This window comes from Solea solea, chromosome 16 (assembly GCF_958295425.1).
Source record: "Solea solea chromosome 16, fSolSol10.1, whole genome shotgun sequence".
NCBI lineage: Eukaryota > Metazoa > Chordata > Actinopteri > Pleuronectiformes > Soleidae > Solea > Solea solea.
Window position 1 is genome coordinate 6,725,372 of NC_081149.1, and position 288,358 is coordinate 7,013,729.

The window sequence follows — 288,358 nt, forward strand, 5'->3', positions numbered from 1 at the left end:
TCCAACTGTGTCCTTTTTTTTTAAATGACAAGATCTGAGGATGCATACAGAATGGATCTGAATTAAGCTCAATCTGGACATGGATGCGGTGGATGTTAATCCCGCGAGTCTTAAAGCTTCGGTCTGTAAGTGTGCAAAAGCTTGCACTCACTGACGGACTGAACTTTGCCTAAACTTTTAAATGGCACGGACTGAATAACGTCCGTCCTGCTGAGCTACCAAATCAATCAGCGGCAGATTTCGGCGTGTGAAGGTGCATCTGAGTGAAGAGAGGAACGTGAACTTCAGGCGAGAGAGAGCGGTGAAGCTGCTCCGGCTCCGTGTACCTCAGAGAATCACAAACTGCTCCGAGTCCAACTGAGCTTGAGCGTAACATTGAGACGTTGGGTCATATTTTTCACAACTTAAACTTCATTTTTGCCATCAAAGAGAGAGAGAGAGAGAGAGAGAGAGAGATGCTCTGAGAAAAGGAAGTGTTGGGAAACCGGGAAGCAAATTTTCAAGAAACTGCTAACTTTCAAAAGCTGCCTCCAGCACCAAGTGCCAGTGAAGTGCAGTGTTAGTCATAAACAGGTTCAGCAGCAGCAGCAGCAGCAGCAGTCGTCACTCCACACAGTCTGAATTATACTTTGTCTGTTTTGCGAGAGGTGGCACGAGCTCCTTTTCTGTCTCTTTTTGTGCAGACTGTATTTATCGATTGCTATGAAGACACAGTGGAGAGGACTGTGGGGAGGATTCTAACAAATTAAAATGGTTTCAGAAATGAATAACAGTCTCCAGCGTTTGGCAAAGGCACAGCATTCCTTTATTTCTTTTGCGATGAAGGAAAACAACCGCCGGGGTAGGAACAAATATAGGGATTCTAGTTGCTAGTTAAAAGATTGAAGCTGTTTTTTCAGCGTTAAAGATGACATTTGGAAAAATTGGCACAATTTCAAAACAATGAACGTCCCAGAAATATCTCCCTGATAAGAGGTGGCTTTCACCGCCACCGGTAAAACATAATAAAGTGCGGCGACAGCATGTGAATACTGACGAGGCAATCTGTGAACCCGCGTTAAACTTTACAGACCTATGAAGAGCTTTCATCCAATTTCTCTGCAGCTAAAAAAGCCGGGGCGTTACAGCACGTGTGTGTGTGTGTGTGTGTACAGAAACCGTGCATTCACTCAAACAGATTTGAATTTAACTGAAGCAGCCACCGCTCATGTTCTGTTCTGCCAAGGTGAAGTGAAAGTGAAAGCACAACACGTAGAAGAGGAGGGCGCGCGAGAGGCACAAACAGGGAGGGGGAGATTAAACGTACACAAGGAAATCTAAAGGAATTAACATCTGAGTCGAGAGAAATGAGCCGTCACAGTTATTGTCGCTCGTCAAACTCCAATCTGCTTTAATCCTGTTAGTCGCGCGGCTTTTTTCCCCAGGTGCCTTCTGCAGGGGGGAAACGGCACAGAGTGAGTCAGTTACGTTCCCCTTTTGAAAATAACCCACACATTCAACGCCGTCTTGAGGACAATTTGGTGTCGTCATGTTCGTCAGTTTCATTTCAGAGGCTTCCATCTGCGGACGCCGCCATGGACACGGGCGGTGCAAATTAAAATGGAGGAGCACATTTCTGTTCCCAGGGAACCATGGCGAGCCTCCTCATCCTGGATGACCTTTCTGTCAATGAAGCGCCGCGCTGCTGAGGGGAACCCTGATGAGTTCACACACAGTGGAAGCTGACATTTAAAGCGCAGCTGCAATACACAACAATGCAGAGTCTCATCTTCGGATAGAGGAGCAGGAGGGAAAAGAGTGAAAGATCTCTTTTATTCACCAAATTAAAGAGTGCACACATAAAAAAACGGGCAAGATGAAGCTCATTAAGTACGGCCGTGAAATCCAGAGAAAGAAAACAAGCCAGACAATTAAAAGTAATACAAGTCAAATAAGGACTTAAGTTCGTTTTTTCTCTTCTCCCTTACGTTATTTAGAGTAGTGATGTCGAAGGGGACGTTGATCTGCATGTGCAGCTCAGATGAGTGGGATTTTGTGCTGTGCAGTCAGCTGCTCAGAATGAAACTGCAGCTGAAGAACAAGCGTTTCACAGAGCATCTTTTGGGGAAACGTGTGGAACTGACGCTTTTATCAGCGGACAACAGATATTTAGTGTTAGGCATGAGCGGCTGAAACAGTCCGACACTTTACAGGCAAACACAGAGACGAGCGGAGGTGATTATGTCTGCGGATATAAAGGCAGCAGACTGGAAAGATGTATTTAAATGTGCGGTAGGTAGGGCGAGAAAAACGGATAAGTGTCGAGTCATTTCCAGAGGCGTGACCTCTCATCTATGCAACGCTCCGCCCACATTGATGTATTGTGTTTTAGGGCTCACATTCATACCTATGGTGTCCACACCTAATCCCTAATCTGCATAGTAAATTGATCCATAATAATACATAATAACATGTAGTCTACACCAACTTTAAGATAATGTGAACAGAACATCCACTTATTCATGTTCATATTCTGCTCACGACAGACCTGCATCTAAATGGGCTCCATAGAAACAAATAAAACTGTTTTGTTTTGGTTTTTTTTTCAAAATCCAATTAAACCCAAAGCGTGTAAAAAAAAAAATAGAAACTCAGTCATCTTTCTTAATCAATATGGTCTCTTCACGATGCTTTTTTCTTTTCTTTTCTTTTTTTTTCTCCCCTAACAAATTCAAACAGTTTCTGTGAATTGAATGAAAAAAAAAAGAAGCTGTTGGAAACAACTTTTCATCCAAAAATCAATTAGTGTGTGAGTGGTTTTTTGTAACCTCGGCCGCCGCCGCGAGTACTTAAGAGCTCGGCGAGCACGAGTGAGTGAGCGTGTGTGTGAGCTGTTGTGCTAACGAAAGCTCAGAGCCGAGGGGCCAGTTAAGTGTTGTGATGATAACCAGGAGCACGACGTGCAACAACAAATAATTACAACCCGGCCCCCGTCGTTTCACTGTCGTTTCACCGCCGTTTCACCGCCGTTTCACCGTCGTTTCACCGCCGTTTCACCGTCGTTTCACCGTCGTTTCACCGTCGTTTCACCGCCGTTTCACCGCCGTTTCAATCTATTTTTATTCTGTAAAATAAAAGTATTCATGTTATATGAATACTTTTCTCCTTTAGGCTTTAATCTACATTAAAATTCTTACTTTTTCTTATTTATTCCAACATTTTAATATAGAAGATAAATAGCAAATTTGAGCATAAACCTTTAAATATAGCAGGTGTTTAGTTTGAGTCAGCAGCGGACGAAAGGAAAATGTTTACGTCTAAAACTCAAAATGATGCAAAGACTCGAGGCATGAAAAAAGAAAGTTGCTCATATAAGACAGAAATAATTACTTATTGGTTTTGTGTCATTCGGACTTGATTTATGTTCAATACTGAGGTGGAGAAAGTTAATCGGGACTGCGAGTTTTACATGACGACGGGGATCGCGGAGCGCGAACAATAAATACTTGGCATAAGTCTATACTGATACTGTAGAGAGTCAAACGCGTCACAGAAAAGGGACGTTTGCAAGACGTAAGGCATTTAAATGTGATGATACTTTCACTTGGCTCCCAGAATGTGTAAATCTTTGAGGCTAAAATTCTCCCTAAACGAGTTTGAGGAGTGCCTAGATTCAAATTTCCATGCGTTGGACATTGTTGGAGAACTTAGAAATCACACTTTCAGAATCTGGAAATAATTCCAAATGCCCCTGGTGGCTGGGCACATATTTCCTCAGGTGGTACTTGGTATAGAAATTTAAAACATCATCACAATGTGAACTAAACCAAACATCCTGTACCGAATGAAACAAGAATAACATACGGAGAATGTCCAGATTTTGCATATATCTATGGTGTTGCTGCGGAGACATCACTCAACATAATTTCTTACCTTATTTCCCAGAGATGGAGAAAATAATTCATACTAAATGGGTTTTTTTTTTTTAATCAAACTCATTTGTCAAAACAACGTGATATAGTATGTTTATTGCCAAAGACTGTATGGGGTCCCACTGATGGGTGGAGGGAGATTTAGTATGGGTCGCAAAATAAATTTCCTCTAAGCCTTTTAATTAAAAATGATGAAATAACGTGCATGAAATGAAGGTGTATTTTATTTATCAAACACATATGGTTTTGCTTTAGCGATTCAAGATTCTATTATGTGTTACACAAACATCAGCGAAAAGCGAAGTCGAGTTTTTTTGTTCACCAGTCGCGTCATTTATGTTATGAATTGAATCATTTAAGAAGAAAAGTCCTGATATAAAAAGCTTGGATGTGTACTATGGTGCGTAGTGTGTAAGATACAGAGTAATAAACCCGAGCAGACATAAACATGAACGTGTTTGTAATGCGCAGTCACACTTAAGGACGAATCTGAATCTGCTTTTCTTGAAGGACCCTCTGCCTTTTCTGCGGCTTGATTTTTCACTGGCGTCAGGGTCAGCGCTGACTTTGGAAGCGAAGAAATCTACTCTAAAATGGAAGTCGGCCTGAATAGTAAATAAGCAATGCTGAATTTTTATTTGGAGAATGCATTACTGCAAAAAAATAAATAAATAAATACAAATAATAATAAAGCCAGCCCAGTGTGGTCAGCTTGCATTAATGCAGAGCTGAGATCCAACATGAGAAAGTGACCTGCAGAGCAGCACGGGCAGTTTGATTTACCTAGAGTGGATATGAGCATGCTTCCTCACATGCACTCCAGCTGATTGAGTGCAGCTGCAGCAGCATGACGACCGCTTTGATAGAGTGCACGCGGTGGCTACGCTTTATCATTTCAATCCAAGAACTATAAGAAGAAATCTCAGTTCTCAGTTTAATCACGTAGCCACTCGTGGGAAAGAAATGTTTTGATTCAAACTGATCTCTGTGAGGACATTTTGGCCGAACCTTTGAGGGTTAAGACTTTCAGGGTTACGGTGTGTTAGCGAGGCATTTATGCAAAGCAGATTTACTTGTACAGCACATTTCATACACGGGAGCAACTCAGTTATATTTACGTCAAAAATTAAGTTTCAGTTAAAAAACAAAATGGGAAACATTGAATCACACTTAATTTGAATGAAATCCAATTCTCTCCAAGTCCAGTCTCAAGTCTTTTGAGATTGAGTTGAAATCAAGTCAGTAGTCAGTGTTTGTGCGACTCAAATCGAAGTCTCAGACTCAAATCACCATCTCTGGTCTGTTTCATATTTCTGCTAAATGACTGTTTCTCTCGCTGTTTTATTCAGCAGCCTTTCACATTGATTGTACCCTCAGCCTCCTCCAGAGTCGCAGTAAACAACACTCCCCAACACTCTGAAGACAAACTTCAATTGTTTGTTTCCTCGTGATAAAACATAACCCGCACTTGCTTTCCTCATTTACCCCATTTCATATTCATGTCTGAACTCTTACAGTGTGGGAAGATGTCGAAGAGAAGCGCCATGATAGGGGAAAAAAAAAAGGGAAAGGAGGTAATTTTACTCCACTTAACTCCTCAGAGAACCTCGCTCATTAATCGCCTGTTTAATTGTGTTTTGAGCTTTCATTGATTCAGCACTTGCATCCCTAATGCGAGGGACAGTAAAGTAGATTCATTCTGGCCCCGAAACCACGGGTGATTCTGTTTTACTGCCCTAATGTCCGAGCGTCGCACACCTCGCTGAGGCAGTAAAAAATTTTTAGCACGATAGATTGAACCGCGGCTTCTCCCGGATCCCTGTTCTGATTCTGTGATTACACGACGACGCAGCTGGAGAAGAGATATGATGTTTGAGCTCTCGTGTGCTGAAGTGGACAAAATAAAGAAGAAATCAACAATTTAGACACAAGCAAAAAGAGATTCCAGCGTTATCAGTGAGTCTGTACCACCACTGAAAAACATGTTTACAAGGTTATTGAGGGAGAAACGAAGTGGATGTAGCAGTGAATGCAAATAAAGTGAAATTTGGAGCAAATTTCATACATTTCTAGTCGTGAAGGACTGCATTATTTGGGTGTGTTGATCCGTGACGGTTGGTGTAGTGGTTAGCACTCTTGCCTTTGCAGCAAGAAGACCTGGGATTGAGCCCCGCTTGGAATAAGGGCCTTTTTCTGCATGGAGTTTGGGCAGTCATGTTCTCCCCGTGTGTGCGTGGCTGTTCTCCAGCTTCCTCCCACAGTCCAAATACATGCCATATGGGGATTAGGTCAACTGGTCACTCTAAATTGACCGTAGGGGTGAATGTGTGAGTGAATGGTTGTTTGTCTCTATGGCCCTGCGATGTTCTAGCGAACTGTCCAGGGTGTGACCTTGCCTATTGCCCCATGTCAGCTGACATTGGCACAGCACCCCCTGTGACCCTCCTGTGGAGGATAAAGCAGTAGAAAATGGATGGATGGATCTTTGAAGGAAAGTTTCTGAAACTTTGGCCATTGGTCAAGGACTGCACATTTAATTTGTAGGAAATGTATTATATCAAGACATCAAATTAAGCAAACCATCCATCCATCTTCTACCACTTTACCACTCCGCAGACAAACAACCACCCTCTCACACCTATGATCCATTTAGAGTGTCCAATTGACCTAATCTCCATACTGCATGTTTTTGGACTGTGGGAGGAAGCCGGAGAACCCTGAAGAAAACCCCCCCACACACACACACACACACACACACACACCGGGAGAACACACAAACTGTTAAGTAAAGCCATTGAAATAGTGGCTTCACTAATAACACAGTACAGCCAGTGTACTCACAAAGTGTGTTTTATTAAAAAGAAAAAAAAAAAAGGGTAATGTAACGAGCGAATACAACTTCATTTCAAATGTAATTCAAACAAAATACACCACAGGAAGCAGATGGTGTGAGACAAGCGCCGTTATCATTCCCCGTCAGCTGATTTGACGAGACAGATGCGATGACGCGGCCAATGGAGCTCAGACTTGAGGCAAAAGACGAGACTCAAGAGAACGAGCGCCGCGTTCCAGGTTCTGTGCGAGTCCATGGTGTTTAGTTCACATTTGCTCTTCCAAGGAAGCGGCTGAGCTCTAGGCGTGTGAGCGAGTGGAGATCCATGTTTATCTACTGCAGCGGCGTTGGAGGTGATGAGGAGGGTGGAGGCCAAGTGTACAAAGCACAGGACTCCGACACCAGAGAATAGCTCGGCAACCAGATTTATGTTTGTGTCTGAGTTCATACAACAAAAGCCCGAAGGCTCAGAGAGCCTCAGTGATCTTTGCAACACGCATTGACAGCGCTGTACGCGGCAGCATCACGTCTGTGGCTCCGAGATTCAGCTGCTGTTTACACAAAGTTGTGCTCATTCCACCGACAAATAGACAGGATTATATCAGTGAACATGAACAGAAATGTCATGTTCTTAAAAGGCCCAGAATTTGTGAATTTGTGTATCAGGGAACTGTGGTGACCTTTGCATACCAGAGAGGATGTTGTTAGCCTTGTTTGCACTGTAAGTTTCCATTTAAAAACAAACCTTTTTTTTATTTTAAAAGGATTATACTGGTATACAAACCCTGACTCTAAATGCCACACGATGCACCAGTGTGGACAGAGACATATGTTTTCCCTTGGCTGACTATTGTTCTAAAGTTGCAGCCTGCAGTTACTGAGTTAGAATAAAGACTCACTGGTTCAGTGCAGATACTTCAGGCTTTATTTTATTATATTATATTATCGTATATTATATCATAGCCAATCTTTAAAGGTTGGTTCAAGTAATTTGCATGTGTCCGTCTGTTGATATGGCTCAGTTTATGATTTATTAAACATACAAAGGCTCTTAGCAACTGCAGTTTCTGAGCAATTATTCTCAAAAGACGACATGCGGTTGTGAAGTTTGAGGTAGGATTTGTTGAAAGGGATTTTTGAAAAGTTTTTGAAAGTTCTGTTAGCCAAAAAAAATGTTCTACAGTGTCTCGGAGGCCAAAAACTCAACAAGTCAAGGCTCTATTTAAATGGTCTGAAGTGAACGGCTAAAAAAGTCTAAATCCAGTTTTACTAATGTCTGTCAAGACTGTGTGTACGGGAAAACCACCTTTGAAGCTAGTAGGAGAACTTCCTGGAACTCAGATTGGTTTGCGGTGATCTCAGGAGGGGAAACATGCAGAAGAAAAGTCAAAGAAAACTCAGAGACACTCTCCAAATAAATTATACCAAAGTGTTTCAGCCTCACGCCTTCATCAGTGAGTCGAACAGATCTAATAGGACAAGAGGCCATCTTATTGTGGTGTTCTACCACTTGGACATGGGGGGGTGGCCGCAAGAGGATTAGACAAAATAATCCAGCCAATGGTAGTAAGTTTGGCCCAACATGTGGCAAAACATCAGAAATTATGAGAAAAACGGTTGATTAATTAAATAAACAACTAAAATAAAACCAAGTACAGTTAAATGTAGACAGCAAAAAGACACATGCAGATAAGATAACCAATGTGGAAGTTCTGGAAACCTTTCTCTTCGATAGCATTGGTTGGTAAGGAAATTACCCAACTTCTCATTTGATTCATACTGTCCTTAAACACTTTCCTGAGTGCTTTGTGTGTTATTTCATTTCAGGTCTTCCTAAGGGTTGCAGGGTTCGGCCCAGGTATGATTGACCTCGGATGCCGGGCATGGTGACCCGTCGGTCCTTGCTATTGGACCCAACATCAGAAAATGGTCTCTTTTCGGCAAAACACAAAGCATCAAAATGCCAGTTCACAAAACAAACGGGTGACATCACGGTGTGTGTGTTCCCACTTGTTTACGACCTAAATTGTGTCATGACGTCATACAGTCGTTCATTTAAGTGCAACATCTGTGTGCATGTTGTCATTTTTACGGATTTAAACAGTGGAGCTAATTGTCCCCCCAAATAACTGGCACCAATGAATAAAAGAAGTATCTAATTAAGATACCAGCACAAATCTAAAGCTCTTAAGGAATTACAAAAGGTCTATTAGAAACAGATAAATCACTGCACTTACTACATATTTTCTTCCCTTTTTTTGTCTTAACGGAGGTTAAGCACTGCTTAACCTGCTGGAATGGGAAGGCCTCCCCGATTGGGAACATAGACTTCAAAGTCACAGCTTTAAATAAATCTCCACTGCACATCAGCTTTTTGTAGCAGGCAGTCGGTACGTTAGGAAAAGGAATCTAGTTATTGTCTTATAGTACAACCAAAACCAGACTTTTAAAATAACTATGCTAGTCTTCACAGTTCAACAAGTTCCCGCCCCTGAGCTTCAAGTCATAATTATGAGATACAAAGTCAGCAGTTCAATATCAGCTCATGTGTGGTGTGGGGAGAGTGACACAGACATGGATTGTGAGTATATTGAGGACTACTTCAAACACGGCTTTACAACAAATGTCTGATCTAATTAAAGTCACCTCTAGTTACCTCATTTAGGATTGCATATTGTGAGCATGGGTAGGCCAGCGAGATGATGGATGATGGACCATTGAAAACACTGCCAATGCGGTGCATGCCCACTTCTTATCTCATAATTTTGACTTTGTATATCATTTTGACTTTTTATCTCATAATTTTGATTTAGTATCTCATAATTTTGACTTAGCTATCTCATAATTATGACTTTTTATCTAATAATTATGACTTTTTATCTCATAATTATGACTTAGCTATCTCATAATTTTGACTTTTTTATCTCATCATTTTGACTTTTTATCTCATCATTTTTGACTTTTTATCTCATCATTTTGACTTAGCTATCTCATAATTATGACTTTTTATCTCATCATTTTGACTTAGTATCTTATCATTTTGACTTAGCGATCTCATAATTATGACTTTTTATCTCATAATTATCACTTTTTATCTCATCATTTTGACTTAGTATCTCATAATTTTGACTTAGCTATCTTATAATTATGACTTTTTATCTCATCATTTTGACTATTTATCTCATAATTTTGACTTTTTATCTCATAATTATCACTTTTTATCTCATCATTTTGACTTAGTATCTCATAATTTTGACTTAGCTATCTTATAATTATGACTTTTTATCTCATCATTTTGACTATTTATCTCATAATTTTGACTTTTTATCTCATAATTATCACTTTTTATCTCATCATTTTGACTTAGTATCTCATAATTTTGACTTAGCTATCTTATAATTATGACTTTTTATCTCATCATTTTGACTATTTATCTCATAATTTTGACTTTTTATCTCATAATTATCACTTTTTATCTCATCATTTTGACTTAGTATCTCATAATTTTGACTTAGCTATCTTATAATTATGACTTTTTTATCTCATCATTTTGACTTTTTATCTCATCATTTTGACTTTTTATCTCATCATTTTGACTTTTTATCTCATCATTTTGACTTAGCTATCTCATAATTATGACTTTTTATCTCATCATTTTGACTTAGTATCTTATCATTTTGACTTAGCGATCTCATAATTATGACTTTTTATCTCATAATTATCACTTTTTATCTCATCATTTTGACTTAGTATCTCATAATTTTGACTTAGCTATCTTATAATTATGACTTTTTATCTCATCATTTTGACTATTTATCTCATAATTTTGACTTTTTATCTCATAATTATCACTTTTTATCTCATCATTTTGACTTAGTATCTCATAATTTTGACTTAGCTATCTTATAATTATGACTTTTTTATCTCATCATTTTGACTTTTTATCTCATCATTTTGACTTTTTATCTCATCATTTTGACTTAGCTATCTCATAATTATGACTTTTTATCTCATCATTTTGACTTAGTATCTTATCATTTTGACTTAGCGATCTCATAATTATGACTTTTTATCTCATAATTATCACTTTTTATCTCATCATTTTGACTTAGTATCTCATAATTTTGACTTAGCTATCTTATAATTATGACTTTTTATCTCATCATTTTGACTATTTATCTCATAATTTTGACTTTTTATCTCATAATTATCACTTTTTATCTCATCATTTTGACTTAGTATCTCATAATTTTGACTTAGCTATCTTATAATTATGACTTTTTATCTCATCATTTTGACTATTTATCTCATAATTTTGACTAAGTATCTCATAATTTTGACTTAGTATCTCATCATTTTGACTTAGTATCTCATAATTTTGACTTTTTATCTCATAATTATGACTTTTTTATGTCATAATTATGACTTTTTTATCTCATAATTTTGACTTCGTTATAACCTAGCTATCTCATAATTATGACTTAGTATCTCACCATTTTGACATAGTATCTCATAATTTTGACTTAGTATCTCATAATTTTTTTCATCAAGTAGCGGAAATGGGCTTCCATAGACATGGTACCAATTAGCTATAAACTGAAGTTATTTGGGTCAGGACTATAATAGGTCAACAGGAGAATCCCTTAAACTTACACCCTGAAAGCAGTGTGTCTTGAACAAGTGGCAACCGGTTGTGATTTTATTTATAGGAATGTGAACTCCTGTTTTGAAGTAATTCATGATTTGGTCGGTGTCATTTTGCAACTCTAAGTTTACAGGCATCATGTTCAACCGGGCGTCCGCTCATATATGCCATGATTTATCGTCTATTTTCTTCTCCATTGAAAGGTAATTTACAAAAATTGACATCACATGCTACTGAAAAAGATCTGAAACTAATGACTGAGACCATTAACTCTTCAAGAAGTTAGAAGTAGAGGCTCATTTTCCCGTAGACTTCTGTTCCAATGGAACCAGCGTCGTCGCCCCCTCATGGCAATAACTCAACACACTCTCATTTTCTATTTCGCTTCAGGAGCAACTCATAACACGACATCCATTTTTTATACACAGTCTATGGTCTTGATATAAAGCCAATCATTTCCTGTGTGGCAGCGGGTGACATGAGAGTTAAACACAGTTTCCTGGGAAACAGAGCGAGAGAGTTGTTCACTGTGTGAACTTGCAATGGTTTGAATTTGTTTATATTTAAAAGCTATACGTATCATCGACGACATACACAACTTCAAATGCAGCCGAAGTTCAGACATATTGAGAAATTGGTGGATTGGTGAGAGGCAAAGTTGTCAGATCACAGACCTTCTCTGTACTGCATCACAGCGAGATAAGGGGCTGTTCACTTATTTCCTGCTAAAGATCAAAAGAGATGAGGGGATGAGGGTGTGCACCTCTGTGAAGACAGTGACCTCTCCCTCTTCTCCGTCCTCTCTCCATTCTGCGACAAATGAGGAGGTTTTCAAAAGAGAGTGGAGAGAAGAGACGAAAGTGGCCTCTGTCACAATACACCAGGGGTGGTGACCATGGGAATGGCAACAGGAGGGAGCCCATTTTGCAGACCTGAAATGCCGAGTGAATAAAAGACCGAACAAATTGCGGCAAGATCAATGGACCATGTCTCCAAGGACACGTCTACAGTTTTCAAATTGCAGCCTGGCAGAGTGGACTGAAAGGGTTCGGTGCTGTGGACATTTCTATGTTTGTCCCTTTATTCCATATTTCTGAAATATAACAACTTATCAAACCTTCAAAGGTCGACACGCACACACACGTACACACACGGAGATGTTTTAACTGGAAACGACGAGCACAGTCGCGCACCGTTAACGCGACCTGCTGCGGCAGAGTCACACCTGCCTCGCCGCATGATCATGCATGACTTCCCCTCGGAGCGGCTCATCTGTTCCGGCAACAAGTAACACGACGATTGACCTATACAGTGTAACGTTTGGATGTAAACACGGCACACGACATATGCCAGAGGCGTTTCTGTCGCAGGATAATGTGCAGCTACAAACCACACGTGCCAAACACTTGTTAGGAAACGACTATGATGGTTTTCAAACATCAACACGGCGGTGTAGTGGCTGGTGTTGTTGCCTTGCAGCAAACAGACTGTGGGTCATTCTCTGTGGCGTTTGTGTGTGCCGGGGTTTTCTCAGGTTTCCTCCCACTGTCCAAAAACATGCAGGGGACATTGAACGTCGGTGTGAATGAGAGAGTGAACCTGTCCAGGGTATGACCCCGCCTTTCACGCTATATGTCAGCTGGGACTGGCTCCAGTGCCCCCCCCCCCCCAATAGCAGGACGATGACAATGCTGGTCTACACAATATAACATGTCCATGTGTAAGACTGACTTAGGCCACGTCCAAAACAGTCGTTTTCTTTGCCACTTTCAAAAAGTTCCCTGTAAAAGACAGCAAAACAGTGTAGTACATATGCCAGGACTGTAAGTGGCGCTGTAACGTAACAAAAGTTTAGTAAAGTAAAGTTTTCCTTTACCTTTGTTTCGTTGTGTATCTTCCGCCTTCCTCAGAGCTGTCACCTGATGTTAGGTGGTGACGTGCCTCATCAGCTGTCAGATTTGACGGGTCGGCCACGCCTCCTGCTTTCCGGACGCTCCCCCAGGACGGCGCTCGAGATGTGTGACAGCATGTACGGTCCCTCATCCCGGTTCATCGTCCTGTGCGCACCAAACATCAGGTGACAGTTCTGAGGAAGACAAGAAGACACACACACCGACACTGGTTAACAACGTAAAGGAAAACTTACTGTTGACTAAAATAACGAACCAAAAAACTAAGTAGATGTTTTATACATTACAGATATAATAACAGAGACAGAGACAGAATGAACCGATGCCAGGGATAAAGAAACATTTAGGTTTTGTGTCGTTTCCGTGTGCATGCTCCACCTGTTGTGGTTTTTTGCCTCCACTGCTTTTGCACCTGCATGCGTCACCTCCATAGTAACACCGAGTAAACCCCCGACTCGTCAATAAACATTGCAGACTACATCACACATTAATATGCAAATTGGAGCCAGAGCTGTGATCACGATGCTTTACTGATCCACTTATTAAATTAATTTCTACAAAGCAAGCAGCAGGAGCTGCTGAGGTAGTCACTGGCTCTCTCTCTCTCTCTTTCTCTCTCTCTCTCTCCCCACACATCCTCTCTTTTGGGGCATATTAATGAGCCTTTATCAATTTTGCATTCATCACAGCAGGAGATGGAGGGGGACAGAAGATGCTGGCGCCGCCTGTGCTTTGGCAGGCCGCCCTCGCTCTGCAGTCACAGCCACTCACAGCACCACAGCGACCGGGGGACGACGGAGGGAGCACAGGGTCTCCATCTCAGCTCAGCCCGGTGTCATCGCTCTGCTGCTGAAGATAATACTGCTGCTGCTGCTGCTGCTGCTGATGCTGCTGCTGCTGCTGCTGATGCTGATGCTGATGCTGCTGCTGCTGCTGCTGCTGCTGCTGATGCTGATGCTGCTGCTGATGATGCTGCTGCTGTTGCTGCTGCTGCAGGCACAGCGCCGCACTGGGATGGCATGATCAAGTTGTTGCAGTGACAGCAACAGGTGATGTCACACAGCAGCCAAAATGCTGCAGTCTCTCGAGGAACAAGCACTGCTGTCAGAGCACTGAACTCCAAGAGCAGCAGAATGCAATTCAGTGAGAAACACACACACACACACACACACAGACACACACAATTGACAAGTCCCACTGGAAGGATAGGGACACTTTGCAACAGGAAAATGAAAAACGACAGACTCCTCCTGTTAGATTGTGTTGTTTCCTCTGACAAACGCACACTGTTGTTTTCTTTGCAGTGTCAGTAATTCTGACACCGGTGCATTCAAAAACACAACAAACTCACGTAAGGTTGATGAAATCATCATCATTATATCTGAACTGGCTCAGGTTATAGGTCCAAAGTGGGGCTTTATGAGCTGAAATGTCTATTTTAAAATCATTTTAAATTACAAATGTTGAACGTTTAATTTGAAATCCTTCCAAATTGATACTAAAAAAAAATTATTTATTTATTTAGTGATCTTGTAAAATACATCCACATTCAACCAAAATATATTCATTTTATTTGGAACTTTTGTAAGTGAAACCTTGTCAATTATATTTGTAATTTAATTACATATAATTAATAGAACAAATTGCTCTACAGAGGCCGCAATTTAGCGCCTCCATGTTTCTGCAGCGGCCCAGAGGGACAAGGCAGCCAGAGTTTGTGTTTCACGACACAAATGAAGACAAAATGACGTCCTTTCTGGTCTTTTAAGGCCACTGTAGTTCCCATGATGCACCATGAAACTATAGAGGCATTTGTTGAAATCTGCCAGTAATTCGTATACACTGGACCTTTAAACCCTTTGAACAGTACATTCATACAGAGCAGTTCTATGATCAATAAATATAAAAACTAAACTTTAAAAAGCTGTTGAAGTGCAGCCATATTTGAAGAGAACAGTGGTGGTGGAACTTTAATACTTAATCAGTTTTGAACACCAGTGCCCCTTAAATCTAATGTAAAATGAGCTCTGGGTAATGCTACACTACTGGAAATCACCTCTAAATGCAGTGGGAGTTCAGCACAACTTCTCAGTTTACGCCAGATAAGAAGACATTATTTCCAAGAAAAGAAAAGTATCATCTACATAAAGATATTTGGACGCTGCGAATGTCTGTGTTTCCGACAAAATGGCCTTCCAATAGCCAGACCAGCTAACAGTGAACTGCAAACTGGAGGTTTCCTGCAGCCCAGCGTTTGTTTAATTGCCTCCTTTTCATTTGTGACTGGAGTGACCTTATGGCAAGAACCGGGGAAATGGGACATTAGAAAACCAGCAAGCATTTAGGAAACCACGAGGCCACGGGGGAACACTCATGTACGTACTTAGTGTTTGCAATTCCTGCATACGAGACAGATGTGCGGGGAGGTGAAGAGGGCGGAGGCACCTCGCGGAGAAGACAGGGTACAGTAGAGTTGGAGCCGAACGTGTCAAAGGTCACGGTTGAGCGATGAAAGAGGCGGAAAAGAGAGAGAAATCTCAATGGCAAAGAAGTGGATTTGTGAGTGGTATTCTGAGTGAGGAAAAAGTGGAAGAACAAAAAAGAAATCGCTGCCAGCTCTTCTCGAGTCCCCCAGAGCATGCAGTTTCCTGCCACGGTGATAACTTGTATTTCTAATACAGCACCTCTGTCCTCCGAGGCATGAATTTCGAATGGCTCTGCGTCCCCACTGCATCGTTTGCCCACACTGCCAGATATGAGCAAAGAGGCGCTGGCTGGGAGCGACACGGTCAGCCTGAGTCTGGGGCTCAGCTGATAAGAACGAGGTGGAGGAGGTCACTGAGCTCGCCGTGTTGAGACATCACCGCCGGTCAATTCAATTTCCTTAAGGACACACGAGCCCAAACGCAATCAGAACATTTCATATCACAGCCGGGCTCCTCTTGCCCTTTCCCCCCCGATCTCATCGGTGGGGAGAAAGGGGGCAAAAGAGACAGAGAGAGAGAGAGAGAGAGAGAGGGATGAGTGAAAAGAAAGTGGAAGAGGGGTGGGAACTTTGGGAGGTTATAACGCAGCAGCCCAGAACGTTTTAATTTCCTCACAGTGGTGCTGCAACCAGTGATTACGCTCCAGCTCATCTCAAGAGGACGCGGGTGGGAGGAACATCAGAGCTGCACGTTCACAAACACATCCAACAAAGGTTTAGCACTCACACAAACAGGCCCACGCTGTCGGATGTCGGGCTGCGTAAAAAGAGGAGAAGCGGCCTCTCTCCCCGCTGCTTTAATTATTCATCTCAGCGTGTGCTTGACTTTCAGAGAGGAGTGGGAGCAGAAAACACACCCAGGCCACCCAGTGGATTTAAACAGCACGCCGGCTGCGACAGAGGATACGGCGACAAAGACACCCCGACGTCCCTGTGATGCAGAGGGAGAGAAAGAGCCCAGAGGAGGACAGAGTAAACAAGAAGCAGCCAAAATTGAACGGAGACTCAGAAGGTCACATGTGGACATCCCACAGACCTGGAGCAAAATAAAAGATTTACAGTTTTACATCAACTTCTGCTCAGACCAGAGGAGTAAAGACGTGGTCATGTTTTTTTTTCTGAAGCTGCCTAATTTTAGACCAACTTCCCTTGAATTCTTCATGAAGATGCAGGTCACACAGAAGTCCTGAACCGATCCCATCTTTCTTATTATGTTTCCATGCACATGCAGGTCAAACTACGGTTGTAGGTGCAGTTAACTACTAACGCAGATATTTAAATCACTAACATTACCTTCTAAATTCCAATGCTTCGCAACAAAAGTCCGTAAGCATCCATTTCCAGTTCTGCTCACAGAACCAATCGCTGTTTTCTCGTAAAAATATCAAACATATTTTATACTTAAAATCCCGTCTGTTAATCCCTCACACTCCAGGATCAATTGCCCAGATAATCTGTCCAAATCAGCCTTAAATCAGAAGATTTTTGTATTAGATCTGGATTTTGCTATGTTTTTGTTGTTGTTGAGTTCTTCTTGGCACAAAGGGACCTATTGTTCCTGTTGTTATTTTTCTCCAACGTTGCACAAATTTTTGACCGGGTTATGGTGCATAAAAACTCGGGTTGGTGAAAAATGCGATAGTGGCATAATGCACAAACCCATTCGTAGTCCCAGGACTCTATAGCGCCCCCAGAAGTCGGGTCATGGTCAGACAAAAGTCTTTGGATCGGTATGAAATTTGGTGAGTTTGTCGTACTTCAGTTTCTTGAGGAATCTTTGGGAAATTTTTGACGTAAGAGAAAGTGGCCAACATTTCCTAGATTTTTTCTATCGTGTCTAAGTCGCACATAGTTTTAACGGAACTTGGTACACTCGTTGCTCTCATGATTCCAAACTAATTTCTGATGTATTTCCATGGCTACTCTACACATTTGAACACAAAAACAAACAATTTCGTCAAAAGGCGGTGAAAAATCAAGAATACAGATCCAGTATTTCTATATACCAATTATTTGGTAGCACTTTCAGCTGTGAATTTCGAAACAAAATGTTAAGCTTGAAAATCTTGAAATTTAAATGATTATTTATTTTTCTAATGAGGTCTCACAGCACACATGCAGTACCTCCATTAACCACAAGTGGATGTGGCCTTGAAAAGAAAAAAAAAAGTGAAACCAATGCTGAAGAGCCTGACACCTGTATTCTCCTGAATGGCCACTAGAGGGTAGCGCGGCTGTAAGAAAATAACTCTACGTCCAACTTGATTTACAAGATATTGTGATGTATTTTTCTCAAAACTGCGACATGTTTGTGGCAGAATAAAGAAAATTAGATGAAGAAAATTGAACCTGATGAATATTTTAAAGCGACTGCGTTGGACTTTGATTGATCTCAGCGGGGGCGAATAAACTGCCGCAGGGATACACGCGGTACTCTACATATGTTGACAGCACCTGATGTTTATGTATTCATATTTAAATAGACATTAATGGGGCTTTACTGATTTGTGCGGTAATGAAAAGTGAATCCAGTGACGGCCCTGTCGCACACATTTACACCAAAGAGGTGAAGAAAACCATCACAGCCTTTTGGACGACAGTAAATTAATGTGACATCTCAAAGACGGGTGCCCTGCATGTCGTTATTTTTGGACAAGGAAAATGTCCAAATGAGTCAAAAATCAAGATTTAATTTGCAATACAAATTAAATCAGGGGACTTTTTCTTATGTAAGTGAATAAACAATACACAGGAGGGGGGATGAAATAAAGAAGAAGAGTTTGGGGGCAACAGTATAAGGGATGTAAGTATAAAAAGAGCTGTCACAAGCTGTGAAGACAGATCAGTTCACAAACACAACACACGAGTCCAGTGTGAGTCCAAACTGTCCAAAACCACTTAAAATGTCAGCAAAAGCGTCAAGCTGTGGTGACACGCAGTCACACAATAAAGGATGGATTTAATATGGATACTCACAGACTCCGCCTCCCTACAGGACGCTGGACAAATAAACAATAAAGCCTTAAAATTAGATCAGGGAAAAGAGAACCACTTTATTATAAAGTATGCTGGACACCCGATAGTAATAAATGGTGATAAATTGTATCTATTTTAGCTAACAATGTTACAAAGTGCTTAGAATTAAACTTTAGAGAAATTAAAGATTAGGTCCCAAGCCACAAATGGCAGGGCCCGAAACGGCTCCTGGCACAAATTATTGTTTTCCTTCAGATTATTATTATATCCGTGGCTTTGCGGTGATGTTTCAGGGGGTTAACGTGCATAACAACTCCTGAAACTTTGCATGGAGGTCAGGCCTGGCAAAAATTTGATATTGGCATAGTTCCCGGACCTGTGCATTGCTCAAGGGCTCTATAGTAGCGCCCCCTATGGTGAAAACAGAGGCAAAATTGAGTTTCACCAAATTTGCCAAAACTTGGTGGGAAGATGCTATAGACCAAGAAGAACAAATGTCGACTGTAACTATGGCCCCAACACAACAGGAAGTCGGCCATTTTTACGTAATTAAACCAATTCTTCTGAGCGCGTTTGTCGTACCGACATAAAAAACACACCAATTTGTACGAGACACATCAAAGGTGAAAGCTGATCAAAAGGTTTTTCGGATTCAAAACGGCAAGGCCACGGCAACCCTCTGGGTTTTGGCAAATTTCGACCATTTACCACGAAACAGGAAGTGTCCTATAATTTCCACCGAATATGTTGAAACTTGGTGGGAAGATGTTATAGACCAATATGAACAAAAAAGTCGACCATAACCATGGCCTCAACTCAACAGGAAGTCGGCCATTTTTAATTTTGGCTTCCATTTTTGTGATTTGCACCCTAGTAAATGAGCAAACCCGTCACGAGCGCGTTTGTCGTACCGACATAAAAAATATAGTACAGTTTATTGGGTTTGTTTGAGTTTATTATGTGGTCTAATAAATATGTCAAGCACGTTAGCACTCAGTGATACAAAGTGCTCTAAAGTTACAAATAAGTAAGTAAAGTTTATTTATACAGCACTTTTCACCGAAAGAATTCACAGTGCTTCAGAGTAAAAACAGTAAAATGTAAGGTGGTAATAATAATAATAACAATACACACAGAAGATACAACACCCACAGCTACAAGCACAAACATAAGAAGATAAAACGTGTAATAATAAAACCCACACCTGTCTGAACAACAAGGTCTTAAGCTGCTTTGTGAAAGACTCCACAGAAATTAAAGTGCACAAACACAGTGGCAACTCGTTCCATCATCTGGGGGCCACTGAACTGTTTTAAACTTAAAAATTAAACTTAAATATGAACAGTTATAAAGTCATATCGTTCTTAACAAGTAAAACAAAACAAATCAAAACAGTTTAAATCCAAATCAATCACCTTATTAAACAAATCATGGCCACACTGAGTGAAAATGTATTAAAACTCATTTGATATTATGTGAAAATATTGATATTATTAAAGTGTCAGGCGTGACACCTGGTGTCTTCTCCTGCTGCTGCTGCTGCTGATGCTGCTGCTGCTGCTTCATAGTTTGACATGTTGTGTCTCACTAATGAGTGGTTATTATTTGAGATATTTCAAACCAGGGCTGTCATTCTATTCTGACCTCTGGCATCTAAAAAGCCTAAAAATTTGAAGAAGTTGTTGCTCGCTGGATATTTTCTCCTGTTCTGACCATTCTCTGTCAAACCCTAGAGACTGTTGTATGTGGAAAATAAAAACGCAGACCGGCAAGGTCTGACACTGACAACCACGTCATGTTCAAAGTCACTTAAATCACTTTTCATTTGACTCTCTGTTGCTTGGTTTGACAACAACAACGGATTTGCTGCCATGTCATTAGATATTTGCTTTACAAGCAGTTGAACAGGTGTACCTAATAAAGTGGCCGTGATTGTGCAAGATTGAAAACCTCATTATGTGTGTATATTTTTTGTCTTTGGATGTATACGGGTATATGTATGTGGATTTTGGCATGGCCAGGAAGTGTGATTCAGCATAATTTGATCAGCAACCCACCTAGTTAACCTCGCAATGATAATTACTATGCAAAACATAGACCGCTATCCCTGAATGGACGCTTCCCCGGTTATTCATTATTCCATAATTCATGCGCTTTAGTTAATTCTGTCGTTAACAAATCAATAGTCTGTGGATTTTTCTCACACAAGTGGGCGGCCGCATACCGAAAAGTTGAAATCAGACGCAGAGAGAGAGAGAGAGAGAGAGAGTGCAAATAAGCCGTTTGTTGCCGTAGCGAATTTATCAGCACTGAGACGGCCGAGCGAGAGATGAGAGGGGGGGATAAAAAGGTTGTGATGAGCGAAAGAAGAGCGCGGCTGATGAAATGACTGGGGGGTTTTGAAGGAGAGAGAAAGGCGAGCGATTCGCTCATAATCAAAGGCCATGGAATCAGAAGCAATCACAGCGTGTCTGCTTATGTAGGACGATTATGAAAAAAAAAGAAGAAGCTTCAGTGTTACAAAACTGCAAGGACATTTGTCTGAATGTTTCCCTTCAGACGTGGTTACACAACCTGTGTTGTCGTGTGAATGCAGCGTCTGAGACCAGTGTCAGCAGACAGACAGCGGAAGGTCGTCGAAAAAGCCAAAGACATATTGTGTATAAAGTTTTTTGTTATACATATACACTATATACCCATTTAAACCTCTTATATAGTATAGGGAAAAAAATTTATGCAGTTTATGCCTGAGAAAACCTGCCTTTATATATATATATATATACATATATGTATATATATATATATATATATATATATATATATATATACACATATATATATATATATATATATATATACGTATATACACATATATATATAAATATGTATATATATATACACATATATACGTATATACACATATATATATATACACATATATATACACATGATAATCCTCATTTCAGGATATCATCAGTGCATCAAAACATCTCAAGTGCAGTTTTTCACTGCCATTCATTGTCAATGTTCTTTTGCTCATTAATTAACTTTCAATTTAGCCTTCATTCCTGTGATAAGTGCTGCCATTAGGACTCATTAAGTCGTGGCGCTCAGGAGTAGAATTGACAATTTGAACAGAACATCTGTTAAAAAGTGCCGTATTTTACTAAATTAAAACGACAACATGGCACCAACTCATCAATAATCATGATTGCTTTTTAAATCATTGGGGGGGGGGACCTGAGACAAGAAAAACATGTAAAAATGTTAATATACGGTACATGCTTAAAACAGGGACTTTGTAAGGTAACTTTAGTGGTTTCAGGAGGCAGAAACCCTCTCTGTATTTACAGTTAGACTTAAAACCTTAAAACCTCTCCATAGTTTGTGTCTTTCCTTCCTGTCTTCTCTCTTTCTCTCTGCCCTCATCTGGCAGGCTGCAGGATCCAGATCCAGTTTCCAGGCTATTATAATTATCACTAGCTGTAGTATTATTATACAATATATACAGTATATATATATATATATATGTATATATATATATATATATATATATATATATATATATATATATATATATATATATATATATATATATATGTATGTTTTGTCAACAATCTTTGCTGCTGCTTGTACATATGACCATGTATCACCATAAACATGTCATAACTGACTCAGGACTGTCCTGTCTAAACCTATAACCTGATACAACTGTTATAATCTGCTCCTGGTCTCTCTCTTCTGTCTCTACCTCACCTCCCTCTTTCCCTTTCACTCCGCCCATTTTTCCTTTCACCCCAACCTGTCTAGGCAGATGGTCTGTAGCTCATTGTGTGAACTGTTGTACAAATAAAGCTGAATTGAATTGATTCCTTTTTTCCGATATAGATCAAAACTGTTTGTCTCTTAGTATCTGTTTTAGTCATGAGGGATTCAATGTGGCACTAAAGGGGACAAAAGTGCGGCACAGCTGCTGCAGCCTTCGTTAAATTCTATAATTTGTTGCTGAAGACTCTCTGTAACTTCTGCAGACACAGACTGTAGAACATCGGTGCATCTTTCGCTGACAGTTTACAGGAGAGTCGACTTATTGCAAACCATTAAGAGCATATAGTCAACTCTGTAGAATAAAAGTTGAGCGGACATAAACGCTGATACCATAAATCCGCGAAAGGCCAATATCAGCCAATTTTTTTTATTAGCCAACCTAAGCTCAATTTCCTCCGTCATTCCCATCCAACTTTCCACTAACACTTTGAAGTATGTGGGACACCAAGTGATGACAATTATGTAGATCAGCGTGTTCCTCGTTCTTGCGAGAGGGAAAACATAGACGGAGGCGAGGGAGATGTGAAGACAGACGCAAACCCAAACAACGCTCCTCTGAGGGGAATCTCTGGAGCTTTATTACCACACTTCAACAGCAACAGCTCAATCATGTGGAAGCAAACACTGCTGTACAGGTTTTCCTCATCTGCGTCTCTCTTGCCCCAGACCTCTCCCATCCTCCCCCCCCTCTTCTTGGCATCTTCCGTTTTCCTTCCACAGATGCGACTCCTGACACCTTCCTTCACTCCTGCATGGCTTCTCCTCTGACTGACTGCCCTTATTTGCTCTAAAATGTTATCCAGAATGCGGCAACCCCCTCTGTGGGTCACTGCTTTGAGAGCAGAAAGAGGCGGAAAGAAAAAAATGGGATGGGGAGAATGAAACGGGGCCTTTTCTTTTTTAAAAAGCCAACAGCAGGGAGACAGGGGGGAACGCTGGGGGCAGAAGAGGTGGCAGAGAAGTCGTAAGAATCACAGAGGAGCTGTCATTCTGAGGATTTAACAAAAATAAAAAGAGAGACAAGCAGCAGGAGAGTATTCACTCAGAACCACAGACCCCCCCCCCACAACCTTCCTTCCACCACTTTTTTGCCAATCTTCAATTGCAGTAAAAGGCAGCACCTGACAGCAGATGACAGGAGGCTTTGCGTGTTTCCTCCACATATGCCTCTCATCTGCACACCCATGCATGAAAAGAGTGTTTACAGCTGCTGACGTGAACCAAAGCAGTTTGCAAACACGATGTATAATTAAAGCGCGGCTGTCACTAAGACGCCATTTGCATTGAGTTTAGTTGGAGGTCATCTCCAGCCGACGCGCTGCCTCATCTCGTTGGCGTTAAGTTAAATCACGAGAGACGGGACGATCAAACTTTTAAACGTGCCCTTTATGCCGTACCGTATGGAGGGAAAGCATCACATCCATATGGGAACGTGAGTACACGCACAAATACACACGTGTGTGTGTGTGGAAAGTGAATGGCTTTTATGTTGAGTGAGAGATTCAGGTCATCGTGACGGAGGAGAAGGTTGATTTCTAAAAGGCTGCCACATCATAGCACGAAGCTGGCTATTTAATCACCGCTCTGTCGCCCACACGTGTTAAAAAAGAGACGTGACATTATTGGGACACAAAAAAACAAAGATGTTCCTACAAAGCAGCGTGAGGCAGGGCGGGGCGGAGCGGGGCGGGGTTGTATAATCTATCTTAATCTCTGAATATTTATTCATCGTCGATGGAGGAGGGTAGAAAACAAACAGAACGCTGTTGGAATCTATGTTTCTAACTTTAAAATCTAGACATTATATCGGTATGTGGAGTAGCGTAGCCGGGAATCAAACCCTCAACTTTCCAGTTTCACTCAATAATCTCTAACGTCACCATACAAAGTCCAGGTTTCCCCTTGGCTTATATTTTGGAGGGTGTGACGCGCTCTGTGCATATAGTCCATTCAGAATGAGACGTTGTCATATTTGCACGTACTGTATACACCAATCATTCATTCATCCATTCATTCACCGGCATCAGAGCTAAACTTACTCTTGTTTTTATTTAAACATTTGACTTACCTAGTCAAGGTTTTATAAGTGTGATTATTAACATTGCACAGTTTTGATGTCTTTTAAAATTGTATTTAATGTTTATTTTGCCCAGTATTTATACATATTTTTCACCTCAGCCCTTCACCTGTCCGGTTACAAGCCCAATTCCCTTCCACTTGACCATGGATTAGGTCAAGCTGGCTGATATAGCCTCAGTGCACATTTAGCACTACACACGTGTGTAAACAGGTCAATTAAGCAGCTTGTGTTAAGTGGAATGGACGATGGATGGATGTTTCATGTTGGAACAGAGAAGAAAAACCGTTGTGAATGTAAGGTTTGGGTCAGGCTCAATTAGTGCTCTCTCTGACCGCGGTCAGGTTCTGACAGAAAAATGCTGCCCGAGCCGCCACACTTTAATTAACACACAAAATCTGTTTGTATTACAGTCCACCAACAAGCTTGACTGCACCACCAAGACTAATTATAGCCTGTACTGTTCATTAACAAGGCCTCTTTAAATAGGGTTTGTCCCACTTTCTCTCTCTCTCTCTCTCTAAATATATATATACTGTTTCCGCTACTTTGCAGATGCACATACATCCAGATGAAGCATGATTCAGTGGACAACAGGCGCTGCTGTAAACATGATCCACACATCTGTGACTCCAGGGACTGTATGGATTTAATTACCTTCCCAGATGCCCTGTTTTCCTCATGCACGTCAGGTTACGCATGAATTTACACCGCAAATCATTTCACTATATACACATATATATATATATATATATATATATATATATATATATATATATATATATATATAAACATATATATATACATATACATATACATATATACATATACATATATGTATATGTATATGTATATAGTGAAATTATATATATATATATGTATATATATATATATATATAAAGACATATGCAGTACATATATGTGGTGTGGTTTTCAAAAACCTTTTAGTTTCATTTCTTTTTCCTTTGTCCAAACAAGTTTGCGGCTCACATAATGGAAAGGATACCATATCAAAAAGGAAACAAGAGAGGAGGCGACAGTAATTAGAAAAACAAACGGAGGGTCGTACCATATCACACAAACACTCGGGCAACTTTTAATTAAATGTAGTCATGAATAATAGATGACAAAGAGCTCTGAAATTCTGCCTTTGTGCAGTACCCGGCGAAAACCAAAATGAGCACAAATAGCAGTGATTTAAGGCTTTTCACAGCAGGCAGTGACGAACAGGCTATACATCCACTTATGCTGCTTAAACATTTTTCTTTTTTTTCTTTAAAAAAATGCGGCTAAACAAGGCATCCGACTTCTTGCTGAATTATGTTTGATGACATAAAGATAAGATGGCACTACATGACAAAGGAGATCGTGAGGAGGCCAAAGGTACGTCCACTGTCTGAAATGATTGCAGAGCAGTGAATGAGGCTGCTTAGCTGCATCCTGCGCCTTCCTGAACACTTGAAGATGGCCATGCCACCAAAAGGGAAGCTGGAAGAAGGGAGTCCAACGTTCCTGTAGCACAGAACTTTCCACAACTACCAGAATCAAATCAAAGCAAAGAGACTGAAAGAGTCCCAGCTGATCAGAAACAATGGCACCAGCTTGTTGGTCTGGGTATATTTGACATGTGAATGTGCTGTAACCAAAAATGGTGCTAAACAAGGAGCTGAATTAACTGATTTGTGTCACTCAAGTATGTGGTCCTAAATCATATATACACTATATATACAGATGGCATTTTTATCCTTTTATTCGGTGATTTTAATCACTCAAGGGATAGGAACTGTTGCACAGCGACTGTGGCCTTGTGAAATGGCTGACTGTTGGGTCGCTGTTGGCCGGTGCAGTGATTGAAGCACCATCAGCAGTGAAATAGTCACTGTTTTGGTGAGAAGTCAGTGAGAAAAAAACAGCTTCCACACCAGTTCTGTAGAGTATTTATGAGGTCAGGCACTGATGTTGGACAAGAAGGTCTGGCTCAACTCTCTCTGCTCCAGTTCATCCCAAAGGTGCTCGATGGGGTTGAGGTCAGGGCTCTTCCAGTTAAGTTCTTTCACACCAAACTCACCAAACCATGTCTTTATAGTCCTTCATTGTGCACTGGGACACAGTCATGATGGAATAGAAAAGGGTCTTCCTCAAACTGTTGCCACAAGGGGTTTGGAAGCATTGTCCAAAATGTCTTGGTATGCTGAAGCATTAAGATTGTCCTTCATTGGAGATAAGGGGCCTGGTCCAAAACCTGATTGAAACACCTGAAATCAATACTTAACAGGTGTGGCCATGTGACATCATGAATGAGTTTTCCGGGAGTGCGGCAAAGACAAAATGACAAATAAGAGGAGAGTGTCTTCCTCTCAAGCTCAATCTGCCCGCCATGAATTCACTTCAGTGGCTTCGCTTTGTGACCTATCTCCTGCTCCAGTGCCGAGTGGTCCCTCAGTACTGAAGCATGACGAGTGATCTCTCACAGTCCTGTGAAAGTCCGATGCAACACGCTTGTAATTGTAAATGTGAACCATCAGATCTGATCTACAGTTTAACTTTAACTCAACAGTGTGGCTGCTACTCTGAATGAACGTAACCCTGTACTTCTTTTTCACTTTAGTTCTTCAGTGGCAACTGGATAATTTTAGATCACTGCTTGAATGCCACCTGCCCAAAATTAAGTATTAGGAGAAGAAATTAACACATTAACCTGGGTGTTATCTTTTCATCACTGCCGATCGCAGCCAGAGCCGACACAAACCAAGTGATTGGATAAGATAGGGAGAGCACATGATAGCCAGCTGTTTGCAGGTGTTGGTGAGGTTTTCACTTTGAGAACATACCATACTTGGATGAGGAAGAGTGGATTTTTTCCTTTGTCTGCAAGTGCAGAAAGAAAAATATATGTAATATTGTTGGCAGTGAAGCAGAGCAGTAACTGCTTACCCAGCTCTCAAGGTATATTGTTCAAAGAAGCTGTAAAAGCAGCTATATTGTAAAAGAAATAGCTGTAATTGGGCGCTCTATCCATTTCTCTCCGAGTTCTAAAGAACTGGACAGCCAGACCCTCACTGAGGCAATTTGTGCCAACATCAGTTGGGGTGTCAACGGGGGAATAGACTTATAATGAAGCACAAACACAAACAAGAACCTCCGGCAGACAAATACAAATGCATGTGATTTTAAACTTTCATTTCAGCTCATTGTCACTATTACTATGTTTGTGTTAGGCGTGTCTGCGAGATCATTTGGCAAACAAACGTTTGTTTGTTGTGGAACCCACGCGGCTCCTTTGAATTTCAATTTGGTGTGCGGCGCGAGGTAATAAAGAATGCAGGGGAGAGGAGGAAATGTAAGGTATTGAAGGGCAAGTTCAATCACTCATAGATGAGAGTCATTTGTCTCAGTCTGAGGGGCACTCATTCAATTATTCTTTAACTTTAGCTTTGACGCGGAGCAGGTATCGATTCATTTCGCATTACGCCACGTCAAGAGTGCAGACAATGAATAAAGTGGTCGACCAAAAGCCTCAGCAAGAACGGTACAAATCCTAATCATCCAAGTCTAAAAGATTAATAGTCTACCACCTTATATGAGCTCAGTCACAAATGTTAAATTCTCCTGTTGGAAGCCACAGAAAGGGAATGTTCTCTATTCCTGACAAAGAGCCATCGTGTGATGAGAAGGCGTTCTCATAGTTACCAAATTTGTAATATTCCCCCCCAATGATAAAGAACAGTAAAACAAAATATGAGCATTACTACATATTTCACATTACTTTAAAGTCTCTTGAAGAAAGTTTTCCTCTGAATTTGGTCAAACTTGACTGATAAAAACTTCAATCTTTGACCTTCAACCAACGAAATGAGACCAAGTGAACATTTGTACAAAATTTGGACAAATCCACTCCAAAAAAAACCTTCAACCACTAAATTCTAATCAGTTCACCTGTTAGTCCAGGTGAACGTGTGCACTACATTTGAAAGGATTCCCTGTCGGTGTCTGTGCAATATTGTGGGTAAAAGGCAATATATAAAATTCCTTTTGTGTGGTTATAAAGAATTTTGACCAATAAAATTAATCTTTGACTCGAAGGGAACGTTTTAACCAAATTTGAAAGAAATCCACTCAAGAAGACAGTAAGGCAAAACTAGACGAATGCAGATGACCTGAACCCAAACCCTAACCCTTTTGGTTTTTGAAGGTGGCCCTGAACTTCAAACACCAAATTCATACCAAATTTGGAGATGATATTGCGATTAAATTACAAAAAAAATAATTTTGCTGGTTGAAGTTAAAGATTTCTTTGATCTAACTAAACACATCTTTGAAATCCAAGAGTTTCCTAAGATGTCCATACATTTTTGTAAGGTCACAGTTGCTCTGACCTTCATCCACCAACTATTTCCTGTGAGTCCAAGTGAATGTCCTTCACAGACTTTGGACCAATAAATTCAGTCGTTGAATGCATGTGAGAACTCCCTCCTGGTTTTCTCAGGCCACTGGCGACTGCTGGGTGTAAAAGCACAATGAAAATGTCAAGAAGGCACCATATCACTCAATGATGATGAGTTTCTTTTTAAAGTGTGTTTTAAAGTTCTGCTCTGGAAACAAGAAGATGGACTGACACCATATCTCCCCTTCATGCCGGGAGGATAAACACTAGGCAACCGAGAAAGACTCTCAGATGAGGATTTATCACTTCAGGTGTTGTCGGATGAGCCAGGATTGCATCAGCGACCATTTTATACCAAAATGACAAGATCGTGACAAAAGTCTTCACGTCAAAAATCCATTTTTTTGGGATTTCACATAAAGAGCTGTCAGAGTTATTTGAAGAAAAATCGGCTTCTGTCCTTTCAATGTTGGGTTGGTGAGGGTTTATTTTATTTCCCCCACAGAAGTGAGTCACGCCTTTATCGAGGCTGCAGACAGAAGGCAGCAGCAGTTTAATAATGGCTATTGTAAGTCTGAGTTGAGTCTGTGTACACGAGAATGGTTTGCTCTTGCTGAATGTGTGCATTTGTAAACTGGCGGCGCGCGTGAAGGACGGGAAAGAAAGGAACCGCTGTAAACCGGCGAGAGCAGTGAGCGCCGCTCAAGTCGCTGACTCATGTGCGACTCCCAGTTGCGCCCCATGAATGTCTGACAAATTCCCCCCGTGATCGAGCAGCTGTGGAGGCTTTTAGCGGCAATTTGTTATTTGGAGGAATCACAATGTCCTGAAGGAACTACCACAGGTACACAGGGACCTAGTCCTTTACCGGTAAATCTCTATTTTCTCTTCTTTCTTTTTTTTTTTTTTCATTTCAAACAAAGCTCTTGATCAGAATGACCTTTTTTCACCCCCTAAATGTTTCCTTGGAGTTGTGCCCAATTTCACTAATGGCTCCACCAGCTCCAATCTGGAGAAGATGGAGCAAGTCTTCCATAGACGTCTCTGCCCATTATATAAAAAAAAAAAAGCAATTAATATAAGGTCCGGTGCGGAAATGTGAAAAGAGCTCATTTAGTATAAGAAAAGGCTGCGATATCCTCTGCAGAAAGATTGGAACAATGGAGAAGGGAGAGAGAGGTTAGGGCCTAGAGGAGCGTTTATTTCACTTTCCTTTCCAGCATTTTACCATCAGTTATTTAGGATGTGGCGGCCCGACATTAAGCGTTTCCAGACATAAACTCTGGAGGACAAGGGCTGCACACACATTCTCTGGGGTTTGTTGTTCACATTAGACAAATGCAGCGATACATTGGCACGCTGTCGTCTGTGCACCGGCTTCTATTCATCCCGGTTTTAACACAAATACTTTGTTAATCCAATGAAATATAAGAGTGTGTGACCTTTTTTGTTTTTGGCCGGGCAGTGTATATGCATGTAGTCAAGGTTGACAAGTCAGCAGCCAAAACCTCAAGGATCCACACAGGCTTGGCCAAACGAGACTAAAAGGAAAAACTCGTTGTAAGGGACAGACAGCAGGTGTTTACCGGGACGTAGACAGAGAAGGCAGAATCAGAAGCAGGCACGCTGGGCAACAGGAGATCAATCCGGGGGGGAAAAAAGGCTGGAAAAAGAGGAACTACACCCAAATGTTTAAGTTTAAGTTGAGGGGACTTAAGGGGACACAACACGCAAGGAAAAGACAACTACACTGTTCGTGCAGAGACATGGACGCCTGAGCATGAGAAGAAAGAGATGTGGATGAGTTGGTGGTGGGTCTCTCTCTCTCTCTCTCTCTCTCTCATTCTCTAGACTGTGTACCTGTCAGTGAACTGTGAGAACATGCACATTCACCACAGAGTGAATTAATTCCACAGGAAACAACGGTTTTCCATAATTACATCAGGCAGAAAAAGAATATGTGTGTGTGTGTGTGTGTGTCTGCATATAAACAAACAACATAAATAAATAAATAAATAAACAAACCACTGCCACGTTTGAAAAAAAAAAAAAAGTAAAAACACGAAGATTTACCAATGCCATTTCAACTTTTGTAAAAAATAACATAAACAACACCAGATCCACTTTGGTGCAGGCGATACGTTCACAATAACCCCGCTGTAGCAACACTGCAGAGTAAAGTCAGACTATAAAAAGTGGGAGATAGCGTCCACATATTGTTAAATGTGGGCGAGATAACAGAGCGGCGAGGGCAGGGCGGCGGAGACGAAGGGGAAACGTAATCTGGGGAATGAGACAAAGCTTTAAAATAAAACTCATCTCTTGGCCCTGTTGGCATTGTGCTTTTCCTGCAAAAGAAAAAATGAGGATTTGCAGCGACTTCTCAGACACTCAGGGCCACCAGTGACCTGACAGAGTTATTATTCACATCACAATAGTCCACACACACACACACACACACACACAGGTTTGGTTCAGGTCCCTCTGCTGCATTTGCTCATCCATTCCTCTCCTGCGTCTCCTCCTCCCCTGCTTGCTCCTTTATGGCTCCCAGGGCAGCTCTTGGCTTATGTGGGCACAATAGGTATAAGTCTTTTTAACGGCCCTGTGCATATTCAGAGGAGCCGTTTTAAAGCAGAGTGGGAGAGCGATCAGACAGTGTGTGGGCAAACCCCCGACACCCAACACTTCCACTTTCCACTCTGTGTCTGCAGTGTTACGCGGTGGTGGGGAGGTGGAGAGGAAAATCGATACGGAATGAAAATCTGGGTCTTATTTTTTCGGACAATTAAAAGCTTTCGATTAAAACGGGGAGAAGCCGAACGCTGCTGCTGCTGCTGCTGCTGCTGCTGCTGCTGAGCTCAGGGCTGCATATGGGAGAGGACAAATTAGCAATAGCAAAAATAATAGTAGTACTGAAAGTTGTTTGAAGTGAAAAGTGGGGATTTTGGCTGCAACTCTGACGCGTCTGACACTGCGGAGAGTGTGCGGCACACATGACTTATGTCAGATATACTCCGTTCCCAAAGATGAAAAAACCCAATTAAACCCAGATTTAAACTGGTCTTTTGACCAGTGGGAATGAGTTTAATTGGCTCACTTTAATGTTTAACCCATGGTGCTTGGTAAATTTACAGGATGCATTTTTTTTTTTCATCTTCTTATGTGTTGTTGAGTGAGAAATGTATGATTCATTTTTATTTTGCATACTTTCTGCATGAAGTTTGCATGTTCTCCCCGCGTGTGCGTGGGTTTTCTACGGGTTCTCCGGTTTCCTTCCGCAGTTCAAAAACATGGGGATTAGATTGGGTAAATTGGTCACTCTAAATTGACTGTAGTTGTGGGAATAAATGGTTGTTTGTCTCTATGGGTGGCCCTGCGATGGACTGCCCCCCCCCCCCCCCCCCCCCCCCGCGACCCTCCAGTGGAGGATAAAGTGGTAGATAATGGATGGATGGAAATGGTTGGCAAAAGTATGCACATTTTGTTTGGTAAAAAATCTCCCATGACCCATCTGTAATCTTTGGTAATCACTGGATTAGAGTATGCTGTGAATGAAAATCCACAATCAAAGTCTACAGTTCCATAAAATGTGCTAATTAGTTGTAAAAGGACTTTGTTAATTCATTCACTTTTAAACTACTTTATCCTCTTGGTGCTGACATACAACATGCAACTTGTTTTTTTCATAATCTGCTTTATTTGTCTTTTGCTTGTGTTTAACTGAGGACATTTGTTTAGTATTTGCTGCTTCCTATCTCGGATTCTCTTGATCTTAATCTCAATGGGATTTTCCAGGTGAAATAAAGGTTAAATCAAAAAAAATAATAGGTAAAAATAAAAATATAAGGTGAGAGTTAGGGTCATTTCGTTTATGGCTTGGAAAAAATGGTGTAAAAGCAACAATGAATTCTTTATCTGAATAATGAAATCATGTGGTCTTTTCTTTTTCTTTTTTTTTAGTGCAATCCTTGTCAGAAAATGTCAATTTGACTGAGGATTGGCAGAATCACAGAGTTTGAAAAGGGCAAAGACGCCGGCAAGATTCTGATTAACTTGAAATCCAAAAGCACATGCTACTGTACGTCTAATCTGCCGCGAGGAAACTGCTCGTGTGTCCTTTTTGAAGCTGACGCGAGATTAGCAGAACAAGATAGATGAAGAGGAAGCGGAAAAATAAGAATTTTGACCAACAACTGATATAATCTGACTCATGCATAATGAATGATGGCGCCTCTGAACCATCTGCAGCAACAGTCAAGGAACTGAAGGCGCGAGGAGATTAACTTGCATACGAGTTTATGTTTATGGATTAATTTATAGGATAATCAAGAGTTACTTTCAGCATGAGGGTTGTTTAATTAGTGCCAGGAGGATTATATCAGATGTGCTACAATGATTCAAGTAATTTCAGCTGGACTGTTTGGACAGCAAGTCCTGCTCCCCGGGGGCTCAGCGCTCCCCCCCGTCTTACACTAAACTTCACATTAGCTGCTTTATTTCTGCATCACCACGGAAACTGCAAACCGCCCGGGAGGGGAGAGTGAAACCACGGGAGCAGAAACTAAATATCTGCACCGTCAAGGAATCACAGACAGTAAAGGGTTGATGTAAATGCATGTTTTTTACTGTCTTTATTATCTTTAATTCTCCTTTTTACACATTGATAAATAAATGAAGAGTGCGGGGAAAAGAATCATAAAACAAAAGATAAATATTACAAAGGCAGAAACTGGAAGGTAATGTATCTGCAGTGTGTGTGTGTGTGTGTGCGTGTGTGTGTGTGCGTGTGTGTGTGTGCGTGTGTGTGTGTGTGTGTGTGTGTGTGTGGATCTTCTATGAAAAGCAAGGTGGCGGCCACTTTGGACCTTTGACCAATAGTAGAGACCGCAAAACCTGGTCCTAGTGAGGCAGAACCTTATTTCTGAGCAACTTTGGGTTACTTGTGTAACCTCAGTTCTCCAAGTACTGTAGTCTCACATTTGGAGACCAAAACCTGGTCCTATTGAGGCAGAACCACCTAATTTCTGAGGGACTGGTTAAAGTTTGCGGTAAATTGGGAATTGTGGTTAGGTTAAGGTTAAGTTTAAGATTAAGGTTAAGGTTAAGGTTAAGGTTAAGATTAAGGTTAAGGTTAAGGTTAAGGTTAAGATTAAAATTAAGATTAAGATTAAGATTAAGCATGAAGACAGGAAGTCAATGCAGGGTCCCAACAAGGACAAGTGTATGTGTACTTTTCATATCTTTCGGAGAAACATTAAAAAAAAAAAAAACTATCTTTGTGGGGACATTTTGACCTCATGGAGACATTTTGTCTGGGCCCCATACATTTAAAGGGCTTTTTCAGGGCTAACACCTGGGTTAAGGGTTAGGGTTAGAATTGGCTGTAGGTTAGGGTTAAGCACTTGTTGTGATGGTTAAGGTTAAGGTTAAGGTTAAGGTAAGGAGCAAGGAAATGCATCATGTCACTGATGTGTCCTCACTAAGACATAAAAACAGGTTTGTGTGTGTGTGTGTGTGTGATTAACACAGAGCGTGAGAGAGAGCGAGAGAAAACACACACGTCCCACGCTGTTTGTTGTAACATGACGGCCCTCGGTGGAAACACGATCTGACAGCCGTGTTTAATTTCCTGGTAATAAATGAAAATTGAATGTGGTAGATAAACATGGACAAGGCTTTTCATCAGAGTTAACTGCTTATGATGAGCCATCAGATGCAAGCCAGGCACTGTACTGAACATGCGGCATACAGAAAATACTACTGCAGTATTTTACCTGAATACTGCCAATCACTCATTCACTCATTCACTCATTCATTCATTCATTCGTTCAGTCTACCAGAACGAAAACTAAATAAAGAGCTGAATTAAAATGTGTGAACATGAGAAATGTAACGTAATGAGACAGAACCTGGTTTTTGAGGTTAATGTTAGCAGTAAATTGTGAATTGTGATTAAGGTTAATTTAGGTTAGAGCCATGGAAAATATGAGGCTTATGTTCGCGTTTTGTGCCTAATTATTATTATAATTTAATGTCTATTTTGCTTGAATTTATAATGATTAATCATAACTGATATTTCGTTTTATCTTAATTACTGTCTATTCAGTAGATAAGGTTAATTATGCTTTTATTTTGTCCTGCTACTACAAACCGATACTGCCACAAAGCACAGCTTATTGTAGTAAACTGTAGTAAATGAGCCACGTGGGCACCTGTCGGCATCTCTGCGTTCTAATTAAGTTATCGGAGCAGGACGGGAGCGACCGTCTTTTAGGCATAAGGAACTTATTTTATCCTGTCAATTAGTTTGAGGTGACAGACCGGATACCCAGGATTTAGTTTGAAGACTTTTATTTTTTTGTTCAATGTGGATTACAGTTTGCAAATAAAAGCATTTTCTTTTACGACGGCTTTGTTTCCTTCTTAGATTTTATTTGGAGTTTATTACCTCACGAAAAGCAAGAGTACAGAAACTTTATGTCCTGCAAGAGCGGCAATTAGGTTGCCACTTCAGTTAGGATACACTTCAGGGATCAAATTTAGGGACATTTTGTCTGCATGGGCCCCACAACTTTAAACTTTAAAGTGCCTTTTTAGGGTTAAGACCAGGTTTTAGGGTTACAATTGGGCTCAGATTGCAGAAACATCCAATAACTCGTTCCACTCAGAACGAGAAACGGCAATATTTCACTTCTTGTTAAGCTAATAGCCACCGCGTGCTCATTTGTTTTAAATATTACGTATCTTGAAATATTCATTTTTAATTTACAGTCAGTCACACGCACTCTTCTCACCAATCTGTGCAGGAAAAGCTTTGCTCCTGCTGTGGAGACTTGAAAGCATTCCTCCCTCCACCAAAGCCATTACACTAATTTGTCACCTCAAGGCAAACAGGTCTCGTCGCATTAACTTCCAAGAGAGAGAGACGCTGCCTACAAAATAAACAGCTAAAAGCTCCAACAGACATTTCGGGTGTTGTTATATTTTTTTGTTGTTTTCTTTTTTCAGGCTGCATTTTAAAAATGTATTTAATTAAGATTAAAAAAAAATGAGTCCATTGAATTCTGATTCTTGCTGCAAATGAGGCGTCATGTTTTGTTCATGTAATGTGTGGAAAACAAAACTGGAATTCCCTTTAGAGTCAGTAAATCAGACGTGTCAAACTCATTTATGTATGTTTTTTTTTAATTAATAGATTCATTTTGCATCATAAATGTGTTTTTTATTGTAAACTACTATATACATTATTGCATGATAACACTTTTATTTTAAAATTCTGTTGAATGATTGTCACAAATATTGTAATTGCAATCGCACATTGGCCAGTGTCAAGTTGACATTTTGCAATCTGAAGTTCAGAGGCATCACCTACAACCACCGACGTGTATTGGACGACACCAGCCGTCAATCACACTCATATGTGCCTCATAATGGGAACATAATTTACAAAAAATGGCATAATTTTCTATTGAAGAAGAGCTTAAAGTAGTGATTGAGACTATTAACTCTGAAGATTGTGGTTTTCATTACACATTAAATGAGAAATAGAGGTTAATTTTCCCCATAGACTTCTATTCAAGACTAGTGACTTTGGCACTTATTCACTATATTGTAGGTCAATGTGATTTTGTTTTATTATTATACACGATGCAATAAGCAGCTGGGGGTGGGGGGGACAAAAAATGGTACAAATGAAGTGATCCATTTTATGTCAAGATCGACGGAGGCAACAGCAACTAGTAAAGCGAGATGACTACAAACAGGTTGGAGTATGACTTAAAACACAAATAATCTTCCACTACAACTGGTATTGCTAACAAAGGCTAACAATGGCTAACAAAGGTCAGCCCGAGATATATTTGCGTTTTCAACATTTCAACCTAGGGGTGACGTCATTAACAGTTCAGACACCAGAAGTCGTGATGTAAATGGAACGCAGCATTACCCAGGTCTGATAGTACTGCTCGACACTGCAGTGTCTGGGAAATGTTCCGAAAAATTGGATCGTGTCCAAAGTTTTCCGTTCACGTATGATAAAGTCAACAAAAGACGTCCTGATTTGACTCAGGACACTTGTCCAATCACTCACTGTCAATTATCCAGAGCTTCTACTGCTGTGGTCTCACACGCTAACTTGGATGTTATGTAGATATTTGATGAGGGAGCTGGCAGAGACTCCAGAGCATATCCATATGCACACCTCCCTGCATGATTTTCTTTCCTGTAATTATACTACTCAGCAAATTTAGAAAGGAACAAGTGGCCCCGCTCCAGAATGCATCACAAATGTTAACCCCACGTGTACCAATGCAAACGTGAGAGAAAGCTTTGCAGGCTTGCAGATCAGAGCCATAGGTCCAAACAGTTTCTTTACTGAGATCAGACTTCTGTAGTGTCTTTCAAATCTCTTTTGAAGAGTTTCTTTTATATTTGATATTAGGAGTTGTACAGAATGTAAAAGTAATAATTTAGCTAAATTTGGTTAGATTTTTTGGCACCCTTCCCTGATGGTACAAGAGACCAAACCAAACCCCATGATGGAAAATCAGCATAAGCGTCTATAATGTACCGATTTTGCCACCGCTTTGACTCACCAGTGTCACTACGCCACGACTCCTCATGGTGGCGCTTATCACAGGAACAAAGGTAACGGAGGTAACAGAGATAAAGTTGGCAGCATTGGAGATCACTCCTCAAAATCCTCAAAAGGCATTTTGAACTGAGGTATCAGGAATTTTATTTCATCTTGTACAGTTTCCCTATGATTCCTTCCCCTATTTAGCCATGTTTCCATCACGGTACGGTACAGTTTGGTCACGGTAAAGCTCTGGATCAAGCTTGCGTTGTACAGGTGACAATGAACAATGACATCGAGCAACGACAATGAACGAGACACAACGGACAACAATGGAGCAACTACTTTTTGGTCCTGCTCGGTTTGTGACCGTTTGTCTCAACAAGACGTCAAACTTTGCATGAGAACAGACTGTGGGCGTTGAGGAAACACCAATCACAAGGGAGTGACGCTTTTCTATCGCCCAATCAGCTGACTGTCATGGGTGTAGCTCCGCCCATACCATACTATTACTGTGGTAACCCAAAGGGAAGGGTGCCATAAAATGGAACGGTGGGGGCAGTTATTTTGGTGAGATTCCATACCGTACCAAACCCAACCGTTCCACTCGTAGAAAAACACGCCGTATGATGTTCATTACCTGTATTTTATGGACTAAGCGCTGTAAAACTTTTGCTTTGAAAATTGGTGGAATGGAATTTTATGATAATGACAATTATAATTATGAGTCATGCTCTATAAATAACCACTTCAAAGTTGACCCTAACAGAGTTAAAACTATTATGCAGTTCACAACGCGGCAGCGAGCTCCATCTTTTCGGGCGCCGCTAATAAAGATAGATGAAAGTGCATCAGCTGTTGATGCAGAACGTTGAGAAAGATGAATATTTATACAGGAGGCTCACATGGGAGCAAAAAAGCAACCGACTCATTTCTCTTCCCTTCTTCTGTCAGCCCAAACAGCCCCAACATCGATTCTCTGCTCAAAACCTAAACACACTCTTTTCTCCTGTCCTCCTTTGTGCACTGTATGTCCTGCTTGTGCATTAGAAGTAAGGAGTCCACCCAAAGTTGCTCTGCCACAAAAACACTCCTTTGATGACGCCAACCCATCCAAGACGCCCAAATCCATCCGTCCATCCGCCCCCCCACCCCCGGGTGGGTGCATGCGTGTGTGAGTGAGTAACAGCGAGCCCATGTGATCAGTGGAACCTCACAGCTTGTCGTTTATCCTCAGACAAAAGCCTGAGCAGAATGAAAGGGAAATTGGAGCGCTCACTGAGGCTGCTGAGAGGGCCCCAAGCCGAGTCACAAATTGCTTCCCCTCTCCTCCGCCGCGCGGCACGAACATGGCTGAGGCGATACATCAATTACCAGCCACCTCAATGGAACATCTCCACACACTGCGCTACCTCTTCTGGTTCACTGCCACGTGAGTGTTCTCGCACAGTTCTCTCATCACACAAGTCGAGCAGGTAACAGTGATACGGCAGGTGTATTATAAATCTGCTGCCCATCCAGAGGAACTAAGAAGCTGCTGACAGGTGCTGCTGGAGGTTTCTCAAGGAGAGAGGGAGAGAGAGGGAGAGATGACAAAAGATCTGTGGACCGGAGTGTGACGCAGCTCAGTGATTTCACATTGTGCCGCCTGAAAGTCATGATTAGTTTTTGAGGCATTTTCAGTACCTCGCTTGCCAAGAAGTGCGTGTTTTATGATTTGCTCCCAGAGTTCATTAAAGGGGGGGGGAAATGGCTGCCCCTCCCCCCCTCCCCTGCTGTGAACAAGTGTCGCGCTCCAATTCCAATTCCCCCCTCCTTCAGCCCCTGAAACTATTTAGTCGTGGGCAGTCGTCCATCAATGTCCGAGCGCAGAGTGAGTAGAGAGAAGTAAGGAGAGATTTTTTACACTTTGCCACTTCCCAAGATTTCATACTCTGTCTCTCTGCCTGGTTACCTGCCAGGCAAACCGGGAAACTCTCCTCTTCAGTGATTAACCTACGCTCACATTACCAGGCTGAGCCAAGTGACTCATATCTGATCCAGACAGCAGGAAGCGCAGTACATAACAAATGGTATTTTCCACATCCAAGGAACTCAGATCAGATTTTTCTTTCATGGAAGTGTGGACAAAAGGATCTAATGATCAACTTTTCTCATCAGATTTGTGCCACCTCAGCATGAGGTCTAAGATCTGATACGATATGAGGCCAAGCGACATGAGCGATGTCACATCAGAATCAGTGGAGGAGAGCTTCGATTTCTTCATTTATCTAGAACTTACATCTGATCTTATCCTAATATTTGCTTCCAAACCAAGTGGACTCACAAATATGACATTTTCTGTCAGTGCTGATGACACATGCAAAAGAGAATTCATGCGCGCAGTTAAAGACAGGGCAGTCACATTAAGGTCATTGAACACATCAAGCATCTTAAAAAAGGACTCATTTCACCCCAGCCATCATATTTGTTTTTGGACTTCTGTCCTCAGGAATTGCAGGTCCATAAAAAACAGACAGCAACACACGCTTTTTAAAGTCGTGATGACTCAATGATTAAAAACACTTTCAACAAACAACAGATCTACTCATTGGCAAAGTCATACAGACCTTTTTATGGCAACATTTTTACGGTCCCAGTTTGCTTTCACACTTTCGCACTTTAGTGAAACGAACCAAACCTTTTCAATAACGTATTCCCCTCCTCGCCTGAAGAAGAAGACGAGACAACATGGAGAGAAGAACAAAACATGGAGCTGCATCAAATCCTAACCCACTCGAAGCGAACCGAGACCTACGTTTTTAGGCAGACCAGGGTTTGGTTGCGCATTCGCACCTCCCCAAACAAACCAGACTTTCCGAGCAAACGAACTAGGATACGATTTAGAAGGAGCTGGTGTGAATGCAGCCTAAATCTTTGTCCTAAAGAGGCAGAACCTCATTTCTGAGGGACTGGTTAAGTTTAAGATATTGTGGTTAGGTTAGGAATTAACCGGCTATAGTTAAGGTTTTGTGTAGGCTGTCCAAATGAATGGAAGCCAATTCAGTTTCTTCACTTGCACTGGATTTGAACAGTGTTGATGTTAATCTGAATGTAATCTTAGTCTGCACCCAGCACGCTGTTTCACCTCGCGGCTGCAGCGTACAGTAGGAAACGTCCTCAAAGAGCCTCAAATGAAGACCAAGAGAGGATCGAGAGATTCCAAATCTGTAATGTATGAGACAGTTGGGGCTGTTCAGGGAGGTAAATGATTGATGGCTCACTGCTCACATATTTATGCTAAGTTGGTTTTAATGTTTTGGGGATTTTTTTTTCCTTCTCTTTAGCAGAGCAGTAATGGTTCTTTGGGCCTCTGGGCAGTCGCGCATCTTGTGCTTTTTCCATATGCATCTTGCGCGCCTGCAGAACCCAGCATGGTAATGGAGGAGCGGCGTCAGGTCTGACTGCAGCTTGGCTGAGTACTGTATACGCGAACAGAGAAGTTCAATTAGCCATTTCAGCAGTTGCCTGATGAAGCGGCGCGCTGCAGAAGTCTCTGTTAAGCGAAGATACCGCCGCAAACTTGCCAAAAGGCGGTCAGGGTGTTTATAAATCATACCACAGCCTCTTGAGCCACTCAGACGGAAGACAAAGGCACAGAGACACATTATAAAAAGGAAGAGGAAGTGTTCGCCTAAGGTTACAAGAGTGTAACGTGCACATTTCGGCATTTTCGGCAGATTCCTTCAAAAGAGACTTCTTTAATTGCTGCTCACGCGGGGAAATCACTCAGCCTTCGGGCGGATGAAGAGGAACAGTGATCTCCCAAATTCTGCAGACACACACACACACACACGCAAATTCACACCCTCATACTGAAGAGCGATGTTGCACACTAACACGAGCATTCACTGTCCCGATTTGGATAAATCGCTGCCCAGGAGGAGACGGCGTTCCCATAATCCAGAGAGTGAGATATTACTATCATGAGAGTGCAGGAAGACGTCGTCATCGGACATCGAGAGTGAAAAATACACGCGGCCAAAGGCAAGTCCAAGAGCAGGCTGAGATTAAGAGGCTGACACGTGGAGGTCGACACTGTGTTTAACACTGCTGTGCTTGAATAGAGTCTGTGGTTAGACTCGCTGGAGCTTCAAGGGCTGTGGAAAATAAGCAAATTACCAATTGGTATTTATTAAAAGGTGCAGTGTGTAACATTTTAGGGGGGGGGTGTTAGTGGTAGAAACTAATATGCTACCCATAAGTATGTTTATATAAGGGTATAATCAATTTTAAAATATGAATTGTCGCTTTACTGAGGGCGCAATCATGCACCGCCATGTTTCTAGAGCGCCTCCAAATTTACCACAGAAAACATCCTAGTGCTAGCCTACTCAAATGTTGGCCCGTGGGCCACATGCGCCCCATAGCCAACTTCATAGTGGCCCAGCCTGAGGTTCCAACAGAAACATTCATTCATACATTCATACAGTATTCAATATTGTGCACCTTTTTGATTTCATGCACTTTGTGATGCACCTGAGAAGACAAATGTGTTACAGTGTGTTACAGCTACTACTGTGCACCTTTTTTTTTTTATTGCTAGCTCTTTTATTATGTTTTTAATGCACTTTATGTGGCCCAACTGAGTTTGTAGTTGAATAATCCTGTTCTAGTGGCAAAATGTGTTCCAATCAGCATCCTGGTAATCTGAACAGTCGTGAGTAGTAGGTAGGTACTTCTTTAGGGGGTAAAGTTTGGGGTCGAGGGAAAGTTTTTCGCGGGGTAGATTGGGTGGAAAGTTGCCAAGGCTGCAGGACAAACTAAAGTTCCTGCGGTGGAAAGGGGTACATTCATCTTTCGCCACAGCGTATGATCCTCATATTTGATTTAGCAGAGATTTGGCCCTTCTTCATGCAACCCTCTTATTTATCCTGACTTGGGACCAGCACTGGACAGTGGCCCCCATGTGGCTGAGTGTCCAATTACCAATGAGCAATGGGAATTTGGGTACCTTGCTCAGGGGGTACCCTGCCCCCCTAAACCTGGCGGGGATTCAAATTGGTCATTGTAAAAAAAAAAATACTTGGTATTTAATGTATTACCAGAGCCAACGTGAATATAAAAAGCATTGTGTCAGCTGATTTTTACACGCAATAAATCAGTCAGGCTCTGGTCCTCACATTAAGATGATGTACTGAGTTGTTTGACTCGCTCTCATGTGAAGAGACTCGCCGTGTCTTCACTGATGCTGAATCTGCTCCAGGGTTGACATTTAATCCATGCCAATTCATCACAAAGGCAACCCACAACTAGGTGGGGTGTTACCTCAGAGTGAACTTCTGGCACAGACAAGAGCAGATGAGGGGTGTGTGGATACGTGTGTGTGCGGGGAGGGCGGGGGGGTGTGACCTTGTCCATGTTGGAATGTAAAAAGTGGCCATAAAAGACGCCTTTGTTTGCAACTTTTACGGCCGCATGGAAACAGGCCAAGTTTGCTGTTGTACAGCGCACGTAATGAATCTCTTCAAAAGCCTGAGGAGCAAAAGATTATCACAAAATCTCTTCAGAGATTCATTACCATATTCCGCTACATTCGGAGAATAACTGATGATCACTTTTTGCTTCAAGTGCACGAGGCCATTGTAGAAGTTCTCATTATGCGTTCATGAAATATGTGCACGTCAAACGCCCGAGCCTAATACGAGCCGTCCATGTTTACGGGGCTAAACCTGTCAGACGTGATCTTTTCCCCGAATCATCACCAGCCCTGAGGATCAGCGTCTTCTGTGATGATAAACACACAGATTATATTATTTTCTGTCACTTTCTCCGTGCTCGCTGTGCATCATCTTGATTGATTTTCAGTTAATTCCCTGCAGGAGTGCGATCAAACACGTGCCCCACAAAAGGTGCTACACCAGCAGATCGTAAGAAACCTGCTTCTTTTCTTCTTTCTTTTTTTATACCAGGGTGACGTTGACATTCAAACTGTCAGGCTATGAAAAAGCACATTGACTTTATTTCCAGGGTTGTGAGGGTATAACTGGGGAGAATGCAAAACAATAAGGGGGGGGGGCCAAAGGTGGAAGCCGACCTCTCTGTCAGCATTACAGCGGTAATCAACTTCAGTTTGCCGCAATAACATGGTGACATTTCACCTGCTTCTCTTCCTCATCAGTCATCTTTGACTGTAATGTTTTTATGATGGATATTTCAAGTTAAATTTGCACCCTGAGTTCAGCCTTCCAGGAATCGCTCACTCACGTCTGTGTTCAGCACGTTGTTCCACAGATGAACGTTTTGAATGGTTGGCTTCTGAAAATGGGATTTTCTAATCGATTCATGAAATTACATTATTTGTATTTTATTTTCATATAATTGGGAAAAAAATATTGAATGTTGGTTTCCACCAAGTGGAACGCTTCGGTTTGGTACAGTACTTTTTTTAAAATTTGTTTCCATTAGCTATAGTACCAAAATAACCAGCCCATTCCATTCTTTGGGACCCTACACTTGGGGAATCAGAGTCACACTAGAGGATAATTGGCCAGATTTCTGTCTTGATCTGGAACCTTCTGAACAACAAAAAAAGTCTTCCAATTTTAGATTTTAACAGATTATCTGGCCAAAATATAGTCTCTGTAGTTAGAGAGATTAACAGATTTGTTTTTGAAGAGAACCGTAACTTGTACAAGCTAAGATGATTCTGTTTTCTCAGCACAAAACATCTCGCACACACAACCGCTATTAACGGACTGCGACAACGGTTCGCCTCCATGTCTGTTTATATTCTGAAGTCAGGTTAAATCGAGGTAGTTTCTGGGAGATCCAGATCCCTGGAATCTGCTCCCTGAAATCGTTCAATTAAACGGCAGGTGTGTGGTCCTGTGTCGTTGAGAATCGGTTACAAAGTTAGTTCCGTCAGTGGTGTCCAACGCCATGGTCAGGATGGAGCTCAACCATCTTCACTTACAACGGTCAGCTGATTGGTCACTTCCTGCCGCAGTCTAATCTCAAACAAAGCTTGACGTGTCATTGAGACAAACCCTAACCCTAACCCTAAAGTCCTCCATTGTTGTCTGTTGTGACACGTTCAAAGTCGGCATTTGTTGTCGCCGCACCGGTATGTCATCACGCTACGCGACCATTTGGCACGAATGGCAAGCCTGACCCATGGTTTTACCAAACCAAACCGTACCATCATGGAAACACAGCAAAAGAGACAACACGAGTTCCATGACGATATAATATGACCCAAACTAACACAATATTTTGTAAAACAGTCCAACACAATCACGACAGACTACACCACGGAGTACTCCAGTAACATACATAGTACACATGCAGGGTAAAGCAAGTCTGCAAACCTTAGTGTTTAAGATATATATGGTTGTCATTTCCTGCCTTAGAAAGACAGGGACATTTATTTCAATGTATTAGCTGACAAAAACAAACAGGTTGTGTCACCTTTTTTTTCCACCCACCACCATATTCCCATTTCCCTCCCCGCGTCCTCCTCCATTGCTCCGTGATCCGTCTTCTTACTCCCAGCACTGGGCTCTCCGAGGCCCATGACCCATCAGTTCTGCTGAGCCCTCTAGAGGGCCATCCATCACCGAGGCCACACAGCAACCTGGGGATAGATTTCCTCTCCCCGTGGCCGCTCATCAATCACCGGGGGCTACCGCTGAATACCTAAGCAGGCTGGAGAAGCCAGGGAAAGGCCAAGCAATGTCACTCACCGGGCCAAGTACTCTATGTAACATGTCTGCTGTAAACCACTCAGTGAAATGAAAACGTAACCCCGTTATTTGCGTTTGATTTGAGAAATAAATGCATAGATCTGGGCTCTTGGGTGTGATAAACTATGCTCATGCTGCATGGCTAAAACAAGACCTGGGCTCCCACAGAAGCAGATTACCCGTAATTCAAATATACAAGGGAGTATGGCAGGGTGCTTGGGCCAAAATGTTGATATGGATTGAGATAAAAAAAAAAAATCACACAGTTAAAGACAGTTTATTATAAGAGGAAACTGCTCTCAAGTGTTTTTATATTGTGAAGATATTTAAAATGTTAATATATATACACTTTTGGCCAGAGTGTGTGTTTTCGGGCCTTGAGACGGAAGCTGATGGACTTTCTTGTATGTGAAGGCCACCACGGTTCCCCGGTGCGTTTGTCACAATCAGCAGTTTCAACATTTAATGGCATTTAACTGCCTTGTCTTACATTACATTTGCACAGTGGATAAACATTATATTGCTCTCTCTCTATACAGTGCCGTGCAAAAGTCTGGGGCCACCATTAGATTTGTTGATTTAACAACGCTATAATGATCACACAGTGTAATCATTTCTCAACCACTTTATTGGGAACCTGTGCACAATTTACAGGAAACATAAATGCCGTTTTTAAACTGCTTCTACAGGTTAAAATGTCAAATATTTAGTATGACTTATACTTCAATAATATCACAACACCGACTCTCTGAAAACTGGAGTGGAATCTTAATTACTGCTACTGCTAAAACGTCGACAAATACCTGCTGCGAAGAAGCTCCATTACATCAGGTTTATTCAAGACACGTGTGAGCATTACATAAATATGAGTTAAACTCATCGAGCGATTACTAATATATGTACATATATATATATATATATATATATATATATATATATATATATATAAAATATTACTAATATATATATATTCAAGACCAACTTTTCATTCCAGTCCAAATGCCAGTGATTACAGAATTTGACAGACATCCGAAGGGGCCACAGAGTGGTGCAAATGACCAGCATTATTGCCTCACAGCATTTACATATAAGCATTTAGCAGATGCTTTTATCCAAAGCGACTTACGAAAGAGGAATAAGCTACATAGCGGAGGTCTTGGAGAGAAATCCACTAGAACAGTGGACTGACAGAGGGTGAGAGTGCAGAAGTGAATCCAGGTACAGAAGGAGATCGTGCAGGAGAGGGGGTTAGGTAAGTGGTAGGACAGAAGAAGCTCTTCCAAGAGTATCTTCTGTCCTAGCACTTACCTTAAGCCGAATTGGTGACCTTCCTGCTGTGGGGACGGGGGTAAGGTAACCAATGCGGATCCATTTAGACTTTCCTGTGTGGGGTTTGCATGTTCTCCACAGGTGTGCATGGATTCTCTCAGCGTTTTACGCTTCAAAACAGTCCACAAACGTACAGATTTGAGGATTAGGCTAATTGTGAGTGAATGGTTGTTCATCTCTGTATGATTGCCCTGCGGTGGACTGCCGATCTGTCCAGGGTGTACCTCGCCTGTTCACTTTACGTCACCTGGGATTGACTGTAACTCCCCCTGCGAGCCTCACGTGGAGGATAAAGAGGTAGTAAAGTGGATGGATGGATAAAAACAACAAAGCAGGTGGCGCCCGGAGACTTTGGCACAGCACTGTTTATATTGCTGTTGAGTAACTGCCTATAGTCATACAAGAAAGTAAACCGCTCATTCCCACCTGACACCGATATTAATTGAGAAACAAGAAATTATTGATAAATTGTGTGAACGGGAGGGGTGAAGCGGGGTCTCACGGTGACGCAAAACTGTGCAAGAAACAATGAGACAGACCCCGCGAGAGCTGAGAATACGAAAGAGGAGCCGTAAATAAGTCACTATATAGAGGAAACGGGGCCAGTGATGCAACAGAAGAGAAAGAGCAAAAAAAAAAATAAATAAGAAGAAAAGGAAAAGCATAGAGCGAGTTGAGAGATATGGTGTACGCACCTACAGTAACCAGACACCAGCACAAAGAGGATTTTTGTCAAATCGATGCAGCAGAGGCTGCACACGGCGGCTGAGTCACCCAGTGCCAGGTGTCCCTTTGACTCAGGCACCACTCCCCTAAATGACTGGCTGAGAGGAGCAAGACTTCGGCTGCTGCCGCCGCCGCCGCCGCCGCCACCGCTTCCTCCTCCCGTCCAATTTAAACCTCCAATTAATCAGAGCTATTTAAAGAAGCACATTTACCACCAACGGGGAAAAGCACGTCGAGGAGAGGAACACACAAACTCCTCATCCTTTAGAACTCCTGACACCACGATCCTCACCATCGGGGCAGTTTTGGCATTTCTTCATTCAACTGGTTTATGTAAGATTATGAAGTTAAGCAAACTTTTCAAGAACGACTTGGATCTGCACTGGGAGGCTTTTTACACGTGGCAGTTTACAGCCTGCCAGAAATCACTGGAAGCACTCACACACAAGAGAGGCTTAAACACTTTGACTTACATCCTGCACCTGAAATGTTTTTAAACCTTTTCGTTTTGCCCATTAAAAGAGAAAGGGATTTCTTGAAAGTCTGAATGGGAACATTCTTGGGTGATCAGCTAACCGTCACAAAAAAAATCAGTTTTTTTCTTAACTTACAGATAAACGGAAGGATTGGCGGAAGAAATAAGTTATCAACTATGATCACTGAAGCGCCCAGTAACCCAGGATTTAAAAGGTATATAATGATAATGACACAAACGTTTATTAACTTATCTGGACAATCAGGATTGCATGTCTTCACTTGATTCCATGATGCACATGGTTGCTTTTCCATTATACAGTTCTAGCTCTCCTCATGTTGGTATTTTCCCTTACTTCATAATACCTCCTCAACGTGAGTGCGGTTGTCACAGCACGACTGCACAAAACTGCCTTGACATCGTTATGTAGGCAAGGCAGCTTTGTTTGTATAGCACATTTAATACACATAAAAGAACATAAAAAAAATTAAAGAAAATAAAAAGTTTGACAAAAATGGAACTTAAAATATTATATCGCAGCATAAAACAATAATTTACACTAATGATTGCAAGAAAATAAAGTGCAGAAGATGAAAATTTTAAACGTGTTAAGGAGTTCAATCATAAGCATAAAAATATTCCCATTTGGTGCTGATTTCAGTTCCACTGGCAGCTTGTTTTATACGCATTGTTTGGTTTGATTCTTGTGTCGGACGTCACGCTCATGACGCTCTGACCAATCAGTGGCCGGCTCATTTTAGTATCGGCTCAGCTCGCTTGGAACCTCAGTGACCAGCTAATAGGGATCTGATTCATAAAGCAATAAAGACAAAATTCCAACGATCAACTAGGTGATCCTGCTTATTCCAGCTTTAACCTGTAGTTTGTAAAACAAAGCAGACGTTTGCAGTTGTGCAGCAGCAGCAGCAGCAGCAGCAGCAGCAGGAGAGTCTGACTGACCAGCCGCTGGGAAGGGTTACTGTACGGTGTTGAGCGGCTTTATAGCCCAACATAAAGGAAAGAAGCACTTTCGTTCAGAGCTGATGTGTCTTTGCTGAATTGATTCCCAGAGGAAGCATGTCTCCAGGCCATGTGGCGCCCCCTTCCCATAAAAGCGCAGCTAATTAGCTGGATTTCATTTGATTTAGGTTGGAGATGGCTGTGGCCCGTATTTTAAGTCTGGGTGTTGGACCCTGGTGAGGGAGGAGGGATCTGCATTGTGCCTGAGAGAACTGACCGACTGTGGAGGGCAAGAGAAACTAATGAGATCTTTTTTACAGCAGAGAAAATGCAGGGTTTTAAAGTGTGTTACCAGCCCTCTGTATTCCAGACAAATTGGACTGTAATGAGATGCTCGTGCGGGTTCTGGATTTTCAAGTCCTATGCAGATTTGTCCACAATTAGTTCATGCATACGTTCACAACATGATCATGTCTTGTTGCTTTACATTAGTGCTGCTTATATTATCCTCCATTCAGCTCAGCGAGCTGGAAATAAGTCAGTGACTCAAACTATCAAGTGAAAATGTGGTTGGGGGGGTTTTTGTAGTTGAGCACATAAATAATGCAAAGAAATGCATGAATAAAACAGATAAAGACCTGACAGTCTGTGCCATCATGTGCTAAAGCAAACTTAAAAAAATAATATTTAAGTGACAACAAGTGTGACATTTTCAAAGAATCTCTGATAAAACCTGTAATTATCATTAAAACTATCAGAGGTATTTGCAGAGATGTAACGTATATGAAAAACATCATGATAACAAGACCTCCTTTTTGTGCGACTGGGTTTCGATTAAACTTTGTGTCAAGCTGCTAACATCGAACTATGTTATCGAAAGATCATTATTAAATTTACTTTACTTTACTGTTGGATGTTGTAAATGGGACAGGTTATGTTGACTTTTTTATTATGGATTATTCTGGCAACTTGATGATACTCAAATGATTTGGAAAAAATACTGATAGAACTACAGTGCCTTGTGAAAGTATCCGGCCCCCTTGAACTTTTCAACCTTTTGCCACATTTGAGGCTTCAAACATAAAGATATAAAATTTAAATTTTTTGTCAAGAATCAACAACAAGTGGGACACAATTGTGAAGTGGAACCAAATTCATTGGATAATTTATACTTTTTTAACAAATAAAAAACTGAAAAGTGGGGCGTGCAATATTATTCGGCCCCTTTACTTTCAGTGCAGCAAACTCACTCCAGAAGTTCAGTGAGGATCTCTGAATTATCCAATGTTGTCCTAAATGACTGATGATGATAAATAGAATCCACCTGTGTGTAATCAGGTCTCTGTATAAATGCACCTGCTCTGTGATAGTCTCAGGATTCTGTTTAAAGCGCAGAGAGCATCATGAAGACCAAGGAACACACCAGGCAGGTCCGAGATACTGTTGTGGAGAAGTTTAAAGCTGGATTTGGATACAAAAAGATTTCCCAAGCTTTAAACATTGCAAGGAGCACTGTGCAAGCAATCATATTAAAATGGAAGGAGTATCAGACCACTGCAAATCTACCAAGACCCGGCCGTCCCTCCAAACTTTCATCTCGAACAAGGAGAAGACTGATCAGAGATGCAGCCAAGAGGCCCATGATCACTCTGGATGAACTGCAGAGATCTACAGCTGAGGTGGGAGAGTCTGTCCATAGGACAACAATCAGTCGTACACTGCACAAATCTGGCCTTTATGGAAGAGTGGCAAGAAGAAAGCCATTTCTCAAAGAAATCCATAAAAAGTCTCGTTCAATGTTTGCCACAAGCCACCTGGGAGACACACCAAACATGTGGAAGAAGGTGCTCTGGTCAGATAAAACCAAAATTGAACTTTTGGCCACAATGCAAAACGATATGTTTGGCGTAAATGCAACACAGCTCATCACCCTGAACACACCATCCCCACTGTCAAACATGGTGGCGGCAGCATCATGGTTTGGGCCTGCTTTTCTTCAGCAGGGACAGGGAAGATGGTTAAAATTGATGGGAAGATGGATGGAGCCAAATACAGGACCATTCTGGAAGAAAACCTGTTGGAGTCTGCAAAAGACCTGAGACTGGGACGGAGATTTATCTTCCAACAGGACAATGATCCTAAACATAAAGCCAAATCTACAATGGAATGGTTCACAAATAAACGTATCCAGGTGTTAGAATGGCCCAGTCAAAGTCCAGACCTGAATCCAATCGAGAATCTGTGGAAAGAGCTGAAGACTGCTGTTCACAAACGCTCTCCATCCAACCTCACTGAGCTCGAGCTGTTTTGCAAGGAAGAATGGGCAAGAATTCCAGTCTCTCGATGTGCAAAACTGATAGAGACATATCCCAAGCAACTTGCAGCTGTAATTGCAGCAAAAGGTGGCGCTACAAAGTATTAACGCAAGGGGGCCGAATAATATTGCACGCCCCACTTTTCAGTTTTTTATTTGTTAAAAAAGTTTAAATTATCCAATAAATTTGGTTCCACTTCACAATTGTGTCCCACTTGTTGTTGATTCTTGACAAAAAAATTCAATTTTATATCTTTATGTTTGAAGCCTCAAATGTGGCAAAAGGTTGAAAAGTTCAAGGGGGCCGGATACTTTCACAAGGCACTGTATATGCTTCTCATAGATAGATAGATAGATAGATAGATAGATAGATAGATAGATAGATAGATAGATAGATAGATAGATAGATAGACAGCTAGACAGACAGACAGACAGACAGACAGGCTTTTTTTATTTACTTAAAAAGGCACCAGACACAAAATATGCAACAATATTCAATAGAGAAAATGATGTTGTGCCAAAATCACTGAAATAATCAAACACAAAGCTGCAGGGGGAAAATTAGGTTCTTGCCCGGTGTATTCTGAGAACTCTGCAAAGAAAAATATTCTTTTAAATTTATGTTTAAAAAGTGTAAGAACAGTGCTGGGCTTCAGGTGGATCATTACTCTGACTTTTCCAGCTCTGTCAAAGTTTGCTCTGGAGCACCAATTATCTCTCAAAGACAGACAGCAGTGCGTTCATACTGAAAACACAAGAAGTCAGGAGTCTCCGACCAGCACGTAAACATTTACGTGTAAATACGAGCATTACAAATAAACCAGGGGTAACCAGGCAACCTTTGGCACTCTGCGGCATAAACACTGGCACGCTGGCACCTCAGTGTTCCTCACTTTATGTGAGGACTTCATGGGTTTGAGTGACAGCTCCTGCCGCAGTGTTTTTTTAAGATGTTTTTTCTTAAAATGATTATTGTTATTATTATTATCATCATCATCATCATCATCATCATTTTTATTATTATTATTATTATTATTATTAAGCTTGAGCAGATACAGCACTGAGATGAATACAATTGCAGGTATATTGGAAAAAAAAATTATATTTTGTGTCATAATTTAACTTTGTGTTATTGTTGATAATGGCACACTGAAAATTTCAAACTGGCACTCCCTGAAATAAACTATAAAATATTTAGAATCTTCCAGTGTTATAAGCAAAAATCCCTGACACCATCAACAGATTAAGATGATATGAGTGAACACTATTTGTTTTCCTGACAAAGTAACTTCCCTATTCTTATGTGACAATGTTCTGCTTTGGCTTGAGCTCATATTTTCCTTGACTTGTTAGAAAGAAAGTAGTTCCTCTTTGTGTTCATGAAGTGTGTATAAAAAGATGTCAGATTTTCACAAAGGGGAAGCGGATAATCTAAGCAGAATTTAAAAATGCTCAAAGGCTTTATATCTTCTTGACTTGAGATGTTATTAATGGTTGACAATGTACTTTTTCCCTCTCAAAAAAAAGGGACTTTTAGCCAATTTTCTTTCAGCTATTTTCTTTTCAAACCGAGTTGAGCTTGAGTTTTCGAGAACAGTAAATCAACTTACATGATTTATTGTTTCCTAACTGAGTTATGGGACAAACCATAAAAGGTCATCCGCTTTCATTTATACATAATGGAGGTGATTTGATTTAATAGTTCCTCAGTCACATTGCCTGGTACTTAAGGTCAGATTTTACATGCAAAAAAAAAGAAAAGGATGTGATTCATTGCCGGAAGCACATCAACTGCATAGATATTTTTTACAAGAAAGATTTAAACATTTACGCACAATTATGACCATAAACATCGTAGAAACATAAAGGGCAGAAAAAAAGGTTTGTTTTTCAAGAACGCTCAAAGAAAATCGGGTTTTCTCTGAAGACGAATTCAAACTTGATATTTTTTCCTGTATGAATAACCTCGTATTTGTTTGAATGTGAATATTTTATCTTCGGGCTTGTTGTTGAAACACTGTGCTGTGGAAAAAGAAGAAAAGTTGGAGCCGGTTCAACGTGATGCCAGTGGGTAAAGTGCTGTGTTCACTGGTCATGATGAGACCAAAGACACCCATGGGAGACAGAAAAAGAAGCTGATTTTCCACAAAGTGAACTTTTGTGCGTGTTTATGTTCCTGCCGGAAACACTGGAGAACCACATCGTCGGAGCTGTGATGACCTTTTCAAAGTTGAACTACCTCAATACCAAAACAGACACCGTTGAGAAACGACTCGGTATTTTATCAGCTTTAAAATTTAAATTGTCAACTGGCCAGTGAGTGAGACTCCAGCGCGAGAGAGAGAGAGAGAGAGGGATGATGGGAGGGAGAATAAACGGATAATTAGACAAATGGAGCTTCATGTTACAAGGCTCTGAAGGACTAAAGACAAGAATAATGTAACATTAATCTGCGTTAAAGAGCATTAATATGATTGGGAATTTTGAACTGCGAAGGTAAGGAAGACGGCTCAAGAAGTGGAAGATAGAAATTAAGAATGATTTATTCCCTAAAGGAATAAATGAGGCAATAAAGGGTGGAGAAACGGAGAAAGGAAAAGAGTGAAGCAGGGGTCTCAGACTCAAAAAACTGTTCAGTAGGTAAAATTATATCACAATGTTGCATCAAACTCCAGCAATAACAACATTCGTGATGATATTTTACACCATTTCAAAATAAAAGTGTGTTTTGATACATTAAGATCTATCAGTCAAGATAAAACCAGCTTCTGCTTCTTAAATGTGAATATGTTCCAATTCCTTTGCTCAATTTGACAAATGAATCATTAAAACTGAATCATTTTGAGACAATCAACAAACCATCTTCATTTCCAGGTTTGAGAAACAACGTTCAACATTTTCTGGACCAAACGATTAGTCAGTGGTGGGCTGTCAGGACCAGCAGGGCCTTCTCTGCTGGCCCTGACAATATCAAAAAAGTATTTTTTTAAATTATTATTATTATTATTTTAATAATCAAATTAATGTGTGTCTGAACGTGTCTGAATTCAATTACTTTTTCAGTATGTTATGATTATATTTCCAGAAAGAATATGGTTATTTTTTGTGAAGGTGAGCTGGATTTAGCTGGATTTTCCTGGTTGTCATTAAACGCATCATAGCTCCATGGACCTGCTCTAGTGGTATTGCTGGCCTTTCGTTGAAGCTGCCATTTCCTATTTGGTTATAACTTTGACTGACGTGTGTCGTCAGCCAATCAAAATGTGATGCATAGTAACAGAACGCCCCAGTGTCTGGCGCTAGCCCCTGCTGTTGTCATCAACGACGTTTGAACCTTTGGCGGGTTTTGAAGTAAGCTATGATCACTGCATTACCACCACCGATCCATCATGTTTCTGATCTCCTTCGTGTGCACTTTTCACGGCGATCGTTTGGAGAAAAGAAGGAAATTATTTCAAGAGGAAGACCTACACCGAAGAGGTACCTCATTTACGGCAGTTCGAGTGTTAATGATAAAATGATAACATCTTTTAGAAGTGGTGAGGACAAAACTGTTGATCATAAATAGTGCCGTGGACGTGTTCCCCGCGTAGCTGACGCCTATGATTATGTGGAAGCTTGTTTTTGTGTCATATAGTGGCTTGTGAAATTGCTGTTGCTGAGTGACATAACGGAGGATGTGGTGGTAATGATGCAGTAGCCTATAGATGCGCAGTGGTGTGCGTTATGGTTGTTGCAGATGAATATAGTCGGTGTTTGTGCATGTTTTTTCTTTTCTTTATTTTACTGAAGGCCCTGACTGAAACCCCACGGTACGCTACTGCGATTACTCGATTCACAACAAAATAGTCATTAGTTGCGGCCCTAAAAGTAAATAAAGGGATAAGAGGAAGAAAGTTCTTTAGTAGTTCTTTTTCCAGAAATGTACAGTAGCAATATATAATACCTGTGAGTGGGTGGAGCTAATTACAGTCCCCTTTGAATCCAGAACGCCACCAACGTGGGGCTGCGAGAGCGAGCTTCAGCAGAGCGGCTGCGAGGACACAGAAGTCGTAAAAACAGAGAGAGAACGCTGGCCTGAAGCTGTGCCGCAGGGAAGAACAAGAGGCAGTGATTAATGCCAGCAACTTTTATTTATAAATCTACAGTGCAGTTACCATTAAAGTCTGTGCAAAGCAGCTGCAGTTGTTTGTTGTTTATTCATGAACGCCATTATGCATGCATTTTACAAAAAGCCCTACACCCTCTGAACTATTAATCATGCCTTTATTGATCTGCTAATCTTGTAAACTGTCTGTCCAAGTGGTTGAACACCGTGCAGTCGGACACCGTTCGAGCCACGCGTATCTGCTGGAAATCCTAAAGGTTTCCCTCCATCTCTGTCTGACTTCCTGCAGCAACAGCTGGAAGACGGAGCTCTTACATCTTTAATCACCTGCAGTGCAGCAGGCACAGGAATAATTACTTATTTTGTAACAGCAGCACCTGCGATAGATAATAAAAGGCATATGATGCATCACTCACACACTTATGGGGGCTGACACAAAACACAGATGCTGAATATTCCGCCAGAAGACGGTTTGTTTTTACAGTGCGGCTCATTATATTCGACCTAAAAAAACATATTCCTCTGACAAGCAAGTTGTTGCCTCCAGCAAAGAGACTGTACTACGTTGACAATTCCAGGAGTCTGGAGATTAGACCACCGAGATGATAGTTTTTATGACCCTAAATCCAAAAGGAATCTATAATCTCATACATCATAGAAAAAATGTCTCAACATTTGTGTGTGATTAAGACAAGAAACCCCAAAAAATATGCTAAAACATTACATAATATTCACTTTCACTTCCAACCCGCTCAGAGTGAGACATCTTACCAAAACAGAACGCCATAGACGATCTTTGATGGCTTTTCCCCTTCAGTTCACGTTTTTAAAAACAGTGAAATCATCTCACATTTTGTCTCATAGCAGATCTCTGCTCTGCTCTCTGTGACAGTTATGGGTTTGTTTGTTTTTCCCCCATGCGAGTAACCATCTTATCAAACAAATACGATCTGTGATGGGACGGACTCACCTGTTAGCTGTTAGCTGTCAGGAAGAAAAGAGGTTAAAAGTTTAAAAAGGACTCACCTGTTGTGTTCGGCTGCAGTCTCGTGGACAGGTGAGTTGGTGAACGACTGAAGGTGAGGAGATGATGATGATGACGTGAATGTTTGAAGACTTGCGGTCTCGCGAAGCTCCCTGCTGTTTTTTCGAAAGGATTCTAGGATCCCATTAGCTGAAGAAGGTGCATGTGACAGGGGGGCGGGTCTCGGCGCCGGAAGTGAAGTTAACGCGGTTCCCACGTGTCCTTGAAATCCTCGAAAGTTTGTGAATTTGGGGGGGGGAACAAATTCAAGGCCATTTGAAAGTTTTTGAAAATCAACATGGGTCATTGAAAGTGCTTGAATTTTTACAAAAAAGATGTTAAGTTGATATTTTAGGTAAATGTCTCCCTTGTTTGTTACAACACCACCCCAGCTAACAATTTTTGGTTCCCAGAATGTTCTGGGAATGTTATCTTTTGGTTGCGGGAACGTTCCCTGAAGGTTCCCCACCTATGTTCTCCTGTGGTGGACACGTAAAGTTTTCCTAACGTTCCCCTTACGTTAGTTTTTGAAACGGGAGAATGTTTTGGTTTTTGGTTCCCTCTGGGTTAGGTAGGAACCTAAACGTTGAGGGAACCAAAAACTGAAACCTACTGTTTCATGCCCTGCATTGCTTGATGTATGTAGACTAGGCCTATGCAGGACAAACGTGGAGTCAATTACTAGTGGTGTTGTGGACACTGTCCACTGTCTCTCTCCATCGTTGACGTGAGATTCCACCAATGAGCGAGTACCTGTTCCAGCCATTCCATTCTTTAGCACCTTTCCCTTGGGGTACCAGAGTAAACTGGTACGCTCAGGGTGGAGCTAGGCCGACTCCACCCACGACATCAGCTGAACCAATCTTGATGTCTTGTTAAGACAAAGCGGGACACAAAGAGCTGCTAGATGTCTTCCCACCGGTCACGTTATGTAGCCATCGAGCACAACCCACACTGACCCTGACCCAGGGCTTTATCGTTCCAAACTGTACCAAACTGAACCGCTGTACCGCAGAAACTATGCTCTGTTCAAGCTTGTAAACACGTGGAGCCGGGTGCAGATCATCCCAGAGACAGTTTGTGGCGTCCACGTTCTAAAGAAATATGTTCAGTATCAGCCCTGACAAGATGTTCCACAGAATCTTGGGTGACCTCTGTTCTCCTCCACTCGGAGCACTTAGCTGACTTCAATAACTTCTTCAAACTTAACATCATCACTGACTCCAGAGGCGTTTTCAAAACAGTGATAATAGGTGCAATTAGGTTGTCGTTGGAGTGGAAAGATTCGTTTTTAATTAATGCAATCATTAATAAAACATCTACTCAAGCGAATAAATGGAGTACTCATATGGGTGGATGGATGGATGGATGGATAGACAGACGAAGAGAACTAGTGTCACTGGTCACATTAACATTGTTCCAGTAAGGCAGGACAGTGTGCCAGTGAACCAGCATGTCCTCTGAAACAGGGCCAAAAAGGGCTAAATGGAACTCAGCCATCATTAATTCATTAACTACACCTGTGCTTTTCCTACTGCGACCTGACAAAATGTCTGCCGGTGAAAAAAGGCCTGTACAGCGGTGCTTTGAGGTTCCCCTCACGAGCCCAGAGAGGAGTCGTTAAAAATCTTTTATAGCTGCGTTCGCCAGCAGAAGAAAGTACAATAAATGTTTTTATAGTGATTTTTTTGTTTTGTTCTGTTTTTGTTTTTAAATGGGCTTTTGTAAATGGATTAGTGAAGCCCAGATTAATACGGCAGACATATCTAACATCTTTATCCCGTTTCTAAGAGGTGGAGGAATTATGTGAGACACAGTGAGAGGAGAGATTATCTTGTAAATCTATGGTAAATACTCTGTATTTTCCTCCGCCGATCTTTCGGGGATAGACTGTGCGTTTGTTCCAAACCAGTGGAGCAGCTTCAGTCTTATCCCTGTCACAGCGAGACGGATGCTAGGTGTAGTTAACAGTTAACAGTAAACAGTGACAGACCGAGTGAAATTACACCAACTCTTCTCCTCTGTTGTTTTTAAGAGGCTACAATCTTTAATGATGCACAAAGGACACAAAACTGTTGGAGCTACTGCTGTTTTTTTGTGTTTAGTTGCAGCTCTTTAGGGAGTGGTCAGGAGTGAAAGATGCCTTAAGTGTTTTTTGTTTTTGTTACCTTAAGTTTGTCCTACTCTGAGCAACTTCCTGTCTACAGTTTCTAACAGATCAATCTGAATTTTTGGGCGAGGACGCAAGTGTGTTCCCATGGTAAGAATCTACCATGTGATGAAATCACATTTTCAAGAAATCCCTGTCTCTTATAATGCACCAAACTCATCAGATTTTAACATGTTTCAATCCCATTGAACAGGTTCAGATGTGTATGTATCATTGATTAAGTCATATACCAAAATCAATTGAAAAATGTTGCTTCTCGTGTCAAATATTGATATGTGATTAATTGAAATCAATTTATTACAAAGCCTCTAGAGCATCTTAATTTGTTAATTAAAATATTTATTTAGTTATTTGCCCTGGGGTATCGAATATTTTGACCCACCCCTAATATAATATATTAGATTTAAAACTATTTTTGTTTTATATGATTGTCGCTTTTATCATTCAGATATCACTTTTGACGAATAACTTGATGTCTGCCATTCTGTTCATTTCCTGTCTGCGACGACATCTGGATTCAGGAAGAAAGATCTGTTGTTTATTTTTATATTTTTATTTTTATTTTTATATATATATATATATATATATATATATATATATATATATATATATATATATATATATATATATATATATATATATATTTCTTTTTTTTTTAATCTGTTCTTTAACAACCCAGAAGACACAAAACTGTTTAAGCTGTGTGTGTGAGTGGGGATGCAGCTCTTTAGGGAGTGGTCAGGAGTGAACGATGCCTAATGCAGGTCCTAAAACAGGTGTTTTACTGTTTTATGTGCCGTTTTCCTCCTCTTTAATGTCCCACACCAGGTTGGACTGAAGTCCCAGGATGCATTGCTGCTCTGACCCCACAGCTGCAGACGTGTCCAGGATGTTGCCATATTGAGAAACTGACCTTTAACGTATCTTGACACCAAAGGCGTCGCATACAAATGATGAACCGAGCACTCGGCACCAGCGCTGACTGGATTCTCCGTTTGTTGGAAACTTCATTTAATATCCACACTCTTCTGAAGCTCATGTTCTCATGGTCTTTGTCTCCTCTCGTCTGCGTTTTGTGGACAAGGTGGAGGTGAGAGTGGGGCCGCGTGCCAATTCGGGGTTTATTAATTAGACATTATAAACAGTATGGTTTTTAAAGCCAGGGCAATTTAATCAGGCATCCATGGCCTGTATTGAAAACATAATTATACTGAGGGGAATAGAGATGGCAGAGCTGTGAGCTCGGGGGCAAAGAAATGACGCAACAGTGCCACCTAATGTGCGTGAGCTGCACGTGCACTGGTCAGTTCATGTTTGTGGAGCAGGTGGACTGAAAGAATTGCGCAAATTGAACGAACGAAAATAAAAGTTGAGTTAAGTGGGGCCATAGACATAAAGAGTTCAAATCTAAACATGAGGTAATAACAGTTGATGCTTCAGGGATGATTGGATGTGCTTTTAAAGAGATTAAATGTAGTTTCCATGGTGTTTATAGCGTCTAAAAATGAATCGGATAACACTGAGGAAAAGCGCCTGAATCCATGTTAGTTGTGAGTGGATTCATTAATCTGTGGCTGTTAAAGTGTCCAGAAGTTAAAAACCATTACAAAGGTAGAAGAAAAGGTATGGTAATCTATTAAAAAAGAAGCACATGGACGAGATTAAGAAAATACACATTTTGAATAAGTTTCATTTACAGCAAATATTGTGTTTTACTGGCAAAACCCCAAAACTGCCAATAATTGTAGTCTCTTTTATGGTTATTTTCATATTGTGTGCAAGTTGGTTTCATAAAATGTCAAAACGATGTTCTCAGAACCAAGTTTTAATGAAAGAAACTGGAAAATATTCACAATTAAGAAGCTGAAAATCATCACAGCTTGTTTTAATTATTTAAAAAAAAATAGATTATTAGATTAGTGATTATCAAAATAGTTGGCGATTGATGTAGAAATCAATGAATCAACTGCAGCCCTAGTTTTAGTTGAAAATAAACTGACTTAACTGTCGCTGTCAGGTCTAACATTTATAAAAGCATATAATTATTATTATTATTATTATTTTATGGCATTTCTTATTGCTTATATTCATCCCACAAAAAAATGTATATGAACTTTTAAATGGATTTCATTAGTGCATGTTTTTCATCTAGTATGAGATAAGTGTACATTTCAGTCACACTTTGTTGTGAAAAGTTTGGTTCAATAACTAAATGTAATGCAATTTAATGCACCTGTTTATATCAATATTGCGTCGACAGGAAATGCCTATACGGAAGTGCTTTTATTCTTTTACAGAGACCGGAAGTAGCGGATGTTAGCTTAATCTTGTAAAATCTAGAGGAAAACGTTGAATTTCCCCGAAAATTCCCGCTTATAAGTGCAGTTTTTCTGCCAGTGAAGTATCTCAGACCCCTGTTGAAGTTTCTTCTGCACGATAATATTCATTTTGGCAGTTTGTTTGTTAAACTTTCGCCTGTTTGTGAACCGTTGTGTCCTTCAGAATAGGCTTAGCAAGTTTTTCTCATTTCAACTCAACATGTTTATCCACTCGACCACTCGATAAACTATATTATAAATATTGTATAAATACAAGTTATTGTCATGAGTATAATTATTATTTACAATCCACAAAGCGTCAAACAAAGTCAAATCCCAGAATTGTCAGATTTGTTGGTTTGTTCCAAATATTTATTTTGTCCTAAGCCCAGAAATGAAATGAATTAACCATTTCTAACTTTGAAATGTGCTTTGCATTTATTTAGTCTTGGAAAATAAACAACAAAAAAAGAAAGAATGAAATATGTTATATGCAAAAAGAAAATGAAGTATATACATTATGCTTTTAACCAGAAAGGCACCAAAGACACATGAGCAGTAACTGCTTCCTGTTGGCTCAATAATAATAACACATAAAATAAAATGAAATAAAATAAATTGGACGTGGATTGGTGTGAAAATTGTGAAGCAAAAACAAAACATTAGATTAAAAACAAAAACACTAGTAGCAACATGAGGGTCTTTTAGTTTGCTCTCACGACGTGACTGTCTTTATTTTGAACGGTTAAAAAAAGCTAAATAAGACAATAGTGGTGTTGTGATAGCTAAAATATATATTATTTATTACATAAATACAATAGTCTTAATGCAGCACACTCGACATGTGCCTCATTTACTCCCTTTTGTGGCCACAAACTGTCCACTAAGTGTGCAAAGGGGGGGGAGAGATCATCCACGTGAGAACCTCAAATCCTCAAATACAAAAGTACGACTTCTGTCCAACGGGAAAATAATATTTTACACATTTGTAATAAATTATTTTAGTACATTTGTTTTGTCAGGCAAAAAAACAGCTACGGTTTACGGTGAAATGATGATGATTATTGGAGAGATTGTCTGCACATTAGACGCGTTTGTAACTAATCTGGACACAGAAAGACGCCTTTGGACGCTGAAGCCACCTGAAAAGTGACGCAATCGCCTGAACTAAAAAAAAGAAAGTGACTAAAGATCTCCAGAATAACATGTGCTGCGAGAAGTGGCAACACTGGAGCCGCAGATTAGATTATTCTCCATCTGTGAGAGAAATTAGGTGAAAAGGTGAGGTAACGTCCTACTTGTGCAGAGGAGGATTAGAGCCAAATGTTTATATAAAAAAAAAAAAAATCACACAATTCTTGCAGAAAAGTCAGAATTGTTATTTTAAAATCAAAAGTTTTGAATTATGTGATTTTTTTTTCTTGAAGGAATTTTTTCACAAGATTTGACTTTTTTCTCAAAGAATTCTAACAATATGTTTTTCCCCTTCAAGAAAAACAGTCAGATTTTCAGATTTTTTCTCAGGACTAACTTTAATCTTAGAAATCTGACTTTTTTTACTCTAACCTCAGACTTTGGACTTTTTATTGTTTGAAATCTGACTTTTTCTCTGAACTCTGGCCTACTTCAATTTTGTTTACAAAATAAAGGTTCACATGTGGCCCTGATCCTCTTCCATATACTCGTGTATTACTGTTATTAACACTCAGTGTAAAGATGGCAGCAGCAGCACTCATCTTCATCTTCTTCCTCCTCCTCCTCCTCATGCCAAGCTGTGGAACGAGGAAAGCACTTGTACCGTCGATGGAACCTGAGCTCAAAGAAACACTGGAAAAGAAATATATAAATATATATATATATGTTGTGGCATGCAATGGAAATGAAAATAACCTTGTGGTTTCGGTGGCTAAAAATGGGATTACGGTGAAATTAGGAACTAGGACCGTTAGCACCTCTCTGCTCACGTGGAGGAAACTTTCTCATGAAATGAAAATCCTTGCGTTCCTGTAACAGCAGCAGTTTCTCTCTCTGTCGCGCTCAGCGTTGCTTCACGGTAAGAACTGCATTCATCTGAATGAAATGTTAATCTCTTCCTCTGTCGTTCCTCGCGTTGTGTGTGCGTCCGTCATTTGTTTATGGCGATGGTGACGTAAGAGGTCGGTATGTAGCCTTCGTCGCCGTTGTTCCTGCGGACGCGCGTCCAGCCGTCCCCTTTGTCCTCCTCCACCACAGCCAGCACCTCCCCTTCCTGCATGGAGATGGTCCCTTCACTGGCACCTGGGGGAAAAAAAAGGAGAACTTTGAGATTTAAGTCTGAATTCTAACTCCAATCTGTTAAAACAAATCCAACTCAGACATCAGAGAAAAAATTTGTCTAATCTCAGAATTCTGACTTTTTTGGGTGAAATTCAGACTTTAATCTAAAAAGCAAAATTTGACTTTTTCTCAAAGAACTCTGAAAGAAAAACTCTTGCTTTCCTGTCTTTTTTTCTCAGAATTTTGACTCCAAATCTTTTTTTCCCCCAAAATAATTCTGAAAACATAGCACTCTGACCCCATTTAAAATTTGATTCCAAAATCAAAGAATTCTGAAAAAACAAACAAACTCAATATTCTGGTTTTACTCTTGAATTATGCCCCCCCCCTCACACGTAGAAATCAGAGACAGAGTCCTTTTTTCTATCGTTTTGAGCAGAAAATGTGACTATTTTCGCTTTAAGGATCCAAGAATACACAGACTCTATTGAGTTCTGATGAGTTCCAGTGTAGTTGACATACCGGGGAAGTTGTACATGGCGGTGCAGTTCCCGATTGGAACGGTCAGTTCGTCGTCTTCAAAGTCGTCATCAAACTCGGCGTAGATGGCTTGAGACGGATCGGGCGTGCTTTCATCAGAGTGAGCTCCATCAGGACTGCAAGGACAAAAACACACACACACACACACACACACACACACTTAGTGAGGACACCTAACCCCAACCCTGGAAAAAGCCCTTTAAAAGAGAAAATAAGAGAAAACAGAACATACAGGTGAAAACATAACATCATATAAATGATGTATATAATGATGTGTTCCCAGCAGGGTTCCCACACATTGGTTGAAATCAAATTCAAGGAATTTCCAGGACCAATTCCCTTGAATTCAAGGATCAAATGTGCCGACTTGTAAGAGCATCTTCGTCCATGATGGAGAGAGAGAGAGAGAGACAGTGGACAGTGTCTCCAACATCACTACGCAACGCAGGGCATGAAACTGTAGGTGGCGTCGTAACAAAACAAGGGTTGACATTTACCCTCAATATCAACTTAACTTTCACGCACAAAATTCAAGCACTTCCAATGACCCCATGTCTATTTAAACACAAACTTTCAAGGATGTTTACACAGTGTTACCTTTGTATGTCATGAGCTCCGTTGTTGTTGAATGTGTGAGTTTTATAGCGCAGCGTTTCCCCTCGACCTCCTGCTTCAGACAGCCACGTCTGCACAGACCACAGAGAAACACGAGGAAATGGCATCAGTGCAGTTTTTGACACATTTACTCACAACAGAAAACCTCCTGTTGTCGTCATCATCATCGTTTTCTAAATGTATTCCTCTAATTAGACCACAGTACGTCCATTTTGTTTCAAATCTAAAAAAAAACAACTATAAATATTGAGTTGAAAACTGTCTATTATTGCAAAAAGTTGTAATACATAACATACATTTATATATCAGAAAAATCGCAATTAGAGCTGAAACTAACGATTGTTTTATAATCGACGAATCTGACGATTATTTTCACGACTAATCGAGTAATCGTTCAGTCCATACAATGTCAGAAAACGTCAAAAAAACTTCTCAAATGTCTTGTTTTAAACGACATGCTCATGTTATGATATTCTACAAAGGTACAAGTCACACTGATACCAAAAAATATAAAAGTTGCAATGATTAATCCACTATAAACTCATTTTGACACTCGATTCGAGTCTGGTTAATTGGACACTTTAAATGGTGAATGGTTGTTGGTCCTGCAGTGGACTGGTGACCTGTCCAGGGTGTCATCCCACCTTTGGCCAGCAGGGATGGTCTCCAGCGCCTCCCACAACTCTCTTGTGGAGGGTTAAGTGGCAGACAGTGAGTGAATGAATGAATAATTCTCATCCCTCTCCTTTATGGTCTAGTTTTTCTTTCATTTTTCTATTCTTAGTCTTAGAGTAGCTGTAACCTGGGGGATTAATTAAGTGTCTCTGATTCTTTCATTCATTTAAAGGACAAACAAGAGCGTCACAATGACGACAGTGTCTCGATTACCTCGTACTTGTTGAGCTCTCCTCGCAGTCGCTCGATGTTCTGGGACGTCTGGCTGATTTGGGATGCCAGACTGGCTGGGTCTCCCATCTGAGGATTCTTCTCATAGACGTCTTTCATCTTCCCGAGGGCCTCGCTGAACAAAGCAGAGAGGAATAATGAGGAGGAGGAGGAGGAGGAGGAGAAGGAGGAGTGACTTTCAGAAACAAATTGGGTTTCATGCATAGCTGAAGGAGTGGCGTAAACACACAGTGATGTGCACGGCATGAATATTAGACTCTCACCATCCACCGGCGAGCATCTAACAAAGATGGTTATTTATACTCAGGAGGATAAGCACATTAACACACACACACACACACACACACACACCTCTGATCCACTTCCTTTTGCAGTTCCTTGCATATTTCGTCCAGTTTCTGCTGTAGCCTCTTCCTGCGCTGCTCCGGAGGGAGATGTGCGAAGTCCTCCGTCACTGTGGTCTGAAAAAAAAAAAAAAAGTGTGGATTAACACCGCATTACTTTACATTTACAGTAAAATAACATTTATTATGATTTTTGAATGCGATTTCCAGCTTGGTAACAGTGTTGTAATATTACAGTAAAACTGTAATTTTTAAAGTAACATCCAGGGCTACAATTTCACAATAAAACGTTTGGGAATCAGAATTCTTCTTCTCCTAATAATAACAATAGCGCCCAGCCAGCTGCTGTGCACTGAGAGGTGTAATGCTGCCCTCTACAGGTCAAAATGTCTCTATCACTTTATATATATATATTTTACATATAGACCTGTAGCATGAACAAGTGATGAAACTGCCTTCATGACAATATGAAACCATGAAAGCCCAAGGTCATCCATCCATTTTCTACCACTTCATCCTCCACCTGAGACAAATCATTTAGTGTTGAAAATTAAATTAACCTAATCCCTAATTTGCACGTTTGACAGAAAGCCGGAGTGAACCGGAGAGAACCCTCACACAACCTTCTAGCTGTGAGGCAACAATGTCAGCCACTGGAACCCCCATGTGGCCAAGGCCCCAGGTCAGCCATAAACAACTGTTTCTGTGGCCTTCTGGAGTGACCACATGAAAATAAAGCATGATTATTTGCCTCTGGACGTCAACACTGGATAATCCACAATGTCCTAATCTCAGTCTAGTTAGAACCAGCAACAACAACAACAACAACAACAACAACAAAAAGACGTGAACCCAAAAAAATCCACCACCCTTACACCGTCACACACACCGAAAAAAATCATTTTTGTTTTGTGCAGTTTGATAAATAAAGTCCTGATTGTGAACATGACACAGCATTAGGGCTGAACAAATCTGCAAATTACAAAACAAATAGCAGTTAAATAATTAATTAATTAAGTAATTACTAACAACAATTTGTATATTTATTCCTCTAATTAGAGTACAGTACGTCCATTTTGTTTCTAATCTAAAAAAAAAAAACAATAAATATTGAGCTGAAAACTTTAAAAAGTTAGAGCTGCAACTAACGATTATTTTTATTATTAATCGATTATCAAAAGTAGTTGACGATTCATTTAGTCATCGATTAATAATCGACTAATTGTTTCAGCTCTAATCACAAAATCGTTCAGCCCTAATGAGTAGTTCTTAAAACTACCATGTGCCCCTGCCTCGCTCCACCACCAGGGGGCCACCTCTCCAATACAGACACAGCCTCTGCTGCTGCTGCTGAGTCATCTGAACACAGACACCCTGCTCGGGCAGGCAGCGCTTTGCTTTGTCAAGGGGAAAAAACTTTTACATTATTATAATAATAATAATAATAATAATAATAAAAGAAAAAAAAAAGAGAGCTGCTGTAATGGAAAGGTGGCCACACACACACACCAGAGTTGTTATATATATACACATATTACCATGATCCTCTCTGGTGTAAACCTCTGAGGGGGAAAAAGGAAACAGTACATGTATAAAAATCAAAAGAAGAGAAATTCTTGTTTTCCTACCCTAACACACAGAGCTGCAGTGCACAGTGAGCGACAACCATTTCAGAAATGTCAAATAAAACAGAATAAAAAATGTGATGATTCATGTGAAGAATTCAGTGACACATCTCGTCTCTCCTCCGCCCACGGCCGCCGCCGCCGCCGCCGCCGGTGACTCACCGATCTCCTGAGCGTCCGGAAGGAAGAGATTCTGGGTTTGACTGTCTTATTGATCTCCTTCAAACAGTACGACAGGGGGTCCCGGCCGAACTTGGGGGACGGGGGTCCGTTAGCAGGCGAGGGGGCGGGGGGGGTGGAGAAAGGTGGGAGCGTGGACGGAGAGAGCTGGGGAGGGAGGGAGGGATGGATACGAGAGAGAGACAGAGAGAGAACCAGCACCCGAGCATGAGATGTGCAGGCATGAGGTTGGTGTCAAGGATGGAGGAGGAGGAGGAGGAGGAGGGAGGGAGGGAGGGAGGGAGGGAGGACAAAAAACAAACAAACAAGGTGACAAAGGGACAGAAAAAGACACGGTCAACACCTGAAAGCACACCAACAAAAAAACAAGCCAGGAAGACAACACTGGAAGCAAAAAACCCAGCACATGAGCCCAGACAGCATGAAAGAGTTATTACTACTAACACAGGAATTTCCTATAGGTCTTATCAACACACACACACACACATACACACACACTTGTTTTTATATCTTAGTGAGGACATGTCATTCATATGATGCATTATTGAGACCCACACTCTAATTTTAACCATCACAACTAATGCCGCTTTTCCACTATATAGTTCTAGCACAGCACGGGACAGCACGGCACAGCTCTACTTTTTGTTGTTGTTTTTGCTTTTCCATTAGTGACAGTACCTGGTACTTTTTTTATAGCACCTGTTCTGGTTCAGGTTCAGGTTCCAAGCGAGCCGAGCCAATGCTAATGCCGCTTTCCCACTACATGGTGGTCCCACTACATAGTAATCTCTTCGACGTGGGGCGGGGTCATGAAAGTGTTGTGACTTCGTTTTATACGCAACACAAACACACAAACTTGTAAAGCAGTTGTTTTCAGTGTAACTGAATCATTAGAATGATTCCATTCATTAAAAGGATTTGTTCACAGAATAATTCACAACATTCAGCGGTGCTGTCGCTCAATGCTCCTCATCTTAGACATTTGCTTTGCTAAATGTTGGAAACATTAACGCATGTTTTCCGGGATTTTTAAATGTTTTAACTGATCTACAGTTCAGCATTGTTCGCTTTGATTCTTCAGTGACGACACTCTCTGACCAATCGGTGCTATCACTGATGGAAAAGCAACAAAAAACATGCTGAGGCGAGTCTAGTCGTGCCGGGACCATGTAGTGGAAAAGCAGCATAAAAACCTATTTAACAGTTGTTTTAGGGTGTGACAAGAATGTGAGGAGCAGCCAAAAATGCCCTCACTTTCACAAAAGTTGGTCCTCATTAAGATGCGTATACAAGTACACAAACACAGTTTAAAAAAAAACACACATCACATAAACCACAATAAAAGAAACCCACGACTTCCGACGAGTGACACATCAGCCCAACATCTGCACTCGCCTTTTGTATTTAATTCATTTTTTATTACATAACGTTAAGGATTATTATGGTCTGTTGTGTTTGTGTTTAACTTTGATTGATTTCTTATGTGTTTAAATGTCACCACGGGCTGAACAGAGTGACAGGATTTAACACCACGATCACTCTGAAGCAAGAAGAGTTAACACTTTATAACTTTTACTTTACAGCACAGTAACAACAGGCTCCTCTATTTTCTCATTCTTGATGCAAAATATCTGGTATTAATTTATCTGTTTATCTGTATTTATCTGTAACATATCACACCACTCTTTTTTGTTTTATTGTACTTGTTTGTTTTTAATCCTACTCAACATATTCATTCTGAATACATTTGCTTTTCTTTTTCCTTCTTTTTGACACTTTTTTAATCTTAATTTAATTCACACTGACTCTTCTTTATGAATAATCTGTTATGGTTCACCTCTGTATTGATTTTTCCCACAGTTCCGTCTCTGTGTTGTTTTTTAAATGTGTTGTTTGTGAATGTTTAATGCATAAAACTGTCTTTATACGACTTTTTTTTCAATAAACCTAGAACAATTACTCGATGTGGCCAAAATGTAAATCATTATTTAATCAGCTACACTAGTTTATTTATCACAACTGTTTAAGGGGAATAAAATTGTTTATTTTCTATTCTAATCTTTTTTTATCTCGTCACCTCTGCTCTCCTTAATCTCCTAAATTCCTTTTAAACTCTTTTTTGAACAAAGCGTATTGTATTTATTGATTTTGTATTGATTTCTTTCAGCTTAATCACTGTTGCACTTTGAAACGTCATGTGTGAAAAACCAATAATCTCCAGGTAGAAGGATGGACTGAACCACAGAGTTACTTAACTAAATTAAAAGTAAATGATATCCCTTAGTTTCACACATTATATGATATTTTAGAGTTTTTAAACCAAGTTTCTGGGCATAATAATAAAAGTAAACCTAAACATTAAATTATTAGTGTCTTTAAATGTGTTTTGTCTTGAGTCGGAGCCTCGTTGACCATCAGAGCAGTCGTTTTTAAACCGGTCCGTCTCATTTAACAGAGCGGAACACTGCATATACTGCGTTTCTTTTGGAGCTTAACTATGGCCCAGTGTGACCTTTTCGGGGAAAGAGGTTAAGTTGAGAACAAGCTGGGAGTGAAGTAACGAGCCGTGTGTCAGAGTGAAAAGTCTATTAGTTAAATTACAGAGGAAGCCGATACCTCCACGTCTGCTCTCGTCCGCCAGCGAGTGTCTGAAACACGGCCCCCACTTGTGTAAATACAGCCAGTTGTAAGTGGAGCACTATTATTATGTGAACATCTACCGAGGGTAGGTGCTAGTTTTCTGGAGAGTTACGAGGAGGCTAAATACAGGAATGCGGCCGAGAGTGGAAATGTTTAAGGGGCCGGACATAAACCCAAAAAAATAAAAGAAAAGTCAGCAGCCTCCTATTCATACGACGACGACGACAGGCCTAATTGGGAGAGCATGACTGATGACACACACAGCAGTGTGTGTGTGTGTGTGTGTGTGTGTGTGTGTGTGTGTGTGTGTGTGTGTGTGTGTGTGTGTGTGTGTGTGTGTGTGTGTGTGTAAACAGGAAAAGAGCGAAGCAGAGCAGCCACAACGACATGCAGAGACGAGGAGGAGGAGGAGGAGGGGGAACCATGAGCTGGTTAGTGGTCAGACTCTTGTGTAACCAGTGGTCATCTCTCCTGACTAGGGCTGGGTATTGTATTGATTCAAAGTGCTTTCCAGAATGATTCTTGGAAATCAGAGCAGCCAATGGACAATAGTTGATCCATTTTGCTGATTTTCACTTCTAACTTAAATGATACTATAAAATACATTAGGAAAAAAAATGGCTTAACTTACAGTATCCAGTTACTGAAGAAAGAGTTTCTTCTGTCTCTCCAATCTACATTTTATATCTGCACTGCATTGCATTTACAGTATATACAGTATTTTCATTCATTCATTCATTCATTTATTCATTCATTCATTCATTCATTCATTCCTCTGCTACCACTTGAGGGTCGTGAGGGAGGGGAGCGAAAGGTGTCAAACCCTGGACAGGACAAACAACCGTCCACAGTATTTTCAATGTAAAAATTATATATAAACTAAATATTAAAAACATGAAACAACAAAAAACAAAGAAAAACAACTTCTGGATAAAGAAACTTAAGTTTAAGTGACTTAATAATAAACAAATATGGTTTATTCAAAAATAATAATAATAATAATAATATCGGCCTAACCAAAAAAACTCTATTCTAGGCCTGGTCGTCTTCTTCTAGTCAAACACAAAGTAACTTTCTTTTTTATTTTAAACACTTTTCACAACTTTTCAAGAAACCTTCAGTCATTAAACTTGCACCGGCCTCCATTACACACACACACACACACACACACAGTGTTAAAGGTGATATATGCAAGACACGCACTTTACATTAAAGACATAAAATGACCATGTTGTCAGAGATTAAAGAAAAGATGTTACATTTAAATAGTAATCTTTTCGTCACTGTAAATTCACCAAATGCATTTTCATTTGCGGGGCACAAATTGTGTTTTATGTTTTGGTTTGACGATGTTTTTGCTCCTCCCACCACCACCACCACCACCACACACACCCAATAACCAGGCACTTAATGTAGCACTTTAAAGCTGGAAATACTGGACTATACTATAGTATACTATACTATATAAACTAAAAAAAAGACTTGGTACCCTTCTCAAAAATGTCTAGAGCAGAGGACAGGAAACACGGGGGGAAGTGGACGAAGGGAAGGGTGCCAAAAATGGAATGGTTAGGGCTGGTACTACAAGCATATACGTATACACCGTACTGTACCGAACCATTCCACTCCACACACGTGGTCAGGATCGACTCTTTAGGTCTGGGATTTGGACAACAAATGACAAATGACAACAGTCACAAAAGTATTTAAATTCAATACCCAGCCCTACTCTTAACTCAGGATCGGCGTGAATGTGTGTGTGTGTGTGTGTGACCCAGTTTTTCTGACCTGGTCACCACTGTGTCATCACCCCCACGTGTGTGTGTGGTACAGACATTTTATTGTGATGATGCTCGGTATAATGGAAGCCGTGTGTTTGTGATTTTCAGCGTTGTTTGGACGCATGTGCTGATGGAAGCACAAGCGCAGCAGAACGCTGACTGCCAGTTTGGAAACCACTTTGCACAGAGAGAGAGAGAGAGACAGAGAGAGAGAGAGAGAGAGAGAAGGGGGGGGTGAGGGGGGACATGAGGGGGGAGGTGGGCGGGCGGTTGGGTTTATTCACTCACAGCCAGGAACAGAATCTCATGCAAAAGACCTTCTCTAGAAGTGTCCGTGCTCTCGTGTGAACCCGCGTGTGACACAACGACATGCGTTATTATGCCGAGTTTTTGAGGTGAGAGGAGTGTGTGTGTGTGGTGTGTGTGTGTGTGTGTAGTGTGTGTAGCCAGAACCACAGGTCCATCATGAGTTCTCTGTGTGAAGGGGGGGTTTTTCCTGACTCCGTGGCACAAACAGCGACGCTGCCATGAACTCACTAATCTAATTCGTCGCCCTGCGTACTCTGATCATCGAAAGGCCTGTTCAGAGGCCTGTTCAGACCTGATATTAAAGATCAGATACAGCCTGTGGACACTATACCTATAACAGGGGTTCCCAAACACTGGGTCGGGACCCACAGATGGGTCACGGGGGATATTTTTTGGGGTCCCCAAACAAAGTTGCAAAAAGTTTCCTGACCATTTTGGTTTAGAGTTCTGTGTTCTTCTGGATTTGTAGTTCAGGATTCAACGCTGCAGCGTGTCAGCGGAGGAGAGTCTTTAATGCAGATGTCAGGCTACGTTCACATTACCAGGCTCGTAAGAGACTCGGGACTCGGATTTCTTTTCAGGTCTGTGTCGATGCAGAAATCTGACTCTCACGTGTCACATCAGTAATTGGTCCGAGATCATGTGTATATGTGAAGGCGGCCACATTCATGCCACTTTTTTTGTAGTTTTAGAGTGTTGTTGTGCGCTGTCATAGCTTCCATTTCAGGATTTCAAACATATGGGCAAAACAAAAGTATATCTTATCGTTTCCATCTCCCATTTCAGTGCAGAGTGTTCTTACAAATATGCTTTTACTTTTTTGATTGGCTGATTTGAATTGGTTGAAACTGCTGTATAAATAAACTTTACTTACATATTTGAGAGGGTGGTCGCATTCAAAAGTTGGTTTCATGGCCCTTTTTCCCCTCTCCCTCAAAATGCCCTGCGTTTTGCCAGGTTGCATTAAATAAGAATGTGTTCTTAATCTGTCCTGCCCGGTTAAATAAAGGTAAAAAGACTTTTGTCGCTATGAACGTGAAACATCAACTCTGATCTGTAATTATTGAGATTTGACTCGGTTTTGAACAAAACAGCTGGTAATCTGAATGTAACCTAAAAGAGAGACCACCTCTGATTGTGGTTTTGGGAGATTCACAACTGAACTCCATCCTCGGATGTTAATATCAGGTCTGAACGGCGTCTGAGGCAAACTCACACACTTCACACATGCGTCTCTCTCCCGTGTCATCAGGAGAAACTGTCCTACCTTACTCTTTTTGCTGAAAAGCCAAAAGTTCTTGCTCCTGTTCTTCCCCAGAAGGTCCATGGGACCTTTAGGTGTCCCCAGGCTACTGTCTGATGACGCGCGGTTGATGCCCTGACTGAAGTCCTCAAACTCCACATCTCCCGGACGCTCAAAGCCCGACTTGTTCTGCTCTATTACGACCATGGAGTCCTGAATAAAGACGCAATTATGGGGGGGAAAAAAGGGGTTATTTTCAAACACATAAAACCAAACGGGACGCGTGAAATTAAACGCTCCACATTCGTTTTGAGAAACCAACTCACATTCTTCTCATTAACGTTAGTGCCGGCTTTAGTCATGCCTTCCAGGCACTTGCCAATGATGGGCATCACATGCTTCTCGATGTCAGAGAACAAGATGTAGCCTTGGGCCAACTTTCGTACTCGCCGCTCGTCCAGATCCTGCAGTTTCTGACGGAGACGCAGTGACAACAGATGCTCAGACACGTCGACTAACACACGGCACAAAGCACACTGTATTCTTCAACATGAAGCTCATGATGTGATAGAGGTACAAGAACCCCTTTGAAGCAGAATACAACATACAGTACACTGTAAACATGTACCAATGATTATATCTTACTGTATATTCTAGTTTTTTTAAAGTGTTTTGTCTTAAATTTTAATATTTTTTGGTTTAGTTGGTACTTTAACTCGCCGTCTTTGGCTTGTGGACATTTAAGAACGTCATCATTTTGGGAAAAAACAACTACTTTTCACCATTACCTGACATTCCATGCACGGCGCAACTGATCAATGAATCGAGAAACCGATTAAAATGTCAATATGGGACACAAAATTAACTGAGGAGTTTATCTTTGGCTTAAAATCAATGGCCGCTGCTTTTATTACTGGTACAAAAGGGCCACAAAATATCTAAATATGAGCATTAATTAAGAAAAGAGGGAACTATGATGCTAAAATGATATGATGATCATTTTAATATTCACTTTTACTTACATTGAAAATAATTGGCATGTCGTTAAAATAGAACTGGCTCTGCTCCTTGTTGAACTTCTGCAGCTGAGAGGCGTAGTCGTTCTTACACTCCTCGGCGACGTGGGCTCTCATGTGGGCCTGTTGTTTGGCCTGGAACCACACAAACGGCACACACACACACACACACACGTTAAATCAGCAGCCTCGGATTCCAATTTTCATACATAGGTTTTGAATTAAAGTTACTAAACAGTGCAACCAAACCATGTACGGTATAAGCGAACAAGTTTTGCTGTATTTTAAAGTAAAAGGTGAGAGTACAGTGCAAACGCGCTGCTTTTATCAAAAACCTGTGTTAAAGTGGTTTGTTTGGGTCTACAGTTCCCTGTGGTGTGGTTCACTCACAGCATGTTGTTTATGACGCCCGTGTGTTTTTACGTGGTTGAAAGGTTTTCGCCGTGTTGCCGTCCAACGTGAACGCGAACCTTGTTTGTGCAAACTTTGCAAACAGCTGTTTTTTTATGCCTTGTTTTTTTGGCGGGGAAAAGCCAAACCATGTTTCATATAATGGAGGTGGACTTCATTCTGTTTTCACCTGTTACACTCTGAATCAAACAGGGCGGGGAACGAGAAGTCCACGCCACTGCCTTTAGTTCACTACAATGGCGTCATCGCAGTTTCTCTGGAGCGAGCTTGAGGCGGACAAGCAAATAGTCTGATTTGGCTGAGAAAAGATCACAGCAATCCAGGGTTCCCACACCTTGGTTGACATCATTTTCAAGTACTTTCCAGAGCCAATTTCTACAAATTCAAGGACTGAATGTGCAAAATGGGAGGGCAACTTGTAAGAGTCATTTTCTCTGGTGAGACAGAGTTCCTAGACATCTTTCATTTCCCGGGCATCACGTCGTCATTTGCTCTCTCTTGCTTAACTTTACTCACTCATTGTTCTGCATGGAATCTCACGTCAACAGCGGAGAGAGAGAGTGTCCACAACACCACGTTTGTCTACGTACGTCAAGCAATGCAGGGCATGAAACAGTAGGTGGCGTCGTAACAAAACAAGGGAGACATTTACCTAAAATATTAGTTCACTTCTTACTGGCACAAAATTCAAGAATTTTCAATGACCCATGTCTATTTAAGGCGATTTTCACACTTGCAAAACTTTTTTTTTAATTCACAAACTTTCAAGGATCCTAAGGACTCTTAGGAACCCTGAGCAATGTATAGAATCTCTGATTTCTCTGCCTTATCACCCCGATGTTCTCCAGTGTTCTCTTTTGTTTTTGTTTTACCTTTTCCACGTCGGCTTTCGTGGCATTGATGTCTTGATCGGTCTTCTCTGCGTACTGCGCCGCACGCTCCGCTTCCCTCCACTCTCGCTCAAAGCGCTTTTTACTCTGGTGTACAGAGAGACAAAAAAGGAAAAATTAGCAAAATCCTGCGACACGTGCAACCATTGCCACATTTAGAAATGGAAAAATATGTACATATTGTATTTCTTAAAACAAAAAAAGATAGGAGATGAAGAGATTTCAGGCTGTGAGGTTTCCCAGTAATCACAAACTAAAGTAGGTCTACTGATGATACCGAGTCTAAAAATGGGAGACGTTTTCTAGACTATAGGCAAATGTCCTCAGTATAAATAGTAAAGTTGGAAACAATAGTGACGGCGATGACTGTACATCGTCTGATCCAGTCTAAAATGTTGCTTTACAAACGTCTCATCAAAAAAAAAAAAAAAAAGGGAATTTTAGAAAACATTTTAATCTACTTACACTGTCAAGTTGTTTGTAGGTGCTTTCCAAACTCTGCTGGGCCTTTTTGGCCTCCATCAGATACTGGAGACATTGATAAAAATAGACAGGAGTGTGAGGAGGGTCAGATGACACAGAGGGGAGAGAGAGAGAGACGGAGGGACGTACAGATGAGACACAGAGTAATAAACAACCTCCTGAATGCACGACATAACAAGTCGAGAAAAACAAATACCAGCGTGTCAGCTCGCAACAACATGTCTACAGCGAGCGAGTCTCTGTGTGGCTACAATGTTCTGCAAATCCGGCGACACGGAGACAAAGCATAACTCAAACAGAAATGGAACACTGTCGCCCCGATCCCCGCCTCCCCCTCGGGAGACACCCCGCGCAAAAGCTTCCTTCCTACCACAACAGTGACATCGCTCCACATCTCCGCTCCTCCTTTAAACCTCCCTCTCCGTTACACTCCTCCACCTCTGCGGTACGAGCTGTGCGCTCCAAATTAAAATCCCATCTGGCATCTGGTTGTCAGGCTGCTGTTGAACATGGTGCAGCAGGCGCATACCAGCGAGCTCGTGTGGAGTAAATCTAGGTGTTGCTGTTTTATTTACCGGTTAAGTTGCACGTTGTGTTAAAGAAACTATGAAGCCTTCAGTCCGTCCACTGTGGGCGACTGTGAATGTACGCCGTAGAGCTGACCCTGCTCCTCATATCAATATCACATATTACATATTACAATCCAATCCAACGGTGGAAACAAAGCGCTGTTACATCAGGGATAAACATAAAACACAACTAGACCTAAAAACAAACAATTAAAAAATACAAAAACAACACAAGTTGTATAATAAAAACAGGCGAAAAACAACGTCTCATACTGGGTCAAATGCCAAGGAGAAAAGGTGGGTTTTAAGATTTAAAACAATCGGTATTGTGCACGTAAAAAATTATAGTTAAAAAAAATATAATTATTTAAAATTTTATAAGAAGATAAACAGTTAAAAGAGGGGACATTGTACTAGTTACAGTTGAGGGTGTTTAAAGGGTAACAAAAATGCCAAAGTGGGCTGAGAGTTGAGGGAGGGAGGGAGGGAGCGTGGGAAGCAGTGCAGGGGGAGTGGTCTAGAAGTGAAATCTGACACCAGTGCTGTCCCACTTAAGGGGCTGGATCCTCCAGAGTGTCAGACCAAGAATTCCGGCAGGCAGCACACCAATTCTTCCTTAAAATATTAAAATATTTCATTTTGTAGATTAGTAGCAGTAGTGTTGTTCGTAGTTAAATAATTTTTAGTCTGTTTTAGTCAAGTTTTGTATTAGTTTCATTAGGTGCGCGTAGAAATTCTTGGATATGGTCGGCCGCAAAGGATTCACCAGACGTATCCTATGCAGCCAAGCTAACGTCGGCCGCTTTCAAAAGGTGTCGCCGACGACTTCCACACTGGAGGATCCAGGCCCCTAAATGGGACAGAGCTACCAAGTTGCAGCTGTGTGAGGGACTCAGTGAGACGAGATTCTCAAGCGACAGCTTTAGCTTTCAGAAAAGGGGGAGGAGTCTTGGACAACAAGCATCGCACTGGTTAGACAAGAGGGTGACGAATCGTGGACTAAAAAAAGCCACATTTTAAAAGCAGTAGATGTAACATGTGTTATTTCAATACTTTACACTAAACTGTGAAGATTTGCATCACATAAGTAGATACAAATATACACTATTTTTCACTTGGGGGAAAAAATGGTTTAGGGGTTTATTTACACTTTAGGGAGATCCCATTTATGTGTAAAAACATGACAGCAGTTCTCTCTGGGTCGTCTCCACATCACACACTCACCATCTTCCGTTCCTGCTTCAGCTCTTGCAAGTACTTGGTGAGATCGATGCAAATGTTCATCATCATGTTCTCTGCAATTAGCTCCCGCTGCCCGGCGAAGTCATTCATCTCATTCAGGATGTCCAAAAACGACTGGTAGCTGGACAATCTACCATTAAGCAGAAAGGAGGGAGGAAAGGGTGGAGACGTGAGGACACAGAGATGGAGTCACTGATATGATGATAAACACACAGGCTCAAAGAGAAGTCAAGATAAGAAACTGGTGAGTCCATTATTCCCGCTTCCTTCTACGGGCATTTAAACGGCTCCAGCACAGTATGTTCAACACAAGAGAAACTAAATCTAAGGGTTTATCCTGAGCACGGCTGTCACTTTTTACAAAAATCATGCTCAAACGAATATTACCTCACCCCCTTTGTCCGCTCTGTAGGTCATTGCACAACGCACTTCTAGGCTGTACTCAAACTGTTTTTTTAAGGTTGGAATACCTTGGAATTTTGGATAAAAATGCAATATGCAGTGATACAAATATAATAATTTTTATGTTAATTTCAACATAATGGGAGTAGCCTTATATTTTGAAATATCTTGTCATGTCATGGCAAAATGCATCAGCAAAAACAGTCGTTAACAACTCAGACTATTTTGTATCGGTAAATACTCGAGGCTGTGGTATCGGGAACAGTATCAGAGATGAAAAAGTGTTTTTTTCTGTGGGAAACACTTGTTAAAAACTGCTTATTTTAACACAATGCGAGATGGATGTTAATGAGCTTCAGCTAATTTTCATATCAAAGCCAAAGCAGAGGAAATGGGATGGAAATGTGAAGTGTTGGTGAAACACAGGCTGACTTTATATATTCAATATTTCCACTTGCACAACAGTCTCTCGTTTGTTTTGAAATAAATCAAAACACATTAGAATTAATTAATGTATCTTTCAATCAGTCAAGCTGCGAGAATTGTAGGTTAAACCCTCTCTAATGTTGCATATATGATGTCATATTGCAACGTTGACATGCTAACACTTTATCATTTTGTCTATTGATGCTTGATAGACAAGCTTGCTGTAAAGCTAAAAATGTAGAGTTTATGACCACTTTTGTCATTTGGTTTCGTTTTAATAGTCAAATTGATGAATTAAAGATAGAATAGTACAACACTGTTGCAGAGGATGGCGTCTCACCTGCACTCGGGTTCGTCTTTGCTGCCTCGTTTCAGGTTATACTTCTTCGAAAGGTTCCTGGGAAACGGGGAAAGTGCATGAAAACAACGGGTCAACATTGAACAATGTTTTGTATTCTCTCTGGGAAGAGGCTGGAAAGATGGATGACAGATGAGGAAAGCTCACTCCACTATTATTATAAAGCCTGGGGCTCCTTTTTTCTTTAGCGCAAGATTAAAACAACAATAGTCTGCTTATAAACATATCAAAATAGCTTTTCTTCCTTCTTTCACTCTCTCCCTCGGACCACATCCTGTCTATCATGTGCCAGTCTGCTCCCACTTCCTCTCCTCTCCTCTCCTCTCCAGCGGAGCTCAGCACTGCAGCAGATGTGGGCCCGTGGACTGGGAGACAACTGGGAGAGCGAGTGAGTGAGCGAGCACAGCGGATGAGGAGAGAGAGCGAGCAGCTGCAGAATGAGGCCAGTGTTTCAAAGACAAGTTGGATTCTGTCCCTGGACGTGGTCATAAGACCCCACAGACATTTCATAAACATGCACCAACGCAAACACACACACACACACACACACACACACACACACACAGGGACATGAAGAGCGACGCCTACCTCAGTTGTTTGGCATAGTTCTGCTCAATCTCCGTCCTCTCCTTCACAAACTTCACATACTTCTCCACCAGCTCCAGGCCCGACTGTGTGTGCTTCTCGATGATGTCATACTGGTCCTGGGGAACGCAGCGGGAGAGACAAATAAGGAAAAGATATCAAGGCATCCCTCATGTGGGACACGGAACATGTGTTCGCTTCTGGAGGAAATAACTGGGATGTTCCTCTGGTTGAGATTGAGGTCATGTTGAGGAATCGTGAACGCGAAGGGCAATAAACTAAACACATCAAGGGTTTTTCTTTTTTCTTTTGCTCCTGCCTGCTGGATTCCGCGAATGCTTAGCACATGTGCACAGCGTCTCGACAACGGTCTCTTCACTTCCGCTCGGCTTTAAATCATGGGGCGCCCACGTTGTTAGAGAGAGCGTGCGCCGGTCGAAGGACATGGGATCACAACTGTGAGGCAGGAAAAAAGTCTGATTCTCATTTTTGTTCTAATTTTAATGTCCGTTTATATGAACTGACAGGAGTAAAAGTATGATTTAAAATGTTCGTTAGAGAGCTTCCTGCCACATTTTCACTGGAAACACAAATAGGGATCAGTCATTTCAGCCGGACTTGGCATGTTTGCCATGATGACATACATACATATAGCACAACAGCACTTTTCCTCGATATAAAAACCAATACGCAGTCCATAGGACTTGGACAGAACCCAAACAGCCAATGACAATGGGAGAAACAGCGCTTTTAAACAATCATGTGGTTCAAAGTGCGCACTAATGTTTTCATTGGCGCAGTCACGTGCGCCAACATGCCCAGAAGTGAGAGCGAAAACTACATTGGCTCCGCCTCCAAAAGCAGCGTTTGCTGTATGATCGCGGGTGCTTGTAGCCGCTCACCATCAGTGCCGTCCCTCCCCTAAAGAACACACAAGCTAACTCTAAGCTAGTCCCGGCTCGGCTCCGACACAACTGTTATATGTTGTACAAAAATAAACAATATTTAAACCAAAATAACCTTTTCCTATCTTTACATTTCACTTCAGAGTACAGCTGCAACTAACGATTATTTTCATAATCGATTAATCTGTGGACTATTTTCTCGATTAATCGATTAATCGTTTGGTCCATAAAATATCAGAAAACCTTAAAAAATGATGATCTGTGTTCGTCAAACCTGGAAATTATGATGTTCTCAAATGTCTTGTTTTGTCCACAAACCAAAATGATTAACTTTTAATGATTTCTGTGTTATCCAGAGCAAAGAAATTAGGAAAATATTCACATTCGGAACAATCGGAAATCTTGTTTTAATCATGAAAAAAGCTTCAAACCGATTAATCGATTATCAAAATAGTTGTCGATTAATTTAGTAATCGATTCATCGTTTCGGCTCTACTTCAGAGTAAAAGGGGAAACTTTAAGTTGGACAGAAATATTAATGTGACTTATAGCGCGTTATATATCGATATCGTACGATATAAGAACATTATATCCTGATAGACTTATCTACATCTGCCGCACCTGAATATGAAAAATATTATGTTAATATACCACAGTATTGAAACTGGCTCTCAGCCCAGGCATGCCTACTGCGCACAGTGAATACTGACCTGAAGAATGACACATCAAATCACAATTTGATTAGATATTTTCCCCAAATCTCTCAGCCTTAACCGTTTAATAAAGAACTACTACACTAGGAAGCTTATTTGCTCCTTATTTGGTTAAAGAACTTTATGACTGCAACAAGCTTCGACAAGTCTGCTAATAGTGCGAGAGGATATCTCCGTTTACCTTCCCTCACTACACACTCGGAACAATTCCCTCAAGCTTTCTTTGCTACGACTGAAAGGGGGGGTGTTCCTAACAAGTTGGGCCATGTCCTGCTTCTGTCCCCTTTCAGCCGTCCAGGTAAAACAAAAGAGACGAAGCCCAACTCAATGAGAGAACGCTTGGACTAATTATAGAACACAGTTTAAAGCAGAGGCCTGCAATCCATCACCATGATAACACCTAACCAATAGGCTGCGAGTCAAAGTCCTTAATTACAGAACAGATGTAATGATCGTCCGTAAAAGCCAACTTACAACTATGGATTTTACCATTTTCAAAGCTGCTCATGTTAAAAAATGTTTTCCTCCTCCTCCTCCTCGTCCTCCTCGTCCTCATCGCCGTCGTGACAAATTATTTATTTAGGAATTTCTTTCGACCCCAGCAGCTGAATCCAATTCAATCTCACCACAATCGCCAGAACAGAAGACTGAGGCTGCAGTTATCTGTGCTGCTGACCGTGAAACACACTGGATTCATTACTGCACGGAGAGAAGTTGATGTGCTGCCACTCGCCCCCCCCCCCACACCCCAAAAAAACTTACTCAGCAATGTAAAAACATATAATAATAAGGCAGCACTGAAGACAGCAGGAATCAAAATATAGTCGAGGAACAGACTGTGTGAGCGAGACAAACTCCTGGTTACACGTTGTCAAATGTATGACTAATACAAATGTGTGCGTTGGATTGTGGAAAGGCTGTGAGAGCAGACATGGAAAGTTACATATTTTCAAAGCTCGTTTGCAAATACAAGTTTTGTGTTTGCATACTCAGCCTCTGAACTGCCTGCCAGCCTGTTGCCGTGTGCCAGGTCAGTCGCTGTGGGGAATGGAGATGGATGGGAAGGTCAGAAATGGCGGTACGGGGATGTGTTGTGTGTGTAGGCTGCTGGACAGCAGGTCAACAAATCCTTGCTTTTACAACTAGTGTCCAACTGCCTATATAGAGTCTAAAGAGAGCTGAGGACGTCGCATGACCACAAGGTTGGCAGGAAAACCTTCTGTACGGCAACAGTGTCAAGTTTCTGGCCGTCAGATTTCAGTGTCTGACCCATTAACTTTCTGATGAACCTTCCCTCAACCCACTCCAGAGAACGCCTACACATTGCAATAAAAGTGAGTAAAATAAACAAGTTTTCAAAGTTAGCTGGCATTGAATTCTGTACCCGATAACTAATCACTACAAAAGCAGAATATGTTGCCTGTGGGTTCCCATCGCTCCGTCTTCAGGAGATTCCATTTCAGCTTTTTAGATTTAGGCGATTGCCAGTTCAGTTTGCAGCTAGTTGTTAGCATGATGAGCACCAATCTGAGTCTTCCTGACATCCATTTTTTTTTAAATATATTCTTTGAGCTGAGAGGGGATAAACGTTGTCTTCTTGTCAGTCCAAAAAATGTACTAGTCTGAAGTTTTTGTCTGCCAAAAGTGTATTAGCTGTGGTGGGAACTGTGGGGCATGTAAAGAACACCCAAGCCGTGTTTTCATTGGGTGGAACGGTTCTTTTTGGTTACATTTTTGGCACATGTTTTTTGTGTTTCCATTCAGAATAGTACCATAATAATAATAGAGATGCACTGAAAATTCGGCCACCAAAACATATCAGCCGAAGATGGCCAAAACAGGTATTTTCGGTTTTCGGCTGAAAGACTTTTAACACTGAAACAAGGATGTTGTGATGACACATGCAAAACACGCCTGTCTATTCCTGCTTGGAGTCTGTCCAAGATCAGTTTGGAACACCAATGAAACAGTTCCATCAAGATGTGAGTACATGGTGGAACTAGCACCGAGTAAATGCTGGACAGTCTCTTTGAATATTGGTTGCATACAGCGCAGATTACGAACTCCCCGCGACATTCACTCGGATCCGAGGCACTACATCGCGACTGTACTCGACTGTACATTTCAGCGCATCGTTATACTGAGTAAAACGGTATGGTACGGTCAGAGGTCAGATAGGAGCTAGACTGGGTCCACCAACAACAGTCGGCTGATTGGGCGACAACTCCCTTGCGATCAGTGTTTCTTCACCACCAGCGGTCCATTCTTATACAAAACTTGGAAGTCCTGTTGAGACAAAGCGAGCAATGTCCTCCATTGTTGTCTGTTGGGTTGCGTTCAATGACGTTGTACGTTGCCATCGCACCGGTACGACACCACGCTACACAGCTAGCTGCTGCGGTCATCAGGCACAGCCCACACACTGCCTACCAAGTAAATGTACTGTTCTCAGTTGGAATGCAGGCCTGACCCAGGACTTTACTCTTCCAAACCATACCATACTGTACCAAACCGAACCAAACCGTACCATGATGGAAACACAGCACTAGACACGCACAGGTCCACCTCTGGTCTGACTGAAATGTATCCATGCAGTAGCAGTAATTGAATTTAGCACAATTTCAGACTGACTGTTGGACTAACATGTTAACATGTATTTTTTTTAAAGTCTGGTTTTAAACGCAATAATTTGTTGTTGGTTTTTTTCTCATGCCATGTAAACATAGAGTAGAGTAGTAGCTAATAACTGTCACACATACAGTACCTCTAACGTAGTCTCCAACTAACCTAATTCCACAAAATATTCACATTGAAGAACCTGGAAACTTGTAAAGCCTTAAAAAAAACACACAAACTGATAGAATAATCAAAATAGTTCATAAATACATGCTATGATCTTATAAGAAGTTTAATAAGATGATCTGGCCTCAGTATATACTAAATAAAGTAAATATTCTCTTCAATGATCAAATTAATATGAAGAGTAACTTCTAAGAAATACAAAAAAACCTATATTTACTGGTAAACAATGTCTACTATGAAAACAAATGAATAATTACATTTTGTGACAAATTACTTGAAGCTCATGCTGTGAATTCAAATTTAAAAGTGTTCTTATGGATTACACAGTATCATTATTACATCTTATGCTGGGAAAAATAGTTGAATACAGTCAGTTTGGTCTAAAAGTTGTGGTATCGTACAATATTACTGTCAATCAGAAATGTGTTTTTCCGCTATTGGTGCAAATAAAAGGCCATTTTGCAAACTCAGAGTTTACTTTAAGTTTATTTTACTTTAAATGTCACAAGAAGCACGATCTGCTCTGACTTGTACAAACTAAATATAACAGCAACTTTATTCAAAGCAATGGAGTCGCCCCCAATTAGAAAACCAACCTCATTAAAAGCTGCAAACGCATAAAAACAGCTTTACAGGACACAGCCAGTGTCTCGTCAAATACCAGTGTCTGTCAGACTGCTGCTATTTATCACCTTACTGAGTCCCCATAGACTCAGGTCTATGCTGAGTCTGAACGGTCGTTTATGAACCTGCTCCATTTTTTTGTTTCCAACAATGAATTCCATTATAAACTTCAGTCATGAAAATGAAGGAGCTTGAGCAGCAGCAGCATCAGTAGCATCTTTCTCTCCTCCACAAATATCGCAGTTTTTTTTTATGGGGACAATAAATATTGTACTTCTGCTGTGTAAACGATGCAACGTTTAACTAGCACAGCCATTACTTACTTTTTATGGAACACATTTAGGCAACGGGCTGCAATTAAAGGACTACATTATGTTTCAAATGTGGGGGTTTCAAACGGCCATGACTAACTCCAGACGGGAACATCAGATAAGATGATTGTTTCTATTCTGGAATAAGTGATTTTCTTGATTAATCGAGACGTCATTCTCACAACATCCTCTGCTGGACAACTCATTATTTACTTTACTAATAGTTGGTGGCAATTGTAGATGTGGACATTTTGGCCCAGGGGCCACATTCAGCCCATCAGACGCTTTCCTGTGGCCCACCACTTAAATGTTTGTTTTGATAATTATAGATTCATTTTTCGTCATGAACGTTTTATCAATGAATTCTTTTTTGTGAACCATATATTTACGTTACATATCAAAACAAGCACTTTTATTTTGAAATTGTGCAAAATATCATCACACGTGTAGATTTTGCTATATCATGATGAAATACCGTGATGTAATTTAAAGCCAATATCGCCCACCCCTATTAAACAGTTCTTTTTTTCCCACAGTTTTATTTTTCACTCGTCTCCTTCTGACAAAACTTGAAGCTCATGTGTTTGAGACCCCCATTTTATTTGCACTGTGTGGTCACAATATAATATAAAAAGGGGTGAATTTTTAACTCAGTTTGTAAAGTTGTTAATATTTGTAATGACGCACCAGGTTAGCTAGACCCACATTTTAAACAATTATTATATAGTTCTGTGAAAATCTCTTTCATAACCAACAAAACTGGTACAGAACCTGAAATATCTCCAAATGAATCGATATCAAATTGAATCAGGACCATGTGAATCTAAATAATAAAGTATTCCTTCATCTTCCAATCCAGCTAGAAACACCAAAGAGAAAACTGGCAACCAAGAAAGAACCACTGCCACATAACATTACCAGGAGTCATCCAGAGAGTCACTGACCTACGAGGCTGAGGTGGATGTTTGTGCTCTGACTGAGCCTGAGCCTTATGAAAATTAGGGGCCTGTCCTGCCAGAACTGCCAGATCTGCCACAGACTGTCACTCTTCTCAGGAGTGGCCTCACTATCACACAGCTAATGCCGGGACACTGATCTTCCACTCTGCAAACCTTAAAATAGCCTTTGGATTAACAACAATCAGGGGGACAGATGCCATGGAGCTGAGTTGGCCCACGGGACGAAACATTAACACAAGCAATTACGCCTGCAGGCCTTTGTTTAAGCCAACAGGTGAGGCTGCGGCACATAATATTCCTACAGAGACAACGTCATCTTTTGTGTGGAGAGATTCCTCTAAAACCAGTGACGCAAAAAAAAAAAAAAATGCTGGGATAAACAGGAAAGTCTTGTGCACAGAGAGACTGAGCCTCTGATTAATGCTGTGATGTTTCTCTGACTCAATCAAAGTAGGGCAAAACTAATTAGGCTGTTGCAAACCAACATGTGCGATGAAAAAAGGGACAGGGGAAGAGGCCTAGGGGGAGCACAGACTGTAATGAGGTCACAACCTCCCCGTCCTCGTCCTCACAGTGCTCCATTTTACATATACAGGTTGAGTGTTAACACAGTAAACAGGATTCAGTTTAGATTCTAGACAGGGAACTGGGAAATTAAACCGTATCAGTGTCACGTATTGCTTCAAGTGTGTGATACTGAAAATGGAATTATCCAATTTGTGTTGATTTTTATTTGGAAGATCCAATAAAATCCTGAGACCAATCCTTAAATATATGCTATTTCCTGTATCTTCTGTACAAATCCCAATGATTAGTCTCACATGACCACGAGAGCTAAAAGAGTTTGCAGATTTCTTCCTCACTTTGCCATCTACGGTGCAGAACCAGGAATACTTTGATATTGGAGAATTTTTGACCATATTTGTCATTTAAACCTCCAACCAGTAGTTGGCAGCGGACTTTCAGGCATTACGCAGGAAATATTGTTACTTTTACAATTAGAGTTTTTCCTTAAAAGTGATGGAAAAAGTGCAATGCGTCACTTTGCTTATCGTATCCAAATATAACACGATATATTGTTCTGTTATTCCTGTGTTGGACAAATATATCACCAGATTCTTGCCACTACACAGCCAATAATTTTGTTAAATAAAGCAGATTTAATGTTCATATAATGAGCTGAAACAAGACATTGACAAAACACTAAACAAATTGCAATCAGAAAAGTCATTTTCAAATAAAAGCAGATTTACCTTCTTAAATGTTAATATTGTTTTGGGGTTTCTTTGGACTAAGCCATGACCTGATTAGTCGAGAAAATGAATAATCAACAGATAACTTAATAATGTCAATAATTAGTTAAGGACCTTCTGTTTTTGCATTGCACATATTTGTTTGCGGACCCAAAACAAATCCCACAGGACCCATCTGTGGTTTCCTCACCCAGTGTTTGGGAATCACTGCTATATACTATTATTATTATTCCTAACAACACTTTTTGACTTTACTATTTGTTTAAAAATCCCAGCAGGGACAATTCTATTATAACATGCATCAGCCAAGTGTAGTAAAAAAAAAAAAAATAATAATAATAATAATAATGACACTGACTATGACCCCGTCACACCTTATTGTAAAACTTAATTAGCCGTGACATCTGTGCACTCTTTGAAGAGTAAACAATCACGACACAGCCTGTCTGATTTTATCTCTATGGGAGCAACGTAAACAGTGAAGCATCTACACAACACAAGAGTTAACAAAACATTAGTGGCAGTATGTTTATATTTTGTTGACCTTTTTGGTTTTCTTGGTCTGGTTTCATTTTGAGACTTCTGTTTATTTTTGTTTTGATGCTGTATTTTTATTTGTGTTTTTACAATACATTTTATTTCATAGTAAAAAAAATCCAGTCCAAATATGGATCAAGTAGTCTTACATGTCACTTGTGACATCCATAAGTGACTCATGTCTCAGGAGAAGAGAGTCACTTCTACTTCATACATTTAATTTTCTGGTAATTCTCCAGGTTTGCCATCATTGGACACTGACTTTATCCAAATGTATAAAGTTGTATCTTTGTAAAAGCTTGTGCAGTCACACAAAGTAAACAAATAAAAGTGGAACTTCCCTCAACTCTCTCACATCTACTTGGACCCACTTGTTTCAACAAGGAAAAACAACTTAAGGGAGAAATCACATTGCAAATGTTCCTTTTTCTGACAGATATTGATATTAAAATCTGACTTTTGAAAGTAAATGTTTAAATAAAGCATTAGTTCATACTATATACAGTCATTATCCCTTGTTTTAGATACATGTTTTTTTGAATTTGCGATTGACTCACTGCATTAATTCAAGAATTCAACTAAAAAGGGGAAAACATAGCAAATTTAACTGTCCGAAAATGGAACCACATGCCTGAACGAACCGTTCTGCACAGCAGCTACTGAACGAACGTTTGCTATTTTACAGCCCACAACCCCTTCAGACACATATACCTCACATTCCACGATTTCATTTTAATCATCATATTCAGCTATCAAAAAACTACCTCAGTACAACTGTCCGAAAATGGAACCACGTCCCTGAACGAACCAAATGAACGCTTAATGGGGGGGGGGGGGGTGTTTCCGGTCCCTACGGGACATATATTCCTCAAGTAACGTGACTTAGGTTAAAACAACAGTATCCAGCTTCCAAAAATACCAACACAGTACACTGTCCGAAAATGGAACCACGTCCGCGAACGCACCGTTCTGCACAGTGGGGGGGGGAAAAGAGGACATTTATTCCTCACTTGAGCGCTAAAAAAAGAAAACTATTCAGCGAACAGTGTTTGATACGAATTCCCGATTACTGACAGTACGGTAAGATAAGCAGGACTCACCCACAGCTCCGTGCCCCAGTCCATGTTCTGCTTGTCGGCCAACACAAGCTGTGCGACTGTGTCGAATACAAAAGAACTTCTCCAAAGTTTGTCCCAGCAGCAGGAGCAGCAGCAGCAGCACCGAGGAGGAGGAGGCGGCGGCGGCGGAGGAGGACGAGGAGGAGGAAGGCGGCCCAGGCGAGTTTAATCCCCGGCCTGATAGATCACTCACTACCACTACACATTCCGGTTCTACTCCATTCAAAAGAAAATGTAAACCCGCGTCATAGTTAGCTGATTAACGGACGCTGGCAGTGGCTGCTCGAGTTAGTCCAAGTATTTTTTTTCTCATAGCGAAGCACAGAGGGATAAACTGACTCTCGTGTACGCGTCACTCCCAAATCCTAAACCTTAAAGGGCCAGTGCACTGAAGTGAGCCACACATCAGACTGGACTGGACGTGGTCCACCTACGCGAGGTTTTCAAAATAAAGCACACAAAGTGTACCCTTACGAACATGTTGAATTATTTTATTTTGTTTTATTTTGTGTGTGTAATTGTGTCCTGGTTTTTCATTTTGTTGTAAAAGACTGTGAGCAAAATCCCATGGTTGAAACATATTAAAGCAACGATATGCAAACTTTATCACACGAGGGGCCTGGTGAAGTGAAATCATTTTCATTGTCACAATTGTCATTTTTAAATGGCAATGTAACCAGATCTATGCCACGCAAGAGGGGAGAAATGAGAAAATATCACCTGTGGTATACTTCTGCGTGCTGCGAGCCACCCGATGGTGAAGTGGGATACTACAGGAGCCTGACGCACGAGTCTGCGATATGCAATGCACACAGCATGTGAACGGAAGTATACCAGGGCCTTAAGTCTACAAACACCAAGCCTTTTTAATTTTACACTTAAAATCAAGAAATGAGAAAATACATTCAGGAAATGAAGTACTTTAGCATCAAGTTTGACAAATTCCCATTTAAATTCCCAGGTTCCTGACCTCGCTAAATCCAACAATGTGATAAAAGTGAGCTCAGGTCAACTCAGATTAAGAACCGCCCTAAATCTTTTGAGTGCATTTTGGTTCATTCTCAAGTGAAGCCTACACTTTCAACATTAAAACAGCAATATTTTAAATTATATTTGAGAGACTGAATCATTTCTGGCAGTGACAAAAACAATTTCATTTATCGTTTTGGAAGAAATCCAAAGACAAAAACCCCTCTGACAAACAAGACTGAATCCTTTAAACTGCCTTAAATGTGGGCTAAAGATAATTGCATCCATAATTTGTGTATGAGCCTGATATTTTTCCTCCAACATGACATATGGCCTACTTTTTTTTGCATAGTTTTATGATGAGAATATAGTTTTTTGACAGAACAGCCAGAATATTTCCACCATGTTCTACCGTGGTATTAATACACTGGTAACAGCCAGGGGGAGCTGCCTGCCGTCTCGTAAAGTGCTGTGAGCTGTGTATGAAAAGGTCACGCATGTCAACATCATAAAGGGCTACAAAAGTGTAGCTGTTTTAGGAAAAAGCAGCCGCAGCGTTAATTATATTTTTTTAACAATGTTTCGTAATGTCATCCCGCTGAGGTGCCCACGAGCGAGATATTGAGCTGTGATCAGCCGCGACAATTCCCCAGCATGGAGCGGCGTGATGCTGCCAGATTGACCAGTTCACACTGAGTCATTCATTTTCGCCAGTGACTCATAATTAACATGTGAAAAGCCTGTTTTGCTTCTGCAGCAAATCTCACATTCATTGCCTTCAGTGTGGAATTAAGATAACTTTTAATGTGATGTTTATTTATTGTTTTATTGATGATTGTTTTCTCACATCCAAGAGCAGATCCAGTCACGTCAATACTGTGAAATCATACAGATAATGAAAGTAGTCACACAGTCAGAGATGAAGAGGTTCCCAATTTGGTGGGCCACTGAGTGTCTAGTCTGGTCAGTTGGGGGTCAGCGAGGTGAGGAAAAAGTCAAAAAGACATTGAAATAACAATATTTATGTTGATATTTCACTTAGTTTCACAATAAAAGTTTGTTTTGAAATGGAACCATAACTAGTTCACAGTATAAATGTATTTGTGATGCAAAATGGATTGATTAATGCGTCCAATTAACAATGGAAACCTTGCTCAGGGTTTTTGTTTTTTTTGCTTTCATGTATTTGTACTATGCTCTGTATTGTTCTATGCCTCTGTACAGCACTTTGGTCAATCTTGGTTGTTTTTAAAATATGCTCTATAAATAAATGTGTTTCCACACATTCAGACATTTAAAAAAAAATTGGTTATTGCATTTGTCCAACTAAAATTTGACTTAAATCGAAAGGATACAGTACTAACTAAAGAATTTTGTTAAAGATGGACTAACCAACCCACATCATGTGACTTGGAGTCAAAATACTGCATAATACTGTATGCTCCACAGTTCCCGCCCCCTCCCCAAGGCTTTGACACGTAAATAATATAAGAAGCTGGCTCACAGATTAAAAACATGAAGATGTTTTAGACCAAATGTATGCTGAATTGGATATTTATCAAGTAAATAGAGGGTACGGTGACTCAGATTGGACATGCTAACGATTAGCCACATGCTAAGCATGCTTTTCAAGGACACTCATTCAAAAAATAATTTCCCCACTAGTGCTTGCATACTGGGACAAGAGCAGGAGTCCAATTGAACTGCATAGCAACGCAAGATAGTAAAGCTGACAATAAATTCAGCCCAAAAACAGAAAAAAAGACACAAAAAAACAGTGTGTTTTGACAGAAAAGGTGTTCAAAGATGTGCTCATCCAATTTTAATCAACACTGGGTCAACACCAGGCTGGATTGACACAGAAATATTTTGAAGTTACTGGACGGTAGAAGGACCCGGAATGGCAATCGACGTGCTAACGATTAGCTGCTAGCTGAAGCTGTCATCATCCGTGACATCACGAAACACCGAATACTAGCTAAAAGGTTCATGTTTCATTAAATACATCTGTCCCATGCCAGTGCTTGGATACTAGGAAAAGGAGCAGCCTTGTCCAGTTAACTGAAGACAAGCTACAACCGTAGTTTGACGTAAATCGAAATGTACAGAGTGACCGAGGCTGTAGTAAAAAGGTCAATGACAATTTCATAAAAAGATGCTAATCTCAAGTAAAACAAAACAACAGAAAAAATGTATACAGCGATAAACATGACTTGTGCTTGAAAAATATTTTTGGTAATCTTCCCAGAAGGCATTTCTACATCTATAGAGCAAGGGACATTGAAACAGATTAGGCCCCAAGCTAATATGAGGCCACCTGAGATTAGAGGATTATTTGTTTTGTAGCAATGACAATATTGTGAGATGCATCTTCAGCTATGAACAGAAAACTCCAGTGACACCATGGTTGGAAACCCTGATGCCACAAGCTTGCTTTAGTTTGGTTTAATACAGGTCCCCAAAGTTTGTTAAAACGCCCCTGTAACACTGGGACAGTACCATTTAAAAAGAAGAAAAAAAATAAAATACAGAAAATGCATGCCATTTTTTAGTTTTTTGTCCCAGAGGTGATTTAATCTTACCATAATCAGCAGATAGTAAATAATCCTAAACTTTCCTCCCATCAGACTTTGTCATCAAGGGAATATCTTGGTCGGCAATAAAGCTGTACTGTCCGTGTTTTTTCCTACATCTGCAGAGCATGAACAGGACGATGAAGAACAAGATGATGAAAATGACGAGCAGCGGCCATAGGATGAAAGATAATCTGCGTCCAAATGCCTGGCCTGTAAGACAAAGAAATAAGAAAACAATAAATAACATTTTAACTTCTGGAATATTTATTATTTTGTATTTCAACATCTGCATGGCAACACCATGGGATCAATATCAGTGACCTTTCATCAGCAGTGTGACAGATCTTGACACAGTCCCAACTTCATTCGTGGCAACGCAGATGTAAACACCAGCATTGGTAGACGTGGCTACTGTCACTCTAATGCTCCCATGGTGCCCTCCAGTGGTCTGCATCACATTCACAGCAGCGGTGTTCTTCCACAGGACCTTAGGGACGGGGTTTCCCTCAGCATGGCAGTCCAAAGTCACATTCTCACCGGGGGTGAACTCCATACTGACGTTTTCCTCCTTAATCTCAGGAGCAACTGTGGATTTTAACAAAGAGGGCATGTTAACAAAAATAAATAAAGAGCTGTGTACAGGCGACCAACAAATCGACTCTTCATATACAAACATACTGAATGTTTAAGTCTTTATGTTTGAAACACATTCAGGGACAGTCAAGGTAGTGGAAAAGGAAATGTAAAAATAAAGATATAATTGTCTGTCAGCACAAAAACAAGGGTTTAATAATTTAATCGTGAAATTTCTGTAGGTGAAAATCAGTTTTATTTTTATTAAACGTCTTTGTATTTTGCTTAATATCGCCATCAAATCTTCACTGTGTGTAAAAACAACAGAGAGAAATGTATTTTATTTATATTTTTAGTTCATTCTCAATAGAAATATTAAAAAAAAAAAAAACTCTATTGTGATTCAAATAATCATAATAATCAACCATACCGACTGTCAAATTGCTGTTCTATTTTCATTGTTATTTCATCGCATTTTGCTTTGTCTAATGGATATGGAAAAGGGTTAGGGCAACATGTGAAGTGGGTGACTTTTATTTTTTATATATTTTTTATACATACAGTATATACATAAATAAAAGTCACTCACATTCACTCACAATCTGAATATATATGTATATGTATATGTATATATATATATATACACATATATATGTATATATATGTATATATATATATATATACATATATATATATATACTCTGTCACAAAAAAATAACAAAAGAAAGTTAGATTCCTATTGGGGAGAATTCAAACTTACACCAGACATCCAGAGACAGTGTGTGGTTGGCTGTTCCGTGCTGGTTCTCTGCTTTGAGGTCATAGACCCCGCTGTCTTGCTTCGTCCAGTGCTGAGGTGGACCAATCTCGTTTCCGCCTTTAAACCACCTGATGGTGGGTGTGGGCGCCCCCTCTGGGTCACACATTCTCTGGACTTTATCATGCTCTTTAACCCTATACTGAGAGTCACAGGTGAACAGGGGACCATCTGTGGACAAGGTGTGAAGATTTAAGACGTCAGAATTAGAACTAGAACATTTCTTAGAGGATATTTTGAACGTGTTCTCGTTCATTTCCTGTAGGTAATGTTTGGGGTTTATTGTGAATTTCTTCACCATAGTTACACAGAAAGGTTAGTAAAGACATATGGTTTGTTCCAGAAATTTCCATCAACAGTTACCCTAGAATTGCAAGACGGTTTGCCACTACTGGTACAAACACTTCTACGTTTTCAGTTAATTCCTCTTTTGTCTTCACTTCCAGTTGCCGATGGAACACAAAGCTGTGGGATTAGTTTGGTTTTGCGTCAAGATTCTGGCGAAAAAGTGAACATGTAGAAGAAGACCTAAAGAACCTTATCGATGCATAAAATGACGTGTTAATCTGTGCTGTAATGTAGTACTTCCCAAAGTGTGGGTTGCAACCCACTAGTGGTCCTTGGAGGAACCGCAGATGGGCCTCAAACTGGGCTGTGAGAATGATCCCATGTACGATAAATTCTTTGCTTATGGAGAAACAAATCTGAACTAAAACATGTTCATATGTGTCCTCTAAAATAATGATGTGTGTTTATTTATAAATAGAACATCATTATTATCTTACTGATAGAGAAATCTTGATTTTTAAAGATTATTTGCTGACCAGTCGGGACAAAATCGAGTCAATGCTGGACTAAAGTGATGCAGATGTACAAATCCAGACCCGACCAGGAACGATGTACTCACACTCAACTGTGATATCCACCGTCCTGTTGTTCCTGCCAACGCTGCTGAGTAGCTCTACCATGTATGTTCCTGAGTGATCCCTGGTGAGCGCCGCAGACGCATTGACTGGTCTTCCCCGATAGTACCAGCGAACGGTCGGCGGAGGATTGCCTTCAGCTTGGCACTGCAACGTGTCCAAGCTGAAGGTGCCCTCCAGACCAGAGAAACCGGCTGGACAATGATTCATCAATGGCTTATCTGCAGGTAAACAGCAGGAAAACAGAACATGACATGTCTGTTCTGATGATTCAGACGGTGAAGAGAAGGAAGAGGAGGAGTTAAGACTGATGTGTGCAAAGGAAGTGAAGGTTAATTTTTCAGGAGGAAGGGAGGAAGGAAGAGACTAGAACCACTATAGAGGATAACATAAATAGAATAAGAAAATTCGATTTTCAGATAACTGAATGCAAATGTTCAGTGCGTTAAACTCACAGTGAACGACAGCCGTGTACGGTTCTGAGGACGTCGCGGGAACAGTTTGTTGCCCGAGGTGCAGCTCAGCGCTGCATCTGTACTGAGCTCCATCGTCGTCTCTCACAGGAATCAATGAGAAGTCTGTGGACACGTTGGCTGGAGTCGCCATGGTGGAGTTGAACCCCCGTGTGCTCACTGTTTTGTTTCCTCGGTACAACGTCACTGTGAGATTCTGCACGGGAGCCACGTTGACGATGTGACATGTGAGGAGGTTCACAGTGTCCTCCACCATCAGACCATCGGCGTTCGCAGACAGTGACACGACGTCTGGAGTCTCTGTGGATTAAGCAAAGGAACAGGAAGGTTATGATAATCCTAATGTTGTACATATACATTCACAAATCTGTTGGTTGTGTATAAGGATGAATTTCAATTCTACATAAAAATGACACCAAGAAGAAGAAGTCCTTTGACAGAAGAAGCGATGAAGCAAACGCATGATACTTTAAATGAAGAACAAAGAACAAATGCATTTCTCAATTATATATTATATTATCTATATTATATATTATAATTATATATGTATATATATATATATACCGGGTTTCTTTCTCCGGGTTCTCCGGTTTCTTCCCACAGTCCATAAAACACGCAGATAAGGTTTGGACCACAAAGTGAAAGGCCACAAAAAAAAGGATTTAAAGAAACAATGATCATTAAACCCATATTTATATGTCACGTGCATACTAATGTTGTAAATGCTGTAAAATATGTTTCCTTTTCCTGTGACTTTCAAAATTAAAGTCTGGCTGTGGAGACACTGAAATGTTTGATGTGTATTTTGCAGTAACTTTTTTTTATAGCACTCCACGACTCTTTATGTTTTACCACATCAGTCACTGAAACAACTTCTTGTGTAAATATAATTAGATGCACACTCGGTTTTCTGTTTCTCATCTTAGCTGCTAACATCACGACATTCATCTGTCACCTGAGCTGAGCAAGAGTCAAAATTTAGGTCACCTGTGAGGATGTAGTGGGCCAGACAAAACTGGTTTGTGGGCCCAAAAAATCCGTCCCCAGGACCGTCTGTTGCCCATATGTGCACTAAAGCTGTGTACAGTTCAGTTCGGCACAGTATGGCTCCAATTTCTTTACGTTTCCATTTGGAATAGTACCAAAATAATCAGCCCCAACCATTCCAATTCTTTGGAGAGTTAACTATGGGTTGCATGCAGGAATTACGAGGTGCCCCCTAGTGGTAGTATAAATAACAGCAATCTGGTGCCTTGGGTTTGTCGTAATCAAGTAGCTTCAATGAGGTTTCCACTGGCAGTTCCCTTAGTGGTTAAAGCGTTGCACTTTGGTGTGATCAGCACGTGTTTGTCTTTCACACACACTGTTGTTTTTTAAATTATTGTCTGTGACTCGTCTATTTTTTAGCCCTTACCCTAAACTCAGTAACACTTGTTCGCAGTTAAGAATACCGATGCGCTAAAAACCGTACCTATGGGTCATATTCAGGGGTTGAGTAAAATGAGCCATGGTTACGTTTCAGTTAGAGGACAGCTTCATTCTTTGAAGATCGGTGTAAAATATCCCATGGAGGTCTATTCTCCTGCAGTCTATTCTTATACAACGCTTGACCTCTTCCTGAGACAAACCGAGCAGGACGAAAAAGAGCTGCTGGACGTCCTCCACTGTTGTCTGTTGTGTCGCTATCGATGCATTTGTTTGTTGTCACCACCAGGCACGGCCCACGCCCCGCCTACCAAGTAAACGATGTCAAAGAGAGAGCGAGTGAATGGTCGTTCATCTCTGCGTGTTCACCCAGCGATGGACTGCCAACCTGTTCACCCTGTGTCAGCTGGGATTGGCTGCAGCCCCTCACAACCCTCATGTGGAGGTGGTACATAATGAATGAATGAATGAATGAATAAATCCCCTTGTACTCACTATAGACCGTGATGGCCGGCGTTGCTGAACACACGTGGCCACTCGTTAGAGAAACCTGGCATTCAGGTTTTATGTTCCAGTCCTCCACTTTCTCCATCTTCCAGGTGGCAGTTGGGGATATGTGAAACCTGAGTACATTTGACTCTTTCCAGGACATTCTAAACACATCTGTGGCTGTCGTGACACAGTCGATTGAAAGTGGGTCTCCAAACCTCACCACCACTTTATCAGGCACCTTCAAGGAGCAATCTATAAAAAAAAATCAAAAAAAAAATCAGCATATTTTAAATTTTAAAAATATATAAAAATATAAAATTTTATCAGCATAAACAAGAACCAAACTTGTTTTTTTTCTATTCATGAAAAATTACCAATTGGAGGTTCAGGTGGGGTCACGGCATCAGCAGGCGCTTCCACGACATCTTCTCTCACATACACATGTATGCGCTTGGTAGTTGTTCCCACGCGGTTGGTAGCGGTGCACACGTAAGTCACGTTGGTGTTCACTTGACTAACGTTGACGTAGCTTTTGTCTTCCGTCATATTCACTCCGTCGCGGGTCCAGCGAAAGTCAGGAGGGGGGTTTCCCTTAGCGTCGCAGGCCAGAGTGATGTTACCGCCCTGGACCACGTGGACACCTTCATCGGCCGTGCCGTTGAGCTCAGGAGCATCTGAGGAGGAAGATGAAGAAGAAGACAAGACACTTAGTGTAAAGCAGCTCATCAAGACTAGAAAAGCGCTATATAAATACAGACCATAATACCAACATGTCTTCTTCTTCTTCTGATTTTATTTGGTAGAAACGAGTTACAGCTTAAAGATTTCTCCTTGTGCAAGCAGGTTTTTTCCTCTCGCGCGCAGAGAGCATAGCTACACGTGTGGACTAATATTTTAACGGATTTACATTGTTGACTGAGTTTTGCGTCACTATACTGAGCCACCATTGCTCAATCCTGACTACTCACTTTTTTAATACTTTTACTTCTAAGTACCTAATGATACTGAAGTACAGTAAATGTTATGTACTTTAAGACTTTTACTAAAGTAATATTATAAAAAAGTGACTTCAACTTCTACCAGAGTAATTTTCTGGTAACATACTTGTACTTTTAACGCCATGTTGCTCCTGAGAATGTGTTAATGGGTGAAATGTGGCAAAAACTGTCGAGTAATGCAGCTCTGAGTGGCCATCAAGACCAGAAAAGTGCTACATACTGTAAATACAGACCATTTACCGTAATTGTGAAGATTGAAAATTTGATAAAGAAATGAAAAACAAACAAACAAACAAGAGAATATTTACTCACAGTACACGGAAATAACGTGCAGCTCAGAAAGAACAGGTTGTTCCGATCTGTGAGGCCCAAAGTTCAGCTGAGCCTCACATCTGAACCCGGCTCCGTCGTCTTCTCTGCTGATGTTGACCGTGAAGAGGGATGACTCGCTCACAGGTGTTCTGGTTGTGTTGGAGGTGAAGGTCTCTGTCCTCACCACCTGATTGTCCTTGTACCAGCGGATGGTAAGATTCTGGATGGGAGCCACCTCGACGATGTCACACTGCAGCTCGTACAGCGTGCCCTCCACCAGGTTGTTGACGTACTGTGTGGGGTACAAGGTGACCGAGTCTGGATTCTCTGTCAGAGCGGAAACAAAAGCAGACGCCACAGATCACCAACTCTGCAACTCTTCGTTTAATTATGAGCTCAATGTGTATTTGCTTCTTCAGGAACGTTATTCTCTTCCTGTAACAGAACATCTGTGATAACACGAAGCATGTTATATTAATTCAATGTTTTAATGTAGATAGTATAGTCATACTGTATATGTGCACAAATGAGTATATGCTGGGTATATATACTTATACAGGAGTATATACTGTGTATTTCTATAGTATATATTTGTATGCACAGTATATACAGGATATTGTGTATGAGTATATATATATATATATATATATATATGTTTGTATATGTACAGTATATACAGGATATTGTGTATACATATATATATATATACACACATATATTTATTATGACATGCCATTCAGGAAATCAATTTAAGAGTCTGAATACATGTATATATATGTATGTATATATATATATAACACTGTATGTATGTATGTATATATGTACTGTGTATACGTATGTGTGTGTATACACAGTATATTTATATTGTATATTAGTATAAATGTGTGCGTGTGTACATTATATTTGTATTGTATATTAGTATATTTGTGTGTATAGCATATTTATATGTGTATATGTACAGAGTATACTTATATTGTATCTGTGTGTATGTATATGTGTGTATACAGTATATTCACACTGTGTGTGTGTATAAAGTATATTTATACTGCATCTATGCATATTCATGCTGTATGTGTGTATATTCAGTGTATTTATATTGTATGCATGTTAATATACAGTTGTTATATTGTATAATATAAGTGTGTATATATATTGTACATATATAAGTGTGTATATATATAGTATATTAAATATACTATATATATATCTACAGTATAAATATGTGTATTTATATACTTTTCTTCATATATATTACATGGTATGACAATAAAGATACAAAAACCACGACTCTGTGCTGTGTTTGTATTTATTTGCAGGTAAACTTACTGTACAGAGTGATTTCGAGGTCTTCGCTGCATTCAATCCCGCCGGGGAGCATCAGGATGCACTTGGCCGTCGTCACGTTCCACTCGGACAGAGACAGTGTCCAGGAGGTGAAATCCTCCTCTGTCAAGTTGGACTTTCTGTTTCCGTGCTTCCAGTACATCCAATCATGGATTCCATCTTCACTGGTGCAGTTCACCAATACCTCCCCGCCATATTCTTCTAAGACCTCAAGTGGAACCAGTCTGAGAGTTGTTTTGGATTCAGAACATGTGCTGTCCACGTCTGTCGATGGACAAAAAAAACAAAACAAAACAGAAAAACAACCATAAATAAGCCTCATTCATTCATTCATTCATTCATTCATTCATATTCAAACGCAGTGGCAAACAGGTACTGTTTTCAGGCTAGATTTAAGACAATGAATTAGCAGACCGTGCAGACCCAGAATTTCCTGGTTACAGACGTTGTAAAAGTTTCACTCTGTTGCTTTAAACTTTGACAGCAACTTCCACGTGTAGAAAGTGAGTTTCCGTTCAGAAAAAGCTGCTGCAAACCGCTTCACACTTGCTTCACACATCACGTCAAACAGTGAGCAGCAGATCATTTGGCCACATTATCACACCTTCCACTCCCTCTTTGAGGCTCATAGTTTTATTTACAGCCGTCATTTTTTCTGTGTTTCTCTCTGGTTTTTAAAACACAGTGCACGACATAATGTATTGCTTGTTCAATAACACTAATAAAGAATCCTTTTACTGTCACTACGTTTTTGCCCTTATAAAAGATCTACACATGGTTTATACATAGGTTATTAATTAGGACGTAAACACTTGTAAATAATAAAATAAAATACATTTATGATGGTTTTTAAACATTGATGTTGTCTCACTACTTGGCAAGATCCTTTTACTACCATTGATACTACTTAGCGTACCCTTACAAATGATCTATAAACGAAGAAAAAATAGGTTCTTACTCAGGTGAATTCTTGTAAATAATAAAATAAAGACAAGTTACAATGGTTTTTACACATTGCTGCAGTCTCACTATTTGACAAGAATCGTTTTACTTCCATCACTACTATTTTGCTTAAAAACTTAACTTATAAATGGCTTATAAATAGGTCTAAATAATTGGATTAAGATAAGTCATGATGGTTTTACAGACTGATACTGTCTCACTATTTGACAAATCATTTAGGCACTACCTTGCAATAGTACTGCAATAATACCCTAATCAGTGATCTATGAATAGGTCATTCATTTAGGTCATTAAAACCTGTTTAAATGATTGAATAAAGAATAACAATAATAATAAGGAATACAGAATACATTCTGATGGTTTTTATACATCCATACTGTCTCACTATTTGGCAATATCCGTTTACTACTGTCATGACTTCTTTGCAATAAAACTACACTTATAAATCTACAAATAGTTTATTCATATGTTATTATTTAGGTTATTAATGCCTGTAAATAACTGAATAAAGATAAGTTAATAATGTTTTTTCTACATGCCAAATAGTGAGATCCTATGTATCCATACTGTGAAGCATCAGACCTCGATTGGTTACTTTGTCTCCTCCATCAGCCACCATTTTATACCTTCCTCACTTAAAAATGGCTAATTACTATTATGGGTCATAACCAATTCAAACTGCCTCATTGTAAAAATAAATAAATTAATTAATGCTAATCTTTAACACTTAAAATAATAAAACTTGTAAGAATAGCAATAGTGACATATTATGGGCATACTATCAATGTGCAAAAACCGCTATGTTTACAAATAACCTACCCTAAATCTGAATTTACAATAAAAGGGTAATTTTATTGTAAGGTTTTTATTGTTTTCAGTTTATTCCTACGACAACATGTAACACCTAACAGTCTGACACACGAGGTGCTGCATGTGAAGCATCAGTGTCACTCACCGCCGAGAAACAACGCGAGCATGAGAAGATGCAGCATCCTGAGAGGCAGCGTGGTGTTGGCGGGAAGGAGGAGGAAGGGAAGTGCGTCTCAGGATAGTCCAGAGGACGTCCAGCTCCAGCACCTGGACTTGACTGATTCTGGCTCTGATGACACTGACCCTGTAGCACACAGTTAGATGAGCAATAGCAAGAGAAAAGCATAGGAGGGAATTCAAGGGGAAGTTCAACGCCCCAGTTGACAGGAAACCGCAAAATCATGACATGACAACCACAACTCTTATGGGCAGTAACCGTTGGTGGCATTTTCCCTCCTCACTCATTTTGAGCAATCACTGTGTGTCTTTTCAAACAAAACAAAATAACTCTCATACACCAGCTAATTTGGTACAGTTTTATTTAAAAAAAAAAAAAAAAGTACTTGGCAAATTGGAAAATGTCGTCAGGAAATTGCAAAACAAAGACGGTAACTTCCCCCCACTAACAAATGTTAGTCGATACACGTGACACTGAGTGGCTTTCAGTCACCATGTAAAGACACATTTTTATTAAACAGACATCACAGCTCTATGTTATACAGGTTTTATCATCATGGAAACTTGCTTCAGCGAGTACGACCCCCCGTGGAACTCGGCCCAGTAGACCCCGTCCTGGTAGCGGCTGCGGTAGTGTCCGCCTCGGTACCACACGCCGTTCAGGTTGGAGTGAGCACACATGTGGTACCACCAGCCTCCCTTCTGGTAGTGCGCACAGTTGCCTGGCAACAGACAAGAAGAAGATAACAAGCAGTGAGTCACAGGAAAAGTCACTATGACAACAGAAGCTGCATTAACTGCACACCGCATGGTGCAAGGGACCCAATTTGCTTTTGTTTTTCCCCTCCCATGCAGCACGAATCAGTTGCGGAAGGTCTGGAGGACATGTTTTATGCCTTCATTTATGTGTGGAAATATTGCTGCGTTCCATTTAATATCAGTTCACCACGTTCTGAAACGTGAACATGAAAAGAATAAAGTCCCAATAAATAAAGTGTTAATATGAGAATAAAGTCATAATATTATGAGAATAAAGTTGCAATATTATGAGAATAAAGCCGTCATTTTATGAGAATAAAGTCATAATATTATGAGAATAAAGTCGTAATCTTTCAAGAATAAAGTCTTACGAGAATAAAGTCGTAATTTTATGAGAATAAAGTCGTAACATCATGAGAATAAAGTCATAATATTATGAGAATAAAGTCGCAATATTATGAGAATAAAGTCATCATTTTATGAGAATAAAGTCGTAATATTTCGAGAATAAAGTTGTAAAATATCGAGAATAAAGTTGTAATATTTTGAGAATAAAGTTGTAATCTTTCAAGAATAAAGTCTTACGAGAATAAAGTCGTAATTTTATGAGAATAAAGTCGTAACATCATGAGAATAAAGTCATAATATTATGAGAATAAAGTAGCAATATTATGAGAATAAAGTCATAATATTATGAGAATTAAGTCGTAATTTTATGAGAATAAAGTCATCATTTTATGAGAATAAAGTCATCATTTTATGAGAATAAAGTCGTAATATTTCGAGAATAAAGTTGTAAAATATCGAGAATAAAGTTGTAATATTTTGGGAATAAAGTCGTAATCTTTCAAGAATAAAGTCTTACGAGAATAAAGTCGTAATTTTATGAGAATAAAGTCGTAACATCATGAGAATAAAGTCGTAACATCATGAGAATAAAGTCGTAATATTTCGAGAACAAAATTTGTAAAATATCGAGAATAAAGTTGTAATATTTTGAGAATAAAGTCGTAATCTTTCAAGAATAAAGTTTTAATATTATGAGAAAAAAGTTGTAATTTTATGAGAATAAAGTTGAAATTGATTGGGGCTTCACAGAGAAAGAAATACTCAGCACCACATTTTAGAATCAGGACTTGTGAAAAGATTGTGAAAGCAACTGAGTTTGTTTGGGAGAAAGAGTCACACAGACGTGGAGGAAATCGTCTCTTTTGGCTGATCGTGTCACAATCAATTCATTATTGTGTCCATGTAAACGATGGACTTGTTAATTCCAATCAGAAGAATCCTTCTGGAATCAAGACACTTTGCAAACAGCGACAGACACCAAAACAGAAGCTGAGTAAACCTGTGTAGCTGTCCTTGTCTCGGTCCAGAGTGGTGAAGGCCTTGTTGTTGTGCCACGAGAGCGAGTCCCCCGCGTTGCCGTGGTACTGTCCCAGCCGCAGCCGGTACCAGTCAGTCTCCGGCTCCAGGCGGAAGCTGTCATACTCGGCAAACACGTGGCGGCCCTGCCAGTCCTCCAGAGCCACCCGCAGCTTGTAGTTAGCCTGTTTGGTCAGCCAGTAGAGATGCTCCAGGCCGAGCCAGTACTCTCCGTCCAGGTTTCCAAAACCTTGCTGTAAAACACCAGAGAGACCAGTGTTTCTCGGATTAGTTATAAACACCCCCAAATATTTAAATCCATCTGTAGCATACTTAAAGGGGAATACTTTTGGCCAGAGAGTTTTTGTGGAAATTAAGTTTATAACCTGAATAGGATCCAAATTCATCAAAAATACTGAGAACCACGGGGAGAGAGGCAGCTGGATTGGACATCGGCGTAGCAAGATAGCTAAAGGTACAATTGTTAAAGCAAATAAAAGGAAGGAAAGAGGGAAGGCCCTGTTTGGCTCCTCGGTAAAGGGGAAGTGTGTCATTCTTAATGGGTGAAATCACCTTGTACTGCTCCCACGTCCTGAAAAAGTTGACCGACCCGTCCTGTCTCCTCTGGACGACGGTCCAGCCTCCCTGAGCCTGACTCTGATCACACCAGGCCTGCATTAGGCGGTTAGCGCTCTGTGGGCGGAGCAGGTAAATCCCACTGGTGGTCTCACCTGACTCCAGCACACCCTGACAGTCCCGCCACGGTCCTGAATCACGAGAAAACATGTATATAACTACTGCAAATGACAATATACAGATTTGTAACATTATGACATGTATGCAAGTAAATGTGTTTTTGCAAAACTATGTTTACATGAACTGTTCCTGTTTATACATTAGAGAAAATATCCTTGCTCAGGGACATTTGAACTGCTGACCCTCCATTGGCAAGCCCAATGTCCTTCCAATTGACCATAGGCTGCGGCTGGACTGAATTTAATTGAAGCTTTGTCACTTTTTTTGGCCTCAGGAAAAAAAACACCAGTTTTGGGAATTTTGTTTATTTTGGAGTCAGGGAGATTCACTTCATCACTGCGGCTTCAGTTTATCTGCTCAAGAATGTTTTCCCGACACATGTTTATTGTCTCGTGTCACAGAGATAGAGTGATCCCTGAGGAGAACATGTATACACAGAGGTGCAGGGGGGTGAGGGGGATTCTTGAGTGATAACAACCTCAGAGACTGTTCCTAAAAGAGAGTGCGTAACACACACATTCATTCATCAGAGCCCTTCTGCGCGCCGTTGAGTCACACACACACACATATTAGTCTTGTTTTAACTATTTAAATGCTCTTCTTTGTCATGGCAGACATTCCAGCTGAGCAGGTTTGTATTTGCAGTGTGGTCACTGTGCTTGTTTGTGTGTGTATGTTCATTATAAAGCCGCCTCTGCTCTGATAAGAGCTGTTCTCGACATTGTTTACACATGTTTACATTCCCGTTGAGAGGGTGTCTGCCAGCGGGTCACTGACATCAGCCTGTGCTGTTTATCAGAGCTGTGAAATAACTCTTGACGGAAGGTTTGTCATCTTCTCGCCTGTCTTCAAACTCTAGAGAAAAGTGCCATGTTTTTCCACTACAAGACTTAAAAATCCAGAAAACACGTGTTAATCTCCAACATTTAGCTTAGTTACATACTTAATACATACATAAGGAAGTACTTATTTATTTACTAACATAATTACCTACTTACTTACCGACTCACATACGTATTAGAATACAAACCGCATTATTTTTTACTTTTCTGCTGAAGGAAACACATGATATTTAGTGTATAATCATGACTGAATGTGACCGTTTGACTTGTTGCGTCACACGTGTCATGTCTACATCTTTTAAAGCGTACGTGTATTTGAGGAAGAAGACTTTTCTGCCCGGCAGCAGATCACATAGATGAAAGGATAGGAAGAAAAAAAAACAGAATTTGTTCTCACACATGACCTCATTCTTAACCAGGATATGGTTAACCATCAACCTCATTTCCTCACCTCTGCAGCATAAGTGGTTGCAAAGGTCTGCCTCATTTGACATTTTGCTTCTGTATGATTTGGATAGTTCATTGATTCTCTACAAACCCTTTTAAAAGACGACCAAAGACGTACCTGGAGTCTTTGTGACAGGGAAACTAATGAAAGGGGGGTCAGTCGGAGTGTTGGCTGTAGTTCTGGGCAGGGAATGAACTCTGCCTGTAGTTTCCTGCTGCTGTGGAGGAGCACTTTGGTCCCTTTGAACATCATTGGTCATTTCGTTGGCTTCAGAGCTGTAATTACGATGTACGTTGGGCTGGATTTTTGGCGGTTCAGTCACCACCTGTCCAAACCGACACAGAAACAACAAAACATCCTCAGCTCTTTTGTACAAAACCAGGAGACATTGTTTTTCTTTCGCAATCTGGAGTCTGTGATTTGATCCCTACCACGGAGGACTGGTGGCTGGAGTCCCTGCACTGGCACTGCTTCTCCAGGCGAGCAATGAACTGGTTCTGGGAGCTCATCATGGACGTGAGGGCTCCATATTTCTTCTCCAGCTCCCTGTAATAACTGGACACCTGCAGTGCCTGAGATGATCCACCGACCAGAAGAGACAAAGGGGGAGTTTGATGAAGATGACATGAAAAGGGGCTTTTCAAGGCACTTTGGTAGTCCAAGGCAAAGTGGACCTGGGGGCTTTTATTGCTAAATAAAAGCAGCATAGGTTCTCAAACACACTTGGAAGGAAAGGGTGAAGGGATGTTCACCAGCAACATTAAGAACTGGGACCAGGCAGCACAGATTAGCAGTTGGACATGAATCAAACATCAGCAGTCTGCACTCAGGAGTAGGCAAAGTGGGACAGCCCAAAATTGATTGGTGTGAATGTGAGAGTGAATGTCCTGTGATGGGACCCCGCGACCCTCATGTGGAGGATAAAGCGGTAGAAGAAGGATGGATGGAGGTCTCCACTCACCTGTGTAGAGGCGTTCAACAGGAGGTTCTCCACCCTCCGCTGCTCAAGGGCCTGGTCCTTCTTGTTGATGACTTCGTTCAGCAGCTGCGCGTAGAGCTGGGTGATGCGAGAATTCATGGTGTTGCTCTCCTTGCGCAGGGCTCGTACCTCCATGACGAGGGCCCCCTCCTGGTCCAGTTGACCCCGCAGTTTCTCCAGCTGCTCCTGCTGTCTCCTGAGCTCCGCCCGCAGCACTGCCACCTCAGACTGGTTGAAGGCGTTTGCGGCAGCGGACTGCGTGTTGAGACACAGAGCTCCAGTCAGCTTCTGCTGTGGGACGATGAAGGTGTAGGAGCAGCGGCCTCCATGTGTACCCGAGGATCGCGATGAACGTTTCTGACTGTTGTCCACGTCCGCTCCATCCTTCCGTCCTCCAGCTGCTGGGACGTCCACGCAGAGTGTGAGAAAAAGAGTCAGACCTATGGTCAGTGTCTTCTCCATGAATTTGTGTGAAGACACCTTAGACGTGAAGGAGAGGACACGGTTAGAAGAACTGCAGGAAGGACAATGACATTGTTACGTCCACCAAGGACGTTATGTTTTCACTGGTGTGTGTCCTTCAACTTCCTGTCTACAGTTTTTGACAGATCAGTTTAAACAAATGTATGATGGGTAGGCGATCACCGAAGTTTGAGTTCATTCAATTTTGGTAATAATCTACCCACTGATGACGTCAGAAAAATTATCTCTTATAAAACGGCAACACCCCAAAATATTTTTTTTTTACTTTAAAAAAAAAACAACTTTTAACTATTAATAACTTATAATGTAATTTAAATTTACAGAAGAAAACATGCTTATATTAAATCATTTTATCAAAAACATGTTAATACAGTAAAAGCAAATGCAAACTATATATTGTATCACTAAACATATTTAAATAATTAAAACATTAAGTGTTTTAAAAAGGATTTCCAGTTGTTAGAATAGTTTAGATTAATATCTATATTGTTTCATATTTAATAATAGAAATGTAACTTAAAATGTATTTTTACACGTATAATTAAAATGATTGAATGAAATGAAATGTAACCATAATAGTAGCCTTAATAATAATAGTAGTAGAGTGAGGATAAGTTGTTTAGGAACATTTATGACACTTTCATACAAAAACACACACTTTGGTGTGCTCGTGTGTGTGTGTGTGTGTGTGTGTGTGTGTGTGTGTGTTGTGGGTTCTTCACCAGATGTTTCCTCACAAAGTCAGAGCACACACACACACACACACACACACACGTTTCCTCCACTGGCTGGAGGTCAACAGTGATGGGTGAACAGTCAACACAATCCAGCCAGTGTCAACACACACCTCCATCTCACAGTCAACAGACGGGTCAGCTCCACATCCAACCACATCCAACCTCATCCAACCTCATCCAGCCACGGTCAATACCATAAACATGAGTCCATACAAGTCGACACCGACAAACATCTGCAATGTTCTCATTGAAAAACTGTAGAAATCCACATTTTGAACGTCTTATTTTGACACAACCTGCAGGAGAAGGTCACATGATTCCTGGAACCAACTGAGTATATACTGTATATGTATAGTATAATGACCAGTTCAAGGGTATTTATATTAAAGAAGAGGATATTGTATAGAGAGATCATTCATTACTCACCGTGGAACCCGGAGAGTGTTTTGGACGTCTTCGCTTTGAGGTTAAAAAAAATAAATAAAAAATCTTCCAGGATGCACAGATTTTAAAAATCACATCATTAGACGCTCACGTTAATGAGCGTCTTCTTCCAAATGTCTTGGTCTCGTTTCAAAAGCAAATAAATTCAGGTTGCGGCTTAATTTTAAGTAAAAACTGAAATGTCTTCCACCTCCTTCCTTGTCCCCAGGGAGTACGTTTGTCCCAGGATCTCTGAGGACGGAGACAACTAATTACTAACTGTCCAAACGGTGCCGCTCATTTTGAGCAATCACTGTGTGTCTTTTCAAACAAAACAAAATAACTCTCATACACCAGCTAATTTGGTACAGTTTTATTTAAAAAAAAAAAAAAAAAGTACTTGGCAAATTGGAAAATGTCGTCAGGAAATTGCAAAACAAAGACGGTAACTTCCCCCCACTAACAAATGTTAGTCGATACACGTGACACTGAGTGGCTTTCAGTCACCATGTAAAGACACATTTTTATTAAACAGACATCACAGCTCTATGTTATACAGGTTTTATCATCATGGAAACTTGCTTCAGCGAGTACGACCCCCCGTGGAACTCGGCCCAGTAGACCCCGTCCTGGTAGCGGCTGCGGTAGTGTCCGCCTCGGTACCACACGCCGTTCAGGTTGGAGTGAGCACACATGTGGTACCACCAGCCTCCCTTCTGGTAGTGCGCACAGTTGCCTGGCAACAGACAAGAAGAAGATAACAAGCAGTGAGTCACAGGAAAAGTCACTATGACAACAGAAGCTGCATTAACTGCACACCGCATGGTGCAAGGGACCCAATTTGCTTTTGTTTTTCCCCTCCCATGCAGCACGAATCAGTTGCGGAAGGTCTGGAGGACATGTTTTATGCCTTCATTTATGTGTGGAAATATTGCTGCGTTCCATTTAATATCAGTTCACCACGTTCTGAAACGTGAACATGAAAAGAATAAAGTCCCAATAAATAAAGTGTTAATATGAGAATAAAGTCATAATATTATGAGAATAAAGTTGCAATATTATGAGAATAAAGCCGTCATTTTATGAGAATAAAGTCATAATATTATGAGAATAAAGTCGTAATCTTTCAAGAATAAAGTCTTACGAGAATAAAGTCGTAATTTTATGAGAATAAAGTCGTAACATCATGAGAATAAAGTCATAATATTATGAGAATAAAGTCGCAATATTATGAGAATAAAGTCATCATTTTATGAGAATAAAGTCGTAATATTTCGAGAATAAAGTTGTAAAATATCGAGAATAAAGTTGTAATATTTTGAGAATAAAGTTGTAATCTTTCAAGAATAAAGTCTTACGAGAATAAAGTCGTAATTTTATGAGAATAAAGTCGTAACATCATGAGAATAAAGTCATAATATTATGAGAATAAAGTAGCAATATTATGAGAATAAAGTCATAATATTATGAGAATTAAGTCGTAATTTTATGAGAATAAAGTCATCATTTTATGAGAATAAAGTCATCATTTTATGAGAATAAAGTCGTAATATTTCGAGAATAAAGTTGTAAAATATCGAGAATAAAGTTGTAATATTTTGGGAATAAAGTCGTAATCTTTCAAGAATAAAGTCTTACGAGAATAAAGTCGTAATTTTATGAGAATAAAGTCGTAACATCATGAGAATAAAGTCGTAACATCATGAGAATAAAGTCGTAATATTTCGAGAACAAAATTTGTAAAATATCGAGAATAAAGTTGTAATATTTTGAGAATAAAGTCGTAATCTTTCAAGAATAAAGTTTTAATATTATGAGAAAAAAGTTGTAATTTTATGAGAATAAAGTTGAAATTGATTGGGGCTTCACAGAGAAAGAAATACTCAGCACCACATTTTAGAATCAGGACTTGTGAAAAGATTGTGAAAGCAACTGAGTTTGTTTGGGAGAAAGAGTCACACAGACGTGGAGGAAATCGTCTCTTTTGGCTGATCGTGTCACAATCAATTCATTATTGTGTCCATGTAAACGATGGACTTGTTAATTCCAATCAGAAGAATCCTTCTGGAATCAAGACACTTTGCAAACAGCGACAGACACCAAAACAGAAGCTGAGTAAACCTGTGTAGCTGTCCTTGTCTCGGTCCAGAGTGGTGAAGGCCTTGTTGTTGTGCCACGAGAGCGAGTCCCCCGCGTTGCCGTGGTACTGTCCCAGCCGCAGCCGGTACCAGTCAGTCTCCGGCTCCAGGCGGAAGCTGTCATACTCGGCAAACACGTGGCGGCCCTGCCAGTCCTCCAGAGCCACCCGCAGCTTGTAGTTAGCCTGTTTGGTCAGCCAGTAGAGATGCTCCAGGCCGAGCCAGTACTCTCCGTCCAGGTTTCCAAAACCTTGCTGTAAAACACCAGAGAGACCAGTGTTTCTCGGATTAGTTATAAACACCCCCAAATATTTAAATCCATCTGTAGCATACTTAAAGGGGAATACTTTTGGCCAGAGAGTTTTTGTGGAAATTAAGTTTATAACCTGAATAGGATCCAAATTCATCAAAAATACTGAGAACCACGGGGAGAGAGGCAGCTGGATTGGACATCGGCGTAGCAAGATAGCTAAAGGTACAATTGTTAAAGCAAATAAAAGGAAGGAAAGAGGGAAGGCCCTGTTTGGCTCCTCGGTAAAGGGGAAGTGTGTCATTCTTAATGGGTGAAATCACCTTGTACTGCTCCCACGTCCTGAAAAAGTTGACCGACCCGTCCTGTCTCCTCTGGACGACGGTCCAGCCTCCCTGAGCCTGACTCTGATCACACCAGGCCTGCATTAGGCGGTTAGCGCTCTGTGGGCGGAGCAGGTAAATCCCACTGGTGGTCTCACCTGACTCCAGCACACCCTGACAGTCCCGCCACGGTCCTGAATCACGAGAAAACATGTATATAACTACTGCAAATGACAATATACAGATTTGTAACATTATGACATGTATGCAAGTAAATGTGTTTTTGCAAAACTATGTTTACATGAACTGTTCCTGTTTATACATTAGAGAAAATATCCTTGCTCAGGGACATTTGAACTGCTGACCCTCCATTGGCAAGCCCAATGTCCTTCCAATTGACCATAGGCTGCGGCTGGACTGAATTTAATTGAAGCTTTGTCACTTTTTTTGGCCTCAGGAAAAAAAACACCAGTTTTGGGAATTTTGTTTATTTTGGAGTCAGGGAGATTCACTTCATCACTGCGGCTTCAGTTTATCTGCTCAAGAATGTTTTCCCGACACATGTTTATTGTCTCGTGTCACAGAGATAGAGTGATCCCTGAGGAGAACATGTATACACAGAGGTGCAGGGGGGTGAGGGGGATTCTTGAGTGATAACAACCTCAGAGACTGTTCCTAAAAGAGAGTGCGTAACACACACATTCATTCATCAGAGCCCTTCTGCGCGCCGTTGAGTCACACACACACACATATTAGTCTTGTTTTAACTATTTAAATGCTCTTCTTTGTCATGGCAGACATTCCAGCTGAGCAGGTTTGTATTTGCAGTGTGGTCACTGTGCTTGTTTGTGTGTGTATGTTCATTATAAAGCCGCCTCTGCTCTGATAAGAGCTGTTCTCGACATTGTTTACACATGTTTACATTCCCGTTGAGAGGGTGTCTGCCAGCGGGTCACTGACATCAGCCTGTGCTGTTTATCAGAGCTGTGAAATAACTCTTGACGGAAGGTTTGTCATCTTCTCGCCTGTCTTCAAACTCTAGAGAAAAGTGCCATGTTTTTCCACTACAAGACTTAAAAATCCAGAAAACACGTGTTAATCTCCAACATTTAGCTTAGTTACATACTTAATACATACATAAGGAAGTACTTATTTATTTACTAACATAATTACCTACTTACTTACCGACTCACATACGTATTAGAATACAAACCGCATTATTTTTTACTTTTCTGCTGAAGGAAACACATGATATTTAGTGTATAATCATGACTGAATGTGACCGTTTGACTTGTTGCGTCACACGTGTCATGTCTACATCTTTTAAAGCGTACGTGTATTTGAGGAAGAAGACTTTTCTGCCCGGCAGCAGATCACATAGATGAAAGGATAGGAAGAAAAAAAAACAGAATTTGTTCTCACACATGACCTCATTCTTAACCAGGATATGGTTAACCATCAACCTCATTTCCTCACCTCTGCAGCATAAGTGGTTGCAAAGGTCTGCCTCATTTGACATTTTGCTTCTGTATGATTTGGATAGTTCATTGATTCTCTACAAACCCTTTTAAAAGACGACCAAAGACGTACCTGGAGTCTTTGTGACAGGGAAACTAATGAAAGGGGGGTCAGTCGGAGTGTTGGCTGTAGTTCTGGGCAGGGAATGAACTCTGCCTGTAGTTTCCTGCTGCTGTGGAGGAGCACTTTGGTCCCTTTGAACATCATTGGTCATTTCGTTGGCTTCAGAGCTGTAATTACGATGTACGTTGGGCTGGATTTTTGGCGGTTCAGTCACCACCTGTCCAAACCGACACAGAAACAACAAAACATCCTCAGCTCTTTTGTACAAAACCAGGAGACATTGTTTTTCTTTCGCAATCTGGAGTCTGTGATTTGATCCCTACCACGGAGGACTGGTGGCTGGAGTCCCTGCACTGGCACTGCTTCTCCAGGCGAGCAATGAACTGGTTCTGGGAGCTCATCATGGACGTGAGGGCTCCATATTTCTTCTCCAGCTCCCTGTAATAACTGGACACCTGCAGTGCCTGAGATGATCCACCGACCAGAAGAGACAAAGGGGGAGTTTGATGAAGATGACATGAAAAGGGGCTTTTCAAGGCACTTTGGTAGTCCAAGGCAAAGTGGACCTGGGGGCTTTTATTGCTAAATAAAAGCAGCATAGGTTCTCAAACACACTTGGAAGGAAAGGGTGAAGGGATGTTCACCAGCAACATTAAGAACTGGGACCAGGCAGCACAGATTAGCAGTTGGACATGAATCAAACATCAGCAGTCTGCACTCAGGAGTAGGCAAAGTGGGACAGCCCAAAATTGATTGGTGTGAATGTGAGAGTGAATGTCCTGTGATGGGACCCCGCGACCCTCATGTGGAGGATAAAGCGGTAGAAGAAGGATGGATGGAGGTCTCCACTCACCTGTGTAGAGGCGTTCAACAGGAGGTTCTCCACCCTCCGCTGCTCAAGGGCCTGGTCCTTCTTGTTGATGACTTCGTTCAGCAGCTGCGCGTAGAGCTGGGTGATGCGAGAATTCATGGTGTTGCTCTCCTTGCGCAGGGCTCGTACCTCCATGACGAGGGCCCCCTCCTGGTCCAGTTGACCCCGCAGTTTCTCCAGCTGCTCCTGCTGTCTCCTGAGCTCCGCCCGCAGCACTGCCACCTCAGACTGGTTGAAGGCGTTTGCGGCAGCGGACTGCGTGTTGAGACACAGAGCTCCAGTCAGCTTCTGCTGTGGGACGATGAAGGTGTAGGAGCAGCGGCCTCCATGTGTACCCGAGGATCGCGATGAACGTTTCTGACTGTTGTCCACGTCCGCTCCATCCTTCCGTCCTCCAGCTGCTGGGACGTCCACGCAGAGTGTGAGAAAAAGAGTCAGACCTATGGTCAGTGTCTTCTCCATGAATTTGTGTGAAGACACCTTAGACGTGAAGGAGAGGACACGGTTAGAAGAACTGCAGGAAGGACAATGACATTGTTACGTCCACCAAGGACGTTATGTTTTCACTGGTGTGTGTCCTTCAACTTCCTGTCTACAGTTTTTGACAGATCAGTTTAAACAAATGTATGATGGGTAGGCGATCACCGAAGTTTGAGTTCATTCAATTTTGGTAATAATCTACCCACTGATGACGTCAGAAAAATTATCTCTTATAAAACGGCAACACCCCAAAATATTTTTTTTTTACTTTAAAAAAAAAACAACTTTTAACTATTAATAACTTATAATGTAATTTAAATTTACAGAAGAAAACATGCTTATATTAAATCATTTTATCAAAAACATGTTAATACAGTAAAAGCAAATGCAAACTATATATTGTATCACTAAACATATTTAAATAATTAAAACATTAAGTGTTTTAAAAAGGATTTCCAGTTGTTAGAATAGTTTAGATTAATATCTATATTGTTTCATATTTAATAATAGAAATGTAACTTAAAATGTATTTTTACACGTATAATTAAAATGATTGAATGAAATGAAATGTAACCATAATAGTAGCCTTAATAATAATAGTAGTAGAGTGAGGATAAGTTGTTTAGGAACATTTATGACACTTTCATACAAAAACACACACTTTGGTGTGCTCGTGTGTGTGTGTGTGTGTGTGTGTGTGTGTGTGTGTGTTGTGGGTTCTTCACCAGATGTTTCCTCACAAAGTCAGAGCACACACACACACACACACACACACACGTTTCCTCCACTGGCTGGAGGTCAACAGTGATGGGTGAACAGTCAACACAATCCAGCCAGTGTCAACACACACCTCCATCTCACAGTCAACAGACGGGTCAGCTCCACATCCAACCACATCCAACCTCATCCAACCTCATCCAGCCACGGTCAATACCATAAACATGAGTCCATACAAGTCGACACCGACAAACATCTGCAATGTTCTCATTGAAAAACTGTAGAAATCCACATTTTGAACGTCTTATTTTGACACAACCTGCAGGAGAAGGTCACATGATTCCTGGAACCAACTGAGTATATACTGTACATGTATAGTATAATGACCAGTTCAAGGGTATTTATATTAAAGAAGAGGATATTGTATAGAGAGATCATTCATTACTCACCGTGGAACCCGGAGAGTGTTTTGGACGTCTTCGCTTTGAGGTTAAAAAAAATAAATAAAAAATCTTCCAGGATGCACAGATTTTAAAAATCACATCATTAGACGCTCACGTTAATGAGCGTCTTCTTCCAAATGTCTTGGTCTCGTTTCAAAAGCAAATAAATTCAGGTTGCGGCTTAATTTTAAGTAAAAACTGAAATGTCTTCCACCTCCTTCCTTGTCCCCAGGGAGTACGTTTGTCCCAGGATCTCTGAGGACGGAGACAACTAATTACTAACTGTCCAAACGGTGCCGCCTCCCAGCACTTGTTGTGTGACTGGGTGCAGAAATCCTGACGTCTCCTCCCTCTGTCATTAACCCGATGCCCCGACACAAACTCCTATATCACTGAGTTGCTGTGGTTTACATAACACGGTGCTTTTGGTAAATTGTCTAATTAAATCATCTTGTTCATGGTTTTTTGAACTCTTACATCACAACATGAACTATTTCGCAAAATGTAGCAACTAATTCACAGCCATATGTGTAAAAACGAATATCATTTTCAATGGGTAAACCAATACTTTCCCAGAGATGTTTGGAAAATTTAATAAAAATTTTAAATTGTATCCATGTTATTCAAAATATACACACATAAATCTTTTCCACATATTTGTTTAGGGACCCAAAAAGAATCTCCCACGACCCACCTGTGGGTCCTGACCCAGACTTTGGGAATCACTGGTCCAACTCATCCACAAAATCACCACACAATTTAACAACAAATACATTCTCCTAATTATGAATCAACAAGTTTTTACAAATCGCTCTTTTCTAAAACTAAAACACATACTTCTTTTTATTAGTTTATTTATTTATTTTTACGTAAACAACAATTATTTTTGCTGAAATTTATTGAAATTCAAATATTTAGTTCAAAATGCAGTGACTGTCTTTTGTGTGTGTGTGTGTGTGTGTGTGTGTGTGATACCATGGCAACCACAACAATTTTTTTTAAATGTGTTTCAAAGATTCTGCTTTGCTGCCTTTATGAAAACGCCCAAACACGGGCGTCAGCAAGTATTTCCATCGGTGATGAGGAGGAAGTTTTTTTTCTGTGGTTTTTGCACAAGCCGACTGATTTACATGACACAGCGTGTGTGAGTGTGTGTGTGTGTGTGTGTGTGTGTGTGTGAGTCAAACCCACACTCTCTCTGTGTGCAACTAATAGAACTTTCCAGGCTCTTTTATTCCATTATATTCATTGTATTCACTCATTCTAAAACTGGTGTTTGGAGAAATCAGCTGCATGACTGTTGAGCTGAGTTCTGCTGACAGCATCTTCCTCGATGCTCCTGAGAGACGAGGTGTTTTTGCTGTCATCTGCTGGTCATAAAGAAGAACTACAACAACAAGAATACTTCATTTTCTTACATTGGTGCAGTAAAAAATACTGGGGCCTGTTGCACAAAACGTTTCATTCAAGTCACAGTGACGAGAGCAATTGTATAAAACAGTTGTTCATTCATCTTAGTTTGTGTCACAATGATGTTTTAGACGATGAAGCGCTGATACTTAGACCAACTTTCTGACAGGATACCTGCATGAGATACTCATTCATTTTCCAAAATCAATCATCACACAGCACAGAGCCGTGAACTCACCACAGATGATTTGACACAGACTATGTTATTATTATTTATGCATTTCCTTATATTCACATGGAAGTGGAACATTTAGATAAAGGCAGGATTTAATGCGCTATCACAACTGTATGTGATAAAAACGTTGGTTCATGTAATTGTGATTTTGCTGCATATAAATACATGAAACTTTATCGTTCATTCAGCTGGTTTTAATGCAGGTAAAACAGGAAGTTCTGTGTTTAACAGACAGATGAACAAAAAAAACATTTGTTTCATACATTTGGTGTATTTCTACAAATATCTCCTTAATTTGTAAGTCCGTAACATTCATAGATTGATGGAATGTTATCATGTACAAAAAGTTAACCCCCTCTTTTATCTTATTTTGCTATATATACTGTATATTAGTGTTGAGACCACTTTTTGAAGGTCTCGGTCTAGTCTCGGAATCGACTGCATTTTTACTCGGTCTTGTCTCAGTCTCGGACAAAACGGACTCTGGATTTTTTTCAAGACCGGTCAAGACTACAACTGTGGGGATATCAATAAATTGCCTGTGCATTTTTGGATTAACTTGTTGCATAAATCATATTGCTTTGGGTACAACCTATAACTTGACTCATTTACCATTTGAGGCTGTCACCCCTCCCGCCCCCTTTCACACGCCCCCCCACAAAAGTGCATGTGAGTGACAGGAGAAGAGGCCGTGAGAAGATGTCAGCCAACTCATCTATAATAAGATGTGGTTACCTGAACCACAAAGACTTTTTGTGCATAAATACCTCCAAAAGAAAACACAGCGCAATGTGTTAATTCTGCTAACGGAGACGGCTGGGACCACGTCCAACTTTTACTGGTCTCAGTCTTGTCTCGGTCTGGACCCCTCAAAGTCTTGGTCTTGTCTTGGTCTTAATACACTGTGGTCTTGGTCTCGACTTGGTCTCGGTTTAGGTGGTCTTGACTACAACACTACTGTATATATGTTGCCTACTTTTTACACAGCAATATACTAAGTGGCATTTATGACTAAATTGCATGTTACAGGGCTTAATATTACTTTTATTTTTTTTCAGTGAGGCCATCCAAAGTGTTTAATAAGAAACAATTAACAGAGCAGAGATAACAAAGCAGGAACGTTTTTAATAAACATCCCAACACCCCTGTTGGGATTTAAAACGGTTTCAAAGCAGTTTGTGAACATCCATGAAAGAGTATAGCAATATTAAAACAACATAAACATAAAATCATGATTGAAATTAATTACGCTACTCATTCTTAAAAATGAATATATACTATTAGACTTTTGCTCTCTTAGAAACAACAACAACAACAACAACAACAACAAGTCTAAAATCCTAATAATCGATTATCAAAATAGTTGACGAGTTATACAGTAGTAGATAGTAGTGATATGCCAACACGTGGTGTTGCAGTTTCTCACTGTGACCACCTGAGGGCAACAGTCAATATTTTATAGACTCAGAACTTCCGCTTCGCTCACTTTAAATTTAGTATTCATCGACCATAATAGTAAGAGTTAGGGTTATAATTATAATATCATATATATATTGCTATTTGTTAATTATGTTATTTGTTGTTGTTGTTTTTCTTTTTACTAATAAAGCAGTTTGTTGTATGTTCTCTAAATACGTTTACGCATTTCCGGTAAGTCCGGGTGAGCTCGGAACCATTTCGAGGCATTTTCATGTGGCACACGGTCAATATAAGTGATACACACATAGGCAGACAGACGACACATGTGGATGGTGTCTCGTTGACTCTCATCCCAGTCGTTTTTATTTAAACAAAAATGATTCGCGTCATTATGAGCGCAATTTATTGTGCGTAGAAAATCCACAGCATCACTTTTGATGCTACTTTTGTTTGTCACGCGATCTACGTCGTGTTGAACTATGGGGAAGTCAAAGGTAGGTGACTACGAACGTAGCTACACACCTAGCATTAGCTGCTAGCTGTAAAAAAAAAAAAAACGTGTTCGATGTGTCACATTTTTTCTTGAAGTCTTATTGTTTTTGTTTTGTGTCGCGTTCGCAGACCAAGAACCAGAAGAAATCCCGAACGTCAGCCAACAACTTGGCCGAGCAGACGTATGGAGCCGTCCCCCACTCCTTCGTCTTTCACCGTGGTCAAATCGGGAAAAACGTGGCTCAGCTCATCCTGGACGTGAGGAGAGTCATGGCTCCTTTCACTGCAGAGTCTCTGAAGGTGAGTCTTTACTTTTTCACTGTACAGTTGTAGCAGGGCTCGAATCTACTCGGGATTTTTTTGCGTTTTTATTCGGGATGTTACACGATACTTGGAAGAGGGACTCTTCGTCGCTGGAAGTCATGAGCGCCACGATTAACACGCGTTAAACTCCAACACAAGTATTTTGCCCAACTTGTGACATAAAGGTTAACTTTGATCGTTGCCTGTTGTTTAACAGGTGAGGAAGAAGAACGTGCTCAAAGATTTTGTCTCCATCGCGGGGCCACTGGGGGTGACGCACTTCATGATCTTCAGCAAAACCCAGACCACCGTCAACATGGTGAGACCACGTCGTACATGCTAAACCAGGGCTCACCAAGCTTTCTGACACTGTTACTGACTGCTACTTCAAGGTTAGAGATTACAATGGAGGACTTCTATGTTTTTATTTTAAATTAATCACCAACTATTTTGATTATAAGTAAATAAGATGATAAGTAAACTGGTTTTTCATCTTCCAAAGTGAATATCATCTGGTTTCTTTGCTCCATGCAACAGATGAATCATTAAAACTCAATCATTTCAGTTTGTGGATGAAGCAAGACGTTTGAGAACGCCAGCATATCAAGGTTTTGGAAATGACAATTAAAATGTTCTGGCATTTAATGACATATTTAGGATTTTAAAAGTTAGAAACCTAGATAAAATTGTATTTTGGATTTTTGGATTTTGGATATGTGACAAAAAATGGCAGCAAAACTACAGATCCACTCCAGACGGCAGTTTCCAGTTTATCTGGGTTGGATGATTAGTTTCAGGAGAGGCCTGCTGTTGCAGCTTAAATGTTTCGCCTGTCTATAACGATGCATATCTTCTTTCTTTCAGAGACTCGCTCGGCTTCCTAAAGGTCCCACGCTTCACTTCCGAGTGCTCAAGGTAAATAAATACTGTGTAAACATGGAAAAGAAAACACATGGGCACAAATGATGACATTTAATTATGTGACTTTTGAATGATGTTTTTTCAAAGTAAACGTACTGATTTGCCCAAACTGCCCGGTCATTTTTGAACTGCAACCTCTTTTTTCCATCTAATATAAGAACTCTTGATGTTTTTGTATTTCAGTACTCTCTCGTCAAAGACGTGGTTTCAACTCTGAAGAAGCACAGGATGCACGAACAGCAGTTCACCCATCATCCACTGCTCGTCCTCAATAACTTTGGGTGCGACGGCATGCACGTCAAACTCATGGCCACCATGTTCCAAAACATGTTCCCGTCCATCAACGTGCACAAAGTGAGTTTTTCTGGAACGTTATCGGCTTCATGACGAATAAAAACCTGGAGTTTTTAAGCCTTGTTGACATGATGAAAGTATAGTCTTCTGAATTCACCTGAAGATTCTTCAAAAGTAAACGCTTTCTGATATTTTTAAAAGGCCTAAAAGTCTCATCACGTCTCTTTTTAAATGGACAAGTCTGAATCCTTGTGATGAAATATGGATTTGTTTGTTTATAGATTAGCCTCAACAACATCAAGAGGTGTGTGCTGGTGAATTACAACCCAGAGACGGAGGAAATCGAATTCAGACACTAGTAAGTAAAATGGTTTACCGTCAGTGGTGAGGATTATCATCATTTTTAGCACCATGTCTTAAAGATAAGTGTAAAGGGCTGCATTTGCTCAATGGAACAAGTCTGGTGGCACAACTTTAAAAACAGTTGCTCGACTATGATTTAATGCTACATCCACACTATTAACTTAAGCCAGAGTGTTATGGAGAACATTCTGAATGTGACTGAATCTGTAATGCCGGACTAAACCCACTTTATCAGCTGTGAGCAAAAAGAGCAGCAAACAAGTGTTAAGTGTGATTTAAATTCTTTAAACAAACAGAATTTTGATCATGTTTTGACTGTTTGGGGCTCAGATGATGACCAACCAGGACTTGACTGTTCAGTGATTTAAGTTCAAAGTAAACGCACTGATGAGCCCCTCTACACGATCATCACCGTATTCCTGCAGTTTATTAATCTGACGCCAAACTGACCCAAATGATGTGGTTCTGACTCCGCAGCAGCCTGAAGGTCGTTCCTGTCGGCATGAGCCGCGGAGTGAAGAAGCTGATGCAGGAGCGATTCCCCAACATGAGCAAGCTCGAGGACATCAGCGAGCTGCTGATGAAGTAAGTTTGAGCTTCACCTTTGACCTTTTATCTGCGGCTGCACGCGTGTCCGTTATTATGGTGTCGTTGTGTTCTGACAGGTGTGTGTTTTTGTCCACTTCTCAGGGGCGCGAACCTGTCGGAGAGCGAGGCGGAACAAGACGGCGAGCACAACATCACCGAGCTGCCGCAGGTTTACTCCGGCAGGGGCAACATGGCGTCGCAGCAGAGCGCCGTCCGCTTGACTGAGGTGAGCAGAAGTTAAATTGTTTTTGAGAGTTGGATTTTGATGTGTTTTCCGCGGTGGAATCTAAGTTCAGGTCTTTGTTCTCAGATTGGTCCTCGCATGACTCTGCAGCTGATGAAGATCCAAGAGGGCATGGGAGAAGGAGACGTCCTCTATCATTCTTTAAGTGAGTCTCTTGTGAATCATTCCACTGCATTTTCTTCTTGTGTGTATGATGACAAAATGAAGTATGAAATTCTTTATGATTTCTACTCTAAAAGTAAACGCTTACTGATGCATCCAGAGATCGTTTGATTTCCTCTGCTCTCGGCACAAACTGTTCTTCATTAGGAACTTTGCTTGCTGTTGTGGTTTTTTTACAGTTTCCAAGACTGAGGAGGAAATACAGGAGATCCTGAGCAGGAAAGAGGCTCAGATGAAGGAGAAGGCGGTTCGGAAGAAGAAGCAGGCGCAGAACGTCGCTCAGAAGAAAGACAAACGAGAAGAGAACAAGTAAGCGGAAGATCGTTTAACCACATGAGGAGTGACCGCCGTTTTGTCCCGTCTGTCCCTCTCATTCTTACAAACACAATGTCTTTAAGCAAAAATACAGAATTTGATGTCAATGGTTAAAATTTCAGCGGTCAAACGTCAAGATGGCTGTGTTATTATAAACTTAACTTCAGCGCACATATTTGGGTGGCCAATAGTCACAGTGGCATGTTTTGTCTTTTTAAAGGTCCAGTGTGTATGAATTTGTGACATCTAATGGTGAGACCACAAATTATAACAAACATAGGACTCCTCCTTTTCCCAGGCGCATCACTGAATTAGGGCAGTCATTCAGCAAACATTCAAGTAAAGTGCCTGAACTTGGCCCTGTGTAATTGGCTTATTGATATTATTTTATCGTAGTGGCTCGAGCGACATATGGCTTGTTTCCACCAGCTCGACTCGTGAAGTCATAACCAGGAAAAATGCGCAACGTCAACCTGCCGTGCACTGATTGGTCTAAATGCAGTTATACAGTTATGGGTCATTTATTCACCGTCTGTCAATAAACCTTCGACTTCAACGTTTATGATTCTAGAAGAAATTGACGGTGAAAGTAAACAACCATTGGGGTGGTGATTTGTGGTTAACCTCTTTTTTTTCTCCCCTAACAGAAAGAAGAGTCTGGAGGGCATAAAGAAGAAAGAGGCTGAAGAAGAGGACAGCGAGGTGGAGAATCCTGGGCTGCCGGAGGGTCAGACCGCTGCTGTTGAATCTGATGATGAGGCGGAATATTACAGACAGGCCGTCGGAGAGGAGCCAGATGAAGGTGAATAAAACAAAGTGTCATAAAAACGTTATGTTGCGTCTTATTTTGAAGGATCGACTAAGTCTTGTGTTTTTTTTTTTGCAGACATGTTCCCTGCCAAGAAGAGGCGGAGCTCAGAGAAGCCACAAGGATTTGTGAAGAAGAGGAAAATGTCCAGAGATGGAGACACCAGATCTCCAAAGAGAACTGGTCCAGGAGGACGATACGGGGACAAACCGGGGACAGGACGGAATATGTCCGGGGACAGGGAGAAACCATTTGGAAAGAAAATGAAGCCCGGAGGAAAGGCATTCGGTGCTAGAAAACCTGGCGATCGAGATAATAAATTTGGCGGGAAGAAGAAATTTGAGAGCAAAAAGACATTTGGTGGGAATAAAAACAAGGACGGACACTTCAGGCCTAAAGGTCAGAGGGCCATGCCGGGCTTCAAGAAGAAAGGTTTCAAACAGAGAAAGGGAAAAGGTTGATGCCGCGTCTTCTGTCTGGACTCGCCACCAGGTGGCAGCAAACATCCACTTCACCATCAATGCCAGTGATGGTTGTGTGTGAGAGACTTATTTTGCTGAAAATCAGCAGAGGAACTAACAAAATAAAGTGCTATATTTTTCACACAGTGTGAGTTAATACTGAAAATGTACTTGTTTTAATAAATTGTTTAAAAATCATCTTTTCAGCTCAGTGAATGAAAAGAATGCTGTTGCTCATATTTGTATTAATTAATTCAAGTTATGTGTCAATGACATAATTCTATTATGCACAGAAAACAGAATTAAGGCTGAAAAGCCTATTTTCACAATTAATCCACTAATCGGGAAACTTAAAGTGTTTACTTAGTGGGGAAATCATGTTCTCAAGCGTCTTGTGCACAAACTAAAATTAATCAGCTTTAATGTTTTCTTTGGTAAATGGAGCACAATGTTCACGTATAATGTTTGAATTGAAAACGTATTACTATTTTGATCAGTTCGTAACTGGATGTATAAATATCATGGAGGGTTATATACATTTGTCTACAGAAATATAAAAGAATTTAAATGATGGTGACAAGTCATTTGTATTTGTGGGTTAGGGCAAGGTTAAAAAATATCTACTCATAATTTTCTTTACACTGATCATATACTCACCTTTTTAGATCTGAGATAACTGCAGACAGGAAGTTACACTCTTAAATAAACCACTGTCATCTTATGTCAGCTAAGACTTAAAAATAAAACACTTTATACATTTCCCTGCAAAACTAGAGCCACCGTAAAAAAGCAAATCTTCAAAACTATATGTCGACAAGTGATATTAAGTCTCAGCTGACATAAGGTGGTTTATCTAAGTTTGTTGTTCGGTTTGCAACTTCCTGTCTGCAGTTATCTCGGATCTAAAAAAAAAAGTTTTTCGAGGTGGGTATATGATCAGTGTAAGGAATTTATCCTTTTATTTATGTTTGTTTTCACATCCATTTAGTTATTTTTATAGGGCTAAAACAGTTACTCGATTACTTACTATTTTGACAATCGATTCATCGGTTTGAGTGTTTCGAAGGTATTAAAAAACCTAATTTTTCAGCTTCTTAAATGTGAATATTTTCTGGTCTCTTTAAAGCAGAATAGTTTTGGGGTTTTGGACAAAACAAGACATTTGAGAACATCATCCTCTCCAGGTTTGAATAACACTGATCAACATTTTATGGACCAACCAATTACTCGATTAATCGGTTATGAAAACAATCGGTTAGTTGCAGCTCTATGTTTTTAATATTGTACAACACTTTGGTCAACTGCTGTTTTTTTTTTAAATTGTATTGGATAATACTTTTCTAATCATACACCTCGAGCTGACACTGTCATTTATTAAAAACAGGGAGCAACAACTGAAAAAAGATGATTTTCTGAAAACCAGGTTAAATACATGGTAAAAACAGCACGTTTTCTTTTCTATTTATAATGTCAAACTAATCCACTGTGCTGTGCTCAGTCGTTAGAGGCGTGGTTTGATGATCCGTGACAGTGTTGAACACATGAACACATGAACGCATGAACGCACTCTCTCCAGCTGAATCATGCTCTGCAACCAACACTTCTAATTATACCCAGCGCGTGTGGGCAAACATCACAGTTCTGCTTCTGTGTCTTGCGACATTTTTTTTTTTTTTTGCAGATGCAGAAGCGGAACTTTGAGGGTTTTTTTTGTATTGACCGACTTCAATACAAGAAGAAGAAGGAGCGGATTTCACTTTTAGATTTTTATATCTCGCTTCAGTTCGTGACAGATCTGCTCATCGGTAAGTGAAACATTTTTTAATGTGTGCTTCTCTTGTGTCTACCACTACATTATAACTACTTTTCTCTTTTTTACTGATGAGGCTCTACCTTTATTTTGTTTGAGCACATATGTGCACATGTGTTTATACACTGCACTGTGTAAATGTTGCAGTTGAGGATTATTTAATCTCAGTTGAGTTAAAATAAGCAGTGAAATTCTAAAAATCACTTAAAATATGTATATGAACATGGAGTGAACATTAAAGAGACAGTGTGTGGAATTTAGGGCGGTCAACAGCTGGACAGAGTGTGGACAAAGCGTGTGGACACATGTAGACGAGCAGAGCCAGGAGCACAACCTTCCTTTTGAAAGACAAGTCGCCCCACCACTGAGCCGCCGTGGCTCAATCCTAACTCCTCACTTATTCAATACTTTTACTTCTAAAACTTAAGTACATTTTATATCAGAAAATTATTTTTGATACTTAAGTACAGTGAATGTCATATACTTTATACTTAAGTAATATTATAAGAAAACATGACTTCAACTTCTACCAAAGTCATTTTCTGGTACTTTATATATTTAACGATAAATAGTTCACAGTATTAACGGATTTATGATGCAAAACCAATCTATTAATACACAAACATACACAAATAACTTTATATTAAGTTGCGGGCCACATGAAATTGATGGGGGGGCCACGAGTTTGAGACCTCTGGTGTGGAGCATTTTTTTGGAGCGGTATTGCTAACAAGAGCTAGCCCGGAATGAGTTTTTCCCTAACTTCGCAGGAACACAGTAAACGCAGTATATAGCGATATGATCATTGTCTCCTCCCTTTTGAGTAAAGTCTGGCCGCTGTCAAGTTTGCGTAAACTCGTGCGGCGTGAACAGCCTCCGACTTCCGACTTTTAATGGAACGCAGCATGAAACCTTCTTTTGCTTCAATTACAGACATTGCAGGATTAAAACGTGCGCGAGAGGAACCAAGATGGTGAACAACTTCTCCGAGTGCGAGAGGTTTCAGATGGCGCTGTTGCCCTCGGTGTACGGGGTGGAGTTCATCGTGGCCCTGGCGGGAAACCTGTTTGCCCTGTGGCTCCTGGTGGTCAGAGGGAGGAGGAACTGGCACACCGGTGTCGTCTTGTCGTGTAACCTGGCCGTCAGCGACCTGCTCTACATCCTCACGCTGCCTCTGCTCATCGCCTACTATTCGCTGGGGAAAAACTGGATGTTCGGCGCCGCCGCCTGCAAAATCGAGAGGTTCCTTTTCACGTGCAACCTCTACGCGAGCATCTTCCTCATCATGGCGATAAGCGTGAACCGGTGCGTGGCCCTCGCGTGGCCCTTCTTCGCCCGCTCCCACGTGAAGCCGGCCCACGCCAAAGCCGCCAGTGTCGGCATCTGGATTGTCGTCGGTTGCATTTCCTGCCCCGCGTTGAAGTTCGCCTCCGTTTGCCAGAATGCCCACACGAAGAAGGTCCTGTGCGTTTCCTTCTGCGACCAGAATCCCGGAGACGAAGTCGCCCACTTCAAGTATAAAGTGTTTCTGGCCGTGTTTGGCTGCCTCGTGCCCTTCGTGGTGACCTTCGTTTCGTACTGCGTGGTGATCTGCACGGTGTGCAAAAGTGTCAGCATAACCAGGCTGGAGAAACGCAAGGTGGCGCTGTTGGTAATGTCCGTGATTGCACTCTATGCCGTGTCCTTCTTGCCCTACCACGTGTTTCAGATGTATCACTTGTATCAGAGGATCCATGATCTGTCCACGTCCGCCTGCTGGGTTTATAACATGTACCAAGTGTCAAAGGGCCTGGCCACGCTCAACATGTGCATCCACCCTGTCCTTTACATGGCTTTGTTTGACAGTATTAGAGTGGCTTGTTGTTGTTGTAGTAAAAACTCAAAGGACAACAACAGCATAGTGATGAGAAAGTAGAGCTGCACGTCCTTTTTATATTTTGAAAAAATCTGTTATTGACATTTTTTTTGCCTTTTTTAACATAATAAAATGACACTCCATGTAAAATACTTTGATTGTCATCCTTTCTGTCTGACTCCAAATGTGTTATTTACTTTTATTTAGTTACACAAATAAGTACAAAAGGAGTATTTGAAAAAAAAGGTTTTTAAGAATTTTTTTCTATGTGCATGTCAAGATTTGAGTGAAAGCCTCCAGCGAAAGACTATTAAAGACTTTTAATGTATATTTTACAGTAGGAAATTGTAGATCTTCTCAGTTCCTACAGTAAAATCATGTAAAACGTGCCACAGTGACAGTGGGGAACGGGAAGGGTCAAGTATCCAGTGTCTGTATCTGTATACATTTTTCTGCTGGAAAGGAGGAGGAAGAAGTACTTTAAAGATACTTAATCAGCAGGAACAATTGCCAAGTTGCATTCAGTATAATAAATGAATAGGGTGGGTTAGGGTTATATATATATACACATACATATATACATATATATATATATATATATATATATATACATATACACACATATACATACATACATATACACACACACACACACACATACATACATACATACATATATATATATATATTCATTCACCAATATTTATTATTATAAACGTGTTTGTGCAGTGAGAGGTATCAGTTCAAACTATCTGAATTATATTTTAAACTGAATATAACAAAAACAGAATCACATAATTTTAGCTTTTATTGCGAAGTGTATAGACCGGAAGCGTGTGGTGGCGCGTCAAAAGATACCGGTCCGCTCTTTCCGGCCCTGGAGCTAAGCTAGGCGAGAGGATGCCGTCGATGGAATACGACGAGTGAGTTTTATTAAAACACCTTAAACCATCTAAATTCACATTTGCGGTGTTTTATCGGGCTTGTGTTTCTCACTATGTCCCTTTGTCCCACAGCTCGAAGCCCAGCTGGGCAGACCAAGTCGAGGAGGAGGGAGACGAAGGTAAAGAAAAAGAGCCAGTTAGCTTCTTTAGCAAACGCGAGCACCGTCGTTAGTGAGTTGCCCGGAGTTGAGGCCGGCAAAGCGGCTTTCACGTCCACGTGGTTACCGGGGCTAATCACCGGAGCTAAATACTCTTATCATGTAATAATTTAGATTTTAAATTAAAATGTAGTTAAGTGACTGAAATTAATTGGCGAGTTATTGATTAAAAAGGCTGTCAGATGTCAGTCTGCTATGTCAGAGCTAGTTAGCCTGGTGCTAACGGTGTATATAATGCCGTTAAAGTGTGTAGTGATGTGACGTCACATACATCAGACCAAATAAATATTTCTGCTGACGAAAAACAAGAGAAGCACTTAATTTTCTGTGTGACATTTGACTGTAATGGCTCGTCTTCTTACAGGGACTCTACCTGCCGCCAAAGAAACTATCAAAGGAAACATCAAAACCATCACAGATTATAAAATAGACGAAGATGATGGAAAGAAGTTCAAGGTAATGTGACTTCTTATTATTATTGATATTATGTCGCTTGTGTTGACATTGGTCTTTGTTGTCATGAATGTAACTCCAGAAGCAGAAAAGGTTTTTTTAAAAAGTTGTATTTAATTTTTAAGGAATTAACATTAATTGAGACTTATTTTTTGAATTGGGACATTTCTGTTCTCTAAACTTTGTTAATAACGGAGCTAAACGATATCTTGCAATAAATGTCTAATTGGGATTATTATGACTGCGATTGCATTATGACTTGCTATATAAGAGGACATTTTTACATGTCAGGACAATATTTATTGATTGATTTGAAAATTGCAACAGGCCATATTGCAATCTAGTTATTTCTTACACTCAAATGTCTATTATTTTACTGAATTAGCATTTTTCAGCACCTGTTTTGTGTAGGTAATTGTCAGTTAATGCCCCATTTCTATTAAAATGTATATATATATATATATATATATATATATATAAACTCACACATATACACACAAATAACTTACTGTATGCAGATTGGAGAAACAGACCTAACTTAGTGTTGTGTGGATTTAAATCCACACACGTCATATTGTGTATCATGTATTGTTATTATTCACTGTGACCTATTATTAACAGGAGGGGCGAAAACAAAGCATGATATCTAAAGAACGATGAAAAACTCAGATATACGGTCTGTTTTGTCTGCTCCCCTCAGATTGTACTTTGGTGTATCATCGCATATTAAAACTTCAGTACTCTTGACAGTTAATGTATAATGTTTTACAAAAGATACATATTTATATTCTAAAATATGTCTGAATGTTTTGTAAACATTTGCAGTTGGTGTTGTAATGAAGCAGCGTAAGACATGCGTGTGTATGGTTGTTAACATTTGCACCTAAAATACATTGGACTGACTTGTTAGATTGGCAACATGAGCTGTAGGGATGTAACGATTACCGGTATGACGATAAACCGCGGTAAAATTCCCGACGGTTATCATACCGTTTCAAATTTTAATTATCGTTAAAACCATGATTGATTACCGCAACTGATTACCGAAAAACTCACAGTGATACTGCTCATTTCCTGGAGAAGCAGCAGCACCTGAACGGCACTCGCTCAAGCGGGCGCGCATGCGCAGTTTGCACTGTCTGTCCAGCGACAACACGGCTGAAGCCACCTGCGCTCCAGAGATTACCCCCCCCCCCCGTAAGATCAGAAGTCTGGACATATTTTGTATTTTTAAAGGATGTTGAAGGTAAACTAATTGAAGACAATCAATCCTTGTGCAGAAAATGCAAAAAAAAAATCTCCGCGAAGCCACTTCCAATATGATGAGCCATCTCCGTGACCACCACACACAACTTTTCAGCGAGTAAGTCAACAAAAACGGGATTTCGGAATAGTGGGAAACGTCATGGTTTGTCTCGCGAAAGCGAGTAGTGTGCAGACGACACATACCGTAGCAGACCAAAATGTGTTTGTTTCTGTGTTTTTTTATTTAATTTTTATGCTGTGTACGACCGCTGCTACTTAATTATTATCCGACACAGAGTGAGGACCTGTGTGTGTGTGTGTCAGTCAGTCAGATGATAATTATTATTGTTATTATTATTATTATTAATAATAATAATAATAATAATAATAATAATAATGATAATAATCATATAATATAAAATATCTTTTTTTAAATAAAACTTGGTTAAAAGATTTCAGTGTGTGTGTTCAGTACTTTTGGAACATTTTGAACACATCTAACAATACCGTGATAATATTGATAACCGTGATAATTTTGGTCACGATAACCGTGATATGAAATTTTCATATCGTTACATCTCTAATGAGCTGCAAATATTGGATTGTTGCGTCCGTTTTAGCTTGTGCGAGATAAAATGTTTGCTTCTTTTTTGTCTTACAGATTGTTCGGACTTTCAAGATCGAGACGAGAAAGGCCTCCAAAGCTGTGGCTAGGAGAAAGGTCAGTTTTGTAAAATTCACTGTAGCTGAAGCTGCATTAGCTTTAAATGATCAGACTATATATTTTTTTTCTCCTCCCATTTCAGAACTGGAAGAAATTCGGAAACTCAGAGTTTGACGCACCAGGTCCTAATGTGGCCACTACCACAGTCAGTGACGACGTCAACATGACGATCATTTCCAGCAAAGAGGTGAAGGATCCGTTCTGAGCCCGTCCACACGACACACACGTGTACTCTGGTATTTGTGACTGACAATGGCGTCTTTATCTCTCGCAGGACCTGAACGCTCAAGACCAGGACGAGGATCCCATGAACAAACTGAAAGGGCAGAAGATTGTGTCGTGTCGTATTTGTAAAGGCGACCACTGGACCACTCGCTGTCCGTACAAGGACACTCTGGGCCCCATGCAGAAAGAGCTGGCCGAACAGCTGGGGCTCTCCACCGGAGATAAGGACAAGCCTGCGGGATCTGGTAATCAGCACACCATTCACATTGTTAGGGTCCGACAGTTATCGGCCTGGCTCGCTATTGGAGGGCCGATATGTGTTATTTTAACAACGAAAAACATCTCAAAGTGGCGACTGTGGCTCTGCTGCCGTTACCCTTAATTATCCATGTAAATGACCACAAATTGCACTATTTATGTGAACTTAATGTAGAGAAATAGTCATTAGTCATTTAAACAAAAGGTTTTTTTGTTTGTAAAATTCATGTTTCCTGTAAATGCACATTTACAGGTCAGAATATTGATTTATTTGCTCTTCTCTCATAACCAACAGAACCTGAACCCGCTCAGCCTGCGCAGAGCAAGACTGGTAAGTACGTTCCCCCGAGCCTGAGGGACGGAAGCACGAGGCGGGGAGAGTCCATGCAGCCGAACCGGAGGGGTGAGTGTAAGTGTTCGCAGCCTTTTTTTACTAGCACATTTACATTTTGAACATCAGTTTGTCTGTGTTGTGGCAAAGCTCTGTTTGGAAGTTTGTTCATTTTCCACCAAATAACCCGTATTTAAAAGTTCAGGAATTCAATTAAAAATGTTGACAATTAGCTGAAAAATCGAAAAACTCAAACCGATTACTAACATAGTGGCTGATTAATTTAGTCGTCACATCCGTGGACTCTTCATTTACCGCCATACGACAATGAAAACAGTTGAAAACTCACATTTAACGGATGTTTTGATGTCCAGCCGGTCGACGTCCGAGCTCTTTTCACTTCCCTCAAACCGCTGTTTGTTTATAGCGACTTCACTTGTTCTCTGCGACAGTCTCTCTTTGCACAGCGGCACATTGTAACCACAGGTGATAGTGATCACATGAACGATGGCTGGGATTATTTACACCTGTGCGTTTGAAAATGGCTGCTGTGGAAAAGGATCCAACTCTCTCAGGACTTAAAATGCATCGTGTATGGAAAAGACACTTTAGACAAATTAGGACATTTAAATCTACATTTCTATCGACGTATTAAACGTAAAACATGTTTAAGTCTAGAACCGCAACTAACGATTATTTTCATAATCGATTAATCGGTCGATTATTTTCTCGATTAATCGATGAATCGTTTGGTCCATAAAATATCAGAAAACCATAAAAAAATGTTGATCGGTGTCTCGTCAAACCTGGAAATGATGATGTTCTCAAATGTCTTGTTTTGTCCACAAACCAAAATGATTGACTTTTAATGATTATTTGTTATCCAGAGCAAAGAAATGAAGAAAATATCTTCCATGGAAGACTTCCATTCAGAGTTCTCTTTACAGACAGCTGAGTCAAATATATATTCCACCAAATCTTCCACAAACACAGTATGAACGAGTGTTTGTCTCCCAACAGCTGACGACAACGCCACCATCCGCGTGACCAACCTGTCGGAGGACACCCGCGAGACGGATCTGCAGGAGCTCTTCAGACCGTTTGGCTCCATCTCCAGGATCTATCTGGCCAAGGACAAGAACACTGGACAGTCCAAGGTCAGAAAAACCTTCACATTTAATGTTAAAAATGGAAGAAGACGGATTATTTAAATCATTACAGCATCATTTTTGCTGCTAGATGAAGTTTATTTTTCTTCTGCCGTCTTCAGGGCTTTGCCTTCATCAGTTTCCATCGTCGCGAGGACGCGTCCAGGGCCATCCAGGGAGTGTCAGGATTTGGTTACGATCATCTTATTCTCAACGTTGAATGGGCCAAGTAAGTTTAATTTCACATCATTGCAGACGTTAATTCATTAATGTTTTTACTCACGGTGTTTTTTTTTTTGTTTTCAGGCCGTCAAACAACTGAGGAATCCACCAGAAGAAATTCAAAGATGATGCCACATTTAATTGTCAGTGGTGGTAAAATATGGCTGTTATCTAAACAAAATAAAGCAAATTGTTGTCACAGTTCTTGTTGAGGTGTTTTTTTCCTGGTAGTTGACAAATTTCCTTACTTTTTTAGCCAAGTTTATTTTGTGCATCTGCAGCCACTTTCAGACAGTAATGTGCCTTAAAATGAGGGAAAAATAAGACAAACTTGCCAATTTATAGAAGAAGAATTTGCAGTCTCACCAGCAGATGTCACTATTTCTTACGCTATAGAACAGGCCTCTGCAGTGGCTCCTGGAGCTTTGATAATACATTTATCTTAATTTTTAAGATAATTAGGTGAACACTTTATTTTTTGGGATTAAGACGTTCAATGAAAGAGATTTATATTTTGTCCACTAAAATGAGTCACTCAGAGTTCTGATCCAGAACGTGACAAAATGTGGGATAAACGTTCCCAGCCACTTATATGAAGCAGGTTCTCAAGCATGAACTCTGTAAAATCCAAAAGATTTATTTCAAAGAGGTAAAAAGTCATGTAATTTATTTGGGTGAAGGGACAAAATGGCTCTTTGAATACTGAATGTTGCAGACCGCTGGTATAGAACGTTATTATAAATTAATGACAATTCATCCTGATCTGTTGTATTGTCACTGAGATGTTAGATTTATGTTCATGTTATGTGATTGACAGATTTTTTTTTTTTTTAACACTTTTGCCGTTTAAGACATTATCCAAGTGAGGGTTTTTGTGACATCAGTGAGTACATTTCTACTTAAACAGGAATTGGACACATCCACGTTTTAGTGCACCTTTTTAAAAAAAAGATGTAACATTCCAGACCACGATTGTACAAACCCAGTACTGTGCCATTATCAGTCAAATTCACACGTTGTCAAATTCATAAGAGCTTTATTTGAAATATTACATATAAAAAACTACATACAATTTATTCCACATTAGGTGAACATTTTTCCAAACGACATGATTAAAAGCACATTTAAAACGACGTGGAACAACAACGGCACGGAATGTCCACGGTGGCCACTCAGTGACACCGTTAAAAAAAAAAAAAAAACCTTTTTTTAAAAAGAGGATTCTCATCCCAACACATCAACGTCAGGATCTGTGGAACCGATTCTTAACTGGGACGATAACGACTAATCAGAGACCTCCATCTTCTCCTGTTTGATTTCGTCTGTGGGGGGAGAAATTAAAAAAAACATTTGTTTAAGGACTTCTGTCGGTGCGTGAAAACAAAATCTACATCACTGACTTGAGGCTAAAGTTACCTGATGATTCTTCCTTTATTCTCTCCAAGACGCACTTCTTTATCTCCAGACCAATGGCTCTGGAGAGAGGAGGCGGCACCGCATTTCCAACCTGGGTCCAGACGACAAGAAAAATAATCTGTTAACACTAATCTGTGACATCATTAGTTATTTCAGTTATTATGCAAAACGTTATTGTTACTTCAAGGGGAAAACCATCATGTCTCCATCGTGTTCCCAATTTGATCTTTTAAACAAAGACGAGCAGTTTGTGACAAGTTTGAGTGCAAATGTAATCTGGATTCTAGGGCTGGGCTAGAATCCAGATTAAACCCACTCATCCCGAAAACCAGCCTATTTTCTTTAATGAATTTTTCCATGTGCCGCAAGATTGCTGCATGAAAAACATTGGTCTTGCGGTTTATGAAATTCCAGTGTTTGGAAAAACGGAATGCTTTGGACTTTGCTGAAGCAGTAACTAGGAATTATCATTTAGTCCAGAAAAGACATCCGAGTGCAACAAGACTGTATGTAGTTACATTAACAGACAAATGAAGCACTTATTCATTAATAATAAAAAAAAACAACATTTTATACCGTGAAACTGTCCAAATGTAAATTTTAAAGTTGTACCTGTCTGTGTTTGTCCAGGATATTCCCAAAGAAGCGGTAGGTGTCGGGGAAACCCTGAGAGCGAGCGCACTCCCTCACACTGACCACTCTGTGCTGCTCAGCGTGCAGGACGCGGCCCTGGAACACAGTTATCAGACATGTTAGATGTTAGAGGGGGCGTCGCTGGTTCAGAGACATAAAGATGATGATTTACCGTGACAAAAAAAAAAAAAAAGAAGAAGAAAAAGTGGACGCACCTGTTTGCCCATGGGCTCGGGATTGGTGACCGTCGTGCTGAAGAAACCGTCCCACTCCAGTCGGCCGTAGAGTCCAGCCCAGTGATTGTGGCGGTTCCCGGTGTGAGGCAGACACCAGGGGATCAGCGTGTTAAACTGCCGGTCTGAAGGGTCGCACGGCGTCCCTGAACAACACGTAAAACCACCGTTACTGACTCTTTCACTCCAGAAACGTTAAGGATTCATCACTTCACACGCTGCTGCTGCTTCATACCTCCTGCACATGAGCAGACGCCACGCAGAGCCCCGGTGCTGCTGCGGCCGTTCTTTTTGTCTGGGTGTGGGTAGCGCAGCTTCTTGGTCATGGTGCCGTCTTTCAGCCGGACCTCCATGTTGGGCAGGTCCCTCCAGTCCGAGCCTGGAGCCAGAGGGATGTGACGCATACGAGCCTCCACCAGAGCGCTCATGTCCTGAGGTCAAAAGGTCACATGCCATTTAATACAAAAGGGTAGATTTTTTTTTTTTTTTTTTTTTTACACCATTTTATAAGTAGGGCCAGGCGTAACTGCTGATATTTTGGTTTCTTTTACTCAGTTACAAGATAGATTTTCCCAGAACGTCCATCTCACCTTGCAGACGTGATCACGCAGAATCGGCTGATACTGCGTTCCTCTCAACTGCCTCTGGAACCAGGACTGAGGCTCACCGTTGTAGGAAATCTCCAGAGAGGCGGCGCCGTTGCGGATCTCGGGCAGGTCGGACATGGTGTCTCGGACGGTGATGGTTCTGTAGACTCCGCCGTTTCCTCTGTGGCGAGACAGAACATTTAGTCTGACGTCTGTTTTTAATGACCCGGTGAGGAAAAGGTTTTTTTTTTCCCTTTGACGTTACCGTGTGACATTGCTGACGTATTTCTTCTCATCCACGGCCACGCTCAGTGAGCAAGCTCTGGGCGCAAACACGTGCAGAGGCTCGGGGTAGCGAGGCAGCTTCTCTCCGGGAGCCGCGGCCAGGATGATGGCTCTGCGGCGAGTCTGAGCGACGCCGTACTGACCGGCCTGAGGAGGAACAGTGTAGAGAATTTGACACGAGTCATTACACGAAAACTGCCAGTTACGGTTCACTCTCTTGATAGGAATTTTATCTCACTTAATGACTGTATGAGGCATATTGTATTGTTAGGGCTGGGATGGTGATAAACGTTATATTTCCTGGATGTGGAAAACTGCCTCTACCAGCCTCAGTCTGGTAAAACTCACCTGAAGGACACCGAAAGTGCACTGGTAGCCCATGCGTACGAGACAGCGAAGAGTCAGCTTCAGGACCATGGATCGTTTGAAGGACACAAAGTTCCTCACGTTCTCCAGTAGGAAGAACTTGGGTCGATAATAATCGCAGTAACTGCAAGCAGAGAAACAACTTATTTTAATGTGCATTCAGAAGAGACCACAGTGTGGTCTATAGGAGGACATGGCTTGCAGGGATTCTGACCTGAGATAGGAGACCACAAGTGAGTTCTTGAACTTGGAGTAAGTGCGAGAGTTGAAGCGGTTCATCCCACTGAAGCCTTGGCAGGGAGGTCCTCCACACAGCATCTCCACGTCACCCCTCAGAGGCAGCTTCTGGCCCAGGGAGTTGGTCTTCTCTCCGGACATGACCAGCTTCAGCAGGACGTTGCAGTCCTCGGTGAACACGGTGGTGCCGGGGTTGTTGAGTCTGAACGCCTGAGCTGCAGGCTCCCACATCTCGATGGCCCACAGAGTCTCGGAGATTCCTGTAGGTGTGGGAAAAAACAAAACTTTCACCAGCTGCAGATGTTTCAACACATGTCAACTTCTGTAGGTTTTTAGAACGAGGATTTACCAGCCTGGTGGAAGCCTTCAGAGAGTCCACCACAGCCAGAGAAAACATCCAGTGTGCGATATTTAGGCACTTTAGGAGCCTGTGGTTCGTTCTGAGAATCCTGTGTTTCCTGTGCAGCCGAGGACTTTCCTTTGCCTTTACCTTGTAGAGAAGGACGGAGTCAGTGGTGTAAGATTTTTAGTAGCAGCAATCTGAGTGTTTGTCCAAATTCCTAAATGTGAATATGTATTGGTTTCTTTGGTTGTTGGTTTGTGGATAAATCAAGACATTTGAGATTCGTAAGTCGTCAACATCTTTCAGTTTTCCGACACGTTGACCGAACTAATTTATTAACTGAAAATAGAAAAAAAAAAAACCAAGAGCAATATTTAATAAAATAAGGTCCCAAAAACACACCCTTCAAAGAAAACAAGTTTGGGAATCACTGGTCATTGGTAGAAAATGACAGAAAAATCATCAATAAAGTTCCAGCCCTTGTTTGAATATTCACCTTTCCCTTTGCCCTTTCCTTTGCCTTTATGGACAGCCGAGCGAGCGTGATTTGGAGGATCCTCGAAGCTTTTCGTTTTTGCACTATAAGCCTGAGTGAGAGAGAAATCACAAAATGTTCCATTGATTTTCAATTCAAGACTCTTTGGTTTTCGATGTGCTACTTTTTTGTTTAAATCGTCAATAGTGCAATAAAACTGTACCTCCAGGAAATAGAAGCGGTCGGGTCCACCACTGGAATATTCCTGCACCGACTCGTACAAGTCCTCTCCGTACTCCACTTGACAGCGGCCGAGCACCTCGGACATGCTGACCGTCACTTCTTCATCGCTCCAGTACAGCTGGTTTATATCTGCGTGGTAACTGGCTTTGACACCTTTGTGCGTGTTCTCAGGCCTGGAAGAGGTTTAATAAGAAAAGTTAATGACCGGCCTCGTGTTAGAAACGTATCACCGGAGTTAATCCAGTTAAAGTAATTACCTGTAGAACTTGTAGAGTCGCAGTTTGACCTCCGACGTGTCGGATTTGCCGTTGCTGCGTCTGTGACAGAAGATCTCCTTGATGCGTCCGATGCGGAAAGGCTCCGGAGCGTCCTGGTTTGACCCCTTGATGTAGTCCGAGGACTTCCTGTAATACTCTGGATACAGATCCTCATCCACGTCTTCCTTCCTGTGGGAGCGCTTCACTGGACTGGCTGGCTTCACACTGCGAGCAGGGAACAGAGGAGACCGGTCACATAAATGTTTTTAATCCACGTACAAGTAAGAGGCAATTACAAAACTCCACTCACGTGAAATTAAACGCTTCCGCAGGCAAGTAAACGCCATCTCCCACCCTGAACTGGTCGCCCTTAAAGCAGGCCACAGCATACAGCGCCTTTGAGTCGTTGTCCTGCCTCTCCAGTGGCTCGAAGGCACGAGGAGTTTCCTGTTCCTCTCGCTCTTTAATTTGAAAGCAGCTGGCGCAGAATCTGACGACAGACAAAAACACAAACATAAAGTGTTAAAACAGAGACAAAGAAAATTACTAAATCAAATTTAGAGCTGAAGCGATTCATCGATTACTTAATGAATCGACAACTATTTTGATAATCGAATAATCGGTTTGAAGCTTTTTTTCATGATTAAAACAAGATTTCTGATCGTTTAAGCTTCTTAAATGTGAATATTTTCTTCATAACAAAGAAATGATTAAAAGTCAATGATTTTGGTTTGTGGACAAAACAAATTTGAGAACATCATCTCCACGTTTGATGAACACTGATCAACATTTGAGGTTTTCTCATATTCTGAACACCAAACAATTAATGGAGAATATATTCGTCAGATTAACGAAAATAATCGTTAGTTGCAGCTCTAATCAAATTTGTGAACGGCGCTCACTTGAACTTGCAGTCCTGTGTTGGAGGGATTGTAGGTGGAGTCTCAAAGCGAGCATAGTCCCTGTCGTACCAGAACTGATAGAAAAAACTCTTCCCATCGTCTTCGATCACCTTGATTTCCTTGTCCATTCCACCCTGACACACAAAAAAGGAACAATGAGATTAAAAGTCTGGATTTAGGCAAGTAGACCGTGTCCTAAATTCTGGATTTTGTACATACAGAGTATGAAGCAGATCCCTGTGGTCCATGATCACTTACCTCCATGAACCAGTTGTTGGACGGGCGCCTGTACGTGACGTTGACTTTGCCCTGGATGTAGTTGAGCGTCATGTCTTCACATTCGTCCACCATGACGAGCTCCAGTGGATCGGAGCTCTCTCCCAGCACGGTGTGAATCCCACGAAAGAACCAGTGGGCGTGGAACATCTTTCCTCTGGAGTCCTCCCACAGTGACGTGATCCTGAACAGGAGGAGAAGTTCCGTCTCATTAGACCCACGCAAAATATTTCATCACAACACAACACCTGCGTCGTCTCTGAATGATGACACACCTCGCCAGATACAGAGGAGTGGACGGATCCTCGGATGAAACAGAGACACAGTCTCCCAACTCCAGCACTTCTTCATTCACAGACACCTTTGTGTAGAACTGCTTCTTTCCTTCAGTCTGATGAACAGGAGGAGACATTTTAAATACTGGTACAGCCCAAGTCCCATGATTGACAGGAGAAGGGGAGAGGGGGTTGGACACGTACCTTAACGGGCTCCCCAATCCAGGTCAGTTTGATCTGGGTCTGTTTCTTCCTCTTGGCTTGAGAAACCTTCTTGCTCTTCTCCACTGGAACATCTTCCTCTTCGATGTTCTCGTCATCCTCAGCCTCCTTCACGGCAAGGTTTGGGCATCTGAACAGAGGAACGTATAGTTAGTGCTGCATAATCTTTAGTCCTGTGCTTGGTTTCATGTTTTAATTCAACAAATGGACCAGCATTAAAAATCCATCCCTGTATATTTTGGCTGAGAGCAGCAGTTTCCAACTTCTGTGAGAAAGAGCCACGTTTCTGCTGTGCAACACATGTGTTTTAACAGTACTTTGGTAAGTAATGTGTTGTACATCTGTCTTAAAGTAGCATTATTTGTCCAGACTGCATCCAGGAAACGTGCAGAGGTTTCTGAAGCTCTTCATTTGCTTTGTGTTCCATTGGCAGATTTAATATTGAACAATTCCCCTTTACTAGAAGAAAAACACTCAACGAGTACACTTACATTTGTCATGTTTTGTTTCGCAATAGGAAGGAATGACAAGGCGCCTTGGGATTTTTCAAAATGCTGAGTTTTACCAAGACTTCGTACAGGTCTCATGACTTCAAGTTTGGGTTTTTATAAAATGAGATATGAAATAAATACATTGGGAACCACTTGTGTAAATAATACCCAGAATCTGTGGTCAGATCATCATCAGTGTTACCTAAGGGATCAACACGCTGAGAGACGCTCACCTCCTTTGCTTGCAAGCTTGTTTACTTTTGCCACTTCCTCCAAATTTGATCATGTCCTTGCAGGCTGCACATTTGCCACAATCAGGAGACTGGCAAACCTGAAGATGGAGGAAAAATAAAAATAAATATAGATTCAGAATAATAAATAAAAAGAAAAGTTGCGCCTCCGTTTCACTCACCTCACAAACCCCACAGCGCTGTCTCTTCAGTCCACCCTCTTTATCATTCTGCTCAATCTGGTCAGAGAAGAAGGTGTCAAAGATCTGGTAGACCAGTGTGGTGGTGGTGGCTTTGGTCGGCCCTTTATTGTCCTTCTCTATCTTCGTCGGGTGACGAATGGCCTGTCGCCTGGCGGCTCTCCTGTCGGAAAAAAAGTTTGCTTTCAGGAGAGAAGTCTGCATGGTTTGGTACAAACACACCTGATGGAAAGTGGAGCGATGGCATTAAGAAGAAGCCTCTGGCCTTCAACACACCACCACCACAGCATCAGGCCATGCAACGTGTGAAACAAGCAAACACACAACATGTACAGTGCAGAGTTCCCGTTAGACGCAAGTGGCCAGTGAGCAGTCTCGTCTGCAGAGAAAACGGAGACGAATTTAAAAAAAAAAAAGTTATTTATTTTTATTTATTTTATTAATTTTATTAATAAGCTTCAATATTAGATCTCAGGAAAAGTCATGTCTGCCACATGCTGGCATTTTCAAATCCGAACAGAAAGCATTTAAGGAGTGATTACAGGAAAAGGAGGTGAATTGTCAGCAACTTTATAAAAGCTTACTATTCAACCAGTTCTGATTTCACCACTGGATAAAAGGCACCCGACAGATTGACAGGTTTGATATTTAGAGTTCAAAATTGTGGACACTATGATCAAGCTGTGGACATAAAACTGTGAACCTCTGAAACCACAGAATCATTTGACCGGATAAATAATCTGGGTTGATGAAAATATACCCCACGATCGTCTGCAGAGGCCAATCTGGTCATTATCATGTCCATTTATTCTTTAGGGATTGGTACAGTCCATTTCACAGGACTTAATAGTGCAGGTGAACTGATCAGGATCTTGTCAAACAAGTTAAGATATCACTATCTTACCGACATTAGTGTTGACCAATACAATACATATAGTCAAATTAACTTGTGAACCCTTAGCACTGTGTGGTCAAGCCAAAATAAACTACAGTTAAAAAAGGAAACGCATAAATACAGTTCTATCGTGAACTCTGGTGCGCTGCTTTTTGTTCATGAAGCTCTCAAACACACCACCATACAAACTAAGGATGCATTCTTCACAACAAGGCCCACCTACCAGTACAGCAGCATGCTGCATTAGGAAATGTCAAAGGAATGTTAGACATCAGGGAAAACAAGGAGCAGAAAAACAAGAATAAAATGCAAAAATAAAATCCCAGAGCATCAGTGAGGGGAAAGAAGCTGCTGCCAAAGCTTTGTGTGGAGCCAAGTTGAATATGCAACATGACCATTTTGACCTGCAGTCACTACAGAAAGCCTACCGAGTGTGTTTAAACAAATCAATACATGCATTAAGTTCTTAGAATGTTTATTAAAGTGCGTGTAAAGCAAATGTAGGTTTACACGCACTTTAAAACAAGAACGAATCTGCCTTACTCTTAACTGTTAGTAACTTCAGCTGATGTGATGATAATGGCATAAACCTGTGTACTGTACTTTCTTAAAAACTTAAAATTACTCAAAAAAAGAAGAAAAGGAAATTAAACCTTGACCTAAAGGTCAACACTGAGCCGTACCTCTTCCCTAGAGTGACTCCTGCCAGCTTGATCAGGTCTCTCATACAGGGAGTGACGATGATGGGCTGCTCGTCAGAGTCACCGGCCTCGTCGTAGCTCTCCACCTGCTCCACCACAAACTGGGCGTGACGCAGCAGTGTGTCCTCGGTGAAGCAGTTGAAGTTAAGTCCAGCGGGAGGCACTGTTGTCTGAGGACGGGGAGAGGAAAAGCACACAGTAAATCTAGGAGAAACATCTCAACCCACCCCCAATCAAAAGCCAAACCTCAGAGAGGCGTTCCCCTCTGCCATTTGTCACCGACTCATTCATAAGGTGATATATGGAGGGGGACAGGAAGTAAACCCCAACTCTCACTCATGAAAAAACCCAATAACTCCTTCAGTTACAATAAGATTTTAGGCACTTTTCCACTATACAGTCCCAGCATGCCTCAGCTCGACTCTACATGGTTTGGTATAGATTTCCACTACTACAGGACCTCCATCAACGGCAATCAGAGGCCTTGTTACTTCACCCTCTGATTGCCTTGTTCAGTTTGATTCCAAATCCTGCAGAAAAATCCAACTCCAATGACACGAATCCTCACCTCAATCTTGTTAAGAAGGTCCTCATAAGTAGCGTCACGATTCTTCTGGAGGAACTCCACCACGATCTTGCTCATGTAGATCTTCTCTTGCATCAGAGCAAAGATGGGGCCGTACTCCTCACTGGGATCCATTAGGATGTAATCAGCAAAAGCTGCAAGAAGGATATCAACTCTAAGTACAGTGTGCACAAAAACTAACTTAAATGAAGTTAAATTACAAAATCATTTTTACTACCTGTGGTGAAGCCAATTAAAGCCTTTTCTCCTCCATCAAACCCTGTGATCCACCAGGCATTGATGGGTCCAAGTTTCTTTGCAGGGACACCGCCTGGACAAATAAAATATCTGTACTTGTAGAGGATTAAAAACAATAACCCAACAATATTCATTCCTAAAATTGTGGTCGTTCATACCATCCAAGCAGGGGTTGTCATCATAGATGGGTTTGACCACACAGCTGAAGTAGAGCTCCACATTCTTTTCAATCAGTCCAGAGTCGAATGGACAGAGGTGGCCACGCTTATCGTACACACTGCAATACAAGACAAGTTTTTATAATGGTGATGCAAAAATAAGTTTAAAAAAAAATGTTTTACACCCTAAATTCTGCAAAGTTTACCTGAAGTTTGTGATCTTGTGCTGCGGCAGATCCTCATAACTCTCAAATCCATCCTCGTTGGAATCGAACAAGGAGAGGCGCTCGTCCGTCAACATCTCTGGTTCGTCCAGCTGAAAATGCACAGGAGAATATTCCAGATTTCACATTCAAAACAGGTGAAAACAGGTTGACTTTAAAATAAAAAGGAAACTTGGCAGTTCTCACCGCATTGTCAGGATCCCCTTGAAAAAATTTAAGATCCGAATCATCCAAGTATTGTCTGCAGTCTGGACATTTTGGTGGTGGTGGCTATAAACAGAACAAATGAAAAGGTGACTTTTTTTTTATATATATGCTTTAACGATGTGATATTTAAGCTATAAGAGCTAATTTGTTACCTTTGCAGCTGAAACGGTCTTTGTAACATCAGTCTTTGATTCCTCTGGAGCAGCACTGGAAGAAAATAAAGTGTTAGTTTATTCCCATGAGTTCACCCCGACCATGCATCATTAATGATCAGATGGAAAAAAAAAGGAAAGAAAAGACTTACGTTTCATCAGATTCCACTTTGAGACGTTTCTCCTCCCGAGACTACAACCAATTAAAACAGTGTCAGACAGAGTGAAAGACTGTGGCAATGGGTAAAACTCACCAGTAGAAAATATAGTGCTTCACCTCCTCAGCTTCCACTTCCTCCTCCTTCTCGTTCTCCTTCTCTTTCTTCGGTTCATTTTGTCCATTTGTAGATTCTATATTCAAGTCGTCAGACTTACGCTTTTGACTGCAGGAAAAAAACAAACATTACTTGTCATCACCTGCAATTACGAGTATAATATCAGATTTACCATCATGGTCAATTTTGAGTTGTGGAGGAAAAGGATAAAACAGTAAACCTCACATTAGGTCAGTTAAATCAGTTTGTAATTATTATACATTTATTTATTAAATGTTTACACCGTATTTCACACAACGCAATTAGAGCAAAATGGGGTGGTTTCAGGTGGCTCTCTTTTAATGTTTCACTAAAATAAGCACGTCAGATTTGACCAAGATTGATTGACCAAACCCGACAATTTATGGACTTTCAGGGTCCCGATCTGCTCGGGTCTTGTATCCAGGCTCCATTTTATATTTTAAAGAATTGTTTTTCAATCTGCTAAAAGTATTAAATGGGAAATTAAAGCATATACGTACACTTTGGAGAACATTGACAAGATGGTTGGCTGTTTCCCACTGTTTCTTGTAACTCTGGTGCTGGCTGGAGACTCTAAAAACCCAAACACAATATAGTAAATGTATCTTTTGCAAACCATTAAAGCATCTCAGTTTTTACATGGATTCATTTAAAGTAAAATAACAGATCTCAGACTGACTTTTAGTGTCAGAATTGGCCTTGCTCCTGCGCCCACCCTTCCCTTTAGGAGCGGTCGGTGACTTGACGGCCTCCTCTTCCTCCTGCACATCCATGGTTACCTCTTCACCGTCCTCGTCTTTGTGGGAGCCGTTTGTGAAGCCGTTTGTCTTTCCATTCTGCTCCACGCCGTCGCTGTGGGAGCCATTTTCAAGACTGAGCTCTTTCCCTAGCAAGGCTTTCACTTTAGAGATGTACACCTCCTGAGAGAAGGAGACAACACAAAAAAGGTGAAATAATGAGCGGTGAAGTTGTGGGAGGGGGTGATTATTCAGACATCTGAAAGAGTCAAGGCTAACCATGGAGATCTCTGAACTTTTCATCTCTTTCTCCAGGCTGCTCAGCTGGTCCTGAGCATCAACATGCAGGAAGTCCTGAACCAACCGGAGCTTCTCTTTGACGTGATCCTGAAAAAGAGTTATAGAAACCATGTGCTTTATATTATAACAGGTTGACTGTCCTTTTGAGATGCTGCTTGTAGACAAAAACAAAACAGTTGTGAAAATGTCAAAACTCCTTTATTTCCTCACATTAACTGAATGTTTTAATGCATTTTGTAAAACTGATCTAAATAAGTCTGCATGATTGTTGTTTACATGATACATTTGTAGCCATTTATAGAAATTTTAATCCACACTGGTATATATTCAGTTTAAAATCAGAGGAAGTAACTAAACATTTAAAAGTTTAATAATTTTGGCTCCAACACATCTACTTTGACTTCTAAGATTTTTTTTGGACCAAGCCTTAATTGAGCAGGGCTACAATGACTAATTGATTGCAAATGAATCAACTATTATAATGTTTCTTTGTAAAAGTTAAAATAAGCTTTCTGATTTTTAAGCTTCAAAAAGTGAAGATATTATGGGTTCTTTGCTCTATTTGAAAAATTAATTTAAACGTAATTTTCATGTTTGGGAGACTTTTGATTTCGAATTGCAATATGATTCACAATATCATAGGGATTGGTCATTTTTACATCTTTATTCTAATTTACATTGTAGAAACATGAGAATATATATATATATATATATATATATATATATATATTCAGTTATGTGGAAAAAAAATGACGTTCTCTTTAGTCAGTAGAATAAGACCAACACAATAATTAATCCAAAATGATATTCTGACACATTTTGTCTCCGATTTGAAAATTGCAGTAGGCTGTATTGCGATTTCGATCACATAGCTATTAATTGTTCAGCCGTAGAACCTGCCATGATGACCAGTGGCGACACACAGCAATTAATAATGATTGAGCACCTGGAGAAACACCTGTGGAGAATGCATGGAGGAGGGTAGACACACAAACAAACATTAGAACTCACCTCTTCTGAAACTCCATCCTCATCCAGCACCTGCAGCCTGTGAACAAAGAACGAGCCCAAACAAAGCTGCGGTTAAATATCTCACATGTCAAAACATCCACGAACACACTCAACCCTGCGGGGGGGCGGAGATAAAGGCAGTGATAGCGGAGAAAACACAACACTCCGGGCAGTAAAACTTCCTGAGTGGCGCCAAATCTCACGCTGCTCCATCCATTGACAGGCTAGGAAGCTAGCTGGCTAACGGTGTGTGTGCGGTGGGGGCGGGCTAACTCCGCTGTCCTGTGACAACAAGCTACCCGCTAGTTGCAAGTGCTAACATTACACAAACATGGTACATGACAACCGGAACAAGCGAGAGGCGGCGGGTTTCACTGCCCGGACTGTCAGCCAACACGCAGCATCCATGCTAAACGGACTGTTATTAGCACCGGGTTACTGGCGTTACCTTCGCTTGACATCCTCGGGTAGCGACACGGAGGTCCTGGCTGGCATGGCTCAACAGCTTCGCTGGACGTTGGGGGGGAAAAAAACAAAGGAGATTTAAAACCCGTGCTGTTTTTTTAAATTTAAAAACTCGTTAAAACCGGCTGACAGCGCGGCTCAACCGTCACTGCCTCTCTACTCGTGCTGCAGCTCGCGACGAATGCAATATAAGAGCGATTCGGGCGCGCGGGCCGTCTTTTCGCGCGGAAACCCGGGTGTTGTGGAATGTACCACTCCAGCGATCTGTAGGGGAGACGCCTTCACCCTGCGGCTTATAATGTCCAAAATAAATGCACCAGTCGACCTCCTAAAACACACATTACCACGATTCCTTGCATACAAAACACAACACAGATATACTTTTATTCACAAAAGATTGATCTTGCAATAAAAGAACTACCAGGCCGACGCACCCCTGCTGTTTGGCAGATGTTGTTGACGCCTGACCAAGCGGAAGCGATACGAGTGTTGTTTACTAATGAGCGATATTAGCGAAACGTTTGCACCCACTTATCCGCAGATTTGAATGAAAGTATCAAATAGTTTATATTAGCAGTCATGTTAGTGACGTGGCTGTTGTATATGACTCAGTCCCAGTGTCCCTGGCATGTGTAGTATTATGATTTTTGGCTGTAAATCTTCCTCCTCCGTGTAGATTAGAGCTGATAGACAGAACATGAGTCAGAACTATTTTCTATTAACGATCCTTTTAGAAGCCACTATATCCAATATTTCCAGCTTTCAGCGTTATCTGTGAAAATGTAACATTTGCTTCTGGTTTTGTTTGTTTTGTTTTAAGAGTGTGCATAAATAAAGTCATTTTGAGTTATTTAATTAAATAATTATATCACTTTCTCTCTCATTTCTGAAAATAATCGTTATTTGCATTCCTAATACTGATACAGTATGTACTATCTTTAGTTATGGTTATAGCAACTGGGTATATACTATTACTACTACAATTGCTTCTAATAAAAATATAATTTATTTATATAGCACCATTAAAAACAGTTATTTTTAAATTGCATTGACTCAGGAATAGAACCGAGACACCACTATGGCAAAATTTATACCAGAATACCAAATGTCAAAATAAATGAAAGCTAAATAACACTAATTAAATTAAACATTAAAAAGGTATCACACAGAAAACATAACAATAGAAAAATTATTAACAAGTAATAAAAAAACAAACACCAAAACCTGGGATAAGAAGATAAAATAATTACACTATTAAGAACATAATGCAACCTATATATAAATATATACATAATATTAAGGTAAAATATAAAACAACACACTTCTGCAAAAAATAAAAAATAACGTGCAATATAAAATGTATAAACTTACACCACAGCAGATATAAGATAATACCAGATAAATTAAAGTATTTTATTAGTCCCAGAACAGGGACATTGACGGTTTTACAGTCATGTAAAAGTTGAGTATATGAAGGCACATCCTTCATATATAAAATTATATATAAAAAAATATATACATATGGCTGCTTTGTGCTTATTGTACCACAAGGTGTCACTGTGACATAGATCATTTAATAAAGAGGATGGAGGGGGATTTTTCTCCTCAGATGAACAAATCCCGTGCTATGAATCTTCATGTTGATAATTCTGTAACTCCTCACATAACACCGAGGACAAAAGGCTGATTTTGGGGTCAGTGACTAAAGTTGAGGCCGAGTTCAGGTTTATAAAAGGGATGTTTGAGTGGTGAGACTATGCAGCGTAAAGTACCTAAAAGGGAGGATTGAGTTACTTACCAGAAAAAGTCATAATATTACTTCAGTAAAAGTACGACATTTACTAAACTTAAGTACAGTTATTTTCTGATATAAAATGTACTTAAGTTTTAAAAGTAAAAGTATAAAGAAAAAGAAAAAAAAAGAGAGGATTGAGCCATGGTGACTCAGTGGTAGGGTGAGTTCTCTTTCAATTTAGGTTGTAGGTTCAATTGCTGGCTCTGCTAGTCTCTATGTGTCCTTGAGCAAAGACACTTAACCCAATGTTGCAGCGTGTGATTGAGTGAATTGCATTTTATTTTGGTAGTAACGAATAACAAAGATAGTTAGAGGAAATGTAGTGGAGTGACGGTCAAAGTTGTTAGAAATACAAGTAACAAAAGTAAAGTATAGATGCGTGAATTGTGTACTAAAGTGCAGTAATGAAGCATTTGTATTTTGTTACATTACAACACTGAATTTTCCCAAGAGAGATTAGTGAAAATAAGTGTGTGTGTGTGTGTGTGTGTGTGCGTGCGCACGTGTGTTTACATATTACACAACCTAGACATGATTCACATGTGTGCTGTTTTGTTGTCCACGCTCAGCATCGTCCTCTGTTTTGCAGCTGTTTTTTTGCGGGGATGAACACGCACGCGCACACACACACACACACACACTAACACACAGAATTGTGCGCCGACTTGAAAATATTTTTGTGGGTTCAGCTTCACCTTTGGGCCGCTGGAGTCTGATGTCACATCCTGCAGGGCACTGGAAAGACTTGGCCCGCGTCCCAGCAGCAACACACCCTCCTGGGGCTGATTCAGCCAGAGTTTCCCACCCAGGAATCCTGGACGTTTGACAGGAAACAGGCCCAACTCTCTCAAGGCCGCTATAAGTCAGTCGCTCCCCCACCACCCTGCCCCCCTCACCCGAAAAACCTCTCCCAGGCCCAGTCTTTATGCTTTTTTCTCAGACAATCTTACAATCTTATCTTACAAATAGACATTCATTTTGAGCAAAAAATACCACATTTACAGCCTCCCTGCCCTCTGCCCAGCTTCCCATCACTGCCCTGCCTGCCTGATTCCGCCTTGAAGCAATTTCAAAACATTATTAGGTAACACACACACACACACACACACACACACAGAGGTGATTAATGGCTGAGCAGTGTTTGCATGCACAATTCTGCACGTTCATGACTCTGCTGTGACCTTGTCGGAGCATGTTCTGGATTAAACGCAGGCTAAAATAGGGACGAGAAGAGAGTAGAGCAACAACCAGGGCGGCAAGTGTTTTTACACACTTTTCCTTCCAGGTATTACAAGCAGCAACTGTAATGACTTGTAATGTAATGGTTTTAGTTGTTTTGTTGCGTAACAATGCCAATTGTTATTTTGTAATACAGTGCTTGACACATTTATTCAACTGCCTGTCGTAAAAATGAGGAAACATTTACATATAAACATATTTTTTTTAGAAATCTTTCAAAAACCTGTATAGAACTACAAATAAACTGAATTCACCTATTTTTTATACTCAAATTTGAGTCACAAATGTATCAAGCATAACATTCAACTACTTCTTAATCTTAAATAATAATGTTTTTTTTACTATTTCTTTGCGAAAGAGTACATTTCTTCTACATTCTGGTGATTTTGATAATTTCCAATGCTGTTAATTTAGTGGCTTTGGGTGGTGGTCTCATACAGTTGCACTGCATGTGTTAGTACATATCATTTTCACATTTTAATCTTTTAAGTTTCCCTATTATTTGTTTTTGTGGGTGCACCTGTGTATCAGAGTGTAACCGCTTTGTTTTCTGTTGTGAAACATCAAAGAAGACGTACGTGACCACAGCTTCTTCACGACGTTGCACATTTTTATAGCCTCTGTGTATACTGTACTTTTAAACAACATTGTGATGGAAAAAAAGCAGCCAAAATGCTCTGTGTTCTAAGGATTAACAGATCAGGATGAATTTTGTCAAGTCAAGTGCTTAAGCCAACAACACAAACGTTTGAGGCTGCTACATTCACATATAAATCTGAGTTTGCATTTTAGAGGTTTGAGAGTATTTTGAAAGTACTGTAATATACACTGAAAATGTTCATGAGTATTTCTTTAGTTTTCCAATGTTTAGTTGATGATAATTACTATGAACTTGTCTAAAATTGCCTTGAAAATCTGTTTTTAAGACAAATTTGGTACTTTTTGTTGATTTAATATCATTATATTTGACTAAACGCCTCAGTTACAGCCTTTAAAACTAAGCCAAAGACATCACAAATGCTAAAAAAATACCCCAAATCAATGACAATATTTGATCTTACATTAAAATATGGACATAATATTGCTATACTGCCCAGTTTTGAAGCTGCGACAGCTGACGTGACATCACACACTGGATTGTTTCGGTATTTCATTTATTTTATAAAAAAAAAAGGGAATGCAATTACAAAACGTTTATGTACCAACAAACATTAGTGTTTCAGATTGTACCGGTTTAACACAGGCAGCGTGCTACTGGACACACAAGGCTATTGCACACGAGACATTTTCATACGACACGAATCATACATACTGTACAAAGATACATACATACTTACATGGTTTTTCATATATTTGTCATTTTTAAAATGAACACAATGAAGTGATAGGTACAAAAGATTCAAACTACTCTGCGTCTGAAAAAACAACAACAACAACAACAACAAGGGGGAAGCAAACATCACTGAAGCTGCCAAAGTGCTTTTCACCGTTTAAACTTGGCCCAAAATGTAAAACTAAAATAAAAGAAATTTAAACGTGTGACACGTGAGGAAGAAGGTTAGTGTAACCCTGAAGAACAGGAACCGGACAATGAACAACAGGACTTCCTGTCATCAGAGGAAGTCGTCAGGAAAATGATGATTAGGTAGGTATAAGGCCTCTCCCTACGCACCCTTACACCCTCCCCCGAACAACAACTTCTTTTATTTTGAAAGGCAACTTTGAGTTACACACAGTTAACGTATGGCGAGCAAATGAAACCAATGATGTTCACACAACTAATTTAGATTTTGTTCACGGTGCTGTCTGAGAATTCACAGTGAGAGCGACCCACACTTTTTTTTTTTGACCCACTCTCCGATCGTCAGTGACAAAAATAAAAAAATAATACTGTCAAAATAAAGGAGCGCCTGCCCCAAACACTTCATACATACATTCAGCCTATGAATCCCACAGGAGGAAGGCACAGTCAGAGTAACAGCACAACCGCTGCTACGTTGCTACAACACTGTCAGGACGTTGGTCCCATTTTTTTTAATTATTATTGTTATTACGACTATTATTAGTAAGTGGGAGCCGCTGGACAGCTGTCAAAGAAATCATCAGTGCCGACTCCCTTCAGGAAAACGTGCTTTCTGATTGGGCTTTCCTCCGCGGAAACGGGTTTCGGATACAAGAGACAACTGGACAAGCGGGGAGGGAGGGAAGAGACAGAGCGTGAGGACAAAAAATGGAGTATATCATACACGTTAGTGCTCACGAATGAGTTCATGCAGTAAATGTAAGCAGATTTAACAGATGGTTAAAGCAAGGTTATATAGGGGATATATATAGCCCTGGTTATTATTATTATTATTATTATTATTATTGTTATTATTATTTTACTTCTGAGTATGGCTTCTGTTCTGCTGCATTGTAGAAAGGACAAGCCAGTGGTGTTTGTCTACGTGATAACGCACATATACGCCGTATACACCACAACGAAAGGACCAGGATTAACGCATCATCGCGGGCTACAACTAACCACTACTTTCATAATCCATTCATCGAGTAATCGCTTCGGTCCGTCAAATGTTGACCAGCGTTTCTCAAGCCGGGAAAAGGACGATGTTCTCAAATGTCTCGTCTTGTTGTCTTGTCCAAAAACCAAAAGTTTGAGTGATTTCTTTGTCGTATGGAGCAAAGAAAATGGAAAATATTCACATTTAAGAAGCTGAAAAAAATCTGAAAACTTGCTTTTAATTTCTTAAAAAACACTTAACATTAAAATAGTTGACGGTTCGTTAACGATTAATAATCGATGAATGGAGTAACTGTTTCAGCCCTAGTGTAATCCACTTCAAAAATGCACGTGTTTGAATAAACGGTGAGGATGTCTATAATTGTGTCTATAAACAGCACACTCACTTACATTAGACCACACGATACCACTGGAACCATACCAATACTTGATACTCACTGCACTCATATATAAATAGTAAATATTTATAAGACTACAGTTCTTATGCTGTAAATAAAGATGTCAAACGTGACCAAAAACGGAGTACGGCTAATGCTGCGTTCACTCCGGTTTACTTGCAAATTCAATGCGCTGGAGTTTATTGACATTTATCCAAAAACAAGTCTCTAATTACGAACAAACTTTTGACATTTCACATTTTCTTAGGGTGATATTGATGTGGTGGATTGTCGTCGCCTTGTACTTTGAAATGAAACCCCAATAACATGTTAAACAATTAAGTCAACTACATCAAAACCGCTTGATACACGAGGGGTATAGTCTGGCTTAGGCTAATTTATACCCGGGGTATAATCGATTATATTGATTCTGGACTGGGGAAAAAACAAGAAAGGAGAGACTGTGGCAAATGGTCAGCGAAGATGTCGATGTTGGGGCCAGCGATTGATGTGAACCTGCGGCGCGACGCGTACATCTGCGTTTTTATCGAACTTCCCATGTTTTCATGGAATCAAATAACGAAAGTAGGAAACACGGAACAGTCCAGAGAATAAATCTGTGTCCGACTGCGAGAAGACAATCAGACCAGCTAAAACTTGATGCGTCTTCTATTTAATTCATAAAATTAGTATTTAAAATGTAAAGTCTAAAGACTATCGCGTTCAATACTGTCTTGAAAACCTTTACCCGGCCCTACAGCTGAGATGTTTAAAAGAAGTGAATGACAGTATCGGACTGATATCAGTATTGGTGTCGGACACAATAGAGTGGTATGGTATGATCTGTAGAGTGCAGCTGATGGAGCTGATCACTGAATCACTCTCGGTGTGTTTACGTACACCGTAAGAACAAAATGGTTGACGATATTGGGGACACCGAGTCCATTGAAACTGACTTGACCGGGTTTTATGAACGTTTTCTTCTTTCTTTGCACACCAGACAAGGAGAGTCGCGTGGTTTAAAAACCTCACAAAGGACAACAATCGCTGACATAGTCCACAACTTTTGCAGGCTTTGCACTGATGCACTTCCTCCATGTTACTCACCACATCTGCGATGTGTGTTTTTTTTGTTTTGGCTCTTAATACGGGTTAACATGTGTACAGAGAGAAGTACAAAAACAACACGACAGGCGAATACATTAACAACGGTATGCAACTCCATATTAAGTCATGGGCGTACCCATAAGAAGAAAAAAAAAGCTATTTTTGTTTTTCACATTTCAGAAAGTTCTCACCGTTTTTTTACATTTATTTATTTTTTTAAATTAGTTTCCCCCTCTGGAGACGCTGTGTTTCGTGTTGAATTGTCTCAATGCTGATTGTGACGTCACGACGAATTTGATTGTAATAAGACGAACGTGTCAGAACACTGCAGAGCGCTGTGCCCCGGCCTCGACAGGCCTCTCAGTCCACGGAATGCTTGCTTCTTTTGTTTTCAACACCTCTCTGTTTCATCACACATACACACACACACACACACACACTCTTTGCAGTCACACACACACACTCTGAAGTGTCCGCACCACGTTAGACACAGGTGGTACAGTCCTGCATGATGGGCGTGGTCTGGTGTTCGTGTTTGTGCGTGCACTGATCCAGCGAGCTGGAGCTCTTTAGCGGGACCAGGCAGCGGTCGGAGGGACGCCCGCTCTGCAGCACGCCCCAGCAGCACAACACGCGCAGGAACTCCTTCCTCATGTCCTTGCTGCGCAGCGTGTAGATGACGGGGTTGAGCGCCGAATTCAGGGTGGCAAAGCCGAAAAAGATATCCGCCCGGGAGAGGATGTGGCAGAACTGTATGCCACAGGACGAGTCCAGGAGGAGGATGATGAACGTGGGCAGCCAGCACATGATGAAGACGCCCAGCACGATCGTGACCGTCTTCAGAAGCGCGTAGGCCTGCGAGTTGGTCGCCTCCTGGCGGCTGGAGCGCACGATCAGGTAGATCTTCACGTAGAGGATGACAATGGAGAGCAGGATGAGGCTGAAGATGGTGACGACGAAGACGATGTACCGCTTGGCGTAGAGCGGCAGCACGGCCGAGCACTCGGGCAGGTCGTTGATGCAGTTCCAGCCGATGATGGGGAGACCTCCGAGCAGGATGGAGGTGACCCAGCACGCTCCGATGAGGAGGAACATGCGACACGTCTTGGTGGAGCCGTACACCTTCACCTTGGTGATGGCGATGTAGCGCTCGATCGCGATCGCCAGCAGACTGAAAATAGAGGCCGCCAGCGCGATGAACGCCGTGCCCTCCCGGATGAACCACTGCACGGGCACCAGCTTGAAAGTGTTTGACCCCGATAGGAAAATGTTGGCGATGTAGGCGGAGCCTGCCAGCAGGTCCGAGAACGCCAGGTTGCCGATGAAGAAGAACATGGCGGAGTGGAACTTCTTGTTGCGGCACACGGCGATGAGGACCAGCAGATTCTCCAGGATGATGATGGTGCAGAGGACCACGATGACAATGTTGAGCGTGGTGAGATGCCGCTTGTTCTCGATGATGTTGTCCAGCTCCTGCGTGGAGATGTTCTTGGCAAAGGCATAGTAGGAGTGGAGCAGAGTCTGATTGTAGTACTGGGAATACTTGCTCCTCATGGTGACGGGCTGGCAGAGCACGGTGGCTTTACGGCAAAGATTCATTCACACAGCGGAGTCGTGGAGAGCGTCTGCGCTGATGAGCATCGCCACTAAGGCGCGGGCTGGGAGGGAGGCGGCCTGTCCCACAGTCACGTCTCAGCAGCTCTTTGTGGGTCACCTGCAGACACAGGGGAAACAAAAGAGAAAGGTTTGAGAATGAAATAAACTGTGACGAAACAAACATGCAATTTTTTTTTTAGAAAAGCGCCGCACTTGGCCAAAGCCAAACAGAGTCTCTAGGCAACAACCTGAGCCTCAGACTGAAGACTGGAAACTGTTTTCTTCAGTTCAACTCAAAGCTCACTTTATATTCTCCCAACACAAAGTTAAAGACATACAGAAATAATAATAATAATAATGATAACAACATATCAACAAGTCAGTTTGCATAGAAATATTCAGAGGTTTTTGCTTTCATTTAGTGTAAAAACCAACCAGTAAAATGAAGATGAAATTTGAATTAATTAACATAATTAACATTTCACAGGGCGTTCCATGTGCACATAAAACACATAAACTGGTCACTTTTCTTGTGTGTGGACACACATGAAAAACATAAACTGAACACACTGTCTTCAGTTATAGTGTAAAACAGATGGAATGTAATAATCCAGGAGTATAAGAGGGAGTTGTAGTTGATGAATGAACTTTTGCAAGGTGAGCAGCGAGAGGTCACCCTCAGGTGGAAGAATAAACGCTTGTGTGTGTGTCGCTGTGACTTTCTGGCGCTCAGACAAAGAGCCGCACTTTCAGTCTGACGGGGGAAACATTCCAGCAACCCAGTCCGAGCACTCGGCTGTCAACACACGGCATTGTTGTGGGGAGCGAACCATTCCACTCCAGTGAGCCACCTCATGAAAAACTCCAGCATAGCTCGCGGATCAGGCAGATCTCTTGGTCCTGACTCCGCCCCCACTGTTTCTGACAAAGCGAAGAGACGCTGACAGCAAATCAAACAAGGACACTCGAGAGGAGACGGAGGGGAATTCACCGACTCCTATAAGACTCTGACATGTTGACTTTTTTTATTTATACACAAACAAACACACGCGTTACGCTTGTCTGTGCCCGATCTGTACCCTGAAGCACCATCACACATATTAGTTGTTTATTTATTTATTTAAATTGATTTTATTCCTGGAAGACTCACAGAGAATTGACATTTGGTCCATTAAAACATTCAAAAAGGCCCATTAGGAAATGTACTGTACGCTGGTGAGTTAGACAGGATTTTCAAGTCACATACGTGGAATATTGATGGTTTTCTTCATTCACGATGAACAGAAATTCAAGTTATTAATCCTGATTAGCAAAAATATGTATACGCGTATGTCCCGCCACTAAATACGAGGTGATCTCATGTGCTACATTTGATTTTTGTGATTATCTTGTCAGCCTGACTCCTGCTACTGCTCATTCTGGGGCGAAGAAAAACCACAATTCATGCAATTAGGCGATTGGAAACTCATAGAAAGACAATTTGTTCACATACATTTACACACTGCACCTTTAAAACAGGGAAGGGCCATTGTGTGTAAACATTATATGAGACAGGATTGATTAAAAAAATGCCTTATGGATGTTTTATGGCCATATGTTGCTACTGTCCTGTTTTCAAAGACGAGCCACAGTTCAGTTTTTACTGTCTAAAACACAACAGAGCATTTCCACTCCTTAATCAAATCAGGGCCCCAAAGATTAACCAATGAATCGATTATGGACTATTTGGAAGCCAATTTTTGGGTTTGAGGGGGTTTTAAATATAAAATGAAAACTATTTCTGTGATTTTGGCTTCTTAAATGTGCTGTTTACTCCTCTGTCAAAGTAAACTGAGCATCATTTTAAAGTTTGGGGGGAAAAAAAGGCCATTTTCTATGTATTTTTATAATATAGTTATTACTAAATAAAGACTACAACTTCATTACATTCTGGCAAATGGCAAAGACAGAACATAGAACTAAAACTAGAATAACTCACGTTAAAGTGACAAAATAAATAACCATAGGATGAATCATAAGTCAGACGTGTGCTGTGTAACCACAGTGGTTTTTAATGTGAAAACCATTAGTCGTTGAATCCTAATGTATGGTTTCAGAGCGCTGTTTGAATACAGTGGTTTCCCCATATTTATTTAAACACAGATAAGACGAAATAAAAATAAACTGTGCTGCAGCTTCGGGGCTGAAGACAAAAGTTAAGAGGCTCTGGAAATCTAATTAGAGGTGGAGCTGATGTCTTAAACCTGTCTAAAGTAACAGGATCCCTCTGCAGACCACTTCCAGAGGTAATTCAACACCCGCCTGTTTGGCTCCTGCAGCATCAAAACTGGAAAAGCTTCAGAGTTTGGAAACTCGTGGGCGCTCGAGACCTCGCTGCAGTGTGTAAACGTATTATTCTGCCTCTGTTTGCTCTTCATGAACAAAAATGAAAACCTTATTACTTTTACTCACTGATGACGTCACGATCATATTTTCAAGAAATCCCACTCTTAAAATGGGCAAAACCACAAAAAACCTACAACATAAAAAGAAATATCTCCTTCAAATCTCATCGAATTTGACCGGAATTTGGTGTGTGAACGCAGGGTCAGACACTCTAGATTATGGATTATTGGCTTAACAGGTCAGGATGAATTGTAAACGTTCTATACAGGTCCCCGGAAGTCAGAATGTGAAAAAAAAATCCAGGCACTCGTTTGTAAACGCAGTTCATAGTAAGTAATTGCACTAGAATTAGGGATGGGAATCGATATTGATAAAAATGTAAAAATCCAAAACAATCCAAAACAAAATCCTATATATATATATATATATATATATATATATATATATATATATATATATATATCACATGTTTCACTATGCACAAACCCATAAAAATCATGTGTGGGCTCTTTATCTCTTCTTTTTGGGAGAACAATATTAAGAGAATTATGTTTTTGAAATGACTCGTTCATAAATGGTCTAAAATGACTGATAATTGCAGTAGCGGTAGATACCTGACCTTGTGATATCGGTGATATCGTGGACATTAAAGTGGTATCGTCCCATCTCTAAGCAGAATAAGCTCGCTGCTCATTTGTGTCTGTTATCCCTTTGCTACGACGGAGTGTTAGGGCCAAACTGAAGAGAAAAATGGTTTGTTACTATGTAATAAGGGCCCGAGCCACGAATGCTGGGGGCCTTCAGATTATTATTATATTGACATCGTTCAATAACAATAAATAATACTTTATTACTAATAATACTACAGTTTTCTCCATTATTTCTTGAAAATGTGATGGTTTTCTGTGGCGTCATCAGTGGGTAGACACTCACAAAAAAAACCCCCACATCAGATGGATTGAGTCGTCAAAAACTGAATGAATCTGTTTAAATATTTAAAAGTTACACACTACAGCTTTACAGTCCAAAACCTGAGCGGCCGATAGATGGAGAGACGGAGACAAAGCGGCACAGAAAGAGCATGCATGTGGAACGGCATCTGGACACAAAGGCAGGAATCTGAGACGTCACTGTGATGAGGACATTAGACACACACACACACACACACACACACACACACACACACAAGCCGCGTATTGTGACAGAACGAGTGAGGGCGCCGCTTCATCTCGCTTCACACAGATGCCACTGGCTGCCAGCAATAACCGGCGCACTGTTTCCTCAAGCAAGAACAAAGAACAATAGTCTCGTTGAACATGTGAAGAGCGCTGCCCTTCAGCCTCCATCACGACGACGACAGCACGCGTCCATCTAACGGCCGCATCTGCATCTGCATCAGAGCAGACGTCCACTGTATTTACCGTCCTGGCAGAAACGGGACGGCTCGTCTCGCTGCCGTCCCGTTTTAGCTCCATTATTAGACACAAATGGGGGAACTTGAGACTGAGCACATGTGCCAGCTGCACCGGTGTAATTATGTTAGTTTAAATTATAGAAGCCTATTTTACTTATAATGGAAAAGCCAGCCGATACAGACCAGGGTCTGCACCTCCGCAGCCTCGAGCCAGCTGAGAGGAAAACACATTTTCTCTTTTCTTTGTTACCAACCACAAGAGCTGCTGATATATATGTATATAAAGGAAAACCACAGGTTTCAAAGTAGGGCTGCATTATAACCGCATATACCAACGCGACATTTCAGTCGAGGAATAAGGGCTGTATGAAAAGAGAGGGCAAAGTCACGGTGCACCTTTAGCAAGGCTATGTCGTGATCTGAACCCAGGCTGGAGTTGTGCAAGTGTAGAGTAAATGTTTGGAGCTGTGTAACGCAGCCCATGGCCAAGTGGAAAGGGAACTTGGATTAGGTACTCAACCCTCATCGCTCCAGGAAGGTTTCTAGTAGAGGATGGGTTAAATGTAGACAAAGAATTTCCCTAAAAGTACAAAAAAATTACCTTTCCACCAAAAGCATCAACATTTTTAAAAGACCTCGTTCCAGGCTTCAGGAATAAAAAAAGAGAGGAACGGACTCATCATCAAGTACAAATCTGTGAAATCCTGTTCACTTCACACATGTCACGTGACTGTTATGAATGGTTTATTATTGCGCATTGTTGACATCGTTTTTAATGGATTTAATGTATTTTTAATGCGACCTCTTCTCTTGGTCAGGTATTTATTGGAAAACAAAGGTCATTAAAGGTCAAATGAGCAAGTCATTGGGTCTCTGTGAACACACGTTGACCATGAACGGTCATGAGAGGGTTAAAAGAGTCTTGCAGGTTTTTTTTTATTATTTTTTATGTGTCTGTGAAAAGATAAAAGATGCAGCAATAAATTACAGGTGTGGGATGAAAATAAAGGTTGGGTGTGTCTGTCTGCACCCGTGTAATCATGGAGTAATGACTTGTTAGCGCTCACGGGGCCAGAACATTATCAGCGACGTGACCTTTTGTCCTTTTCATCCACTTTCACTCTTTGTCTCGAGACAACTCTCTCTCTCTCTCTCTCTCTCTCTCTCTCTCTTACTCGCCACTCACTCTTTTCCATGTGCTGTGTAGACAACACTCATCCTCCTGACACGGCAGAGTCCTCGGCGTCTGTCATCAGTGGATTTCACTGAGTGTGAGGGAAACCTGACGGGCTGGTTTGCCTACAGCGCTGTCTCGTCTCGTCTCGCGGCCCTGCCGCCCCCCCCGCTCCCCCCTCCACCTGTCGCCGGCGCGCGACGCCCGTGCAGATGTGCCGCCCGACGTACAATATGTGTCATTGTCACACTTCACTTCCACAAAGGGGGGGGGGGGGGGGGGGTGAGGAAATGCTGCCACACACAACGTCAACCATTGACACATTTCCTAACCGACACAATGGTGAAACAAGATCAGTGTGTCAACAGAAGAAATTACAATCACTGCGACGAGATTTTGCATTTCTTACACGTTTGTGTATTTCAATACCTCAAGTATAACTGATCTACGCTTAGACCTAGGTTGTTCACCTCGTAAAAATTACTCTTACACACATTGGCTACTCTCCAAAGAATGTGTTTGCTACTATATCTCACTGTTACATTACATTACACTGTTAGGCTGACTTTCCCAACAGGAAACTGTGTTTTTTTGGTCACTTTGTGCCACTGCACCAAACTCCATAGAGAAAATCAGTGTTTTTAAGCTCACGGGGACACTGGAGCTGCTCGCATTGGAACAAAGTGATAGTGGCGGCGGTGGACGAACGACTCCTGTGTGTTGAGACGTAGAATCGCTGATATTTGATAGGGAGTAAACTACAAACATGTCAGTTTTCTTCTGTAAAAGGCTATCTTAAAGGGCGATAAAGCAGCAAAAACACATTCCTATGATAGCTGGGGTGCATTTTATGACAGCTAAAATCTTTTTCCTCACGTTTCAGTGTCTGGTTCAAGGTGAAGAGGGAAACGGTGGCAGTCAGTCATGAAACTATCTCTTTGAACTGTGGCGGTGGTTCAATTGTTACTTCATACAAACACACAGTGCGTAGATGTTGGAATTACTATATTCTAATATGATTTACTGTTAAGAAGGTCACTTCTTGAGCTGCACAAACAAATGTCACAGTGTCCCGCTGTAGGTGAAGGTGTAGCAGCGGAACACAGAGGGTAAAGCAAACAGCACAATATCCTGTCAGGATTTCACCGTGACGCTAAGACACACGCGGCGAGACGAGGTGATGAAAGAACGGACAGATGAGACAAAAACAAGAGCCGCGAAGAGACAAAAGGAAGCCAAACAAAAGACAGGAAATCCCTGAAGAACGTGTACTTGATCACTATCATCAAACACCACCACCAGAAAAAAATGTATATGATGAGCAGAAATGCTCTTTTAGTGCACGTTCACATGTGGACAGGATGTGACACTGAACGGCTGCCATGGAATTGAAACAAGAAAGATGTGAAATTATTATTTAGCTTCTTAAATGTGAATATTTTCTGGGTTTTTTTTTTGCTCCATTTGACAAAGAAATCGTTAAAACTGAAACACAGATCAACGTCTTTCAACTTGACACATTACGAACTAAACAAGTACTCTTTTAATCAACTAATTGTTTCAGCTCTAGATAAAAATGTAAAATTCAAAACAATACAAAAGTCCAATATATATCACATGCTTTACTCTGCACAGACTGTAAAAAAAATGTACATAAAAATCAGCAAAACAACATTTTAGCTGTAGTTATTATTTATTTGTGACAAAACTGAAGAATTATGTTTTTTGAATTAACTCGAAATGGCACAAACGTGTTGTTAATGTTAACAGCTTCATAGTTTAAAAGGTGTAAAACGACTGTTTTGGACTGATATCGGTATCCCTAATTAAACTGGCAATTATTTTAAACTGATTAATCTGCTGTATTATTTTCTTGATTAACAGATGAACAGAAAAAGGTGTCGATTTTTCCCCTTTTCTTGTCACTGAGGAGCAAAACTGAAAAATATTCACATTAAAAGAAGCTGAAATCACAAAAGGCTTCAATATGTAGTGATATGACATTTATTAAATTGTGTAAAACATACTTTGTGACTCAACGATTATTCGATGAATCGATGACTGAATGAATCGACAACTATTTTGACATTTTTTTCAGTAAATAAAGCAAGTTTTCAGATTTTTCCTGCTTCTTAAAAGGTGAATATTATCAGGTTTCTTTGCTTTACAAAACAAAACATCTGAGAAACATTTTCTGGACCAAACATGCACTCAATTCATCAAAGAAAACAATCTACAGATTAATAGATTATAAAAATAAAGGTTAGTTGCAGCTCTGCACATGATATCTTTCAATATTGTTGGAGGAGTAGTACACAGGTTAAAATGGATGAATGGATTGATGAATTTCTGCTGAAAGGTGACTCTTGTTTTCTCCTAATCCCCCAAAAAGCTGATGTTCACTTCTTCATCCCAGATCTGACAGATGCACGAAAGCCTCAGGTGTTTTTTTCTCTCCCCCCTCCGCCACAAACACCTCAAAAGCCCCCAATTAGCAGACGTAGCGTCTGCTCACCAAAAACCATGGCAACGCCGTCCCGTTACACCACCTGCCATTCCCCGTCACACTGTTAACACTAGACACTGAACACACTGGGCCTGAACCAGGACAGACGTGCCATCATTCCCCACAAACATTTCTGCTGGGAGATAAGAGTGGCGGCTGACCTTGAGCAGGTTTGTGTGGCTTATCTTGTTTCCACTGAAACACGTTGAGCTGTTTGTTTCAGTGTCGCTGAGCTGTTTGTGGTCTGGAAACATCCTGTAACGCGCCGCTCACCATCTGTCTCTCACCTGCACGTACGAGACGCTGTGTATTCACAACAAGACTCAGCCCGAAAGAGTTCAGACTCCATTAAAACGATTACTCGTGCACATTTTCCATTCCAAGTTAAGTTTAATGACTTCCTGCCTCCTTCTTTCGACGGAGGACACTGGGCCCTTTCTTCCACGATGAGGAAGTAATCTGCTCAGATTTAAGAAACGGTCTACAAAGTAATAATCCATCAACTGGCCGCTGTGATTTGCCCTTTCCTGTGTCGCACACGGCCATTAACGCGCCGTTAACAGTGAGCAGGATGAGTCATAAACCGCTTTCAGACGCAGTACTAAAGTTTGGGAAGGGGCCGGGTAAAGAAAACTAAAACAAAACAAACAAAAAAATCAGACATTACCACTCATATTAATCTGCGTTTGAAAGATCCAACAGAAAAAAACCTAAACCTTTTATAATAATCAATTTATAATCTGTGGCATTTCCTGTATCCTCTGCGCAAAGTCTCACGCAGCTATGTAAATGAGTCTGTTGCGTCGCGGTGTAGCACCACGTCGTTTTCCTACAGATTAGATTGTTTGTGTCTTTCGTTGTCACTGCAAAACAACACAATTGCTGTTTTTTTTCTGATAAACAAAAAGAGGTTAGGCATGGATTCAGGCCAAGCTGCATTTACAGCGCCCTCTGCTGGCTGGACAACTGTGTAATTAATTCAAACTGTCTGCTGCACTTCTAAACTGTATAATGTGACCTCAATCTATTTGCTTTTTTTAAGGTTTGAGTTTTGAATTTATTTTCATAAAAGATGTTGATCGTGTTTCTCAAACCACAAAATGAGGATCTCAAATGTCTTATTGGTCCACAAACCAACACATATTCACATTTAAGAAGCCCTCCTTTCCTACGTGCGACTGTACTGCGGAGTTGTACAATCTGCAGCGATACTCAACCCTAAGGACCCCTCTGGAACTTTTTCTGCCGCCTCCCTCCTCAAACCTCCAGATAATGTGAGAACACAGCAGGAGAAGTTCTGGATAATAACAAACTCCAGACCATGACCCAATATTCCTGGTGATTTTCCAGAGTCCATGTCATCTTGAGCTACTTGAAGATAGACAGGGACGCTCCCTGTTCTGATAGCGCTAGGTAGGTCATTACACCAGCGTGGAACGACACATGAAAAGAGTCTGGCTCGTCTTGTGCGGGGTGTTGGCACCGCCAGACCACAATCCTTTGATGAACAGAGTAGTCGATGGGTAACCTAGGCCTTTAGGTGAGCATTTAAGAAGGTTGGAGCAGACCCATGAAGCACTTTGTAGGCTAGCAGCAGTGATTTGAATTTGATGCGGGCGGCTAAGGTTAGCCAGTGGACCTCAGTGAACAGAGGGGCGACATGTGCCCGAGACAAACAGCCACAAATCGAGCAGGAAACAGAAAGCCGGTGGACGTTCGACATTGTTGTCTGTTGTGTTACGCTCAATGACGTTCATTGTTGTCTGTTGTGTTACGCTCAATGACGTTGTTCATTGTTGTCTGTTGTGTTACACTCAATGACGTTGCTCATTGTTGTCTGTTGTGTTACGCTCAATGACGCTGCTCATTGTTGTCTGTTGTGTTACGCTCAATGACGCTGTTCATTGTTGTCTGTTGTGTTACGCTCAATGACGTTGCTCATTGTTGTCTGTTGTGTTATGCTCAATGACGCTGTTCATTGTTGTCTGTTGTGTTACGCTCAATGACGCTGTTCATTGTTGTCTGTTGTGTTACGCTCAATGACGCTGTTCATTGTTGTCTGTTGTGTTACGATCAATGACGTTGTTCGTTGCTGTCTGTTGTGTTACGCTCAATGACGTTGCTCATTGTTATCTGTCGTGTTACGCTCAATGACGTTGTTCATTGTTGTCTGTTGTGTTACGCTCAATGACGTTGTTCATTGTTGTCTGTTGTGTTACGCTCAATGACGTTCATTGTTGTCTGTTGTGTTACGCTCAATGACGTTCATTGTGTCTGTTGTGTTACACTCAATGATGTTCATTGTTGTCTGTTGTGTTAAGCTCAATGACGTTGTTCGTTTGTCGTCACACCGGTGCGACATCACACCACGTCTATACCAAGTAAAGGTACTGTTCTCCTTCAGAACGCAAAGCCTGAACCAGGACTACTGTACTGTACCAAACTGGACCGTACCGTGATGGACACACAGCCCCTATCTACCAATCTGCAAAATAAATGCCACAGTGAGGAGTTATGAAATCTCCTCCACGGGGCGTATATTCCAGATTACAATATGAATTTTTGGCAGCAGTAAATCAAAAATAACTTCTGAGGGAGTCTGGATGATGATGATGATGATGATGATGATGATGATGACTCAGTCTCCTCTCAAGCGAAGCAGAAAAACACTCGACTGTTTAAACTGTTCCTTTCCTGCAGCTACACATGAACGACACTGTCACAACGCTGACTTTCCTTCTTCGGCCTCATTCCTGTTTTTCTTCCCCGCCAACAGCCCGAGGTGTCCCGACAGGAGCTCGCAAACAAAATATATTAGTTTTACAACTTGTTTTTTAAAGATGTGCACCCATTTCTCAAGGGAAATAATGACAGAGGAGGAGGAGAGGGCAAAAATTCCAATGCGAAAAAAAGTGCAGCATTGTAGTGAGAAAAGCTCAACCCCCTGAGTCAAGTGTTGACACGTCGCCCACACTGGAGAAAACACCACTCGACTATTATCACCACAGAGTTTCACCACCGCTGCCACGGGAGCTTTAGTTCTCAGGAAACGACTGGAGTGAAACATGTGGAACTGTTTCACACTCACTCAGCCAGAGACTCTTTCTCTGGCTGTCTCTTTATCAGCAGAGTCTGACTCTACGTCCTGACCTCTGACACTGAGAGCTGCGACAGTGGAATCTGCCTCTGCACACACAGCGATGGACTGTGTCTGGAGGCGGGTGGTGGCAGCAGCGTGGCCCTCTGGCCCCGTGGCGATCTTTAATGTGAATATGTCCTGGTTTTTTTGCTCCGTATGACAAAGAAATCATTTGTGGACAAAACAAAAGACCCTTTGTCGCCCCCCCAGGTTGTTATGATGTTGTTATTAAGACCCTGATGAAACGATACATGACATTTACTATTGATAATTGCATTCAGGCTGCAACTGGCATAATCACTTTCAGAAGTCTTCTGATCATTTTTACACACTTTGTGACACATCTAGGACTGCAACGATGCATCGCTTATTAAATTAAATGCTAAATTCATCGACTATTTTAAGTTTTCCAATTTTTCTGCTTCTTAAATGTGAATATTCTCTGGTTTCTTTGCTCCATATAACATCAGGAAATCATTAAAACTTTGTTTTGTAGACAATTGAGAACATCATCCTCTCCAGGTTCAATATTTTCTGACTATTTTGTGAATAATGTTAAGATTTGACACCTTTTTTTGTAGATCTCTTATTGAAAAAAAAATATCATCAGATGAATCAGTTCTGAAAATAGTCATAACAACATCAAAACAGCTAGGGCGTGACAAAGAGTTAGCACTGGTGTTTAAAATAGGGGGAGGAGTCTGGGACAACGAGAATTTGAATGTTTGACCAGAGAGGGCAGTAGACAAATACCATTAACTACTAGATACACATACACCAGTTTACATCAGGGCAAAAGTGTTTTTTTTAAGGGTTTAGTTCCACTTAAATGTTAAACATGTGTCAGCTGTGCCTCCTTATCGTCTCGTGTTTTTTTGGCACGGGCGTTATCGACCAGCTTGTTGCCAGTGTTGCGTGGAACCAGAGATAAGAGCGGCGAAGAGCGGCGAAGAGCCCCGAGCGCTAAGCTGAGAAAGTCATGACTGAGGATGCAAGAGTTGCCCTTGTTTTCGGCCTCATAGACGCGCGGCAACGGTGCGTGCAGTGTTTAGTCTGCGCCGAGGTCAATTTGAAGGAGTGGGGGGCGATGTAGCTCCTCCTCCTCCTCCTCCTGCTACACTGATACTGGAAACATGAACGCTTTTGTCCTGGAAAGTGAGCGTGGACAATCAATGGTGTTGCTGTGCTCCGTGTGAGACACAGATTTCACACACATAGCCGCCGCGGGGCGTGGAGACGGCCATCGCGGCAGACGGACGCACGGACGCGCTGCTGCCACCACCTGCCAGCAGACACAGTCCATGGCTGTGTTTCCTGATTTCTGCGCTCACACAGCATGAAGCAGCTTAGCTGCAGACTTGTCTTCACAGGCAGAATCACAGAAGAATTCCCTTACCCTTACCCTTAGAACACACAGCATTTAGGCTGCTTTTTTTTTACCCCTTTACTATGTTAAAACGTACATACAGAAGCTATAAGAATATATATAATCTGCAATCTTCTGCAAAATCTTTTTTTTGATGAAATGATGTATATATTTCTTTTCATTTTCACCAACTCTATAAACACACCCGAGCAATGAGGAGAAAAGAAATCAGTAAAACTGAATCATTTTGGTTTTTGGACAAAACAAGACATTTGGGAATAACATCATTGATGAAAATAATCGTTATTTGCTGCCCAACACGTGACATAATATTTGATTGTTTGTGCTGAACGGTAAAGTTAAAGTTGAATTAACACGATGAACTTGTCTCTCGGCTGATTTTAAAAGTATATGTCCATATTAGCACATTATCGGCAAAAATAAATGTTGACGCCACAAAAAGTCATGGGGGAAGTTCTTATTCAGTCTGACTCAACAACAACGGAAGGATTGTTCTGAAAGGAAAAATGTCCAGTGTCACATGTTTGGTCTGATCTGACCCACTTTTTGACTTTCCCTTATGAATAAATAGTGTGTTTTTTATTTATCACATTAGCTCGTGATCTCATGATCTCCTCCACACTAGACATGTGACCGCTGATCACTTTCAATAAAGTTAAAAAAAAAGAAAGAAAATGATGTTTTCATGTTATTATGTTCTTCATTTTTTGATATGAATAGATATATTTTTGCATCATTACTGTGTTTTTTTATTGTGAAGGACACATTACTCCATATCATAGAGGAATATCGTGTTTGCGCTGCACTACGCATAAAAAAATGAAACAATACTGTGTGCACGACTGATTTACTGTGAAACAAGTTTAGTTCCGAGTTCAGAGGCCGTTCCTTACAGCAATAAAAACTTTTACATCATTAACTTTTTTTTTTTAATCAGATTACACTAAATTAGAGACTTTCCACTTCCCACACTGGGGGAATTTCACTTGGTACTGCACTCGCAAAATGCTTCTGACGGGGACATAAAATGAGTAATAAAGATAGTAGCACTAGAAGAAAACAAAGCTGAAATATAAAAGGATATGTACTCTTTTTTTTGGTTGAATATGACAATTAAAACACACCGGCTGCAACAATTATTCGATTAATAGGTTTTTAATTGATTACTAAATGAATCATCAACTATTTTGAGACCTGAGTCATTAGTTTGAGTGTTTTTTCCGCTTCTTAAATGCAAGTATTTTCTGTTGTAATGACAAAGAAATCATTACAACTGAGAGACATTTGAGAAACATCATTATTTTTGATGGGTTAGGGTTGAAATAATGGTGCTTTGCAGGCCTACATTAAACCTAAAGACCGTAATAAGGGTTCAAAGGTGAAGCGAGTGTGCGCTCAGTGAATAATAATAATACTAATATCAGACACAGACAGACGTAAAAGGATTTCCCCAAATCATGGAAAATCAAAGTGTTAAAACGGAGGCGAGACAGACAGACAGATTGACTGACACTTTCGGGTTCTCATTTCACACTCACTACGCACACGGGACAAAACCAGCGTGGGCTGAGACAACATAGACGAGCTGTGTGTGTGTGTGTGTGTGTGTAAAACACAATCACCTGACAAAAGGGAAAAAAAAGGGCGTTTTTTTAAGAGGAAATGCAAGTGAGAAAGAGAAAAGGCCCCTGTTTCATCATCGCTTCTGTGTTTCAGAGTCTCCGCGCATGCAGCGCAGATGGAGAGAGATTTGAGACGAGCAGGTTCTGCAACATCTCACAGCTTCTCGCACAGAGACGAGAGAGAGGAGATTGAACAGGGATAAAAAATAAAAAGGATCTTGGCAGAGGGACGTCTGCAGTTTGTCAAACTACGCCGCAGACAAACACATCCCTTTTTTTTTGTGGAAAAAAACCACCAGAAGTGTTTCATTCCAAGTTTGTGTCACAGTTGTGATAATGTGCATCAGATGAGTAGAGAAAGAGAAGAAGAACAACAACTCTGTTCCTCTTTAAATGGCAGATGAAACGCTTCCTTCTTGTGTTTAAACGGGTTAAATATCAGCCTCACCGTCTCTTTGTCTGTTGTTGTTATTGTTGTTATGCTAACGCACGCTCATTAAAAACACGTATAAGCTTTATTTATATTAAGGGAAGTGGGTGAACCTAATACGTCACATAAGTGGAGGATTACCCTTTTACTCGTCTGACAGTTTGGACACAACAGGGTTTAGTTTAAATTTACATATATTAAAAGTGAACTCGAGGTCAAACGATGTGGGTTTTTCTACGACTGATTATTGTTGCCTATTTTGCTTTGTGGGTTCGTATATTTGTCGTTTTTCTCTCCATCTGATCAATTATAACAGTTTAATGGTAACAAATCACACAATAATTAGTTGCTCTAAACTAAGTGTCTGTCTCTCCAATCCACGCTTCATCATCCATTTCCCCTAAATACTAAATACATGAAGCAGGTCATGTTTGAGGTCAGGGTCAGTCGAGCACTTCCACACCAAACTCAAAGTCAAACCATGTCCATTTATAGTCCTCTCTTTGTGCACTAGGACACGCAGTCGTGTTGGAATAGAAAAAGGAAAGGGTCTTCCTCAAACTGTTGGACGAAAGCTGGAGAATCACAACCCGTTCAGTGGTATTTCAGCTCAGTGACTGTGTCAGACGCAGTCTGTGCTCACTCACTCGTCGTCTGCCGCGTTATCCTCCACGCGGGGGTCGTGGGGGTCGCAGGTGCCGATCTCAGCTGACACACGGGGGCAAAAGGCCAGGTCGCCTGTCCATCACAGGGACACAGAGACAGACAACCATCCACCCTCACACCTACGGTCAACCTAGACGAGTGTCCAATTGACCTCGTCCCCAAAATCTGCATGTTTTTGGACCGTGTGAGGAAACCCGGAGAACCCGGAGAACCGGGAGAACCCGGAGAAGAGAAAACCCACACACACACGCGGGGAGAACACGCAAACTCCATGCAGCAGAAAAGGCCCTTGTTCTGACCGGGTCACAAATCCCGGGTCTTCTACACCAACCTGTGGCCCTCTCATGATTCAGTTACACGGCTGCACGTCTGGAAAACGCCGTGACTGATACCAAACCCTGGAGTCGTGTAGAGGTGGAACTAGTGGAAAAGTTCTAACATATTTTGACTGTATGTGTTTCTAACAACATTGTGTAACGCTGTTTCCTCATCGCTGCAACTTGGCAACACTCACTATTTATAGCAGCGACTCACATGATGTGCGGCTCTTACAGTGGCAGTGAGACAAAGGGCGGGGGGGACGGGGACATGATACAACCTCAGGAGTCACATGACTGGCAGACGCACCCCCCCCCCCCCCCCCCCCCACCCCCCCCGCTTGGGGGGAGAATCTTAAAGGGTGGCGCCTGAGAGGCAATTAGTGTAATACCTTCACCCTTGTCCCCTTCCTGTCAAGTGTAGTCACTGGCTTTGAAACATTCATGTTCTCATATCGCTGCATTTTGCATATTCATTCATTTTTTTCTTCCTTAAAATCATGCTGCAGAGCCACGTCCTCCTCACACACACACACACACACACACACACACACACACACCCTCCTTGTACATATATATTTTAAAGCTTCGCCGCAGAGATCAAAAGACGAGACCACAGAGAGCTGATTAAACGCACATCAAGGCAGATTTATTTAGCACACATCTGGAGGAGACACGCTCTTACAGGCAACCCCCCCCCCCATTAAAGACTTCATTACAGCTCATACTGTGTGCAATCAGCTTTCACTTCAAGAAAACCAAACTCTCATACGATACTCGTGATACAAGAAACTAAGATCCATTTACCATCACTATGACTCAGTAAAAATGGCTAGAGATGAGCGATTTTGACACAGATAATATTTGAGGGGAACTTGACAGAAAAAGTGATAGTGCAAATCAAATATGCAGCGATAACGTATGCTGCTTATTTCTTCTTTACAGAACGTGTGTGACACGGTTGGAGAATCGTGTCTTTGAAATAGTTTCAAATGGTTGTAGGTGGTAAATGTGTTTTTTTTTAACAGCGTTGTGGTTCAGAAGGTGTAAAACGACATTGATATTAATGCTCGCGGTTGGTATCTGACACAAAACAGTGACATGTGGCCATTCCTGTTAAGAGCTCAGTTGTTTAACCCTTCTGTTGCCATGGCGTGTGTACTTCTCATTACCGTTAACTCCTAGACTGTGTTATCTGAAAAATCAGTCTCAATGTTGGAGATACTTCTGACTGGTAGAATAGTTTAAACCCTTCTGTCGCCCGTATACTTGACATCACGACAGCCCCTCAGGACTTCCACGGAACGACCGTCCAATCACAGACAGAAATCATTATCAAGGTGGTCATAAGAGACGGTTAAAAGAGGTGGAAAGTCAAGGGTTGTGGCAGCCACACAAAGTGTTCTAACGAATCTATGTACAGAGTTGAACACAGCGATGAAGCCTCACCGTGGTAAACCACACAAACAAACACTCAGGCGTGAAACTGTCTGATATGCATGTATAAAAAAAGCTGCAAAGGTGTTAAGCATGTGGTGCCTCCTCTGAACACGTATGACATGTGCACACTGGCTGCATCTGCATCTGCATCTGCATCTGCAGAAACCTGAAAGCTGAGGCGGCGCGCTGGGATTCGGGTTTCAGCCGCTTCTCCGGCCCTCCTCACACCTCACACCTTCCACTGTTCTCGTCTTCACAATGAGGTCTCCCCCCCTTAATGAATGGCTTTGAACCCTCTGTTAAATCTCCTTTGTCCCGGATCCTGGCTTCTATTCTCCTCCGCTGAAGGACCTTGAACTCCACCCCTTCTCATGTTCTCTCCCCTCGCTGGGAAACCGAAGCAGTTGCCGTGTTCTCGCAGCATGGCGTGCCGGAGAACCCGAGACACGGCGACATATGGTGCATCCATTCTACACTTTATACATATGTGTGTGTGTATGTGTGAGTGTTGGGAACCAGACATCATTATGAAGACCAAAACCTGGTCCTAATGAGGCAGATATAACTAGGTCAGTATAGGACTAAGATTTGAATTGTGGTTAGATTAAGGTTAGACATTTAGATCTTTGTCATAAACACTGAACTTGCCAGGACCATGGAGACCTCATGGACAGCAAAACCTGGTCCTAATGAGGGCAGAAACTAATTTGGAACTGGAACTGGTTATGTTTAACGCTAAGATTTGAACTGTGGTTAGGTTAAGGTTAGGCATGAACTGGTTATAGTTAAAGTTAGGGATCAGTCTTTGTTAAAACATAAACACGGACCTTGCCAGAACCAGTGGTCCTCATGGAGACCAAATCCTGGTCCTAATGGGGCAGACTGGTTCAGTACAGGACTGGGGTTAGGTTAAGGTTAAGGTTATGGGACTAGTAGTTATGTTTGAGTTTAAAGTAAGTCAGGAAATGAATGAAAGTCAAAGCAATGTCCTGTGACACCATGGAAACAAGTGTGTGTGTGTGTGTGTGTGTGTGTGTGTGTGTGTGTGTGTGTGTGTGACAAAACATCACCACAGCAACTTAAGTACACGTGTGTGTGTGTGTGTGTGTGTGTGTGTGTGTTGGTAGCATGAAGGGTTGTTGTGACAAAACATCACCACAGCAACTTAAGTACACATATGTGTGTGTGTGTGTGTGTGTCGTCTTCATGGTACCAAAACCTGGTCCTAATGAGGCAGAAACTCATTTCTGAAGGAACTTGTTATGTTTACTGCTAAGATTTTAGGAAAAGTTAGGCTTTAAGTGGTTTTAGTTAAGGCTGGGGATCAGTCTTTGTTTTAAGGGTTAGGATTAGTCAATGCAGAGTCTGTGCAAACCCGTGTGTTCTTGGGTTTGTCATGCAGGACCTTGTCAGGACCAGGAGTCGTCATGGAGACCAAAAAAACCTGCACCTAATGAGGCAGAACCTCATTTCTGAGGAAGTGGTTAAGTTTAATGCTAGGATTTGAATTGGGGTACATGTATTTAAGTCTGTGTGGGGAGATTTTGTCTTGGCTCTACACTTTAAAAGGACCCTTTCCGGGATTAAGACCTCGTTTTAGGCTTAGGCACTTAGTTGTGATGGTTCAGGTCCAGGTAAGGGGCGAGGAAATGCATGATGTGTCCTCACTAAGATATAAAAACATGTTTGTGTGTGTGTGAGAGGGACAATGTGCCGACGACATGAGGGAAAATAAAAAAATAAAAACAGGGCTGACACGCGGAGCACAAAGCCACCCTGATTGCCCACTGATAACATGATAAATTGCTGGAACCTCCATCACTCCTCCTGGTCCGGCGTAGGAAAACAACTCCAGACTCTGCTGGCAAACACACATCCACTGAACACAGCCGCCGTTGTCGGAATAAAAACACGGTTGCCTGGAGAGGGAACATTGTTGTGTCCACACAGTCCACACGGCACTTGATACCATTTCAGCAAATTCTCCAAAACCACCTCGCTCGCGTCGACATCATTTACCATCGCTGACATTTTTGCATCTTAAACATTTACAGTTTAAAAAGAGACTTGACGTCATTTGGAATAGCACACAGACGTTTGGACGGACGCGACTTCTGTTTTATTTCCTGGCAACGTCGCGCCAGTAAAGAGAAAAGAAACGAACAAGGCACCACAGTGAATAACGTGCGCAGCCTGACTCTAACTCAGACTTGTGCGAGGTCCAGGGAGAGCAGATTGCCAGGGGATATTTCTCAAAAAAAAACAACAAAAAAGCATCAAACAGGTCAGACAGAGCCGTAAAGAAGCCGCCGCGGCGTGGACTCGCTGCGAGGCGACAGCTACTTGACTCTGGCTCAGACGAGGCTCGACTCTGACAGTCGTCACATTATTTTTAAAGTCCACTCCATCTGTCAGCTGCAGTGGAGCGGTCTGGCCTCTGTCATGACCCGGCTTTGTGCCTGATTTTAGCTGGAGGTTCATTTCCATCATCTTCTTTAAGGCTGCAGGGACTGAAGCCCGGGCCTTTGCGGGGATAAACAATCCTAACAGCTCCTCCTAACAAAAGTTTTTTAGTCACGAGGAGAGACGCCAAACAAAAACAGAATTAATGGCTTCATCAGCCTCCAAACCCCCCCCCCAAAAAAAAAAGTCCATCTCCAGCATGCTCCTGGATTCAGGGAGGTAGGTTTTCTTGGAGTAATCCTGTCGGGATTTCCAGCTGCACAAACAAAGCTGACTGGGTAACAAAGGCTTCCAAGTGGGAAGAGGAAAATTGCAGGAGGAGGAGGAGTTTTTTTCCAAAACCACAGTACAGTATCTTCACGTGTACCTGCTCCAGAACGAGTGAGCGCACTCTGAGAATGACCAGAAATGTGGAAACCACAACACGACCACACTGATTAAGGCGGCCGCAAGAGCAGACAGCGTGAGGCTGCTTCCATCCACCCCATAAATCACACACCGCGTGAGGCTGAAAGAGCATCCGCTCCGGAGCCAAGTGCGCGGCGCATTCAGAACTACTTATCATTGTCTCCTGGAAGGAACACAAGAGGTATAATGTTCCTGACATTCTCTGCACCGCCTCCAACTGAGTGACAGCAGTTTGGAACAGGCTCTGACCAAAGCTCCACAGCAGAGCAGGGTTTTTTATCCTCTCCCCAGGAAGCACCAGGAAATCCTGGCGTGCTGCAACAAGCATCCGAGCACGCTCATCATGGGGGGTCTTAAAAGTTTCTCCCCCCCGGGTGGAAAGAGGAATGTAACAGGAGCCTTTAAAGCTAATGGATTCTTTCACTGAGTTCCTAAAATAGTCCGATTGGCCTTTTTGTTTTTCCCCCTTTCTAATGTAAATGTTTATGTAATAATCAGAGCAGCAGTGACAGCGTCCTCCTGCATGGAGGGGGTTTGTTTGAAAAGAGGAGACAGATAAGGCGATGGAGGTGCGGACGTGTATATGTCTCCACCTCGACTACTTTAGACATGTTTACAAAATGGTTAAATATCAGAGGACGCCACATCATTAATGCCTCTGATGTGAGACACGCCCCGCTCTTGGCTGCACGCTGTCAGCTGTGTGTTGTGACTTGCGCTGCGGCGGCCTGCGAAACAGAAGGCGTTTATTTTCTTTATTTTTTTTTCTTTCCTCTCCAGTTGCCACACCCAAAGAAAAGTGTTTTTCAGGCAAAAGGAAGAACTCAGGTGGTTCAGTCAGAACGCTGCTAATGTCGCAGAGAGTTCGGTTTGACCTTTGCCTGGTTTCATTTAACCAGACAGAAGCCATGTTGCCCCGCAGCAGCAGCAGCAGCAGCAGCAGCAGCAGATCGTTCCTCTGATCTCCTCGTGTTGTTCCTCTTTCTGTGTGTGACGGGATAAAGTGGTTGAAGGTGGAGGCAACAAAAGAGACGAAAAAAAACACCCACCCCATCTCTCTCTGCTTCCTGTTAGCGGATCGCTCCCAGGCCTGAGCTGAAACCCGAGCATCCTTCAGGGACGTCGACGCGACCCACCCACCCATCAACGACAAATAAAAACACAAAGCCCCTCAAATCCCGTTCCCACCGTTCAATTACCATCCCTTCATTTATTTATCCATCCAGGCACTTATGTGTCTATTTATTTATGTTGCTCATCTTATTTGTCTCCATTTCTCACGCAATAAACCCACAACAGTCCACAGCAGCGGGTTCTGTGACACACAGTTCATCGACTCATGATGTCATCGGACTGAGGCTTCATACTAACACACACACACACACACACACACACGATTTGATTTTGTTAGAAATGCGTACGTTCTGCTGTGAATACATGGAATTAGATTTGTGTCAATATTATCAAACAACACTTTTATGAATTGAGCAAACAAGTCAAAAAGTCAAAAATACACAAACTGCAAACAAAATATCGGTTTAGTCATTCAAAATGATTGTATTTTATTTGTTTGAAAATACACATTTTGTTTGCAACGATCGGAGTTTCGCTCGCTCCGACTCTTTTCCAGCTTCTAGACGGACAGCGACTCCTAGCCTGCGTCTACTTGCGGTCCACTGAGCTGTCGCTCCATAACTCAGTAGCCAATCAGCAGGCAGCTTCCTAAGCCCCGCCCATGATCAGAATCACAAACAAAAACCCAGGGAGCGCAAAGAACGTGTTTGCAGCACAGACGCAAAAGAGGCGGAGCGAGCGAAATTCCGATCTTTGCAAACAAAGTGTGTATTTTCAAACAATAGTTGGCAACAAACTAATCGATTGATACTCGATTACTAAATTAATCGACAACTATTTTGATAATCGATTAATCAGTTTGAAGCTTTTTTTCATGATTAAAACAAGATTTCCGATTGTTTAAGCTTCTTAAATGTGAATATTAGTTCACATTTAAGTTGGGTCTACGTTATCACACGTACAGAGGAAGCATGTTGGAGCCATGGGTGAAGGAGATTAATCGATGAGTTGAGAAAATAATCGACAGATTAATGGATTAACAAAATAATGGTTAGTTGCAGCCCTAGATTAAACTGATATTTTGTTGATAATTTGTGTATTTTGTAGTTTGTGGTTGATTTTATGTGTTGACACACAAATCTACTTCTATAGAAATACGTCCTGCGTGTACACGTCACTGAAAACATCCCCTGGTTTCCCTTTGTAAAGTGTGTGTTAGACTAAAGTCTTTTAGTCTAGACAGAAACCTGCATTCACTTCCTGACGCGTTCTCATCTGTCACAGTTCTGTGATCAGATGTCTCAGAAATGTTCTGCTAACGCGTCCCTGCACTTACTGCACTGTTCGTGGTTCATCGCTGATAATGTCTCAGTTGTGTATTTACTGCGTCAAGAGAAAGAATCACCACATGACCTACGATGCAAAGTATGATTTGTTTCGAACATTTATTTCTCGCAAACATTGGCACAGAATGTGGAATTTTTTCGAGGTGTCAAAATAGCGATTTCGATTTCAAGATGTTTCACTCTTCTGAGTTATTTCTGACACAGAGACGACACAGAGAGCTCGTCTGGATGCAGATAATTATTTAGCTTTGGTTTTTAAAATGACAAATAAAGCACAGTCTCTCGAGGCTGCTCAGGTGAGCCGGTGAGAAACCAGTGAGCTGCTGAGGTCAATCACTGTAGGAATGAATTCATTCACACGTTAAAATGTGAAAAGATTGAAACAAAGACAGAAATAAATACCTTTTTGTGTCTAGCTCTGAAGTAAATACAAAGATTTTTTACCAACTGATTCAGAAGTTTCGTCTGGATGACGGTGAGTTTATTTCAGAACAGACTAGTTTGACCTAAAAGTTGCCCCCCGAGATAAAAGATATAGATTATCTGTCATGAAACAATCTCTTCTGCACAAAAGACATCGATGATTAGTGCCCGCCTGGTAGTGCAATGCAAGGGAGCGGAAATTCTTCTTGTCCGGGGTTTTATTTTTCTACTTTTTACTTCTTCACTTCCACCAAGAATTTGTTGGGTTTTTTTTAGGCTGCCGAAGCCATTGCGACAAAAAAATGTAGAATTTCCGATGATTATATATTATTTTTTTACACAATCGCAATTTAAACTCAACTTTACAACCTTTTCGGATTTGATATTGGGTGATTTGATCTTTAGCTGGAGCGATGACATCACTGCCCCTCCGCCTGAAGTCCATGACAAAAATCTTTTCCTGCCCACAATTTCCAATTGTACTTAAAGTTCCTCTATAATAATAATAAGACTAACAGCACGCGTGTGTCTGAGGTTTCTCACACTGAGGCCAACGCTTGGTGGGATTGTGTGTGAAGAAACCCGAGAGTGGTCAGGCCTGGAGCGGCGGCTGCGGCAGCAGCAGCAGCAGCAGCAGCAGCAGCGTCTGCGGCTCTTGTTCTGGTGTAATGAGCCGTATGGTCACATGCGGCAAACGCAGACGGTGGCCCCGTCTCCGGCCCTTGCAAGGCATGCTGGGAGGAGCACCTGGTTGCCACGATGTGACCGCATGAAGTGAAACAAAACAAAAACCATCAGCGTGAATGAATCTGCTGACAGCACCTTCGACACCTCCTCCACTCAGGCCACTGACTTCCTGCTTCCATCTCAGCCTTTTCACTCCTGATGTTATCACAGTGAGAAATGTTTGCTCGTCTTATTTCAACCGTGAGAGGAGATAGCGACGCCACAAGTCCTCATGCAGTTTTACTCAGCTCGCTAATGAGCACTGACCACACTGTGCATGAGGGAGGACCCAGGCGGTCCCAGACCTGGCCACAGGACACGGGGATGATGGATGGAAGCTTTTATCTGTGCAATAAACATCAGTTCCTCCAACCTTATCTCCTTATCCCACTCAGATTTCAGGTTTCTGCTGCAGCAGGATGCCTCATGACAGGGGGGCCGACACCTATGTATCCCTCTCTCCTCGGCACGTCGTTTCTCTTTTGGACACAATCTTTTGGAGTGTGTGGCCTTGGAGCGGCGATAAGGAAATGCTACTAGGTTTTGACACAGAAATTCCCTCGGTTAAAATGTATTCTTATTTTTGAAATCTCTGTAAAACAATCCCAGCGTTTCCTGGTGAACCTCGAGGGAAACTGCCAGTTCCATCGCGGGCTCGGGCGCATGCATCCCTCTCCTGAAAGGCAGGGAGCTCAGCTCATCTCCTGCCCCATGAGATTAACTCCACTACACAGGGATAATGGAGGCTTTTGTCTTATTAATACAGCCTTTCAATACAATGCCTTCTTCAGGGTGACGGGTGAACAAGCCCCGACAACATCGGAGAGGTCAGAGGGAGGGGGGGGGGGGGAGGGGGGGAGGTACAGCAGGCAACAATGCTCTGATGAACAGTTTGTGTGTGTGTGTGTGTTCTTGTATTTGTTACCTCTTTAGGCCCTAGCCAAAACCTGGTCCTGGTCCTAATGAGGCAGATATAACTGGTCCAGTTTAGGGCTCAGATTTGAACTGATAATCAGACTTAGTTAAAGCTGATTGGAATGAATGAAACCTGTGTGTACATTCTTGTATTCTGGCATAAACACTGACTTGCCAGGACCAGAAGTCCTTATGGAGACCAAAACCTGGTCCTAATGAGGCAGAACGTTACTTCACTCGGGAAGTGGTTAAGTGTAGGACTAAGATTTGAGAGTCATTAGCTGCTTATCCAATCCGATCCAATCCATCTTTATCTGTACAGCACTTGAAAACAGCCACAGTGGATCAACAGTGCTGGGCAGACTAATAAAGAAGAGGCACAGAAGCTCACGTGAGGTGATAAGATACATCCAAAAAACAACTAAAGTATATAAAACACAATAAATACAATGAAATAGAAATAACATTAACAACTAAAAGAGGGTTAAAGGCCAAGGACAAGAGATGAGTTTTAAGAAGAGATTTAAAAACAGACAAAAGCGTTAAAGTCCACAGCAGTGTTTAGTAGTTATAGTCTTGTGATTATAGTTGAGGTTAATGGAAGAGTCAATGAGAAGAATAGCTGTGCAAACCTGTGTGTGTGCACTATCCTTGTGGAGACCAAAACCTGGTCCTAATGAGACACAACCGAGGAACCGGTTAAGTTTGGTACTGAGATTTGAATTGAGGTTTAAGGTTAAAGTTTGTGGAAGAGTCAACGCGAGAGTCCTAAGAAGAGTAGCTGTGCCAACCTGTGTGTGTGTGTGTGTGTGTGTGTCTGTGAGGGCGCGCCTGGAGTCCACGCCACTCTCCAGCGCCCACAACAACAGCTCGCCTGCATGTATGTATGTATGTAGTGAGTGATCGGCAGCTGTTAATATTTAACACCAAACTATGTTGTTCATTAAAACACACACACACACACACGTGCACGCGCGCGCGCACATACACACACTGTTTAACTAACGCAGCTGTCACCCGGTATCCAAATACTTGCAGTGGCTGCAGGGCGCAGCGCAGACTGTTCCTGCTGCTGCTGCTGCTGCTGCTGCGTTTTCACTTGTGTTTCTGTTTGTTTTTACAGTAAAAACGCAGAATGCAGTTGCGTGGAACACGCCGCTGTCAGAGCTGCGTGTGCGTCAACTTTCATTCAGTGTTTACGCGCTTGTCATGAGGGAAACCTCACTGGATTTTTAACGAGGAACAGACCTTTTTAGTGACTCGTAAAGGAGAGAGAAGAAACCCCCCAACAGTCATTTAGCCTAAAACTGAAATCCCCCCCCCCCCCCCCCACACACACACACACACACACACACTCTCGCTCTCCTTTTTTACATTAAAGAGGAGACACATGACATGCTTTTGTTGTGCAGATTGTGTCACTTAACATTTCAAGACATTCACTTACCCCATGAGAGAAGGAGAGCAGGACAGCGAAACGAGTCCAAGTGTCTCCAAAAGTCCCCACATGTGGTCGCCCGGTTTCCACAAAACGCTGCGTCAAAAACTTCTCCTCCTCGGCTCCCGGGGTCGAGACGCAATACAGCGGTGACAATCACAAGTTTGGCGCAGGGAAAGGCGGCGAGTCTCGTCTAGACAGAGGTAAATCCATATCGGCCTGTGCGCCACCACCGCGGAAACCCTCCCGAAATAAATAATACAAATACAAAAAAAGCAACAGCCGCAAGCGCCAAGATCCCGCAACGTACGAGGAGAGCAATGAATGGAAGTGAAGAGAAGAGGTCGCGCACTCTTCCTTTTTCCTCCTTTTCTGTTCCGCGCTAATCCACCAGCAGCTCGTGTGATTGTCCTCCTGCTCTGTGGGAACAACAGCTCCACGGGGCTGTGGAGTGGAGAGTCAGGGAGGCGCGCACACAATGACGCGGACACACACACACACATAAACACACACACCCACTCTCGCTCTCTCTCTGTCTCTGTGTGAGAGACAGTGTGGAAACGTCACGTGCTCATAAAATAATAATAAAAAAACAGTGTGTGTGTGTGTGTGTGTGTGTCAGTGTCGACGCAGAGAGATGATGCAGATTTGTGGAGAAGAATTAATATGGAAAAGTGATTTTTTTTTAACGCCTATTTCTGGACCTTCTCTCCGGTCTGGAGCGCACAAATGAAGCCCAGATGTTCCTCCTCCTCCTCCTCCTCCTCCTCACTTCCTCTTTCAGAACACATCCCAGCATGAACCAGGCTTTTCAACTCATCCTGCCTCAGTTTCCCCCGGAGAGCAGCCGCAAAATGACAAGGACATTTAAGGTCCACTTTTGGAGCATTTTTTGGCAGCAGTTGAATGCAGCACGAGACATGAGCCTGATACCAAACTGAGGGATGACACTGTGGTCCAGTACTGGATCAGATAGCAGGCAAAGGAAAACAGGCAAATCCGTAAAACCAGACGGACATTTTAGAAATAGCTACACGACACTATCATGAGCACAAACGTCAAATTAACAGCAAGGTCGTTTAAGGTCGTTTTCACACCTAGCCTCACCACCACTAGACTCAGACTCGGTTCAATTGGGGGTTGCGAGCAGTCTGCAGTCTGCAGTCTCACCATTAGATGTCACTATTTCTCACACACTGGAGCTTAAAAAGTAATAGTTTGTCCAATAAAAAAGGAACTTAAGGCCACTGGTATACTTCCGCACCGAAGTGTGCGTCACATGTCAGGGTCCTGTAGTATTCTGGCTTCACCATCGGGTGGCGGTACAAGTCTGGACGACGGGAATAGGACGCATTCCAACCAAAGAAGAAGAGAACGATGCTACAGCTCTCTCGGACACATCTGGGTCGAGAGGCTCATCCGCTGAAAGGCCTTGTCGTCGCTTCGAGGGTTGCCAGATCCAAGCTCGGATGAAGATCCTTGGCGATTACTTCTGTTGTCGAAATATTTGTTCCATATTATTGATATTTTGTTGCCTAATGCTCCACCTACCGATGCTCAGGAGACAACGCCAGAGCTTATGCCACCTCGTTAAATCCAACAAGACAGTTACAGCAATGTTATGACAGAAAGGCGGCCAACAAAAAGTGTTTTCGTCTCACACGAAAGACAAGTTTTTTGGGGAAAAGCTACGGCCAAGAAAACAGCCGATGCAGAGCGATCCAAGACCTGTGGCGACAGAAAGGGCTGCAAAGTGATGCCATGGTGGCCTTGTTTCTACTGGACTGGCAGGTTAACTTTATGTCTTTGTGATCTTTTGTTAAGCATTGGTGGTTTTTCGGCATCACGTTGTCATTTGAACAAGTATCCGCGTTCCTGTGCTCCATGGGGCGGAGCTTCAGAGGAAAGTCTGCAGAAAAAGGAGCTTGGACTTTTGAAATTCAAAATGTAGCCTGCTCAAACTGTTTTTCCAGCATCTCCAACTCCTACCTTTGCAGCCAAAATGAATACCAGTGAAGTAAAGTGGTGTCCACAAAAAGCCTTGATACTGCTGCTGCTGCTGTGGCGTCATCCAGCCTCAGCATTCAAATTCAGCTCAAAACAACTTCATTTACACCGTGTTTTAGCTCCGTGTGTCTGAACTTTAAAGTAAATGATGCTGTTTTGAGTCAGAGTTGAATTTGCCAGTCTTGTGGACAGTTGGAAGACACTATGGAGGCATTGTATGTGTTACATTTTCTGTTTCTGTACAATTGACATAAATTGAGTTGGTAGCTGCAACCCTGGACTCAGAAACGTCACCCACCCTGATAATGAGTTTTATTTTTATATGCACCAGTTTTTCTCCAGTTACATATACATGTTGTCTCTGAGGAGTTACAGCTGTGTGAGTGTGTGCGTGTGTGTGTGTGTGACGTGTTGTGTCCCTCAGGTGTGGGCCTGGAGGTAAGTCGGGGCTTGTTAGTCACCGGGGTTGTGCCGAGACTCACACAGCAGCAGAGGCAGGTGGTGAATCCAGTCACAGAGGCAATAATCTCCTCACAGTCATCAGCGTGGCGGTGACATCATCATGTGTCTGTGATACTACAAGTTACCTTAAATGTTTGGTATGTCTCATTTTGGACGTTGTATTGTATTACTTTACTTTGGTTTTCTTAGATTAAGTCGTTTCTATGTACTTGGGTCTTGTTTTTACAGAGGCAACCATTTTGTGCCGCCCTGTTTCTACAACAGCTCAAAGGGACAAACTATCCAGACCGTGTTACTTGACTGTGTGGTACGCAGAGGCCACCGTACCATTGAAGAGGTCCCTGGTTCCTGCAGTAGTAAGACAGCACACAGGTGTCATGATAAGCTCAAGACACCAGGTGAACACTATTCATTACATTGTTTTGGATACAGAATATCACACTTCCTTTGTGCTCATTTGTTCCACGAAAAAAACAATGTTCTGGTGAACAAGAGAAGCAGAATGACAAGTTCAGACCAAAGATTTGCTGCCGAATTAGATATTGTTGGTGCAGGGATTTAGGTTTCTGTAATGTCCTAACCCCAAACACCCAGAGAGAGAACAGACACTTTGTCACCTTACGTTTTATAAACCGGCAGCTGAAATCTTTATATTTGGAACCAGAAGAAGTTTGCGCTCAAAGCTACTGTATAACAATCTTACCTAAGTATGCCCCGTCAGTGCACTCTGTTATTCTGTAATGAAAAGTAGATTTTACAGAAAAAAACAATGTAAAATTCTCAGTCCAAGTAAATTTAACAGAGGATTGATGTAGTTTTTCAGGAAAATACATGTATAAATGATTGGTTTGGGTGATATACAGTACATGTATATACAGTCCATCTTTTTTAGTTGTTTACTGACACTATTTGACAGTTTATTATGGTGGGGTTTTTTTTACAGTGTAATTTGACCGTAGGTGTGAATGAATGGCTGTTCATGTCCTGTGATGGACTGGTGACCTTCTTATTTGATGACTTTCTACCAGTGGGTAGATTTTTTTGAGAACATTCAGATTGATGCATCAAAAAACTGTCGACAGGAAGTTCCGAACAGGAGGACAAAATGAGAGATAAACCCACACTGAGGCAAACAGGACCTCCTTGGTGGAGATAAAAAACCCCAGAAAAACACCAAACAGTCAGTCAGTCAGTGTTATGACTCAGAGATAAAGTGAATAGTTTCCACTTTCTAAAGTCTGAGGGAAGTAGTTACATCACACACGATCATAATGTGAGGGCGTCGACACCGGGAGAGCACCTCACTCTGCATCATACACTCGAGCCTCACTGTGACGGCGAATTCAGCCGTGGCCTGTTGTGTCTGCTCGCTCTCTCTCCCTCTCTCCCTCTCTCTCTCTCTCTCTCTCTCTCCCTCTCTCCCTCTCTCTCTCCCTCTCCCTCTCCCTCTCTCTCTCTCTCTCTCTCCGCTCTCTCCGCCAAACAGATTGAACAACAACTTTGACTCACGCTGTATCATGGGGGGGCTGTGTGGAAATTACCCACTGTGAAGAAGTGAGGAAAAAAAAAAAAAGAAGAACAACTCGCAATACTTTCTGTTTGAGTCGGCCACAATCTGTCGAAACGCAGCCTCCGGGAGATGGAGACAGCGCTTTGTAACGGTCCAGTAAGAGTGTGTGGTAAACCGACTTTATGGACTCGCTGCTCGCTGTCAGCAGGTTTATGATGGGACACTTTTTGACTTTTTAAAGAGCTGCCCCAGTAAAGTCGCCCCACCGCTGTGTCCCTCACTGAGCTCTGAGGGGAGGGGTCAAGAGCCCTGACCTCACTTCCTGTTGGGGCTCCTCACAAGCATTCCATTGTCTGTGAGAATGTACACGGACTCCGGGGACTCTGCACATCTGGCAGCTGTTATTAGCAACCTCCTGCGCAAACCTCCACCACCACCGCTGCCACCACACGATGTGCTGCCTGGAGGTTCGCCCTGAAAACGCACCTTAAAATAAACTCTCTGGGATGGTATTGTTTCCTGAGCCACGGCTGTTGTTGCCACAACTTGCACAGAAGGATTTTTGAACAACCGCTCCCTGCACAAAATAGAAATGTTTGCACAGTCAAACAAACCTAACAAGGGATTCTGGGAGTAAAGATCCCATTTGGTTTTCTGAATCAAAGTTGTAATTATTAGCTATAATGTGAGTTGTCTGTGTTTGTGCTCTACCCGACTGACTCAGGCATGTTTACAAACAACAGTCAATGCACAGATGAAATTGGTCAACTTTGGTGTATAATGGCCAATCGGCGTTGAGATTCCCTGGAGGACATCATGTACTTGCTCATAATGGAGTGTGCCATTTTTTGCGCGTGTGTGGGAACTCGCCGTTATGTGTGCGTTTCACGACGCCGTCCGTGGCCGGACACATCAGACGTTTCCACAACAGCGAGTGCAACTTTTGGCCCTTTCCTACTATGGTCCGAGCTTGCCTCGCCTCGCCTCGCCACGGCACGGTTTAGGTTGGTGTTCCACTACAAAAAAGTACCTACTCAATGTGGGCGGAGTCATCAATGAACACTGCATGAAACTGCGCTGACTTGGTTTTACACAACAAAAACACACACACGCACACACAAATGAGTGACTAGTGAGTTGTAAAGCAGTTGTTTCCAGTGTAACTGAATCATTAGTGATCAGGGCTCGCAATCAGCAGTGCCGTCGCTAAATACACCAGACTCCTCTGTTAAATATTGAGATTTTAGACATTTCTCTGGTAATTGTTGGAGATTAACCCACGTTTTTCAGGATCGTTAAGTCTTTTTAACTGATCTACAGTTAGGCATTGTTCGGCTTGATTGTTGTGTCGGACATCTCTTCCTGTGACGGCACTCTGACCAGTCAGTGGCCAGCAGTCTGGCGATGTCACGCATAGTATCGCCTCAGCCCGCTTGGAACCTCGCCAGAGCAGGGACTGGGACAAAAAGTGGAAGTGCTAGTGGAAACACAACTTAACCGCCAAATGCTTTGGTTCATGGTGAAAAGAAATGCCATTTACTTGTGTTTTTAAAATACGACGACTTGCATCCAGTGTCTTACCAACCTTTTACACAAGTATTATTATTATTAAAAAAGTGACTTCAACGTCTACCAAAGTCATTTCCTGGTAACATACTTGTACTTTTTCCTTCAAGTTTCCCTTTTATAGGTACTTTATACAACGACTGCCAGCAGGTTGTGGTTTTCCGACCTCAGCTTGAATTCACCTGACGTGGCAGAGTAAAGACGTTTGAGAGTGAAACGAAACCAAAGGATAACAAAAACAGCAATAACAGCAATAATAAGTACGGCAGGTAAGATTTCTTTGTGATCATTCATACTGCAACTCCTTTATTTCTTTTTTAAAGATACACAAAATCAAAAAGAGGCAAAGAAAAGTAGGGGAGTTTCTACTTTTAGACACAGGATTACACTGGGGAAGTCATTAACAGTTAACTCCAACTGTTCTCAGGCTCTGTGTTCTGTAAGATGCAGGGACTTCCCGTCCCTCTGTGAGGACATGAAGACAATGTCCCACGTATAAACTCCTTTCAAACCCTGAACTGAAAAACGGACATGGGTCGAATCAGGACTTAATGTACTCTTGTAGAAAGGAAGTGAACTGCTGCTGATCTGTAAAGTGACATATTTGAGGGAACAACAGATGGAAACTGGCCTTAGGCTATAATCTGGTGTGTTTACATTCTCGACATGTTCATTAAAATCGTACTGTGCCATGTAAACAAACTATAAATTAAGTTAAATTAAATTTGTAACCGTAACCCTGTATCGTAATTACAACGGGGGAACGTTTTGATATTCAAAGCCACAACAACAGTAAGAAGTCACTAATGAATTGTTTTAAGCATCAGTGTCAGTGCCATGACCCTTGGATTACTCTTCCTTGGAATATATTCTGTCAAAACACACACACACACACACACTGGTGTTTCCAGAACACCAGTGCACAAACAAATGTGAATTTTCATTATATTTTATATCCTTTCCTGATGAACATGAGAATGTATTTGTGCAAGTTCAGTCAAAGAACGCTGTCATTGTGCATTTTTTAAGTGGTTTCATGGGGAAGAAAATTGAGTGTGGCGCAGTGGCTTTACCTCTTGATTGTCGGCCCCGCCCTAATGTGTCTCACCTGTGTCTCGTTAGTGTCACCTGTGGTGCGTTGGCTTGTCCCCGCCTCCCTCGTGTATTTAAAGTCTCTGCTCTCCTCAGTGTCTTCTTTGAGAGGGGGTGTTCATTTGTTTTGACTTCATGTTGTTTGTTTATGTTTGAATTTGGGCCCATTTTCCTGCTCCAGGTCCAAGTTTTGCCCTTTTTTTCCACGTTTTGCAACCATGCATTTGGGTAAACAAGGGGAATTTTTTATTTTATTATTATTTTTGGGCATGGATGAGCTACTCGGAGTCAAACTGAAGGCTGTAAATAAACTGTGTATAATGGTTGGGTGATTTTAAGATAAGATAAACCAGATACAGATAATAATATTAGAACAAAAAGGGTGAATGTACAGTGATACAGCCACAAAGACCGAGTCGAACAGAAAATTTTACACACTCACTGGATAAAACCCAGTTATTTTTAAGCAGGGAATAAAGATAAAGGGAAAATAAAAGAGAAGCGACTGTGAAAACTCACAGATGCTGCAGTCAAATGTGACGACAAAAGGAAACGTGTGCCTTCTGCGAGTGAGAAACCGGCGCTGCATTTTCGTCTTCCTGCACCACATGACCAGATGTTCTCATGTATTTTTCTTCCTCTTCTTTTCTTTTCTTTCTTTCTTTCTTTCTTTCTTTCTTTCTTTCATTTTTGATTCACACCTAACACTTTTTTTTTTGGCACCAGGTGCAGCGACTCTCACTTGCATCAGCACTTTGGTTGCGTAACAGGAGGGTGACACAGAATGGAAAAAAATATATATAATTAGCTCACGGGCAGAAGAACAAAACCTGCCGTGACACAAAATAACCTTGTCTGGATTTGGAGACACTGTTTTTATTAAAAGTATAACACGCAGAAAGTGGATGTTAATCCACGCGTTTGTGTTTGGGTGTTTGTTATTCTTCTGAAGTATCTCGATGGAATCCTTCATGTAATCAGATCTTTTGTATTAATGGGATCATTTGTTTTTTGGGAACACTTTCTGATATTATGTTTTGTTTGGAATGTTTCCTTCCAACACAGAGAGGGTGTTGACGTTGGGATTGGTCACGTGACCACTTATTTATCCCGGGCTGCGGAGACTTGTCTGATCTTGTCCTCTCGCAATAACACGGCACATTTAAAAGATGGCTTCTTCTGTGGTTAACTGAACTGAAGAAGCCTCTTCAACTTCCACTCGAGCAAGTCCTCGGTCGCCCACGGCAGAATCTCAGAAGATTCAGACGCACGAAAGCGCTGTTCCTGAAGTGAGACGTTCTGGTAGAGAGACTTCTGGACCTTCTCCCTGGGCAGGTTGGTTATTTATTGTTCTCAGCGGTCAGAGCTGTTGTACCAGACATTCATGGAGGACATGAGAAGGCTTTCTACTGGTTTAGTAGAAACAGAGCAGAAGACGTGGGGTTCTTTTATGTTGAATCGCTTCGAGTTTTCCGAGGTAAAAGATTCTTTGAACGGCTTTCTTGATCAGACTTAAAACGTCTTCAGCTTAACTCGCCAACAGCAGAACCTCAGAGGATTCAGTGGAGAAATCATTGTTCCTGAAGTGGGATGTTCTGGTGGAGATACAGTATACCTTCTCCCTGAGGAGAGTCAGAGAGGATTTTCTTTGTTTGTTTGATGTCTTTCAAGTCCAATGATTTCTGAGGATCTGTTGACGATACAGCTCTGTACATAGTAAGGCAGAAACCTTTATAATATTACAGGGAGAAGAAACCCCAAATCACATGAGCAGTGGAGAGAAAAAACTTCCCTCTGACAGAACCAGGCTCAAAGATGTGCAGCCATCTGCCTAGACAGGTTGGGGTGAAAGGAAAAATGGGGGACAGAGGAGTGAGGAAGGGGGGCGGGGACAAGAGGGAGGTGAGGTTCTTTCTTACATTCGTACACAAGACACAACTGGATGGACGAAGACTGGGATTATTTTGCATTATTTCCCTTTTCAACATTTGGCAATGGGAATGCGTATGATTGCACATCCTGAACTGAACTGAACTGAACTGGACTGAACTGGACCAGTTGGTGGAAACAGGTCTCAGTGAATCTGAGGAAAACACAAGCAAAAAGAAATAATACATTTCAATCTGGTTGTGTGTGCGTGTGTGTGTGTGTTTTTCTCTGCTGTGTTTGTCTTCATGTTGTTACAGATGTAAATGTTTAATTTGTGTGTACATGATTGATGTTTATTTAATGTTTACCCGTGTGCTTGAGATTGTTTGTCTGCCTGTATTTGTTTGGTCACATGCACGCTCAAAAGTAAAAGTACAAATAAGCACCTTAAAGAGTACAAACACTTGTCATTTCATCATACTGAACCAATTTAGTTTAAATACAATTTAAACTAGTGTGAGCACTAAGGGTTAAACTACATTTGAATGCAGATTATACCGAGTGTATAGCTGGTTTATTTAAATGTTCATGTTATTGTAAAATGATTTTATGTGAGTCCTTGCTTCTTCTTCTTCTTCTAGCGCCCTCTATTGACGGGCCTGGTTTGACTTGTGGGCCAGTGTTTTTATATCGCATATATAAAGTAAAATAACGACAAGAAGGAAAAGAACAACGCCTGTCTTATCCGGGTAAAGGGTGAAAAGGGACTGGTAAAAAGGTGTAATCTGTGTGTGAGCGTGCAGATATTTGATACGGAAGGTGTTTGTGCGCGGCACAGATTTGGTTTCCTCTCCTGACGAGTGCTGCTCGGAGACAGACGGGCTTATCTCTCCCTGCACTCACAACACATGGGCTTAAGTGCTGGCTGTGCCACATGTCTCTGCTGTTCACAGGTTTAGACCAAATCTGTCCCTCCCTCCCTCCCTCACTCACTCACTCACTCACTCACTCACTCATTCCCTCTCCTGAGACCTGCAGTGTTATCTTACTGCTTATCTGTTTAGACCATCTCGCAGCAGCTTTTCTCCTCCTCTTCTTCTTCTTTATTTCCCCTGCGGCACAAAATATTTTTTTTACATATGATCTGTTTGCCGTGCAGGAATAAAATCGGAATCAATGTCTGTTTATTCAGGTCACTTTGTCGACTCACACACACACACAAAGGAAATATTGTAAAGGCCTCACACGTCACTGATGATCATTTTCAGCCACTTTTTTTTCTGTGTTTATATGAAGACAAGTTTATTTATGTAGCACACTTCAACAAGTGCTTTACAATAAAAAAGAAAGAAAAACATAAAAGGCATCATAATAAAACACAATAAAACAATTAAATAGAGAGGTAAAAGAAAGAGGGGAGAAAAGGGAAGTAGTATTAGTATTTTTCTTTGCTTTAACCAGCTTTGATTTCATGTTCATTATGGTCTGTGTAATATTACAGGACAGTTTCTTTATTTTTATTTCTTTTATTCACATCATATTTCAGCTTCTACTTTTCACTTTTGTGACAGTTTTCTTGTTTATTTACTGACAATATTCAGGGTTACCACAGGTCCTTGAAAGTTTGTGAAATTGGTAATCCCAATTAGACATCATTTAAAGTGCTTGAATGTTGTGCAAGAAAGACATTAAGTCGATATTTAGGTAAGTGAATCTTGTTGTCCTCCCATCTTAAACTGTGTCAGCGCGTTCCGTCCCTGAATTTGATGGAATTGGTCCTTGAAAAGTCCATGAATTCTTTTTTAGATTTTTCATTGCTTTAATAAAGGACTTGAAATATAGGGGATTGGATAGTGACATCTTTGCCATTTTTCAATTCATTGGAGGAAGATAAACGGTGGTGCAGTGGCTAGCATTGTTGCCTCACAGCAAGAAGGTCACCGGTTTTGGATCCTAGTGTTTACATGGGTTTTTCTCCCACAGTCCAAAAACATGCAGATTACATTCATTTCACTGTGTCGGTGTGAATATGAGAGTGAATAGTTGTTGAACAATAAGTGACTGAATCAAAGAAGTCAAGTACATCACAGAAATACCATTGGTGCGCAATCGCCGAAATCTGCCCAAAAAATTGCTGTTCAACCCAAGATGGCGGCTTTCCTGTAGGATTTACGGCAAAGTCGACATTGACTTTTTGGACTGTCCCGACATGATTATCACGTGTACCAACTTTCATTCATGTGCATGAAACATTTCAAAAAATCTCCTAATGAAAGCTTCTTCTTTTTTTTTTTTCATTTTCGTAAGCCCCTCCCACTTCCAATTTTGACGCACATTCCCTGACCGACGTTAAGGCGTAAATTTCCACTAGGATTGATGCAGATTGATGACTTTTGGGGTATGGGAAAGGCCTCAAATACGTGATTCATTTGCGGGTCTCTGTCCTTTAGACCCTCTGTCCTTAGACCCTCACATCGAGTCACAAAACCCATGAACAGCCACATGTACAGACTGAAATTCAGAAGATTAAAACATCACATTTACAAAGGGAATAAGAGAAGAAGATAGATCTTCATCCTCTTGTCCAGTGACATCATCACATCATCAATGTCTCTTGCTCCCAACGCCATCTGGGACTGGTTCCAGCTCCTCGTGTGACCCCTCAGAAAAGGACAAGCTGTAGAAAATGTTGTATACATAAAGGGTAAACAATGCAGAGAAGTCATATGGTACGAATCAAGTCAATGAAACTATACCACAGATCATTGATAAAAAAAACAAAAACTGTGATGTAAACAAAAGAAGGGGAAAAACACACAAATATCTAGCGATATCTCTTGCAGTTCTCATCCAAACAACGTCAAACTTGTAACTCCACTCATCAGTGCCCTTCGTAGGTCGCCTGTCACGCGAGCCGTTGGACAGACATTCCTTACAGATTGATGTGTGAGAAACATTTGAAAATTTGTCCCCAAAGAACGGAGTCAAGTCTGGAGTGTAAACCACAGCGCGTGAGAGACGGAGGCTCCATGGTTCTGATTTACACCGAGGACCGAGGACTTGGATCCGAATCAGGGAAAATGTTGTTTTGACTCACCCTGAACCAGTGTCTCTGACATGAGGACAGTGAGGACAGTCATGTTTTTATTTATTATTATCTACAGACTTTTGATCCTTTAATGACCACCGACTACTTTTTAAGGTAATTTTACTTATTTTGTTTTGTTTTTTGGAAGTACTGTACTTATGTTGGCCTGAATTAAAATAAATATAATAAAAATAAATCACGAAACCTTGGCAGTGAACGATGAGGACAGGTGAATGATGAGGACAGGTGAGGACAGGTGAACGATGAGGACAGGTGACTTGGCGCTAATTAAGGTCCCCGAGTGAGTGAGAAAGTTGAAGCATTTGTGACCTTTGACCCATGTTGACTGACGTGATGTGTTTACATATTTTATTTTGTCAGCACTTTCATTTGTAAAAGTTCAACTTTGATTAAAAACAATTCACGTGAGATTTGTGTGACTCAAGAAAAAACCTTGTTTAAAAAGTAACTAGCTTTTACTCAAGCTACTATTTTGCTTTAACTTGAGTACATTTTTAGACCAGTACTTTTACTTTACTACTGTCAACAAAAATAGTCGTACTTTTACTTGAGTAGAATATTCCAGGACTCTTTCCACCTCTGCAACGCAGCACCTGATTCTGAATCTAATAATCCCAATGTGCGTGTGATCATTTGAGGCATTTCACCATCACAGTTTGTAATAAACACACATGTGGGAGTTTTTTTCCCCCTCCCCTCTCACATAATCGTCTTTCACAATAATCCCTGACTCCACCTCTCCACTGAGACGCCTCACAGGAGTATAGAGTTACCTTATTTTTACAGTCAGGCCTGCAAAGACTGTTCTTATGGTCCACTTCTGCACCGCTTTGGTCTGTGTCCTGGTTACCATGCGTGAGTATTAGTATTGAGTGTCTGTTTCCTCTTGGTAAAGTAAAGTGCGATGCAGGGGGTTGGTGGTGAGACATGACATTTGTGGCTTCCTGCAGACTAGTTCAGTGTTTATTGAGCCTCGCTGAAGTACCCGAACCAAAACATGCTCAAATCCACACGTCCATTATTAAGAGTCGTCTCCACAGATGTTAGAGATGTTTAACTGGACTCAAACTGGTCTATTGGTGCTCTGCACATGTTCCACGATTACAATCCATGGGCTTTAATCCTGAAATAATAAAGGAAGATGGAACACAGAAGAAGAACAAGAAGGAAACATAAATAAAAACATGGTGAAATCTAGAGCGGTGGCTTTTTGGACTGATGAGGAGACAGAATTCAAGCTCTGTCAGTTTAAGGAATTGAATTATTTCAAGGTGATTGATGGTAGAAAGACACACAGAGGCACACAACATGCTCATGACGGGCCACCGGGTCACATTGATGTCATCTGTGAGGTAATAATTTCACATTCTGAGGTGTTTATTCAGTCCAAATGTGTTGAGAGTAACTTGCCAATCGAAAAATGGGCCTAATCCTGATACAGTGACAGGAGGCACATCGCCACCTAGTGTAGTGGAGGCGAACATACAGAGTGTCAATCTGTGGTCAAGCACACGTCTGTCCTGAAGGCGCAGGAACAGCAATAATGAAGGCCTGAGTTCAGATCTGAGCCACAGATATGATCCTTGTCATTTAATCTTCAGTGACAAATCTGTTGTGTTGACCTGAAACCATATGGCAGCCATCCGTGATTCCATCTCACCCCGACAGAGAAACCCAGGCCGGACATTTCATGCTAATTTATTGAACAGAGAGAAAGGTCAAAAGGTTAGCGTGTGTGTGTGTGTGTATGCACACACATGTTTCTGTTACCTCTTAAGGACCTGGCAGAAACCGACTGACTGTCAGGACTCAGATCGTCATGCTGACGACAGACTTTTGCCGTGGAAGCATGACTGCGTGTTAGCCACTGAAACATAATAAGCTGCACCCTCTTAAGTCTACAATATCTACACTGTCTTTCTTGCCATTAGACAGCATTTTTTGGCCAGAGATGGAGGTCTGGTGATTTTGTGTCGCTGATGTCAATCAGAACAAAATATTTCACACGCAAAAATCACAACAGGCAGCAGTGGATCCACAACTCCTGTGTACAGTGAAGTAAAAATCAATGATTTTCTCTGTGGACGAAAGCGCTTTACAAAAGTGACCCAAACGTCCAATCTTCAGTCATAAAAGACGTGTGAAGGTCGAGATGTGGAACAAAAAAAGGGAGAATTAGTCATTTACATTGTTTACATTGACTGCTTACTCTGTGCTTTACATGCACACATGGAGAGCAGCTGCTCCAGTTCTATATTCAGATTGCATCAGGTCGAGTCATGAGACGCTGTGTGCATTTCTCTCCCATCTGTAATAGCCATATAACGCCTGCTCTTACTCTTTGACCCACTCCCGACGCTGAGTTTCAGGGCGATACGTGCTCGCCAAGGCCGGAGAGAGAGGATCAGTGCACAGATGTCGCACACAACACGAAAAACAGACCTGCTTTGCTCACGGAGACAGTTTCTAATGATTTTACAGGGAGAAAAACAAACAGAAGGAGCCGATGGAGCGGCACGGTGAAGGAAATAGTGTGTTTGTAAGCAGAGGAGGGAAGGAAGTGAAGTGAAGTTGGTCAATAGAGGGTAAAATAAGCTCTCAGTAACCAGGTCACGCATGCACCTATTGGAATCTTGCCTGGAGGAGGTTGAGGGTCGCGCGGCTGAGGCCCGAGCAGCTCAGAGCTGATCTGAGGATTCTCTGGCTCGAGGCTGATTGAGAGCGTTTGTTTGTAGAAGTGTGTGTTTACAAAAGAGTGAGCGCGCAAAGACGCGCGTCAAAAGATGAACGTTCTCTCTCCTCGTCTTTTGATACCCAAAAAAAGGAAGGTCGCCCACTCAGCTGGCGGGGAGGGGGGGGTCAATGTTGGGGGTCATCAGATAAGAGGGATCAGGGTCAGGCCATTACTCTAAATCCAGATGTGTGACCTCTACTCCCCGCCATGAACCATCATGGACCAGAAGCGTCGTATATTAGTGTCAGTGGGGTAAAATGTACCGGGAAAAGAGTGTGAGGAGGCAGACGGAAAGCAGATGTCTCCAAGTGTAACTGAACCCCTAAATCACTTTAGATCTTTCTTTCTTTTTTCTTTTGGGAATCTAGTGATGTCACTTGTTGATCCAGGTGCAAATCTTTTACACTTTAAAGTGTAAAGTACTGAAATCATACGTGTTGAGATCGACCGGCCAAACACCAGCTCCTGAATTCAAACTATACTTACACTGTGCCAGACTCCTCCCCCTTTTATAAATGCCAAAGCTGAGAACGCCCCTGCTATGTCCCCCACTCCGCTCTCAGTCCACATCTTGGCATTTTTCATCATCGACGGCAACACTGGTTCTGATCGGTTAGCTGTGGATTCGTTGGGGAAAATTGACCACGACAGAAACCCAGCATGTTGAATCTGCGCTGGCGTCCTTCAGTGAAAGATCACTGTGATTGAATGTTTAGCTCCAGCAAAGCAGAAGATTAAAAAATACCTTGGAAGTGAACGCGGGGTAACTGCGTCAGTGTTTCCAAAGGTCTGTTTTTGGACGACAGACGTTTTTGGAGCAGAATTGATTCCTTATTTTTCATGAGAAATGGTGTCGTATGAAAAGTGCCCTCAGATCCAGACTTTTCTCTGGAGTTTGGCGCTCACATATGAATGACAGATACAGTGGAAAAAGAACGTGAGATACGTTCACAGCCGCAGGAGAATCTTCGCCGGGGGGGGGGGGGGTGCGCGGCGTCTGCCTTGAGCGCGCAGGAAGCAAGACATTTAGCGGCCGTAGATCCTCAGGAAATTGTGTTCTCACACGAGCTCACTTTTTTTATTATTACTTCAGTGTTTGTCTGACAGTCGCTTAAATGTCGCACTCTCCTGATACAGCCTGGAGCACTTCCTCTTTCAACGCCGGCCTCACACACACACACACACACACACACACACACTTCAGAGGACATTGCATTGACTTACATTCATTTCCTGGAGATTTACGCTTATCTTAAGCATAACTGTAGTACTGGCCTAATCCTAACCCTGACCTTAATCTTAACCTCAGCCTAACTTTGAAACATGTCTTCACCTTAATATGTAGTAATTGGGGATGTGGGGATGTGATTTTCGTCCAGTAATGTCCCCATAATGTGACTGTAAACAGATTTAGGTCCCCACAAGACAAGTAATACCAGGCACACACACACACACACACACACACACACACACACAACACACACACATAATGCATTCCCTAGTCCCTTACCCTAACCTTAACTAAATCACAGCTAAGTGCCTAACCTTAAAACCAGGTCTTAACTCTTAAAAAGCACTTTAAAGTTGTGGGGCTCAGAGAAAATGTCCCCCAGATGGTCAAATTGTCCTCACAGAGATAGGTGTTTATACACAGGATGCATTCCCTAGCACTTTACCTTAACCTTAACCTTAACCATCACAACTAAATGCCTAACCCTTAACAGAAACTTAACCTAAACCGAATTCTAATCCCTAAACCCCTTAAACTAGGTCTTAGCCCATAAACATCCCTTTTAAAGGCGTGACACTTTTGACGTGAAAGTGAGGACCAACTGAAGTGTCCTCACTTTCACAAACTATTATTGTGTTGGCCCTCACAAAGATCTATGTACAAACACACACACACACACACACCAAGGTTCACGTAGCTATCCTTTTAAGGACACCTTAAACAAAGTGTCACCTCTAACCTTAACCACAACACACCTAACTTTAACTCTGAGGTCCCAAGCTTGTGGCCCACGGTTCAAATGAGACCAGGTTTTGGACTATAAGGACTTTATTTATGTCAGTGTTTATGCCAGAAAATGTTCTAAAGAGGTAACAAATACAAGTACACACACACATTCTTGTAGAATGATCTTGGTGAGGAGACATAATGCATTCCGTAGCATCCCTAAACCCCTTAAACCAGGTCTTAGCCCATAAACATCCCATTGAAGGTGTGACAGAATGTGAGGACCCACAAAAGTGTCCTGACTTTCACAAACTGTCATCTTTTTGGTCCTCAAAAAGATCTATGTACAAATATATACACACACACACACACCAACGTTTGCGTAGCTGTCCTCTTAAGGACTCACACTCAGTTGGACACCTTTAACAAAGTATTAAACATTAAGCATTAACTTAAACTTAAACTTAAACTTAAACTTAAACTTAACCTCAAACACATAGCCCATGATCCAAATGAGACCTTATGGAGACCAGGTTTTGGATTATATTGGTCAGAAAATGTCTGACCAATCCTTTATAGAATGAAGTGTGTACACACACACACACACACACACACACACACACGACCCAGACGTAGACGTGGAGCAGACAGTCACATGGGAGACCTAATTTTCCGTGATAATTGTGTTTTGCTCTTTTAATTTCATTTTCCAGCAATCACAGAAAACGACCGCAGCGGCTCTCTCGCGACGAGATTAACTCTCTCACCGCGAAGGTCGAGCTCTACTTGTCCCAGTCGTCAATTCCAATGACGGGAAATCATTTGCAATAATATTTTATGTTGTTTTTACAGTTTTTATTGTGTCACCTTTGAACCGCAGAGGAACCCTCCCGAGTTTATATCGACTTTATGGACTGTTACCACAACGCCGTCGCCCCGCTCGGTGTTGCTTTGATCAGCACACATTCTTCCCATCATCATCTCACCCTCCCCCCCCACACACACACAGTGTTTATTATGGGCTGCAGCTGGAACACCTCCAGCCGCTCAGGCTTCACGCCACCAAGGTCACGCTGACAAAGAAAGAGAAGTCTGTTTGAAGGAAAATGAAGCTTTTATTTATAACCACTGTCGTTAATGTCCTTTTGATGGGAGTCGATTTCTTCACCTTTTCTTTGCTTTTTTTTGAACCTGCGTTAGATAACTCTGTGTGCAGCCGCTCTCCTGAGTGCGTGCTGTTCCGTTTCACGTGACCTTCGACCCCCCCCCCCGTGTGTGGACAAGAGCAGTGATAAGGCTCCAGAGGCTGTCTGTTTGCAAACATGCACGGCCTTGATGTTACTCACTGAAGAAAGAAAGAAAGAAAGAAAGAAAGAAAGCCACTAAACCTTAAATGTAATTTAACCCTGTCTGTATCAGTCTTCCTGTCTTTGTCTTTTACAATTGTCTCATATTTCTATTTCTTATTTTATGACTTTATCTCTTCAAGCGTGTATTGTTTTTATCACTTCCTGTATGTCACCTAGTGTTGTAGTCGAGACCACCTAAACCGAGACCAAGTCGAGACCAAGACTACAGTGTATCGAGACCAAGACTTTGAGGGGTCGAGACCGAGACAAGACCAAGACCGAGGCAGTAAAAGTTGGACGTGGTCCCAGCCGTCTCCGTTAGCGTCGTGTTTTCTTTTGCAGGTATTTATGCAGAAAAAGTCTTTGTGGTTCAGGTAACCACATCTTATTATAGATGTGTTGGCTGACATCATCTCACGGCCTCTTCTCCTGTCACTTACGTGCACTTTTGTGGGGGGGGTGTGAAAGGGGGCGGGAGGGGTGACAGCCTCAAATGAAAAATGAGTCAAGTTATTGGTTTGTACCCGAAGCAATACGATTTACGCAAAATCACAGTAATGATATTAACAGGTTAATCCAAAAATGCACAGGCAATTTATTGATATCCCCACAGTTAAATAAATGCACGTCAGAGCACTGCACCAGGAATTTGCATCTCTGCCAAAAATGTACCATAATGAAGAAGAAACTAGCGTCTAAATTTGGGTCCCCGCTAATACACTAAAATGCACTGAACTGATTAAAAGCATTACCAAGAAGAACATTGCAGATTGGATCAGATTACTTGACATATAATGTGAACAGTTGGTCAGGACGATCAGGTTCTGATTGGCTATGTTAACAAATCTGGACTGCAGTCTAAACGAGGCCTTGTGATATTGGCAGTTAAACAGGTGTGCCTAATAAAGTGGCAGGTGGGTGTGGATACTGTACACTGACAAATGCATTGGTTCAGTCATTTACTTGAGGCAGGCAGCATCGTGATAACCTCAGTAACCGCATCCAGTCGCATCCAAATTGCTCACCACCGAAAACTGAAATCACCTCGGTGATTAGAAATAAACTGAGCGGACACCACAGGGATCATCCTTTCACACACACACACACACGTAGAGAACCCCAGTGTAAACTTCACTCCAAAAGATAACTAACGACAAACTCCAGATTTCCACAGACTCTGGCAACGTATGCCCCACACACGGGACAACAACACGTGCTAATGACATGTAGCTGTCACGTTTTCACTCCACAATGAGTTAGAATGACTTCTCTACACTTTTGAGAAAGCCTCACGTCATTGGATACACACACACACACACACACACATCTGTGAGTGAGTGAGGTTTTCATGCTGCTGCTTGCCAGCTGGGGCTGGTCGGGTCTATACAGAGATGTGTGAGTCATGTTTGTTGGAGCTGAAGCGTCTGCACGCAGGAGTAAAAGACCGTGCAGAGCAATCGTCCAATCAGACGTCAGGTCTGATGAAGGTAGAAACAACGTGCATGTGTGACAAACATGTAAACACTCGCCGCTGCAGGGGAGTGAGAGGCGATGAGATGACGGGAAATGCAGAGTCAGAGGTGTGTGTGTGTGTGTGTGTGTGTGTGTGTGTCGGGGGGGGAGCGTCCACATTTCAAGCACTCAACCCGAAAACCCCCAGAATCTGGCAACGGAGAACGCTCAATAAAATGTGAGAATATGGCGTTGGAACCAAAAAAAAAGAAAGAAATGTGGATTTAATTAAGTGCTCACACAAATTCTTCCACGACTGCCAGTAATCTCAGGAAACAAGAAGAGATTACAGATTGAGCAGCGGCAAGACCACCGTGTATGTACAGTATAGATATATGTTGGGGTTTCTTTGGACTGAAAACACAAAGAAGAAGTGTCCACGACAAGTTTACAGCCTTTCGTTGGATTTTTGTTGTCCTATTTTCTTTACACAGGTTTTCAGTTCCTTGTTTGCTGTTTTATTTTGAGTTTTTTTCCCCCGGATGTACCTTGTCCCACTTTGTCCTCCCTGATTGTCTGCCCCGCTCCCCTAATAAGTTTCACCTGTGTCTCGTTTGTCTCACCTGTGTTTGTCCCCGCCCCCCTGGTGTATTTAGTCTCTGCGCTCCCGAGTGTCTGTGTTGTGTCGTTTGGGTTTGTTGGTTTGTTATGAAATGAAAGAAAACCTGTGTGTTTGCACTACCATATGTTGTTGTTGTTGTTATTATTCTCATTCAGCTGCCTTAAAGCTTGCACCAGCTACTTTTACTTTTTTTGGTTTATAATTTACTATCCTGTGCTTATATTTCTGATTTTTAACACAGAAAGACAAATGCAAACTCAACACAGGAGGAACCTGGGTGCAAACCTAGGACCTTCGTCCAATGTAGGCAACAATGCTAACTAATGCTCGCTCTGTGAAGTAATTTTAGCACCGATCAATCTGTGGATCGATGTAACCAGGGTTACTGCAGTCAGTTTGATTTCATCCTCTGTACAGATAGATAGATAGATAGTCTTCATCGTTGCAATGTCATCATTGCAATGTCACACAGAGCACAAGGGGAAGTCGACACCACTACAGTTAACCACATATTCCATTACGATTGACAACTTAATACAATAAACCGCATTAAAAAACACTGACAGCAGACGAGACTGAGACCGTGTACATTGATTTAAGTTTTTCATTAAGTTTTAGGATGGTTGATGATCCTGGTAAGTGATTCATAGAGGTTGTGTTTAGTTTCCAGTGGTAAACAAATTCTTGTACCACACAAAGATACAACAGCAGGAGAGTGTTCACAATTCAAAAAAAAGAAAAAGAAGATTCTCTGCTTCATCGATTTGTAAAAAACGATTCTTTGTATCGTGGATATATTCAGCTGTATCGTAAAACAGTTTAGTCCAAAAATGTCTACAGACATATAAACAAACAGAGGAGTCGCCCCCTGGTGGCCCTTTAATGGAACATAGGTTATAGACACTACCTTGTTAGCTTCACTCTCAGGACATTTATTCATTTTTTTATATACAGTCTCTGGTTATTCTGACCCCTTTTAAAAACACCATGTTTCCATTTAGTGGTACTTCATATTATACGGCGAGTCGTGGTGCCACTTTGTAAATTTACGATTGTATCGCAGTCTTCACACACTGCGCGGCCTGTGTCACGGAGCAGGGAGGGAGGTCCTCGGTTTTTTATGACTGTTTTAACTCCAAATAGCTTCAGCGTTCTTCTCTCCGCTTTGTACTTCAGGTAAACGCGACAGCCACCCTAAAGATTCGCTCCGCTGCTGACCTCGACTGGTTCCAATAACACGGCTGAGCTGTGGGTCTCCACCTAAGAGAAACACTCCTTCAACCACCCCCACCCCCCACCTCCTTCGCCCCCTGAGGGACCTGGACAAAGACACTTGGAAAAGGGGAAAAGACAGAATGTTCATGGCTCAACTCGCTCCTTCTGGAGGTGAATTGATTTAACACAGCGCCGGTGAAATACTGCTCTTGTCCTGACCAATCTTGGCCCTCCTAAGTCCTGCCTCCTTAATCCAAGCTCACCCTCAGGACAGCCACGGATTCCAGGAAAAGTTGCAGCAAAGTTCCTGCTCTCGTAAATCACGGTTGGACTCCACAGTCGCTCCCTGCCGAGCCATGAGGGAGAAACATCATCCCCCTCCAGCTTCGCCCCCCGCCCCCCGCCTCCATCCTCTGTCTGCTTTAATGCAGCCAAAGGTAGCAAACGACGACTGTGAGTCCTTCACCGTGTGCTAAGATCTTTACGATCGTGTCTGTCACACCACGGTGGCGTCAAAGTCATGCTGCTTCAGTCAGTCTTTTCCCCTTTACCTGCTATAGAGTTTCTGCATGTGGCCGTGGCGTCGTTAGGGTCTTTATTGCCCGTAATTCACAACAGTGGCAGTCAAGTCTGACTCATTCTTATCTCCATTGAGAGCTCAAGTCAAAGCTAAAGTTGTGGAGTCACAGACGGTCATGCAGAATTCACTTATGGTGCTTTTCCACTACGCAGTTGTGGCACGTCTCAACTCTACTCGACCTGTTCAGTCGTATTTCAGTTGAGTGACTGCGTAATTAAGCGATTCTAATGATTCCGTTACACTGAAAACGACTGCTCTGCTCGTCCCTGGTTGTCGTGTCGCATATGAAACGGCGTCACGCCATTTTTTTCCTGTAGTATGACTCCGCCCACGTTTAGATCAAACACACGAGGAAGGTGAAACAAAAACACATTACAGTTCTTAAATAGGTTAAATAAACCACCCTTTTTGCTTAGTGTGGAGATTTGTTCGTCTTTGGGAAATAAGATACAAAAAAATACAATACTTTTGTAAAAATGAGATGGTCAGATTAGACCAAACACTGGATTTAAGTTAAGAGAACATAACAAAAATCCCTGATGACTCACACAGCACACGGTTGGTTGGTTGGTGAGTGTTTGTCCATCTACTGGTTATTTTTGTCCGGGGACACCAAAACTGTCATGTTTTCATAGTTCTTGGTTTCCTGTGTAGTGTGCGTGTTCTGCTTTTTGTTTCAGGAGGCTGGCTGCATGGTTGGCAGGAGGCGGAGCCTCTGAGCCACTCACCTGCAACTCATCTCCCTGTTTACTTCTGCTATTTAGACTCTGGTTTCTGGATCCACAGTTGCCAGTGGATTCACAGCTAAAGAGATAAATGAGTTCCTGCTTTTTTTCCCCCTCCTATAATCATCACACAAACCACTGTGAAGTCAGTAGAAGTCGTATTTGTTCAGATGCATGTAGGAATGCTACAAACGACAGAAACCTGCTGCAGGTGACGGGAGGGTTGCTGCACGGAGGGAGGTTCGTGTTGCAGAACTTGATGACACAAGAATCGACGAGGAAAGAGCTGCAGAATCTATATCAGGGAAAATGTTCCGTGACGCGACGCAGTCGAGTGTGGGGCAGGGGAAATCATCCCCCCCCCCCACGTTTTATAGCACGAGTGGAAAACGAGCTTCTCATTGATTGACCTGCGTTTAGGCCTAAAAAGGAGCGTGTGTGTGTGAATGCCGCGGCCCAACCCATGTGAACGATGGACCTGTCTCTGCACGTCCGTTAGACACAGGCGGGCTGATTAATACGCAGGGTTAGGTTCATGTAAGTGACAAATCCATCACGCGGACCCGGGTTTCTGGGACGAGCCGCGGCTCTCATGAGTAACACATAAACAGAGGACATCCGTAAACAGTTTAGAAGACCCGTATGGACTTTGTTCCAGAAGGGCAGGGCGGGTGGGACGGGGGCAGGGGGGGGAAGGTCGGTGGGGGTGTGGTGAGAGCCTGAAGCTCTGCAGCTGATATTCTCTCCATGGTGACCCAGTTGGGAGGAGGAGCAACATCAGACTGCCTCAGCTCTCCGCTGGGACGTTCTGCCTCTACAAACAAACCGACCCCGGGCCTCTGGTCTAATGGGAACCAGACCTGCTCAAGGACCAAATCCCCTCTCTCTCTTTCTCCTTCCATCCTCTTCTCTCTCTCTCTCTCTCCTCCTCCTCCTCCAACGCTCTGCTGACACACACACACACACCCCAGCTGAAGGACGCACTTCAATTATCCCAAACAGACCTGAAAATATTCCCCGTTCCCGTTCCCCAGTTGTTCCCACACAACCGCGCTTTCATGACGTCCCATGATCCTGCATCAGCACTGACCTTCTTGACCCCTGGGCTGCCAGACTCCAGTGACCTGCCCTTATCTCCAAAGACACACTTTCTCTCACTTTCACATGCTTTCTGTATCACTCCACCTCCTCCTCCTCCTCCTCCTCCTCCTCCTCGTCTTTCACTCTCTTTTCCATGTAACTGTATCGCTGCTGAGACATGCAATAAAGTCTGGACATGTTTTTGACAGAGTTGCCCGTAGGTGAGAACACAAATCACCAAAGAAAAGTGCAACTAAAAGTGCCACTAAAAATCTCTGGATAAAGTCAGAGTGAGTCCATGTTTCATGTTTAAACGATAGAAAATGATCAAATAGAAAACTTTACAATCAAAGTGCGGCACAGCTGTTGTTAATGTAGAAGGTTCCCATCCGTGAGTAGTTCCAACTCGTCCATTTGGTGGATCAAGCATCTTTTATTGGTGAGAAACATACTCTGAAGGGGAGGCCTGTACCGGTCTTTGTTCAGTTGTTTGTCCAATAACAATCCACTGGGTCCCAATGGGCTCGCTATCTCATTTGGGATCTTATAAGAAGTCTTTTTGACTGAAATGGTGTTCTGTGTAAGTAGTGACCACTAAAACCTACAGGAGACAAATGAAGTGTGCAGCCATTTTAGAGACACTACACTGTATTATGGTGACAAAATCGGAAAAGTTGCATTGTTGGTGTTGCAATTTGTAGACGGTCCCTTAGTGCTCATTGAGGACGGTTCTGGACTTCTTTATCCCGGACGTTTGGAACAACAGCTCCCTCACATGTGTTATCAATGCATGGCCATTTTCTGCACAGATGTCACCTCCCGCGTTTTAATTAGATTAGATCGCCGCTGACTGACGGAGGAAGAATCGCTCGTCTGTGGTTCAAGGCCGGGCTGGCGAGCAGTCGGGCGCTGAGTGAGAGCAGCTCATCCCCGGATTTTACACAGACTGAATGTTCTCATTGTGAGGGTTCAGAGTTTATCAGTGAACGTCCTCCCAGTCTCACTGTCGTCTCTATCTGAATGTTCTGTTTCACTCAAGTATGAATATTGGCTCAGAGTTTGAGGCGAGGGGGGGGTTGGGTTGGGGGGGGGGTTGAAGGCTCTTAAAACATGCCGGGCCTCCACAGTGACAGCACGTCCCATGCAGCGAAGGCTGATTGTGGAACAGTTTAAACTGCGTCGTTCTTTTATCACCGCATTCCTTCTCCCTAATGATAAAACTACACGTGAAAGCTTCCTTGTTTTACTCTCTCTGTGAATAACGCGCAATATTGGCCAGTTGTTGTCTGTCCGTGCCAGGAACGGTGACGGCGTCTTTGCTGCCAAGTGTCTATGGAAGAAGGAGCAGATTTATGGAGGAGAGGGAAGCGTGTGTGAAAAGTCGGAGCACAAACTCACACACAGACACACACACACACACACACACACACTGGATTATGGAGTGTTCGGCTCTGCCGCCCTCCCACACATCTGGGCACAAACGTGTCAATGTTCCCGCAGGCGAAGATCTGTGATGAGCTGAGTCCATGCCCAACACACACACACACACACACACACACCCTGTGTTTGATATTTGCCTGGTCTTGTGAGCTCCTCTAGGGCTCCCTGTGTGTGTGTGTGTGTGTGCGTTTCTTTCTCTGGCAGGAGTGGCCAAGCCCAGACGCAAAAACCCTCTGGAACATTTCTGCAGAGTCAGCGCAAGGCAAGACCTGCCGGTAACAAACGTGTTGCAACTGTTGGCTCCCTGAAGGGTGTAGGAGTGAGTGGGGAGGAGTGTGTGAAATAAATTAGCCTGACAAAAGTGTGTGTGTGTGTTTACAACTGCGCTCGGTTATGTTGGTCATATTAATGCTGTGTTTCTGTCTGTATGATGTACACTAGCTCCGGGGTAAATTGAATTGCTGCTCCTGCATTGATCTCGTGTAAACATGTTGCCTCTGTGCCACATTTCCACTGGGTTAAACAGAAAAGGGATCGATACGGCAGCGTGAACAAAACCCCACATCCGGCACTTACTGTACTGTCGGCGGGGGCGCGCTGACGTTGCCTGCCTGTTTTTTGTTTTTTTTTGTTTCTCATTAAAACATCAAAAATCTTGCAACATAACCACAAGAGGAACAACACATGATAAGGCCAGGAGGGTGTGTCCAGCTCGGCGCTGAATCAGTGCGGGTTTATATTCCCACTGATGTCATTCGTCGAGGCAACAGAACTTTGGCAGGAAGGCACTGACAAACAGTCAAGGTCGTTGACCCTTCACTTCAGGGGTAAAAAAAAAAAAGGCACCAATCACTCTTGACCGTCCCTGCTGCAGATTAATGATTATTCCCTGAAGTGGGGACTGTGCAGACAGGGGGACAGAGAGTCTTTTGTCCATTAATGGTTAAATATACACGTCTCTTTTAGCTCCTTCCTCTTCCTCCGCATTGTTCCTCGTGCCACGTTGCAACCGCGTTTGTGTGAATGGGAAGTCGAGAGACACCTGGACGGAGCTCGCTGTCTCTCTCCCTCCAGAATAGCTCACGCCAAAAGCGTATATAATGCAGCCACGTGATGACATGGACGCTGGCTGATAGTGAGAAACCAGCGAGCGGGGGGACTCCACACCCCCGTGTAGACCCCTACCCCCCCCCCCCCCCGAATCAAATACGCAGAGATGTGTGGGATTACTCTCACAGGAGGAACTTGAACCCTCTGACTTCCTGCCCACTGATGAGGTCATTGGTCTCAGTGGGAGTGTCTGTGAAATGCCTGCTCAATAACAGCCGATGGACGTTAGGGAACGGCAGGAGAGAGCGGGTCGAAAGGGAGGAGGGGGGGGGGGGGTGGTATCAGGTTGTGTGAGGTGGAGGAGGAGGTGGAGTACAGTGCTTGTCTCTGAGGGCTTTCTGCTTTCTGGCTTTTTGCTCAGCATGCGTTCACGTTCAGGCGAGGAATCTCAATCTCTTAAAAAATGGTCCAAGAAAGAGGCGGGGGTGAAAGTGACACCGCCAGGAAAATCTCACAAAAATGGCAGAGAAACGTTCCCGTCAGACACACACAAAAAAAAAAACCTCTCTGTTTTTCATTAATCTCACATGTGGCAGCGAGTAATTACTCTTCGAGCCAGTTCATTTTTTTAAAACCTCACGCTTGTGTAATGAAGCTGTCGTGTGTTTTCGTATCACGTCAACCTCACACAGCATTTGGCCAGAAAACCAAAACCCGAAACCTTTGATGACGGCACATTAACGGGGGGGGGGGGGGGGGATCGCGGTGGCAACGCGGCGCAGTTTCATGTTCCGCCAGGACTCGTAGTAACTCGTGTCAAAATGTAAATTGTCCGATCGGTTTGATGATGATGATGAGAGTTCTGGCAATGAAGAAGACACAAGTTTATCTTCCTCATTTGTGGGCAGCCCCATAGCAACTGGGCTTGTAACTGGAGGGTTGCTGGTTTGAATCTCTGCCAGGTCAAGGGCTGGGGCACCCATGAGCAAGGTAATCCCTATTGCTCAATGTCCAATTTTAGTCGGACTTAGACAATAATTTGGTTTTCTTAATGACACATTAGTCTGACTAAAATCGAGCTAGTCTTAGTCGGACTAACATACCTGTATAATGAGATTCAAAGTCTGATTACTCCTGCATGTAATGGCTTAGTCGGACTTGGCGTTCTGTGCATGCACCAAAGTTTCCTCCCCGGTCTTTGACCCGGCAGTAGAGGGAGACGACGTACTGTATGAACTGCAGTACTGTCTTTGCCGTCTTTCTCTGGACAACACGGCATCCACATGAGCCATGATCGGACTCATTTGTATCACGATAAACGATGTATAGTGGGTACGAAACATACAGAACCACAGCGCGATCCGTCTCAGTGTTTGGTAGTCAGATGTTACACGGCCAATAAATCCCTTTTTTCTTCTCAGTGAGTCGGACTCGGCAAGTTGTCCGATTGCCTGTCTTAGTCGGACTATGTGCTAATTGGACATTCTAAATTGACTTGGAGGGGCGCCGGTCCACATCCAGGGTACTCGTAGTCCCAGGGTTGCATCAGGACGGGTATCCGGCATAAAAATCTCATCCCAAATCCCAAATATAGGCCAAAAGGAAAACAAAATGTCTTCCTCATTTGTGCCATTGTGTCTTGCATTCATTCATTGGCTGGACCACCAACAAGTCTCTCTGTCCTGAGCCCCTCCAGTTAGCTCAGAATGAACAGACGCATACATTCCATAGGCAACAGATGACACCATTTCAGAAACACTGTGTCCAGATTGACTCAGGCTTATTGTTTTCATTGTTCAGCTCTCTTTTAGAGTATTTTTCCTTCATAAACAGTTATTACAAATGCTGTACACGCAACTGCACCTGGTTTAATAGCCAATCACATCACACAGGAGATCGGTTACACATGCAAGGGCCCGACGGACGTGGACCCTTGTGTTAGAAATGCAGACATGTACGTGCAGGTGGTGACTCTCTGCAAACACAGTCGGTAACACACAGTCGAGTGTGATCCGGCCCCTGGGGAGACTGGAGGCGGTGTCAGTTCTTCTCCTTTCACATGACTTTCTCTTCATGCCAAAAGGTTATGATGGAATTAATTTGAACCAAACACGTGCTGCCTACCCCAGATTTAATCTGTAGATTGAGATCACTATCATATGGCAGAATGACCTAGTGTTTGGTCTTCTAAAAGGAGGCTGATTGTCTGCTGAACGTTTACAACTGTCATGCTTTCACAATAAAGCACAAAGGGGAATGATATATACGTATATATATATATATATATGTATATATTTATATATATATATATATATATATATATTTATATATCTGGTGCAATAGGGTACAAAATGTGTAGCTTGCGGCATCACATGCTCCCCGTCGTCAGCTGGCCTGCCGCCCTCTTGCTCCCGGCTGATGTCAGAGCCTCTTGATTAAAGAGCACGCTGCCTTTTGCTCCCAGTGAAGATCAGGTTGCGCTGAGGTAACTTCTGGTCATTATGAGCAGCAGGACCTGCTGTGAGGGAGGAGGGAGGGAGTGAGCGAGGGAGGGAGGGGGGGCACCTGGTACATATGTGGCCCGAGGCTGCAGCTCCATACTGTAGGTAGAGGTTAAGGGAAGGAAGGGAAGGGAAGGGAGGGGCAGGACGGCGATCGCACGTACAAAGCCATCTTGTTTCGGGCCCGGGTTCACATGGAGCCGCTCTGCTGCCAAGGGTCCAGAGCCGTACATCCTGCCGCCCCGCGTCAAAGAGCCAGTCTTCAAACAAGTCCCATGAACAAAGAGCCATACAGCAACACACACAGAAACACACACACACTCACAGAGTGCACTGTAATCCACTATCTCCCTTCATCTGTGGTTTGGACTCCCTCGTTCAGCTGCCTGTACTTTGCAACACGTCACGCTTTCATACGCTAAAGGCCGCATTTCAGAGGATTGGCGTCAGTTTTTGTGTCATTTCAGCTTTTTATCCATTTCGGGAGAATCTAAAAACACTTCTTCCCAAAGAATTCCCAAAAAAACTTAGTGGACATAAAGCAATTTGATTGTTTGCAACTCCTGTCCCTGACTGTGGCTTTTCAGAAACAAAAAGAGCATCACATGAACAGTAAAAATGACAATAATATAAGACAGTTTATATGTTTATATATATATATATATATATAAGACCTATGTCTCATGTAAATACAATACAATACAAGTAAAAATGCACGCACACACACACACTCATACACTTCATACCAGTCCGACCTTATGGAGATTAAAAGTGGGTACAGTCTTGTTTTGTTCTTGACCTTTACAGTGAAAGTTTTGAAGTCTTTTATCAGTTTTATTTCACAAGGCTTTGAAATGAATTCCAGATCCTTTGATGGAGACATTGGTCTATTGTTTTCTTTCCTGTCTCTGTTTCTTTACGTCTTTTTGATGTATATACAGGCACAGCATATGTACTACAGCGTTTAGTGCAAATTTTTTATTTTTTGGGTGGTTTTGGTGTGTGATGACATTTCTTGAAGCAGTGTTTACAGAAAACTCATCGTATCGTGATGGTACGGGGAACAAGTTTCAGTTTCTGCGCGGATATGGCGAACTCTCGCATAACAACGTAATTAACTCGCTCTCCATAAAACATACACACAGCTCGGTCAACACACACTCACACACACTCACACACACACTCACTCCCCCGTTTCACCCTCAGGCAGCAACATTTTAATGCCTTCCAGATGTTGACATGATGTACTCGACTCCAGCTCCACCAGAAACCCTTGGAAGTCCGTGCCCTTCTCGCATGGTGTTAATGGTGATCAGGAGGCCTCAGAGGGGGGAGGGGGGAGGGGTGGAAGGGTGCGGGGGGCGGGTGGTTTCGCTAGACCTTTCAAGCCCCTACTGAGTCGTACAAAAAGCAGCTCGGCATCCTTTCCCTTTCACGGGTTAATCACTGATCTGTCCCAACCAGCGGGGTTTCGAGTGGGGGGAGAGAAAAAAGCCGCATGAGGAGAACGGGTGTGGTTTCAGAAAACACATTTGACAAAGAAGGTGCTCTCACAAACACGACAACAAAGTCCCTCTGCAGCTGTTCTCCATCCAGATGGGCAACAGTGGTAAATACTATTGGGTTTCATTTGGGGTTGGGCCGTTGGGGATCTTGTGTCAGCGGCTCCCAAAAGGCCGTTCCTCAACGGCTTATTGCAGTTCTGCTGTTGCACGGAGAACTCAAGACTAAAAGACTTTTAAAAGATCTGTATGTGTCACACACTCTGCATTATGTGGTGGAAAAGACGCAAGGGACCTGCCTGTGAATGCTTTTGTAGGCCGTCTGTTTAATTTCAGACAGAAAGTGCCTAACATGGGGCCCTGTGGAGCCCCTACACAAATGAAATGTTTACATGTGACAAGAAAGCATGAAAGATACATACAGTGCTTAATACATTTATTCATAAACTTAAATGTTATTGTAAACAAAGCATGTCAACCAATTAAACATTAAAATCCGTTTACTCTAAATAAATTAGACATATAAACACATATTACAATGTCGTAATTGTTACATGTAAACATTTAAGAACAGCTGAAATCGGAAATTTCTTTATGCTCTGTCATCTTAGAGATGGTAGGATGGTGGAAAAAGACACAGAATGGTGGTCAATGTGGCACCGACTAGCCGCTAGCTAAAGTTGTTTTGACCTGTGACTTAAAAGGTCAACCTGAAAATGCCTAATAGTGACACCTGAAAGGAGGCATATCGCCACCGTAGCATATGTACGACAGCATCTAGAGTCGTTTTTGGGGCGTTTTGTGTGTATGAAGACCTGAAAAAGATTGTGTATAGGGAAAGTTCTGTTAGTCGACTAAAGTGTCATAGTTTTTGTCTCACTAACTTTATTTTTACGGGCGTCCCCCTCGTGTGTTGACGTCCTGGTGGATCAACCAAAACCTCCGTCAGTAGATTCCCTCATAAATTTTGTCACAGCAACTGTGATTTACTTGTTTTCATCCTCTAAAACTCCCGAGTCTGTGCTCTGTTCATCCGTAAAAGGCCGGTCATCACAGCCTTATCTGTTTCTCAGTGTCCACTCTGAAACGCCCCGGGGGGACGTGGTAGACAGACACTCTCTCTCGGGGCTTTGTTTTTGAAAATGCACATCTCTTCCTCCTCCTCCTCCTCCTCTCGAAGAACAGCTCATCTGGAGGAACAGCTGTTTGTTTAGTACAGCGGCAGTTCCATGATGAAATGAAATGAAATGCCACCGTCAGTGTATGTTTCTCTTGAAATCTTGCAGAACGGCAAAAAAAAAGACGATACAACAACAAAGACAAGAAAGACAGAGAGAGAGAGAGAGAGAGAGAGAGAGAGAGAAGGGAAAAAGCTCCAGGCTGTGGAACTCTGTGAGAAAGTGTCCATCTGCAGCACATGTTGGAAAAGGCCCAAAACAAACAAGTTAAAATTAAACCACAGAAAAGACGGCCAATCTCTGTGTTTAAAGTACGTACAAACAGAGGATTACCGTCCCATTAGCATTTCAAAAGGTCTGAGAAATTGTCAGTTTTGTGGTTCTGTCCCCCCGCCGCCACAATAGGGCTGATAATCTGTGGAGCAGATTATCCACCGCTGGCCCTGCAGCAGCAGCAGCTGTTTGCCACACACGGGTGGAATGTGGTGCTGTGGAAAATGTCTCGCAGGTGCCTGTGTGTTCTCAGTTTTGCAGCAGTCGTCTGTAGACGAGGTATCAGAGACGCTGACACGCGACCACAACGCACGAAACCAAACTCTCAGTGAAACCGTGACCCGGGTTCATGGAGCGTGATGTGTCACAGGCCTTCGAATCACACGGGCGTATGTGTGTCACAAAGTTGACATTCGCGGCTTGTTGCAAAAATCTGATGACGGAGAAAAAAAACTTAAACTTCTCCTAATTGAAGCAGCTGTTGCTGATGTCATCATCTTTTGCATTGTGTCACTGTAACAAAGGTCCCTCAGTAGTTTAGATCAGTGGTGTCAGTGAGTCTAGGGTTTAGCACGGCTCAGCACGGCATGGCTCAACTATATGTCTCGCCTCCTTCTCCCACACACGCACACTCACTCGATCTCATATTCCATTTTAGCTCGAGTGGAAAAAATAAAAATAAAAATAAAAATGAAGAGGTCCTGGATTCAGATCCCAGATGAGTCCCCACCACGTGTTACATCCAGGCCGAGAGGAAAATCCCTTTTTCCCACCAGCAACACATTAAATAAACCATTTAAAAAAGTTTATTAAACAAGTATGAGGTGTCTGCTGGCAGTCTGTGTGTGTGTGTGTGTATGTGTGTGCGTGTGTGTGTGTGTGGTTCAGTGAAAGTCCACTGCAGCTGCGACGATCAGGCCTCTTATAAACTATAATAACTAAAACTGATGATGATATGTTTTGTATCTGTATTGTGTGTGCCCGATCAAACATCTTGATGTAGGTCTGGTTTACCACAAATCCTTAATCTGTGTCAAATCTGGGTGAAACTTACTCTGATATTTGAGTGTCTCATCCTGCATACACATACAGGATACCATTATAAGAGACAGGGAGTTTTTGAAATTGTAATATGTATTGTGATGTAACCTAAAGAAAAAGAATCAGATGAATCCGTCAAATAGTGTAGACGGGAGGTCGCTCACAGGAGATTAAACCTACTAAAAACAGAACCTCCCTGGTGGAGGTAAAAAAAATAAAAGTTACCCACTGGAACACGGAGGCCAGAGTCAGGATTGATTAATGATTGATCCAAATTAAACGTGATTTAGATGAATCCCACATTTCCAAGCAGCTGACTTTGACCCTTGCTAATTGGCGTTTCCCCCCACAGGCCTCCTGGTGAGTGTATGTGGTCGCCGTGGTTTCCCCCGTAAACATATGATATCCAAGTGTTTGCAGCAGCAGCAGCAGCAGCAGCAGCAGAAGCCCCCTCCTCCACCTTTAACCAAAAACAACCCTCAAATGTGTGCACAGCCTGAGGAGATCACATTTTCAACATGGTCATTAGAGAGAGGGAGAGTGTGTGAGTGTGTGTGTGTGTGTGTGTGTGTGTGTGGTTTGACACCATGCTGCCATCTAATGGCGACTCATGATAATACTGTAAAACACTTGTGTATTATTTGAAGTCATTCTTATATTAAATGTATTTATTTATGTTATAGCTTCAGGACATTCTGATTTCCTCGCATTGTCACATACAAATACTTTGTTACTGTACTGAAGTACAAATTCACGTATCTGTACTTTACTTTGTTATGTATATTTCTTTGCTACGTTACAACTCACTCACTCACACGCTGCAACATGGGTTTAAGTGTCTTTGCTCAAGGACACATAATATAGACGAGCAGAGCCAGGAATAGAACCCACAACTCACCCTACCACTACCACAGTAAATGTCATATACTTTATAAGACTTTTACTGAAGAAATATAATTTTTTATATATTAATTTTTTTTATTTAAGTCATTTTCTGGTTACATACTTGCACTTTTACTCAAGTTTCCCTTTAAAGTTCTATATACAAGACTGACTTTGTTTGTACTGAACACGTGGGGGAGCCAGAGATCATGTGACTGTGTCCTCCACGCAGCTGCCAGTGAAGAAGATGACACACCAGATTGCCCCTTTAAAACCCCCAAAATAAAAGGCTTTCTTATTGTAGTACAGTTTTATTCACGACCTAGATTTATTTTGGTCATTTTATTAATATAAAACCCAAACAACAGGAAATATGTGCCGTAAAAAACACTTTCACAGAGACTTTCTTTGCATTTTCTTGAGTAATCTTTTGGTATATACCTGGGATTGTTGTCATGCTGAGAAATAAAAGGGTTTTCATGAAGATTGTTTTCAGAAGGAATGACACAAAAGTCTTTATAGCTTTATATCTTTAAAATCATATTTGGACAGTTTTGCACTTATGCACACAGCCCAAATATCACCTTTGTTTTATTTATTATATTATGGACATGCATCAGCCAAATATTCTTAAATGGATTCACATTTTCTTGTTTTAGGACAAATCATCTGCGTAATGTGGTGAGCAAAGTAAGTTTTGCTTGGCTAGAATTCTTAAAGCCCACATAGACGGAAGCTCCAATTAACTCTGCGTTTGTGTGTGTATCTGCGTCATTACCTCGTTTATGAAACCCTAAAGTTTCAGAACAAACAGTTCAGCCACTGCTGAGAAAATAGTGTTGTATTGTTTTCCTGGGCTCTGCGAAGCGGATCGGCACTTCCGTAGTTTGATGTCGTCATCAAAAATCCTCACCACTCCTCTCACCACCGTCGCGCCTCCCGGTGCGGGCACTAGTCCGGGCACATCCCGTTGCGTACATTCAACCGCAGAAGAAGAAGAACTACTCTCGTTGTAGCTGCTGAGATGCAGAGCATCCACCGTGCCAGAGGGGGAGCTGTGTATCTGCGAGCTGGCCTATCTATTACGTCACTTCTAGGTACCTGGCCAATCACAGTACAGTAGGAGAGCGTCAGTGAGGAGATATTTTGATCGGCTCGTTTGCAGCGATTAGGAGGATTTTAACCATGAAAACAAGTTAATATATGTAAGTAGACCTCCATAACTAACATATATGTGTGATACAAGCATTCTATGTCGCCTTTAAAAGTACAAAAAGAGTTTCAATCTGCAGCCACTTTCAGACTGTAATGTTCCTTACACCGAGACAAAAACAGGACTAAAATGTAGACAGTTGTTCTTATAGCAAGCAAAGAAATTCTGTCACATACCAAATGAGTCTTCATTTACTTAATTAAGGTGAATTTTGCAATTTATACCTTTAGAATTGTCTTATACTTACACACACACCAATCTGTGATAGTGAATTTTATGTCTGCATTTGACACAAACCACTGTTTTAGCTTGATACTGATGATTCAAGCTTAAAGTTAGATTTATTTTTCTCATGCTTGTCAGGATTATTTTTCTTTTTAGGCCAAAAATGAGAACAATTGAAGCTAATTTCACTTTCTTGAAAATCCTTTTTTGTCGTGTGCTGGTTGGGAGTTGTCATATTATAATATAACCAATGCAGTACACAAAAATTAAAAATAAAAACAAACAAAAACTGAAGGAATATAGGCCTAAAGAACCAGGCCTGAGCTCACACAATCACAATCCAGTCAATCCAGGCTATAATCCAACAGGTTGACTAGATTTGGAACTCCGATCGACCGATCAGTGGATAACTCCAAATAAACGACATCAGGATTTGTTCACCGTGACTTTTTCTGGGTGTTTCCCTCTCATAGCGATTAATTTCTTGGCTGCAGACAGAGCAGATATCACAGTAAATTATATTTTTATGTGATTTGACCCAAGAAGTGGAAAAAAGGGGATAAAACCTGGCATAAGAGCAGCTGTTTTTGCAGGTGTTTCACTAAATACTTGACACTTAATCCTAGCAGAAGCTGTTTTTTTCCTGCTTATTAATAATACATACATATTTCCTGACTGCATTGCAAAAAAATGATTAAGATACTAATACAGCGTTGCTAAAACAATTAAAAACAAGTCTAATCGTGGCCTCTGACCTCTGGGCTGCAGCACTTCCTCCCCGCAGATGCATTTCAACTTGCGTTTTGGGGGGAATTTCTCCTCACGGCGTTGTGACCCAGATAATGAAGGTGTGTCTTTGCATTCGACTGGAAAAATATTTAGCACACTTTATTGCTCCCAAACGGAGTGATTTCATCTCTCACGACCTCTCTTTTCACGCCGTAAAAACTCTTTAACCCTCTGAGGATTAAACAAACACATCTTGCAAAATGATCGCTTGTTTTTGTTTATTGAGTTTTTCTTTAATCGATTAAAAGAAAGGAGTCGTTCTCAGCCTGTCGGGTTTCCATTTCATAACAAGATTCATCGTTGTTGAATAAGTGTACAACAGAATTATGTTAAAATATGGTTAAAAGAGTCATAAAACCAAAGGAAAAATATGACATTGCACACGATGAATGCAGTGTACATGATTACGTGACTACAGAATGTAGATTTCTTTTGATCCGACTCAACTCGAGAAGCAAATGAACAAAGAAATGTATTTTTCAGCAATAACACAAGAGAAAGTATAGAATAATATGAATTGCCAACATATATCATGGAAACTGTCGAAACAGCCCAAATATTATTTTATTTTGCACATTAATGGTGAAAAAAAGGCAAAACTTCTATTTGATTTATTTGAAGCCTAAAACTAAATATAAAATTCCATCAAAATATTATAAAATAACAATAAAAACATCTCAATATGTGACAGTAAATAATGCACCGGCCTTAAGTCTTAAGGACCAGATTGAAAAAGAAGAAAAAAAAAAGGAGGACATTGTTTCCACTTTTTCTTTTGGGAAAAATTAAAACAACAGATGTAACAAGATACTGAACAAGTAGCCAAAATGTGACAGAAGGGAGGATTTACTTTGCAGTCTGTTGTATTCTGATTTATTAAATGAAGTATGTTTGCCTCCACTCCACTAGGGGGCGAGATAACGTTGTTATCATCTTCTCGACCAGGTATATTCCAAATCTTCCAACCAAAACATTATTTTATCTTTATGTCAACCAGAGAATCCAGATCTAAACACGGACATTTGTTTGTATTTAAAAGTTACACAATAGTCCCGCTTTAATAATGTGAAACCGGACGACCTACGACATAAAAAAATCAAGCGTTTTACGAAGCATTTGTGACTCAAACTCAAGGCAGGCCATCAGATGTTTCTCCTGAGAGAATTCCAGCCATTAACACCACAGAGTTTCGCGTGTGTCCATGTGTCATTTGATATGGATTCAAATAAATGAGAAGAAATCTTGATAGGAACAGTCGTTGTTGCTCATGCCGTAAATATTCCCACATGGTTATGATGTCACAGAGCACAAATCAGCTCTTGGAAACTTCAGGCTTAATTATGTTTTTTTTCTTTTTTCCACCACTCCTTTGTTTTGAAAGGTCAGCAAAAATCCTTTTTTTTTTTTTTTTTCTTTTTTTAAAACCTTCCCTGGAATAAGGAAAGTGAAAATAAGACACACATCAATGTCTGGCAGTAACATGTTACTCATGCATGACTGTAATTTTACTACTTTATCCAGTCAGCTCAAAAACACTTTATGTGTAACTTTGACACAAGAATTTGTCAAAGAATTTGAATTTGAGTTTGCTTTCACACTTTCACACTTTGATTAAACGAACCAAACCCCTCCACACCCCCTCCCTCTTCCTCTCCTTTGTCCCCAATGTTTCCTTTCACCCCAACCTGTCTTTGCAGATGGCCACATACCTTTGTTTCTTCCTGTGAAAAGGGAGGGGTTTTTTTTCTCTCCAGCAACAGAAATAGAAGTGCCCATATGAAATAAAATTGGAAAATTGAAATTACACTTCCTCACATTTTCTGGGAATATTTGACAGATCCTCTGACTCATTCCTCCCCCATGAGAAGTGGGAGTTTTCCACAGAATTTAATTGTGTCTGCTCGACAGGCAGGGTAACGGGAAACCTGGAAGGAGAGTTTATTCTTTGGAGACGAGACACGAGAGGCTCAACAGGAGTAATCCTTCCCCGTACAGAAAACAACAATGTCAAAACAATGCCATGACTGTGTGAAAGGAGGCCGTCAGCCTCACTCTGCCAGTAAAAGCACTGGCGCTTCATTTCCAGCTGAAGAGAGCTGTTGCATTTGAAAGAGGACGGGAGAAAGACGGCACTGAGTCAAAAGGAAAAGGTGTGGGGAATTTAAATAAAAACCTAGAACAAGAGCAGGGCTGAAGCAGCGACGGAATCCTTTTGTGTTAATGCTTTTCTTCTGGAAACAAGTATCACTCTGAGCTGTGGGTAATAATGTGATGGATTATCTCTGATGTCACGTGGTAGTGAAGATGATCATGATGTATCCAGGTTTCCAGGTTTGTGTGTATTAGATTTGTGTCAATGTCTTTTCAAACAACACGTTATGAATTGTTACCCCAGGTTTTCCCTGCCGACATCCGACAAGATACTTATAATGATTCAAACACCTGCATTTCCTGTCCCCATTTTCGTTCTTCTTCTTCTTCTTCTTCTGTTGATTGTTCAGATAAAGCTTGCACGCTGCAAGTTTTGAGACCTCTGGTTTAGTGTGTATAGGAAACAATGCCATGCTTACAGAATACTTTTTACAAACGAAAAAGACAATTATCTGATAGAGAAAGTTCTGTTCCTTTGGGTTACTTTTCCGTTTTCATTTAAAAATACCCATTTTCACACAACCCCGGTGTTATAGAGCCCCCTGAATGGAGACATTTAAAAAGCTGGCTCCATTTTTCAGTGCCAGCAGTGTTAGACCAAAAAACAGAGACCTTTGGAAACAATAACTCAGTTACCTGCTTTTATCTTCAGCCTCAACTTAACTAAAAGCGCCAATAACACTTACAACTTTGGTTCAACTTATGGCCAACATCCTTGCACTTCCGTCTCACACTTGTTTGTGGTTTGCAGTTCTTTCTGAGATGACGCAAAGAGAGTCTGCATCCTGTTTGCACTGGAAACATGCATATCACACCGCATGCACACTTTACATTCTCTCCTCTGCCATTGTTTGCTTCATTTCAGGAAATAGAACTAAAGAGAATCAAGTAACAGACACACATCTTAAAGTCTTGAGATGTGTATGTTAAGGGGAAATGCAATTTCCTCTTTCTTTTTCTTTTTTTTTACAAAAATATGGAAGTGCATAAGAGGACAAAATGACATTTGTGAAATATGGCACACTACACTTTCCTGCTGACCACATCCTGAGGAGAGCATGTGATGGATCAAACTGTCTTACAGGTCACATACAGAGTGGAGGCAGGAAGCTCCCTCACACTGTGCCAGAGGTTTTCCAGCACAAACAAAATAGTCAGCCAAATCAAAGGAAAACATTGTTATCTATTGCTTTGGTTCAGGGTTAAATGTCTCTATCAACATTGAATGGATTCTAATAACATTTGGCACAGTGAGAGGATGAATCTGTTAGGATGAGTTACTGTCAGGTCAAATGATGTATCGGCACAAAGATATGTTTGAAATCTTGACCCAACCTTTTTCCTCAGTGCAGCATTAACATTCTTAAATGTGTTGGACAGAGTGCCATAAGTTACCATAGAGACAATCAAGAAGAACTATTAGGACCTTTCCGATCCCCTGACTTTCTATGGACCACAATAATCGCTTAGGATTTATATTATTTAATAATTGCAACCTTAAAAAGTCTGTTTTCCTAGGCAGCATGTCCATGTGGGCCCCATAGAGGTTATATTCAGGCTAGCAATATGGGTTCTAAGCGGGTTTGTCCTTGGTTTCCATGGTGGCCCCACTCGTGTTTGCATGGGCTTCTTATGTTGGGCCTATGCTACGGAACTTAGTAACCAGCCCATGCCGACTTAGTACCCAGGTAGCCTGGAAAGGGTACCAAGTGGACATGGGCTTGAAGTGGGCAAACACAGGTGGGGCCACCATGGAAACCACAGAATCTGAGCCTTATGGGGCCCATAAGGACATGCTAGCTAGGTTTATACTCTTGTTATTGGTGCTCAACCAAGATGTGTTCATGTATAGATTAATAAATAATACATACATACAGTCTAAGCGCCTGCAACTTCATTGGGTACATGTGTTCAGCTACTTGTCAGCCAATGGCAAAGCAGCAACTCTCTGCATTTAGGCCCGAAGATGTGGATCTGCAGAAGTTTAGGTGAAGAAATGACCTCAAGAAATCATAGGTTTTTCAGAAACTGCTGATCTACTGGGGTTTTCACACGCAGCCCCCTCTAGATTTTTCAGAGAAATGTCCAAAGAACAGAAAATACCCAGCGAGCAGCAGTTCAGCAGTCATAGAGTTAGAGGAGAATGACCATGAGAGAATGAGCCGGTGTATAGCTCCACCCTGATCATACCCCACCATTTCTCTGGAACCCCAAGAGAAGGGTGCCAAAGGGCTACAGTGGCAGAAGACTACAACAGGTGCCACTCCTGCCTCTTTGTTCTGTGTCAACAACAACAAATATAAAAGAATGGAATATAGCTTCAGTTTATTCACATGCATAAGGATACAAATTCATGCAAATGCAAATTAATGGAATCAAGGGAAATGGGACAGCCTAATAAACTCAGGGGCCCAACAGGGGTGGAAAGAGTACCAAAAAAATCTACTCAAGTAAAAGTACTGTTACCTTGATGAAATTTGACTTAAGTAAAAGTAAAAGTACTGGTGTAAAAATCTACTCAAGTAAAAGTAAGAAGTAGCTAATTTAAAATGTACTTAGTTACTTCTTTTGGGTGAGTGGGGGGGGGGGTACAAAAGTACAAAAACATACACAAAGCTCAAACTCACTTTTTTATTAAAGCAAACACATACAGTAGATCACAGATAGATCCAGATTACAGTTCCTCTTTAATTATTCAATGAACTTGCTATTTAGTTTGAACAGGAGCTGGTTTTCAGGACTCAGCACATATAATAATAATCAGAAATAGTATCGTTTTCAAGTTGCACCGACGCACCTGTCGCATATTCAGGTGTACAGAGATACACATGTATCAAGAACTGCACAAATAAATCTATATTTTACAAAATAATCATGACTTCATTCATGCCTGAGCTTTCATTCACATCTCACTGTATAAGAACAGAAAATCAACAGGAAACTGTCTTTAGCTCATCAAGACATAAAAGCAGAACAAGATTATCCCACATATGAAAATACATGTTAACAAAACTCAGTTGAAGTGAAAGTCGTCGGCTCTGTGTGTTTTCACGGATCCATGATTAATTGCATGTAGCGTTATTTAGCTTCACGTGAGGTTATCTTACCTGTACATGCTTGTGCAGGTTGGAAGCAGAGTTTTTGTAGGTGGATAGCTGCGTCTCTTTCGACATACAAAGTTTACATCGCATGATGAAATTGTTGTTATTCCCGGACTTGAACTCAAAGAAGTCCTTTAAGTATGGCCAGGGATTGGCCTCACCTTCTCCGTGCGTGTCTCTATGTTCCGAATTCGACCCTTCTCCATCGATACACTCGTCCCCATCCGTCTCCATCATCTTTGAGCTAGCTCCTCTGTGGCACCGACGTCTCGACGTTTCTGACCTTCTGGCGCTGCAGTTGTCCAGAGCCAATCAGATGGACACTTACTGGCACGCAGACACGTTTTTTTTTTTACTTTGTAACGGAAGCTATTTCAAATGTAGCGAAGTAAATTACTTCCAACAATATGTACTTAAGTAAAAGTAAAATTACTGATTTTAAAAGTGACTCAAAAAAGTACACAAAAAAACTACTCAATTACAGTAACGAGAGTAAATGTAACTCGTTACTTTCCACCCCTGGGGCCCAACCACTGAGGTCATGTGTGCACTGTCATACCAAAATGTCACACAAAGGTTTGGATTTGTGGACATCTGAATGATGAGAGAATTTCTGGGATCCTTTCAAAGGAGTTTTGCAAAAACAGGCAATATCTGAAATGTTTTATTCCCAAAAACAAACAGGCATTCCTGACATAAATTGTGCTCTGATTTTGGTGATCAAAGGGAAGCATGCGGTCTCTGGCAAGGGACTTTGTGATTTACTCAACAATGTGGTATGTGGTATGTCGAGTGCTAACTCTGGAAAGAGTTTGTGCAGTGGGAGGTCTCACATGGGAATATAAAAACATATGGATTCCTTTATGGTATACAAGTTGTTGTATTGTGAAATGCACATAAACATGTGTAGTTATTCCTCTTTCAAACAAGAGGATTACACTAAAGCCTACACTGTTTTGCTTATCATGCAGTTTTCTCTCTGCACTCCCTGCTTTACTTGTCGTTTCTCTTTCACAAGATAAAGGGGGAAAAAAAGCTCCAAATGTCAGCAGAGACCCAAAGAATTTGAACACAGAGGCATCTCTGTTCAACTCATGCATTTTCCATGATCACATTACAGTAAATGGATAACGCTCATGTTGTTTCAAAGTGAATGTGCCTCATGTTTTTTTGCAAATCCCCTGGTTCAACATTGATCCGCCACACAGAATTTGAGAAATAGCATCTGGATACGACAGCTGATGTGTTGTTTTTCTGTTTTTTTTTTCTCACTGGAAGGACAAGGTCACCTTATCAGCGTCCTGACACGTCATTAGTCTGGATGGTACAAGAGCTGAGCTCAGTCCTTTACATAGAATCACATCTTTTAGTCTTTCATCTTCAGGTCAAAGCCTGTAGATAACTGAAGTTCTTGTCCCTCACAGTAGACCAGGATTTCCACATGTGTCCAGCAACAAGTGTAGCCGACGTGATGGCAGAGGGTTTGGCGATTTTTTTACCGACTCTTGCATCCCCGATTTTATTGTGTTTGATCATTTTTTGCATGTCCTTCACAATTTATGATTTAAAGTTTTTAACTACATAGTCAAATTACCATTTTTCTCCATTAGGTTTTAGTATTCTGCAAATAAACTGTTGTTTTATGTAATGTTAATGTGTGAATAGACTAAAATAGACCTGTAATCATGGAGGGGGGGACTCTTGTCTCTTGCCTGAGTCATCAGAAAGTGTCTGTGGGTTTAATTCCTGGTTTGGATTGAGTATTTGGGCACCAGTGCCACCGAAACTTCCTGGAGGTGGCCCTGCCACGATGTTTCCTCATTAGTTGGCCACCTGTGTCCCTGAGATCCTCTGAGTTGTTTATTTGTGCTGAGAGCTCATTCACTCACATTCTCATCCTCCCACTCAGTGTTCTGGTATCCTGGCACATGCTCAAAGAACACAAACAGCCAACTCTGATTACTGACAATACACATTTTTGGGCTGTTTTCATGAGATTTCTGTGGTTCGCTTAATCTTTTCTCATTTTCTTTGTTACTGCTCTTTTTCCTGTTTCTTTACAGTGACAGGGGTATTTCCACACGCTGCTGCATTGCTTTGTTCTTATCAGAGTATTATAGTTAAGTTATGTAATTAGCTAGGCATACACAACACACAAGAGTGGGTGGTTGGCTAGCAACAGTGCGTTAGCTCGCGCCAGCGAAGTTAGCATACAGCTCATGTAAAAATGAACCAGCTCAGAAGCAAACAGAGATTTTTTAATAAACTATTGTGGTGAGATTAATGAGTCTTTTTAAGAGAACGGACACATGTTTATCTAGGGCCCTGCCGCTGTAGTCTGTGGAGTAGGAGTCTGTTCTCCGGTGACGTGTGGACAGAAATCAAGCCAAACAGTGCCAAACTGTAGATCACTTAAAACTACTTAACAATCCTAAAGACGTGGGTTAATCTCCAATTACCAGGAGTCTGGTGTAAAGTCACTAGTCACTCGTTTGTGTGTCTGTGTGTGTGTTGCGCATATAAAACGAATTCACCGCAGTTTCACGCAGCCGTGCAGCGATGACTCCGCCTACGTCGAGTAGGTACTTTTTATTGTAGTGGAGATGCAACTTAACCGTGCCATGCCGTGCCATGGCGAGGCGAGTAGAGCCGGTGGAAATATGCCATTACTATACTGCAAGAAAAGGAACCGGCATTGTTCAAAAGATTGAAAAACATTTGTTTTCCACTATGAAGACTTGCTTGTGTTCTCACATGTTTATGTGTAATGTTATCTAAATGATCAGGAAGTGGTTTTTTAAGCTGCATCAACAGGAAGTGCTGAATGTTTCACTTGTTTCACTTGCCACAATGCTATGAGATGCTGACCTCACTCACGTTGTGTGAAAAGTCCTCCGAGCGAACAGCCGTGAATGCGATGCCTGTTTTTTATTTTTTTTATTTTTAAAGACAGGGAGTGTTTCAGCGCCACGACTGGAATCTCAATGCTTGTTTTCTTGACTCAAGCACCTCAGTTTGTGTTGCAGACCCTCCCTATGGTCCCATGTCTTCTGGTTTTTTCTCCTCCTACTCCCATCTGATGATCTGTTCAAGTGACCTTTGACCCCAGCTGGATTAGAGGCAACTTGCTGTGTGTGCCTGTTTATTGTCAGTGTTCTCAATTGCATTATCTCAGCTATAAACCACTACACACACACACACACAGCTACCCTTTTAATGATGTCTACCCCTAACTTTAACCTACACACAATTTAAATATTAGCCCTAAATTTAACCAGTTCCTGAGAAATGAGCTTCTGCCTCATTTGGACCAGGTATTTGGTCTTTTGATAACAAACACAAGTACACACTTAATTCTTGTACAGCATTTTTAGAGAGGACCCCTTGTAGACCATAATGGATTCCCTAGCCCCTTACCCTAATGGCGTGTTTCCACCGGCTCAACTCCACCTTGCTTTGGCACGGCACGGTTATTTTGCGTTTCCACTAGCGATAGTACCTGGTACTTTATTTAATACTTGCTCTGGCAAGGTTCCAAGCGAGCTGAGTAGGTGAGCTGCCACCATAGGTGGCAAAGGAACTTGAACCATAACCATCACAACTAAGGGCCTAACCCTAACTCTAACCCTAACCCTTAACTTAACCAAAACTTGAACCCCAAACCTAACCCAAACCCTAAAACCAAGCCTTAACCCCCCAAAAGCCCTTTAAAGATGTGAAGACCAGCCAAAATGTGCCCACAAAGCGACACACACACACACACACACACACACACACACACAGTGTTAATATACCCGTCCACATGAAAGACTGAACAAGGAGGGATTTTTAAAAGATGTTGTCTAGTTTGGTTTTCTGTCTGAATCGTGCTTGGAGAGCTGTAAACACACACACTCTGTCTGTAAATGTGTGTGTGTGGGTGAGAACTGCGCTGGTGACCTCATAGTGTGGGCATAATGAAGTCTCCCATCGGCATGAATACTAAACACTTTTCCACAGCTGTGAGGACGAGGGACTGAGAAAACTTGACAACATCCATGTCACCAAATCTGTTCCCTACTCTAATGGTTTTGCTCTTGTGTTTTTTTTTTACATATATATACAATTTATGGTTGTAAACAAGTGATGCAGTGATGGAAACAAACGTGCACCTGTACATTTGAGTCAAATTTGCAATAAAATGGGCTTAAAGGCCACATAGCTCCAATTAACGCTGCGTTTGTGTGTGTATCTGCGTCATTACCTCGTTTATGAAACCCTAAAGTTTCAGAACAAACAGTTCAGCCACTGCTGAGAAAATAGTGTTGTATTGTTTTCCTGGGCTCTGCGAAGCGGATCGGCACTGCCTTAATTTGATGTCGTCATCAGAAATCCTCACCACTCCTCTCACCACCGTAGCACCTCCTGGTGCGGGCACTAGTCCGGGCACATCCGGTTGCGTACATTCAACCGCAGAAGAAGAAGAACTACTCTGGTTGTAGCTGCTGAGATGCAGAGCATCCACCGTGCCAGAGGGGGAGCTGTGTATCTGAGAGCTGGCCTATCTATGACGTCACTTCCAGGTACCTGGCCAATCACAGGACAGTGGGAAAGCTCTCGTTGGCTGGCCAATCACAACACAGTCCACGTTCTGGGGGTGTGGTTTTGGTCTGAAACAGCGCGGCTGACGAGAGCGTCAGTGAGGAGATATTTTAATCGGCTCGTTTTCAGCGACTAGGAGGTTTTTAACCATGAAAACCAGTTAATATATGTAAGTAGACCTCCATAACTAACATATATGTGTGATACAAGCATTCTATGTCACCTTTAAATATAAGAATTGTGTTACTAATTTCACACAAGGTTGTCGAGGTTGCTCCAGTTTACCTAATCTGATTAGAGAATTCCGACTTCCGATGACAAATGGAACACAAACAAAGTTCACGGCGCATAATGCGTGGACAACAGTGTGATTGACAGTGAGTATCGTCCAATAGGAGCTTGGTTGCAGGTGATTTCAAAACAGGACCTTGACTAATAAAATCGTTACAGTGAAATATTGCGATATTTTTGCTTTTTTAAGTATCGATTTTTCTTTTTGTGGATTTTCAGTCCCCTGGATGATACCAATATCACCGTTGTGTGAGTACATCGCAATAGGATTTTGCAAATAATCAGAATACTGCGACATCGCAACAATATCGTATCGTGACTTAAATATCGTGATAATATCGTATCATAGTGACTCACAGTCTATGATTATTATGACCTGCACCAGAATTCATAGAGAAAACATGAGCACAGAGGACACAGAACAGCTTTTGTCACCTGTGTTTCACATACAGGCATCTGAAATGTTTACATTGACATGTTTATAGCTATTACACATCCTGATCTGTTAGGATGTGTAACAGCTCGCCTGGAGCCTCACCAGAGCACCCCCGTACCAGGTTGTATCACTAATGGAAAAGAATGTAAAGAAAAAAATTAGCCATTAGACTGCAGGCATTGAAGAAACATGGAAGTGGCTTTCTTTATGAACCATGATATGTTTAAATTGCCACCAAATCCATAATCTGGATTAAATGTGTAAGAACTTAGTCTGATAGTGTTTTTTGTTACATTAAACCAAAATTTAATGGGAACATATTTGGGTTAAGCTCAAACTCACACATAAAGCCATGCTGATTGTCCAGACTTTTACTAAACTACCTACTATAGCTTAATAAACTCCCCTCTGGAAGGGTTATCTGAACAAGTACGGCGGATATAACACACACAATAAACATTCACACACTAGTTAGCCTGACTGCCACAGCTACACTAGCCTAACAACAGTCTTAATTAGTTAGTTTTTAGTTAGGTTGTAAACCTGCAATGCAAACACAATAACAAAACCCGGAATTAACCAACTAAAGTATACAATTATTCATGTTAAAGTACGACGAGAGATAATACAGCGATCGTCAATTCATACAGTACACCAAAGATTTTTTTTTGTTACACCAAAAGTACACACTCACTCCAGCTCATCTGCATAGACAAGTGATCCTAATCATAACATCTGTCACTTATAATAATATAGAGAGAGCAATAGTTTCTACACCAATGAAGATGTACCCTATAAAAATGTCTATATTTAACCTAAATCTAGACTAAAGCGGTCAAAACACATCACACCATAACAAACTGATCATTTTAATATCATATATGTAGCATATATATATATATATATATACATATATACACACATACATATATATACATATATAAACATATATACACACATACACATATATATACATATATACACGTATATATGTATCTATATTTTTTTTTTTCTAAATGACGTCACTTACAACAGTTACAGGTGCAAAAAAAGAGACGCCGTTGCTTTTGGCAGGATGTGTGTGTGTGTGTGTATGTGTGAGAGAGAGAGAGCGAGAGAGAGAGAGAGCGAGAGAGAGAGAGAGAGAGAGAGAGAGCGCACCGGCTCGTGAGTTGATTCCTCTTTCTCTTTTTCTCTCTCTCTTCCCCACACGTACCTCACCAGTTTAACGCCTCACAATCGCAAACCAGAGGCTACAGGGGAGCCGCGCCGTGCCGTGTCGTGTCGTGTTGTGTCGTGTCGAGCCGTGCTGGAATAAACGACAGGAGGGACATTGTTGCAAACAAATGAGTAACAGTGCATCATTTGTTCGACTCTTCGTGGGGCTCATTCTCACTGTGACAGGTAGGCGGCACTTTATCCGCTGAAATGTCTGTGTGTCGTAGAGCTTATAATATGTCACCATTAATAACGATAATAATATACAGAGAAACGAATATCAACACTAACAATACTGATGATAGACATCAGGGCAAAGATGCGCAGCTAAGTTTTAAGCAGAAGGATCATATAACGATCTACTCTAATGTGAATGAAGTTTTCTTTACCTTTTCTTGTGACTTGTTATTCCCTCAGAATGACACTGTTACACTTTTACTGCTTTTATCATTGACCCAAGAGCCATAACTGCACTAAATGCTGCTGTGCGTGTAGTTTTTACAGTGAATAATTAATAAATAAATAAATAAATATGTAATGTATACATTTCTATTTTATACATTTTGCATTGATATCTTTTGTACTGTGAACATGCACTAAAGATTAATATATTCTGTTGTATTATTTTGTATACTGTTGTTATGGCTGAAAATTATTCACTGCATGTCTTATGAGGAGGTTATATAACAACAGATTTGATGTACCCCCACACTCAGACTGGAGCCGTTAATACTATGACTATTACATTTGCATTAGTTAACGTATGACTGTTATATTATTACCTAGGGAAAACACAGTGAGTGTGTTCAAAACTAAAAATGAGTTTTTGACACACAGGTGTGTAGCAACCGATAATGTAATAACGGCCAATAACCTTTCTTATAGAGAAGTCAGAAAGTCTGCAGTTATAAAAAATGTGAGCTTGCTCTGCCATGTTTGTAGGTGCACATTCCTCCTGTCCTGTTGAGTTGAGCCCCTCCAGAGTCGCGGTGAGATATGGAGACTCTGTGTCAGTGAACTGCAGCACATCAGAGACCCACTCCGATGGGATCGGATGGGAGGCTCCACTAGGTGGCAGAAACTCAGAGAAGGTCAACCATCTGACCTGGACTGTGAAGAACCTCACGCTCTGGGACATCTCACCGTACTGCTTCATAGCCCCATCACAACATTCAACATTCAATATGTGCTTCAAGTCAGCAGAGGTTGTCCTTTATTGTAAGTCTTCTTTACTTGGCACAGATTGAGGTAGGGATGGGTATTGTTAGGACTTTTATTGATACCGATACTTCAAACGGTACTGCCTATCGACACAGATACTTATTGTTACTCTAGCTTCATCCGTTGATCTTATTTAGCTCCATTTATGAAGTCATTTGCGTACATGTTGATATCACATCTAACTAGGAATGTGCTTAGGGGGCCCTATGGATTTGTATAGTCCGCATAAAGCAAGAAACGGCTGTGGTTGGGTTGTGGTTAATAAGAACCGATCAGGAAGTTAAAGTGGTTGACTGTATTATTGTTTCTAAACGTCTCAGTTTTTGCCCATCCGGACCACAGGTCATAAAAAAAGGACATTTTCCACTTTCCTCTGTGAAGTCAATTGGTGAGTGAAATCATAGGGAATAGCCTCCAGGGGGCGATCCTGCTGGCTGCATAAAAAGTGATTAAGCCTTAGTGTGGTACATTGCAAACAAATGCGGACATTATGCCACTCGTGACACCATGTGGACAACCAAAATGGGAATAAAAAAAAAATAATTAAATGACACGACATTAAAACCAATGATCCTATACTAAACAAGACAAGTCTAAAAAATGGCAGACCTGTCTGTGCTAAAAGAGAGAGAAAAAAAGACCTTAAATTCAAAAATCAAATCGTGACACTGACTTATTGTGCATAGGAATTGTAGTTGGAATTCTGAATTCCTGAGTTAATGTTAAAGGAACTCCAACTCAACTCAGACTTCCAACTCAGAAAGTTAACTCTCTGTTCTTTACATCTGATATAAATGGAACGCAGCATTAGCACACGTTCTCAATACCCATTCAGAAATACTCTCTGACCACGTCTTATAACATTTATCCTTTTCCTCCAGCATTCCCAGAAAACATCGACATTCTCACTAATCATTCAGCTGATTCGATGGAAGAAAACAAGGAGTACGGCTTCACATGTGTCATTAAGGATGTAGCGCCGGCTAACAGTGTCACTGTCAGATGGTACAAAGGAGATACACTGACCTCTGAAGAGACTTTTGATGTGCCACAAAAGGGACCAGCGAACCTGTCGTCTGTCTACAAACTTAACTCAACAAGACGAGACAACGGAGTCTCAGTCAGATGTGAGGCACATATGGACCTGGGGCCAGAAGGACCAAAACTGAATGCATCATCACAAGAGATAAAGATCACAGTTTTCTGTAAGTATCTTGTGTAGTAATTTGTGAGTATAATAAGTACTGCTATTATACTATAAGTAAGTTGAATAAGTTTTGTCTCTCAGTTGCTCGTTTTCTGATAAATAAAATTAAAATACTGGGTTGGTGATATTGCATGTTTTTTGTTTCCTTTCTTCTGCAGATGGACCAGACCTTTTTTGCTCTGTTCTCAACACAGTGGAAGGGGACACATTTGACCTTTGTAATGCGACTGGAAACCCAACCCCCACACTCACATGGTGGAAAGATGGACACCCGAAAAACATGAGTGTCCCTTTGAGCAGGGAGGACACAGGACAGCTTGTTGTCAAAGCTATGGGCTTTACATCAGTGACAGAGGAAATCCAGATATCGGTGCAGTGTGAGTGTCACCTTCATTTGCACAGATTCTAACAATTTAATTTAAATTTATTTGTATAGCGCCAAATAACAACATAGATTGTTGCAAGGCACTGTAGTAATAGTAAGGCAAAAACTTTTACAATATTACAGAGAGCAGAGAAACCCAACTGTTCACACAACGAGCAAGCAGTAGGCATCAGTGGAGAGAAAAAACTTTCTTTTAACTGGAAGAAATCTCATTCTGTCTGACAGAATCAGACCATCTGCCTAGACAGGTTGGGGTGAAAGGAAAAATGGGGGACAGAGGAGAGGAAGGGGAGATAAAGGATAAGAGGGAGGGAGAGTTTATACTAGAAAATACTTTTGACGGCCCATGTGGCCGGTAACATTTCAAAATTCCGGCCATGCATATTTAATGCCGAACATACAGTCCAAACATAAATGGCACTAAACATAAACGATCTAATTTTTTTGTCGTTTTCAAAAAGTTCCCGGCATCTTTTCAGGAAATATAAAATATGTCAGGACTGTAAGTTGTGCTGTAAGATTACACCAAAAAACAGAGAAGACGTTGTAAACATTAGCTCTAATAACAGAAACAGAAACAGAATGAACAGAAGTTCGTCATCAAGCTGATGTGCGCATTACCCGGAGCTGTCACATGACCACATGATGACACAAAACTACAAGATAAAATAAAAAAAATAAATTTTAAAGAAATTATATTATTGTTAGATTTGCTTGTTAGCATATCTGATAGATATCTGAATATTTAATACTTATTCATTGATTAAATTATTTGGCTTTTTTTTTAATCCACTGGACATTATGGCCAAATTCATGTGACACCGACCAAAAGCCGGCAAACGTAAACCCTCGAGGGAGGTGAGGTAGAGCCAGAAGAGAGAGACCAGGAGCAGATATATTACAGTTGTATACGTGCACTTATACAATTTAATAATACGCAAACCAATTCCTGCTGGATTTTAGAGGTTGTTGTGTCCTTGAATCTACTTTGAGATCTTAGATGACTCATTTTGTATGTACTAAGTTGCATACAAGTGCTGTATGATTCTTTCCATGCTCCGCCGCAATTGGACATACCATTAATGCTAATGAGTTGCTGCTCAAACATAAAGCCTCATTCTGGAAATTCCCTCATCACCGTCACCATCTTCTTCCAAACAAAGCAGAGGATAGGCTGATGTGAAATAATCATCATTTTGGGTTAGCACTGCAGATATAGTTGACAGTGTGAGTCCAAATTTAAAATCATCATGCTGTATGTTTGTTTGTTTTTCTTGCAGATGGACCAGAGTTAACTTGTCCCGTCACTTACACTGCAATCGAGAACACTTTTGACAAACCGAACTGCACTGCTGTTGGCTTTCCTATTCCGATAATGCAGTGGTTCAAAGATGGAGAGGAGGTGGTACTTCCACCGACCCTGACAAGAAATGACGCTGGGCAGTACACGGTCATCGCTAGTTCCTCTTCACTTGTCAACGCCACAGTGGATATTATCATCCAATGTAAGTTATATCCATGGAAATCTATTACTATTATATTTTTCATTCAGCATATTACACTAGCTCATTTGCGTTTTCTCTGGTTTGATTAGACGCACCGTCACAGATACTTGAGCTCGAAGACTCTGAAGTGGAGATTGGCTTAAATGTGTCGCTAAAATGCTCTTCCATGGGAAACCCACGATCAAATTACACCTGGATTTATTTCGAGGTGGCCAATGTGATGGAGGAAAATGTTGACGGGGTGTCCCTCCTGCACATCCACAATGCTACCGCAAGCAACATGGGCGACTACATATGTAAGGCGTGGAATGAGAGAGGAGCTGTGACTAAAACAGTCAAAGTCACAGTAAAAGGTAAAGTCAAAATATAATCAGTTTCACCACCTTATCAGAATTGGTTGTATGTTATGATTATGTATCACTAGACTTAATTGTGTACTTTTACTCCACTACATTTTCCCTAACTGTCTTTGTTACTCGTTACTACTATATAAAATCAGAAGAAGAAGAGTTGATAGTGGTCGTTATATAGTGCTTTTCTAGTCTTGAGCTGCTTTACACTACAGTTTTGCCATTCACTCATTCACATGCTGCAAAATGGGGTTGTGTGTCTTGCTCAGTGAAACATAGAGACTAGCAGAGCGAGGAATTGAACCCACAATATTCCAGTCGAGAGCTACGATGGATTTTTTTTGGTTTTTAAATACTTGTACTTCTAAAACTTGATTACTTTTGATGCTTAGACTTTTACTTAAGTAACTTCAACTTCTACCAAAGTCATTTTTCTGCTTTTCTGTACTTTTACTCAAGTATCCCTTTAAGGTACCTTTTACAAGACTTGATAGTTAATCATGTTTGCTAGTTTAGTTTAGCAGTTGGCTATAAATTAGTTGTTGAATCTCTTTTTCTTATTATTCCAACATTACAATAACATTTTTATCAAGGAAAGACTCTTCATTCTACACACCTGGCCTCGAAAACGTGTTTTTTCCTCTTTAATTTGGTGCTTTTGGCTGGACGGGCTTTGTGTTGGAGACTTGCCCCCATTCCTCCCACCGGTTTCTTCTCCGGTCCGGTGGGTGACGTAACGCCGGGGGCGGGGTCGGCGCGTGCAGCCATAACAGAACTTTTAGCTTTGCCCTAAAAGTGAACTAACGGAGCAGCAGCAGCGCTGGAGTGTAACGGGACCAACTGTCTCGACAGTCGAGGAGAATACAGCAAATAAACCCGCTTTAAAAACAATGTTTTTTCCAATGAGGGACATAAAATGTGTTCGCGTGGCTGCGGTCGTTTTGACGTTGAAGCTGCTGTCGCTGTCGAGTAAGTTGTGTCTGCGGGTTTTTATGTGTGTGTGTGTGTGTACTTAAATTTAAAATGGCTCCATTAGGTTATTATAGTGTGTTTTTATGGAGGCTGTGTGAACAATGTGGTGTTAAAAATAACACGGATGGGAAAACTGGGAAGTCCAAACTACATGAGTCACATTCATATTGTGGCACAAAATAAGGTTTCAATGGAAGTAATTGTATTAACAGAAGTGGAAAATCGTGACTGTTTTGGGACTGTTGTGCTGAATATTAGTCCTCATTGTGATTTCTTTGTGGGGAATCTACTGTTTAAAGACTTATCCTGAAACATGAAGAAAACATGTTTGGGAAGGAGTTTTGTGTGCAATAATGCAGATTAATGAGTTATAAATCTGCCACTGAACTGTTTTAAGTATTTAAAATAACTGTTTTGTTTGCTCTATGTTATGGCTGAGTGATAAAACAAGCAAATCACACTTTAACAGTTTTTTTGTCATTCTATTTCTATACCAATATATAAAAATGTAATTTAAAAAAAACATGAGTTAATATTTTGTGATATCAATATTGAAGTAGAAATCAAAACACAGTAGTTGTATCTGCCAAATCGTACATCCCCTCTCTCTCTCTCCATATATACATACATATGTATATGTATATATATATATATATCAAAGAAATCAGAAAAAAATTGCAATATCTTGGGTTTGTTGGCGACACAGGACATTCCCGAAAGACGATATTTTATAGTTTCCGGAAATGGCACTCACCCAAACAAATTGATTCATCAAGAAAATGATCATTCATTGCAGCCATGTAATACATATTTGTGGAAATTAGTTTGGTTTCAAATGTGACGCATTTTATCACAGTGACTTTCAGCACAAAGAATGTCCGGCAGAGCAAGTGCAGTTTCCTCTGGGAGGGGTATATCCTTCCTGAGTTTTTCTTTTTCTCCCTGCCATTACCTCCTCAGCCACAGCTTTTGTTCTACACTCGCAAGGCCTTCTTTCAACACTTTTTGACCACAGCACCGTTGTGTTGTTGGCATAATGCATATGGTGTGTGGTGAAAACATATTTGGAATAACATTTTATCACTCTGTGCTCCACAGGTGCCGGGCAAGAATGTCCCATTGAAATAACTCCACAAAGGATGGTAATACCTTACAAAGGAAGGAGCGAGACTGCAGTGTGCAAACCGACGCCCATTGGTGCCAATAATGGCGCAGACATAAAGTGGCAGGACGTGCGGGGCCAAATATTTGCTAAAGAATGGCGTGCTGACACCAATGTTGACTGGGACCCAAGGCCCGCCTGTACTGCAAAATTTCGGGGATTACCACCTTGCAAAAAAGATTTAAGCTTCACTCTCTACAGTATGTATTTATAGTTTCTTGTTGTTCTTTCGCTGTTATTGATATTTAAAAAGGATTGTTGTTGAGTGTGGTTATATGAGGTAGCCTGAGGCTGGTTGCCAACACATTTTTAACCTAGTAAAGTCTTCCTCCTGAAATCTTCACCTGCCACTTTATCTCACTGATAGCCTGCTTTATATGACTGGAAACCCAGTTTGTAAACCACTCACTCTCACCTACCAAAGTCCGTACAAAAAGCAAGCGTTTTAAGCTCACAGGGACACAGGAGCTGGTGGTCTACTGCTGCTTCATTTGTTACGCTTGTGTCACTAAAATAAACTGAAATGACTGATTTCAAACAGCTAAATCACAAAATAACACTTTTGAACTTGCATGTGGAGGCAGCAGTGATTAAAAAAACCTTTATGCGCCATGATGTAAAATATCAGATTTTGTCTGTGGAGTTGTGAGCACTTTGCAAAGTGAAACAAACTTTAGTTTCTTGTCAGAAAAGGCTGTTTAACAAGGAGAAAACTAGTTCTTGAACCGGTATAGATTTTGTTAAGTGGCTAAAATGAGTTTTTCCTTGTGTCTAAAACATCCCTGTCTCAGACTGGTTCATGTGTCAATGCCTCATGCAACCACTTTCCCTTTAATTCCTGATTTAATCCTTTTTTTTCTTCTTCTTTTTTTAATGATCTTTGTAGAAACCCCAGACAGCGTCTCCATCCTTCCTGTGCATAACTTGAGCTCACTGGTTGAGGGCGAGGAGCTCCAGCTGCGGTGTGACGTAATCAGAGTTGCTCCTGCACAGAATGTCACTGTGCGCTGGTATCATGGGAACGACACCGTGGAACCTCTTATCAAAGGTAGCATATTCCATGATGTGCCTTTTCTTGAGACGTCGAGGAAATCTTTCAGCAACTATGAAAGAAAGTGGAGTGAAATAATCATCTAGTGTAGGTGATCGTGTAACGATCATCATCTGATCGTTAATCCTGATTATTATGTCTTTGCATTTGTCTACACCTTGATTGTTTGTTATGGTGATTACTGTTGGACTCACAGGGTACCTCACGATGCGCGATACATGGCTCACGATACCATGAAAGTAGCCCGTACAAAGACCTGTTCTCCTACCAATCGGACTCGTATCTTTATGATAAATAATATTTAATAATGCTTAAGTCTTTAATTTGTCCTACAGGTTCAATGCGGCTGATGGACTGTGTCCCAAAGAACGGCACAAACTGCGACATTGGCGAGCTCAGACATCCGCTCAGCGTGTCGTCAACCATCAGCGTGAGGCTGGACAGAAAGCACAACAGAGCAGAGTTCAGATGTGAGGCTCTCCTGGACCTGGGACATAACGGATTGAAGCTCTCTCCAGAAGTGTCCAATCCTGTCAACGTCACTGTCCACTGTGAGATCACATTTACGTCACCCTCTCCACTTCGTTACTAGAACAATGGACAGGAAATTAGAAAAACAACATAATCACTGGCGGCAGGTTTAAAGTCCGCTGTGTGACATTTTTTGGCCGCAGAGCTGCAGTTAGTGATTGTTTTCAGTATGGATTAATCTGTCAACTAACAGATAAGTTGTTTGGTCCAGAAAATGTTGATCAGTGAAACTATGATGTTCCTCAAATGTCTTGCTTTGTTTGCTTTTTGAATTTTAATGATTTCTTTGTTACATGGAGCAAAGAAACAAGAAAATATCCACATTTAAGAGTCTTCAGTTTTCTCTTGGGATGTCTGTGCTTCTCAAAGGAGATTGACAATACACTGTAAATACACTCTTAAATGAGATATCTACTTTTTATGATCTGTAAAAACATGATCTAAAAATACAGTTGTTACCTTTCATTTATGGTCATAACCTGGTTTATTTTTTTGGCTTTTTAATGTTAAACGAAATAGGGCTGAAACAATTACTCAAATAATCTATTATTGATCGAAATTCATTGTCAACTGTTTGAATCACCGATTAATCAGTTTTAGTGTTTTTTTGTTGTTTTTTTATTGAAACAAGTTTCCTAACTTTTCAGCTTCTTAAATGTGAATATTTTATGGTTTCTTTGCTCCAAGAAATCATTAAAAACTGAAGCATTTTGGTTTGTAGACAAAACATCATAATTTCAATTAAACAGTCGATTCTATGTTTAATTGATAATATTTTGTGTATTTCACAAATCCATAAAATGTTATATGATGATTTTCAATGCAACAGCCTTTAAAACCAGGAAAAGTCATCACAGATTCCTTATCACGATATAATATAGTGCAATATATACTGTCATATGATATGGCAAAAATCGTACCTGCACACTCTACTGGATTATATGGTGTCATACTTCAAATGGTCTATGATACTGCAGCATGCAAGGTCCATGACAGCTATTATCGAATTATGAATAAGAGAGTAGCAGCCGTACTCCCCGCTCACAGGTTGTAAAAACTTTGACCTCACACTGTTTACACACTGTTTGTCTCTGTGTCTCAACAGATAAGCCCGTCATCAACACCACAAAGCTTCCAAACACAGTGCCAGTGATCACGGGTTATCACGAGGAGCTGGTGTGTGAAGCCGAGGGTCACCCTCCTCCAAAGATCCAGTGGCTCTACAGCCCGGACAAAGCGCCTCGCATGTCCAACGGCATGCTTCTCGTGACTGAGGCAGGCTTTTACACCTGCAACGCCACCAACGAGGTCGACTCCGCCTTCCACGTGGTCGAAGTGATTCTAAAGGGTAACAATTAAAACTCTTTCAAGAGAAACTCACTCACACACAAGTGCAATCTCAGCAGGAACATATTGCATTAGAATGAAATGTATTACCATTATTTTGAATGACAGGACTTGTGTCAGAGCTGTTTGATAAAGAGATGGTGGCAACAAGAAGACATAAACTTAAGTGGAATTATTTCCTATTATTAATCTCAACAATGTGTCACAACTAGGGGTGGGTCAAAATATTTATATATTATGTGTATATACATACAGTATATATATACAGTATGTATAATATAAGAGGATGTTTACAGCACTTTTAACTTTTCACGTTTTGTTTTCTTCAGTTAGACTGAAATGGTGATGTATCGCTATATGATTGTCCTGCAATATAACCACGTATCGTACAATGAGGTAGTGATTCCCACCCCTAATCACAACAGTAACAAATGAGTCCTCTATATAAGCCTCTATCTGCCTGTCTCACCACTGATTATAGAGTAGGTGGGGTAGACAACCTACAGTATGTTTATTGCTCAATAATTCCACAATAACCTTCAGCATAAATAAAATTAAGCTATCCGAGGGTCTGTTCAAGCGAGAAGTCCTGTATTGTTTCGACTTTTCATCCACGCGGGACCGTCTTGGGACCCCAAAATACTATTCTTGGAAAAGGGGACTTGTGTTTGAAAACTTGTGTTTTCGTGTATACGACCAATATGCAACTTTGGTGAAATGATGATGTCATAGAACCACCTCTCTCTTCATCTCTGAGAGATGAAGACATTGCCTCGACTCATTTGCCATGTATGAAGCGCATGCGTCTATCGATTCTCATCTGAGGGTATTTACAAACTGGAGACTCGACATTCAAGTATTTTTTATTTTATTATATTTCATTCTTGTGATTGTTATAAGATAAGATCACCGCATTCCAGTTGAGAAATCGGGTGGGGGGGGTGGGGGATGCGAACATACACTATATGGCCAAAACTATTTGGATACCATTACACCACTGTAGGGACTGTAGTAACGTATTCAAATACTTATACAGTACTTTAATATGGATTTGACCCCCCTTTTGCAGCACTAACACACTTCCACACTTCTTCTTGGAAGAATTTCCTCAAGTGTTTTCTGTGTGAATTTTTCATTCAGCAGAGCATTAATGAGGTCAGGCACTGATGTTGGGCGAGAAGGCCTGGCTTACAAACTCCTGTTCATCCCAAAGGTGCTCGATGGGGTTGAGGTCAGGTCTCTGTTCAGGCCTGTCAAGTTCTTCCACACAAAACTCAAAGTCAAATGTCTTTATAGTCCATGCTGGAATAGAAAAGTTTCTTCCTCAAACTGTTGCCACAATGTCTCGGTATGTTGAAGTGTTAAAATTGTCATTCATTGCAGATAAGTTTGAGTGAAACATCTGAATTCAATGCTTAACAGGTGTGGCCAAATATTTAAGTCCATATAGTGTATTTTGCTCGCCATTGTTAGCAATACTAGTCAATAACAACGCTCTATGTGGTATTTTACACAAACAGCTTAGCAACATGTCTACGGTTAAAAATGGAACAGCAGCACTATTGTGTACGATCTGTGAAAGAAATGCGACGGAAGTGCTAATCACGGTAAAAGTAGCTGTGTTTATATGCTGGCAACCATCTTGGAATCAAATGTTGGGATCGGTGAAGTCGCTCCAAGTTGGAAATCCCGATTTCGTGGCATTCGCTATTATCTTGGATATTCGGAGTTCCGACTGCAAGTGGAATGCATGAGTATGATACTGTTTTAGCACTACTTGGCTCTACTCAATTTGGTATCAGTCATGTTGTTTTCCATTAATTCAAATGACCTCCTCAACGTGGTTGGGGTCTTCATAGCATGGTTCCGTAAAAACTGCTGTGATGATGTTTTATACGTGACACAAACACACAAACTCGTGACGGTCAAAGCAGTGGTTTTCAGTCTAACTGAATCATTGGAATTCATTAAAAAGATTTGTAAAGAGGATCGTTCCTGCATGACTGGAGCGCAGACTCCGTCTGACATAGTTACTGAACTGAAATGCGACTGAACGGGTTGTGATTTTGGCTCACGATCGCTGGCTTTCAGCAGATCTGTCGCAAAATACACCAGACTCCTCTGTAAAATATTAAGATTTTTAGAAAGGTCCTTGCTAAATGTTAGACATTAACACGTTTTTGAAGCTTTAGTACACTGTTTTTGTAACATTTTTGACGCCATACCACACTGTTTTTGACACCTTATTCTACTGCCATGTTTGGGCATTTTTGGCACCTTAGTACACTTCTTTATGTGACTTTGTGAAGTCTTTTTAACTGATCTACAGTTCAGCATTGTTCGCTTTGATTCCTGTGTCGGACGTTGCGCTCATGACTCTTCCAGTGACGACACTCTCTGACCAATCAGTGGCCGCCAGTCTGTTCACGTTTTAGTATCGGCTCAGGTTGCTTGGAACCTCGCTAGAGCAGGTACTAAAGAAAAGCACCAGCAGGTACCAGGAACTGTCTCTCATTGGAAGACAAAAAATTCGAGTTAAGTCGAGCTGAGCCGTGCTAGAACTGTATAATGGAAAATTGCCATAAGTTAACAAAATATGTGCTGCATGAGCTTGATATTTACAGTATGCCCTTGCATGCTTAGAGGAAAACTTTTGCATGTTAGGAACAGAGAGCAGTTTTTTTCCCCCCACATTAATATGTTTGTTATTTGCTGTCATCACAGTGGACCACCTGCCGCTCATAGCTGGATTCGTGGCCATCGCAGTCATCGCCATCTCCATCATCTTCGTCTTCATTTTCTCCATCTACTACAAGAACACCAGGATGCGGCACTACAACCTTAAAAACCCCAAACTCAGCACACACAATGGTAACGTGGCTCACAATGGCTGGGACACACAGTTACCTATGACGAAACTGTCTTAGCGGTTGACCATGTCCACAGAGCGGACCGCTGACCGCTGTGAATGAGCCGCATCACTCTCTCTCTCTCTCTCTCTCTCTCTCTCTCTCTCTCTCTCTCTCTCTCTCTCTCTCTCTCTCTCTCTCTCTCTCTCTCTCTCTCTCTCTCTGCCGCCACCATCAGTCGTGTCAGAGTAACAGCAGGCTCTCACCGGACTGTCTGGAAAATGCTGTTATCCTCATGTTTATTTCCCTATCTTACTGTCACTGAATGATTTAAGCAGCCGTGGCTTTGAGATGTACATTTTATGATTTTTACTACTGGATTCTACCTGTCTTCACTGGAAAGAGAAAAAAAAGAGTGGACTAAAGATATGTTTTCTCTGGTTTGTCAGAGACCCTGCCTGGACATATGTTCACATACACAAACTGACGTGATTATGAATGTGTTTTTATTTATTTTTAGTCCTGCCCCTTTTATATTTACTCAACCCCAGATTCCTAAAGCTGTTTTCAGACATGAACTCTGTCCTTAAAGGTCCAGTTTGTAAAATTTTGGTCCAATTATTTTAATTTGGCAGTAATTATTGTACTTAATTTTCTGTAAGCATACAATCGCCTGATTATATGTATTCGTACATAGGTTCTGAAACTTTTTATACCACCCTAGAAAATATTGATCTTTGGAAATCACACCATTATTGACAACGTCAAACAGGGTTCCCACAGGTCCTTGAAATCCTTGGAAAGTTTTTTGAAAATCACCCTAAATAGACACGGGTCATTGAAAGTGCTTGAACTTTGTGCAAGAAAGAAGTGAAGTTGATATTTAGGTAAATGTGACCCTTGTTTGTTAACGCCCCGCCTACTGTTTCATGCCCTGCATTGCTTGATGTACGTAGACGCAGAACAAACGTGGAGTTGTGATTACTAGAGGTGTTGTGGACACTGTCCACTGTCTCTGTCCTTGACCTGAGATCCTGTTCATAACAATGAGCGAGTAACGTTAAGCAGGAGAGAGCAAAATTCCAAGATCTCTGTCTCACCAAAGGAAATTACAAAGATTGACTTTGACCAACATCACTTGTCCAGATGCAGAGCGTGATGCAAATCAATAAAAGTGGATGCCAAGTTGCCCTCCCATCTTAAGCTGCGTCTTAAGCACATCCGGTCCTTGAATTTGAGGGAATTGGTCCTGGAAATTCCTTGGAAAAATCCCTGAATTTGATGTCAACCAAGATGTGGGGACCCTGGTTAAAATACAGTGGTGTAACTAGGTCGAGCAAAGTCAACTGCGGACACTTCAAAGGAGGCACATTTATACCCGATGAGATCATTTGTTCTCTCATCATCATCCTCCTCTTCCTCACATATGCTTCACACGCCGGTTTAGTCAGATTACATACTCTAGTATGTACAGTATACTAGGGTATCGGTATTTCTGATTTCCCTCCAAGTACCACCAGAGGAAGCTCGCGTACCACTGGTGGTACACGTACCACAGTTTGAGAACCATGGCTCTAGCACATTCGGAAGGGGAGGGTGAGGTGGGGTGAGGGGATTTTCGGGCCGCAACATGCAACTTCACCAATATGTGTTGACACTGTATCTTTTTACTGTTTGAAGTTCACGCATGATGAATTGTGTGAGTCAGATGCAGTGACACATTTTTTCCAGTTTTACCACCACATTGACTCATTTGATGACGAGAGGAAAAGTCCTCTATTTCTTCAGAAGCACATTCAGTTAACAGTACTGCAACAGTATGGTCGATTATTTGTAATTTGGAGGTCATATTTTGATAAAAAAAATCATCATTTTCTGTCCCTCTGTTATTACCAAGCTATTACTTAGTGATTACCATAGAAATAACAAGATAGACAGACAGACTTGTAAACGGTAAAATATGAGAGAAAATGTCATTTTGATAATCAACAGTTAAAACTGGTTTTCTGATTTATTTTCAGCTTCTTAAACGTGAATATTTACTGGTTTCTTTGCTCCATGTAACATAGAAATCATTAAAAGTGAATATTATAGCCATAACGCTGCTGCTGCTGCCGCTGCTGCTGCTGCTGTGGTTTTCAGTCACATGAATAACAGGAAGTTCTCTGCTCAACTCTTGACCCCCCACACAAGCACACAAGATCTGAAGGTGTGATACTGAAGGTGTGATACTGAACGTGTGAACATCCGCTTTTGCTTCTTCATTGAGTGTGAATTGTTCCTTGTTCCTCTCACTATTATCTGTTTGTCACTTTTGTCAGTGTCAGGCTCCGGCCTTTGCGGGTGGGGATTTGGGGGACTGTCTTGTTTCACAATTGTATGCTTTTGTATGAAAAGACTGTGGGCATTGTAGCCTGTCAGTAACTGTATATTCAGGATATTTTATTAATGTAAATTAAAAACATGTTTTATATTTATTTATGAGGGGAAAAAAAAGGGACATTTGCCGCAAGCTGGACGAGATGGTTGCTTTGGAAGTCCCGACTGTGTTGACGGGGACATGAAAACATTGTAATGTATTTGTGAATACTGCTGTAAAAAACAAACACTATTTTACTATTAAAATGTGGCCTTTTCAGACAAAATCGCTTTGGTGTTGAGTGTGTTCATGCAGTCATAAAATATCAGTGGTAGGGGTCAATATAATTAAAAAATCTGAGTGGTTTTGAAGCAATATTGATATTAAATCAGAGGTAAATCCACATCAGAGCAGCAGGGACGACAAGTAACAACAAAAATCAACATACTTTATGGATCCATCATTTTACACACTTTTATTGTCATTTATTTATTTAGTCATTTTTTAGTCCGATATGAGAGCCCTTCCAAACCTCGGAGCATTTGTGGCCCATAAAACAAATTCTGCAAATACTTGATTTATACATTTGTAAGAATATAGCATACTGTAGAAGCAAACAGACAACATTAAAATAAAAACATTTTGTCCCTACTATCATTAGGTTTCACTATAATGATAAAAAAGACACAACTGGGGTGACCATTTTGTGAAAAGACATATGTTGTTTTTGCAAATAAACAACATGTATCGTTAAAAAAATAAAGAAAATAAAGTATACAGTATGTTGTGATAAGTATCAGTACTACAGAGGTCTCAAACTCATGGCTCGTTGGCCCTATGTTTTTTTTGCATGACAAATGTCTTTTATTCTGAACTAGGTATCGTTCCATATCAAAATAAACACTTTTATATTGAAATGATATACTGAATATTGTCAAAGAAATGTTGTTATTGCTATTATTTTGTGCATTATATTATTATGTCTTTTCCCCACACTTTCTCAGGTCATGTGGCCCCCAGATCAGAGGCCTCTGATCTAGGCTGAGGCCAGCCTGCAATACCGCTAATGCCCACTAGAAGGCCGCGCCCCACACTTTGGGAAGTACCGTCTTTTACAACCTCTATGGAGCCGTTTTGTTGCTGCCTTCCGGTTCAGTCGGGAAAAACTATAGGAAAGAGTAATATGACACTAGAAAAAAAATCCACAGCTGGAACTGTTTTGTGTGAGAAATATAAACGCTTAGTGTGTGTAACATAAATCAGTGTCCGACAGTAAAAGTGACGTAACGAGTGATGATGACTTGATGACTTCAAGATGTCGCTGCTGATTTAGCCTGGTAAGCTAAGCTAACAGGTATCAACCTACTTGTGTAAAAGTTGAACACTTGCGAATTGTTCCCTGAAAAAAAGCCACATTTGTTCACTTTTATCCGCCCCCTCGCTTTCGCTCTGTGTGCTGCTCATGACGAACTCATGAGTACTTTTTTTTTTTTTTTACGTAAGGGGAATTTACGTGCAGTGAAATATGCACATGAACGCACCACTCGCGATCACCCAGTCCCTCTCTCTCGTTGGACTTCTTGATTTCTCCCCAGGTGAAAGAGAAACTGCACGTTAACGACGAGGAGCTGAACTGGGACACTAAAGTTTCTCATTTATAACTTCATTTTCATCATCTTTAGTATTTTACGGGTTTCCGCACGCACGAACAAACATGTGGCTTCTCATATTTGGCAGCGTAATAGCGAGTACAGGTAAATCTTTTGTTTTTTTCATCATTTCATTCCCACATTATGTTGTTCTACATTCATATAAAGCTTTTTAATGAGTGCAGAAAGTGAGAGTTTTAGCGTCGACTACTCCACGCCCATTGTGTGCCTCACGTTGCTCTGCTCAAGATCATTCATGTCTTTATTTGATCGGATTGTAAGCAACGGATTATTTATGGCATCTACTGTAACTCATTGACCTGACCTTAATTCCCCTCAGCTCATTCCAACTTTCACTTTTGTTATGGATTTAAGTGGAACTGCAGCAGCTAAACACAACACACATTTTAGGAGTTGTAAAATGTCCATTAAATGTCACACGAGACTTAACAGCAGAGGATAATGGAATGGTTCATGTAAAGATAAATCCCACTCAAATGCTGTTTTGTTTCTGCAATGTTTGGCATTTGCATGGCAACTTATTCCATTTTATGTTCATAATGCACTTTTTAAAAAGAGCACAATCTCACACTGCATCAAAAACAAAAGAAAAAGAAGTCTGTTTTTAAGAAGATGGATTCCTATGTCGAAATCCAAGTTCAGGACCTCGTAAAGTCCGAGTTCCGACATAGCTTGAAAAGGTTAGGTGGGGAATGCATCATCACAAATGTGTTGCAACCTTAAGTGAACGTTCTGTCATTCATTGGACACAATGAATGAATGATTGTATTATTGTTCATTGATTGTGTGTTTTTTGACTGTGGGAGCACAGCCGTACCTGGAGAGTATGAAGTGTTGTAATATAACTCGGTACAAATACGTTGTTACTGTACTTAAGTACCACATTCACATATCTGTTCTTAACTTTTACTCGACTACATTCCCTCTAACTATCTTTGTTACTCATTACTACCAAATAAAATCAGAAGATGAAGAGTTGGTATTATGGTCTGTATTTATATAGAGCTTTTCTAGTCTTGATGAGCTGCTTTACACTATAGTTTTCACCCATTCACACCCAGCAACATGGGGTTAAGTGTCTTGCTCAATAACATATAGAGCCAGTTATTGAACCCATGACCTTCCAGGTACTATTATTAAAAAGTGACTTCAACTTCTACCAAATTAATTTTCTGATAACAGACTGTTTAATAGAAAAGACACAATCCATCTTTAGTTCTTTAGTTCTAAATACACGACTTACACTCGGATCCTTTGTGTGTTCCTCTGTCTGCAGGAACGTTTGTGAGTGCCGATGAGATGTGTCAGCTCCACCTGAGCCCTCCTCGGGTCGTCGTGGCGTACGGAGACTCGATCTCCGCCAACTGCAGCTCGTCGTCCAACCAGTCGAAGGGAATAGGCTGGGAGTCTCCACTCGGCGGCATAGGATTCCAGCAAGGCTTCTCGTTCCTTGCGCTAAAAATCGACAAAGTCAGCCAGTGGTCGTTTGACGCCATGTGCTACATCAACCACTTCAGCGACATTCAGTGTATTGAACGGCTGCCGGTCAAGGTTTATAGTAAGTACATTCATTCATTCATCTGGTGCTGTGAAGAAGGCGAGACAAAAAGATGGTTGTATGAGGTTTATGGCGCTTTTCCACTACACAGTTTCCGTTAGTGATAGTACCTGGTATCTGGTGTAGAGCTGAAACAACTCATCGATTATTAATCGACAACTATTACTATTCATGATTAAAGCAAGAATTCGGATTGTTTCAGCTTCTTAAATGTGAATATTTTCTAGTGTCTTTGCTCCATAAAACATGGAAACCATAAAAAAATGGAAATCATTTTGGTTTGTGGACGAAAACAAAACGTTCGAGAACGTCATTATTTCCAGGTTTGACAAACACAGCATTTTCTGATGTTTTATGGACCAAACCATTACTCGATTAATCGTGAAAATAATCGACAGATTAATCGATTATGAAGAAAAATCATTAGTTGCAGCTCTAATCTGGTGCTTTTTTTTTGTTCCTGCTCTGGTGAGGTTCGTCGATGTGACGTCAACAGACTGTCGGCCACTGATTGATTGGTCAGAGAGTGTCGTCACTGGAAGAGTCACAAGTGCCACGAGAATCCGACACGAGAATCAAACCGTACAATGCCGAACTCTAGATCAGCTAAAAAGACGTAAAATATGCGTTAATCTCCGATATTTTCTAAATTGTAAATATTTCACAGAGGAGTCTGGTGTATTAAGCGACAGTATTTAGCGATAGCGCTCCGTGGTATTTAGCGTTCAGTGACTGTGTCAGACGGATTCATGCAGGAAGTAGTGAACGATTCTGTGAACAAATATTTTTAAAGAACTGATTCTAATGATTCCGTTACATAGAAAACGAACAGCTTTGCTTTCGTCACTAGTTTGTGTGTTTGTGTCGTGTTTAAAACAACGTCACGGCAGTGTTATGCAGCCGTGCTACGACGACTCCACCCACGTTGAGGAGGTACTATAGTAAGGGAACACGATACCAAACCGAGTTGGGTCGAGCCGCGCCGTGCCAAGTTGTGCTGGAACTGTACTGTATAGTGGAAAAGCGATATTAGAGTGTAAAAACAGAAGAGTTCTGTTTCTGTAGGTGGTGAAAATGGGAAAGAACAAACTTACCTCAATAATCCCCTAAACCATTTGATACCACTGAACATTTTGGGGTTCTTTTGTATCAGACTGATACTGAGTATCGTATCGACTCATCCCTAATCCCTAAAAAAACCAAAGGAAAAGACGTGTTTTAAGAAGATGAGATTTAAAAACCGCTGTCAGAAATCTGAGCTCAGAACGTCGTCAGTCCCGACCACAAATGGAAATAGCTAGAAAATACTCGGGGGTAAATGCATCATCACAAATGGGTTGTGAACAGCTTTTATTAAAAAGGTGTCAAAAATGACTGTATCAGCTTGATGTGGTCGAGATACTGTTCAATGTTACAGCTCCACATACAGGCCTGGCATATATACTACAGCTTTTAGAGTCATTTTGGGGGGGGGGTTGTTTGTTTTGGAGCCGTTTCTTAAAACAATGCCTTTCTCAACTATACCCTTAAAACATTTGTAACAACTGAACGTTGTGTTTTGCTTCATGTTTTCCCAGAATTGCCAGACAGTGTCTCCATGACCGTGCTGACTCAGACCGGTTCGATGGTGGAGGGTTCAACGTATCAAGTGCAGTGTGACGTTACAAATGTCGCGCCGGCACAGGACCTCACTGTGTACTGGCACAAGGGGAACAAGGTCCACTCGGAGACATTCAAGGAGCCCATTCAGTCTCCGGTCAACAAGTCATCCGTCTACTTCATGAGGGTCAACAGAGAAGATAACGGAGCTCAGGTCTGGTGCGAGGCAAAGCTCAACGTGATGCCGACGGGAGCCGAACTGCCCACGACTAGGTCCAAGGCACATTCATTGACCGTACTGTGTGAGTTCTGAGCACCCGCTTTCGTGTTTCTATGGAAACGCACCTCTGCCTCACGCGGGAAATTTAAAAAGAAATCACTCTTTAGGGCCGAACAAACTAAGTGATATGTAAGTGATGTCCTCTTACCCGACATCGCTACCTTTCACCCTGGCCTTCAAAATAAGAGCATTGACTTTGGCTATTTGAACAACTTCCGAAATTAATCTTGTGCACTTGGCAGTAAAAATCGAGACACGATTTAAGTGACTATACGTTAACGTTCATATATTGTGGACTGAAACCTTTTTTTTATACTTATAAGTTTATTGTTTATTTGTAGTTCAATTAAAGAAATATATGCTAAAAAGAATCATCTCAAAAGCGATATAATATCGCAATATTTCACTGTATCGATTCCCCTTCCAACCCCTAAAAATACGGTAGAATTAAATTCTCCAATTTTACACTTGTTTAGTTTGACTGTTTTTGATGTATTTATTATTCATCCTCATCCTGTTGTTTTTCACTATGTCAATAGACGCGCCCACTTTCAAAAAGCCTGAAAATGAGACACTGGAGGTTCCGGCGGAGAGAAAAGTGATGTATTTAGACTGCGCGGCGACAGGAAACCCGCCGCCCGTCTACAGCTGGCGTTTCCCTCAGGCCTTAGAGCAGATGGACAAGTTCAAAAATGACAAGCGACTCGCCCTGGACAAGTTCCTTCAGTTTCCGGGGACGTATGCCTGCACCTCGTCCAACAGCCAGGGAATGAAGACCAAATATATCACTCTCGTCGAACCCCCAGGTAAGATAACGTCACTGGTTTACAACATCTGGTCCGCGTACTTGACAACCAACTTTTTCCCGATTACCATTTACAAATAGGGATATGAAAAACGAAAATCCACCATCATTGAGAAGGGGAAAAGACGGAAAGGTCAGTTGTCTGGATGTGCAAATAAACGGAAATTGGGAAACCAACCTGGAAGTCTTTACACCAATTTAGGGCTGGGCGATATGGCTGAAAAGCATATCACGATATAGCGAGTTCATATTGATTGATATCGATAGTTGCTGATCACGTCCTTGGCTTTGTGATGTGCCGCTGCCTCACTTACGTCTTTGTTTATCATACGGCACGGTACGACATTGCTCACTCCAGAGGCTCTGGCCACTCTACAGGTTGCAAGCATGGTTGCTACCTGAGGGAGGGGCTGAGTTTGTTCACGCAACCAGACCTGCTTAGTCTATCGAGATATATCTAGTTATCGTATGATCGCCCAGCCCTCCACCAATTTACTAGTTTTATAGCAGAAAACAGACTGAGTGGGGGGAAGAATAGGTGGTGTGTGCTGAGCTCCAAAAAGTGTTCAACACAGCGGAGGTTTCACCACAGGACTTTCCATTCAGTCTGCTTACTATGCAAAATAAACTATGCAAAGTCGAAAAGCTACAGTCAGTTTGCTTCTGCACATCCGGACAACTGATCATTCTGTCTTTTTGTCTCTGTCTCTTTTTCTGTCCTTTTCACTGATTGTGAATTGGGAAACGGCTCGTTTTTGCGATTTTGGTTTTATTTCCCTAAAACAGAAATCTGTTGGTCGTCAAGTACTCCGATGATCTATCCCCTTTGTTTTTACTTTCTTATCACTTTATTGCACATATATATATGTGTATGTGTATATATATATATATATATATATATATATGTATATGTATATATATATGTATATGTATGTATGTATGTGTGTGTGTATATATGTGTATATGTATACATATATATGTATATATGTATACATATCTATATATGTATATGTGTGTATATATATATATATATACATATATGTGTATGTATATATTTTTTTAAACATATATATGTATGTGTATATATATACATATATGTGTATATATGTATATGTGTGTGTATATATATATACGTATGTATGTATGTATGTGTATATATGTATGTATATATGTATATATATGTATGTATATATGTATATGTATGTATATATTTTTTTAAACATATCTATATCTATATATATATATAGATATAGATATAGATATATATATATATATATAAAATAATCCTCCTATAATTCCTTCATACTGTTGTTCCCCATCAGGCGGTCACCCTGGAACCACGGCTGGGATAATACTAGCTGTTTTCCTAGTTTTCATTTGCATCTTGGCATGTGTGGTTTATCATAAACGGAGAAACACTTCCAGAGCGTAACGTCACACAGAGAGAGAGAGTGAATGTAATTAAAACTCCCTCTCCCACAGGGAATCCAACGACATTTGCAGCCATAATTGGAGTTTTTGTGGCCCTGGGAGTCGTCGTCATCATTGTCGGTCTGCTTACTCTGACGCCTAACGGCACATTTTCGGCCTGTAAAGGCGGCTACGTCAGAGGACAACCTGCCTCATCAGGACCTGTATGAGACTGACTTTTTAAAGTTTCTTTTATTAGTGTAATTATTATTTTTGCATGGCTTTTTTCCAGAGAAAATAGTATTTTTTTGTTGTGTACATGACAGTTTCGTAGCTCTTAAAGGTGCAGTAGACGGGGTGGTTGTTTGATGTCAATTGTGAGTTAGTGGAGGAGCCAATAATTTGGCTCATGTAGGCCCAGATTTCCCCCAAGGCTGATTTACACTCAACAAAAAATGGAAATATCCCGTCTACTCCAGCTTTAAAGACCTAATGGGCATGGTGTCTTCTCTGTCGGTGCAGCCTTGTTCACAGTGGGTGCTTGGCGTGTCTCCTCCTCACACCGCCGTTCTGTTTATGACTTCAGTTTCTGGTTTATCTCTAATAATGATGACAAATACAAGCGGCACTTTTTTTTTTTAGTTCTGGCACTACTCGGCTCTTCTCTACTTGGTTTGGTATCTAGTGATGGGCAGTGTAACTGAATCATTAGAATCAGTGAACCCTTCTGTTTCCGACAGGGTTTGGCATGCGTTCTTTACTCATTACTGCAACTCCTAGAAAATTCAACCACTATAGGCTGCCGATCTGTCCAGGGTGTGACTCCCGCCTTTCGCCCTGTCTATGGGGGTTAGGGTTAGGGTTACGACCGTCCAATCACAGACAAGATTCACCAGTACAGTACTGGTGAAAAACAAAAAACCAAGCCGAGTCAAGCCGTGCTAGAACTGTATCATACGTATGGCTTTCTTTCCTCCACAGCTGCTAAAAATAGTTTTAAAAATGTAATCATTTAGTTTTTTTTATGCATTCAGATTCAGTCGAGACACTAATGCTCCTGTGAAGTGGTGTCGGGTTTATGTAATAATGTTGGTACGTCTCAGGCGTGCGGCGTGAACACTATAATCTGTTAACATGAGCACGGAACACATCAGTCCGCTGTGAACCAGGCCTACGAATGACCGAAACGGCACAGTTTACTCTACATGGTACGATCCGGGCTGGTCCTCACCGGCCCCCGCCAGCGTCTGAGACGTTTAAATGATAATCAATGAAATGCTCTGATTCACTACAATGACTCCTCGACCGTTTGTGATAACTAGATAACTTCTCAGTACGGCAAATTGCTAAACGCTTGAATAACTGCCAGATATTGAAAGTTGACGCTATCTTATCTCACTCATTGAACCAAAATGAACCCAGGCGGCCTGACTATCATGATGGTCATAAGAGGGCTCATCCACTTTATGCTACCATGGCAACAAGACAATCATGGAAACCTTTTTTTTTTTTTCTTTCTCGTTTTGGTGTAACGCGTTGTATGACGCAGACTAACTTGACTAAGCCGAATTATACCGTCGGACACCTCCGATATAACTGTGTGTTCCTTTATCCATTATCCTGGTTTTCATTATCCAGCCTTAAAGGGATGATTTTGAATTTCTGACGTGGGGGTTTTAGGTTTTTAAGGAGTTTATTTGTTTAGTTACAGGTGAAAGAAATGATTTAGCCACGTGTCGTGATTCCATCATGATTTACCGTACGGTTTGGAACGGTAAAGCCCCGGGTCAGGCTTGTGTCGTTGGACATGTCCTATGTAGAGCATCTATGGGGTGTTTTTATGGTCGACACTCCCAGGTTCCAAGTTCCGATGTAAATGGAACGCAGCATTAGCTCGCTGCACACAGGAAGTGTTGAGCCACCGCAGCCTCCGTGAGGAAGCTCTCTTGTGCTGTTTTGTAACGTCGGGGTTTTGAAAGCCTGTGTTCTCATTCACCTCATTTTACGCAAGGAAATGTTTACAAAACAAAAAAACCATGACTGAACTCGCTGTAAGAAAGGAGAATGTCTCGTCTTTCTCCTAGGGCTGCAATTAGATTCATCTGTCAAGTATTTATTGATTATCCAGAATGCAACACACTTTAAGATTATTTTCCCGATGAATCGAGTAATCGTTTGATCCATAAAATGTTGAAAAATGCCGATCAGTGTTTGTCAAACATGGAAATGATGATATCTTGTTTTTAATCATGAAAAAAGCTCCAAAGCAAAAAATTGATTATCAAAGTAGTTGTCGGTTAATTTGGTGATCGATGAATAATCAAGTGATAGAGTAATTGTTTCAGCTCTAGTCCATAATATGTAATAACATGGAAACGATGAGAATTATTTACTTTTAGTGATCTCTTTGTTAATTCTTTGGCAGTTAATTTAGTAAAAAATCATAAATCACTGATTTGTGGCTGCAGCCCTCGTCTTAAGAGAGACGCAACAGTCTTATCTTTCATCTTTTCAGTCCGTCTCTCAAACTCAACAGAAACTCAGGGTGTGATGTTTACATAACTGTACATCTGAGCCGCGTCACAGAGAGTCATGTGACCCAGGGTAGTGAACGCCTTCTGTGTCTCTTCTCATGGCGGACCAAAGCCACGACAATAACACAATAAACTTAACAGCTCCACTATCCAGCTAAAAAAAAATGCTTTACAGAGCGCGGCGCAAGAGAGGCTGTTTAGTTTCTAAGTTTATGTTTCATTTGCTATGGTCCTCAAACTGTGGTACGCGTAGCACCAGTGGTACAGGAGCTTCTTCCGGTGGTACTTGGAGGAAAATAAGACAAAGACTGACCGAGCTTCAACCTTTTAGAATGAAAAGAGACATCTTTTGCCTCCATCTCCACCCAAATAAAATGAATCTGGAGCCACAAAATCCTATTTGACCGAGACCCCGCCAATGTTTTAATGGCGATTAAAAACCCGGCTGATCTCCAGCACAGGGAGTGCTCAGAGCAAAAACACACCATCAAGTTTATGTTTATGTATGAATACATCATACAAACCCCACTTCAGAAATCCCGTACTGTCCCTTTAACAGCAAAGGATAGTGGGTTTGTCGAGGCACAAATTTGACCCACTCAGGTGTGTGTGTGTGTGTGTGTGTGTGTGTTTTCTCTGTTTTCACTACAGCTGCATTATCTATATTTGCTTGAGGGTGTTTTTCAGTTTGTTTTTAATTGTTTTTTTTAATGTCTGTGTCCGTGTCGTTACGCAGAAACTGTTGCAGGGTTTAAAATAACTCCACTAAAAGATTTCATTTAACACCAATTCCAATTGGGATCAAATCAAATACACCCTGGCACTAAAAGGTGGGCAAATTTAACTTTTTTAGTGGCACTTGAACACAAAAAGATTTAAATACACCCTGGAAAAGTGTAAAAATTGACTTTATAAGTGATTTTAAGTCATATTTAACACTTTCCCATTGTGTATTTAACTATTTCTGTGTTTAAATACGACTAAAAGAGTTCCATTTAACACCAATTAACTCTTTTAGTGGTATTTAAAGATACAAAGAATTAAATACACCATGGGAAAGTGTTAAATTTGACTTTTTAAGAGATATTTGAGCAATAAACAAGTTCTATTTAACACTCATTGTTCAGATATGACCTAATGAGTCCACTTACCATATCTGTGTGACTCCTGATCAGAATTGGCATTGAACTGACTCGAAAAGTGTTATTATAAGACTGCAACATTTACTGTGTAACTTGTTTTACTATATTATTATTATCATGACTATTATTATTATTATTATTATTATTTTAAATCTACACACCGGTACAATTGTGGAATAATGATGATGATAATGTGTTTGCACTGAAGAGACTGATCATATAACGTGGTTTCCTGCGATCCTTTCGTACGATGCTTTGTTATCGCTGTACGAGCTGAACATGAGCCACGACGTCGTGCAGCTCGACTGATTTGTGCCAGTCAGAAAAAAACAAAAAACTTTGAATAAAATGTAAAAGTCAGCGATGTGTTGTTGTTTTGTTTTCTTTTACTACAGAAGAGGATTAGGGCCACATGCAAAAAAAAGTTCTGAGATTAAAGACAGAATTTTGAGGGGGAAAAAAAGTCTAACTTTAATCCCAGAATAATGACTTAATCTCAGAATTCATGCCGTTTTATTTATTTTATCTTTATTTTATTTTTTTACATGTGGTCCTAATCCTCTTCCGTATTTTCCCCATCGTCAGGGGTTAATCCGTCAGTGACATCCTTTGGCTGAAGTCAAACATCAAATGTTTCCCTGCCTTCTTTTGTGCCCCCCCCATTCAGTCTGGTTTAGATTATCCAGCGCTGAGTCTGACATACTAATCAGCATTTAAAGAAGACAAAGACTTGTTTCTCCTTCTCTTTCTCTTGCCAAGATAAACCTGTTTCTTTTTTCTTTACGTTCAGCTGCCGTCGTTTCAACTCTACTCTGTTCTGTTTGTGTATGTGTTGCTATGACGACCTGGCAGTGGCTACTGCTTAATTTGTCATGGTGTCCTGGTTTTTAAAAAAGCTTTTATTATAAACGGTTGAACCTCCAGGGGAGAGAAAGTGAAAGAGGCCCCGCTGCACTGTACTGCGCTGCCCTCCCAGATTCCCAGCTGTGCTTGTCCATAAATATAAATACGTCCGTGTAAAGAGTCCGGTTTCTCCCAGTGCGGCCTCATCTGATGCTCAGCGCGACATTCTGCTCACAGTGTGAGACTCGTCGAGCCACATGCCGAGCTGGGCCGAGCCGAGCCGAGCCGAGCTGAGTTGAGCCGAGCCGAGCTGAGCTCTGAGCTCCTGAAAAACAGGCTCTCGCTGTCACAGAGATACAAATCTCTGGTTTGAAATCAAACCGACGGCCACACCTCAGTCAGGCACGTGAAGAGAATCATTAAGATATTAAACCTTTCACACCCTTGAGTGTCATTAATCATAAAGAGCAGCTCAAGTCTCCAGTGACATTTTACTTCTTGTTACATATTTTCTATAGTGACGTATTTTTGTAGTTGCACTAATTGTTCAAATATCACTTAAAGGTCAATTTTAACGCTTTTCCAATGGTTTATTTCACTCTCTTTGTGTTTAAATTTCACTAAAATAGTTCAACTTTACTAGTTTATTGTTCAGATATCACTTAAAAAGTCAATTTTAACACTTTCCCATGGCGTAGTTAACACTTTTTGTGTTTAAACACCACGAAAAGAGTTCAATTTACCTTGTTTATTGTTCATATATTATTTTAAAAAGTCAGGTTTAATTCTTTACCATGGTGTATATAACTCTGTTTGTGTTTAAACACCACTAAAAAAAGTTCAATTTAACTTGTATATTGTTCAAATATTACTTAAAAAGTCAATTGTAATACTCTCCCAATGTTGTAGTTAAAACTATTTGTGTTTAAATACATAAAACAATAAAATAATAAATAAACAATACATCGTACCAAAGAAATGTAGATTCTTTAAGGTGGAGAAAGACATTGCACAGAAGTAAAGATTCGCTGCAGCACAAACGGCTGGACTGTGTTTTTGTGGAGGCCTGCCACCTGTTCAACTTCCCGGTTTCCCCTTTTTACACACACACACACACACACACACACACACACACATGTTTGTATAGCATTCATAGTGAGGACATTCATTGACATAATGCATCTCCTAGACCCTAACCTTAACCATCACAACTAAGTGCCTAACCCTAACCTTTACCCTAAACCTAATTCTAACCCTAACCCTAAAACCAGATCTTTTAGGGGTGTCAGAATGTGACAACCAGCCAAAATGTCCTCACTTTCCCAAAATGTCCTCACTTCCTTATGTATACAAGTTTTTTGGTGCTCAAAAAGGAACCCATACAAGAACACACACACACACACACAAAGTCAGCTGGGACAGCCAGGGCCCTTTTGTTCAAACATCGCTTCCCCGCAGAGTTGCTAAGCTCAAGTCCAAGTTGGAATTCTTCGCCTCCCCCCGGCTCGGCTCCCCCCTCTGAATCCACTGCTCACTCGGTGCAGAAAAATAAAAATGGGGATCGACGTCGTGAGATGGATTCTGAACTTTTGCATGTTTTACTCCGGTAAGATCTTCATCTTTTTTTAACCCCTCCTCCCTCACATGTCTGATGTTATATATGATAATAATGTTTTGATGCTGCAGTTGTCTGAGGGAAATGGTTTTGTCCTGACTTCACAACGTGCAGAGTATAGTCGTCTTTTTTTACACCCTGTGGCTTAAGTTATACACTGTAAAAACAGCCCTAGTAAGAAAAAGACTAAACCAATTATTGTTAATCTGATTCAGATTTCCAGTGGGGTAAGCAAATTTAGCTTGGTCAGAACACTGACTCTACACCCACTTTCAGACTGTAATGTTTCTTAAAAAAGGGGAAAACAGAAAAATAGACAAAAACATGTTAAAAAAAGTAGATAAAATCAACCAAAATTTGACAAAGTTGTACAAGCAAAGAAATGTTGTCATTTCAAAGGGTTTTTGGGGGGAATTTTTTGAACAACATCCTAGAAATGTCTGAGGAAAGTGATGTTGTTGAGCAAACAATGACCTCTAGTTGTTGACTTCACAATATAGAAGTAAGTTTACACTAAAGTTTACACTTTTACACCCTGTTTCTAAGTTATACACTGTAAAAACAGCCCTAGTAAAAAAGCCAATTATTGTTAAATTGATTAAAAGTGTAATTTAGTTTAAGAACACTTACACTAGCCTGTACTGTAAATCTACATCTGATTACGGACTATAATATGCCTTAAACATTAACATTTAGCACAAAAAAATCCTAAATATTTTAAACTAGATAGTGAAATGTTTTTGTAAAAAACATTAATAGTTTTTTGAGAATGTACTTTTAAAAAGAAAAAAAGAGTCAAAACTACTAGTAACATTATAATATTTTGTAATATAAGTATATTTTGGCATATTAGTAACATGTTTTTGTGAGAAATTCAACATTTTGTAAAACAATTTTTTTACAGAATTTCAAATTTTGGGGTAAATTCATGCAAAGTTAGCAACATCTTTTTGTTCCATTTTACAACAGTGTTATATTTTGTTAGTGCTTCGTAACATTAACATGTTACAATGTAATCCAAATAAATAGTAAGTAAACAAACTGGTAGTCAAATAAATTAAGTAACATTATAATATTTTGTAAAGTTTTTCGTCCTTTTTTTCCCATCATTTTTGTGATATTAGTTACATGTTTGTGTTAGAAATTCAACAATTTTGTGAAATTTTTTTGAAATTCTCAAATTTTGGGTAAATTCTTCATCTTTTGTTTAATTTTACCATAGTGTAATATTTTTTGTTAGTGGTTTGTAACATTAACATGTCATAATGTAATCCAAATAAATAGTAGGCCTAAGTGAAAATTATGAAGTTTATGAAGAATGTTATTTTCTAAAAATTTAGTCACACTTTTGGAAACCCAAGTATGTTTTTGTGATAGTAGTGATTGTTTGATAACGTAATATTTTATGTTAATGACATTGTTTTATTAAAAACGTATAGGTTTTTTGTAACATCCTTTGGTAAATTAATGATTCTCGTAACAGTAGTGACATTGGTTGTCAGATAATGTGGATAAATACATATTTTTGCACATTTCATGGTGTTGTTGTCCTCTGTGTGTGTGTCAGTGTCAGTGTCAGGTGAAGGCTGCTCCCTCGTACTGAAGCCCTCCAGAGTGGTGGTGGGCTTCGGGGAGCCGGTGTCCGTCAGCTGCGAAGCCACTAGGCCAGTGCGTGTTCTGGGCTGGGAGTCGGTCATCAGCGCCGCTCACACTCAGCAGGACCTGAGCGTCCAGTGGAAGGTCGACAGCCTCATCGACTGGATCGAGGAGCCCATCTGTTACGGAGTGTTTTTCACTGCTCCGAGACAATGTGAGGAGAAACTCAACCTCGTCCTCTACAGTGAGTCGGCTCCTCTTTTTCATTCCAACATGAATCAGACCTTAGATCACGATGGAAGCGAGGTCATAGGTCATCTCCACCCTTGTGTACTGTCTTGAAGAATATTGTACAGAGCTGAAACTCATTTCAGGAAAAGTTTTCTCCTTCATTTAGAAAAACTGAGCCAATAAATAAGATTTTTCAGGAAAAACTATCACAAAAAAAAAGCAGCCGGGAGAAAAAAAAAATTAGGAACAATAATTTCCATAATTCAAAAAAACTACGATGAAAAAACATTTTCAGAAACATAATAATAACAACAATAATAATATTAATAACAAAGCCAGAGAAAAAGAATTCTGGAAACAGAAGATTTCAGGAAAAGTTTCCTTGTTAATTTAGAGAAACAGAGCTGAGAAAATTCCAGGAAAAATTACCATTAATTCAGAAAAAAATATCTCTATTTGTTCAGAGAAACTGAGCTGGGAAAAAAATATCTGATTAATTCAGAAAAACTGAGGGGGATTTTTTTCCAGCAAACTTTTTCATTGGATTGGGCAAATGTGCTGCTTTTTTTTTTTTTAGCAAGTTCTATAAATGTCTCGTGGCCAAAGTCTACAGTTATGGGATTAACAGACAGACAGACAGACGGACATGTGCTCCTTGGATTTACAGGGATTTACTGCTGACACACAGAAAAATAAAATATAAGGTGTAAAATAACCCTTAAGTATTTTAAGTAATGATACTCAAAATCCATGTTTTGTCCAGAAACCCCGGACAGCGTCTCCATCAGGCCTGTGAACCACACCGGCCCCATGATCGAGGGCAGAGAGTACCAGCTGCTGTGTGAGGTCCAAAACGTGGCTCCCGTCCAGTACCTCACTCTGAGGTGGTACCGGGGACAGACGGAGGTTTACAACCACTCCTTCTCTGACCTCACGTCCTCCTCGCCCGTCCAGGTGTCCTCCGTTCTCCTCGTCACGCCAACCAAAGCCGAGGATGGAGCGCAGTACAGGTGTGTCGCGGAGCTCGAGCTTGGACCGGAGGGACCACAACCGTCTCCCGCCGTGACTTCAGAGCCTCTCAACGCCTCAGTGTACTGTGAGTCCTCAACCTGTCACTGCCCTGGACTGTGAGGTCCACGCAACTTTAAGGGCATTTTTTTAAGGGTTAAGACTTAGTTTCCGAGATTAGAATTGGACTTAGAATTGGGTTTAGGTTAAGTTTAGGGCTAGGGAATGTCTATGAGGTGTCCTCACTAAGCCATAAAAAGGAGTTTGTGTGTGTATTAGGGGTATTACTCATGTTGTGGGGACCTGTGTTCACAATCCCATTTTGGGGACTTGTCTTCTTTATGGGGACAAAAAGTAAGTCCCCTTAAAGTAAACTATTACATTTTGAAGTGATGACATGTCGTGTGGTTAGGATGAGGTTCAGGTTCGTTAAGGTTAAGGTTAGGCTAGTACTAGTGATGGTTAAGGTTAGAATATGTGTCCAGGAAATGATTGTGAGTCTCATGGAGACCAAAACCTGGTCCTAATGAGGCAGAACTTCATTTCCGAGGAACTGGGTAAGTTTAGGGCTAAGATTTGAATTGTGGTTAAGGTTAGAATTAAGTCTCCGGGAAATTAATGTAAATCAATGCAATGTCCTCTGAGGTCTTGGAAACCAGAGTGTGTGTGTTGTCTTGTATTAGTTACTCCTCGAGGACCGTCCTCGTGGATATCAAAACCTGGTCCTAATGAATGAACCTGAATGAACCTGGTCCTCATCTCCTCTCCAGTTCCTCCAATGTTCCTCAGTCCTGAAACACAAGTTTTGGACATCGCAGCGGGAGCCGACGTCTCCTTAAACTGCACAGCCACAGGAAATCCCTCCCCCATTTACAGCTGGCAGTCGTCCCATCCCGTGCAGCAGGAGAGGTCGGAGGATGACGCCGTCCTGACGTCGTCCTCGCTGCCGCCGGGCACCTACACCTGCACCGCCTCCAACGCCCTGGAGAAGAAGAGCAAGCAGTTCATACTCAAGGTCAAGACCAAAGGTGAATGAGTGGATCACGGTGGTGAGGAGGAGGTCAACATTTTCTCCAGTGTCTTTGTGTTGTTAACCCGCAGTGTCTTTATGTCTTCACTCAGGTGTTTGAAGTGATCTGGAGACGAGGCGCTGGACACGTGCAGAGACGTCGGCAAACGTGTTCACAACTCGACAGATATTTATAAGAGTCTGACTTAACATCTCACGATGAAAAAGACCAGAATATACTTTATTTTGACAGTATTTTAACATGAACATACTCTTTCTCAGTAGATTATTATTAGTTTAGGCTTTATGTCTTTATGCTTCCCATGTCATATCCTGTTTCTAATTTATATAAATATATATATATATATTATTTTCCTATCAATACATTTATCTTGTAACATAAGCGAGTAGCTGCACAATAACATAGAAACCACTGAATGTTAAAGATAAGCAGATCATTCCTGTAAATATCAACTGTTTCCTTTAATGTCTTTATGAATAAAATTAAATTAAAAACGTTGTCGTTATTCACCTTTATTTTATTGTTTATTTGATTTAATTTTTAAATAAATGTTACATTTTTTTGGCTTATAAGGTTTTGAGAGTCTTCCAGATTAATATTTTAGGCAAACCACCAGATGTCGCTGTTTCCCCAAGTAAGAGATGATTCATGTGGGCCTCATTGTAGGCGGAAGTGACTTTGGTAGTAATCTTTTAATAATTGCACCTGAGAGTTGGTGGTTTCATTAATAACTTTTTGTTATCTGTTATATGTAGTTATACTAGAAAAATAGAAACAAGGTCTGAAGGTTTTTCCCCTGACCAATCTCCTAATCCAGACTCCAGTCCAGTAGGTGGCGGTAATGCACGTTTAAACTTGTTGAAAATCCGCAGAGAAGGAAGCCCAGTATTGACTTTAGCGGCTAACGTTAGCTTGTCGACCCTAAACAGAGAAAGAAGCTCTTTTTTAAAACATCTATAAAGACGTTAATTAAAGCGACTGAGGTGCGAGCGATCTTGATTATGACTTAAAACGAACGGTCATCGTCATCGTGTTTGGTTTTATTCATTTATGCGTTAATATATTTTCAGGCATGCCCCAGAAAGACCCGTGTCAAAAGCAGGCATGTGAAATTCAGAAGTGTTTACAAGGTACACTCAAAGAGAAACAACAACAACAACACTATTTAGTTCAGTGTCGTCAGATAAAGTTCACGTTGTTGACGTTGTTTTAATTAACTGCAGCTCACAGGTACGTGGAGAGAATGTGTGACCATGTGATCCAGGAGATGCGGAGATGCTGTGAGAATCGGGCCGGGAAATCCGTGTGCTGCTCCGGCTTCAGGGAGCCCAAACCTGCGGAGGACAAGACGAAAACATTATAAACTTCACTTATTTAATGTCATGACGTCACATTGTATCAATTTGTTGTCTGACTAACCTTGTGTTAGAAACATTGCAAACTGTTTGTTTGTTTCACCATGTGTAAGATTATTATTGTTATTATTAAAGGGAGCCTGGAAATATCCAGATTATTTCATGCGTGTTCTGTTTTAACTACATTCATGTAAAGAAAGAACAATACAGCATTATATGACCAGTAATGAAATAATACATGCAGCATGGATGTGACAGAAAATATATATATATCAACAATTTCAATTGTGTCAACGGCCAATGAAAAGAGATTAGTTTAAACAAACTGGAAAATAGCTAATAAATATTGTCATAGGTCTTAATTTATGAGGAAATGCACTGTTTTTTGTCTATGTTTTTAATGTTTTAAATAAACCAAGTCAGAATCGACTAACATAATTGTAATTAGGTAATGTCAAAGAACTGATTATGAACAATACCTACGTTTATGTACAAATATGAGCATATAATAAATAATATGTACCTAAATCATTCGATGACAATGGCACTACATTATCATTTATGTATACGTTTTTATGTATGTATTTTCTTTTATGTCACTGTTTTTACTGGTTTTTCCCTCGTTTTTTCCCTTGTAACATCACCTGCCAAGGGACGACAGGCGGGAATTAGCAACCTGACAATGTATTTACATTCAAATGTTTACTGATAGGCATTGTCCCTTTCCTTAACCCAATACAAATCACATACATGTCAAAGAATTATATAAGTTACTTTACAGAAAAGGATGCATATGCATATTTTTGTAATACAAATATAAATGTGTTCCTGTTTCTTATTGTTTATCAAGGGAAACAATTTGATAATTGAATTGATTTCCGCAAAAAGAAGAAAAAAAAAGTACATATACTCTGTTACTGTACTTAAGTACAAATTCACATATCTGTACTTTACTTTGTTATTTATATTTCTAGCAACTTTTACTTTTACTCCACATTTCCAAGAAGGGTTGTTATTATGGTCTGTATTTATATAGTGCTTATATAGTCTTGATGAGCTGCTTTACACAACAGTTTTCCCCCATTCACATGCTTCAACATGGGGATGAGTGTCTTGCTCAAGGACACATATTAGACTAGCAGAGCCAGAAACGGAACCCACAACCTTCCAGTTGAAAGACAACTCGCCCTACCATTGAGCCATGGCTCAATCCTAACTCCTCACTATTTTAATACTTCATAACAGAAAATTACTTTTGATACTTAAGTACAGTAAATATAGTCATATAATTTAAGACCTTTACTTGACTTTACTTTTAGGTAATATTATACAACTATTATAACACTTCTACCGAAGTCATTTTCTGGTAAGATACTTGTACTTTTACTCAAGTATCGCTTTTAGGTACTTTATACGAGACTGGAATATTTTATGAATAAAGATTTTCTCCTTCAAAATAAAACACTGGGGGACTGCGACGCAGTGACGTGCACCGGAAATGGACCGTTGCAAATCTTTCTAGAATGCTGTAGTGGTGTCCTGTTAGCTCGCGCTAACTAACCTCCTCTGAGTCCGTGCTGGACAAACACAAACATATTTTTTCACAAGTATGCCGTTTAGGTACTTTATACAAGACTGGAATATTTTATAAATAAACAGCTTGTCTTTCAAAATAAAACACCATGGGCGGAGTCACGACCTGACGTACGCCTGCGTGACGCATTGACGTGAACCGGAAATTGACCGTTGCAAATCTTTCTAGAATGCTGTAGTGATGTCCTGTTAGCTCGCGCTAACTAGCCTCCTCTGAGTCCGTGCTGGGCAAACACAAACACAAACCTCGTCGCTTCGCCGAACTCGGGTAGGCATTTTGCCAAAAGTTCGCCCTCCGCTCTTTGTATGCTTTTTGGATTCTAACTTCGGGCGAGTTTAGTTTGCCCACGAACTTCGCCGTTAGTCGTTTTTCAGAGCTAACGCAGCCAGTGTTGATCATCACCATCATCATCATCATGTCGGGGATAGACTACAGTGTGTGGGACCACATCGAGGTGTCAGATGATGAAGATGACACTCACCCCAACATCGACACACCCAGTCTCTTCAGATGGAGACACCAGGTACAACTTTAGGGCATACATTTGATTTTTTAATGGCTTATTGTCAGCAGTAATAGACACGACACCGCGAGACGTTAGCTTCCTTCCTCCCTCCTCTCAGTTGCTGGTGTTTTACTTACACCATTATGCATGTCATTAAATGTTCTGGCAGTACATATACACTTCACTCGTTGCATAGAGTTCAGGATAAAAGCACAATAATTAACACGTTACCAGGTTAGAGGTGGGAATCGCAGGGTACTTCACGATACGATACGAGATACATGGTCCACTATGACAATACTATCACAATACGAGTACTTTACATGCACAGATTAATCGAGCTAAGGCAGTAGTCCGACTTCCTGTTGACCTGTACGTCACAGAAAAACAAAGATAATGGTGAGATGGATCATGCTGTGGTTCTGCACATTACATATTTGTAATTCTCGTCTCTTCATCAGTCCAATATATGAAGTGAACATGGATGGGGCATCTCTTAACGTAGCTTTCTCCACCATTATCCCTGCTGTAAACACAGGCTACAGCCCAACTTTGATCTTATGACATTGTGAATTCAGGCACGGGTGGAGCGGATGGAAGAATTCCACAAAAAGGGTGACGACCTAAACAAGAGCCTCGCAGACTGTCGGCGTCGGCTAGCGGAGGCACAAAAGAAAGTACAAGAGCTGACCATTTCTGCAAAGGACGAAGGCAAAGCGGAGCTGAGCAAGGCTCAGGCCGAGGAGAAGAAGCTGAGAAAAGAGGAGCGGGAATGGGAGAAGAAGAGGGACGATTACAATCGGGATGAGAAGAAGCAGCCGTGGAACGTGGACACACTCAGCAAGGAGGGCTTCAGCAAGGTGGGTGCCAGATTGGAATCATAGCTCAGAGCCTGTTTTTGAAATGGTCTCGTATGGTGATACATTTTCACCTACCCGACCTCCACAGTTTGTCTTTCTGCAAAATGACCATGTAATGTACATGGTTGTAATGGACAAAAAAAAGCAATGTTCACTGTTTGGTAGGAAACAATGATTGTTTTTCTCACACTTCAAAATGTTTAAATGTATTAATTACTGTCAAGTAGCCACATTTATTTATTTATTTCCAGATTTAAAACATGAATTGTTTTATGGTTACGTTTGTCTTAAGGTATCAGAAACACAATCTGTTATTGTCTGTCTTCCATAGAGCGTCGTCAATATCAAACCTGAGTCTCATGAGGAAACCGAAGAGGAGAAGGAGCAGAAGCATAAAACCTTTGTGGAAAAAAATGAAAAGCAAATCAAACATTTTGGTAAGATGTTTATTGGCTCTTGCTATTGACTTAATCTTGAAGGATACCCATGTTTGTCTGTGAAGGTTCTGGGTCATCTTCAGGGATTAGCTCAGGGCTCCAGACTTAACTTTTTTCACTAGGAGCACAGTGGCCCCCAACTGAAAATTTTAGGTGCACACACCGTAAATCAACATGCTAACCAAATATTCACATTTCTACTAATTTCCACTGTATTACTAATAAATACTTTGATAATAGATGCAGAAATTTCAATGTGCTGTTTCAAATTCAGGGTTTTGAAGATGCAACATAGAAGGTAAACCGACAGCAACATCGCTGTCATGACAGTACAAATATCAAAAAAATATATCATACATTCAGAACAAAAAAAGTGCTTAGTAACCTTTCCGTCATTTCACAGTTAGAAACAATACTTAACTAATATTGTGTTTAACAACTTACTGCACTTCGCGAAGTTTGCAGACAGTGCATGCACGTCGCAGTTTAAACATAAAACTTCCTCAACCTGCTGAATTCTCGCAGACTCTGAATCACCCGACTGTGACACTGTAGACTCTGGCAGTAGCACACTAAACGCAGGTCGGAAGTATGAGTCAATAGTTTGCTTGCTCATTGTTCACCTCAGATACACGTAGCAGGTTGTGATATCTGTCTGACGTTTACACATGCTCGATTATCTCTAGGACCCTCCCCCTTCACACATTAGCCACTTACAGTGGCCGTTCCCTATCCTTCTCACACTCATTGGCCTGCCACAGATTCCAGATTCATTGACGCGTCCCGTCCACATTTAACGTTGTGTTAAAAAATGTGCGACTGGATGTAAAATTCACTCGCACACTCTCAAATTTTGGTCGCAGTCTAGAGCCCTGTAGCTGAAGTCAACTGGACTTGTTTGAGACAAGTTGAAGATGTCTCACCTCTCATCCAGGAGTCCTCTTCAGAAACAGATTTCCAACGTCATGCAGCTGTCCTCCTACAGTATATTTGAAGGACTCATTTGATTAGGAATGGGCCTTTCTGAGATGATTCAAGGGCTAGTGAAAGTAATGCATGGTTCACAGGGTGTTGAGCTAATGGAGGCAGTTAACGAGGTGCATTCAAAGACCCTGGTAAGTTTGATCTCTTCTGCGGGATCTACAGCGTGTTGAGCTGAGAAGAGCAGCTTGACGATGCATTCAAGAAACCTCGCAAATTCTGCAAACACACGCAAAGTCCACTAAACGCTTGCTGCCTCTGCCACCTTGTGAAAACAGGTGAACCACAAATTCATCATCATATTTTTTTTTCATTTTCTCTTTGAGTGAAATTTTGAGGGCTTGGCCATGCATGAAAACTCGCCAAAACTGGTGTGCAACTTAACCGAAGCCAGTCCAGTTGCTTAGAGTGAACTCCCGAAGATGATATTGGTGTTTGAAAATGAATGGTGGTCTTTTCTACAGGCATGCTGCGACGTTGGGATGACAGCCAGAAGTATCTCTCTGACAACCCCCATCTAGTATGTGAAGAGACTGCCAACTACCTTGTCATCATGTGCATCGACCTTGAAGTGGAGGAGGTAAAAACATGGAGAGAAAAAATGTATATAAACAAACAAACTGAAATCTGTGACCACAAAACTAGGATTTAACTAGCCTGAGATAGGAAGTGTGCCAGTACCTACAACTCAGCACTTAAAGACTACAAGGAAATAAAAAGCAGGGGTGAATGCCTGTTGAGAGATCTCTACTAATGGAATGTGAGATTGATTCGGGAACTGTGGGCAGGTACGCACATGCAGAGTATGTTTACCACTTTATCTCACTGTTAAACAGCCTTTTCTGACTAGAAATGTGTAAACCAATTACAGTACATGTCTTCTTCAAAAGTGTTGTCTTTGTCGGCTGCCACCATCTCCTTCCTATTGTTTTGTTTTCTGAATCACAATCAAACCTGGCATGGGTTGGGTCAGGAAGGATCCACCCACTGCATCATTTGTTGCTGGCTAATCAAAGGATGAGTCAATCAAAATTTCTACATTGATTCTTTATTTTTATTTTTTTCCTTCACTATTTGCTGTTACTGAGCAGTGCAGCCAAACTCTATGTAAAAACATAGCTCTAAGAGAAAAAAATCATTTCTGAGCAGATTTTAATCAGTGCAAATGTGTCAAATACAATGGACAATTTAACATTAAGTATGTAAGGCCTGAAGTTCACTCAGACAGCTTTACTTAAAAGCTGCGGTGCCTTTAGGAGCTACAGCTTCTGTCCTGGAGGAAATATCTCCCCTGTGATTTCGGTCTATAAGTTAAGCGTGAGTGTTGACACAAGCAAAAGTCTTAGTTCTATAGACCAGTATTTCCGAAACTTTCTACTTGTGGACCCACTTTACAGCCATATCCGTAACATCTAATATCATTGTGAATGGGTAAACAAATAATTTCAGGAGATGTTTGGTAAATTAGTTAAGCTTCAGTACATGCCATACATGTTCTTTCAACCATAAACTTGGGAAAATTCATCTGGTTTTTTTGAGAATCACTAGTTAGACTACAACGTGGCACAGGCTATTTTGTTTCATCAGTTGTTATGTGGGTTCCAACTTGTAAACTGGTCTCAAAGCGTTTCCTCTTTTTCTAGAAACGCGCATTGATGGAGCAAGTGGCTCATCAGACCATCGTCATGCAGTTCATTCTGGAGTTGGCAAAAAGCCTCAAGGTGGATCCTCGCGGGTGCTTTCGTCAATTCTTTGCCAAAATTAAGGTGAGTGAATCTTTTTTCTGTGATTTAAGCTTTTTAAATGTGGTTTCTTTGCTCCCCTGTCACAGTAAATAGACAAGATATTTGACATGTTCTTCCGTTTTGTGACGTGGAAGCGGAAGTGATAATCAGCTGATTAAACGCTGATTAAAATTATTGTCAGTTGCAGCCCTGAATATGTTCCAGAAACAATGGAATCAGCAAAAGTAACTCGGTACCAAAATGTGAAGATGAGGCTAATTATTTTGTGTTTTTGAAATGCAGCTTTCATGAAGAGGTCCCTTTCTCCTGATTCTTTTACTTTGCACTCAAGTTGAGCTTCCTCAGTCTCATTCCCTCGTCATGACTCAGCCTCCTTACTCTCTTTCTCTTTCGATCTTTCTTCTGCACCAGAGATGATTGAATCAACAGGAAGTACTAATCCAAAAGCAGGGATTTTTTTAATCCAGGAACAAAATCGCAGGATCCTCAAAAAGATGTTGGTTCTTGTTGGTAGAATTACTGTAATACATGCAAATGCTGATGGTGTGTATGTGTCCCGGGACAGACGGCAGATCAACAGTACCAGGACGCTTTCAATGATGAGCTGGAGTCATTTAAGGAGCGAGTCCGTGGCAGGGCAAAGATCCGCATAGAAAAAGCCATGAAGGAGTATGAGGAAGAGGAACGACAGAAGCGCCTGGGGCCAGGAGGACTCGATCCTGTAGATGTGTACGAGTCCCTGCCAATAGTAAGTGCTTTTGTTATTTTCCCCCAAAATCCACAGCACTGACTGTCTTTTTCTTTTTAAAGTTTAAAATGTTTGACATGGTATGTTTTTGATTTGCAGGAGATGCAGAAATGTTTCGATGACAAGAACATCCAGTTGCTACAGGATGTCATTAGCAAAATGGACCCAACGGTAGGTGTCCTTATATTAAAGTTGAGGTTAGGCAACATATTTTTAACATTACTGAGCAGTAACTCCATAATAATTTACACAATGTAAACCAAAGGATCTGAGAGAGAACTTGACTGCTGCGTTTCCTGTAGGCTCTGTTTCCAACCTTGGCTTGTAAAGGGAGATTTTGACCAATCACAGAGCAGTTAAGAGAGGGCACCTCCTATTGGTTGTTTGCATGTGCATGTGTGAACGTCTCTCAGTACGTTTACATGCGCAGTTTAACCGAGCTATGGCCGTAGTCTGATTAAGACAGGCAATTGGACAACTTGCAGAGTATACATGCGAAGCAGAAAATCGATTTATTGCCATGTACATCTGACTCCGCCTCCATAGGTGGCATAGTATCCCTCTATAAGCTAGTGCAGTTGTATATGTTAATCGTGATACAAATTGATTGTGGTTGCTGTGTTGTCGGAAGAAAGACACCGCCACCATACGATTTCCAGCAACTGTACTGCCGTTCATACGTCGTCTCCTTCTACTTCTGTTCATGTGCAGAACGCCCAGTCCGACTCCAGTCCAACTCCAGTCTGATTAAGCGGAAACATGCGGGAGTAATCGGACTATGAATCACATTATCTCGGTTTGTTAGTCCGACTAAGACTCTCTTGATTTTAGTCGGACTAACATTTGGTTCACATGAAAATTTAATTATTGTCTTAGTCTGACTAAAATCAGACTTTTAACATGCACATAAACAAGACTATACTAACACTACAAAGCAACATTTGCAAAATTAGAACCAGTCTTAAGGCCAGAATGATACTTCCTCCAGAGGTTCCACACAGGTTACACGCAATGTTAATGTCGTAATCTGCTAGGATTAGGTATTTCCTACGATACAGTACAAATTGCGATACTCACATGGAACAAATGTTTGAAATGTTAATATAAAAGGAGATTATCACATGTTTTTTTTGTCCTGTTTTGGTCATTTAGTCACAAATGTTGGTAATTTTTTTGCATGATTTAGGAGGCGAAGCTTCACATGAAGAGGTGCATAGAATCCGGGCTCTGGGTCCCCAACTCTAAACCAGACGATGGGGATGAAAAAGAGGAAGATGCCACGTATGAGGAGGTGAAACAAGAGCCGGAAGAAGCTAAGAAGGAATAAACAATATAAATAAAGTCAAACTCACAATTTGTTGCTTTTGCGAATGTTACCTTCCCACTGTATTGCTGGCCGAGTGTCTGTACGACTAGTTTGTCAATTGAGGAATAATTAAATAATTCTGTTTAGCTGCGACTTGAGGGTCAGCTACATTTACATCAGTAAATCCCGCTTTAAAATAAAAATCTGCTTCTGATCAGATCATTTGTTTGGACATTACTATTTATTGCTTATATTCTTTACATGTACAGTATGTGTATTCTATTTTTTTCAAATTCACTGCTTATCAGGATAAATCATCATAGTAACTTGCTGCGCCATTGATCTAAGCTGAGTCACAGTTGTCATTTCTCAAGTATCCCAAACAGTGACTCAAGAGTTTGTGACTAATGAATAAATACATAAAAACATTCTTTTTATTTATAGATATTATGTGGAGTCACTTTGTTCTTCCAGACTTCCAAGTTAAGTCAGATTTGTAAATCCTCTGAGGCAGTTTTTGGCAGAGAATGCTTATTTTGGACCAACAGGTCAAGTCAAGTAAACTATATTTCTAGAGCACATTCAAAAACAACCAAGGGTGACCAAAGTGCTTCACAGCGGCATAAAAGGTATAAAACATAAAATCAATAAGAACATAAAAGTAAAATGGTAAAAAGGTCAAATCTATATAGAAGTGTCGTGGTTGACTGTTCTTATCCTGAATCAGAAGTGAAGGCCAAGGAGAAGAGGTGGGTCTTTAAAAGTGATATAAAATGTTCCCTGGCACTGGCAGATTTAATTTCCATGGGTAACTTCTTCCAAAGTTTAGGGGCAGCTACAGGAAAAGGTCCATTCACCCCGAGTTTTTAGTCGGGGTTCTGACACATCTAAAAGCAACCTGTTATTAGACCTCAGCGCTCACGGAAAAAGAATTTTAGAGAGGCAATCCTAACCCATCCTAAAAACTAGCAAATTGTCTTTTACCTTGTAGGTTGTGGGTTCGCCAGTGTGTGAACGGGCACGAAAGATTAGTATGAAAGTCGTCATCAAGACTGTTCAATAATAAATGTAGAACCATTATAAACATTACTATGCAAAAATAAATCACTTTTGTTGTGGACACTTTTATTTTGAAAGGACAGCTCGGTTGGGTTGTACGTGCCAGGCTCGCATGTTCGTCGTGCGCGCGCTCCGCTCGCGTCCTCGTGATGGGCGTGGCCTCGCTGGTTTCAGGAAGCACCAGCGACAGCAGCAGCGAGTCCGTCTTGTTTTCGCATGAAATTCACTACAACGCGAGCGAGCGGACGACGACGTGGTGGAGGAAAAACACGGCTATGAAGCTTCTCCGTGAGTGAGTTGTGTTTCAACTGGACAAGATTTTTTATCTCACACGGTCAAAGAAGAAACCTCACAGGTGAGTAATGTCACATTTGTTGTTGTTTTTTAACGCGTCGTCGCTGAATTTGTCCATATTACGTGTTTTTTTTTTTTTTCGTCAAGTGTCAGCGGATACGGGAAAAAAAAAAATCAGAGGAAATGAGTTCTGAACCACTCGGTTACGCCGTTTACGCATTTTATTAATGTGTACCAACGGAGGAGTTGCGTATTTACGGTGATGTAAACAGGTAAACACGTACACAAAAAGTTAGGTCAGGTGTAATTCCCGGAAGGCCTTTATTTATTTTTTTGATCGTTTCTCCATTACCTGGTGGGTTTTTCACATATCGATGTAAAGCAGGGGTGTCAAACTCAAAATTGACCTGGGGGCCAATGAGCATCTAGTCTGGTCAAGCGGGGCCGACATAGAGGAAAAAAAGTGGAAAAAAACAACTATTTACTAGCCAGTGAGCAATATAAGATATTCATTATGATATTAGACAGAATTGCAAAGTAAAAGTGCTTGTTTTGATATAAAATGATTCACAATAAAAACATATTTATGATGCACAAAAACGGAGAATTAAATTGAAAATGTATCAAATAATGACGAGGATAATTGTGATTAAAACAGCTTAAATATATGTAATTTCATGTTGAGTGTAATACATTTAATAAAGCAGTGATTACAACCGAATGTCTTATTACTATTATAAAAATATTGCCGGCAAATACATTTAGTCTTATATTCTGTCTCTCCTCTCCTGGAAGACTCCTCTAAGGGGTCACAAAAGAACCCAGAAGAACATCTAAAGAACTGCAGGCCTCACTTGCCTCAGTTAAGGTCAGTGTTCATGACTCCACCATAAGAAAGAGACTGGGCAAAAATGGCCTGCATAGCAGAGTTCCAAGACAAAAACCACTGTTGGGTCAACAGTCTACCAAAAAGTCCTGAAGGACAATGTGCAGCCATCTGCTCGTGACCTCAGGCTGAAGTGAACTTGGGTTCTGCAGCAGGACAATGATCCAAAGCACATCAGCAAGTCCACTTCTGAATGGATAAAGAAAAAATAAAATGAAGACTGTGGCCTAGTCAAATTCCTGACCTGAATCCTATTGAGATGCTGTGGCATGACCTTAAAAAGGCGGTTCATGCCCGAAACCCCTCTAATGTGGCTGAATTATAACAATTCTGCAAAGATGAGTGGGCCAAAATTCCTCCACAGTGTTGTAAAAGACTCATTGCAAGTTATCGCAAACGCTTGATTGCAGTTGTTGCTGCAAAAGGCGGCCCAACCAGTTATTAGGTTTAAAGGGCAAACTTTGTCACACAGGGCCATGTAGGTTTAGATTTTTTTCCCTCCCTTAATAATAAAAACCTTCATTTACGCATTGCGTTTACTTGTGTTGTCTTTGACTAATATTTAAATTAGTTTGATGATCTGAAACATTTAAGTGTGACAACCATGCTAAAAAATAAGAAATCAGGAAGGGGGCAAACACTTTTTCACACCACTGTATATGTATATATATATATATATATATATATATATATATATATTTATATATACATATAAATATATATATTTATATATACATATCAGATTTATATATATTCTTTTTTTTGCATATTTTCACTAAAAAATAAAATGTGGTCCTTGAATTTGATGTCAACCAATGGATGCCAATGTGTTGTAATCGATTATTGAATAATATACAATGTAATTAACATAATTGAGCATGTTTGTTTGTGTGTGTGTGTGTGTGTTATATAATTCCCCCCCCCCATTTCCAGAATGTGGGGATCCAAGGGTTCCAGGACAGGGACGTTCCCAGGCCAGAGTGACCCTTTGCTGGGTCAAGGCGTCCATGTTCTCCTCCTCTGGACCAAGGAGGGGGAGAAATACTTGTCCCACACGAGTGGTGAGGTCACAGCAGAGGAGCTGTGCATCTCAGCTGCTGAAGCTGCAGGTGAGCGGGACAACCTTGACCAAATGCATCCACGCTAAGCAAAATAAATGTTATTGTGTCATATGGTATCTTGGCCTACAGAGTACGGTACGGACTAGCAAAGTGTGAATACACCTCAAGAAATTCAGTTTAGTACAAGTGGATTTACTTAGACTAACTCTATAATTCAATACATTTGTTGTGTCATATTAATGTACTGTTAATTCCACAGGGATAACACCTCTGTGCCATGTGTTGTTCGCTCTTTACAATCCGCTGTTGCGCTATTGGTACAGTCCAAACCATGTTTTCAGTCCAGACGAGAACCCTGGTCTCATACTGCATTACCGTATGAGGTAAGTCCGTGTGTGTGTGTATAGGGCTGTGTTAGTGTGTGGAGCGAAATGAGGATATTCACAAAGGCTGTCTTGTTTCCTTCTATCTAGGTTTTACTTTCAGAATTGGCACGGGATGAAGGAGAAGGAGAAGGAGCCAACTATATCCCGTTATTGCCTCAGATCTGGGACAGATCAAGGGGCTTGCCCTCTGCTCGACATCAGTTCCTTGGAGTATTTATTCGCTCAGGTCTCTGTCCTAACATCATGTTTCCTGGTCCGTTGCAAGATCAAAATTTCACACATCTAACACCGAACCACGTTGCCTCCTTCCTGTGTCTCCAAATAGGCAAAATACGAATTTGTGAATGACGTGGTGCAGATGGAAACCATAAAGGAGGAGGAGGAGCAGATACGCTTCAAAAATGAGAGTTTGGGAATGGCCATACTACACCTCTCACACCAGGCAATGCAGACAGGCTGCACTTTACAGGAGGTTGCAGAGAAAGTCAGGTAAATACTGGAGCCTTCTGATGGACTGTACAGCTGAAACTGATATTAATGATTATTAATTGCGCTTTAATGAGTACATTTCTCAAACATAATTAAGCTGGGGTAGGCAACCTATTTCAGGTGTTATTGCTTAATAATTTCATAATTCTTAATAAGTTCACAATAGCCTTTGCCAGTATGATGTCGATTACGTACTATACACAGAGAGAGAACTAGGGCTCTTATTTCCTATTTCCATTCCATTTTTATGCTGACAATTGTCAAATGTTAGTTTCCCCCAACGGGTAACAGGTAATGCAACGTCACTGACTTGCCTTAGTGACATCGCACCTCGGCCTTTGTTCACTCCTGCACGTCTTTTGACAAGAACTCACAGGCTTGAACATATCTCTCCATTTTTGGCTTTGCTCCACTGGCTCCTACGATCAATAACCTAATTGGGCCTTCGCTGTAGCATAGGAGAGAGAGGAAGACAGTGAAACAGTCGTTGCTCCCACACCTTTTAAATCTCACATGTGGAAGCATGTGAAGGGAGAAAAAAATGACAGACAAATATGGAGTGACCGATAAGTAACATGAGAAGCCACTGGGCGAATCTTAACCCTGAAAACATTTGAGAAGATGGGAGGGAAATAAAATCCAGCCAATCAAAATACTCTGAAAAGAACATTTCCCACTTCCCCATAACAGCGCAACAGATTACACTAAATACCAGTAAATATATATAAATACCCAAAAACCTACAGCCATTTTCTCGAGTGAACAACCAAGAAGGTAAGCAAACATGCTCGAGCCAAAAATAATAAGGCCTGGTTCACACCGGATACGCGGTATGTGTTAATGATGTTGACATTCTCCCAGCGATATTACATAAAACTGACACCTGTCACAGTAGTTTTAGTGTCAAGACTGAATCTGAATACATAAATACTATTTTAGCAGCTGTGTGTGGAGAAAGTGGAAGCGACAGCCACAGTAAAAACCCTGTGTGGGCTATAATTATATCATTTAAAGGGCAGATTCTCTCTTTCTCTGTCCGTCCGAGTAAATAAAAAGAGAGAAATCAGACACTAAAGTCATGAACATATTGCTGGCGTGGGACACACGCGAGCACGACACATCCTAGTGTTACAGAGCGCGACACATCCTAGTGTTACATGTATTATTTTCATAAATAATATAATAATAATTATTATTTTCTCAATTAATTGATTAGTTGTGGGTCCAGAAAATGTTCAAACCTCTGATGTTCTCAAATGTCTTTTATGTATGTTTTGTCCAAAAAAAAACCCAAAGACACAAGAAAATATCCAACAACTATAAAACATCAATGTGGGAGGAGTCAGTCGGAGATACAGACTTTTCACAGGAGGCAGATTTATTTCCAATAAGATAATTTGCTCTCTCATCATTATCCTCCTCCTCTTCCTCACACATACTTCACACACTGGTGTAGTGAAATTAGATTAGGTTATTTAATTTATTAAATTTTTTTTGTTATTTGTTTGATTTTCTATGCACTCTGGGCAAAGATCACATAATCTGGTTCCAGTGGAAGCTCACCGTCCCACAGGTGGTACACTGTAATGGAAAATAACATTTATTCTAACACTGCTTCCTTCACTCATTCTCATTAACCCGACTTACTTTCTGTTTGTGACTTGGAATTCTCTGGGGAATTCTCTCATTGATTCACTAGCTGTTTGGTAGCTTGACATTTCAGGGCCACAGGTGTCTGCCTCCCTAGAAAACAATGTGCAGTGTGTGCTGTGTTTTACGGGATACCCGGCAGTGCCTTTGCTCTGCACAAGCCAAGCAATGTGCTCTGAACACCTATTACCTTCCTCTGTGCCTCGGGGCCATCATGATCTGCCTCTGAGGTGCTGTTAAACAATTAATTTCAACAATTAAATTTGACATTCAAGCTTTGTTTCCTCATCAGACATCAAAATACACGTTTTTCCACAGCATGCACCTAACAAAGTTTGAGACATCCAGGTAACACTAACTTAACCTTTTCTTCTTAGCTACCTACGCTGCATTCCAAAGTCTTTCGTCAAACACATCTCCAAAACCAACTTCCTGACAAAATTCCGGATCCAACGAGTGTTTGCAGACTTTGTGCGAACTTTCCAGAAACACACCAAGGACAAGGAGGTCCAGGAGGTCATGTGCAAGTACATTTCTACGCTGGAAAACCTAGCGCCGCGTTTCGGCACAGAGACTTTCACCGTACCCCACCTGGAGCTGAGGAACGATGGGGACGGAAGCAACTGTAACTCCCACGACACGGACACTCAGGACGTCTCGAAAGACAACTTCCCAACCCCTACTTATGAAATAATGGTGTCGGGCACAAAGGGGATTCAGTGGAGGAAGGTGTTGGAGCAGAAGGTTTGTCAGAAGCACAATCTCAATCCTTGGTTGTACTTTTCATACTTATCAATGCGCCCTGTTTTGATGTGATATCTCTTTATCTCCTCCGGCGCAGGCAAACACTCACCTCAGGAACGACTACATGAACTACGGGAAGAAGGCGAAACACCAGTCCACTCAGCCCAGTGCAGCAACTCCAAACAAATTGACCTCCTTCTGCGATTTCCCTGAAATATCTCACATAGCCATCAATGGAGCTAATGTATCTATTAGCACTCAGGACAATCAGTACATGGTGAGAGCACTTGTTTGGCCTATTATGTAAAAGCCTCAATGCATTAATTTAATTAGTTAATGCGTTTGTGATGTATTAGTCTCATTGGCAGACTTTATGTTAGCCAGATTGTTCAGTCCTTGTTGAAAGTTAGGGCCTTTTTTTATATGGTATCAGCGTTTTAGCCACACAGTAACAGTGTTTGTGATTGTATACATTGTAATGTATGCTTGTCCAACAGAAAAAAATAGATTTGTTACAGCGCCACATACAGGCCTGGCATATGAAAAGTGCAGTGTTTTTTAGTTGTTTTGGGCGTTGCGTGTGGATGAAGATCTGCACATTTTATACGTGCTTTGGGAATCTTGGTAGAAGTAGACGTTGTGATTGGTTCGACCGATAGATTTTTTTTTTTTTTTTATTAATAAAATTATGCATTTTTGCTCTCTGGAACTTGATAAACTCAGATTTTCCATCCAAAAGCCAGTATTTGTTTTTTAATGATCTGTTTTGTGCATTTAATATAATAGTTTATTCGTGTATGTAAATGTAGTGCAGACATGAAATGTAGATTGGGGAGACTGACTGTTAGTGTTTGAGATCTGGTTACTGACGTTTTTTTGGATTATTTCTTTTCATTAAACAGTTACACTTAATCAGATGAAGGAATACAATTGGCATCGAACAACGGCTGACCTTCAGTTCTTAGGGCGTAGTAGGACGTTTTGTATTGTATATATTTGTAGGTGGGAGCTCTGATAGTGAGCTAGTGGTGTTTGTGTGTGTGTGCGTGTAGGAGGTTCAGATGAACTCCAGCCAGGAAGCCCGTTCCTTCATCTCTCTCCTGGATGGATACTACCGGCTGACCGCAGACGCCCACCACTATCTCTGTCATGAAGTGGCTCCCCCAAGGGTCGTGCTGAGTGAAGCGAATGGACTGCACGGACCTATGCAGTGAGTTCATCCTCTCACTCACACAGACATGAGATGCTGTGTGAGATGCACATCACAACTCTGCTTTCCCGACTTTTCTAGAGAGGATTTTGTGCTGCTGAAGCTGAAGAAGGAAGGAGCAGAGGAGGGAGCTTTCCTCCTACGGTGGAGTGCCCTCAACTTTCGCCGCATCATCCTGGCTGTGCTGAACAAAAACAATGTAAGTATATAATATAAAAGCCACTCTTCTCTCTGGGTGAGTTATTACAGAAATGTGGAAGTGCTACAGGGGAGAAAGAAATATCTGAGCTTGTTTCTTGTTATGACAAAGTAGTTTTCTCAACATAAGGAGATTTCAGTCTTCGATCTTGCCCTTCCGACAAGCGTGGGGGTCCCCCCCCCCCCACACACACACACAGAGTAAACTGAACTGTACCATGATGGAAACACGGCTTTAGTTTGGTTCACAGCTGCAACAGGAACTTTGTCGCTCCTTGGTTTGTCAGTACATTCCTCTTGCAGCTGGAACACACACATCTGGTGATGCGTGGTTTGTTCCCACACAGTGGTCTGAGTGTGTTCATGACAACTGCGTATGTGGTACATCACTGAACATGTCGACCGTTTAATCTGTGTAATGAAGTGCCGTCACGCACAGCTGAAGGATAACGATTTAAAAACAAACCCTCGACAGACGTGTGTTCACCGTTAAAACATCCAGAGAGTAACGATCACGTTACAATGAGAAAATATCTTGTGATAACCAGTTTTACACTTCCCTAAGTTATTTTTTAATGCACACCTGTGTTCATGTGCGGCTCAGAACGGAGCGACGTCGAGGCACAAGCAGTTTCGCATCGAGCACAGGTGCTCGATTTTCCGTCTGGAAGGCTGGGAACAGGAGTTCTCCAGTGTGAAGGAGCTCATCGACAGCCTCAAGCCATTCGTGCTCAGGTCGGGATCAGACTGCTTTGTTCTCAAGAAGTGCTGTTTGCCAAGACAAGCAGGTATGTATTTGATGAACGTCTTAGTTTTGGACCTTCGGTGCAGCTTTAAGGCTAAATTATACTTTTTTTAAGTTATTGACCAGTTGCTATGTTGCCTTTTTTAAAAAAAAAAAAAACAACAACAGATGTATTCATATTTGCGCTGTCAAATCACACAATGTCTGTGCCTCAACACATTGCATTCTTTATTTTCTTCAGACTCTAAATGCGGCCATAATCTACAAAATGGACGTCAAAAAGACTTGTTGTGTCAGTGAATGTCTGGCATGAGCCAGGCTATATTTTAAAGAAGAACTTTGCAAGTCACTTTGCAAGTCTCCCCCCTTTCAGTTTCGCTTCCCCTCTCCTGGCATGTGCATTTGTTTTCTCTGTCGTCTTTCACTGGCTCTGCTGTGATCGGTCATCCCCCCCCGAACGTATAAAATAATGCCATAGCCGCCTTGATCTGATAGAGGGAACCTGGCGTGTGTAAGTGTGTTTGTAGTGCCATGAAACACTTTGTGTTTCTCCTGATTCTTCTTGCAAAGCTGGTTTTATGCCAACAGACAGTAGAGGAAGTGTGTTATGTGTTAACCTTTTCTTTCAGAGATAGATCAGGAACTAAAGTCGTAAAGATATTGGTGGTGTGGGGAGAAACATGATGGAGACGTGAGGCGTTTATGTTCTTACATGTGTTTGTGTGATGCAGAGCTGTCAAACCTTCTGGTGGTGAGGAAAGATCCACATCAACGGGTCAACACCGACTCCTCCAAGCCCTTCTTTTACTTCCACCAGCTCAAGGAGAAAGATATAGTACAGGTGACGAGACCCTCACGCACACACACACACATTTACCAGAATGTGAGCTTCTGTTTCAAGCTTAGTTACTGACACGATTGTGTGTTGTTGTTTTTTTTTGTTGTTTTTTTATAAACAGGAACGACATCTGGGACGCGGGACCAGAACGAACATCTACGCAGGTCGTTACCTGCTGCAGAGAGAAGGAGACAACGACGAATTCAACAACAATAACTTAACTAACCGCAAGTCGATCCGAGTGGTTCTCAAAGTCCTAGACCAAAACCATAAAGACATTGCACTCGTAAGCTTTGTGACCGTTGCGTGATTGGAAGCACTTGTAGCTTATGAAATCCGAGAAAGAATACTAACACTCACTCCTTCCATGGTGTTTTTTCAGTTTGAAACTGCGACTCTCATGAGTAAGGTGTCCCACAGTCACCTGGTGTTTGTGCACGGTGTTTGTGTCAAAGGATCTGAAAGTAAGCACAGTCGAGCCTCAACAAACTCACTTCCACTTTTTTCGATGTACCTTATTTTGCTTCTTTGACATTTTACGTGTGACGAGTGTTTTTGTAGTACCATTTTTTTTTTCATTTTCTGCGACCAAGTGCAAACCCTCGTCCGGCATGTTCTCTTTTGAAGTCGATGCTGCTTGTTTGTGTGCTGTTTGTGGCTGTCGCGGAGGTTTGACCTCTGGGACGTCTTCCCTGCCTTTGCAGACATCATGGTGGAGGAATTTGTGGAGTTTGGGCCTTTGGATTTGTTCCTTCGCAGGGAAAAAGCATCGGTGACGCCACAGTGGAAATTCATTGTGGTAAAACAACTCGCTAGTGCCCTCGGCTATCTCGTGAGTTCACACGCTTCTGTGTTTTGTTTTTTTATTGATGGAAGCCATTGATTCTAATTCAGTCACTCGTATGACCACATTCAAAAGACCTTCATGCCACTAAAATAGTTAGACTGACTCAAGTAGTGTGGCAGATAGAAGAATTCCTTTTACACAAGACATTAATAAATAAAACACAAATGAAGTAACCCTTTTTAAAAGATCTTAGGTTTTGAACTGCCCCACTCAGGAAATGGAAGTTATCATGTTATCTGATTAATCTTTAGATAAGTGCTGAAATAGTGAACATAGTTGACCCTTTTGTGACTTTTTTGGTTAAAAAAAAAAAAAAAAAAAAGTCTGATCTGTTTAATGTTAATGTATTTTGTTTTTAATTGACCTAACCCAAAAAATACTCTGGGCTTTGTTAAAAACAGTACTGAAAATTCTTATGTGGTGTAAAGGACCAGGACTAGAGCTGTTTTTAGTTTTTGTTTTTTGATGGCACTTTTCTGAGGTTTTAGTCCTCTGAAGTAACCAATAGTTCATGAGGGTTAATGACTCCAACACTGCCTCTGTCGTAGGAGACCAAACGTCTGGTTCATGGAAATGTCTGTGCCAAGAACATTCTGGTGGCAAGGCGCGGTCTGGAGCCCGGCACCACACCTTTCATCAAGCTGAGTGATCCAGGAATTGCCCTGAGCGTCCTCTCGCGAGAAGGTCAGTACCAGCGAGTGACTCTACACAAGTTAACGTCACATTTTTATGAATAAATTATTCGGGCTGGTTTAGAAAAAGTACGATTTTCAGATTCATATCGATTTTTAGAGGTACTCTATTACTCTTTTAAAGCGGAACGTTGCAAGTTTGGTCCGTTTTTCTCTACAGAGCTCCCCCTTGTGTCTACCTCTTTATCCTTACCGTTAAAACTCACCGCCCCCCCTTCCCCTCACATCTGTTGCCGGTCTGATGTTTACTTGTGTGTGTGTGTGGCCCCTCGCTCTTCTCCACGGCAGAGCGCCTCGAGCGGATCCCGTGGATTGCCCCCGAGTGCGTCGACAGCGGCATGGCCATCGGCGAAACTGCCGACCAGTGGAGCTTTGGCGTCACACTGCTGGAAATCTGCAACAACGGCGATCTTCCCCTGAGTCGCTGCTCGTTGCCCAAGGTATTTTAACTTTTAACAGGGGTTTGGTGAGTAGGACTAACGGGGATATATCAAAGTCGGACTTTTCTCATATAATTATGTGGAGTGGCTCAGTGGTTAAGACCGCCTGTGGTTAAGACCCTGTGTGCAACTCAACTCCACCCCTGGCAGGTTGTACTCAATTCCCTTGTAAGTCGCTTTGCATAAAAGCGTCTACTAAATGACATGTAATGTAATTAAAACAATTTCTCAGACGTTTTCAGCTTCTTGACAAGTGATGATTTTAAAGAAGACATTTGAAAACATTATTTTGTGGTCAACTGACAGCTTAATGGATTGTGAGAAATGTTTTTGTTGCAGCCCTAGTGTGTAATCAATTGATCTATTTAAGAAACTGGAATATATATATGTATATATGTACATAAAGTTTGTATATATGACGCTTGCAATATAACGTTTGTAAAATAGCTGATAATTATCAAACAAAAACGATGAGAAACACTCACTGTCAACCCATAACATCTAAATAATTATGTTTTGAAAATAATACAAGACAGCAATAAATAATGTAAAATGCTGCTATGTTAAATCATAGCAGCATGTCATCTGGCTGGTTGTAAATCACACCCTCGACCACCAGATGCCACTAAATCCCACATATTTAACATACTCTTTCTCCACCATCAGCCACAAGCTTCTTCGCCTGCCTCTTGTATCTAATTCTCACACTAGAACCTTACGCCCCAACAGAAAGAGCGCCTCTATCAGCAGAAGGGCCGTTTAGGTGAACCGTCCTCGCAGGAGTTGGCCACTTTCATCAACATGTGCTTGATCTACGAACCCATGGAGAGGCCCTCATTCCTCGTTCTGCGCAGAGAGCTTCCAGAAATCCCAGAAAGTAGGTTTTTAACTTTTTTTTTGGTCTTAGGCAGTGTAGGCATGGAACATAATGGTTGTGGGTTGTTGTTTTTTTCCTTTGCACACAGATTCTGATATTTCTCCCAGTGAATTTGCCAATGACCCAGACCCAAGTGTGTTCCAGAAGCGCTACATGAAAGAGATTCGGGAATTAGGAAAGGTGAGCTCCAGTGCCACGTCACCTTCTCTTTCTATCAGCTCCCACCACCGTGTTGGCAGGAAAAGCTTCTGAAAAATAATCCACGGAGATCATGCAGTAAATCTACCACAGTATTTAGAATATATATGGTGTAAAATAACATTTTACACCAGAGAAAGCATAGAGCATACACGTCACAGTAAAAGCCTGGAAAATAGACAAGATATTTCAGCTAATAAGCATTGGAGTCAGCAAAGATGCTGAAGTTAACCATCCAGATTTGCAGCTTGCCAGTCAGCAGTTCAAGGGAAACTTGAGGGAAACTTATTTTACAACGATTGTACCCCTAACTTTGTCAAATTAAATAAATGTTTGTGAAATATAGGAACGCAACGATGGTTATAACAGGGTTCACATATTACTGGAAATCCTTGAAAGTTTGTGAATTTGGGGAAATAAATATTCAAGGCCCCTGAAAGTTTTTGCAAATTGCCCTAAATAGACTTGGGTCATTTAAAGTGCTTGAATTTTGTGCAAGAAAGAAGTGAAATTGACATTGAGGTAGATGTCTCGCTTGTTTGTTACAACGACGCCACCTACTGTTTGATGCCCTGCATTGTTCGATTTGTGTAGACTAGGCTGTTGAAAAATGAGCGAGTAACGTTAAGCAACAGAGAGCAAATGACTCTGTGATGCCTGGGAAATGCAAATTCCAAGATCTGTGTCTCACCAAAGAGAATTACAAAGACTGATTTCGACCAAGATCCCAAGGGCAATTGCTTGTTCAGATGCAGAGCGTGCTGCAAATCAATAAAAGTGGTCGCCATGGGCGTTACAAATTGCCCTCCTTCCTTAGGCTGTGCCCGCCCTGTCCACTGGAAGTGATGTTTTATGTCGAGGCAACAGCAACATTGCACTAAATAAAAGTATGTTTTAATGACTGGAAGATACAAAGATACAAAGAAAACTTTCAGAAGTGAATGCTACTGCTCAAACATACCTGCTCATTCAGCTGTTTGACAGGATCTGCTGGTGTATACACAAACGCTCCCTCACGTCTCGTCTGATAGTTTTCCCTTGACGGAGCCTGTTCTCAGATGAGTGCAAATAAAAATTGTTCTAAGTTGTCCTGTGTTCCAGGGTCACTTTGGAAAGGTGATTCTGTACCTGTACGACCCGGCCAACGATGGCACCGGGGAGTACGTGGCCGTGAAGTCTTTGAAACAGGAGAGTGGTCACGTGCCCGAGAGCTGGATAAAGGAGATCGATATTCTGAAGTCTCTCCATCACAACAACATTGTCAAGTACAAAGGTTGTTGCACCGAACTGGGTGAGTCCTCTGCTGCCCACTCCGACGTGGTTCCTGAAGTAGAAGTGAAGGACTGAATACCAGGAAGGACACAGAGAAATATTGCAATATTCCTAATGGCGAGTAGGGGTGGGTCAAAATATCGATTTGGTGACATATCAATCTCTCCTCGTGCAATACAATAATCCATACACCAGGGCAAATATCAATGCTTTAATTCACAAACTAAGGCACTCTAAAGTAAATTCTCGCAGGGCGTCGCTACGTCATGTCTCCACCTGGTGGTGCTGCTCAAATGAATGAGGTGGAAACTTGGGTGGAAGTTACCTGGCTGAAGAACTTAGACTTAATGCACTTTGTTCTCTATGTTGTGAATAAACAGAGAAATCATGCATGTGTAACTTTTCACGTTCACGTTTTGTTTTCTTCCGTTTGACAGGTATTGCGACGTTTATTGCCTATATACGTCGCAATATATTGCTTATCACAGAATTGCCGTATTGTGATATTATTGGTATCGTATCATGAGGTACCCTGTGATTCCAACCCCTAGTAGCGATATTGTATCGCTTTTGAGACAGACATGACTAAACTTTTTGTGAATTAGCATAACAAAGTATACTCTTATCCTGACTTAAATATCGTGATAATATCGTATATTCTTACATCCTTTTATTTATTGTATTTTGGTATTTGTACATTGTGAAACACATTGACATTACTTTGTGTGAAATGTGCTTTCAGAAATAGAGTTTGACTGAATATGTTGCTGAAGCTCTATGCAGCTCTTTTTTTTAGATGCAATATAGATGACAGGTGGCAGTTTATTCTCATCTCTTTAAAATAAAAGCCATGGAAATAAAGGAGGATAAAACCACTGTTACTTTTTCCACTGACAGGAGGACAAGTGGTACAGCTGATAATGGAGTACCTTCCTCAGGGGAGTCTGCGAGATTATCTTCCCTCACGTAAACTGGGTGTGTCCCAGTGCCTTATGTTCGCTCAGCAGATCTGCCAGGTGAGTGTGAGGTGCATTTCCTGTTGATCTCATTTTATTATTAATGTATTTTTGTTTTTTTTCCACTGGAGACACAAACACAAATGAGAGCCTGTTTTTGTCTGGGCGTCATACCAAGATAAAAATATCTTCTTGGGAGTCGACCAATATTGTAGAAATGAGTGAAAATTCAAATCTCTTTTAAGAATTTATGATTTTACAAACTCCAACACAAAACTTTGTTTGAATGACTTTAAAAAATTGTTTTACACGAAATTTAATGTACCGAAATATCGCGGTTTACGCCTCCAAACCAAACCTTGGATTGTGTATTGAACAGTTTTCGGTTTTGCACCCCTATACTAAAGTAGATCAACCCGGTCTTTGTCTACCCTGAAAGTTAGCATTGAACCTCCCGTCATCCAGCAACTTAATTAATTCTGGTTTTGGTGGCTTAAGCCCCTTTTCCACCTATGATCCCAGCTGGCCTTGCCTCAGTACCTACTCAACATGGGCAGAGACATCCCTGCAGCCGTGACTTTGTTTTACACACACTGACACACACACACACACAAACGAGTCACTAGTGACTTGTAAAGCAGTTATTTTCAGTGTAACTGAATCATTAGAATCAGTTAATTAAAACTATTGTGTTCAGTACTTCCTCCATGACCGGAGCACAGACTCCGTCTGTCACAGTCACTGGACTGAAATACAGCGGCAGGGTTTGTGATACCGCTCGCGATCAGCAGTGTTGTCGCTGAATACACCAGACTCCTCTGTTAAAGATTGAAATTTTAGACATTTTCCTGGTAATTGTTGGAGATTCACCCACGTTTTTTAGGATTGTTAAGTCTTTTTGCTTGATTCATGTGTCGGACGTCTCTTCCTGTGATGGCACTCTCTGACCAATCAGTGACTGGCAGTCTGGTGACATCACGCATAGTACCGCCTTAGCTTGCTTGGAACCTCACCAAAGCAGCTCTTTTACCAGGTAAAAAGTACCTGGTACCAGGTAGTGAGGCGGGGCGAGTCTAGCAGGTGGAAACATGCCATTAGCAACAATGGACGTGACAGAGGCTTCCTTTTATTGTCATAAACATGGTAAAAACAAGGGGAAAAACAACATTTTGCTTTACAATAAAATAAATAAAATAAAAGTCCCTCCACTGACACAAATATTTAAGTAGCAGAAACCTTAAAAACATATATATGCATATGGCATATTTAAATACTACAAGTATGTAAACAGTTGGTTTGCATGCAGTTTTAGAATTTATTTTTAAACACTGCCTATGAGATACCCGATGGATAATCTTGTGTTTTAATTTAATTTCCTAGCACTGTCGGTTCTCTCTTTATTGTCATTGCTTGAGTCTGAGTAATTCAACAACTGCGTGTGATCTCACAAAGGGCTGAGCAATGAATCAATAATATACTGTATATATCACAATATTATTTTTTATCATGTTTTCTTCAATATCAGTATTAGATAACAGGTTTGTGCACTGTGCAAACACAGTGTGCGACACAACACGTACTTGTGATGTGTGACAATAAACCACAATAAACTGTGGCTTCCTCACTCAGGAGCAAACCTATGAGTAGATGCAGATGAGCCTTAATTATCTGACATGTTATTGCGATAAATGTCCACATAAAATGACTTGAAACGCCGCCCTAATGTAATCCTACATGGTATGTAACGTTTTCTTCGCTCCGTAGATGTTAGGTTTAACGTCCTTGTTTGACCCTTTTCGTAGGGGATGGATTACTTACACACCATGCGATACATCCATCGAGATCTGGCTGCCCGTAACGTTTTAGTGGAAAACGACAGCTTGGTGAAGATCGGAGACTTCGGCTTGTCAAAATACATTCCCGAGGGTAAGCGCTACTATCAAGTACGTGAGGATGGAGACAGTCCAGTGTTCTGGTGAGTTCATGCAGCAAGCACCTCACTGTGGTTTCCCAGCGTTATGTTCCGTAACTTAATGGCTATTTCTTTTCCACCACGCGGTGTGTAGGCATGCGATAGAGTGCCTGAGGGATAATAAGTTTTCTTTTTCGTCCGACATTTGGTCCTTTGGCGTGACATTGTACGAGATCCTGACTCGCTGTGACTCACGCCAGAGCCCTCCAGAGGTATGTCGCCTTTCGTTTTTTCACCTTTTAAAAAGATATTTCAGTGCTGACCTAATAAAAATCTATGCTTGCTTCCGTCTGTGATATCTCAACAATACCGTAGCTGATTTTTTCCCTCTCTTTTAAGAGAGATCGAAAATGAAGTTTGTAAACCGCTCACTCCCCCACACTGAATTCCATGGAGAAAATCACTGTTTTTAGCTTGCAGTGACACTGGAGCCTCTGGTCGTCTGCTGCCTCGTGTCGCTGAGGTTAATCCGAACAAAAGCTGTCAAACGGTAACAAAAACGACTCATTTGAAGTTACTGATGGTGGCAGCAGTGGATCAACAACTCCTGTGTCATGTAAAAATGCTGATTTCATCTATGGACTTTGGTGTGGGGGAACGAGTGGTTTATAACCTTCAGTTCCAGTTGAAAACGGCTGTTAAACATATGTACATATGACACATTAAGCAGGCATGGATTTAATTAGGTGAGCCTTTTAAGTAGCTGAAATGTGTTTTCTTTTGCTGTTCCTGCTAGCAGCCATGTTTTTCACCACACATCAAAAAGAGACCTGAATGTGTTTTGTGTGTTTTTCTTTTGCAGAAATTACGTGAAATGATGAATTCACCCGACGAACAGATGACCTTGTTGGCACTCCTAAAAATGTTGGAGAGAAACCTGCGATTGCCTTGTCCAAGGGATTGCCCACACAAGGTATTATTACATGCGCATAAAAAATGGGCTAAAAAAAATATTGTTATTTTGAAGATCCAATATCGATTCATAATATCCCTGGATTGATCTTTTAATATTTGCCATTTCCTGTATCCTTTGCACACATATATGGCAAGACTACAGCAATCACACAATATGTATGGTTGCTACCATGGCAAAGGGGCTCACAGAACCCTCTGCTGGACAAACTGTTAATGACGTGAAATTTTCTGATGCGTTTCTAGGCTGTATTTTATGGAAGCGTATTATTGCATTCACGTAAAATTATTTTTAAAAAGGCTCTGGTTTTATGAGTTGTTGTTTTTTGGTGTCTGTTTTTACGTAATAATTTTTTCTTGTCTGTTTTTACAAGATTTTTTGGGGGGTCTGTTTTTACAAGATATATTTGCTAGTCTGCTTTTACAAGATTTTTTTTCAGGGTCAGATTTTACAAGATTTTTCTTTTCGTGACCTGAGATTGCAGGATAAGGTGGTAGATAACGAGAGAATCAGATTGTGAATCGGAATCAGATAGATTCAGGAAACCTGACGCAGCCCCGTCATTAAAACACATTTGATCACGATGAGTACCCTAACGTTCACATGATTACGTTGATTGTTTTCTTTTATTCGCCTCCAGGTGAAACTGTTGATGGATCAGTGTTGGGCCACAGATCCTGAACAACGGCCGTCTTTCAAATCCCTCATCGAACATTTGGAAGCGATTCGCCGGACCTACGACTGGTAGCCAGGTACAAACTTATCGCTGGCTCAGATTTGTTGATGAATGAAGCGAAGACCTGTTTGCCGACATGCCATCACTTTGCTACCATGGCAACCACATATTACTCAGCCACCAGTGATGCGTTTCCTGCTGTGCTATCACCTGCTCTCTCCATTTACATTGTTGTCTTTTTGATAAAAGCGCCCTGCTGTATGCTCGCATGTGTTGTAATGAACACAATAATAAAGTCAGTTGGTGTGTGTTCAATCCCTGGTTGATGAGGTGAATGTCTTTCTTTTGTACAAACCAGAAAATTTCAAAATCTAATAAAGCTTTTTTTTTCACATGCCCTGTCTGGAATGGACAGATGCCTCTGTCAGAAGTGTTTAAATACACAATTAACTTTACAACTCATTGATCAATATAAAAAAGTATGGGGGAAAAAAAAAATCACGTGATCAACCATTTCTGATAATCGATTATTCTGTTTTAGGGGTTGTTTTTTTTTTTTTTTTTTAAATAATTAAAACAAGTTTTCAGATTTTTCAGCTTCGTAAATGTTAATATCTTCTGGTTTTTTTTCTCTTTAAAACTGAAAAAGTTTGGTTTCTTGGACAAAAACGAGACATTTAAGAACGTCATCATTTCCAGGTTTGGGAAACATTTTTCAACTGTCTCCTGACATTTTATGGAAAATAAGGTAGACAATCGGC

The 288,358-nt window shown here is 41.2% G+C and overlaps 13 protein-coding genes across 19 annotated transcripts; 7 read left to right on the top strand and 6 right to left on the bottom strand.

Annotated features, from left to right (window-relative positions):
* Positions 1–61,186: 61,186 nt before the first annotated feature.
* Positions 61,187–89,185, bottom strand: trip10a (thyroid hormone receptor interactor 10a). 4 transcript variants are annotated; one of them, XM_058653619.1, is made up of 16 exons: positions 88,801–89,185; positions 79,600–79,715; positions 78,994–79,050; positions 77,808–77,955; positions 75,997–76,059; positions 75,514–75,618; positions 74,237–74,365; positions 73,541–73,687; positions 73,239–73,427; positions 67,224–67,388; positions 66,975–66,998; positions 65,444–65,553; positions 65,075–65,207; positions 64,169–64,257; positions 63,554–63,687; positions 61,187–63,052 (listed from the first exon to the last, which is right to left on the bottom strand). In XM_058653619.1, the coding sequence occupies exons 1-16, from the start codon at positions 88,822–88,824 to the stop codon at positions 62,901–62,903; spliced, it is 1,785 nt and encodes a 594-aa protein (XP_058509602.1). In that variant the 5' UTR covers positions 88,825–89,185; the 3' UTR covers positions 61,187–62,900. The 4 variants fall into 4 exon arrangements, with proteins under 4 accessions (XP_058509602.1, XP_058509604.1, XP_058509603.1 ...); XM_058653621.1 differs by lacking the exon at positions 67,224–67,388 and having other exon boundaries at positions 88,801–89,184; XM_058653620.1 differs by lacking the exon at positions 66,975–66,998 and having other exon boundaries at positions 88,801–89,184.
* A 2,382-nt stretch (positions 89,186–91,567) lies between these two features.
* Positions 91,568–101,808, bottom strand: LOC131476091 (hemicentin-2-like). The gene is made up of 10 exons (XM_058654575.1): positions 101,639–101,808; positions 99,703–99,984; positions 98,377–98,703; positions 97,441–97,740; positions 97,070–97,318; positions 95,132–95,449; positions 94,661–94,897; positions 93,697–93,924; positions 92,685–92,948; positions 91,568–92,573 (listed from the first exon to the last, which is right to left on the bottom strand). The coding sequence occupies exons 1-10, from the start codon at positions 101,673–101,675 to the stop codon at positions 92,395–92,397; spliced, it is 2,421 nt and encodes an 806-aa protein (XP_058510558.1). The 5' UTR covers positions 101,676–101,808; the 3' UTR covers positions 91,568–92,394.
* Positions 101,809–102,041: 233 nt separating this feature from the next.
* Positions 102,042–108,686, bottom strand: LOC131476092 (angiopoietin-related protein 2-like). 2 transcript variants are annotated; one of them, XM_058654577.1, is made up of 7 exons: positions 108,466–108,686; positions 106,802–107,299; positions 106,272–106,412; positions 105,958–106,165; positions 104,368–104,561; positions 103,778–104,048; positions 102,042–102,392 (listed from the first exon to the last, which is right to left on the bottom strand). In XM_058654577.1, exons 2-7 carry the CDS (start codon positions 107,279–107,281, stop codon positions 102,208–102,210), a joined length of 1,479 nt encoding a protein of 492 aa, XP_058510560.1. In that variant the 5' UTR covers positions 107,282–107,299; positions 108,466–108,686; the 3' UTR covers positions 102,042–102,207. The 2 variants fall into 2 exon arrangements, with proteins under 2 accessions (XP_058510560.1, XP_058510561.1); XM_058654578.1 differs by lacking the exon at positions 108,466–108,686 and having other exon boundaries at positions 106,802–107,493.
* Positions 108,687–108,867: 181 nt separating this feature from the next.
* LOC131475582 (angiopoietin-related protein 2-like) lies at positions 108,868–115,584 on the bottom strand. The gene is made up of 7 exons (XM_058653804.1): positions 115,272–115,584; positions 113,608–114,105; positions 113,078–113,218; positions 112,764–112,971; positions 111,174–111,367; positions 110,584–110,854; positions 108,868–109,198 (listed from the first exon to the last, which is right to left on the bottom strand). The coding sequence occupies exons 2-7, from the start codon at positions 114,085–114,087 to the stop codon at positions 109,014–109,016; spliced, it is 1,479 nt and encodes a 492-aa protein (XP_058509787.1). The 5' UTR covers positions 114,088–114,105; positions 115,272–115,584; the 3' UTR covers positions 108,868–109,013.
* A 3,033-nt stretch (positions 115,585–118,617) lies between these two features.
* On the top strand, positions 118,618–123,478 carry ppan (peter pan homolog). The gene is made up of 12 exons (XM_058654650.1): positions 118,618–118,823; positions 118,951–119,121; positions 119,342–119,443; positions 119,989–120,039; positions 120,229–120,399; positions 120,621–120,697; positions 121,180–121,287; positions 121,393–121,516; positions 121,601–121,679; positions 121,876–122,005; positions 122,659–122,813; positions 122,898–123,478. Exons 1-12 carry the CDS (start codon positions 118,809–118,811, stop codon positions 123,278–123,280), a joined length of 1,566 nt encoding a protein of 521 aa, XP_058510633.1. The 5' UTR covers positions 118,618–118,808; the 3' UTR covers positions 123,281–123,478.
* A 1,473-nt stretch (positions 123,479–124,951) lies between these two features.
* p2ry11 (purinergic receptor P2Y11) lies at positions 124,952–127,073 on the top strand. Its single transcript, XM_058654652.1, has 2 exons — positions 124,952–125,085; positions 126,024–127,073. The coding sequence occupies exon 2, from the start codon at positions 126,061–126,063 to the stop codon at positions 127,003–127,005; it is 945 nt and encodes a 314-aa protein (XP_058510635.1). The 5' UTR covers positions 124,952–125,085; positions 126,024–126,060; the 3' UTR covers positions 127,006–127,073.
* A 684-nt stretch (positions 127,074–127,757) lies between these two features.
* On the top strand, positions 127,758–132,854 carry eif3g (eukaryotic translation initiation factor 3, subunit G). Of its 2 annotated transcripts, none has more exons than XM_058652489.1 (10): positions 127,758–127,868; positions 127,962–128,008; positions 128,412–128,503; positions 130,407–130,466; positions 130,552–130,656; positions 130,744–130,939; positions 131,248–131,361; positions 132,304–132,440; positions 132,554–132,660; positions 132,738–132,854. In XM_058652489.1, the coding sequence occupies exons 1-10, from the start codon at positions 127,846–127,848 to the stop codon at positions 132,751–132,753; spliced, it is 897 nt and encodes a 298-aa protein (XP_058508472.1). In that variant the 5' UTR covers positions 127,758–127,845; the 3' UTR covers positions 132,754–132,854. The 2 variants fall into 2 exon arrangements, with proteins under 2 accessions (XP_058508472.1, XP_058508473.1); XM_058652490.1 differs by having other exon boundaries at positions 131,248–131,355.
* Positions 132,855–133,669: 815 nt separating this feature from the next.
* Positions 133,670–146,496, bottom strand: dnmt1 (DNA (cytosine-5-)-methyltransferase 1). Of its 2 annotated transcripts, XM_058653906.1 has the most exons (35): positions 146,277–146,496; positions 145,829–145,865; positions 144,797–144,904; positions 144,460–144,700; positions 144,281–144,353; positions 143,762–143,867; positions 143,637–143,677; positions 143,485–143,539; positions 143,312–143,395; positions 143,108–143,217; positions 142,902–143,020; positions 142,724–142,816; positions 142,489–142,640; positions 141,903–142,090; positions 141,443–141,457; positions 140,307–140,487; positions 140,128–140,225; positions 139,386–139,533; positions 139,182–139,297; positions 138,889–139,090; positions 138,631–138,764; positions 138,039–138,218; positions 137,729–137,953; positions 137,452–137,644; positions 137,250–137,340; positions 136,760–136,900; positions 136,388–136,670; positions 136,156–136,297; positions 135,788–135,954; positions 135,526–135,703; positions 135,171–135,366; positions 134,918–135,081; positions 134,682–134,798; positions 134,070–134,160; positions 133,670–133,975 (listed from the first exon to the last, which is right to left on the bottom strand). In XM_058653906.1, exons 1-35 carry the CDS (start codon positions 146,321–146,323, stop codon positions 133,938–133,940), a joined length of 4,554 nt encoding a protein of 1,517 aa, XP_058509889.1. In that variant the 5' UTR covers positions 146,324–146,496; the 3' UTR covers positions 133,670–133,937. The 2 variants fall into 2 exon arrangements, with proteins under 2 accessions (XP_058509889.1, XP_058509891.1); XM_058653908.1 differs by lacking the exon at positions 141,443–141,457.
* Positions 146,497–150,464: 3,968 nt separating this feature from the next.
* s1pr2 (sphingosine-1-phosphate receptor 2) lies at positions 150,465–180,841 on the bottom strand. Its single transcript, XM_058653185.1, has 2 exons — positions 180,211–180,841; positions 150,465–155,046 (listed from the first exon to the last, which is right to left on the bottom strand). Exon 2 carries the CDS (start codon positions 154,929–154,931, stop codon positions 153,816–153,818), a length of 1,116 nt encoding a protein of 371 aa, XP_058509168.1. The 5' UTR covers positions 154,932–155,046; positions 180,211–180,841; the 3' UTR covers positions 150,465–153,815.
* A 46,518-nt stretch (positions 180,842–227,359) lies between these two features.
* On the top strand, positions 227,360–260,161 carry LOC131475237 (hemicentin-1-like). The gene is made up of 20 exons (XM_058653212.1): positions 227,360–227,588; positions 228,345–228,620; positions 229,505–229,828; positions 229,989–230,207; positions 231,496–231,720; positions 231,810–232,073; positions 234,141–234,404; positions 235,091–235,252; positions 235,591–235,806; positions 236,892–237,134; positions 239,858–240,053; positions 244,079–244,095; positions 245,288–245,569; positions 247,147–247,470; positions 247,988–248,254; positions 249,736–249,887; positions 257,403–257,637; positions 258,388–258,720; positions 259,403–259,660; positions 259,755–260,161. Exons 1-20 carry the CDS (start codon positions 227,531–227,533, stop codon positions 259,760–259,762), a joined length of 4,323 nt encoding a protein of 1,440 aa, XP_058509195.1. The 5' UTR covers positions 227,360–227,530; the 3' UTR covers positions 259,763–260,161.
* A 266-nt stretch (positions 260,162–260,427) lies between these two features.
* On the top strand, positions 260,428–261,176 carry cmc4 (C-x(9)-C motif containing 4 homolog (S. cerevisiae)). The gene is made up of 3 exons (XM_058653963.1): positions 260,428–260,646; positions 260,734–260,793; positions 260,887–261,176. The coding sequence occupies exons 2-3, from the start codon at positions 260,736–260,738 to the stop codon at positions 261,024–261,026; spliced, it is 198 nt and encodes a 65-aa protein (XP_058509946.1). The 5' UTR covers positions 260,428–260,646; positions 260,734–260,735; the 3' UTR covers positions 261,027–261,176.
* Positions 261,177–262,763: 1,587 nt separating this feature from the next.
* LOC131476130 (hsp90 co-chaperone Cdc37-like) lies at positions 262,764–269,413 on the top strand. The gene is made up of 8 exons (XM_058654648.1): positions 262,764–263,135; positions 263,696–263,977; positions 264,309–264,414; positions 265,860–265,975; positions 267,039–267,161; positions 267,706–267,888; positions 267,988–268,059; positions 269,075–269,413. Exons 1-8 carry the CDS (start codon positions 263,028–263,030, stop codon positions 269,213–269,215), a joined length of 1,131 nt encoding a protein of 376 aa, XP_058510631.1. The 5' UTR covers positions 262,764–263,027; the 3' UTR covers positions 269,216–269,413.
* A 1,014-nt stretch (positions 269,414–270,427) lies between these two features.
* On the top strand, positions 270,428–287,993 carry tyk2 (tyrosine kinase 2). Its single transcript, XM_058652657.1, has 24 exons — positions 270,428–270,608; positions 272,367–272,542; positions 272,754–272,877; positions 272,968–273,106; positions 273,206–273,369; positions 275,397–275,763; positions 275,861–276,040; positions 276,816–276,973; positions 277,055–277,172; positions 277,776–277,959; positions 278,648–278,757; positions 278,876–279,040; positions 279,137–279,218; positions 279,459–279,586; positions 280,150–280,285; positions 280,582–280,733; positions 281,463–281,610; positions 281,699–281,790; positions 282,910–283,099; positions 283,978–284,096; positions 285,839–286,011; positions 286,103–286,220; positions 286,811–286,921; positions 287,562–287,993. Exons 2-24 carry the CDS (start codon positions 272,368–272,370, stop codon positions 287,667–287,669), a joined length of 3,441 nt encoding a protein of 1,146 aa, XP_058508640.1. The 5' UTR covers positions 270,428–270,608; position 272,367; the 3' UTR covers positions 287,670–287,993.
* The last annotated feature ends 365 nt before the right edge of the window (positions 287,994–288,358 follow it).

What these genes read in the sequence shown, in the direction of transcription:
- LOC131475582 (XM_058653804.1), bottom strand. Translation starts at nt 114,087, where the DNA reads ATGGAGAAGACACTGACCATAGGTCTGACTCTTTTTCTCACACTCTGC. An exon ending in CCCTGTCACAAAGACTCCAG is followed by an intron (nt 111,368 to 112,763) that starts GTACGTCTTTGG and finishes CTCGTGATTCAG; the next exon opens with GACCGTGGCGGGACTGTCAG. An exon ending in GGACGTGGGAGCAGTACAAG is followed by an intron (nt 110,855 to 111,173) that starts GTGATTTCACCC and finishes GGTGTTTTACAG; the next exon opens with CAAGGTTTTGGAAACCTGGA.
- dnmt1 (XM_058653906.1), bottom strand. Translation starts at nt 146,323, where the DNA reads ATGCCAGCCAGGACCTCCGTGTCGCTACCCGAGGATGTCAAGCGAAG. An exon ending in TGACAACCCCTGCTTGGATG is followed by an intron (nt 142,817 to 142,901) that starts GTATGAACGACC and finishes TTATTTGTCCAG; the next exon opens with GCGGTGTCCCTGCAAAGAAA. An exon ending in TACGTCAGCAATGTCACACG is followed by an intron (nt 135,704 to 135,787) that starts GTAACGTCAAAG and finishes GTCTCGCCACAG; the next exon opens with AGGAAACGGCGGAGTCTACA.
- tyk2 (XM_058652657.1), top strand. Translation starts at nt 272,368, where the DNA reads ATGTGGGGATCCAAGGGTTCCAGGACAGGGACGTTCCCAGGCCAGAGT. An exon ending in GAGGTTGCAGAGAAAGTCAG is followed by an intron (nt 273,370 to 275,396) that starts GTAAATACTGGA and finishes TTTTCTTCTTAG; the next exon opens with CTACCTACGCTGCATTCCAA. An exon ending in CACGCCAGAGCCCTCCAGAG is followed by an intron (nt 286,221 to 286,810) that starts GTATGTCGCCTT and finishes TTTCTTTTGCAG; the next exon opens with AAATTACGTGAAATGATGAA.
- eif3g (XM_058652489.1), top strand. Translation starts at nt 127,846, where the DNA reads ATGCCGTCGATGGAATACGACGA. An exon ending in CGATCATTTCCAGCAAAGAG is followed by an intron (nt 130,657 to 130,743) that starts GTGAAGGATCCG and finishes TATCTCTCGCAG; the next exon opens with GACCTGAACGCTCAAGACCA. An exon ending in GGACAAGCCTGCGGGATCTG is followed by an intron (nt 130,940 to 131,247) that starts GTAATCAGCACA and finishes CATAACCAACAG; the next exon opens with AACCTGAACCCGCTCAGCCT.
- p2ry11 (XM_058654652.1), top strand. Translation starts at nt 126,061, where the DNA reads ATGGTGAACAACTTCTCCGAGTGCGAGAGGTTTCAGATGGCGCTGTTG.
- trip10a (XM_058653619.1), bottom strand. Translation starts at nt 88,824, where the DNA reads ATGGACTGGGGCACGGAGCTGTGG. An exon ending in AACTATGCCAAACAACTGAG is followed by an intron (nt 79,051 to 79,599) that starts GTAGGCGTCGCT and finishes CCCGTTTCCCAG; the next exon opens with GAACCTTTCGAAGAAGTATA. An exon ending in ACATGCCAATTATTTTCAAT is followed by an intron (nt 73,688 to 74,236) that starts GTAAGTAAAAGT and finishes CGTCTCCGTCAG; the next exon opens with AAACTGCAGGATCTGGACGA.
- ppan (XM_058654650.1), top strand. An exon ending in CCCAGACCACCGTCAACATG is followed by an intron (nt 119,444 to 119,988) that starts GTGAGACCACGT and finishes TCTTTCTTTCAG; the next exon opens with AGACTCGCTCGGCTTCCTAA. An exon ending in GACAAACGAGAAGAGAACAA is followed by an intron (nt 122,006 to 122,658) that starts GTAAGCGGAAGA and finishes CTCCCCTAACAG; the next exon opens with AAAGAAGAGTCTGGAGGGCA.
- LOC131476092 (XM_058654577.1), bottom strand. Translation starts at nt 107,281, where the DNA reads ATGGAGAAGACACTGACCATAGGTCTGACTCTTTTTCTCACACTCTGC. An exon ending in CCCTGTCACAAAGACTCCAG is followed by an intron (nt 104,562 to 105,957) that starts GTACGTCTTTGG and finishes CTCGTGATTCAG; the next exon opens with GACCGTGGCGGGACTGTCAG. An exon ending in AGACAAGGACAGCTACACAG is followed by an intron (nt 102,393 to 103,777) that starts GTTTACTCAGCT and finishes GTCTGTTGCCAG; the next exon opens with GCAACTGTGCGCACTACCAG.
- LOC131475237 (XM_058653212.1), top strand. Translation starts at nt 227,531, where the DNA reads ATGAGTAACAGTGCATCATTTGTTCGACTCTTCGTGGGGCTCATTCTC. An exon ending in TGTCAACGTCACTGTCCACT is followed by an intron (nt 235,807 to 236,891) that starts GTGAGATCACAT and finishes GTGTCTCAACAG; the next exon opens with ATAAGCCCGTCATCAACACC. An exon ending in ACATTCATTGACCGTACTGT is followed by an intron (nt 247,471 to 247,987) that starts GTGAGTTCTGAG and finishes CTATGTCAATAG; the next exon opens with ACGCGCCCACTTTCAAAAAG.
- LOC131476130 (XM_058654648.1), top strand. Translation starts at nt 263,028, where the DNA reads ATGTCGGGGATAGACTACAGTGTGTGGGACCACATCGAGGTGTCAGAT. An exon ending in TCTTCAGATGGAGACACCAG is followed by an intron (nt 263,136 to 263,695) that starts GTACAACTTTAG and finishes TTGTGAATTCAG; the next exon opens with GCACGGGTGGAGCGGATGGA. An exon ending in TTAGCAAAATGGACCCAACG is followed by an intron (nt 268,060 to 269,074) that starts GTAGGTGTCCTT and finishes TGCATGATTTAG; the next exon opens with GAGGCGAAGCTTCACATGAA.
- cmc4 (XM_058653963.1), top strand. Translation starts at nt 260,736, where the DNA reads ATGCCCCAGAAAGACCCGTGTCAAAAGCAGGCATGTGAAATTCAGAAG. An exon ending in AATTCAGAAGTGTTTACAAG is followed by an intron (nt 260,794 to 260,886) that starts GTACACTCAAAG and finishes AATTAACTGCAG; the next exon opens with CTCACAGGTACGTGGAGAGA.
- LOC131476091 (XM_058654575.1), bottom strand. Translation starts at nt 101,675, where the DNA reads ATGCTGCATCTTCTCATGCTCGCGTTGTTTCTCGGCG. An exon ending in GGTGGATATCACAGTTGAGT is followed by an intron (nt 93,925 to 94,660) that starts GTGAGTACATCG and finishes CCTTGTCCACAG; the next exon opens with ATGGTCCCCTGTTCACCTGT. An exon ending in TGTCACACTGCTGATGAAAG is followed by an intron (nt 92,574 to 92,684) that starts GTCACTGATATT and finishes TTTGTCTTACAG; the next exon opens with GCCAGGCATTTGGACGCAGA.
- s1pr2 (XM_058653185.1), bottom strand. Translation starts at nt 154,931, where the DNA reads ATGAATCTTTGCCGTAAAGCCACCGTGCTCTGCCAGCCCGTCACCATG.